This window comes from Plecotus auritus (assembly GCF_963455305.1).
Source record: "Plecotus auritus genome assembly, chromosome: 2".
NCBI lineage: Eukaryota > Metazoa > Chordata > Mammalia > Chiroptera > Vespertilionidae > Plecotus > Plecotus auritus.
Window position 1 is genome coordinate 184,057,250 of NC_137771.1, and position 260,668 is coordinate 184,317,917.

The 260,668-nt window shown below is 41.1% G+C and overlaps 3 protein-coding genes across 8 annotated transcripts; 2 read left to right on the top strand and 1 right to left on the bottom strand.

The window, feature by feature from the left end:
- The first annotated feature begins 1,954 nt into the window (after positions 1-1,954).
- TMEM41A (transmembrane protein 41A) lies at positions 1,955-10,051 on the top strand. Its single transcript, XM_080655360.1, has 5 exons — positions 1,955-2,163; positions 3,671-3,824; positions 6,012-6,173; positions 6,564-6,702; positions 8,334-10,051. The coding sequence occupies exons 1-5, from the start codon at positions 2,045-2,047 to the stop codon at positions 8,552-8,554; spliced, it is 795 nt and encodes a 264-aa protein (XP_080511486.1). The 5' UTR covers positions 1,955-2,044; the 3' UTR covers positions 8,555-10,051.
- Positions 10,052-16,969: 6,918 nt separating this feature from the next.
- MAP3K13 (mitogen-activated protein kinase kinase kinase 13) lies at positions 16,970-182,766 on the bottom strand. 6 transcript variants are annotated; one of them, XM_080655362.1, is made up of 15 exons: positions 182,281-182,766; positions 180,354-180,480; positions 69,469-70,028; positions 62,105-62,288; positions 55,183-55,374; positions 50,149-50,307; positions 48,385-48,543; positions 47,678-47,786; positions 35,817-35,926; positions 32,766-32,882; positions 31,938-32,075; positions 27,174-27,942; positions 25,522-25,592; positions 20,430-20,727; positions 16,970-19,591 (listed from the first exon to the last, which is right to left on the bottom strand). In XM_080655362.1, exons 3-15 carry the CDS (start codon positions 69,941-69,943, stop codon positions 19,490-19,492), a joined length of 2,883 nt encoding a protein of 960 aa, XP_080511488.1. In that variant the 5' UTR covers positions 69,944-70,028; positions 180,354-180,480; positions 182,281-182,766; the 3' UTR covers positions 16,970-19,489. The 6 variants fall into 6 exon arrangements, with proteins under 6 accessions (XP_080511488.1, XP_080511489.1, XP_080511490.1 ...); XM_080655363.1 differs by lacking the exon at positions 180,354-180,480 and having other exon boundaries at positions 182,281-182,764; XM_080655364.1 differs by lacking the exons at positions 180,354-180,480; positions 182,281-182,766 and adding an exon at positions 146,897-146,935.
- A 2,536-nt stretch (positions 182,767-185,302) lies between these two features.
- On the top strand, positions 185,303-231,647 carry EHHADH (enoyl-CoA hydratase and 3-hydroxyacyl CoA dehydrogenase). The gene is made up of 7 exons (XM_080655424.1): positions 185,303-185,497; positions 190,324-190,427; positions 197,339-197,511; positions 201,247-201,358; positions 210,932-211,036; positions 222,541-222,882; positions 228,563-231,647. Exons 1-7 carry the CDS (start codon positions 185,424-185,426, stop codon positions 229,822-229,824), a joined length of 2,172 nt encoding a protein of 723 aa, XP_080511550.1. The 5' UTR covers positions 185,303-185,423; the 3' UTR covers positions 229,825-231,647.
- Positions 231,648-260,668: the final 29,021 nt, after the last annotated feature.

Below are 260,668 nucleotides of genomic sequence, written 5' to 3' on the forward strand. Positions count from 1 at the left end.
GATTCACAGGGAGTGGGTTCCAACAGCTCAAGCTCCTTTCCTCTGGTTCTCACATAGTGAGCTTCTCTGGGTGGAGCAGGCTGGCCCTTCAGTTGAACCCAAGTACCTTTCTCTTTGGCTTCCTTCTTTTTCTGATCATTTCCCTTCACATGTTTCAGGAAACTATCGACTGTTAAGAGTGCTTAATATGCTCAACACATACATTAATTCTCTTGGCAAGAATCTTGCCCTTGTTTGTTTACAACAATGCCCACTGCATGCTGGGTAACATTGTAGACTCATCTAGTTTTGCCAAGGGAACATTTGTAGACATCCCTTGATGTCTACAATATCACTTTTCTTGTAGATTCAGATGTATGTGGCCAAAGAAACAACTCCATGTTTTCTAAAAGGCCTAGAGTACAGTGTATAGCTGGCACTTCACCTCTTTCCTTTGTATTGGTCATTTTGGGAAATTATTGGAAGATGGTGGTTCTAGCCAAAAGGCCCATTCCATTATTTTAATGCAAATCCAAGACATTAAATCATTTCATTTATAAATGCTTTAGTATTTTGAAAAGATAAAGTGTATCCTTCTATTTTCTTCTTGCAAATGAGTCATAATATACTCTAACACTGCAACTTCCCTATCTGACGACTGAACTGTGTCAGGATATATAGAGTTGCCTTCCTCTTTAAGGAAGCTACCTAGTGTTGCATTTGTGAATATACCACAATTAACCTCACTGGTCCCCAACTGAGGGACATTTAGGTTGTTCCCAGTCTCTTAATATCAAAGCAAAGCTGAGAAGAATACCTTTGAACATACATGTTTGTCTATTGAGGGGAATATCTACAGGTTAAATTCCTGGATGCAGAATTGCAAGGACTTTGTACATTTTGAAATCTGACAGGTGCTCCCTTTTTGGCCTAAAAGGTGCTTTGGATGGTAAGACAAGGATATTTTCTCTGTTCAGGCTTGTGACATTCTGGAATCCTCTCTGGCCCTGCTCCATTTAATCAGTCATGTGCCCTACCAACTCAACTCTTCCCAGTCTGTTCATCTTCTTCCTTCCTTCATCTCCACTGCTGTGGTCCTGTCTCAGGCCTGCATCCTTTATCATCAGGATGGCTGCAACTATCAACTCAATGTATATTCGAATCCTAACACAGGAACGGAATCATTCTCTTGCTGAGCCACTTCTGCTGGTGTCTCACCATGTACAATATTAAAAAAACCCTACAATTTCCTAGCCTGCCTGCCTTTCAATGCTTTCCAGTTTGTCCCTAACTTCTCCCTCATTTTTCATACACCTTACTGGTAGACTTCACTGAACCCGGATTCTGGTGCCTTCCTTGTGCCCCCACCTCTCTCTCTCCCTTCTTTGTCTGATGTGGAAATCTTGCTCAACTTTTAAGGTAAATTGAAGCCCCACCTCCTCATCCACGCAGCATAGGGCCACTAGTTTAGGACCCACGTTAACTTGAATTCTAATCCTGACTTTTTTTGGGGGGGATGTCAATCCTCCTGAGATTCAGTTTTCGTCTGTTAAATAAAGACAAAAATACCAACCTTGTTGTGAGGATTACAGTAGGCGTCAATAAAAGGTAATTCTGATCATTTCCGTGGTCGCTGTGACCTTCTCACCGGAGCCCCTGCTTCTACCTGGCTGCATTAGCTTGTGTTACTGCTGTTTGTGGACAAGGCTGTCTTGACCACTAGACTGCAAGCTCGCTGTGGGCAAGGCTTGTGATTTGCCTCTGGATCCCCCAGCCCTGGCAGAGAGCCTACAAATAAGCGGAGAAAGAGACAGAGATAAAAGTGTGAAGAGACGAAAGAGGGGCAGACAAGCGGAGAGGGGCTGGAAGCTTAGGCTTCCGCTGGAATCTCGGCCCAGCGCCAGGGGCGGGGTCTGGGCCGGGGCGGGACCTGGGGGTGGGGCTTGGCGCGGCCCCGCCTCGGTCCGTCAGCGAACGCGGTCCCCGGGCTCGGGCTGCGCGCGGCGCGGGGCAGGCGCTGCCTCCAGGCTCTTCGCAGCGGGCAGGTCCGGGTGCGGGCGCCGAGATGCGCCCCCTGCTCCGCCTGCTCCTGGTCTTCGTCGGCTGCACCTTCGCCTTGTACTTGCTGTCGACACAACTGCCCCGCGCACCGACACGGGGCTCCGCCGAGGACGCTGAAGGCAGGTGCGTGGCGGGGACCGGGGTTCGGGTCAGAGGAAGGGAGACAGTTTCGGGGATGGGGGTCTGGGAATCTGAGATTCCCGTTCTCGGATCGGGGGCGACGGGGCCGGGACTTGGGGTTGCAGCACAGGCGATAGGGGTCTGGTCTCGGGCAGGCCGGCGGCTGGGACCTGCGCGCTGCGGGCCGCGCGGTGTGCGGTCTGAGCCGCGCCGGTGCCCTCGGCTGGTGACTTGCGGAGGGAAACGCGGCGCTTTCCCCGGCGGAGCCCGCCGCGTCTCTGTTCACGCCGTGGCCTCGCCTGCCGGTTCGCGTTCCCACCGCCTTCCCAGGCTCAGCCCTCACCCCTATGTTCACCCCTGTTTGCACCCGCAGCCCCTTTTCACGACTGCTCTCAGCCTCCCACCTCACTTAGGTCTACCCTGGGGACTTGAAGGCATTTGGCCTTCAGCTGAAACGTAGCGTGGACTTTTAAGTTATTCAGGAATTAAGGATCGGGTCCTCCCCTCTTCCTGACTGTCTCCACCTTTCCTCTTCTCATTGCCGCCTGGACGAGGCAGGAGGCGGTGTCATACCGGCCAGGCTGGTTTGCCGCGAGAGCTGCTGTTTGTAAATTTCATGGGCAGATGCCTGGCACAGCCTTGCGTGCAGGATGTTACTGATATTTGAATATTAGGACAGTTGTTTTCAGTTATTGCACTTTTTTGCTCTAGCTGAGAGGACTTTGCTGTGAGTGTCAGATGTGCTAAGAGAAACATTTTGATGAGGACGAGGAGGGTTTGCTAATAATTGATCAGTGATGGATTCAAGGGTTGTTCCGGTGGCAGCGGCAAAGTAGCCTTTACACTGTAACCCTTGTACAGGACTTAGAGTGCACCCAGGACCAGATAAAGATCAGGGTGAAAAGGCTCTTTGAAAGGATTGGTTTCAAGGCTGACATATTATCAAGAAGGTTATGTTTATGGTGCAGGACAAATAGACTTTCCCAGAGAATCTTTAGTTGGCGTGTTTCTGTCTGATAAAACAGTCCTTTTAACTAGTAACGCAGGAGCAGTGGGAAGATTGACTTGTCCTTGGCCTGAAGTTTGTGGGGGAGGAGGTGCTCCTTGAAAGGAAGGCAATTTAGGACATTTAGTCTTTGCTTGGAAATTAATCCATTTGCTTCTTAAGAATAGACTGTAAAACCTGAGAGGTGAAAGGGAACTTAGTGATGATCCAACACTGAGCCTCATTTTTCAGATAAGGAAACGGAGGCCCAGGGACCAGCCCACGATCACACAGCTGGACAGGAGCAGGGTTCAGGTGCTAACCCATCTCTCTTGCTTCCACACCAGGGCTCTTCTGTCTGCTCTGCTGTGTTGTATCAGGCCACCCACCATCGGGGCTCCCAGCAGGTGTACATTCCCAGCAAACCAGAAGAGGAGCACATTTATAAGACGACACCATGAGTAACTTTCATAGGTATTCGGCTGATCTGGACTCACGTTTCCATGTGCTTTTCCAAACCCCCAGGTCCCTGTGGTTCCCCTCTGACTTGGCTGAGTTGCGGGAGCTCTCTGAGGTCCTTCGAGACTACCGGAGGGAGCATCAGGCCTACGTGTTCCTGCTCTTCTGCAGTGCCTACCTCTACAAACAGTGCTTTGCCATCCCCGGCTCCAGCTTCCTGGTCAGTGCCCTGTCCTCCTGTGCCTGTCAGGAAGCCTCCTTCTGTCTTTGTAGGGGGGTCCTTGGGCTGCAAATCACACAGGGCAGAGGACAGACTGCTGTGACTACCCTGCTTGGACAGCTTCTCCTGTGGCAGGCACCGTCCTAGTTGTTTTACCTGTATGACCTTATTTAATGCTCCCAACAGCCTTATAATGTGGGGGGAAGCTAAGTTACTGGCCAAGGGGACAAGGCGAGGAGGGGGAAGGGCTGGGATCTGCACCTGCTTCCGCTCAGCTGCAGAGCCTAGCTTTCCTCTCAGGTTTGCTGCTTTTGTTTCGAAGGCATCGAGAGCCATGGAGCACTGTCCTTTCGAGACATACAGATGTACCCTGGGCTGGGTCAACTCTTCCTCCTCACAGCTCCCATGATGTTCTGCATTTTGGCACTGCTTTTGACTTTTCAAAAAACAATCTGTTTTTGGGGGGCCCAAGTCCTTCTGATCGAGGCCACTTCCCCCCAAATCATTTTTTTGTCTGTGAGTTCCTGAGTTCCTTGAGGATAGGACTTGTTTCTTATTCTCAGCACTTGTATTCCTTTGCCTGACACGGGGAGGTGTCTTCATAAGTGTTTGATGAACAAATGCAAATTGTTTGTGGTGATGTTAGGCTATGGAGGATCGGGAAGTTTCTCTGATGTGGAGAGAATAAGTCATTCTGATTTTCCAGGTGGCCCCTCTGGAGCCTCCCAGCAGCATTTTAAACTGGATATATATATATATATATATATATATATATATATATATATGCATAGGGTGGGTTTGAATCCCAGCTATGCAACCTTGGACAAGCCATTTAACCTCCCCTGCCCTATTTCCTTGTCTATAAAACAGGGATACTCCCATGTAACCCCCAGGGTTGTTGCGTGGGAAGAGTAGGTGCAGAGTGGCTGGCGTGGTGGTGGACCTGGCACACAGTGGCACTCAAGCACTTGTTGAAGGATTGAGTGATAGAGCAGGATAACCTTCTTCTCTCTCTCCTGCCCGAGCCTCTTTTCGCTACTACAGGCTTACGCTGGGTCTGCTTAAGCAGTTTCTTTGTTGGAAACTGGAAGAAAAGCAAATGTGTCCATGCCAAGAGAGACGGAGGAGGTGTGTGGAGTTTGAGGTCAGGGGCTGACTCCTTGGGTACCTGCCTTCCCACTTGAGCTGATCCCTCATTAGGGCAAAAAGCCAGCTGCCACCTGGATCTTGTCTGTGCCTAGTGTGATCTTTGGCACGGTACTTAATCTCTCACCCATAGAATGGGGTAAGGATAGTATATGACACAGGGTCATAGTGAGGGTTAAATAAGACATGTAGTCAAGCACTTAACACATGTAGGTGCTCAGTAGAACCTCACCTCCTCACTTCCACATTCCCCTTTTACTTTTTTTTTTTTAAGTATTTTTATTGATTTCAGAAAGGAAGGAAGAGGGAGAGAGAGAGAAACATCAATGATGAGAGAATTGTCAATCGGCTGCCTCTTGCATGCCCCCTACTGGAGATCGAGCAGGGCATGTGCCCTGATCGGGAATCGAACGCTGACCTCCTGGTTCATAGGTCGACGCTCAATCACTGAGCCATGCCAGCCAGCCCCCTTTAATTCTCTGTCTTGTATCCCACATTTGGCAGGATGATGTTAACCAGACAAATTACATTTAGGAAGTATCAGCTCACTTTTTCATTTTTGTTAATCTAAGACTTTTTTGAGTGTCACCTAGATCTCTGATCAACGTGAATCGCACTCCCTCCCGCCAAGTATTAGCATACCACATAGAAACAAGACATTTTATATAGCTTGTGTGGTCTTACTGAGGAAAAATCCATTATTTGTGTTTATATAAAGGGGTAAAAATAACTTATGAGTTTCAGTTCTGCCTTCTCGGAGCACCCGTGTTTGCAGGATGTACACGGCAGGCTAGGTGCTGTATACTCCTGTTTTGTCATTTAATTCTCTCCTGCCCTCTGAGGTTTTAGTCCTCACCCCTGGTTTAAAGGTGAAGAGAACAAAGCCAGGGTTGTAGTTCTCAGCTCTTCCATCACTTTTCATTCACTTCTTTAAAATGGGAGTTGGGTTTTGGCCAGAAGGGTGGAGGGAACTCATGACTCGACCTCCAAGACTGGTAGCTGCCAAATGTGCTTGTGGCTGAGGATTTGTTTTCTTTGCAGAACGTGTTAGCCGGTGCTTTGTTTGGGCCATGGCTGGGGCTTCTGCTGTGCTGTGTGTTGACTTCGGTGGGTGCCACATGCTGCTACCTGCTTTCCAGTATGTTTGGCAAACAACTGGTGGTCTCCTACTTTCCTGATAAAGTGGCCCTGCTGCAGAGGAAGGTAAGGGGCAGGGGTACATCTGAGTGCTGGGCTCCCATAGTCACCTCAGGGACCTGAGGGTGGGGGTGAGGGGCAGGGATTTCCCACCGTGTTCCTCCGCCTGCGTCTGGGAGTCCTAGGGGTTCTTTTGATGTCTCTAAGAGGCACAGACCTGGGATCAAATCCCAGCTCCATCATTAGCAGCTCTGGGACTTGAGACAAGTTCCTGACTTCTCTGAGCCTCAGGTACCTCTCTTTTAAAAACAAGGAAAACAGTCTCTACCCTGGGGGGTTGTTGGGAGGTTTGGGGACAGAATATATAAAGTATCTAGAACAGTGCCTGGCACCAACAGATTTTCAATACCCGGAGATGCTTTCTGCTTCCTAATGCCTTGTCTTCTTTGGCTACAGGTGGAGGAGAACAGAAACAGCTTGTTTTTTTTCTTACTGTTTTTGAGACTTTTCCCCATGACACCAAACTGGTTCTTGAACCTCTCGGCCCCGATTCTGAACATCCCCATTGGGCAGTTCTTCTTCTCTGTGCTTATCGGTAAGAAGCTGATGGAGTAAGTGAAGGCTTCAGAGTTGTCTGGCTGGGGCACTGCCCTGCGTTATCAGTCACATGGCCACGTGCCTGCATCTGAGGCCCATGAAGAGCATCTTCAGGTGTTAGCTAAAATCCTGATTTTAAATCTTCTCAGGCTTGAACAAGAAACCTCAGAAAAACACTTTCAGAAAAAATTGGACTGTTCATCCTACAGCTGTATTTAGTGCCTGTGGTGTGCCAAGCACTGTGCAAGACATTGGGTTAGAGGATAATCTATAAAGCACATGACTTGGCCCATGCTAGGTGCTCAGTAACTGCTAGCAGGAAAAGCAGGGTTGGAGGGAAGGTATGTAGGCAGAAAAAAGGAACAAGAGCAGAGGACTTCCTGTCTGGCTTTTGCCCGTTTAATTAAGATATGCCTTAGGAAGAGCAGGTACCACTGGAGTTCCTTCCTGCCTCCTGACGGTTGTGTGACCTTCAGCAGGCTGCTTCGCCTCTGTGGGCCCCTTGACCAGATGAGGGGTGAGAGCAGTGTTTCTCAATGTATAGGCCGTGGACCACCTTTATCAGAATGCTAAAGTGCTAACATCCTATTAAGTCAGTGACTTATTTTCTCCTGGAAATAAACCATTTTCTTTAATCCTCGCTTAAATCTTCTTTAGAGCGTGGATGGAAAGAACACTCAGGGCTTCTAGGTCAAACAAAACAAATCTGTGGTTGAGCAGCTGCTATTAATAGGGGATTCTTGAAAGAAATTGAGATCTTAACGTGAAGCAAAATCAACCACAGTTAATTCTGGTCATATCAGCTTTCAGACAAAGTGCCTCAGTGCCTCCGTTAGCAGCCTGTAATTACCTAGGTGGCACAAAACTCAGAAAGACTCTGGAGACCAGAGCTCCAGTCTCCCCTCTGACACGCTGTGCAACCTTGAGTGGTCTATGATCTTGAGGTCTATGATCATCTGTGGAAGAGGGGTGGACCATCAGGGGGTCCCAAGCCAATCAGAGTGGAGAGGCTTTTAAAATGCAGGTTCCTGATGCTCTCTTAGACCGAGGTAACCAGAATCTCTGGGGTGGAGCCCTAGTTATGTTTTTGTTCACTTCACCAGGTGATTGTTATATCACCAGCCTGTCTAGCTGCCACTCAGACTTTTGGGGTCCAATGAACTTGATGACCTCTTAGAAACAGTGCAGACCATGAACAGAGCATGATGGTCTTTATGTTATGTATACTGTGGGTCTCATAATGCTGGTGCTTCTCCTTACTTAGCTCTTGGCTGCTCAGGACCAAATTTGGGGCCTACCTCTAGCTAGTGGGTGATCCTTATGCATTTTTGTCCTAACTCTACTCCCTTATTTTATTCTTCACTCATTTTTGTTTTTCCTCTTAACATCTTTTTAATCTTATTGTAGTGTATGTATCTTTGTAAACCATCTCAAGTCCTTTTGTTAAATAAGGCAGGTGTATGTGGGAAGTGAAGAAAGGAGGGAGAAAGTGGGAAAGAAGAAGGGAAAGAGGTAATATGTTTAGGAGTTAAGAGCTGTGAATTTGTGGTGACATTTCTGAACGCTTAATGTTCTTCCGTTTCCTGCGCCCTCCCTCCCCAGTAACAGGCCCTTTCCCTTTTCTTCCAGGTTTGATCCCCTACAACTTCATCTGTGTGCAGACAGGCTCCATCCTGTCAACCCTTACCTCTCTGGATGCTCTTTTCTCCTGGGAAACTGTCTTTAAGCTGTTGGCCATCGCTCTGGTGGCCTTAGTTCCTGGAACCCTCATAAAAAAGTTCAGTCAGAAAGACCTGCATTTGAATGAAACAAGCAATGCCAATCATCTAAACATCAGAAAGGCCATGTGATCTGGATTGTTTTGGTTATGTGTCCCTGGACTCGACTGCTTCTGTGTGTCATGGGTGTGGTCCTCTACAGCCCCTCCTTGTTTTTTTAATTACCCTCAACGGTGGTTTGGATAGTATTCATCTGTGTGCAGTGTCTCGTCATGAAGGACACTGTGCTGTAGAAGGTGAATTACATCAGGTTCTCAAACCAGCCCTGGTTCAGTAGGACACTCTGTGTACTGGACAGCCGCTCAGAAAACCCTGTTTCTATTTTATTGAATAACAAGGAGCTCAGGATAGTCTCTTGTATTTATTTGCCTCTTGCCAAGCCCGGAGCTGCCTTGGGAGAGGATGCCGACTGTCCTTGTGTGGAGTGCCTCTTTTGCAAAGTGATAGGCTGTAGTGACAGGTGTTTCTTTTGTTCTTTTTTGCGACCTACCTCTTCCATAAACCAAGGGAAAGAAGTTGCTTAGAACGTCTGTGTACAGTTCAAGTGCACAGTGATTTCTGCGATGCTCTTTGTGTTCGGACACCCCGAGGTTACCATATATGTCAGGTTCCCTCTTGGTTGCGTGGCCTGACAATTAAGCTGATTGCAGACAGACTATTAAATATGAATTGAGCACACTCTGTATGCCGTGGATACACTCTGGAGAAACTCTCATCCTTCTGGAAGTGCAGGGCCCTTGACTCACCTGAACCAAATGACCATCAGTACATTTTCTAATCTGCTTTCTGTGTGTGAATCCCTTCTCCGTCCTGCTAGGAGAATGGACACGCAGTACCCCCAGATATTGCCCTCTGAATGTTTTTCAAATTGTCATTTGCCAAGAATAACTGAGGAATTATGATATTTTATCTTTTAATTCTAAGAGGAAAACTTGGTTTGGGGTTTCTTTCTTGTGTTGTGTTTCGATTATCTGTAGCTGTTGTTGCTTCCGAGAGCAGCAGTATTGAATTGGCACAGACCTGATTTCATACTTCGAAGGACAGAAGGACCTTGGCTCCTAAACTGACCAACTCTGGGGTCCTGTACCCGACAAGGAGTAACTCGTCATTTCTCACCAGAACTGTTCCGCTTGTGCATGATCTGCTGGGTTTTTTATTTGGGTTGGCCAAGAATCTTGCCAAGGCTTTAATCTAGGCCACCTGTTCTACATGAATTCTTGGGAATGACTTCCCAAGCATTGTTTTTTGGACTCGTATGATAAAAAACAAAATACACAAAACAAAAACAGAAGAACTTAATTTTTAAAGATGTGTTGCTTTAAAAGAAGCTTGATAACAAGGGTGGGGATGAAGAGGAGGCCAGCTGGACTTGGAAACCTGTGGCTCTTTGCTCCTGGAGTCGGGGGAGGGAGGGAGGAACAGGAAGCTGTCCCACTTTGTCCTTTACCAGGACCCTCAGGTTGGTCTCTCTCCCTCATCCCCCATGATCTTGCAACAATGTGCCTTATCGGCTGTGCGTTTACAGGCAAAGCAAGCTCCCAAATAAAGGATATAAATGTTCTGTGTGGTATGTGTTTGTACATGTTGCTACCTTTCAGTTCCCCTTGCCAGTGGGCGTCAGGATTGGCTCGGAATCAGACAGTGTTCCAGCTTTCCACTCTCGGGCCTTTAACCAATATTTTTTTTTAGAAGCCACATTCTCATTTTCACCTTTCTCCTCTCTCTGCTCACTTGATAGTGAGGTAACTAGTAACACTAACTATAAGGTGGGCAGCAGGCAAACCAGAGGGATGAAGCAGAGCGCCTGTCTTGGCTATGACAGAATAACCAAGAAGAGACTATAACGAAACAAAACAACGGTGCTCTCTTCCTTCTGTGATGTGTCCAACAAGAGCCACAGAAACCAGCTTTGCCATCAGTTGCTTTTCCTGGCTGCAGGAAACCCGGTCGTGTGAAGTCCTCCTTTCCCTAAGTTCTGACAAATGCTGAGATTTGTGAGGGCAGCTCTCAGGACACAACCAGTGCCTTTAGGAAAAGATGAGCAAAAACAATGAAGTACACTTTTAATGCCATGCATTTGTTTGCTTTGATAGTCGCTCTTGTTCCCATTGCTGTACAATTGTTCGGTACAAAGCGAGCTGGCATCAAACCATTACAAGGTGCAGAGGAACTAACAGGACTGCAATCATAGGGAAACAGATGAGGGGGTTCATTTTGAGACCTGACCACAAAAAGAAGTTAATTTGCTCCAAATTGATAGGGAACTCAGATGATTGCAATAAAGAATCGAAGTGAGTCTTCCCACTTCCGGAGTCAGAAGAACTCTCGGGGTGACATGGTCCGTAAGGGACGTCTTCCTCATAGCTTGTGCACTCTGATTGGGGTTCCCTCCTGCGGGCAACCATTGGAGGACCCTGTCTGCCTGGTCACTGGGCAGCAGCCAGGAGCCAGCATTCCCTGGGGCTGTGATTCTGCCAGGAGTTTCCTTACAGTGGCCTTGCCATCTGCTCTATGTGAAATCCTGCCATCATGCTCTGGTCATGTGACAGTTAAAGCCCTAACTTCTTTGGGGTAACCCTCTTTCTCGGAGAAGCGATTGCAGAGCTCCCCTCTTCTGCCACCTGCCCCAGAGAAGTGTTCCAGGTTCCATAGGGGTCCTGTCCTCGGCAGTCTAGTTCATTCATTTTGGATAGGTGCTTGCAGCATTGGCTGTAACATGCCGACAAGAAGACTAATGTGATTCTTGTGTGCTAGTCTGTTGGTAACATTGGTGGTGTGAATATCCTAGGACATTTATTCTATGAAATCTGCAAGGAAGGAAAATGTTGCGACCCGGAAAGGCACTGACTTCATACTGACAGTGCAAGTCAAGGTCTTAAAAAGAATGTCACATTGTTTTGATATATTAGGAACTGGGACTTAACTTATTAACTGTGTCTAGAAGGTGAGGGAGGAACATGCTTATTTAACACAATGAAATAAAGTGAGTGAAGAGACACATTTTGGAATTCAATTTGTCAGCAATTGGAGATGATTCGATTGGAATTGTAGTCCCAAAGGGCAGGTGTGGAGGCAGGTGGCCTTTTCCTGCCGATGGTGCTGCCCCGAGAGCCATAGGGTGGGGTCCATAAGGAGAACACTGGTGTGGTCTGTCATTTTCCCGTAAGGGCTGACTCCAGATCTCAAACCACTGTTAGGAAACTAATTATGAGCTTAGAGCTGGGATGGTAAACATCTCCCCCTGCACAGCCGTTCTATCAAGTGGTAGTTGCTCCCGTGCTGTGTTGTAAGAGGTTCTGAATATGGTGAGCAGTGAATAATGTTGGTCTTGGGTGTGTAGAGTGTAGATTGTAGCTGGTGGTATTTTGGTTCCTGGCTTAGTGGCAAAACAAAGTAACAGCGCACTACTGCAGAGCAGAGCAGGAACTCCTAGGTTTCCAGATATTATGTTCCATTTTGGAGAATTCAGTTCCAGGAACTTCAAACAGGAACATTTTAAGGGGAAACAAATGAGACATAAGGGGACGGGGGAACAAGAGTAAATTACTTTATCAGTACGAATGCACTTACACTGAAAGGATGTCAATGCTCCACAGTGGGTGGGCATTTAAAATTGGTTGGTACCAGGAAAACCCCAAACCATCAAATCCATTATTTAGGGCAAGAGGGAAATTTAGCACAAAGAATCCCTGAAATGGATGTCTAGTACTAAAAATATCCTTAATTCTTGAAGAATGGATTTGTTGATATTAAATTTTTAAAATATCTGAACTGCAAGTAGGCCATACAGGATCATCTTACAGCAGAGCTAGCATCTTCACTTTTCTGAGTAGGCACTCCCCACATCCTCCAAATAGATCTAAACTTTAAAGCCTATTATAATTTCAAAGTAGATGCAGGCTTCTTAGTTTCTCTGCTAAGCTATTTATTTATTTATTTATTTAGAACTCTTCAACCAGGTTTATTAATCAGGTTTATTAAAAAAAAATATTTTTTTCCACCTTAAACTCCACATTCTTAGTTTTTCAGGAAGAGAGAGAAGTTTGCAGCAATGACATCAGCTCAACATCATCTGACTAGTCCTGATTCTACAGGACTAAAACCATTCTCAGGAGTCCTGCCCACCAGCCAGTGAGTTCAAGAATTCTTCAGGTGTGGTCCAGCTCAAGGACATCTGGCCCACCCTGACAAAGGGGCTTTCTTGTAAGGTCTGACAAAGCACAAAACATTGAACAGGTAGTCTGGGACTCCCAGGCCTTGAAAGAGCTTCATTAGTGCCGTTCAGGTAACTGAACCAAGCACATCTTCCCTGACACTCTGACAAACCTGTAAGTGTGCAAAGGTTCAACACGTGGGGGATGGAGCAAAGTGTAGTTGGGCAGCCTTTGAAAGCACACCTTTTACCAGCATTGAGAAAAGAGAAATGGAGAAACCAAGATGGCGGCATAGGTAAGCACCTAAACTGCTGCCTCGCACAACAATTTCAAAACTACAACTAAAAGACAGAACGGACACCATCCAGAACCACAGGAAAGCTGGCTGAGTGAAAATTCTACAACTAGAAGGAAAGAGAAAAGCTCACAGAGAATTGGAGGTACAGCAAAGGGTCTTTGTGCGCGCAGAGAGGAAGGGTGGCTGAGAGCCTGACTGACTTTTTCTGGCGGAAGAGGGAAGGAAGCCCCCGACCGCACTGAACCCCAGTTCCGAGCGAAACCCCATAGACCCAGGCTCATACAGGGGGAGTCTGGTCTGTCAGGTAGAGAGAAAGGCACCCGGAGACACGGAGACCTGGGGGAGACCCGGGGAAGCCCCAGCGGGCAGGGGTCTGGAGACGCGCGCACCAGTGTGCACAAAGGCTGCAGAGGTTGCCACAGGCTTTCCCTAGTGGAAGGGAGTCAGAAGCTCCTGACTGCATTGAGCCCCAGGTCTGACTGCACTGAACCCCAGTTCCAGGCGAGCCCCTGGGGACTCACGCTCTTGTGGGGGAAATCTGGACTCTCCGGTGGAGACTCGGGAGCCAAGGAAGGCAAAGGTCTGGAGGCGCGCGCATGCCAGTGCGCACAAAGGCTGCGGAGGTTGCCACAGGCTTTCCCTAGTGAAAAGGAGTCAGAAGCTCCTGACTGCACTGAGCCCCAGTTCTGACTGTACTGAACCCCAGTTCCAGGCGAGCCCCTGGGGACCCACGCTCTTATGGGGGGAATCTGGACTCTAGGGCGGAGACTCGGGAGCCGGGGAAGACAGAGGTCTGAAGGTGCGCGTGCGCGCAAGGGCAAGGCTGACTGGAAGCCAAGACTGTCTGCTCCGCCCTGAGACTCCACCCCATCCAAGCTGAGCACAGAGGCTATTGCAATTTGGCAAGTCTAATCCTATAAGGCTGTCTCCAGCACCGAACTTCTCCCAGCATAGACAGAGCTGATCCTTACAGCCAACTGGCCTGGAGGTCAATTCCTCCCAGTGATAACAACAACAATCAAGACTTAACTACAACAAGGCTGATCACACAGTCCACAAAGGGGTGCACCAAGAGTGTCCACCTCAGGTTAACTGGGGAGGTTGACCCACTGGGCCATATAGGAAACCTAGCACACAAATCTACCCTACCAACTCAGGGAAGCAGTGAAAATGTGGCGTCAAAGAAACAGATCACAAACGAAAGAAATGGAGGAAAACAAACGACTGGATATAGAATTCAAAACCACGGTTATAAGGCTTTTCAAGAATATCCTAGAAAAGGCCGATAAATATAACGAGACCCTCGAAGATATGAAAAAGGACCAACTAGAAATTAAACATACACTGACTGAAATAAAAAATATTATACAGAGACCCAAAAACAGACTAGAGGAACACAAGAATCAGGTCAAAGAATTGAAATACAAAGAAGCAAAAAACACTCAACCGAAAAAGCAAAAAGCAAAAAAAAATCCAAAAAGTTGAAGATAGTGTAAGAAGACTCTGGGACAACTTCAAGTGTACCAACATCAGAATTATGGGGGTGCCAGAAGAAGAGAGAGAGCAAGATACTGAAAACCTATTGGAAGAAATAATGACTGAAAACTTCCCCCACCTGGTGAAAGAAATAGACTTACAAGTCCAGGAAGCGCACAGAACCCCAAACAAAAGGAATCCAAAGAGGACCACACCAAGACACATCATAATTAAAATGCCAAGAGCAAAAGACAAAGAGAGAATCTTAAAAGCAGCAAGAGAAAAATAGTTAATTACCTACAAGGGAGCACCCATATGATTGTCAGCTGATTTCTCAACAGAAACTATGCAGGCCAGATGGGAGTGGCAAGAAATATTCAAAGTGATGAATAGCAAGAACCTACAACCAAGATTACTCTACCCAGCAAAGCTATCATTCAGAATTGAAGGGCAGATAAAAAGCTTCACAGATAAGAAAAAGCTAAAGGAGTTCATCACCACCAAACCAGGATTACATGAAATGCTGAAGGGTATTCTTTACGAAGAGGAGGAAGAAGAAAAAAGTAAAGATAAAAATTATGAACAACAAATACATATCTATCAACAAGTGAACCTAAAAATCAAGTGAATTAAAAACCTGAGGAACAGAATAATCTGGTGAATATAATAGAATCAGGGGCATAGAAAGGGAGTGGACTGATAATTCTCAGGGGGAAAGGAGGGGGGGTTTCAGGAAGAGACTGGACAAAAATCATACACCTATGGATAAGGACAGTGGGGGGGAGGTAAGGGCAGAAGGTGGAGTGGGAACCGGGTGGAGGGGAGCTATGGGGGGAAAAAGGAGAAACAATTGTAATAATCTGAATAAAGATTTATTTAAAAAAAAAAAAAAGAGAAAAGAGAAATGGCAGGGAGTGGGCTTCGCTGAAGACAATAAGATGATCTTTCCCTAGCTCAGTGGTCAGTAAACCGCGGCTCGCGAGCCACACGCGGCTCTTTGGACCCTTGAGTGTGGCTCTTCCACAAAATACCATGGCCTGGGCGATTCTATTTTGAAGAAGTAGCGTTAGAAGAAGTTTAAGTTTAAAAAATTTGGCTCTCAAAAGAAATTTTAATCGTTGTACTGTTGATATTTGGCTCTGTTGACTAATGAGTTTGCCGACCACTGCCCTAGCTCAACTCCTAGCATCTGCCTCAGGCCGTGTCCTCCTGTGAGAGGGCACTAAAGAAGCTAAAGGTTAACACTGCTATCAACCCCTGCCCCTCTGGAACGTGAGAAAAGCTTCCTAGAGAGTTACATGTGTAGCTGCAAAATGCTAGTGGGACTAGGACTGCTTAACTTACACGTTTTTGTTCTAGAGCTGAGTAGACTGTGAACTTTAGTTTGTAAGAAACAAGTATGCATGACAAGAGGGCTCACCTTCTGCGATGGGCCTCTTTCCAGCCGAGCCTCAGGTTCTGTGGAGGCTGGAACCTGCAGTACCTGGTGCCACACCACAAATGCACCCTTTGCCCTACGCAGCCAGCACTCCATCAGCCTTGTTTTTAACCGAATACCTCAACACCTGCTAAGCAATTTTAAGAGGAATTGTTATTCAGAAGACATGATCTAGAAATAGATGGAAATGAGAAACAAATGCCCATCTGCAACCCAAATTAAAACTCATTATCTTGCAGTCAATCAAAAACATGCTAAATAAATGTGGACATTCGTCCCAAGGGGGTTAAACTTTCAATCCACAATGAAGCTTGAAATCATAGTCCTGAGAGGTTTAGAGTCATCAGGACTGAAGAATTAGTTCTTAAATTTCCTGAGCTCTTAATTCAATGCTCTTCAGAAGAGTTCTCAAATACACCAACTCAAAATTGTCCTGGGACCTCAGGCAGGCATAAAGGGCACAGCTGGGATAGAGAAGGCAGTTCTCTTTTTGACCTAAAGACACAGTTCTTCTCTGAAGCCCCTAGTCACTTCTACTGAAAAATAAATATAATGTTTCATGTGGAACTTTATTAAACTCCTGACCATACAGTGAATGACTGAAGATTCAATGCTGCATATGACCCTAACATGCTCATATAGTTATCCCAGATAGGTATATGGCACTGTCAGGACAGACAGTAAAGATGGGAAATCAGGAAACTTATTAAGAGTATGAGGTGTCAGGAGGGGGTTTCCTAGGAAGATCATGACTGGGAGATATAAGACAGACATTGACCGTCATGTTTCTCTTTTGCCACCACAGATGGGCAACAACCAGACCAGTTGAAGTGTCAGTGTTTTATGTTGGACAGAAAGGGGACAGAGAATTGTAGCTTATCTTTTCCCAGAAGTAATGACCCAGAGAGATTCACAGTATAGTGTGGTCTGAAGTCAGAGGATGCAAAATAGGGCTCTTCAAGGTAGTACTTTTCCAGCCCTAAGAGCTGCTAAGTGACCAAGCCTTTCTAGAATTTCTTCAGTCTTGTTATAGGATGACATCACAGCTAGGTATTTTATGTCATGCCATATATATATTTTTTTCATTCTTTTCTTTTTGTTAGTTTTGTTTGTTTGTTTTTCTGCTACTCCCAACTAGGAGAAAGCAGGTTGGTTTTGTGGGATCTGGCAGGAACAAGATGACAAACTATGCTACCAGTTCTTGGAACTCTCTTACCCACAGGCCCCATGCAGAAAGTCTCTATGTCTGTGCCTCTTAGGGAATTAAATAATTCTCTTTTTGCTTCTAGTGTAGTCTCATGATTTTATTTCTTAAGAAACTTGAGGAAGATTACAGCCTTTGAACTATTTGTCCATCCACTCAGTCATCTGCCCACCCAGGAGCTTCCACGATCAAGTCAAAGTCACAATATACCCCCTGGGCTCCAGGGCAGAGCACACATCCTCAGATGATTGTTGCACACAGAAAATGAGGGGATGCACCTAAGATGAATACTGGAGAGCTCCCAAGTGGCAGTCTCATTTTCATTCTTTCATAAAAACCATAAAAATTCATGATAATTCATGGTTAGCAATAAACACAATCATTGTGCTACACTGTAAACCACACCTTCTGATCGACAGAAAATGAGAATGACAATAATTACTATAAAATAAAATAACAATGATAATAATGCCATAACTTAAGATCTTTCATGTAGTCCAGCTACAGAATGTATACAAAATGGAATAATTTAATGCAAACAATACTGTTCTCTGTATAAGTTAGACATTTTCCTTCATCTTACTTAAGAGCTATAAATTAAAAGACAGTAAATTTTAAATTAATATCTCAACATAAATTGTAAACAAATGAGGGATCAGACAAGCAAAAGGAACTGCTCTCAATTCCCTCCTGCCTTTCCTTTTTGGCTGATGCAATCGGTGAAACCCAGAGGAGGGTAACGTTTCCACCTGCATTGGAATGGTTTAATGCCAATATGTGTAAGTTGTTCCTAATGTCCAACACGATGCAGTGTTAAAGACTCTAGCCATCACCTTTAGATCTTGAGCCTAGAGACATTGTTTGACAGTAATCTATCTTGGAGACAGAGACAGGAACTAGGCCAACATCTGTTTTTATGTAAAATTCTATATAAAAATTGGCTTACAGCTGAGGTACCATGATGTACCTTGGCATGCTTTTCAGAGCCCATGACCCTGGAGAGGAAGGACCTCATGCTTTGGACAAGGCAAAATCTTCCCAATTGCTGCTCAGCATCAGTTGTTCTTTGCACAAAGTCCCAAATCCAATGATTTAAAACTGCATTGATCCAAAGAGAAGTAAAATATGTTTCACAAATAGCTTTGAACAAAAATGCTATCGTGGTGGGATATTGTGGTGGGGGGTGCCTTTGCAACTTGCTTATTTTGCCTTTATTCTGATAGTGGAAGCCAGTCACTAAAGCTTACAGGATAGAATGAGTTAATAAGTGAAAACAAGGAAATGGTTTGGGATTGGACAGACTCACACACATCCTAGCTGCCTTCAAAGTCTGTTCTCCTGTTTGAATCAATATGACTAGTAGACAAACAACCTGGTTCTACCTTCTCCACGAGCTGAACTGAGAGGTCTGACAACGTACTAGCAGTTTTACAAATCCCACGTTTGCTTTTCTAACACTGTGGTCAATGTCCTTTTTCTCCTATCCTTCTCTTCTTCTCAGCCCCACCCCCCTTTTTTTCCTAAAGGAAGCGGTCACCAGGTGGAAAGGAAATGGCTATGAGGAAATGGCACATTGGTCAAAGTCACACATTTGTCAAGGTAATAGCAATGACAGCATTTTAAAGGTAAATGTTTGTCAAGGAAGATTCGACTCTATCTGTAACTCTCACAACTAAATGCTGCTTAAAACAAATAAAAAATGAAACCAGTTTTCACGTATACAGTTTTTTTTGTTTGTTTTTTTTTCCTCCTAGAGGAAGCACATGCCCTCAAAGACCTTGGGTGCAAGTATCTGGTTACCAAACCTTTCTAGGTAAATTTCCTCACCCAGAGGATAAGCTGGTTGAACTTAAATGTAGTCTGTTCACAAGTTACCTGGAATTGCTTTTCTTTTGCTGTTCTTTGTTTTCTAAAATGCTCAACATGTCTTGCTCTGGCTCTTCTTCAGTCACTTATGGTCAAAAGAACTGGTCCCCTGTTCAAGTAGCAATAATACCTCTTGGCCCCACAAATTACCAAAAATGTTGCTTCTAAATTCTACTTCTTTCTTCCTTCCTTTCTCGTCTCTCTCTCTCTTTTTTTGCAAGAAATTATTGTCTCTCTCTCTATCATATATAGTTCAATCTTTACAGTACAAAGTGTTAAAATGTCAAATAAAAATAAATATCAATGTTACAGTAGCTAGAATATTCAATAAAATAGATCCCTGCCATTCTTGATTGAAATGTTCAGTGAGACTTAGTTTCATTTGGATATTTTTTTTCCAGAGATTTGCAAAGTCTCATGTTCCTGTTATTGCAGCTTATTTCTAGGGGTAAGAAAGATGGGGCAGCTCTCTTCCCAGACAAAAAGGCAGGGAGAGAGTGGGAGGAATCAGGGTGGGGCGGATGTGAAACATCAGTATTGTCACGTCATCTTCAGGATGGGTGTCCTCTCATTACCAAGTAGCAGAGCTGTAGTGTTTATTGGTCCTCACTGTGGCATCAGAACACTCCCCATCTGAAGAGTCACAGTCCGATTCGTCAAACTGCATAGGATTCTGCAAAGTCAAGACAAAATAAAACCTTAGTTCATTTTCACAACCACTCAGTAAACATATATCGAACACCTCCCACATGACAGGCTTTGGGCTACAAAGATGAGACTAGTTCCTATCCTGGTGGGGCTTACGGAAAAAGAAGACATGTAAAGATGATGTTCATGACAACGATTATGACAATGATATCAGTACCACCACAACCGCAATGTACAGCGTTTACTATGTTCCAGGCACGGCACACTCCTTGTCAGAGAGCTCATTTTTAGTCCATTTAATCCTTACAACAGCCCCATGAGATAGATACTGTTACCATACCCATTTTACAGATAAGAAAACTGACCCATGGAGAATTTAAGTGACTTGCCCAACAGCACACAGTAAGTAAGTGGAAAAGCTGGGGTTTGATCTGGGCAGTCAGATTCCAGGGTACAAAATTTCAACCACTGTGCTATCCTGCCTCTCAAAAGGCAGCACTGAACATGAACTAAAGTGGTACATGTGCTTTGATAGCCTCATTAGGGGACAGTGGGGACATGGAAGAGGGAGGTTCATACCCTTCACCAGATTGGCAATGAGGCCACGAGGAGGTGATGTTTGAGTTCCATCTTGGAAGGGATGGTTCCTGAGCAGTTCAATGTTGGTGCCTCATTTGGGAGATTTACCCTCATTTTTAGGAGCTCTGTAGCTCTGTGTACTTTTACTTACTTCTTGGAGACAGTTGTTGTATCTCATATACTCAATGAGCATTGTAAAGGACCTCAGGACTCGAGCATGTCATAACTCAAAGAGCTACAGGGAGGGAACAGTGCCGAGAGGAGAAGGAAGGAGAGGCACGCACCTCGTAGCCACGCTGCTCCACACACAGCTTGCCCAGAGACATCTGCGTCTTCACGCGGCGCACGGCACACTCCTTGTCAGAGAGCCCATCTGAATGCGAGGAGATCTCGATGGGAATTTCCGGCGTCTGGGACATCAGGTCATCGAGCCTCTCTGCAAGGCGGTCTTCAAGTTTATCAGCAAACTCATCAGGACTGTTTGAGTGGTCACTGGTATTTCCCTCCTCACCATCGGACACAGAGAAATTCTCAGAGCTAAAGGTTGAATACGACTGGCAGCTTCTGATGCAGCGATGGGGCCTAGAACCACAAAGAACCGAAGGAACTTCATCCCAGGAACCACCACTTTCCTTACCTTGTCTGTCAATCACAGTCCTGGTGAGAGGCCCTTCAGGGAGATTCAAATCCAGATAGGCCGAAATGATTTAATTTGAAAGCAACCGAGAAGGAAATTTACATGTTGATGTGGCTAACGTTCAAAGCTGAGGGTTACCATTGGTCTTGAAAAATATCAGCTGATCTAATCATACTGTATATACCTATGCATGGAAATTATGTTTCTTACAGAACCCCAGATTCTCACAGGTGAAAGAGACTTGGGAGATTCTCTGCTCTAACTCATTTCCCAGATCAGAAAACTAGAGCCAGAGAAGGAAAGTGACTCGTGCAAGGTCACCCCATTAGAAAAGGCAGAGCTGCGGCATGGGTGGGTCTATTCAAACTCTGTTCAGTGTCCTTCTCTACATCGCTCCACCCCATTGCATCACCCATTCAGCTGCTTCACCCACTGGGCATGGCAGCCCTGGGGGGAGTGCCTTCACCACCCTTTCAACCCAACTCCAACATAAAAGAGCTTGAAAGCAACATTCACCTTGCAGCTGGGGACATTGCCCAGCCAGCCAGTGGCTCATTCCAGTTAACATTGGGGTTTCGTTCTGATAAAGGCAAAGTTTCAGGGTGGGTGGGGGTGGGGGGATTGGAGGGGGAGAGGATGTAAGAAGGAGAATTTGCAAAAGTTCCTCACTTCCTTCCCATGGTTTCCTTTCCCAAAGGAAACTAATTCAAGTCGCTTAGTAAATAAGAATGCTGTTAGCTTATACTGGTTTAAAAACAAAACAGAACAAATAACAAAAGAAGACTGCCTTTTCCCTCTGGCATTGTCTGATCTGTCTGTATTTCTTAGTACAAAGTGATTTTGATGGCAGATGATCTGAGCCTGTCTGATGACCAGGCCAAGGGGTGGGCTGTGGGTGGGGGATCAAGGTCACATAAAAAGAGCCACTGTGGGAAAGGCAAGTGAAGGTAAGTCACGCAACTTCTCAAGGCTGGTAATCCAGAAGGGAGACGGGGAGAAGAATGTTATAAAAAGCAAAACCATGTGGTAAAAATATAATTTGCATCATAGCAAAAAAAAAGGTGGGAAGCCATCAGGTGGGCTGAGTTCATGGTGTGTCATAGGAACAAAAGATGGAGGTAACTTCATTGTGACGCTAGCGAATGATTTCGTTTTACTCAGTCGCAGTCTGGTTGCATAGGAGGAAAGTACTGTTCACAGCAGGTATAGCTCAGGAGATGAGAACATATTTCAATTTTGTGTAGAGCATGGGAACCCAGAATACAATTTAACAAAGGACTAGGAGAGCCTTCGTTTGCAGGGAATTCCTGTTTCTGGACAGGTACACAAATCTTCCTGGGATCCTTAGAGCTTTACTTTTAAAGAACAAAATGCCTATTGGCAGAAAAGGCCTCCTGGGAGGAAAACTGCCTTTCCTACTCCTGCATAAGAGCAGCCCTATTCTAGACGTAGAGGAGTGTGTGGTCCTTCTTGAATTTTACAAGCAAAACTATTATCGCTGACTAAGCAGGAAACTCTTTCTAAGGCTGGGTTGAAGGACTCAGCTCATCTAATCTAATTATACCAGGTGTACCGGTTAATAATGCGGATTTTGTAATCAAAGAAAACACCATAATTTCAAGAGAAACATCAACAGTGCTTTATTCAAAGTAATGTCCATCGCTAGCTACTCATTTTCCCCATCTTTCAGGTAATTTGTGGATACCGTCCCAATAGAACTTCTCTTGTTTTGAGGCAAACCATTCAGAGACCCAATTCTCCACTTCTTCATATGTTTTGAAGTGCTGCTCAGAAAGTGCCATCGATTGGAACAAGTGGTAATCTGAAGGAGCAAGATCTGGTGAATATGGCGGGTTGGTTAATACTTCCCAGGCAAGATCTTTTAACGTGTTTTTAACTGGTTTTGAAGTGTGTGATGGTGCGTTATCATGAAGCAAAATTACTTTGCCGTGTCTTCTGGCTCATTCTGGTCATTTCACGATCAAAGTGTGGTTCAAATTGATTATTTGTTGTCGGTAGCTATCAGTATTAATGGTTTCACCTGGTTTTAGAAGCTCATAATACACCACACCTTCCTGATCCCACCAAACGCAGAGCATTGTCTTCTTTCTGAAGCGATTTGGCCTTGTAGTCGATGTTGATGGTTGACCTGGATCAACCCATGATTTTGTGTGTTTGGGATTCTCAAAATAAATCCACTTTTCATTGCCAGTCACAATTCGATGCAAAAAAGACTTTCTTTTGTGCCATTGAAGCAACATTTTACTGATGACTTTTTGGGTTTTCATTTGTCTTTTGTTCAGTTGATGTGGCACCCATTTTCCTTCCTTTAAAATCTTTCCCATTGCTTGTAAACAATTGGAAATTGTTTGCTGAGCAACATTTAATCTTTCTGCAAGTTGTTTTTGAGTTTGACATGCATCTTCATCCAATAATGCCTGTAATTGTTGGTCTTCAAACTTTTTCGGTTGACCTGGACGTTCTTTGTCTTTCACATAGATATCATCACTTTTAAAGGGTTTAAACTAGCGTTCACAAGTATCTTGAGATGGAGCATGTTCACCATAAGCTTCTTGAAGTATACAATAACTTTCAACAGCACTTTTCTTCAAAATAAAATAATGAATTAAAACTCCCTGCAAATGCTCTTTTTTTTTGGCACAAAATTCAACATTTTTAAGCGTAAAAATATCTATGATGTTAACACCTTCAGCAAATTTGACATATGAAGTTTTGAAGCTTGCTGTCAATACAACAGAACAGCATACATATCAAAGTGCATATATATCAACATATGTGTAACTCCATCTATTGAAAAAAATCCGAATTATTAACCGGTACACCTGGTAATCTAACTAGAGGCCCTACACATGAAATTATGCGTGGGTATGATCCCTAGTCCTAGCCTGTAATCAGGGCCATCTTCCCGGGCTTCTGGCAGCCAGCCCTGCCCCCCGCTGCCACCCACCCCAGTTCCCCACCTCCGCTGTGGGTCACCCTCTGTGTGTAGGACGATGGGGTGACCAGTGGCAGGGGGGCCATGGCCTGGTGTCCCTTGCATCCCCTGCCACCCACCCTGGTTCCCAGTTTGCTATCGATGATCGGAGCCTGCCAGCCGGGGAAAGGGACTGAAAGGTGGTCAGTGCACCTCATAGTGACTGGTCAAGTGGTCTTTCTGGTTGTTCTGCCATTATGGTCACTGGGCTTTTATTGTATAGGATTATAATTAATCTAATTATAGTTAATTATAATATACTAGAGGCCTGGTGCACGAAATTTGTGCAGGGGGGGAGGTGTGCCCCTCAGCCCAGCCTGCACCCTCTCCAATCCTCTCACAATCCAGGACTGCTGGCTCCCAACCACTCACCTGCCTGCCTGTCTGATTGCCCCTAACTGCTTCTGCCTGCCAGCCTGATCACACCCTAACCAGTACCCTGCCAACCTGATTGATGCCTAACTGCTCCCCTGCTGGCCCAGTTGCCCCTAACTGCCCTCCCCTGCAGGCCTGGTTGCCCCCAACTGCCCACCCCTGCCAGCCTGGTCACCCCTAATTGCCCTCCCCTGCTGGCCTGGTCACTCCTAACTGCTCTCCCGGCTGGCCTGGTCCCCCACAACTGCCTTCCCCTGCTGGCCTGGTTGCCCTCAACTGTGCTCTCCTGCCAGCCCAATTGCCCCTAACTGCCTTCCCCTGTTGGCCTGGTCGTCCCCAACTGCCCTCCCCTGCAGGCCTGGTCCCCCCCAAATGCCCTCCCCTGCAGGCCTTGTCCCTCCCAACTGCCCTCCCCTGCAGGCCTGGTTGCTCTCAACTGCCCTCCTCTGCTGGCTCAGTCGCTCCTAACTGCCCCCCCCTGCTGGCCATCTTATGGCGGCCATCTTTGACCACATGGGGGCAGCCATCTTTGACCACATGGGGGTGTCCATCTTGTGCATTGGAGTGATGGTCAATTTGCATATTACCTTTTTATTATATAGAATAATGTCTTGGGACATGGAGAGTGCTATGGACTGAACTGTGTATCCCCCTTCCCCCCGATTTAGATGTTGAATCCCTAACCTCCAATATGACGGAATCTTCACAGTCTTTAGGAGGTAATTAAGGTTAAATGAGGCCAAAGGGTGGGGCCCTGATCCTATAGGATGTGGCCTTATAAAAAGAGGAAGATCTCTCTCTCTCTCTCTCTCTCTCTCTCTCTCTCTTTCTCTTCTCCTCCTCACAGCTCCCATTCCCCAACCCCCTGCTATCTCCAAACATGTGAGGACACAGTGAGAAAGCTGTTATCTGCAAGCCAGGAAGAGAGTTCTCACCAGGAACTTGGAGCTTGGACTTCCCAGCATCCAGAAATGTGAGAAATAAAATTCCATTGTTTAAGCTACCTAGTCTATGGTATTTTATTATGGCAGCCCAAGGAAACTAATTCAAGGAGATACACTAGAAACCAATAAAATTATCCATAGAACACATGACCTTCTCTCATAAACTGCCCACTATATTCTTAGTTGTAACCTTGAATCTGTATTTATGCTCGTCTTGAAGTTCCTATGAAATGAATTCTGATAAACTGGGACTGGCTGTGCATAGCCAGTTGCCAAAATGCGGGAACAGGAGACCATATACATAGTGAGTTCAAGTTTCCTTACAAGGGGGTTGTTAGAAAGTGATATGCAATTGAACAGGAAGTGGCAATCTCAGGGTTTCCCCGATTACACTGAAAGCAATCACATGTGTTTGATGATTTTACCTCTGTCTTCGTGGAAATTCAACTTCACTATCTACTTCCCCTTCTTCCTCTTCTGAGGACTCATCTCCACTCTAAAGAAAACCAAGAAAAAGGATTTTATTTCTCTCTCTCTCTCTCTCTCTTACACACACACACACACACACACAGTCCTTGTAAAGATTTAGTCATCAAAAGGCATTGAGTAGTAGCTTGCCGAGTGTCATCTTTAAACATACATATCTTCACTCATTCTTTTAGCAACTTTTCCTGGGTGTCCGTGGTGACAGGCATTGCACTAGATGCTGGAAGACATACAGAAGTGATTAAAACATATCTTTGCCCTCAGGGAGGTGAAGGCTCCATGAGCATGTCCAGAGGTGAGTGACAGATGACAGAGAGGGGAAACTGGAGAAGAGGTCTTGGAGTGGGGGCAGGCTCACGTAATCATTGTCACTAGTGGTTCCAGGCTTTGACATAGAGACTTCACCAAGAAGTGATCGTTTCAGTTGTTCAAAGCCCAACAACTGCTTTTTCCCCTCTCACATACCAATCCCCTTTTCATTGATATGTTAGTCATCATGCGTGTATCATCTTCACTACTAAGACATACATCATTTTAGAGTTAGACCATATCTTGTTGTACTGTACCCCTCACTCCACCATTAATACAATGCTGCATATAGAGCAGGTGCTGAGTGCATTACGTTATTGAATCAGCATGTTGGCCGGACAAGGGCCATCAGAGGCCTCGCGGTTGCGGGGTTCTGTGGTTGATGTGAAAGGCTGGGTAAGTGTTCTGTCTGAGTAAATGATCTTCCCTCACAGAGAAGCTTCCATTTCTCTTCAAGGGCACAAAAGTAGCCACACTCACACCAACTGTCTTTAACCACAGCGACACTACATCCCACATTACTACAGTCCCTGTGAGGAGGGTAATTGGGTCCAAGTAATTGTACCAAAGATTGAGGATAATGTGCTTTGAAAGTCAGTTCTAAACATCACTCTTACCTACTTGCATTCACATGCTTTGTGAGTAGGAAAGACAGGGATGGAGGTACCCTGACTGCTAAGATGAGCCCTTTACCCCAGAAGTGCACGTGGGAGTATATGTCCGTAGAGAGAAGTGCTCTCTGGGAGTGCGGTTCTAATGAGACCAAATGTATAAGGTGTGTGCTCCGTGGCTGGCAGACTCATAAAAGGCAGTATGTTCGAGTAGGTGAGGAAAATGCTGGATTATACTAGGTTTCTGCATGATTTCTCAAAATCTAGGACTTGCTAATGTACACTAAAAATTTCCCGGAGGGGACAGAGAATACACTGTTAATCAAACCTGTTTTATAATTGGATCTTTCCTTCTTGCAACATCCTTCAGGACTGGGCTAGAGTAGTGGTTTCCAAACGATTTTGATTTCATATCCCTAATATATGGTTGTCTATTTATAAATGATGTACATTTCAATCAGTCCACTGGTTGAGTAGTTCTCAAAATATATTTCTAAGTCCTTCACTTAAGCATTGTGAAAAGAAAATATTGAAAATAAAGAAGCTCCTGTTTATTCTCTTGTTAGCTCATCCTTTTACAAAATGTGCACTTGTTACGTATGTTTTACAATGCACATACCAGGACGGGCTCTGACATCCACGAAGGCAGGGGCACCCACCGCTGTCCTTACCTTTTGAAGGGGCCTTGTTTTTCGAGGTAGCGCTGGTGGGGTGATGTGATGAGGGACGCCAAGGGATGAGGCAGACCTACAGCCATTGAATTCATTTTCTTCCATTTTCTCAGAACCGTGGGCATTTTCTGAGAGGAGATTGTGTGCTGGTGACTTGAAAAGTTCGGGGCTCCTCCCCACCGGCTCAGCAAAGGGACCGTCTAGGGACCCGCACTGCTCCGGCCTGCACTGGACACAGGGGTCATAGGGGTCAGCTTGGCAGCAGCCCCAGGGGCCGGCCTGGCCCTGGGCCGGCTCAGAACTTCTCCAGCCATCTGCTGCCACGGCTGTGGAGATGAGGTCAGGGCTGGAGCCAGGCATCTGTCTCTGAGCGTGGTTGCTGAGCGGGCTCCGCAGGGCAGCCGCGGGGCCAAAGTACCTCAGGTTGTTGGCACAGGTGGCAATGTCCTGGCCGTGCACATGGAGCCTGGGATGGTGACTCTGAGACGTGGTGGGAAGGGGCTGCTGGTACTGCTGCTGCAGAGAAGGGTGCTGGGATTGAGCCTGGTGTAGATACGTGGGGTGGGGTGAGTTTTCGGGGGCTGGCTGGTTTTTCAAGATTGCTGCAAAGTCACTATGGCTGCCTCGGCTATTCCCTCGGCGGTGGCGTGGTTTGCTCCGATACCGGCTCTTGCCGCCCGAAGAGGACATTTTGGGGCTTCCGGACAAAGGGGATGCAGCGGGAGCCACCTCCACACTGGGGATGCCTTCTGATCGCAGCAGATCTGGCCTGGGAGCACAGAGCAGGCTTGGTTTTAAACACATGAAAATACATATTCAGGTTTGGGGAACTCTATCCCAAGCCTTAAAACACACCGTTTGAATCAGCAGTCACACACAGGGATTTACCCAATGGAGGAAATGGATGTCCACAAAAATGGGTGTTTGAAGACACTGTGTTAATGTATTCCTTAAAATAGCAGAAATTTGGAAACTACCTAGATGTCCGCTTACGGGGGATTCCCGTTATGCCTCTGGGGTTTCATTCGGTGCCTCACTGCCCAAGGTACTCAGTCCCTTTAAATTCTAACTCTGCCTGACAGGTTTCTGGATCTCTTCCTAGAATCAGCCATCAGCTTGGTGCCAACATGCCAACACAGGCATGGGCGTTTGCCCACGACCGGAAATCTGTCTGGTGATGGATGGGGATAAATCCTACAAGGGATCACAAAGGAGAGAGTTCTGGCATCAGGGAAGGACACCTCGGGGTAATGAGGCAAGAGGCTAAGTTCAGAGAGTTAGGTGTAGACAGGTCTTGAGGGCTGGGGCTATGTCATATTCATGTTTGCCTGTGAAGGACACTAACAAGGAGTCTTGATCACAGTAGGGACACAATAATGTTTCAGGAAGAGGGGACTTTGGGGTGGAGCCCGAAGACAGGAAACAGTACAGAGCCCAGGAGGTTGAGCTGAGGCAGCAAGAGAAGGCTCATGAGGAGTGGCCCCGGCACTGCACTGTGCTCCTACAGCGGGGAGTCCTCTCCCAGCCCTGCTGTCACGTGGCCCCCTGGGCCGGCCATGCAGCCCCTGTGCAGGAGGAAGCCGGCTCCAGAGCTGAATGCTGTGCACACTGACTCCAAGGCACATAGATTAGCAATAAGTGCTTTCTGAACCGATGAAGCGATTCAGGGCAGAGATTCTAGGTCACCAGGGAGTATTGCTACTTCCTCCCCACCGGAGGAACTGTCCAAATAATCTAGCCTCACCCTCCTACGGGACCAGACAGATACAAACTGGCAGGAGCTTTCAGGGCTGGAGGCCGCCCCCTAGTTCTTTTTAACAACAAAACTCTTTACTCAAATTAATTATTAGGAGAAGCCCAGTATCTGAAGCAGATATAGTGGGACAGTTGAAGATGCCCCTCCCTGCAGGGCTCCTCGTTCTCTCCACCTTGCAATAGGACCTGAGGTGCCTCTCTATGCAGGCCCTAGGGTACCCCAGACCTTGATTGGAAATACAGATACAGTCCTGCCCCCACCCTGTGTGATGGGGAACCCAGAGCCCAGCCAAAGTGGCTCATGGACCCATAGCTCATTCCTGGCAGAACCCAGACCAGAAGTCTCTGGCTTATTAGATACAGTATAGCTTGAAGATGCGTACATGTCACTTGGGATTTTGTTAAAATGACTGAGTAGGTCTGGGATGGGGCCTAAGGGTCTGTATTTCTAACCTGCGCTCGGATGATGCTGAACTGAGGGCCTATACTTTAAAGAGCGAGGGCTCAGAGGAAATTAGCCGGCACCAGGCAGTAGGAGGTGGGTTTCCTTTTCTTTCAGGAGAAGTACAGTATAAGGCTTGCCTTAGCACAGAAGTTCCAGGAGTTACTGGTTTACGATAAGGCTTATGATAAGATATTGTGCTTCTCTCAGCAGCTTCCCGTCTCAGATTCAGTACTATGGTCAGTTGACCAGCTTGTGCCTCACACGGTATCTGGATGAAGGAGGCCCTGGGGCTTGTGTTGAGGCAAGAGGGCTCTCAAGGTTCAGTTAGGGGCGTCTACTTACACAGAGGCTGGCTATGGTGGCATCTAAGAGAGCTGAGGAGAAAGTGTCCTAAGTCAGGTGAAGGCTGCTTTCGTTGAAGCTGGCAGCACAAACATCACAGAATAACATTGACACAGCACTTCACAGATGACAAAGCCCTTTGCATTATATAAACCACTTGTTTCCTACTATTACAATATTCGTTTTACAAAGAAAGGCACTGAGGGATCAGAGAGGTTAGTTGTCTTGTGTCCATCACAAAGCAAGTAAATGGCAGAACTTAAAAACTGACCCCAAGTCTTTTGACTCTGAGGAATAGTCCTTTCCCCATTCCAAGCTTCTGTTTATTCCAAGTTATTTAGATGATCTTATTGGCCTATACTCACTTGTGACAGGCTTGGTGGATCCATAACTGAACTCTGGCTCTCTTCTTTCTAGTCCTTGACTGAATACACCCTGAAACCTAGGCTAAAGGATGGTGGATGGTTTCTCCCCTCTGCTCTCCTCAGAGATCACTGGCCTTCTGGTTTGTTAATCATTGAACTGTCCAAATAACCTGAAACTTAACTCCATTAAGGAGCAAGCAGCTGAAAATACTCTTCACAGCTCTAGTACCCATCCAGGATACTTCCTGGACAAGTGTTCAGTTAGCTTGTAGAATAAGCATCTACTGATGGTGTCAAACTCCTTCAAACATATTTCCCATAGCACATTTGCTCATATTTTGTAAAAGTAAACATGAGCTCATATTTTGAAAAAAGGTACTATTCCTCCACACCCCCACCCCCACCCCCACCCCAATGCTCTTAGTTTTAACTATAGGCAGAATGCAGGGAGGACCAGCAGGCGAATGTGGTCCCTACTTAGGACACCCAAAGAAAGAGGTGTTGGGCTTCCAGGAGGGTCTTGGAGGTACTATCTGAAAACAATTTCTCAGAACTTGACCAGGTGATAGTCAGGAGTGATAAGTAAAAGCAAAACTGGAGTTAATCCATGGAATTGCTCACTAGTAGTTCAGATTTACACTAGTCATGGTCTCTGGCCACCATTCTGAAAGCCTTAGAATAGATTCTTGGTTTGCATTTTTCATTACTTTTATTCTTATTGCATTTAGCTCAAGTCTCACTGTTGGGCCCACCTCCCAGGTTTAGGGACATTTCTTTCCTTTCCATTAATTTAGCTAGGACAAAACCAACTCTTCATTATTTGAGAGGAATGTGGCTCTAGCAGAACATGGTTAGAAAAACTGACTGGAAGAGCATTTCAAGGTTAAACTAATTCAGTATTTTAGATCTGTGGTTAGGGTCCGAGTTTATAGTGGGCTGAATCAGGTTATACGTGGATTTCCCACTAAGCAGGTGATTGGCACTCCTAATCTCCACATTGTTCAAGGGCCAACGGTATAAGGAGAAAGTGTTATAATTAGGAAAAAGGGCAATATTTAAAAAACTATTAAAAAACCCACTTTTTGAGTATCTGTGATTTATTAGGTGACCTCATATATTGTCTTATTTAAACTTCACAAAAGTCCCTTGCAAGAGTGGAATGAGGGGAACCATATGGGTAGATAGAGGTAATTATCAAAGCTGCTTTGGTAGCACATATACGAAAATTGGATGATACAGAGAGGATTAGCATGGTCCCCATGCAAAGATGACCCGCAAAATTTGTGAAGTGGAAAAAAAACACAAAACACAAAGTCCCTGCCTTCATTTTTTTTGTGGTGGATTTATGGGCACTTATTACATTATTAAAATAACTAACTAAATGAATAAATAAAAGTGGGTCATGTGTGGACCAATGTTGCCTAAATTGAGAATTATAATTAACCCAATTCTATGCATTCGGGGCCAAAGAAAGAGGAAATCTCATGTACTATAGTTATACCATTTTACCACGGGGCTGAAAGAGGGCAACTGACATGGCCCAAATTACACAACTCATAATGGGCCTAGCCAGGATTCAAACCCAGGTCTGTCTGCCCTGCACCACCCCTCCGCCCCGCCCCCGTTATTTCTCTTTTCACTATTCCATGCTAAGAGAATAAATATCTATGCCTCAGATAGTAAAACATGGGTCCTAGGGTCCATGACACACTTTCTCTCAGCTTCCCACTCTGTTTTACCTAGAGGCACGTGTGCTAATGATGAGGTAGGGTGGACACATCACCATCATCTGATAATGTATTTTTAGGGAGCTATTTCCCTATTTCTCTGAATACCAGGTCAGCACAAGCGTCTTACCGTTTGGTCTGCACCCCAGGTTTGTGAGGCACGCCTTTCCTTTTCATGAGCTTCTCCATGGCATTGGGGTGGATTATTGGACGGACAGGGTGTCGCTTGTAGGTCCCAGGATACTTCTTTTCCACTGCCTGCTCACGCCTGCAGAAAAAACGAAAAAGCTCATCTCAGCCACCGCAGACAGAAAAGATGGGCAGAATGTTGCACAGGCTTATTCTACCCACAGATTCAGGCCACACTTACCAGGTGCAGGCCATTTGAATAACAAGGTCACTATTCAGGTAAAAGGAGGATAGAAAAGATACTAAATTCAACCTAATCTGATTTCATTTTTTCCTTCAGCTCATAGATGAACTCGGAGACGGACCATCCCCTCCATAGTACACCTCATGAGAGACACAATGCAATGGTAGAAGTCCTACTGATTTCAGTAGCTGCTCTGTTGGTCAGGACTCTGGGATTTTCTTGCCATTCTCAGGAATACCCTAAACCACTTTCAGAAGCCACCTCACTTCTCCAGGGGGCAATAAGCCCCCACTCAACAATATCCAGCTCTCCATGAAATGGCACCCTTCTCTGAGCCATTCAGCAGGGTGACGTGACAAATAGCTGTCAGTACATGCTCCCCTAGAACCAGCTCTGTGGCAACTCCACTCAACCGGAAACCTCCCCAGGGGCAGGGACTGTGCACTCCCCCCTGCCCCCCAAGGAATGTTGGGTGAATGAATAAGACATCTGCCAGTTCTGAGTAGCAGCAACATGGAAGAGTAGTACATTTCTGCTGATGGATAGACCACATCAACAAGGGCAGACAGTGGTCTGGATGCGTACTTAATGAGCTCCTTCTCCCGCATTTCCAGCTGCAGCATGATGGCACTCAGCTCCATGTATAAATTATTAGCCCGCTCAAGTTTTCTCTCGTAGTGTTCACGAATATCCAAAGCATGCCTATCAAAGAAAGCACAGGATCAGTGAAATCAACCAATTTGGGGAGGACAAAAGTCAGCTCTCATGAATTAAGAACCGGAATGGTTTATCTCAAAAGCATTTGCCAAAGGGCCCCCTAGATTAAAGGCTCCCTGGTCTGATGCAATGACTCAGCCAAGATGGAATGGGAGATGGAAAATCTAAACTTTCCATTTGGTTTATCCTTAGAGACCATATCCAGCCATACAGAATAGCCAGGAGGGCCACAGATAAAATGTGAATGGGATTTGTGTATAATTTGTAGCCTTTGTGTAGCATTGACAATATCATAATAAGAATACAGTATAATTTGAGGAGAAACCAAGATGGCGGCATAGGTAAACAATTTCAAAACTACAACTAAAAGACAAAACGGACATCATCCAGAACCACAGGAAGGCTGGCTGAGTGGAAATTCTACAACTAGAAGGAAAGAGAAAAGCACACTGAGGCTCAGAGGAGCTGCAAAACGCTGAGGTAGGGAGACGCGAGCGTGGAGAGGACTGCTGGCTGAGTGCGTGGCTGGCTTTCTCAAGCGGGAGGGAGACGGAAGCCCCCGACTGCACTGAACTCCAGTTCCAGGCGAGACTCTGGGGACCCAGACTCATTTGGGGGAATCTGGACTGTCAGGAAAAGAGAAAAGCACACTGAGACTCAGGGGACCTGCAGAAGGCAGAGGTCTGGAGGTGCGCGCGCGTGGAGAGGACTGCCAGCTGAGTGTGCAGCTGGCTTTCTCAAGTGGGAGGGACACGGAAGCTCCTGACTGCACTGAACTCCAGTTCCAGGCGAGACTCTGGGGACCCAGACTCATTTGCGGAGAAACTGGACTGTCTGGCAGTGGGCAGAACTCGAGGGCGGCTTTCTCTCAGAGGTGCTTGCAGCGATTATTGAGGGACACTGAGACCCAGGGGCCTCATAGGGCAGGGCTGACGGGAAGCAAAGGCTATCTGCTCTGCCCTGAGACTCTGCCCCATCCAAGCTGAGCACAGAGGTTTTTGCAATTTTGCAAGTCTTGTCTCACAAAGGTGTCTCCAGCACAGAAGTTCTCCCAGCGTAGACACAGCTGATCCTCACAGCCAATTGGCCAGGAGGTCAATTCCTCCCAGTGATACCAACAACAATCAAGACTTAACTACAACAAGGCTGTGCACACAGTCCACAAAGGGGTGCACCAAGAGTGTCCACCTCAGGTAACTGGGGAGGCTGAGCCACTGTGCCCTAGAGGACACCTACCACACAAAGCTACTCTATCAACTCAGGGAAGCAGCAAAAATGCAGAGACAAAGAAACAGATCACAAATGAAAGAAATGGAGGAAAGCAAACGACTGGATATAGAGTTCAAAACCATGGTTATAGGGTTTTTCAAGAATTTCCTAGAAAAGGCCGATACATTTAGCGAGACCCTCGAAGATATGAAAAAGGACCAACTAGAAATTAAACATACACTGACTGAAATAAAAAATATTATACAGAGACCTAACAGCAGACTAGAGGATCACAAGAATCAAGTCAAAGATTTGAAATACAAAGAAGCAAAAAACACTCAGCTGGAAAAGCAAAAAGAAAAAAGAATCCAAAAATTTGAAGATAGTGTAAGGAGCCTCTGGGACAACCTCAAGCATACCAACATCCGAATTATGGGGGTGCCAGAAGAAGAGAGAGAGCAAGATACTGAAAACCCATTTGAAGAAATAATGACTGAAAACTTCCCCCACCTGGTGAAAGAAATGGACTTACAAGTCCAGGAAGCGCACAGAACCCCAAACAAAAGGAATCCAAAGAGGACCACACCAAGACACATCATAATTAAAATGCCAAGAGCAAAAGACAAAGAGAGAATATTAAAAGCAGCAAGAGAAAAACAGTTAGTTACCTACAAGGGAGCACCCATATGATTGTCAGCTGATTTCTCAACAGAAACTATGCAGGCCAGATGGGAGTGGCAAGAAATATTCAAAGTGATGAATAGCAAGAACCTACAACCAAGATTACTCTACCCAGCAAAGCTATCATTCAGAGTTGAAGGTCAGATAAAGAGCTTCACAGATAAGAAAAAGCTAAAGGAGTTCATCACCACCAAACCAGTATTATATGAAATGCTGAAAGGTATTCTTTAAGAAGAGGAAGAAGAAGAAAAAGGTAAAGATAAAAATTATGAACAACAAATACATATCTATCAACAAGTGAATCTAAAAATCAAGTGAATAAAAAATCTGATGAACAGAATAAACTGGTGAATATAATAGAATCAGGGGCATAGAAAGGGAGTGGACTGACAATTCTCAGGGGGAAAGGGGTGTGGGGGGTGTGGGAAGAGACTGGACAAAAATTGTACACCTATAAATAAGGACAGTGTGGGGGAGGTAAGGGCAGAGGGTGGGGTGGGAACCGGGTAGGGAGGAGCTATGGGGGGAAAAAAGAGGAACAATTGTAATAATCTGAACAATAAAGATTTATTAAGAATACGGTATAATTCATTGTTAATGGAAATATGCAGTTGGAGCTGACACGATGATCACTCATTTATACATATCCATGGCCCAGATCCTGCCTAATTATAGTGGTTATCTATGAACATGTCTTGCATCCCTTAAAAGATTATAACCATCTTGATTCCAGGGACTACATCTTATAAGTTTCCGGCCTTCCATGTCACCTAGGACAGGGGCTGAGTGAACAAATAGCATTGCTCTGGGAATCTTCATTGCAGAGATATAATGAAAGAAGATAACAGGGTTGTGGGGGGTGGAAAGGGGAAGATAAGCCAGTGATATAAAGGAGAGCAAATTTGAAAGAGAATAACAATGAACAGCACAGGAAAAGTTGTGTAGAAAGTGAAGTGGTGATTCACAAAGAGTTCCTGCTAACATCTGGAAACCTGGGGATGCGTAGAGGTGGAGGAGAGAGCAGCTGACCTGAGCTCTTCTCGGCGCCTTCTAATCAGCTCTTCATCCAAGCGGTGTATACAAGTCCCTTCACTTTTGATCTTCTCAAAGTGTTTTTTCACTTCTTCTCTCCATTCAGCCTGGGTGAAGATAAATTAGACTTTGTTAATATTCTAGGAGTTTCAAACCCTGATACAGCCATAGGCTCATGTACAAGATTTTTTTTTTCCTGTAGGCTTCTCCTGAGAACTTTATAGAACAGATGTTCAATTAATATTAGTCAACAGCAAAATATCTCATGAAAATGTACCTGCATACCATACCCCACCCCATTTTCTGTAGTTAGTCCAACATGCGATGCCATCTCTTTTCCAGTTTCCTGGGCCACTAGGACCATCACAGCTAGCATAACAGCTATCACCTCTGCGAGTCAAGAGGGCAGCAGAGAAAGCCTGGCCAGAAAGGATGGCTGTGATAACCATCCTATCTAATAAAAAAGTAACATGCAAATTAACCATCGCTCTGCTACATCCACAAGCCACGCCCACAAGCCACGCCCACTAGCCAATCAGGAGCAGGTATGCAAATTAACCCAACCAAGATGGCTGTGGCCATGGAGAGAGCAGGAGGGAGGCTTGGGTTTCTCCAGCGATGGAGGAAGCCAAGCTTTCTGCACACCCTGGCTGGCCCAGGCCTGCACTCCAGGCTACAAAGTTTCAATTATAGAAGATAAATAAATCCCAACAAAAATGGCGGCAGCCACAGAGTGAGCAGAAGGCTTGGCTCCACTGCAGGCTACAAAGTTTCAATTGTAGAAGATAAATAAATCCAAGATACCAGGGCCCCCATTTGGGTCGCCGGGGGGCATGGCCAGCCTGCAAACCACCACAGGCCCCTTGCCCAGGCCACCCCACACCCCAAGGGAACCCCTACCCTGATCCGGGACACCCTTCAAGGCAAACCAGCTGGCCCTCACCCATACACCAGGCCTCTATCCTATCTAATAAAAGAGTAATATGCAGATTGACCATCACTCCAACACACAAGATTGCTGCCCCCATGTGGTCAAAGATGGCTGCCCCCATGTGGACACAAGATGGCCACCACAAGATGGCCAGCAGGGGAGGGCAGCTGGGAGGGACCAGGCCTGCAAGGGAGGGCAGTTGTGGGCAATCAGGCCAGCAGGGGAGGGCAGTTGGGAGGGACCAGGCCTGCAAGGGAGGGCAGTTGGGGGCGATCAAGCCTGAAGGGGAGGGCAGTTAGGGGTGACCAGGCTGGCAGAGGAGGGAAGTTGGGGGTGACCGGACCTGCAGGGAAGGGCAGTTGGGGGGAGGGGATTCAGGCCTGCAGGGGAGAGCAGTTGGTGGGTACCAGGCCTGCAGGGGAGGACAGTTAGGGGTGACCAGGCCTGCAGGGGAGGGCAGTTAGGGGCAAACAGGCTGGCAGGGGAGCAGTTAGGCATCAATCAGGCTGGCAGGGGAGTGGTTAGGGGGTGATCAGGCTGGCAGGCAGAAGCGGTTAGGGGCAATCAGGCAGGCAGGCAGGTGAGCAGTTGGGAGTCAGCAGTCCTGGATTGTGAGAGGGATGTCCGAATGCCCGTTTAGGCCCGATCCTACTAGGATCGGGCCTAAACGGGCATTCGGACATCCCTCAAGGGGTCCCAGATTGGAGAAGGTGCAGGCTGGGCTGAGGGACACCCCCCCCCCCCAATGCACGAATTTTGTGCACCGGGCCTCTAGTCTATATATATAAAAGCCTAAGTGACCAAATGACCGAACGACTGAACGACCCAACCACCAGTCCACCGGTCATTATGACGTGCATTGACCACCAGGAGACAGATGCTAAACATACAGGATCGGGCTCCCTCCTGTCTGGATTGGGCCTGTGGGGATCAGGCCTGTGGGGATCGGGCTCCCTCCTGTCCGGATCAGGGCTGAGGGGATCAGGCCTGTGGGGATTGGGCCTGTGGAGATCAGGCTCCCTCCTGTCTGGATCGGGCCTGCTGAGGGGTCCTGGATTACAAGAGGGCACAGGCCAGGCTGAGGGCCTCTATGTTACAAGTGCCTGTCAGTGAAAATATGAGCATCTTTACAACTGGCACCAGCATTCCTCTTAGGTTCTGTGTATGAAAATACTTGAAAAAATATTTGGAGGAGAAGACCCAAGGGGCATGAACAGCAGGTGATGGGAATAAAAATACAGAGAATTATACAGGAATTTGGGAGTGAGGGAATGAAAAGAAAAATAGTACGGCTAAACAATTTAGTAGGCTGACAAAATACTTAAGACAGAAAGAATGTCTAATATGTGATTTAAGTTGTTCAAAATATAAGCCTTTTCCAATATCCCAAATCTTTAATAAAGTCTCTTGACATTCACCCTGACTTTGCATATGTGTTTTTGTTTTCTTAGAAATCAAGAAAAGGTACTGAACTTCATGGCAGGGGTGGGGGCCAAGAATTTTAGGAAGGCAGAGCCAGAGTGGCTATGAAATTATAAATCTCCAGGAATTCACAGGAGTATTAGGACTTTGGACTTTTCACAGGGCATGTAATTTCAAGTCAATTTTTTTCTTCTTTTTTTTTTTTAACGTAATAAATCTTTATTGTGCAGATTATTACAATTGTTCCTCTTTTTTTCCCCCATAGCTCCCCTCCACCAGGTTCCCACCCACCCTCTGCCCCTACCCCCGCACTGTCCTCATCCATAGGTGTATGCTTTTTGTCCAGTCTCTTCCCGCACCCCCCACACCCCTTTCCCCCCGGAGAATTGCCAGTCCACTCCCTTTCTATGCCCCTGATTCTATTATATTCACCAGTTTATTCTGTTCATCAGATTTTTTTATTCACTTGATTTTTAGATTCACTTGTTGATAGATATGTATTTATTGTTCATAATTTTTATCTTTACCTTTTTCTTCTTCTTCCTCTTCTTAAAGAATACCTTTCAGCATTTCATAAAATACTGGTTTGGTGGTGATGAACTCCTTTAGCTTTTTCTTATCTGTGAAGCTCTTTATCTGACCTTCAATTCTGAATGATAGCTTTGCTGGGTAGAGTAATCTTGGTTGTAGGTTGTTGCTATTCATCACTTTAAATATTTCTTGCCACTCCCATCTGGCATGCATAATTTCTGTTGAGAAATCAGCTGACAATCATATGGGTGCTCCCTTGTAGGTAACTAACTGTTTTTCTCTTGCTGCTTTTAATATTCTCTCTTTGTCTTTTGCTCTTGGCATTTTAATTATGATGTGTCTTGGTGTGGTCCTCTTTGGATTCCTTTTGTTTGGGGTTCTGTGCACTTCCTGGACTTGTAAGTCTATTTCTTTCACCAGGTGGGGGAAGATTTCAGTCATTATTTCTTCAAATGGGTTTTCAGTATCTTGCTCTCTCTCTTCTTCTGGCACCCCCATAATTCGGATGTTGGTATGCTTGAGGTTGTCCCAGAGGCTCCTTACACTATCTTCAAATTTTTGGATTCTTTTTCCTTTTTGCTTTTCCGGCTGAGTGTTTTTTGCTTCTTTGTATTTCAAATCTTTGACTTGATTCTTGCGATCCTCTAGTCTGCTGTTAGATCTCTATATACTATTTTTATTTCAGTCAGTGTATGCTTAATTTCTAGTTGGTCCTTTTTCATATCCTCAAGGGTCTCGCTAAATTTATCGGCCTTTTCTAGGAAATTCCTTATAACCGTGGTTTTGAACTCTATATCCAGTCGTTTGCTTTCCTCCATTTCTTTCATTTGTGATCTGTTTCTTTGTCTCTGCATTTTGGCTGCTTCCCTGAGTTGATAGAGTGGCTTTGTGTGGTAGGTATCCTCTAGGGCACAGTGGCTCAGCCTCCCCAGTTACCTGAGGTGGACACTCTTGGTGCACCCCTTTGTGGGCTGTGTGCACAGTCTTGTTTTAGTTAAGCCTTGATTGTTGTTGGTATCACTGGGAGGAATTGACCTCCTGGCCAATTGGCTATGAGGATCAGCTGTGTCTATGCTGGGAGAACTTCTGTGCTGGGGACAGCCTTATGAGACAAGACTTGCAAAAGCCTCTGTGCTCAGCTTGGATGTGGTGGAGTCTCAGGGTGGAGCAGATAGCCTTGGCTTCCCGTCAGCCCTGCCCTATGAGGCCCCTGGGTCTCAGTGTCCCGCAGTAATCACTGCAAGCACCTCTGAGGGAAAGCTGCCCTCGAGTTCACCCACTGCCAGACAGTCCAGTTTCTCTGCAAATGAGTCTTGGCCCCCAGAGTCTCGCCCGGAACTGGAGTTCAGTGCAGTCAGGAGCTTTTGTCTCCCTCCCAATTATGAAAGCCAGCTGCGTACTCAGTTGCCCGCCCTCTCCACGTGCATGCCTCGGTACCTCTGCCTTCTGCAGTTCCTCTGAGTCTCAGTGTGCTTTTCTCTTTCCTGACAGTCAAGTTTCACCCTGTATGAGTCTGGGTCCCCAGAGTCTCACATGGAACTGGAGTTCAGCGCAGTCAGGAGCTTTTGTCTCTCTCCCACTTGAGAAAGCCAGCCACACACTCAGTTGCCAGTTTTCTTCATGTGTGCATCTCAGTACCTCTGCCTCCTGCAGCTCCTCTGAGTCTCTGTGAGCTTTTCTCTTTCCTACTAGTTGTAGAATTTCCACTCAGCCAGCCTTCCTGTGGTTCTGGATGATGTTCGTTTTGTCTTTTAGTTGTAGTTTTGAAATTGTTGTGCCAGGCAGCAGTTTAGGTGTTTACCTATGCCGCCATCTTGGTTTCTCCCCTAAAGTCAATTTTATCTAAATTTTAGGGCGCCGGGAAATCTCTGCTGGAATATAGTCTATATAGGCAGTTTCTCAAAAACAGCTAAGGATATATTTCCTCAAATTATGTATAGACTACCATCCCTGGAAGCTAATGAGGTTAACGTAACTTCCACTAAATGTTTCCAATTGAATAATCTTCCTCTAGAGCTATTCTGTTACCTTCAGATTCATGTTAAAAGTGATTCCTCTAGATCATGAAGAAGTTACACTTAAATGATTGTGAAATTACAGAAGGTTTCTTCCCAAATTTGCCATTTCTCATTTATTTTTATAGATGAAGTTATAGTATAACTAGAGGCCCAATGCACGAAATTTGTGCAAGGGGCTTGGCCTTTGCAGCCACAGCGGCTTCCCTCAGCCCTCGCAGCAGCTTGCCTCGACCCTTGCAGCCCTGGCTTCATCTGGAAGGTTGTCCAGAAAGTCTTTCAGCTGTCCGGTCTAATAGCATATTACGCTTTTATTATTATAGATTATTTAAAAAGTGATTATCCTGATTATCCATTTATAATATGCTAGATCTTCATATATATGTTGACTCTGACTGACAAAAACTGACTTTCATGCACCAAACCTGCCAAACAATGCCATCAGAAAGCCAAGCTCCAGAAAGTGCTATCCATTATTTGATAGCAGTCTTCGACAGCATCCTATATAATAAAAGCCTAATATGCAAACTGACCAAACGGCAGAATGACCTGTCGCTATGATGCTCATTGATCACCAGGGGGCAGACGCTCAACACAGGAGCTGCCCCCAGCCCGCAGGCCTCAGGCCAGCCAAGGCAGGTGCCATGGGGGCCCCCCCCCCCGATCCCTCCGCCGGTCAGCCCACAGATCGGCCCTGATTGCCAACCAGGCCTAGGGACCCTACCCATGTGCGAATTTTGTGCACTGGGCCTCTAGTCTAAGCTATAAATGCATGTTTGGGTGAGCCCCAGGTAATGCTCTTCTTTCAATCATCAGATCAAAATCATGAGGTAGAAAGAGTATTGAGCTTTAAGAGGCCAAAGATTGACAATCAAGAGTTGTTAGACCAAAAAAGAATAAGGGGCAGAGTCAAACTTAGGCCTTAAAGTGTCCTCTTTGTACAAAAACCTGTCAGTGATTCCAGTACAATACTTAAAGGAACCAGGAAAGGAAATACCTCCATCTGGTGGTGAGGAATGAGATATGGCAGATCTATTTGTTTATTTATTATTTTTTTAAAAATCTTTATTGTTGAAAGTAATACATATGTCCTCTTTTTTCCCCTATTTATTTTTTAATTCTAGAGAAAATAAACCTCTTGATATTTTGCTTATGGGTTTATGGGTTGGGGAAACTTAAAGAGAACCTTCTGAAGATTGAAACCTATTAAAAAAGTGAATTTCCATAAAGAAGTCCCCTCCTTTGAAAAGGGAACAGGACATGTGGGGAAACAGCAGGTACTGATTTATCATGCTTTCCCCAAAGGTATCATGTGACTGGTAGATGTTAATTTTGGAGTTCCATCACATATACTTAGAATCTTTATGTAATAGGAGTTCCAACTGGCACTTAATCTGCAACTCAGACATGTGTGGGCATATGTGAAGCCAATTTGACAGAGACCAAGGAGCCTCTGACAGAAAACAGTCATGCAGGAAAGATTCCTGCATGAACTTGACCTATAAAAAAAGCCACCATCATTGGGGAGGAGCGGCATTTTCCACTGTTTCACTAAAATACCTGTAAGATGTTGCTATAACCAGCATTGCCCCATTACTTTTAACAAAGTGAAGTCAACAGGAAAAGGAAGAGTTTGTTGTGTAAACAGGACAATGTGCAGCTTTGGAGTCTTGTAAAGTCCAGAGCTGCCGTTACAGCAGGAAATAACAGCTCCCAGTGGGTGACGGCGGTGCCCTGAGGATATGGGAGCTCCTGGTGGATGCCAGCCGGGGACCACAGTCCTTTAGAAGAAAGCAGTGCTATCCAATAAAGCAATACCTGTCAGATGCTAGGCGGGGACGGCTGTGTCCAGCCAGAGCCAGTGGAAAGCGGAGCAGATGCTGACACCCTACTCTTTATGGGGATGTCCCCCAAATACATGTGGAGAGTGGAAGGAGGGAGTAGGGGGTGCTTCAAGGTACTTACATCCCCTGTGAACAGATAAGAGAAAAATCCAGTAAAACCTGGGTTATCACCATGAATGGGATCCTCTTTATGTCCCAGATCAGGCTTGGGACATAAAGAGGACATTTAGGGTTTTGACTTCTCCAGCCTTCCACTTATTCAGTCAATAGCATTGAAGCTCTTGCACCCAAGCCTTGCTTCTTTCCTCTCCCATAATACAGGTGTCAAAATGAAGCTGAATTAACAGAAGAATGGATCAACAACATGTGGGTTAAATCGATTCAACAGAACATTATTTAGTCATATAAAGGAATGAAATTCTGATGCATGCTACAACATAGGTGAATCTTAAAAACATACTAAGTGAAACAAAACTTAAATGAAGTATCTAGAATAGGTAAATTTATCGAGACAGAAAGTAGAACAGAGATTAGCAGGGGCTGTGGAGAGGAAGGAATGAGAAATTATTGCTTAATGGGGTGATGAAAATTTTTGGAAACATATCGATAGTTTCACAACATTGTGAATGTAATTAATGCTCCTGAATTGTATGGTTAAAATGGAAAATTTTATATTATATATATTTTACCTCAAATTTTAAAAAGTAAAAAAAAAGAATGAGTTCCAGACTCTCTTGAGGAATATAGAAGCAGGATTTCAGGGGCTAAGTAGCAGGAAATCATAGATTCTGAGCCAGTAAAGACTTAGATGTGGTAAGCCCAACTCTTGATTGGCACAGAGTCCTGTTTCCTGCCTCCCACGTAGGGCCCACTTCCAGCCTAAGCACCTACTTGCTCATGACGAGACTACTTTTTGTTTGTTAATCCTCACCCAAGGATATTTTCCCATTGATTTTTAGAGAGTGGAAGGGAGAGGGAGGGGCAGAGAGAAACATTGATGTGAGAGAGACACATCGATTGGTTGCCTCCTGCACACACCCCAACCAAGGCCAGGGAACTTGAAACCTAGGTACGTGCCCTTGACCGAAATCGAACCCGGGATCCTTTAATCCACAGGCTGACACTCTATCCACTGAGCCAAACTGGCTAGGGCATGACAAGACTACTCTTGAGACAACACAGTCTTACAGTGAATTTAGTGCCTGTGCAACTCCCCTGCATTAATGGTGGTCGCAGTGGCACTCAAAAGGAGATTAGAATGATGCAAAGGCAGAGGGTGGTAGAGAGCTTTGAAGCAGGGCACACGGTCCATCTGGCAGCTGGGATTTGGGGCCAGGCTAAATGGTTTCTAAAGACTGATATAAAATGTAATTGAATACCAGGAGCAATAAGTGCCTACTTGGAGAAATGGGTTACTGTTTAAGAATGAAGCAATAGCTGTGGCAGAATCTAATATTGTACTGAAATTGGTTGTTTTGTTCATCTGTGCTATATATGCTGCATCTTCACACATGTGCCACTGATGAGAAACAGATGAATGAAGCATTTTCTCTTAGGCTGGGGCAGCGCTCTGACTGACAGTTTTGGTGGGAGGTGGAGACCATTGCCAACAACCATCTTCTATACTAATAAAAGCGTAATATGCTAATTAGACCAGATAGACTGGACATCCTTCCTGACAAAGCCGAGGACCAGGTGGTGCTGCCTGGGGTCCTGGGTGCCTGTGGCTGGCCCGGGCGCCGCTGCCCGGGGTCCTGGGTACCTGCCTGGGTGAAGCCGGCCTGGGTCCCAGGTGCCTGCAGCTGGCCAGAGGGAGGGAAGCCCAGGTCTTGGTTGCCTGTGGCTGGCTGGAGGAGGGAAGCCTGGGTCCCAGGTGTGGGGCCAAGGCAGAGGTGGCTAGGGATGATCAGGCTGGCAAGTGGTTAGGGGCGATCAGGCAGGCAGACAAATGGTTAGGGGTGATCAGGCAGGCAGGCAAGCAGTTAGGGGCGATGAGGCAGGCAGGCAAATGGTTAGGGGCAATCAGGCAGGCAGGAAGAGGGGATCAGGCCTAAACCGGCAGTCGGACATCCCCCGAGGGGTCCCGAATTGGGAGAGGGTGCAGGCCAGGCTGAGGGACCCCCCCCTCCCTGTGCATGAATTTTGTGCACCGGGCCTCTAGTTGATTAATAACTGATGCTGACAAGATTTTGTCAGCAGGCAGGAGGTGAGGCCTCAGGTGCAAGACTGCTATAGCAAAGCAAAACCATGTGCGAATAATAAGTTCTTCCCCACCTGGGTGGCATAACGTCAAAACACAATGAATATTCCCTACTGCCATCTTATCCATCTCAGGAGTTCATCAGAAAAAGTACCCAGAATATAACAACCCAAAGGAGGCTTAATTTTTGTAGCTTTGTGGGAGGTTCTCTACAGTTTACAAATCGCTTGCACTTTTATTGTCTCACTTGATCCTCACCAAAACTCCAAAAGGATGGGAAGATACGGTTATCTTTATTGTTTAGATGAGTAAGCTGATGTCTAGAGAATGTAGTGAGTTATCCAAGATCATAGGACAGGAGTTTAGACTCAGGGCCTAATTCTAGAAACTAGCAAGGATAGCAGATTTTGGGGCTGTTTAAGGAGAGGTAAAATTTTATGTTGGGAGAAAAATGTGGAAGAATTAATGAATATTAAAAGATATCCAATGTACTAAGTTTTTCTTCTCTCTTCCTTCCCTTCCCCTTCCTTTCTTCTCCCTTTCATATTCTTGCTCCAAAAGAACCTTTTCTTTTCTGAGTTCATCTGTGCCATATATGCTGCATCTTCACACATTTAGCACCGCATGTGCTGATAAAAGTGAGTTTGTACAAGTAAGGACACCGACTGTGGGTGCTGAGTTGCACCATACTGTGCTTTGCAGCTAGGGCGGGGGTGCTCAGAATATGTTGCACTGGCTAAGAAGTTATATTCTGGGAGCACTCAAGTAAAATCTGCCTAGAAATTGAAGTTTTCCAAGTATATACAGTTATACGGTCTCAATAGCTTGTGACTTAACATGCTTACAAAAACTGCTTTTCAAAATTGTGGTATGTATAGTTTTATAGTTACTGTATAGTGAGGGAAGCAAAGCTGCGATTGCAACCATACCCTACGCTTGAAAGGTTTCCTAAAGAGTACTCACTATTATTCCCTTTCATTTCACAAAAGGCCCTAGGATTTTTTTTTTCTGAGCACTAACAGCTATTTGACAGATTTCTTCTCCAGTGCCCCACACCTACATGTATTTGAATAGATAGGCAATAGTTGTAATAGTTTTAAGGGAGTTGACTTGAATGCATATCAAAGAACAGAGGAAATGGTATGAAGTCAACCTCCTACATCCTCTTATTTTCTCTAAATCAAACACTTTTCTTACATAGTAATTCCTTAGAAACACTAAAAAACTATAGGGGCAAGTCTGACTAAATATTTAAAGACACAGTTGTGGGAAGAGCTGTTTGTGGCTCCATAGAAAGTATGTTGGAACTTTGGGCAGGATAAGAGTCTCTGACTTACCTTTCCTTGGGAACTGCCAGAAGCCCTGTGACTTTATTAAGAAATTCACAATGTCTGATGGGCAGAGTATCTCTGTGTCTGTCAGATACCCGAGAAGCACGTACTCTGAGCCTTGGGTAGGGGCAGGTAGTAAGACATATTGGAGGACTTGTTTAACCCCCAGGACGATGTCCCTCCCAGTCCAGTACTCGTTTTAACACAGACTTTCCTGGTGGGTAAGTGTACCCCCCACTGCAGATGGGGGGCTATGATGAATAGATCGAAACACCGATTGGTAATAAAATGTCTTCTCTGAGAATGAATCTTTGAAATGATACTGGAAAATAATGTGGAGATGGAATTCATCTTACAAACATTCACTTAGAAGCACAGTACCATGAGTGAGACAAAGCTATATGATAAGAAATTAGGTAATACTGTTGTGAAATCTTGCAGGCATAAAGCTATAACTTAGGATCATCACACTTATTTCAGAAACCATAGTTTCACCCCATTCTACTCCTTTTGCTATTACCTGGGTCTGGGAGGGATGAGGACCTCACGTACACTTATCTCCCACTACTCCCTATCCATGTTGATAGTGGTTGGACCACCAATCCTTATGACATTTGTAGCATTTTCATTTAATAGTCAAAAATTCTTCCCCTCTCTGCATCTATCAAGAGGTGATGTCTCTTTCTCCATCTGGGTTGGCTTGTGACTTGTTTTAGCCAAGGAGACATTAGCACGCATGATACACACATAGGCTTAAAAATCACTTGTGCATTGGGGCTTGCCCTTTGCTGCATTTGTCATCCCAAGAACACCATGTGAACAAGCCCAAGCTAGCCTGCCAAGGATAAGAGGCCACGTGGAGAACTAAGGTGCTCTAGCTAATAGCCAACCAGTAGTCAGACTTGAGAATGAGGCCATCTGGAACCTGCCAGCCTCCCAGCTGACCTTGCAATGGACGGCAGACGTGTGAGCGAGCCCAAAGCCGGCAGGAGAACTTCTAGCCCAAATTCCCAACCCACAAAATCATGAGCTAAACAAAAGCTTATTGTTTTAAGCCATAAGTTTTAGAATGGCTTGTAATGCAGTAAAAGCTAACAGACACATTACGTGATATTTTATTTGGTGCTATTAAGTGACATAAAATGTTAGAGAAAAGGTTCTCTCCGGGCCTGATTCTATCATGGGCTCTTTCTGGTATTTAACTTCCCTCCTCTGTACTGTATTTTTTCTTCTTCAAAGACAGTAATACATTCATGAAGTTCAGAAGTAATTCTAATTTGCATATATGTACATTACACTTTTCATATCTTCTTTTCCTCTTTTCTCTTCAACAGTTTCACCAGAACCCATTGTGAAGATCAGATTCTGATACACATGTTTTTCAAACGAGAGAATACTATATGTGCTCAAGAAACTCCAAAAGGTCATATGTATGAGTATCACAGTTACTGTTTCACAATGAATGGAGTTATATAATTGCTATAAGAATCAGAATGGCTCTCTTCTAAGAATTACTTTTTCTTATTGAGAGCTCCTTGTCTGTTTGTTCAGTAGTAGTACCTGGCAGAAAGTTTCCAAACTTACCTGAGACTTGAAGTAAGTTTCTTGTGGGGTGGCAAGAACATCTGCAGACGCGATGTCCAAATGCATGAGTGTCTGCCGGAAAGAAGGTCGGTTGCGAGGTTTACTTTGCCTAAATGTAGAAAAAGGCAGCTTGTGCATTTCAGAAGGTATGTCCAGGAGGATAAAGATTTTATTCTACTCTAATAAAAATGAAAGCCAGTTTTGACTCCATGCATGGCTGTACCTCAGGCAGTGTTGATGAAATGAACATCAGTGACCTGTTTGATAATAATCCCTTAGGACTGGTAAAGTAATAATAGCTATTATTTACTAAGACCTACTATTTCAACATGCACTAAATTCTTTTAAAAAATATATTTTATTGATTTTTTACAGAGTGAAAGGGAAAGGGATAGAGAGCTAGAAACATCAATGAGAGAGAAACATCAGTCAGGTGCCTCCTGCACATCCCGCACTGGGGATGTGCCCGCAACCAAGGTACATGCCCTTGACCGGAATCGAACCTGGGCTCTATCCACTGAGCCAAACCTGTCAGGGCATGCATTAAATTCTTTATTTATAAATAGTTCCAAGGCTCCTGGTTTTTATACTACCAGGTGATTCACTCCCAATACACATTAGAGACTTCCCTGCAGTTCTGAAGAAGTTTTAAATATGGTTTTGAGGAGGAAGGTAAAATAGAATGTTGGGAGAAATATATTTCTTACCATGTCTGTTTCATAAGGATTTTGAATCCATCAGGGCAAGTGGAAGGAACTGGAAGGTGTAGGCTATTGCTTCCAACACCCCAAATAATGGCTGAAGAGTCTACATCTTTGTAAGGGATCTCTCCTGTCAGCAATTCCCAAAGCACCACACCAAAGGACCTGTAGTGGTACCAAGAACACGCACAGAAGACGTTTCAGAAAGGCTGGCTTGTATTTTAGTTCTTTATTCATTTTTAATTGAATGTGTACCCAGTTTTAAAATTCTAATACTGCTACAAGAAAAATGGAAACAGCCAGGAACACTCTAAGAAAGAAAGTCACTGAGAGGTAACCAACACTCTCCAATGTTACATTTTGTAAGGCTTCGGGGATTAACTCTGGTGCATGAATAGACAGCTACACTAATGAAATGGAACAGAAATCTAGAAATAGACCAAATACATAGAGGGATTGCATATATGAAAAAAGTGACATCTCAAACCAGTGGGGGAAATTGATTAGTCAATAGATGCTGTTTGGACAACTAGGGAGAAAATGAAATTTATATGTCATCTTACATAAAGATGAATTCCTAATTAATTGAAGATTTAGTTATAATAATGAAACTAAATTTCCTGAAAAAAAAAACAAAACACATGGGAATTAAAAAAAAAATCTTAGAGTGGTGAAGGATTTTCTGATTATAAAATACAGAAGCCATAAAAGGAGAGAATGATTAAGCTAAACTGCATTAAAAAAAAATCTGGCATGGAAAAAAAATTTTTGCTATATACAAAAGGCTAATCTTCTTAATATATAAAATATTCATAAATTGATAAGAATAAAGATTAGAAATCTTAGCGAAGAATAGTTCACAAATAAGAAGTTATACATGGTTTGTAAACATGAAAAAATGCACAACCTTACTTATAAGAAGAGGAATACAAATTAAAATTGCTCCAAATATACTTTTTTTTTTTTTTAAACATACATGGTTGGCAAACATCCAAAAGTTTAACTTTGTTGTTGAGGGTGAGAAAACACTCTTACACATTTCTGTTGGAAACATAAATTGGCATAATCCCTAAGGAGGACACATTCGTAATAATTACCCAAATTACAAGTCACTCTACATTTCTTCTTTTTCTTACTTACTTTGATGTTATATGCAATTTTAATATATGCTATTATTTTAGCCTAAACGTTATTAATAGTCCATTTTACGAATGGAAAAAAAACAACTACAGGGAAATACACTGTTAATAGCAAAGATTTGGAGGAAAAATTGATAAAGATTATAAAAAGGTCAACAACAACAAAAAAGTATAGCCCATAGAGGCTGTTTATAAAAGGGTAAATTGCACTTTACAACTCAAATATGTCTAAAGCACATAACTATTCACTTCAGTAGGTCACAGATATACATGATAGTCTGAGTCACCAAAACAGGTAAACTTTGTTTAAAGTATTTTATTTAAGAAGGTGAGAATTATGTAATGTAATGTCCAGGAAGACTTTTGTACTAAATGGTTATTTAAAGTAAACTTTCCATTTCCCAGAAAGTTTAGCATATTCTCTGAAGGTCCTTAAAACTGATGATTTACTGAATCATCTTAATTCTATCCGAACCCTTCTTACCATTGTACCGGGTAATATGGGACTGCAACCAACCAGAAGAGAGTAACACTAACGACTGTTTGAGGAGAGTATTAGTGCGGGTGGAGGAAATGCTGAAAGGTGAAAGTGGGAAAAGGTTTTCCGGTTGGCACAGATGGTGCTGCTCACCATATATCGACTTTTTCAGAGACAGGCTCATTTCGTATCACCTCTGGTGCCATCCATGCCACTGTGCCAGCGAAGGACATCTTGGTACTTTTATCGCTGAGTTCCTTAGATGTACCAAAATCTGAAATTTTTACTGCATCTGTGTGAGTCACTAAAACACTTTGAAAAGAAATAAGAGAACATCCAGATCATTAGTACTAATAAAAACCAAGACTCAAATTGGCAACTGAAGACTTTGCTGCCCCCTACCTTGCAGAATTCAGCTTACCAGTTTCAATATTACTAGAACATTAGCGATACACTAGAAACAGCACCATTCTTACTTGTGAGGCAGCATAGCATAGAGGGCTTTAAAATATCATACCTAATAATAGACAAACATGTAAATTGACCATATCTCCGCTATGCTCACAGCCAATCAGAGTGAGTATGCAAATTAACCCAACAAAGATGGAGGTTAATTTGCATACATAGGTGCCCAGCAGCCTGGGTCCTGGGAACTTTCTCAGCACCCAGGTCACTCTGAGGTAGGCCCCCATGGGTCCTGAGCAACCTGGGAAGGGCCTGAGCCAGGGGGCTCCTGGGCAGGGGCGGAGCTGGGGGTCCCCTGCCCAGGCCCCAAGCCCCAGCCAGAGGCTTGGGGCCTGGGCAGGGGCAGAGCCTAGCAATCGGAGGGAGCTGGGGGGGCCCCTGCCTAGGGCCCGAGGCTATAGGCCTGGCAGGGGTGTAGCTGGAGATTGGAGGGAGCTGGGGGTCCCCCTCCAGGCTCCAAGCCCAGGCCAGATGCTTGGGACCTGGGCAGGGGCGGAGCAGGACGATCGGAGGGAGCTGGGGGTCCCCTGCCCAGGCCCCGAGGCTTTAGGCCTTGGCAGGGGCAGAACCAGAGATCGGAGGCGATTGGTGTGAACTATAGAGGAAATACCTTTTGTGACTGCTCACTGGCTAAGCTCCCTGTTTGCCACTGGTAATATTCTTAGTAACTTGGGTATAAGAATCCAAAAATGTGATCTAGGGTTTTTCTACCACACTCCTGGAGAAAAAAAGGAAGGTCCACTGCTGGAGGGCTAAGAAATGTCATATCCTGCCCTAGCCAGTTTGGCTCAGTGGATAAAGGCTTGCAGACTGCAGGGTCCGGTTCGATTGTGATCAAGGGGAGGCTCCTCCCTGGCCGGGGCCCATGTCAGGGCTCATGCAGGAGGCAGCCAATCAAAGTGTTCCTCTCACTTTGATGTTTCTCTCTGTCTTTCCCTTTCTCTTCCACATTCTCTAAAAATCAATGGAAACATATCCTCAGGTGAGGATAAAAAAATAAAATAAAGAAAGAATGTCATATCCTATGAAAGACACATCTTGAAAATGCCTAAAGAAAGTTGTCATTTTTTCATGGTGAAGGGACTGGAGTCCGTGTTGATGAAAACACCTTGGTGGCTGCGGTGACTGGCAGTGGCTGCAGCAGTGGGGTGATGGGGCTGGTGACGTCCCCTGATCAGCCCAGTTGCCTCAGTAGGACTTCCCCTGAAGGCTCCCAGTATGTGAGAGGGGGCAGGCTGGGCTGAGGGACCGCCCCCTCCCCCCTCCCCAGTGCACAAATTTCGTGCACCAGGCCCCTAGTATATACATATACATATACATATACATATACATATACATATACATATACATATATTATTGATGTTTTTTAAAGAGAGAGGAAGGAAAAGGGAGAGAGAGAAAGAGAAACATTGATGTGAGAGAGAAACATTGATTGGTTGCCTCCCATACACACCCTGCCTGCGGACTGAACCTGCAATCCAGGCATGTGCCCTGACTGGAATCAAACCTGTGACCTTCTGGTGCAAGGGATCATGCTCAACCAACTAAGCCACACTGGCCAGGGCCATAGTGGGCTTTTACATCTGGTTTTATCCTGCCTTCACCATTGTGTGAGCTTTGCCAATTTATTTAATTCTTCTACGCCATTTTTCTCATCTATGACATAGAGACAATTCAGTTCACAATATCTTATCCACAGTTTAAAAATGCAGAAAGATCTAAAAACAGTGTATAAGTATTTTTTCATATGTATAAAGCAAACACACTTTATTTATCCCACTTTGTGTGCCTACCATAGGTTTTGCTACAGATATATGAATGTGGCTGATTATAGGGTGCTGCCCCAGCCTTTGCTGGAAATGTAAGGTAATGAATGCACTTTTCCTGAAATCATCTGACTCCCAGAGTTTTGGATAAGGAATACAGGCCTGTAATAATGCCTCATAGAAATTTTGTTTGAATTAAATGAGATAAGTAAAGCACACATGCTCAATAAATATTGGTTTCCACCCTGCCAGTCTCAGACAGCCCACTAAGAAAACACTTCTTTCAAAACACTCTTTAAATGATGGCCAACTAAAATCGTGCATGGGACCATGATACTAGGAAGTCGTTACATTAAAAGGCTAATAAGTATCCTGGGATTCCACTAACGATGAGGAAAAGCAGGAATAAATTTAAGCTTAAGTAGATTTACACAACTCATGTTTTACTTTTCACAGTAGTTATCTGAAATGTGACCTGGGCAAACTGCTTTTGCCAGCTTTAAAGATGAATATAACCTGGTACTAATACAACATAGTAACATCCTCACGCACTAGACTGTGTTCAATTGAAACAGCCTGTTTAGAACTTAGGAATGTCAATGAGTTAGGGTTTCAGAGGCTTGATGATCTAGAAACATATTTTTAACAATAAAAAGGCTTAATACTCCAACAGTATCAGAATCAAGGTTAGAAAATAGGAAACTTCTCAGTCTCCTTCCTTCTCGGCTTGAACCAGGGACTTCACATTTGCCCCGTCCCTGCCAATGTCAAAAAGCTATTTACCAAATAGCTCAGTGCTTGCAATTGCTTTAGAATACCTTCATTCACATCCATGCCCTGGTTTTTCACCTGCTATGTAAAAGTCACATAATTTAGGAATTTTGATTTAATGGTGCTAGTGTTGGTGGAAATGCATAAGGATGAAAGTCATGGGCTATTTGCGATAATTGGAGAATTGATGGTATCATAAACCATGAGAGTCAGAAAAGGTGATAAACTCCTAGGGGGAAAAACACCAGAAACTTCCCTTTCTGCGTCTTTTGTGTTGCTCATTATAGGACACTAGAGGCCCGGTGCATGAAATTCCTGCATGGGTAGGGTCCCTAGGCCTGGCTGGCGATCAGGGCCGATCTGTGGGGCAACCAGCTGGGTAACTGCCCCTCTGGTCGGGGCCTGAGGGCTGGGGGCAGCTCCTGCATTGAGTGTCTGCCCCCTGGTGGTCAGTGCACATCATAGTGACTGGTTGTTCCACCAGTCATTCTGCGGTTTGGTCGATTTGCATGTTAGGGTTTTATATAGATAGATGACGAGAGGGAATGGACATGGGAGGGGACCAGAGAAGATATGATTTTGGAACTTTTGTGAAATCTCTGAGACAAAGGTCACATAGCCTAAAGACTTAATGTGGGTAATAAAATCTCTCTTTATAGCAAGCCAGACTGATCTTTGTTTTTTCAAAATTATCTTGGAACCCAAAGAGGCCAAGGCTGCAGGGGTTCAGGGTGGTACTGATAACAGAGGGAATGCTTACTGGGCAACCAACTTACTCTAATCTTTAAGTGACAGCAGTTAAAGAGAGTAGTGTGTGATTGTTATGTATTCTACATATTCCTAAACTTCCTTTTCTAAAATTAATTCTCAAGGAGAACAGGTGATTCAAAAGCAGACCATTCAAAGAGGGTTTTGGCAAGTATTTTATGTGTATGTAGTGGATGACAAAAGCTTCCATATAGACAGAAGGAATGAACACTATATAATAAAGTTATTTGCAAGTAAATCAAGAAGGAGGTTCTTCAGTGAGCTAACAATGGTAATAAACATTATTGAGAACTATGGTGATAAATTAGAGTTCCTTTAAAGTTTATAATCAAGACTGATTTATATCTTCCATGGAGAAGAGGCAGGATTCCTTGTGAATCCCTCAGCTTCACACGATGATTTAGGAAGCAGTGATCTTTGATCGAAAAGTTCTGGGTTCAAGTCCTAGCTCCATGACTTTGGGCTCTGAGCCCTAGTTTCTCTAATATAAAATAAAATAAAAATAATGATACTTGTCACATCTATCCCACACAGTTTTTGCAAAGATTAAAGCAGATGTGATCATGGATATAAAAATATATTGTAAATTATAAAAGCACATGCAAAAAAGATTAATCCTTTTCTGCTTCTCCAAACCAAAATGTGATGAGAAGTGATAAAAAATGTTTAAAAATAGGAGCAACAGTGAAATATACCATTTTATCAATTCCTTTATGCAATTTGAGGAACTGAATAAACACTCCTCTTAATGTGGTTATTAGTAGCCAAGGAATAATTTTGAAAACAGAGGTTACTAGAAACAGCTTTGCTTCTCTTAAATAATCAGTTTGTATTTTTCTTATGGACACTGTGAACCTTATAACTATTTCTTTCTTTCTTTGCTTAGACTTTTGGACACTCAACGCCAAATATGGAGTCCACCTCTACACCACAGCGGTAGAGAATCTTATGGTATACATTTTGTGAACAAGCTTTAGTTCTAACATTTTTATTTATTCTTTGCCTCTGTTTCTTATTCATTCACTTTTACCTAACTGTATTAAGTGCATTTCTGAAACTCAGTTTTAAAAAGTGTTTTTCCTGGAAACACACAGGAAAACACCAAATCAAGCCTCCAAGTGAGGAAGTTTATTAATTATTCAAAATGATTAATTATTCAGATAATGAATTGTTTCATAATTGTACAGTTATAACGCAACAAAAAGGGAAAACTAGTGTCAGGTGCCTGAACATATCTGCCATCTACATCGGTAAGTAGGTCAATAATAATCCAAAAGATACTCAAATAGCATTGCCTACTGTACTGACTTAAGCTGAACCAAAAGTATCATGTCTGAAAACTTCAACTAAGGTTGATGGAATTCCTTATTTCAAAGCAATAAAACAAAATGGCTGAAAAATTAGCTCCAGTACTCACTTAGGTGATTTGAGATCACGATGAATAATTTTGTGAAGGTGCAAGTAATTCATTCCACTTGCGATTCCTGTGGACCAGTCTACTAGCAATCGAGGTGTGATCTTCCTGCCCGCTCGCAAAACCTCATAGAGTTGTCCATGGGCACAGTATTCCATGATGATACAATAACATGGGGCCTGAGTACAAACACCCCTTTCAAGAAAACATAAGCATGTATATAATACACACATAAACACAAACATACATATATACCTATTTATATCTTAAGAGTATTTCATAAATTTAATCACTAACACCAATTCTCTATCCAAATTATTTTTTACATGCATATAATCATTCCTGATTCTTAAATTAGCATTAAAACCCTTTAGTCTACAGGTTTTCTCTACTATGCATGCAACAATTTTAGTTTTGTTTTGTTCACTCTGGGTATCTACGTGCTATGCTATATCTGGTGCTTTTTCTGTGGGGACATTCCATTCTGGGACAAAGAGCACCCTTTCCTGAGGCTTTGTGTGGGCTGGATATTGTGTTGTTTTGATTAAGAATAATTTAAATAGCTTCCTTTTAGAATTACATAGAGGGTTTTATACATAGTGTGCAGAAATAGAATTCAAATAAAATATTGCTATTTTTAATATTATTTTGTTGAATTCTAAGTTACTCAAATTTAAGACTGGCTAGATTGAGTATCAGAAAAAAAGAATAATTTTTCTTTTTAAAAATCAGTTTTTATTGATTTCAGAGAGAGTAAGGGAGAGGGAGAAATGGATAGAAACATCGATTAGAGAGAATCATTGGATGGCTGCCTACTGCACACCCCCTACTGGGGATCAAGCCAGAAACCTGGGCATGTACCCTGCCTGGGAATTGAATTGTGACCTCCTGGTTCATGGGTCAACACTCAACCACTGAGCAACACAGCTGGGCTCAATTTTCTATTTTATATGTCTTATTATTGATGTGTATGCCTGAAACTAATATAATATTGTATGTCAACTGTAATTAAAACATAAAGAATGATTTAAATAAATTTAGAAAGAAGTTAAAAAAACTTTAAAATTTTTCTATATTATATAGTCTTTGAAAAACATTTCTGTTTAGAATAAAAATAGCATTACACAATGTGTTATATATCCATGCAGCCTGTATTTCCATCAATTCTTACGTCTTCCATGAAGCCTTTCCTGATCATTCCAGCCCAAAGATCTTTCTCGTCTCTCAATTCCAATGCTACATAGCAGCCATTAGTTTTCAGATGCGATCTGATATAGATTACAGGCTCATTGAAGGGAAAGGTTTCCAAGTTCTCATCTGTCTACCACTAGGCCTAGACATTCACAGCAAGCCCTTGACAGATAGTTCTTAACTTTACCTTAACTTTCTTTGATGATCAAACCTTCACACGAGCATGTGCAGAGGCCTGGGGTAGGAGGAAGGGCACTAACATGAAAGAACATCTTCTATTTGTCAGGCATGTTTATATGTTTATTTAATTGTTTTATTTAGTCTGCTCCAAACCACTGTAAGATAGATATTACCTTTTCCATTTTTTATAGGTAATGTTCAGAGAAGGACAGTGACTTGTCTTAGATCAGACAACTAACGAGTGACAGTGGGATTCAAATCTGCCTGTTTAATTTCAAAGCCATGCTCTTTCCACTCGTACACCACACTGCCTCTGTTATCCTCTTTAACTGCAGGATAGACCAGCATATTGGGGATTCCTACATTAATATTGTTGCCTTAGAGAAGTGGGAATGGTCAGATTAATTCTAGTTCACAGTTTGTTTCTGAGGATGAGTAAAGAGAAAAAAAAAGTCACTGTCTGCAATTCTCTGTGTCCCATCCTTAATGGTATGTATGTATGCCTTCCTTTACAACTTTCTAGAGTAGTTATTGAGAGCAGTCTACCTGCAAGGCACCCAGCTAAAGTCCTTAGCCAGCTCTCAATTCATGTCCTATTTCGTAGGCTGCTATAAGTGATGAAAGTCTTTAGAGGCCATGATGGGCTCGACTGGCATGGCTCAGTGGTTGAGCATCAACCTATGAACCAGGAAGTCACAGTTTGATTCCAGGTCAGGGCTCATTCCTGGGTTGAGGGCTTGATTCCCAGTGTGGGGTGTGCAAGAAGCAGCCAATCAATGCTTTTATCTCATCATTGATGTTTCTATCTCTCTTCCTCTTCCTTTGTCTCTGAAATCAATAAAAATATATATAAAAAATAGAGGCCATGATGGCTTGTAATCATATGAAAGTCTTATAATAGCAGGTTATAAAGAAATTAAAGAAGTAGTCTTCATTTTCCCTGCTTTGCTGTGCCTGTCAAATGCCACAAAGCTATTTCTATTAGTCTCCATCATTTTCTAAGCTACCCAAAATTTTCATCTTGATTTTCAGTGGAAACATTTTTTCAAGTTTTTGTTATTGACTTGTAGGAAACCTCAGTGGAGCAAGAATGTACGGCAACTACAAACAGACTTTAATTTTCATCACAGAGAAATAATGAGTAAGGCAGGAATAATGTAATATGCTTAAGGATATCGAAATACATATTCGATTGAAGTTATTCAGAATCCTGTTCAACTATGTTTTAACTTGTCACAAATGTAGACAGAAAGGGCCTAATGGTGATATGTATGCGTTTTTCATCTTTCCCGACTGACGAATGAGAAGCAATCATGCCATCAGCCCTATACTATGACAAGGCCCTTACTAGCTATAAATAACAGCTCTATAATCACTTCTAATTGCTACCTTTTCTTCCCCTTGGCACTCAATTCCATTAGGAACAGTCAGACTGGGTTTTCTTAAAAGACTGCTTTAAGAAATTGGAAGGAAAAAGAATACAGTATTCTTTCCTTGCTCTTTCCCTTCTGTACATGGTTCTTATTTCAAAAGAAGCTGTAAGCACAGAAATCAGTATCCAGAGAGACGTACTAAAATCTAATCTTGCCTCATGTCTTCCAGATGGTCCTGAATGATTCATTGGCCAAGCAACACATGGCACAGATAGCTGCAAACACAACACTGCACAATGCCTCAAGAGCATGGTGTAATGGGCCAGGGACACAGTCTCGCTATTGTTTCCATGTAGAGGTAAAGACTATTCAAGAATCTTCAGCCTAAAGAGTTAGCACCAGCAAACTGTATATTTGTCCAAAATACTGAAAAGAGCATATGCAGGTGGGCGGGTCAGAGAATGAGGTGGGAGGAAAGACTGAGAAGAAAAAGGAACAAAGCTTCTCATACCCATCCACTTAGGACACAAATTCTACATGGAAAGCCCTCTTACCTGGAAGATACAGCCTATTTCATTTCAGGAGGCCAAAAGGCTTGCTAATCTCTGTCTCAAACCTAAGCTTCAAGGTTTAGTTAAATGGAAGCTCTACCTTCCATTTAGAATGATGTAGCATAGTGGGAGTGAAGATCCTCTCGGTGAAGTAAAATGAAAGAATGAAGTGAATTTCTGGTAGCCTGCTTAAAAAGAATTCTCTTGCCCTGCCAGTTTTCTCAGTGGTTAGAGCATCGGCCTGCATACCTACGGGTTGAGGGTTCATTTCCCAGTGAGGGGCATGCACCTCAATTGCAGGTTCTATCCCTGGCTCTGGGCCCGTGCAGGAGGCAACCAGTCAATGTGTCTCTCTCACATTGATGTTTCTCTTTCTTTTTTTTTCTCTCGCTCTCCCTCCCGTCTCGCCCCTTCCATTCTCTCTCTAAAGATCAATGAAAAAAATATCCTCAGGTGAGGATTAAAAAAATAAAATCCTCTTATTGTCTTTTGAAATGATCATCTTTGGAAAGATTAGAATTGGTCTCTAGAGCATTTTGTTTTAGTCTCACATGCAACTAGGGCTACCAGTAATAGAATCACTAGAGAGAGTGGAAGGGAGAGGGAAGGGGGGAGAGAGAAACATTGATGTGAGAGAGACAAGACACATGGATTGGTTGCCACCTGCACGTATCCCAACCCGCACTTGTCCTGACTGGGCTGGGGATTGAACCCCAACCCAGGTACATGCCCTTGACTGGGAATCGAACCTGTGACCTTTCAGTGTGCAGGCCGATGCTCTAACCCAGGGGTGGGCAAACTTTTTGACTCAAGGGCCACAATGGGTTCTTAAACTGGACCGGAGGGCCGGAACAAAAGCATGGATGGAGTGTTTGTGTGAACTAATATAAATTCAAAGTAAAGGAGCGGAGGGGAGAGCAAGAGAACCCTCCGCTCTTTCGGCTCCATGGGCCGGACAGAACAGCCGAACGGGCCGGATCCGGCCCGTGGGCCGTAGTTTGCCCACGGCTGCTCTAACCACTAAGCAATGTTGGCCAGGGCAATGCTTCTCTTCTTTTTACACCCATTTCCCTTTCCATAAGGGGTCTTGAATCAAAACAGCCTTAATACTCATTTAAACTCATTCTACAAAACCTGTACCTAAGATTTCTATTTCTTACTTTGGGGATGTGGTTCCAACAAAAAATTATCACATCACATGTTTATTTTTATAATGAGAATTTTATCAAGAGAGGCTCCCTCTTGGGGGCTGGGAGGAGTTCCTTCTAGTTTAGGGAAGGGGGATTTGTAAGTTATTCCACTTTGAACTGTAGCCTCATTGGTCATATTATTTTCATATCCTATATAATAAAAGCCTAGGTGGCATCACGCGTGACGTCATCACAAGATGGCCACCACAAGATGGCCGGCAGGAGAGGGCAGTTGGGGACAACCAGGCTGGCAGGGGAGGGCAATTGGGGGTGACCAGGCCTGCAGGGGAGGGCAGTTAGCGGTGACCAGGCTGGCAGGGGAGGGCAGTTGGGGGCAAGATCAGGCCTGCAGGGGAGGGCAGTTGGGGACGATCAGGCCAGCAGGGGAGCAGTTAGGCGTCAATCAGGCCAGCAGGGGAGCAGTTAGGGGGCGATCAGGCTGGCAGGCAGAAGCGGTTAGGGGCAATCAGGTAGGCAGGCAGGTGAATTAGGAGCCAGCAGTCCTGGATTGTGAAGGGCGACCAAATTACTGAATAGCAGGCTGTGTGGGGCAACCAGGCTGGCAGGGGGGGGCAGTTAGGGGTGACCAGGCCAGCAGAGGGGGGCAGTGAGGGATGACTAGGCTGGTGGGGGGGGCGGTTGGGGGCAACCAGGCTGGCAGGGGGGGCAGTTAGGGGTGATCAGGTATGCAGGCAGGTGAGCAGTTAGGAGCCAGTGGTCCTGGATTGTGAGGGTGCAGGCCAGGCTGAGGGACACCGGGCCTCTAGTATACATATAAAGAAGTTCTACTTTCTATACTTTCAGCCCACCTAAAAGCTACCTTTCCTATTCTTCACTTTGCCTACTCTAAAGCCACTCCCCATTCATTTGTTCAAACCTAAGGCAAACTTGGAAGGCTGGTAAGAGATGGAACTCAAGGCAGAAGGAATTGCACATATTTAGAACTCAGCACTGCTAAATTTGGTGATTTCCACAAATTTGCCTTTGGGTCTCCCCCTTTTGCTAGGGATCCCTGCCAATATTGTGAAAATAATGGTCTAAAGTATAAAGATCTTGAAAACAACTACTTTGTGAAATGAAAATAGCACATAACTTGCTATCACCAATAACTCTGTATCATTACATTTAGAAAGCTGAGTATTTGGCATTCCTTAAAAAGCCACCTAGCAAGCAATGAGGCAGGGAGAAGTACTCTGAAGGTATCTGTTATTACAAGTTAATATTTAATAAGAAATGCTAATAGAAACTAATAAAAAACATATCTATTACACAGGGACTAATTGTTCTCTGGTCACTTAGATGTTAGCTTTGTTTTCTTAACTAAGCTTTAGGATGTTCAGGCTATCTGCCATCCTATTGATAACTGAGGTTGATGGGCAGATCTGACTGCTTGGCAAGAATCCACTTTCTCTCTTTCTGCCCCATCTGCATCCTGTCCAAGCAGGGCATCCTCTGGCAAAAATAACTTCTATATTATAAACTCCTTAAAGACATGACTCTAATTTAATAGTTCTTTGATACCCTACCAAAGCACCTAGCACAGTGCTCAGTCTATAGCATGGTCTTAACATGTCTTTCAAAGCAGGAATTTATATGTATACTAGAGGCCTGGTGAACGAAATTCATGCACGGGAGGAGGGTGTATGTGTCCCTCAGCCCAGCCTGCACCCTCTCCAATCTGGGACCCTGAGAGGAATGTCTGACTGCCCGTTTAGGCCTGATCCCAGTGGGATGGGGCCTAAACGGGCAGTCGGACATCCCTCTCACAATCCAGGACTGCTGGCTCCCAACTGCTCGCCTGCCTTCCTGCCTGATTACCCCTAACTGCTTCTGCCTGCCAGCCTGATCACCCCCTAATCACTCCCCTGCCAGCCTGATCGATGCCTAACTACTCCCCTGCTGGCCCAATTGCCCCTAACTGCCCTCCCCTGCTGGCCTGGTCACCCCTAACTGCCCTCCCTTGCAGGCCTGGCCACCCCTAATTGTCCTCCCCTGCAGGTCTGGTCACCCCTAACTGCCCTCCCTTGCAGGCCTGGTCACCCCTAACTGCCCTCCCCTGCTGGCCTGGTCACCCCTAACTGCCCTCCCCTGCAGGCCTGGCCACCCCTAATTGTCCTCCCCTGCAGGTCTGGTAACCCCTAACTGCCTTCCCCTGCCGGCCTGGTCCCCTCCAACTGCCCTCCCCTTCAGGCCCAGTCACCCCCAACTGCCCTCCCCTGCTGGCCTGATCACCCACAACTGCCCTACCCTGCCGGCCATCTTGTGGTGGCCATCTTGGGTCCACATGGGGGCAGCCATCTTTGACCACATGGGGGCAGCCATCTTGTGTGTTGGAGTGATGGTCAATTTGCATATACCCTTTTATTAGATAGGATATTGGGGGGAAGAAAATCTATTTCTTAAAAAAAGGAAAAAAAACAAAACAAAAGCCTTGACCTACTTGAAAGCGATGATGTTAGGATGTTTCAACTTCCTCAAATGCTTGATATCCGTCTCATTCTGTTCTCTCACTTTCTTGATGGCCACCTCCTCTGCTCGGAACTTGCCCAGAAAGACAGCTCCTTGGGCTCCACTACCCAGCCACTGCAGCTCTGAGATCTCCTCAAATGGCACTTCCCAGGTATCTAGGCACACAAATGAGAAACAAGCTTAAAAAGATCTTGGAATTTGCTTAGGGACCATTCTACAAGGCCACTCCAAAGGTACCAACTTTACCATGCCCCAAAATGACTCCACCCTTTGTCTCCCACCTGGTAACTCATAAAAAGTTGGAATCTTTCTATGTGCCTTGATACTATAGATTATGTATTCCCATGAGTTAGTCTGTATCAATTTTTAACCAGTGAAATCAAGCAGATCAGAGATCTCCAATATACTTTCCTCCAAACAAAACATACAGGGTGTCCCAAAAGATGTATATGCACACTTTGAGTAATTATAAAGGCAGTGTTTATTAAAATACATTTCATTTTCAAAATTGAGCTATCAGCTGTTAAAGTGTGTATACAATTTTTGGGGACACCCTGCCTACTCCCTTCTCTGCGCTTCAGGCTTTCATGTTCAGTCGATTCCCTTGTCTCTACACCACTATCCCTACCCCATCACCCATTATAAGTGTTGTTTTATTCCTCTTTGAATTTCTAGTCAGGTGCTCAATTAATCCTTGCTGAATGAATTTTCAATGATACTCACCTAAGAATCTAATTATGTATAATACCTGTATTAGTATTTACCTTTTATTTAGTAGTTACTATATGCCAGACACTAGCATACTGTTTTACATGTCTCATGTGTTTAATCCTTACAACAATCCTACAAGTTCAGCCTTATTATGGTTATTTAAAGATGAGAAAACTCTTTAGGGGTAGGGATGGTAAGCGGCAGAATTGGGCCTAGAACACTAGAATTGGCAAATTCCAGGGACAGTGCTTTTCTACTATACCACATTGCCTCTCGTGCAGTAACTAAGAGTGTCATTAGTCATGGTATCTATGTATATAAAAGCCTAAGTAACCAAACAACCGAACGACAGGTTGACCAGTCACTATGATGTGCACTGACCACCAGGGGGCTGACGTTCAATGCAGGAGCTGCCCCCGGTGGTCAGTGCACTCCCACAGTGGGAGCATCGCTCAGCTGACCAACGGGCGCCAGAGGCAGGGCCCACAGTTGGTTAGCGCTGCTGTGACAGCGCGAGCCTCTCCTGATCGGGACTGACTGGGCGCAAGCCCATGACAGGTGCAGTGGGGCTGGGATGAGTGGGAGCAGCAGACAGGAGTGGCAGGCGGCATTGGACTGCCAGTTTCTGCCTGATCCTTGCAGGCTACGCTGAGGGACCCCACTGGTGCACAAATCCATGCACTGGGCCTCTAGTATTTACTAATATAGATATTTACTCTTGTAGTTCTCATATTTTCATGTTTCTCTCTTTATAGAGTTTTATTTTTATTTTTGGTACCAAAAAATGTAACAGGGGTTATTTCTAAGTGGTGGTATTATTAGTGATTCATATGGTTCTTTATCCTTTTCTGCATTAAACATTTTTAACTATAAGTGTATAATACTTTTATAATGAATTAAATGCTATTTGAGATAAAGCACTTAAAAACCCAATCAATATGTGCTTTAATCTTGTGAAACTTAAAAGGAAGAATGTAATCCATTAATCCTTCTCCTTGTCCCCTTTTTGCCAGTGCATCATCACTGCACTGGTAAGAAATGAACATCAAAGAGCCAGGAGCCTCACAGAGTGAGGGGAGGATGATGACAACGTTAAAGGTTATGAGAAATTCTTGTTGGATTACTGATCACTAAAAGACTGCCATTTAGAGAACAGTGAACAAGGTAGTGTTGAGGTGGCTTTGAAGATATTCTGGTCTTGAAAGCAAATCAACTCACCATTTGCCATGTGAAGTAAAGAGCAGAAAGAGTTCATCAGTCTCCAGAAGGGAACTACATTTCCCTCTTCTCTAATTTTCTCCACTTTAGGAGAAAAGAAATTCTGCAGGCTCTTAATAAAATGGCTTCTCATCACAATGGTTAAAACATGACCTTCAAAATGTAACTATGTAGAGCAGAAAATATAATGAGGGTGGTTTATATCATGGGCATTTGTCCCATTCTGCTGATATCAGCAGTATTTAAAGGTTTCTATGCTATTGAAAGGGACTATATGCTATATCAAAGCAAATCTCTAAAGTACAAATAACTCACAAATAAGAAATCACCTAAGGAACAAATAATATCAAATGCGATTAGGGAGAAAGCAGTAAGTTATAGACTTGACTGCTTTCAATATCTTTCTGGCTTCTAATGACTGATAAGTATTAAGTGGCTCAAGCAGTCTCATTTTCGTCCCCACGGGCTTATTCATGCAGCACACACAGGCACAGATATTGATGCATACACTAAGACAGTTTTACTATTAGGGTCAGTGAAGAACTACTAGTAAACACAGTGTCACTGGGACCATCCTGAGGGCGGAATAAGGTATTATTACAGGATATGGGGCAAGAGCATAATTGGATAATATTTCTCTGAATAACTTTATAAAAGCTCAAGTTACCCTAATTTTTAATACAATAGCTATTAAAATTAGACAATCTTTGGGTGTCTTTTTTTTGTCCTATCTACTCAATCTTTATTTACTGTTAAATACTAGAAACATTAGAAAATACCAGAAAAACACCTATTTTATCTGATATCCCATCCCATACTCAGTTTTCATCTTCTCTTTTAGTCTTTGTTCACATGTATACAGCTATGTAAAAGTTGTATATGATGTACAATTTTTTCTTTTTCATGTATTATGTATTCCCCATGTACTTATATAATTTTTATTTTAAGCTTTAATAGTTGTTTACTGTATCCTCATCTTTTTTGGGTACTTAAATATTTCCATCTTTTTGTTTCCTAATTTAAATTTGAAATTAAAACACTTTTTTCTTTCTTCATATTTACTTCCTTAAACATAATCCTTAGATTAAAGAGTACAGTTTCCTGGCTCTTGGTATACATTCCAAATTGCTACCCAAAAGGATTTAGCTTGTTTTTGCTGATAGCAGCAATGTATGTTCCTTTTATAACAACTTTGCCAGCCACGAATATTGCCAATTATTTTTTGGTGCTAACTTAATTAGATATAAAATACTATTTTATGTTTGTACTACTTTAATTGTCAGCAATGTGGAATATTTCCTTTACATTTGCTTACTATGCATATCTATTTTGTATGAATTGTCGAATTTATCCTTTGTCTATTTATCTAGTAGGGTTTGTAGTTCTCATAAATTTGAAGGAGCTTCCTCTCTATTTCTTTGAAAACATGAAGATAATATATATATATATATATATTTTTTTAATATATTTTATTGATTTTTTACAGAGAGGAAGGGAGAGGGTAGAGATTTAGAAACATCGATCGGCTGCCTCCTGCACACCCCCCACTGGGGATGTGCCCGCAACCAAGGTACATGCCCTTGACTGGAATCGAACCTGGGACCCTTGAGTCCGCAGGCCGACGCTCTATCCACTGAGCCAAACCGGTCAGGGCGAAGATAATATTTTTTTACAAAAGCCTTTTTCTTTTAATTTTATTATTTTTTTGAACAACATATTTTTGTTGTTGCCTGAAATTTTCTTTGTAATGTCTTCTACTGGCTAGTCTATCCTCTAAGAGTTGATCTATAGTTGATTTTTTAAAACTTTAACCTTTACATCCATCTGGAGTTTAAGTAACTCTTTTTATATAATTTTATAATGCTTACATTGTAATTTATTATATTTTAAATAAATAATACCTATTATTAATTATATTTTCTTTTCTTTTAAAAAAATCTTCACATAAGGATGTTTTTATTGATTTTAGAGACAGAGGAAGAGGGGAGAGAGAAAGAGAGAAACATCGATGTGAGAAACATCCATCAGTTGCCTCCCATATGTGCCCCCACTGAAGATCAAACTCACAACTAGATATGTGTCCTGACCAGGAACTGAACAGTGCAACCATTCTGGTGTGTGGGACGACACTCAACCAACTAAGCCACCTGGCCAGGGTGTATTATTAAGTATTTTTATAAAATGAGAAATAAATAAATTGTCACTCAAATACCATAAGTTGAGGATATTATAATAAGGAATAAAGTATTCCTCTACCATCAGTAGCTCATGCCTATGTTATTCAGCCAAGTGTTAATTAATATGGAAAAATAAAGGAGATAGCATTGGTATTCAAGAACACAGAATGCAAAATAAAATAATATTTCAACTACCTTTGCATCAATCTTTTTACTAGAACTGATTACCAAAAGTAAAATGGATGGATGTGATTTAGTCCTGTTGTCCTATCCCAAAGTCCCTGTCAATATCTAGTAAGGAGACAAGGGACAGAAGAATGGCAGGAAAAAAAAACAAACAGCAATAAGAATGTGAAAAATTGGGGGCCTAGATCATTGATGAATGAGATCACTATCCTCATAATAATGGAAATTGGCTGTGCTCCCTCCTGGGTTAGCCCCAGACTTTCTGCAGCTTTTACATCTGTCCCTGGTACTCTTCCCAGCTTTTATCTTCTCTCTCATACATCACTATGACTACTATCTTAATTCCAATATCCACCAGGATTCTTGAGACAGAGAAAAAGCCACATGCCCACCCACTTTAATGCATAAGTTCTCCTTTGTTTATTCAGACATGCCTATGACAATACTTGCTTTGAGACTGGGAATTATTTGGAAATAAAAGATTTCAATGACACATAGTGCTACCTTACTTGGACTTCGCCACCAACAAACTAAATGGCAGATGAGGACATCATTAATTTTTTTTTTAAATCTAGTGAAATTTCCTCATAAGTACCAACCACAGGGACACATCTGTTACACGAGCTATCCCTTGGTTGACTGTAATCCAGGATTAAAGATAATCTCCCTGATCCCAGGCTGACAAGGAAGAAACGCTTAGTTTCTGGCTAGCAAATCTCTTTCATAGCCCACGGCAACATTAGCCCACAATAGGATATCTTATCATCTGCTGAAGAGTTAGGCAGCTGCTGTGTCCTTGTAAGCTTAAACTGACCAGGCCTGTTTCTTATTTATTCCTGCAATAATCCTTTCTGAAAGTCACATAATCAATTGGAAGACAAATTAAATACAAGTTTATAGAACAATAAAAAAATTTAAAGGCTCCTTGTCACAAACACAGAATGTGACTTTTATACCTTTTATATGTCTAAACTTCAACATTGTGTTTGGATCCTGAGGCCTTCAATTTACCACCAAAATAATTATGAGACTGGACAAGTTAAGACCCTAAAAACCAAACATAGTTTATAGCATAAGCAGATATTTGTAGGATTTGTGTCTATTCAAAGAGGGAACTTAAAAAAAATAATTACTTAAGGGTTGTTATCTCTAGATTGTGGGATGACAGGTCATTTTTATTTTCCTCTTTGTGCTTATCTTTATTACCAATTTTTAAAAAAAAGACTGTTTAACATAGGAGTTCCCAGCTTTTGTGTGACAAGGGATGCTTTTTTAATTTCCTTGAAAACTTAAGATCATGGGGGGAGGGGAGGTGGAATGTGCAGAGTATGGGAATATGTATGAAAAAGAGAGAGACACAGACAGACACACAGACAAACAGACAAAATCCAGGTACTAACAAAGAATTTCTGCATGGAGCTCAAATGGAGGCTGACAAATCCTGAAAAGTACACCTGGAATTGACAGATCTACCAGTAGATTCCAATATACTTATGGGGAAGAAGTATAGAGGGAGAGGTTGGTATGGTTTAGGATGAGTATTGCACAAATAGGAGAAACAGAATGCATGAGAAAAGTGGTTAATGGCGACTAATGTCTACTGGCTGTTGTGGAAAAGCTGTCAACAGTCCTGATAAAACAGAATATATTTTAAGGGAGGGCCACAGAGTCCAATATTCATTATAAAAGAAATAAAACAGAATCTTATTTCTGGTCCATATTTTTCCCTTCTAAAATTTTAAATGAGAGATCTCATGACAACTGACTCATTTACACAAGGCTACAAAGATGTGTATCAAAGGCCTTAAAAGGAACAAACCCTTTGAACCCAACCATTCCTCTTCTAGGAATTTATCCTAAGGAGTAATCAAAGATATGTGCAAAAATTAAGTAATAGACAGATGTTCATTGCAGTGTGACTTATAATCACCAAAATAGCAAACAAATTGCCAAGTAATAGAGGGTTGCTTAAATAAATATTGGCATGTTCACATGATTTGATATTATGCGGCCACTAAAAATGATGTTGATGAAGTATATTTTATGATATGGAAAAAGTTCACCTTATGAAGTGAAAAACAGTATGACTCTATTTGCTTTTAAGGCACACATACACACACAAAAGGACTAACGTAATATATACCAAAAACATTAATGGTGGCTATTTGCAGGATACTGGGATCACAGATTATTTTAACTTTTTTTCTTGGGGCGGGGGGACTTATCTGTATGTCCCAATTTTTCTACATATATTACTTTTGGTATCGGAAATAAAATGTTCTTTTAAAGAACATAAATGAAGTTCTAAAGAACACTAGGGCCCTGTGTTCTCTTTACTTCAGAACCATCATGCTGGACTTAGAACACATGAATATATGTGCTACACAGTGATGGGAGTTAAAATTTTACTTTTTAAAAAGCAGGGGTATTGAGAAATAATGATGTATCTCAAGAATGGTTAGATATTTTATCTTTCCTCAAACTGTAGCTTCCTGTACCTTGACTGAAAGAAATAAATTCCTTTTATGCCATCCTCAGGCAGGCTTGCAATCAATCATCAGGGGCAGTACCATGTGGCTCCCATCTGGTTTGGGATCAGTCCAGTGGCCAACAGACTTTTTGATTGGCCATCAATAAAAAATTTTAAATATGCAAATATTATGTGTTTTTTTTTTTATAAATTAGATATCTGCACTTTATTAAAATACCAAAACTATATGAAAACACATGTGAAAATAGAAAGTTAAAATGATGAGATGAAAGGAACAGAAACTCTAACATTTTCTTCCTTATAACAAAATGGATTGTCTTATCTGTACTCTACTTTGGACACCATTGGATTGGACAACCACAAAAGATGGGCTTCAACCAAAAAAAATCCAACCGAATGTGAATCTGTTCCATTCAGAAGGTCTATGGGAAACTGATATGGGTATTCACTAGGCACTAGTTCTTTAATTTACCCACAGGCCAAAGGTTCTGCAGTTAATGATGATGGTGTCTTTACACAAGAAATACCTTCCAGGTCTATATGATAGCTTACCTTGCTGCTGTAATTTGTAATCAGTGGAATACGCCTTTCCAATGATATTCCATACAGGCCTTAAGCATCCAAATAGTCCTTCAAGAAACCCACCACTGCCACTGCCCGACCTGCTGAACTGAATCTTGATGTCTTCTGTTCCACTCATGCTCTCTCCATCTACAGTGTTGCTGTTCCCCTGAGACACGGCCATTTCCGATTCATCTTGTTCCCTTAGCTGAAGAACGCTGTTCTCAAACTGGTCCCTGGAATCCTCGCTCACACTTGTCAACACTGTTGTGGTGATGGGGCTGTTCATGCCTTCCGTTAGCTCGGTTTGCACCACCCCCTTGTCCTGCTGGTCCTTAAGGAGCTTGGGTGAAGGGTGGCTCCCCACGGGTGGGAGTTCATCTTGAAGTCCATTGAAGGTTTTGTTTTCACTCAAGGGTAAGCGTGGGGAGGAGGAGCAGCTCAGGTGCTCCTGAGGGTCGGCCATCGTGCCATGAGTGTGCCTGAGGCCCTGAGATGACACTCAGAGGATTATCTGAATAGAGTTCTGATGTAAGAGAGGGCTCCAAAACCTGGGGGAACAGGAGGAGGACATGAGATCACCCTTTCTTCAGTCATCCACACTACACTTCTGTTTAGAATAATAAAAACACTGAAACAATGAGGTTAGTTAAGCAGTGGTGCATATCCACATGATGGAATATTGTGCAGCAATTAAAAATCATGCTGAAGAAGAGCATTTACTCACATGAGAAAATTCATGACATATTAATATAAAAACACATTAGAACAATATATTCAACATAAACTGTATTTAAATATATTTAAAAGGATACATAAACACATATACAAGAAAAAAGACTGAAAGGATATATCCAAAGAATTAACAATAGTTAATTCCAGGTGGTTAGATTGAGGGGGTGGTGGTGGTTATATTGTCATGTTTTTTGAGATAGTCCAAGCATTCTGCATTAATACAGTATGTTGCTATAGACCAGTGGTCGGCAAACTGCGGCTCGCGAGCCACACGCGGCTCACGAGCCACGGTTTGCCGCTCTGTTGACTAATGAGTTTGCCGACCACTGGGATAGGGGCTTAGTCACAAGGAACAACAACAGCCTGTAATTATTGGAATCGAGAGTCTAGGTCAGTGGTCGGCAAACTCATTAGTCAACAGAGCGGCAAACCGCGGCTCGCGAGCCGCATGTGGCTTGTGAGCCGCAGTTTGCTGACCACTGCTATAGACCCAATGTTTGTGTCCCTCCCAAATTCATATGTTGAAACCCAGTCCCCATAGTGTTGATGTTTGGTGGTGGGGTCATAAGGGTGAAGTCCTCATGAATGGGATTAGTGGCCTTATAAAAGAGACCCCAAAGAGTATCCCCTGTCTTTTCTGTCCTGTGAGGACACAGTGAGGAGATGGCTGTCTATGAACCAGGAAACAGGCAATGAAGATGAGGTGGTAGAATTCAGAGGCAGAGTTGGTAGGATCTAGTGATTGATTAAACATAGGGGTGGGTAAGGAAAAGGGAGAGGAATAACTTTCAGATAACTTACATGGGATAATGGATAGATATGTCATTAACTGAGATATGAAACATCAAAAGAAAAGGAGATTTAGAAAGAAGGTAATTAACTCAATTATAGACATAGAGGTTTTAAGGCCTACTGTGTATGTCATGCACTGAACCAGGCTTTTTTTTTTTTAATATATTTTATTGATTTTTTTTTACAGAGAGGAAGGGAGAAGGATAGAGAGTTAGAAACATCGATGAGAGAGAGACATCGATCAGCTGCCTCCTGCACACCCCCTACTGGGGATGTGCCCACAACCAAGGTACATGCCCTTGACTGGAATCGAACCTGGGACCCTTCAGTCCGCAGGCTGATGCTCTATCCACTGAGCCAAACCGGTTAGGGCACCAGGCTTTTATTTTTGTTATCTGATTTTAAAAAGACACTTTGTAGAAAGGGATTTGAAGAGAGGTAAAGATGGGTGCTCCTTTAGCTCAGGGACAGAAGTATCAAAATAATACAAGGGTGAACCCAAGTTAAATTAAAGGTGTATTTATTAAATATGTGCTAAGAGCTGTGCTGCAATAGGCTAGGTTCTGTGGATATAGAACGTTATTTGTTGCCATTACTACTTTTAATGCTGATTAAGACAAAGAGCTTTATAGTTTACTAGTGACCTGGTGCACAAAATTCGTGCACATTAAAAGGGAATTAATTAGAGGAAATATTTTTATATTGTTATTTGCCCTTTCTCTATAATAGAAGTGTCAGAGATGAAAGAAAATTAGTAAAATGTATATGAAAATCTTCCTCCTGTCAGAGTCTGGGGCGCACCGCGGTAACCAGAGTCAAGTCCCTGCCCACCCAAGTGTGCCTTGAAATCACACGAGACCCAGACCCGGCCAGCCCCACCCACACTGGGCTAGATCCAGACCCAGCTGGCCCCACCCCCGTCAAGCCCCGCTGAGTGGGGGGCACAGCCTCATGTCCCTTGGCCCGGGTGGGGGGGCGTGCCTTGAGGTGGGTATGGCCTGAGGTCCCCCGTCAAGCCCTGTATGGCAGGGGGTGTGGCCTGATGTCTCCCAGCCTGGCACCAGGGTTGGGGGCATGGCCTGAGGTCCCCTGTCAAGCCCCGCCAGGCAGGGGGCGTGGCCTCAGTTCCCCCAGCCCAGCACCAGGGCGGGGGCATGGCCTGAGGTCTCCTGTCAAGCCCCACCGGGTGAGGGGTGCGCCCTGAGGTCCCCCATCAAGCCCTGCCGGGCAGGGGGCATGACCTGAGGTCCCCCGGCCTAGTGCCGGGGTGGGGGGGGTGGGGCCTGAGGTCCCCTGTCAAGCCCCACCAGGCCGGGTGGGTGGGCGCACGGCCTCAGGTCCCCTGCTCCAGCCCAGCACCACACAGCCTCAGGTCCCTGCTGATTGCTCGTTAAGGCTCGTTACAGGAACTCGGCCTCCGCTGTGGGCGCAGGCATCATGTTACGGTATGATGGTCAATTTGCATATTCTCTCTTTATTAGATAGGATAGAGCCCTGTTAGAATTCAGCCATGTGCTGGTAAACCAGCTCTCCAGGGGGAAAAAACCCAACAATCCAATTTGTAGGGTTGTCATTTCCCTGGGATAAATACTTCCACTATGGCAGATTTTAATCTAATAACACTTTAACAACCTGCTTGCAAAGTTACTCAATATTGGATAACTGGCTCTTACAAATTGATGTTAAGCCAGCTCCAGTGCTAATAGTCCTGGTAAGAGTGTCTTGTCATTTTACAGAGAAGTAAGAAACTTTTCTAAGGTCATTATGTGGAGTAAGAGGCAGGAATTAAAATCTAACTAAAATTTAGATCCCTAAATCCCCTTTTTAATAACACGATGGCCCTTACTTTCTTAGAGTGCTTCACAGTTAAAAAATACTGTTGCTCCTGATCTTGATCTAAACATTTGTCCCCTGTGTAAGGAAGAGAAAACATGGGATCATTGTCCCTGTTTTTCAAAGGACACTAAGGCCTAGAGACAGGTATGTGCTAAAGGTCACAGAGCAGGATTGAATACCAGGTTATTTTTCCTTATCCCCAAACTCTCTCCTGTACCAGACAGTCTCTGTAAGATGTAAGACACAGTTCCTTCCTTTCAGAGCTGGCAAACTAGTCAAGGAGTTAATAATTACATCAAGGGAATCACCTCCTGACTGTTCCCCACCCATGACAAATGAGCTGTGAAAAGAAAAACAATAATGGGGGTAGGAGTAGTGAATTTGGGCTGAAGGAGAGAGGTAGGACTTGAGATGAAACTTTGAAAGGAAGATGTGTTTCAGACAGACAGAAGAAAGGAAGGCAGGGAGGAAGAAAAGACCAGGGCATGGAAGGGGTTGATAACTTAAATTTTAGGGCATGGAGAAATTTTGGGGCTGGGCAACTGCCTGGGAATATAAGGTTGGGGAAAAAAGAGAAAAAGGAAAGCTGGATTCATGTGTTACAGCAATAGCTGTTGGCTGAATGGACCCCCATTCTCCTCACCCCATCTTCCCCACTTTGTTCCCTCTGTGCTCATCTCAACGTTTTGACATTACTGATTCCCTCATTTTGCTTTCTTGCTAATCTCCTGCTACAACCTTGGGCTGTCTCTTGCCTTTGGTCTCTCCAACCTTGTTCTGCCTGATCTCTTTGAAGACTGCTGACTTCAGATTCTCTGACCTGGCCACTGCCTCAGCCGTTCCTTCCAGTCGGCCTTTGCCGTTGGGACTTGTGGTTATCCTATACAGCACAGGGCGTCCGTTATGCTATTGGCTCACATTAGACTTGAGGACAATGCATAATGCATATGTGATTTTCAGCCAAACACCTATTTGTACAATTTGTTCTTTGAATCAAACTATGGAACTTTATATTAATTCTTAGTAAATTTCTATTCTGTCGATTTTTATCCTGAGTTTCTCCCTGATGACCATCATATTGGAATGAGCTCACACACAAAAAGTTAGAAAAACGTGTTTGTTTTTTAATCTCTTCCCTTTTCCAAGAGGTTAAGGGCGCACATGAAGCGGACCTGCTGCCACTGGCACTGGGAACGAGTACAGAAGAGAACCTCAGCATGGGCATCGCATGCAATGTGACATTAAAGAGATCAAGGAATAACAGGACTTCAAGGAATACAGTCCAACCCACTGGCTTTACACATAAGAAGCAAATCTCAGAGAAACCGCTGACTTGCTCAACACAACCAATTAGTGGCAGAGCTGGGATGCGACCTCTTCCTCATCCCAAGAAGTGTGGTCAAAGACGCTTGTACCAAGTCCACTATCAGAGAACAAAGGCAGAGAAACGGAGAGACATAGAACAAAGGGAAGGAAATCATTGCCATGACTATGTTCCAATATGATCAGAGCTGACTCTACATTTAAGAAGAGTGTAGGAGGATAAAAATGTCTAAATTTTACCTGTGTTTGTGTGCACACCTACAAACAGCCACTGCACAGTGAAGAAGCTGGTAAGAAGAAACTGAGGGAACGCAAGCAACCCCACTATCTCTGCCTCTGTCTTTGTCCTCTCAATCCCACTCTCCTGACCAGATTCTGCTCAGGTATCCTCATGAGAACTGTCTGGATCTTCTTTAAAAAAAATTTTTTTTTATTGATTTCAGAGAGGGAGAGGAAGACATAGAAACATCAATGATGAGAATCATTGGTCAACTGCTCCTGCACACCCCCTACTGGGGATCAAGCCTGTAACCCACCCAGGCATGTGCCCCCAACAGGAATCCAACCATGACTTCCTGGTTCATAGGTTGACGCTCAACCACTGAGTCACACTGGCTGGGCCTGAATGGATATTTTAATTCATGAGAAGTCAAAGTTACTTTTTATTAGAAGGGGATAGAAAGAAAAGGAGATGATATTTTCAAACATTGAGAGTTAGATGGAAAAAGATAAGGAAGAGGATGGAAAAACATAAGGAAAAGCAGAGGAGTGAAGGGGCGAGGTGGGCAGGGCTGCAGGTGAGGTGATGTGGCTGCCACCCTCACAAGGAGCTCAAGAGGGGCGTCTTGCATCTGCCCTCCAGGCATGCTCCTCTTACTCGGTGAGTTTCTCAGCACCAAGAGGAGGATGCGGTTTGTGCAAAATGAGTAGGCAAGAGTTGGAGACAGCAGCAGCTGTGCATTTGCCAGGGCTCTGCCAAATTCTGGAAATTACCTTGGTTTTGTGCCAAGACGCATCCAGCACAGAGAAAAAGAGGAATGGAAGAGGCAACGAGGCCATATGGCCTTCAAATTCTTGTGTTTATTATATAACACAAAATTTCCCATGTTGCTAATAGAGGATAATTTTATAATAGATCACATTCTGAGTTTTATATCATAAACATGAGTAAATCAAAGAATTTGGGAAAATTTGCCCCATAGATAAAATTTTCAGTGTGACTAAAATTGAATAATTTAAGCATTATTGCTGAGATTTCTTGATTGAGCGTGAGAATTTCCCAAGCTGTCTTCTCTTTATTTGGGATTTCCTTGCCTTAAATTAAACACAGTCCTGTTACCCTAACCTCTTGGTCATTTTTCTAAAATACGTAGAGTAGTATTTCGAGCATAAGAGACTTCTGCTATTAGGGCATCATTTCCATCTTAAAATTGGGATTAAGTTACTTGTTCACAGTAATAACATGAAATGGTCTTCCCAGGATAGAGGTCTGTCACCAAGATCGTGCTTGGAGTTTTGGAAAACATTAGATAGCTTTTTAATGGAACTGAAATTCTAAGTATGTTATTTAAAATGGGATCAAAGGAGTGGCCAACGATGGTGCTTTTATCCCTATCCTGCTCTCATAACTATGAACCATCTACTAGAAGTTCTATTTGAGAGGATAATTATAACCTCCCATCAACCAAACCTACTCACCTACCTCGTCTCACATTTACAGCATTTCACTAAAAAACTATGCACTCAAAAAATACTGATTCAGTACTTACCATATGCCTATATTTTTGGTTAAGATTCTGAATGTTTATTAATACTGAAGTATGCTGAAGCCAGCAAAAAATAAAAATTACAAAAAGGCAAATTCTCCATATTGATGGATCACCTTCTGCATACTAATACTTATAAATACAACCGTGATTGACGTTAAAATATGTTTAAAATGTAGGCTTTAAGATGAATAAAGATACTTCATTTTCATAGTCATAATTATAAACTTATCAAGAAGTAGAAATTTGTAAGATTTCATATATAACTTAAGTCAAAGGCTAAACATATTTCTTGACCAAAGAAATGATTTCTCTATAACCTCTATAAATCTATAATAAATAATAAACAGCATGGGGGAAAAGTAGGTTTGAACTGTGAATATACAAAACAGAGTTTATGTTTGCATTATTATTTGTTTATTATTGTATTATTTTCATACAAACAACTGTAAACCTACTTTTGTCCCATCTGGTACACTATTTTTAGTGTTAATATTCCAGAACAGAATCAACATTTCCTGACCTATCTCTGACTTGCCATATGAAGAAGAAAATCAGGAACTAAATAAATTCACTTAAAGTGTCTTAAAAATAAGATACAGACCTATTGCCTTTAAACATACAAATATTAATGAGTGTAAAAATAATTATTTAAGTGTTACAAGAAAACAGAAAAATTGATTTAAATGGTCAACAGGGGTTATTACTGTTGTTCTTTTAAATTGTCTCTATTTTCCTAAATTTCTATTAATAGCATGCATTACTTGTTTAATCAGAAATTTTCAAACCAAATCTTTATTGCTTTAAACACATAGACTAATGAGCCAATTTACCTACATTTGCATATATGACAAATGATATGATATGAGATGTTAAGGACATTGTCAGGAAACCTACTTGTCAGTATGTGCTGCAGCTTGCAAACAGATTGAATAATAATTATAAATTCAAAATGAAAAGAAAATGAATAAAAAACAGATGACAATGAGGAAACAAAAGTTGACAACTCCTGTTTTGTTTTAACCTTTTCTACTAGTAAAGTTTGTATTCAAGTGGGAAAAGGTAGAATAATTGTGACTAAGAGAACAAACTCAAGACAGATGAAGAGATAGGGCATATCTAAGTGTTTTGATTATTTCCAAGTTCTAAGGTCCAGATGTAGTACATGCTAAGGCACTAAAAAACTTGTATTTAGAATCACAAAAGCAACCTTTGGTAAAGAATTATCTTTAGGAACTGTGACATCTATTCATGGAAAAAGGAAAAGATAGAGACATACCCTATTTTTTTTTAAAAAGGGAGGATTATAGAATATATAGAACTAGGAACTTGAGTGGGTCCCTAATACAAGCATCAAGTATATAGTAAGCACTCTGTAAATGCTAGTCCTTTTTCTTCTTTTCCTTTCCTGTTACTTTGTGCCTTTTCCCTCTCTTTTTGGAAATCTATGACTCTCCTTAAGACAAACAGTTCAGGAGAGTCATGTTCAAAATGACAATTGAAATTTTGTAAAATTAAAATTATGTTTAAAAATCTGGGCTATAACACAAACTTTAACATTGTTTCCCAGTTGATCAATTCAGAAATTTCTATACACTTCATCATATAGAGAACAATATTGTGAGGGCCTAAGAGGGGAAGCACTGAAGGAAGATAGACCTGGATTCAAATATTAGTCATTAACTTGACCTTACTCTCTCTCTAAGTCTCAATTTCATTATCTATAATTGGCGACAATAACAGAATCCACCTCATAGAATAGATTTGATAATTACATGAGAGAAAGCATATATAACATACTTACACAATACACAGTGAATCCTTAGTACTTATTAGCTTCATGCCTTGTATTTTTCAAGAGAAATAACTAATTTTCATTAGTTTATAAATTTACTAGAAGTAGAATCCAAGTATTACTTATCTCTGTATCTTGTCCCTCTTCTTTTTCTTACTATTTGGCCTCACCACCTAGTACAGGACCTGATATAATATGATGCAATGTACTTTTTGGATGGGAGAACTTTACAGGCATGCATGCACACACACACACAGAGCAATGGAATAAGTAATATATTAATAACAATAGCTAACATTTACTGGGATTATTGCCACTCAATGCTCTAAACACTTTTCCTTTATTAACTTCTCTAATCCTCATATCAATCCTGATAATAATTGATAAAGAATTTTGGGGCACAAAGTTTAAATAACTGACCTACAACTACTAAGTGGTAAAGACAGGGTTTGAACCCAGTTCCACTTCAATTCCAGAGCCTCAGCCTGAGTACAGGTTGGAGCAGGACCCTTAGTCACAAGACCCTACTATCAATATTATAATGGGCTTGCACTTAATTAAGAAAGGCCTAAGGCAGAGAAATATGGACTAGACTCACCTGTTACCTTGAACTTTGGTTCTATACTTAGGATGAAAGGTAAAAATTCCTAGCAACAAATAAAAATAAGTGGAGAATTCTAAAATATACCACTTTCTGTGGGGTTTACTTTGTTCTGTTTTAACATTAACCCCCTATATCTGCACTGCCCAATATGGTAGCTTCAAGCCATATGTGGCTATTTAACTTAAAATTAAATTAAGTAAAAAAGTCAGTTCCTTAGTTGCACTAGTCTGTTTCAAGTGCTCAGTAGCCCTGTGTGGCTAGTGGCAACCATATTGGACTGTGCAAAATACAACCTTTCCATCTACTGGACAGTGGTGCTCTGCATGCTTTATTCATATTAACAGATTTTTGTTGTTGTGAGGATTAATAAAAACTGTGGCTTCCTTTTGTACATGGGGATTTGCTAAATGTATAGAACTCCACTACTTCCTTTAAAATAACAGGTCTGCTATCAAATTTTAGGAATATCTGTAGATGAAATGACTTAAGTATAGCTCATTCTAAATGATTGGTTTGTCAGAACCAAATTAAAGCAGAGATTTTTAAAATACATATTTTTTATTGATTTCAGAGAGGAAGGGAGAGGGAGAGAAAGATAAATCATCTATGATGAGAGAGAATTATTGATTGGCTGCCTCCTGCACACCCACTACTGGGGACCAATCCTGAAATGCAGGCATGTGGCCTGACTGGGAATCGAACTGTGACCTCATGGTTCATAGTTTGATGCTCAACCACTGAGCCACACCAGCTGAGCAAAGCAGAGATTTTTAAAATAGGATTTTCCAAGGGGCCATAGCCAGGTATCTAAAACCATCAGAAGAGCCAAGGAATTATTTTCAAATACTTAAGTAGTTTCAACAGTCATTTTGTGGAAAATTTTTAAATTGCAATTGGATTATTGCTATTCTCATAATTACCCTTTCTTGAAATTCCTAATCACAGTACTAGTTTAGGTGAAAGGCAAAAAAACTAGGGAAGGCTAATGGAGGGAAAAATAAATAAACAGAAATATCTATCAAATCAGGAATAGCTCTTGTTACTTCCCAGAGACTATTGTATTACAGATAACCAGGATAAAAACTCCAGGAGGAGCAAGGATCTATAGACTCTGGATCCAATGCCCAATTTTAATAGTGAAGTAATTAAAACCATATTAGTGAAAGATTCCATTACTTTAGACTTTTACATTTCTCCTTAACATTGTTTTTGCTCACAGAAGCAGTCCTAAGTTTTAATTTTTTAAGGTAATAATTCAATCAAGATGATATCCTAGAAAATGTGTGATGAACATTTTGAGCTTTACCAAAAGGAAATTGGCAAAGATCAATCATTTTTCACCTGTCTCTTGTCACTGTTTTGGAATGTGAATTTGACTTTGTGCTAGAGAGTAATCCAAACCCATTATTTAATTATTCATTGGTATATTTTCCATTTATACTCCCAATATATAGCTGAAATTTGCAGACTACTAAAGGATCCTTGATAAGTCCCATCTGTCTAAGATGAGGATGACTAGGAAAAACAACAATTAATATTAAATATTTATTCTAAGTGTTAAAAAATTATAAATGTACAAGACAGTTCTAATGGAAAAAATAAATGTAGAATAACAAACTATTTGTGATAGAAAACAGTATGTAGTGCCTCAATAAAAAATTAATATTACAGAGGATGGAATTTAAAGACATATTTAGCTGCCTCCCTTCAGAAATTATAATTTATTTATTTTAATTTATTTCAGAGAGAGAAAGGAGAGGGAGAGAGAGACAGAAACATCAATTATGAGAGAGTATCATTGGTCAGCTGCCTCCTGTACACCCCCTACTGGGGATCAAGCCCTCAACCCAGGCATGTGCCCTGACCTGGAATCAAACCATGACCTCCAGGTTCATTGGTCAATGCTCAACCACTGAGTAACACCAGACACACCAGAAATTATAATTTTAACTCACTACATGCACACATGTTTTCAGTACACATGTTCCTAAAAAGTTGCATATAGATCCTATTTTTTAAAAAAGTTAACATTTTAAAATTTCCAGTAGAAATGACTATTTGAAGTAACACGGACAAATCTGTTTGCAAAATCCTTGTAAATGCTAATGAGTTTTTATTATTGTACTTGTTTAGTTAATTTGAATTTTCTTCTGTCTCAATATAAAGCCACTAGTCAACTCATTAGCCATCACTTCTCATAGCTGTTAGTAAATCTGCTTGAGTAATTAATGTGTCTTTATAATTTGTCCTGGACCCGGAAACCAGATAACCAAGCTTGTTCAAAGGTTTTGTACAAAGGCTTGAAGACTCCTTCTATGAGTGAACTGTGAGGGTTGGAAATGGGTCCATGACAGTGTGAGAATATTTCTCCCCCTCATAGTCTGGTTCTAAATAACTATTTACAAATTTATATAAATTATGTCTAGCTGTTTTTAAAAGCATAGCATGAGTTATAGTCACAACACTCTGTAAAGTGAGGGTAAGAAGAGACAACTCTACCTGAAGAACCTTTGAAATGACAGTGGTCCATTTAGCCTGGCATGCTGCCTCTGACAATAGCTTTGGAGGGGATGTCATTGTTTTTTGTAACTTCTGCTTCCAAAAGGAATGGCTATACCATAAACATCACTTGCTTCTCTTCACAATCCACTAAAGAATCTTATTCATGTGCTGAACTTATTTTTATATTAAACCTTAATGCCTTTATGTTATCACTAACATTTAATATTGTAGATGATCTCTACAACACATATGTTTCTCTCACTAGAAGAGAAGCTTACTGAAGGTAGGAACTATCTTAGTATAGTTTTTCTCAATGCCTAGTGTGGAACCTGAAATTAATAAAGATCCTATGAATTAATAAACTAAGGTAAAAAAAAATGCCTTTTCAAAATTTAAAAGTATCTGATGTTCTTAAAGTCTAGAACTCCAGAGTTTGTACACAGTGATTTTATAAATATCAACATTTTTCTTTAACACTGATGGGTCTTCAAAGCTCCAGGCTGCATTCCTAAGGCAGGACACACATCCCTTGAATAATTTCAATTGTTCTTGCTGATCCGTCTCCAACTTCACTTCATCTTTCCCAGAATTTTGCTCTGAATGTCACTGCTCCCTGGCGGTAGATTAAAGAGAGGAAACTTTTCTATTTCATTGCTAGACCCCTTCTGATGTTGCCCAACACATTAGTGAGTTGGCCACACACAGCACACTGAGCAAATGTCATCAGTGAATAACCTACCATTATGTCAAATTTCCTCCCAGAATTGTAATGAACCAGACCGTAATGAAGGCCAAGATAGTGTAAACAGTTGTTTCCCCATGTTGATTACATTATGCTTATGATGTGTTGTAACAGGAAAGAATCTGGGATTTCAAGTCATAAAGACCTCATTGAGGGAGGAAAAACCAAGATGGCGGCATAGGTAAACACCTAAACTGCTGCCTCGCACAACAATTTCAAAACTACAACTAAAAGACAGAACGGACACCATCCAGAACCGCAGGAAAGCTGACTGAGTGAAAATTCTACAACTAGAAGGATAGAGAAAAGCTCACAGAGAATTGGAGGTACGGCAAAGGGTCTTTGTGCGCGCAGAGAGGAAGGGCGGCTGAGAGCCTGGCTGACTTTCTCTGGCGGAAGGGGGAAGGGAGCCCCCGACCGCACTGAACCCCAGTTCTGACTGCACTGAACACCTGTTCCAGGTGAGCCCCTGGGGACCCACGCTCTTGTGGGGGGAGTCTGGACTCTCGGGCGGAGACTCAGGAGCCGGGGAAGGCGGAGGACTGAAAGTCCGCTCGCGCCAGTGCGCACAAAGGCTGCGGAGGCTGCCACAGGCTTTCCCTAGCGGAAGGGAGTGAGAGGCTCCTGACGGCACTGAACCTCAGTTCTGACTGAAGTGAGCCCCAGTTCTGACTGCAGTGAACCCCAGTTCCAGGCGAGCCCCTGGGGACCCACGCTCTTGTGGGGGGAGTCTGGACTCTCGGGCGGAGAATCGGGAGCCGGGAAGGCAGAGGACTGAAGGCACACACGTGCGTGCAAGGGCAAGGCTGACGGGAAGCCAAGACTGAGACTCCACCCCATCCAAGCTGAGCACAGAGGCTATTGCAATTTGGCAAGTCTAATCCTATAAGGCTGTCTCCAGCACCGGACTTCTCCCAGCATAGACACAGCTGATCCTTACAGCCAACTGGCCTGGAGGTCAATTCTTCCCAGTTACACCAACAACAATCAAGACTTAATTACAACAAGGCTGTACACACAGTCCACAAAGGGGTGCACCAAGAGTGTCCACCTCAGGTTAACTGGGGAGGCAGACCCACTAGGCCAAATTGGAAACCTAGCACACAAATCTACCAACCCAGGGAAGCAGTGAAAATGCGGCGTCTAAGAATCAGATCACAAACAAAAGAAATGGAGGAAAACAAACGACTGGACATAGAATTCAAAACCACAGTTATAAGGCTTTTTAAGAATATCCTAGAAAAGGCTGATAAATATAACGAGACCCTCGAAGAGATGAAAAAGGACCAACTAGAAATTAAACATACACTGACTGAAATAAAAAATATTATACAGAGACCCAAAAACAGACAAGAGGAACACAAAAATCAAGTCAAAGAATTGAAATACAAAGAAGCAAAAAACACTCAACCGAAAAAGCAAAAAGCAAAAAAAAAAATCCAAAAAGTTGAAGATAATCTAAGAAGACTCTGGGACAACTTCAAGCGTACCAACATCAGAATTATGGGGGTGCCAGAAGAAGAGAGAGAGCAAGATACTGAAAACCTATTTGAAGAAATAATGACCGAAAACTTCCCCCACCTGGTGAAAGAAATAGACTTACAAGTCCAGGAAGCCCACAGAACCCCAAACAAAAGGAATCCAAAGAGGACCACATCAAGACACATCATAATTAAAATGCCAAGAGCAAAAGACAAAGAGAGAATATTAAAAGCAGCAAGAGAAAAACAGTTAGTTACCTACAAGGGAGCACCCATACGACTGTCAGCTGACTTTTCAACAGAAACTATGCAGGCCAGACGGGAGTGGCAAGAAATTTTCAATGTGATGAGTAGCAAGAACCTACAACCAAGATTACTCTACCCAGCAAAGCTATCATTCAGAATTGAAGGGCAGATAAAGAGTTTCACAGACAAGAAAAAGCTAAAGGAGTTCATCACCACCAAACCAGTATTATATGAAATGCTGAAAGGTATTCTTAAAGAAGAGGAAGAAGAAAAAAGGAAAGATAAAAATTATGAACAACAAATACATATCTATCAACAAGTGAACCTAAAAATCAAGTAAATTAAAAACCTGAGGAACAGAATAATCTGGTGAATATAATAGAATCAGGGGCATAGAAAGGGAGTGGACTGATAATTCTCAGGGGGAAAGGGGTATGGGGGGGTTCATAAAGAGACTGGACAAAAATCATACACCTATGGATGAGGACAGTGGGGGGTAGGTAAGGGCAGAAGGTGGGGTGGGAAATGGGTGGAGGGGAGCTATGGGGGAAAAAAGGAGAAATAATTGTAATAATCTGAATAAAGATTTATATAAAAAAAAAAAAGACCTCATTGAATCCTGGCTCTGCAACTTACCAGCTGTGAAGTCTTCAACAAGTTACATAAATACATTTGCACACTGGAGATAATATAAAACTCTCTTTTGGGGGTTGTTGTAGATTCAAATCAAACTAACAGGCATTTTATTGTGTGTTTACTATAAGTAAGACCTGAAATCTTCAAATGGTTTCTCTCGGTTGCCTTGGCATCTGAAATAAGTTTGATTTCAACTGCAAAATTGGAAGATTTCACTCTGTACTCACATTTTCTGATTTATTTTCTAAAACTGTTAAATAAGATTTCTAGTTAAACATAGTAGATTGAACATAGACATTTTATTCTGTTTCCCCTCTCCCCCAACCACATTCCACTAAGATGAAAGTAAGGCAAATGAGAAGAAAAGATATAGAAATATGAATGAATCCCAAAAGCACAATGCTAAGAGAAAAAAGCCAAATACAAAAAGTTACATATGGTAGGATTCCATTTACATGAAATCCATTTATAGAAAAGACAAAATCAGGAGGACAGGAAATAGAGCAATAGTTAACAGGGGGAGGTGAGGGGAGAGGGAACTGACAGCTTTTCTCCCCTCACACCCATGTCCAATACTGAGATCTGCAAACTGCCATTTGGAAGGTAAAGTCCCCAAGCAACGGTAGAATGGCCAGAACAGGCTCCTTCAATGCTTGCAGGGTTCCCAGGACACCAATACTTTTCCTGACACTTTTACCAGGATGCCCTTGATAAAGACGAAGCTCATTTAGTTGGGTAAGTTGTAGCAAGCGTTGTTAAAACTTCTATACAGTTAAAACTTTTCATTTATGTATACATCAGAATTAACTTTGTACTTAGAACCTTAACACCTTTTGAATCAGAGCTACTTCTGGGTGTGTCTAAATGGAGGTTAATAAACACAAATCTAGAGAATAAAATGGGGTAAGAGTTTATGTCAGTTAAGATTACATGTAACTTAGAATCTAAATCAGCTGTGGGCAAACTACGGCCCGAGGGCCGGATCCGACTGTTCTATCCGGTTCTCTTGCTCTTCACTCCGCTCCTTTACTTTGAATTTATATTAGTTCACACAAACACTCCATCCATGCTTTTGTTCCGGCCCTCCGGTCCAGTTTAAGAACCCATTGTGGCCCTCGAGTCAAAAAGTTTGCCCACCCCTGAAATGCTATCCCTAGAGTTTCCCACCCCAGAACCAAGTGTTGAGTTAAAGGCTGAGATAGAGATCCAGGGTCTGTTGGTGGAAAATGGTTAAGGAAAGAGACATTAGTTATACCCTGAGGATTCACAGATAATCCCAAAATCGGCTCATGAATTCTTTCCCACGCTTATTGAGGCAAATCTAAGTGTCCTTCTCATAAACTCTGCAGTGTTTCTATTATCCTTTTATGATTGTCTTTCCTTTTCAGGCATGCTTTCAATATTATTTTTTTTACCTTTATTTTACTGGATACAAATTTGTGGGAACACATCTCTTCTGGGATGATCCACCCCACTCTATAATTTCCAACTTTCACATGATGGATTTTTCCACAGAGCCCCTTTTTTACTTGTCCCCCGCCCCCATAAAAACCAGTAGATTCACTAGTGAGAATGGGTTTTGAAATGGGGCATCCATCCAACCTCACTAATCTGACATGACTTGAGCACTAAAATTTAAAATATGAAAATAAATCATTACATACCTATGAGGAATCACAGAGTCTTACCTAGTCTACTAAATGGTCTTCTTCTCATGCTCACTGAAACGGCAATAGGACTAGGATGGTCCACCAATTGTACCAGTGACTTAGAAATTAACCTTTGACAATCCAGGTTTTGGAATTAGTGGCTTTTTCCTTTGGCCTAATATACCTAATCCCATGGGACAAAATTAAAGGCATGATTGGCTATGGTCACAGAGAAGTTCAAGAAAAGTCTACTTCTTGACCCCAGTAGATTCAGATTCTGGTTTATTCTCTTTTTCACTGTCTCCTTACTCACACAGCCTAGGCAGAATAAGAAGAAAAGACTAAAATTTCTCAATAGCTGGCATTTAGTTTCAGAGTCAAAGTGGTAGAATAAAAAAATGTATTTAGCATACTCCTACCATGTTACTGGCTTTATTTCAAGCCTTTTCTTGACATGGCATTATACTTTAATTAAGGGAAGGTGCTACAAAAAAGAAAAGTTGAGAACTAAATTGCTGGCTAGGGATGGCTAAATTGAGAGTCAAATGGTACCCTTAAGCTTCCTGTTTTTCGGACTTCAAAATGTTCTGGGTAATGTTCCCTGACTAATCTGGGGCCCTTCAGTCTTTTTTAACTTTTCTACTACTCTTTCACCCAGGATCAAACATTAGACAACTCTAGGGGGCCTCATTCCTAGAAACAACTTTGCTTTTATTACCTCTCTCTTCCACAAATAATTCTCAAAGTCAAAACGATTTCCAACAAGATCAACTGATGGTAACTGGTTATTTCATTTTAGAGAATTATAAAGAAGTGGTTTAAATGTACCAGATAACTAGAGTAGTCCTTCCAATTCCCTCACTGTTATGGTCTAAATGTTTGTGTCTCCTCCAAAGTCATAGGTTGAAATCCTAACGCCCAAAGGTATTAGTATGTGGGGCCTTTGATAGGTACTTGGGTCATGGGGATGGAGCCCCCATAAATGGGATTAGTGCCCTATAAAAGAGGCTCTGCAGAGAGCCCTTGCCCTTCCACTGTGTACAATGAGAAGCCTGTGACCCAGAAGAGGACCTCATCCAATCACCTAGCACCCTCATCTCAGACTTCCAGCTTCCAGAACTGCGAGCAATAAATTTCTGTTGTTTATAAGCTACCCAGTCTGTGGTGTTTTGTTATTGCAGCCCGAATGGACAAAGACACTCCCTCAGTAAACATGCACTGAGCATGTACCACACACCCTGTAACAATGCTGTGGATGATGGAACAGAGACAGTAGACAGTCCTAAGCTCAAGGAGCACACAACAGGTAGTCAACTGAACAGTGACTATAATGCAGTGTAGAATTAAGTAAGCCTTTAAGAGCTTCACGAGCCATGGCACAGCAGAGAGGGTAGTAACTAACCATATTGAGAATATCAGGGGAAAACTTCATAGAGGAAGAGACATTCGAGCAACAAAGTGGGACCTTGAAGGAAGAGCAGAAGTCACAACAGTGGAGAAAATGTAGAAGACGGGGGAGGCAAGCGTTGTATTTGGAAGAGGGCATTCATTTTTATAAAAAAGAAGTTAAAAAGAAAAGAATGGAGAGCGAGACAAAAATGGCATTTTCCAGAAATAGTAAGCAGCCTTGAATAGCTGGAACATCAGGTGTGTGGAGAGCAGTGATAAGCACAGCTCTAAGTATAGGGCAGTGTCACATCATGAGAGGTTTTGAATGCTGGGCTAACAAGTCTCTTCTTTGAGCGAAGGATTTGACTTCATAAAAACTATTACTCATTACTTATGCAATGATCAGGAAACTTTTATTCAAGACCACAGTAATTGGAATGAGCAAATTATGTAGTTTCTGAAGTCATGACGTTACATTAAATAATGCATATAGACCTTATTAGCAAAATAGCATTGTTTGGAACATAAAATTGAGGCAGAGTTTCCCGTAAGGCCATGGTCGGCAAATTGCGGCTCATGAGCCACATGCAGCTCTTTGGCCCCTTGAGTGTGGCTCTTCCACAAAATACCATGGCCTGGGCGAGTCTATTTTGAAGCAGTGGCGTTAGAAGAAGTTTAAGTTAAAAAAATTTGACTCTCAAAAGAAATTTCAATCGTTGTACTGTTGATATTTGGCTCTGTTGACTAATGAGTTTGCCGACAACTGCCTTAAGTCATTAATCAGCACAAACATATTCTTCAATAACAACTCTAGAAGTCTAACAGTATCCAGGAAGGAATAAACATGCTGGCCTTTAGCAAAAAGGGGCATGCCACAGGAAACAGTCAACGTACTGATACATGCCAGTGAGAACACTGTCTAAGGGCTTATGACAATTTTGTATATTGTCAATAGGACTGGCTCCAAAATTTGCAAGACTAGCACAAAATAAAAACGCAAGACCCCATGTTCAAGAGCAACTAAGAATTTTAAGGTAGAGACAGCAGAACATTAAACCGAGCACAGGACCCTTGCAGTGGCACAGGTTACACCCTCTAAACTGGCTTGACCGCCAGCTCTAACTTTTTGTTGTTGTTAATCCTCACCGGAAGATATTTTTCCATTGATTTTTAGAGAGAGTGGGAGGGAGAGGGAGAGACAGAGAAACACTGATGTGAGGGAGACACATCGATTGGTTGCCTCCTGCACACACCCAAACCAGGGCTGGGGAACCTGCAACTGAGATATGTGCCCTTGACCAGAATGGAACCCAGGATCCTTCAATCTGCTGGCTGACGCTCTATTCACTGAACCAGACCGGCTAGGGCCCAGCTCTAACTTTTAATGGCAAGCCACCTGGTTTCTACAGCCTGATATGTATAAATCAGTTCTCACATACAAGTGTGAATTTTGGCACCAATCTACCCCCAGAATTTATCCCATCCCACCAGTGTGCTTCCTTTCTGCCTTGCTAGCAATGGTAATTAGAAGAGAGTCCTTCTTAGAGAAGTGCTAAATCCTTCGCCTGTTCTTACAATGCCATTCTGCCACTGAAAATTCAGGCTCCCTCTCCTTAATCTTTTGTATTTAGAATCTCCCCTCTTCACAAAGTCTTCACTGTTAGGAGGTAAGGTAATACGTTCTCATCCACATCCAGTATTTAATCTTAAATTGACGCATTATTTGGACTGCTATTTATGCTGAGTGTAAGTATAGCTAGTATGGCTGCTGCTAATATTGATGGTGACTAAGTGCCCAGGTACTGTACTGGGCATTTTACAGTCCTGAAAATTGATCAGTGGATGACCCATTACTATCTGATTTCCTTGTTCTATATATTTTAGCCCTAGTGCTTAACCTATGAATATTTTCCCCAAAGGAATAGCAAAGGAAGGGGGAGGGATAAAACCCCACTTAGGTTGGACAATTTTGTTACCTCTTAATAGGGTTGGTAAGAAAAAACTGGTAATGACTTTTTTAAAAGAAGACTTAAAACAATCAATTATAGTTCCTATGTTATCTATGCATTTAATTTATCTCTCCTGACTTTCAATTGATAAATTGACTGTTGGGCTTATCTATATCAATAAGTTGGCTATCCTATACAATAAAAGGGTAATATGCAAATAGACCAAATGGCAGAACAACCGAACAACCAACCAAAGCGTAATATGCTAATGATATGCTAAGGCTGCTCAACTGCTTGCTATGATGTGCACTGACCACTAGGGGGCAGATGCTCTGATGAGTAGGTTAGCTTGCTGCTGGGGTCCAGCCCATCCGGACTGAGTGAGATGGGCCATACATGCTCTGGAGCCCTCCTGCGGTCCCTCCCCTGCCCAATCGTGCACTGGTGGGTTCCCTCAGCCTGGCCTGTGCCCTCTCGCAATCCGGGATCCTTCAGGGGATGTCAGAGAGCTGGTTTCAGCACGATCCTGCAGGCCACTCCCTTTGGGAGGGTGCAAGATGCAGGGCTCATGGCTGGTGAGTGCTGCTGTAGCAGGACGAGCCTCTCCTGATCAGGACTGATTGGGCTAGAGCTCACAGCAGGCACAGTGGGGCTGGGATGAGCAGGAGTGGCAGGTAGGAGCTGCAGGCGGCATTGGACTGCGGGTTTCAGCTTGATCCCTGCAGGCCACCCAGAGGGATCCCAGAAGCGCACGAATTCGTACACCGGGCCTCTAGTCTTAGGCCAGTGGGTCGGCAAACTCATTAGTCAAGCGAGCCACATGTGGCTCGCGAGCCACATGTGGCTCGCGAGCCGCAGTTTGCCGATCACTGTCTTAGGCAATAAAATCATAGAGAGAAGACACCATGCCTTTTGAATGGATTATTAGTACAACACACATAAATAATAAAAAATGGAAAGCTGTGAACTCTACTCAACCAATTGATATGTGTAGTATGCCAAGCCTCGCGCTTCATGCGATATTACAAAGATGTAAGTTTTCGTATCAGTGTACTGTAGCTGCTGAAGAACTTCAGGCAAGACCTTCTTGTGGCCTTGAACCAGGATTTGGTTCAGAGTGCAAAGTGGGGTTAATTTGCTCAGACTTCAATTTCAGAGCAGCAGCAGATCCAATCAGAAATTCTCAGCTGATCAGAATGAAACCCTTTGGATTAGATCACTTTTTAAAATATTTTATTTTTTCCTTTATTGATTAAGGTATTACAAATGTGTCCTTATTCCCCCATTGTCCCCCCAACCCCCACTCATGCCCTCACCCCCTGGTGTCTGTATCCATTGGTTATGCTTATATACATGCATACAAGTCCTTTGGTTGATCTCTCCTAGATCACTTCTGTGTGCCTTAGCTGAACAGGAATCAATCTAGTCTGCTAACAATTTTCAAAGTACTGCATACGTAGCTGAAGTTTGGCACACGGTTTGTGTTTTTCCCCATTTTGCCTTTTTATTTCTGATTTGAGAAGGCTATGTACCACTATCCTGTGAATGAGAAGGAGGGAAGTTTTTCTTTTTACAATAAGAAGACATCTCTAGAACCTCAAGACATTTTGCCTCTTGAGCCACAGCTTAACCGCATTAGCAAACACAGTTCAGCCAGAGGGGAACTGAACAGCAGCTGAGTCAGTCTCATAATTTACACTGGGGAAAGCCCTTGGAATTCAGAGGCACGTTGCCCAGCTGGAGAGACACAGCTAATCTCTGCTAATGATATTCCTCCCTCTCTCTCCTATCAGGGTTGGACTTTTTACACATGCGCATATAATTATATATGCACACTCGGTGTCCAGTGAAGCCAAACAACACAGCACCCAGGATTAAATTACACAGTAAGACTTCTCGGCGTCATCTGGCCTCCACATCCTGTCTAATAAATGCTGTCCAGGGTTCACATTGGGGAGCTGTTAAAGACCTTACGAGTTAAAAAAAACAGCTACCTATTAAAATTCAAAAGTAATAATATAATGGTTTTATTTGAGACTGAATATAAGCTCAATGTCTTAAATTTATTTTAATAAATACATATTAGGAGACAGACACCTGGACTTTGTCCTAAAAATGACTTGAGGCTGTTGACAAAAATGCACACAGTATAATAAGTAAACAGGAGAAGAGAAAATTAGAATAAAATGCCAAAAACAAAACAGAAAAACCCAAGGTAAAAACCAGCGGACAAAAACAATCATATTATATGCTAATGACTATTAAAGATGGTCCACAAATTTGGACCAGAACTTTGTGTAGATAAAAAACCAATTAACTAATTATTCACAAAATAGAAAAACATGCCAATTGTCCAGGAGAAGCAGTTCGTACTGATTCGTACAGAATGGTAAAATAGCTCAACAATACCCTCACAGCAAATACAGTAGCGTCTTTCCCAGGAGAGTTTTTAGAGTACATCTTCATACAGGGTCAGATTCCCAAATATTCCAGAAAAGCAACAATTATAGTAAGAGGTTCTAAGTAAAATATAGCTCTTTGAAAGTATGATTTATCCAGAAGGACATGGACTAAATCTCCTTTGGGAAATCTTCCTTGACTATTATTTATCACATTCAAGCTTTCAAAAATAAAAAATAAAAAATGGGTAGCTAAGAATGATAAGTTGTATTGGCAGGAACCTGGTGTACAAATATTGTGGGTTTTCATGTAAGAGGTCAATCCATAAGCTTTAGCAATCAACCAAGAAGAATAAAGAGCGGACACCCTCCTGTGAAAATTCTTTGAAAATTCAGTAATCTTTCCAGAATTTGTACCTCAAAACCTCATTTCCACACAAAGGCTGGCCAAGAAAAATAAGCCTATGTGGTTGTTTATTTTTATTATAGCGCATCATGTTCTTCACATTCTGATGAAATAACTTTTTTTTTTCTAAGTGAAAGTGTTTTTATACAAAGCCCTTTGCAAATGCATCAATTATTTTAAAAAGAAAGAAGCAATTTAATAGTTAATACCTCTGCCACTTTACTAAAGTAAATAGGGAGTGGTGGGGCAGCTAGTCACCATCTGGGCTGTAAATTAGAATCCTGCTGCCTGGTAATGGGTGGAGGGCCGATCCACGAAGCTCCCCTAGGAGAACCCATCTATCAGTGCAGCCGTCCATAGAGGGGACTGCAGAGCAGGGCAGCTAGAGCCCAGACAAGGGCTCTGCTGCCAGATTTTCAAGGGAGCTCTCAGGCACCCCCCTAACTCCGCCCCCATCTAAAGCCCTTGCTGAATTTCTGAATTCAGGAAGTTTTAGAGAAAATTCTCACACTTTAAATATTGGCAATTAGAGGGGACTATATGGTTTGGGAAGCTCTGGGCAAAAAACAAAAAACAAACAAAAACAACAAACAATAGATTCAAAGCTGCTTCATCTATTTTTAATGTTTTGAAAAGTGATAAAAGGTGACATTATTTACCATAACATGAAAACTGAGAAGGTAACCTAGCAGGAAGCTATGTGATTGGGTGTGCATGTGCTTGTATGAAATTGCACAGACCCAAACAGTGCCCTGGTGGCCGATTACTCTCCTCCGCCTCTCACTGCAAGCTAAGGCCTTAGCTGCTTTGGACTACTAGTACTTCCTCCAAATACGATCATTGCAAAGATGGCACAGCCAGGTAAAAAGAAGACAGGAGACAGGAATGATCCTAATAAGGAAAACAGTGCAGAAAATCAAGTGTATAAAAATAATCAGAAAATTACAAGTGAAAGAAAAATTTAGTTAGGATACTTTTTGAGGTCTTACTTGAATGGGTGCCTGGGATTATTCTTAGGAAATACAAGTTAGAAAAGCTAAAACAACTATTTGTTTGATTGACTGATTGATTTAGTATGCTGCCTAAATATCTAAAGTTTAGGCCTGACACATTGTCTTAGATATTCAAAGACTTTTATAAACATTCTCATATCAGTTCTCATCACAGCCATCTGGAAAAGGCATCTATCAAATGTGTCACTGAAATTACAAAACTACACCTAAAAACTCCCTTTTTTTTTGAGGAAGGTGGTCGCTTATCAGATATTCTCTATTCAGCTCATTCACTGATTCAACTACTGCTTCGTTCATCTCCTAGGGTCTGGCTCTGTGTTAAGCAATAAGGACAGTGCAGAGATGAACAAGACAGTGGACCTCTGCTCTGGAAGAGCTCACAACCTATAAGAGGAGAAACATACAAATAAAAGACTACTATGTAGAATCAGAAGCTCTCTAGGAAAGATGGGTACACATTTTTGAAGTCCACAAAGGGGAAATTGCTGTCTGGGATGAATAGAAAAGGGGTATAAGGAAGAGGAAGACCCTGCACAAATGCAGAGGTGTGAAAGAAATCACGTGGTTATTTGGGAAGAGGGAAACATGTCAGCAGGGCTGGTAGGAAGTGATAAGGGGGATAAAAGATGGGGCTAGAAAGGTAGATTAGAGGACTTTCTTTTCCCTTATGGACAGAGAAGTATGGGAAGAAAAGTGACATGTTAGATTTGAAAGATGATTCCATAGACAATAGATGGATGGAGGGTGGAAAAAAGCTGCTACAGAGAGAATGGAAAGAATCTGAGAGATGTTTAGAAGACAGAATTGATAGACTGGACGTGACGGCGAGGGAGAATTTTCCAGTGGCGATGACGAGATGCTAGCACTAATCAAAGCAGAAGAGGCGCCAGCCAGGGAACTGCAGGGAGGAGGTAGCCAGTTAGGGCTTATAGTGTCACATTCTCTCCAACAGGCAAGGCTGTTTGAAACTGAATAAGGAAGTAGCTAACCTGAAAGTGGGAAAAAGACTACTTATTGTTGAGGAGACAAATACAAGGGGAAAGTTTCACATAATTATTATATTCACATCAGGAGAGTTATACATTTTATGGACTCACTATTCTTGGGTTGGTGATGAATGTTATTCCTTTCTTAAGGGTTATTTCCTCATTTTTGTCTCTTTTACAACACTCCTGAATGTACCACCAAGCTCCTTACCCTCCCCACACCGCACCCATACACACATGAATAATCTCCTCTGACCCTTTCTTCAACCCAACAGTGTTCCTTTCTTCAACACCCTCTATCTTCCATGAGCTAAGTTTTGATTCTCCTAAAAAAAATTAGTAATGGCTAAAGGATGCAACAGAGAACACAGATAGCAAACTAATTCTACCATTTAAAGCCACATCCATTTATACTTTGTTTGGTTTCATTCCTTTATTTAAAATTTAGGTCTGCTGAATAGAACACTTCACTACTTCAGAGTTCTAACACCATCAACAATGAGAACTGTCTAATGTGGGTACCACTGTTCCAAAGGCCTTGCAGAACAGCTACTATTTCCATGACTATCAGAGTACATTGGCATATACTTAGCCCCCAGAGAAAATGATTCTGATTCCATGTAATCTGCAAGGGATAGAAAGGATGATTGCACAAGTGTAAGAAGGAGTTAGTACTGCAACTCAACAACCTTTCCTGCTACCTGCTGCATGCTAGGTGCTGTACAGTGCTTCTTAGAAGCCACACTGAATATGAAGGTGTAACGATGGTATCCTCTTTATCTTCTGATATACCTTACATATTTGATAATTTTTTTAAAAAAAGTCCCTGTTGCTTAGAACACAAGTCTAATAGGGGAGACAGCCACAAACACAAATGAAGTCAGGCCATGGTGCGTGCGTATAATGGAGGTGCACAGATTAATAAATAGATTATAACAATTGATGAAGCTTTCTGCTTTTGAGGAACAAGTCTGGTCATCTATCTTTACAAGGATATGAGGCCAAAAGTCTGAAATTTAGAGAGAAAATGTCTTTCTTGCTGGTGCATCTGATAAGCCTGAGATAAATATTTTTACGCCTACAGCTGAAAAGGCATTAAGGGTAGCCCATTGGATTACAGGCTCAAAGCTGCTGCCTGGCCCTCTTTCTAAAGCTCTTGGTTATTTCTCAGAAGAGACAGCATTGCTTGTCAGCTCTCTCTGTCACACCAGTTTCAATGCCCGCCCCCCTCCAGTCTGTCCACATACCTCAAATCCCTCTCAGATTCTCCCATCATAGCCAATCAGTGTTCTGTCCTCCTCTTCACTATCCCCCCTCCCCCACCACACACAGAGTAAGGGGTGACCCCACAGCTTCCAGCCATCGATTTCACAGGACAAAAGGTTACAGATTCCCTTTAAGTGCAGTCCTTCCAGAAGGAAGGCAGAAGCCAGGCGACCTTTCAAATTCCCCATGGCATATGGACAAGCTCTACCCCTGTCTCATCCATATTGCCACTGATGGGCCTGGGACCAAAGCCTGACAGGAATATTAAAAAGCCTCTGGCTCCAGTCCACTCCATGGCCCTCATGTCTGGCAGAAAAAATGTGCTTTTGTGTCTGTTTTGGTCATATGACTTCTTAGATATAAGAATCAAACTGATGCAGGGGAGGGTGGGAGTGGGGGGTGGTAAGTGATCAACCAAAGGACTTGTATGCATGCAGATAAGCATAACCCATGGACACAGACACTAGGGGGGCGAGGGCATGTGCTGGGGGGTGGGTGTGGCCAGGGAGAGGTCAATGGGGGAAAAGGAGACATATGTAATACTTTCAACAATAAAGAATTTAAATAAATTTTACAAAAAAGAATCAGACTGATGAATTCTTCCTCTGCTCACCTTCAAAAAAGGAAAGTAAAGGAAAAAAGCCTTTTGAAAGGATGGTATTTCTCATGTAGCTTTAAGGAAATATTTGTACATATTAAAAGGAAAGATTTGAATTTAATTTTCTCCATCAAAATAAAAATAAGTTTATCTATAACACAACATAAATATTTGCTATGCTAAAGTATGCTGCACACGAAAGCATTTACATACCACATAATAGCATTTAATACCACTCAATTTTTCTGACTTCAGTAATTTTGCAGCCTAATGATTTGGAAATAAGCTACCAGGAGTCAGGAGTCCCAGCTGTGCCATAAATTAGTTGTTTGGCCTTGGGCAAGTCACCTAACCTCTCTGGGCCTCAATTTCCTCATCTGAAAACTGAAGGAACTGGACTAATGGTCTCTAAAATCCCTTTTAATGATTAAAAAAAATGTGAATATAAGGAATCAGAACGATCTAACAAAGGAAAAGGATCTCTCAAAACTGATTAGCTCTCCCACTGCTGGAAATGCCCAATCTATCAGAGAAATGATAAGATTCCTGCTTTGGTAAAGATGATTTAACCAAAAGACCTCTCCCCTGCCTTTCAATTGTAAGATTCTCTCATTTTACAGATTAGTTCTAGAGACCATAAAGCAAGTAGAGGAAGAAATTAATTTAACAGGAAAAGGGGTAGGGAGGGAAATGCCATCTTCTACATATAGTAAATGTTTGCTGTTACATTAACAGAGCAATCACAGGTATGGCAAGTCACTGTGTAGCTAATACGGACTGTTTGTCTTGGGCCACGTTGCTAGGTGGTGTAAATAACTGTGCAAACACAACACCCAGCAATGAAAAGGTCTACATGCCTCCAGTCGCTCCAAAGTGAGCATATAGGGTTTCATCACATAAAGCCTTCTGATTGCCAGTCGGAAAGTAAGAGGAGGGAAGACTAGCACAATCGGCTTTCCTTGGTTTGGGGGCATACAGACACTTTCTATAGTGGCGTGCTCACTGGCCTGTGCTCTTAGGGACGCATCAGAAGAGAGTGCAAAGAATAATGGTAATCACTGTGTTATCTTACATTTACATATTGGGTTTCCAAAGTAATTCCACATATTTAAATCTCATTTGAGCCTCATAATAGCCATGTGAGGTTGGCTGAGCAGGTATTATTGACCCTTCTCTGAGGAAAATTGGGGTTTTCTATGGCTGAGTAACATTCCCTTTAACTGATCAAATCCTTATTATATCACTTTGAACTCTTTTAATGCTTTTGTCACAAGAGGTTTGTCTGACAGGTTGTATCTGTCCATTTATGATTTCAGTATATTTGCATATATTCAGGAAATGTAAGAGGTATATGATATAGTTATAGACTTTCAGAAAATACCCTTTAAAAAGAAAATCAATAATAGAAATCTTGAATTATAATGGCATTTTGAAAAGCTGGATTAGAAAGTGATGCTGAATTAGAAATGCCTGCTGCATCTGAGAAATAATAAACAACAGAACCTAAAAATCTATGACAAACCAAGCCCAATTTAAGTGGCAATCCAGCAATGTGATTCTGGAAGTATGTAACGGTAAAGCTCAGTATACTGGAAAGACAAAGTTAGTACACTAGGAAGAGAGCAAAGTACTTGAATCAAGTGATAAACATATGAAGAAATAAAGACCTTTCTACAGAATTTACATAGAAAGAACTAAATTTACATTGATCAAGAATTAAGCAGAGGAACTAAGTGCTAAATATAGCCATGTTCAAATAAAGGCAGATTTTGGTATAAAGTAAGTATGCAAAAGCTTTAAGCCTTAGAAGAAAAAAAGCCAGTAGTTGTTAAAGCATCAATTATGCTTATACTTTTTATATATTTTATCTCAATGAGTCATCATACTTTCAGGGAGATCAATATTTTATAGATGAGAAAACTGAGGGTCAGAGAGGTTAAAACACTTGTCCATGTTTACATAGTTAGTAGATGGCTTGTCAGGTCCATCTGATTTCAAACTGGGTCTTTTTATTTAGGAAGTTACCTCTTCTTAGAAAAAGGATATCTAAAATTTGCAGTTACATTTAGTTATTGTAAACATGAGAAATTAAAAAAATAGCTTTCATCTTTCCTAATAATTGCTAGGCTGAAAATTCCATGAGATGTTGTAATGTAACTCACTCATCCTAGTGACATGAGCTTTAGCATTAGAAGAATTGAGTATGAAACCTAGAACCCCTACGTAAGCAGCATATGATCTGGGGTAAGCCCATGAACTCTTTTAGGCCATAATCCAATATGTTAGTGTTTCATTATGAAATATAATTACTGGATGTTATGCTAGGTATCCAAGGGATAGAAAGATACACAAGACATGAGTCTCCATCCTCAGAGTGTATTTTCATTAAATCAGTTTAGTTAAATCAAAATCACCTTCTACATTCTTGTTTAAAATACATATTTCTATTGATTTCAGAGAGGAAGGGAGAGGGAGAGAGAGAGAAAAAACATCAATGATGAGAGAGAATCATTGATCTGGCTGCATTCTGCATGTCTTAACATCCTTCTTTAGGTTTTTGCTCCAAGCAAGCAGGTATTAGGGACAGGTGCAAGCGGGACAGGATAAATGAAGAGTTCTAACACTGACACTATAGATCAGAGGGCTACTGGGAATAATTCTTCAAACCTTGTAGCCAGCTAATCCTAACTTGCATCACATGCCTGTTCTCCTCTACTCATGATGTAAGCATCTGGTTTATAGTCTTGACCCTGTACTTCTCTGTGCATCCTCTTCCCCGACCCCATTGTCCTCCCCTCCAAAACTCTCTCATTGTACCTTTGTTTCATCTTCAAAATCTTGGCTGAATGTTCCCCTCAACCTCCTTGAACAAATGGTCACAGTTGGCTTTTCTCTCTTTCCTTCCCTGCTCACCATCACCACATCCAACTAATCAGCAAGATCCTGTGGATATTTTCTTGTCAGGGAAAATTGCCAAAGATTAAAATAGGCAAAAAGATTGCTGAGTATCCTTGTCTACTGCACCATTCCCAGTTTATATGAGGTTTTCTTTGTTTTTGAGATATTTAAAACTCTGAAAACTGTAGCACACTTAGTAATGTAACTGATTTTTGTCTATAGAAATGTTCACATAGAATGTACTTCAGTTTCTTTAGGTTTTCATTTTATAGAGTCAGAGTGAAATATTCAACTCATCTGCCTTTCGAATTGTGAACAGTTCCATAAAATGGCCATTCCTAGAAAGAGGGCTTTGTTTTACATTTTCTGTGATGGGGAAAAGGGAATGGGAGCAGAAAAAAGCACGAGAAAGGGAAAAGAAGGCCAGAATCATGAGAAATGGCTACAGCATACACAATGGATTCTAGCTACTGCCCAGGCTCTCTTTCTTCTTTCCTTTCTTCCTCTCCTCTCCTCTCCTCTCCTCTCCTCTCCTCTCCTCTCCTCTCCTCTCCTCTCCTCTCCTCTCCTCTCCTCTCCTCTCCTCTCCTCTCCTCTCCCTCTCCCCTCCCCTCCCCTCCCCTCCCCTCCCCTCCCCTCCCCTCCCCTCCCCTCCCCTCCCCTCCCCTCCCCTCCCCTCCCCCCCTCCCTCCCCCCTCCCTCCCTCCCTCCCTCCCTCCCTCCTTCCTTCCTTCCTTCCTTCCTTCCTTCCTTCCTTCCTTCCTTCCTTCCTTCCTTCCTTCCTTCCTTCCTTCCTTTTATTTTCTACTGAATTCTTCCTATCCAAAGAACATTATGACTTTTAGGATAAATGTTGAAAATAGTAGCTTTGTAATAAGGCATAGAAGCAGTACATTATAGGTTTATGTTACTTTCTTTAAATTCTGTAGTATTTTACATTCTTTTTTATTAACTGATATTTCTTTAGGTCATATGTTTATGAATTATTCTTAACAAACAAAGCCCTAACTCTAGTATTCAGCCTTAAGCAGGAAGGAGATTCTGACACATGACATGGATGAACTTGGAGGACACCATGCTCAGTGAAATAAGCCAGTCACAAAGGACAAATATTGGAAGATTTCACTAACATGAGGTTCCTAGAGTATTCAAGTTCATAGAGACAGAAAGTAGAATGTTAATTGACAGTGACAAGGGGGAGGAGTTGGGGAGTCAATCTTTAATGCATACAGCAGTTCAATTTGGGAAAATGAAAAAGTTCTGGAGATGGATGATGGTGATGATTAAGCAACAATATAAACAATGCATGTAATGCCACCAAAGTATACACTTAAAAATGGTTAAAATTGTGAATTTTATGTTATGTATATTTTCTGTTATGTAAAATTGGAGAAAATTCTATTTTTTAGTCTTGAAACTGCATTAACTGGCAGCTGCTGTTAGGAATCCTGGACAGACTGGAGTATTCAGGACAGTGCTGTTGATACAATTGGGAGAAAGGGGGAAAATCTGAATGTAAAGTGATTTATTTATTTATTTTTATTTTTATTTTTTTACATATATTTTATTGATCCTTTACAGAGAGGAAGGAAGAAGGATAGATAGTCAGAAACATCGATGAGAGAGGAACATCGATCAGCTGCCTCTTGCACACCTCCTACTGGGGATGTGCCCGCAACCACATCACATGCCCTTGACCGGAATCGAACCCGGGACCCTTCAGTCCGCAGGCCGACGCTCTATCCACTGAGCCAAACCGGTTTTGGCTGTAAAGTGATTTAGAAGAAACTTATTAGTTAAAGCTGAGGGCTGAAAACATACCCAAGAATAAGATCAGGCTCTGAATTTAGTGACAATGAAGTGTTCTCTCAAGATTGTCTGTGAGAACCGCTATTCTTGCATATCCCTTAAGAAAAATGGTGTCTTCTCTATGGAATCTTACTCAATTCCCATGTAGGGAAGCAGGGCAGTGACACAGAAAAGAGTCTGGACCCTGAAGCCAGATGATCTGAAACTAAATGCTGGCTCCACTTGGAGGAATTTACCTTTTTGTGCTTTGGTGTCATCTGGAAATTAGGAAAAATAATAATAGCACCTTCCTCATAGGGTTTTTGGGAGGTTTAAGTATGTAAATCGCTACGGACAGTGTCTGGCATAGTAACAGATGTTATTTATAAGCACAGATGTTAGCTATAATTCTTGTTTCTTCGTCACACTCACATCCAATGCAGTGGTGCTCATAGTGTGCTCTAGCTCTCCTGGGGTTCCCGGAGACCTTTCAAGGGGTCGGTGAGGTCAGAACTACTTTCATAATAAGATGTTATGGAGGAAAAGGAACCATCATTCACTGATGATGGGAATGTAAACTGGTACAGCCACTAGGGAAAACAGTATGGAGATTCCTCAAGAAATTAAGATTAGCATTATCATATGACCAAGCAACCTCTATTCTGGGTATTACCTGAAAAATTTAAAAACACTAATTTACAAAGACATATGCACACCTCTGTTCATTGCAGCACTATTCACAGTGGCCAAGACATGGAAACAACTGAAGTGTCCTTCACTAGATGATTGGATGAAGGACATGTGGAACATATATATAATGGAATACAACTCAGCCATACAAAAAGATGAAATACTACCATTTGTGACAATATGGATGGACCTTGAGAATATCATGCTAAGCGAAATAAGTCAGAAAAAACAAAGAACCATATGATTTCACTCATATGTGGGATAAAATACTGAAACTCATAAACACAGAAAACAGTATGGTGGTTACCAGAGGGAGGGGGGATAGTAAAGGATAAAAGGGGCCAAATATATGGTGAAGAAAGATGATTTGACTTTTTAGAAGCCAAGTTGTTAACCATGTGGTGGGCACACAATGCAATATACAGGTTATGTATAATGGAAATGTATACTTGAAACCTATATAATCTTATTAACCAATGACACCCCAATAAATTTAATTAAAAATCATCTTGAAGAAAAAAAAAGATGAAGAAATGTTTTCAGTAAAAAACATTTAAATTTTTTCTCAGTTGTAATTCCAACTATAGTAAATATAGAAGATACAACTCACATAAACAAAAGTCCTTTGGAATACTCATAATTTTTTGGTCCTGAGCCCAAAAAGTTTGAGAACCACGGTTTTATTGCAATATAGTGTATGTACCAGTTCCTCTAAGTTGACTGGGAATGTTTGTGGACAGAAATACTATTTTTCTTTTTTTTAATTCCTCAGTCATCAACTGACAGCCTTTTTCACCTGGTGGACAATCAAAAAAGGGATTGAAGTGAAATATAGTAGCAACTACCATTTATTCAGGGACTAGTATATGTTATGTACTGTGCTAGCTTTTCATTTAACCCTCACTAGGTTCTAGAATTATCCCTATGATATATATGCGGGAAACTTAGAGACATTAAATAACTTACACAAGGCACAGTTATTAAATGGAAATGCTAGGATTCAACTGCCATCTGCCTGATTTTAGAAGCCAAGTTGTTAACCATGTCAAAAGGGTGGGAAAACGTAGAAATGAGAGAAGCTATGATTAGGCGAGACAAATTAATTACAAGCACGGTTCTAGTAGTATCTACCAAGTAAGTACCTAGTTTACCTTTGCTAGATGTTTGTAATCTGGATTTCTCTTGGATATTCACAGTCTGACTGTTTTCCCTGGTGGCTGCACCAATTTACATTCCCATCGTCAGTGACTGAGTGTTCATTTTTCTCCATAACATCTGCTCATGTCTACAAATGACTATAAAAGTGCTGCAAGTATTGATTTGGGGGTTAAAAAGAAATTTTAGTGAGTAGATGAGTTCACAAATATCAAGTCTGTATGTAATGAATATAATCCTTTCCACTAATATTTACAGGGTAAACTAAGATTGTTGGTAGAGTATTAAATTTGACAGTAAAATAATAATCAAGTTGTCAGATTAATTTAAATAGGCTAATTGAAATAAGTGAATATTCAAGAAAATTTAATTGTACTGGACAAAAAGCTGTTCCTAAAGTAGTAACTAAAATTTCTATTGGTAGTTCATCTCATAGTAAAATTCCTGAACATGCAAAGAACCTAAAGCAGTCATATTTTTGTGCAAAAAACTTAAAATTTAAAGTTATCAAGACTGCATTATAAAATTTACAAAAGCCTCCATTAATCAAAAAAAGGGGGGATAGTAGGGTAATATCATGTAAGGAAAAATATCCTATAAGTAAATTACATCTAGAAAATTTTTACTTTACAAAATTAATTTTCATTTGTAATGCTAACAGCAAGACACCCATGAAAAACACACATGGTGTCTAAATAAGACAAAGGAAAATCGTTTAGGCAAAAATAAAAAGGATCCCAAATCAATTATATAGAAAAGATTCCTTTATTAACTTTTGGTCGAGAATATGTTTGTATATTTTCAGAAAACAACTCCAAGACCATGTGGATTCTTGCAACAGAGAGGAATTGACAGGTCTGCTCCAACCACGAAGACAAGAGGAGAAACAGTCCAGAGATGGAAGACGCTGACAATGCCTTGCCACCCTAGCAGTCAGCAGCTGTGCGTCACAGCAAGTTGCCTAGGACCAAACCAGAGAGGATGGGACCTGCATTGCCACCATGTGCCCACCATCCAGATGTCTTTGCTGACATGTACACATAAGGAACTGCTTGACATTGAAACGGGGACTCAGAACTGTTGGATATTGAAATTGGGACTCAAACATTTTTTGTTATTATATGTTTATTTCTAGTCTACAGAGGCAAGATTTTTTAAAGGAAAGAAATGGGGAAAAACTGTATTTTCTTAATATTGAAGAGTTAGTGTATTTCTTTTTCTTTCTATTAAAATAATGCTGTGGTTAATATTTTTATGCACAAAACATCTTCCTCCTTTAGGAGTATTTTCTTATGAACTACTGGGATAGTTGTAATTTTGATAGAGTCTATTGCAGTAGTTCTTGGAGTGGCTTGTGCCAATCCTTCAGATTCTTGCTACTTGCAAAGTGTGGTCCTCGGACCAGTAGCATCAGTGTCACCTAGGAGCGAATTAGATGTTGACAAAATTACCCCAGACTAACTGAATCAGAATCTGGTTTTAACAAAATCCTCAGGTGATTCCTATGCACATTAAAAGTCTGAGGAGCTCTTCTATCAATCAAGCATTCTCAAACTTTACTACACATCAGCATCACCTCGTCAGCTTGTTAAAACAGATGCCTGGGCCCCATCCCCAGAATTCCTGTGGAGTGGCCTGAGAATCCGCATTTCTGCAAGTCTCCCGCTGACGCTGATGTTCCAGGTCTGAGAACCACACTTTGAGAACCACTGAATAAGATGGTCTGTGGGTAAGTCCCTCGAAGGATTAATGTTTTTAAACTGCTAATGCATTTTTTTCTTGGTAGAAGGGAGAAAAACAAAAGAATCCATTTTTAGCTCATCCAAAGAAATCCTCATTGACAAGGGCCAGATTTTGTGGAGGTGGGGTAGCTAGCCAGAATGGTTAGACCTAAGTCATGGCTGGTGGAGAGAGGCCAATATGGATGGGTCAATGAGAAATAAAAATATAGTAAAAAAATTGTTCCCCCCCCACCTTGTTATTTAGGAACACTCTACATTAAAGTATCTGAAAAAATTATCATTGAATAGTTTTTCATAAACATGTTATATTTTATGAGTTACATACAAAAATAACATAATGTTAAGAATCTGCTTGGTAAAAATGTCAAAGAAATACTTTTTTCTTTTTCAGTTTTCTGTGATAAGATACAGCAATGAAAGAATAAGTCTCAAAACAAGGCCTCAAAGTTTAGTTTCCTAGTTTTTGGCAAATCCTTGGCTGCGACCATCCAGGAATAAGCTGGAGGAGATTTCTCTTAGAAGATGGAAGCCTCGAGACTAAATGTCCTTACCCCGAACCTTCAAATCCAGTACACAGTCAATTCCAATGCCTAACTATCCTCCAGATAAAGACATTTCTGAGTACAAGTCACATGAATTTCAGGTAAACCACCGTTACAGTTCATAACGATTATGAGTTTGGCAAACTATTTTCATATTAATAAGACATTATTTTCTTTTTTACCTGAATAGGTACTCCTTTGGAGTGACCCCCCCCCCCCCCCACCTTTTCCTTACCCTAGAGGCCCTTGGGCTCTGCATTAATAATGAGGTTCTCTTGGTCATTTCTCTTTCATTTTCCAGACTTGGTCCAAAGCTTTTAGAATCTGGTTGGCTAGCTGTTCTTTGTTTTTAAAACTACTCCATGGCTTTTCAAATAGCAGGAAAAAGAGAAAGGCTATGTATAAAACAATTTGCGGCAAAGGCAGTTTGACTCTTACAAAAGCCAGTATCAAAGGTATAAATTTCAGTTAAAGGAAATCCTTATCAATGTAGATAACCTTTGATAAAAGGAGAGCAGGTGCTGTTTCACTGTGTTATGGTAGGAGCCCTAATTGGAGACAAGATCATTACACAAAACATAAAGGATCACGTGATTGTTTTTCTTTCTCAAAAAAATCTACACAGGTCTTCAGGTCTCTGAGAATATTAAAGGAAGAGATTAGGGCCTCGCTTTAATAACTGACACAAGCAGAATAAAGCAAATGTTCAGTTATTTTTTATTAGATAAATAGATGGAAGGAATTCTGTTACAAAATGGCCAGAAATTGGGGGGGGGGGGCGGGGGGGACGCTAAGGAAAGGGGAGGGAGAACCTAGCAAAGCAGTACAATTTCCTTTCAAATTGGCTTTGACCCTAGCAGCTGCAATATCAGGTGGGTATTTCCCAGGAGTTTCTATGCTTAGCAAAGGTTTTAAATTAGTCTGTAATTTAGATCTAGAAGTAGTGACTAGAAATATACAAAGGTATGTTATATCTGTTTGTTCTTGGTGTATTTGAATTTATTATATGAGAAGAAATAATTGGTGAGTAATGAGTAAAATGCTTAATCTCAGTTTCATAAAAATATTATTTTCCCTGAAAAAAGCAATCATGGCTTTGTATTTTGGTACACTTGATCTCAGGAGTCTCAATTATCCACGCCTGCAGACAGCCTAATGCGTCCCATTGAAGGCAGGCCTGCTCGCTACTAGAAATGCAGGCACAGTGCCTTGGGGGTAATAAGAAGCCTCAGTGGGCTTATTTTGCAAATAGAGCCTTCTTTTGTAATAGCAACTGTGACAGCCCTCCTTAGGACTCTAACAGAGTCTTTTTCAGTCTGGGTCCCAGATCCACTTTCTTTGGTTGAAGGTGCAAACTGCTGTCCTGGCTGCCACCTGCCTGAACCTGTGACCCATCAGCTCAGCCACAGTCTCCCTGAGCTCTGCCTCCCTTTATCCTCAGCCCAGGAATTCAGAGTACAAATAAGCATATGGAAAACAATTACCAGTGGGAAGTCCTACATTGTTTTTCCTTAAAATTTTTAAACAATTAAAATTGCACAGTTACTACACATTCTCTTAGGATTGCCCTGTAATATATATTGCTTTTTGCAAGATGTTTTCATCACACTGCCACACATATAAATATTATTACTAACTGGAACCACTCTATGAACTTATTGTAGATGTTAGGACTCCTGTTAGCCTTCTCTGCTTGACTATTTATATATATAAAAAAAAGGACATAAGGAAAATTCTAGACTGATTAACCGAAAAATGATAAATAAGTTTTCTGTTCTGCAATATTTTTAACTTATCTTTTTTCTTTGACAAAATCTGCAAACTCAAAACACCAATCCATCAACCAACTTGTTATTTGGAGAATTCTGAAAATAATTTTTTTAAAAGCTAGTAATGCTCATGCAAAATAACAAAATCTTAATTTTTCAAAGACACTATACACATTTATGGATTTAATGCGTCTTCATTTTCTTATTTACTGCAGTCTTTCCTCCTTCATCACACTCCAGCCTGAATTAGAGAATGGTAGGAGGAAGTGAGAGATGGACAGAAAGAGCCAATATGATGAATTTTGTTTTTTAGTAGCACTAATAAAAGTCAGGTCAAGGAAAAGTCTACAACAGATAACCAAACTGAGGTTACTAGATAGATTATCTGTTGCCACATCCCATAGTAGTCCAGACTCCCAAATCACTCATCGAATGAAAGCTCTCTCTTGACTACAAAGAACAACGGCCAAGAGAAATGACATTTATAATGGGCATGCCTAAGACGGCAAGGTCAGATCTCATCAGGACTATTTCCTGCTGATGAGGAAGTCCCTAGGCACTTCTGAAAGTGCATTAAGCTTTTTATGTCTCACCCAGATATCTCCTGACCCTTCTGACACTTTCTCCGCCTCTTCAACTATAGCAGCATCGTGGGGGTTGAACTTCTACAAGGATACTATGAAAAAATTGGAGTAAAGATAGATTTTAACCAAATTGTCACTTGCCTATTTACTTTGGTAATAACCAGATTCCAAGAGTTAGAAAGGACATTGGAGATCACGAAAAACAATTTCTTTATCTCATATATTAAAACCGAAGCTGAGGAAAGAGAATTGTCTTGCCAAGGGTGTCCTGAGACTACTCCATGGGCCCTTATAGTCTTAGTCCAATTCTTTCCTCATTGCATCATTGTGCCTTACAGAAAGTAAACAGACGACATGCTGAATTTATCCAGTATTAATATGTCATTTTCTAGATAAAGAACAAAGGCAGGTAAATGGTTGCATAATAGAACTTATTTAAAACTTTATTATACAATTTACCCTCTGTTAAAGGTGGCACATGTGAATCTCCTGCTGAAGTGTAAAAAGCAAAATAAATTTAAGTGTCTTCTATATTGTCTACTCTGGTGGTTCTCTGCCCAGTTCATGTGGGAACTAGACACATGCCCCTCATTGACTATCATTCACGATGCAGTGATTCTCAGTGGTGACATTATGCAGGACACCCCCCACAGACACACACACATATCCACAGACATACTGAGAAGGATCTACTAATAGGGCAGCAAGCAGAGTTTCAAAAAGTCTCCCAAACACCACCCTTGCCCTGGCCTCCACCAATGGAAAATGCACTAATCCCCCAAAATGGTGTCACACAATAAACCATTGTTTCAGAGTGTCTACCCTGCCAGGCTTGGGGTATAAAGTGGTGAACAAAAAGTTAATACTAAATAGTAACCTTGCGTTTCAGTACTTAGAGGACACTACATATCCAAAATGCCTGACTTGGTCAACCACCAGCCCCAGGGTTAGATGGTTCCTTAATTTCTTTGACTATACTAAGACTATACAATGAAAAAGTCCATTTTTTACTTTACTGCATCTCCAGCACTCTTTATTCCCTCCCACTTTTATTTTTCTCCTTAACATTTATCACTGTCTAAACATTATTTATTTATTTATTGTTTGTCTTTGCCAATGAAATAAGCTTAAGAGGGCAAGAATTTTTGTCTGTTTTTCCACTGCTGTGTACCCAGTACCTAGAACACATAGTAAGTTCTTAATAAATATGTGTTGATTAAATGAACATCAACACCTCTACACCTGCAAATTCTATTTGATCTATTCTCTTTTCCATCATGGTCTCCACGCCATTCCCTTTAGTTATTCTTGCATGCCTAGTATATTGGCCTTCCATCCTCCTAGAATTTTTCCTGCCAGCTGCACCTAGGCAGAGTATAGCCAGCCTAGGATCCATGATGAAATATCACATGATATACTTCTTTTACCCCCACTCTCTTATCTTCCACTATACCTACTGTGCCAACGCTTATCCCTATATTATCCCCACAATCAAAATTATCTTACTCTTTGTTCAGTCCAGAGCATTTCTAGAGAAAATCTAAGATTCATGCTAATGAATGGACTAGTAACAATTCTTGGTTAGGACTCAATAATGCTCAAAATCCATGATAAACAGAAGGAATGGGATTAAAAATTAGAGCTGAATTTGAAAATGGGGCATGATGTGCACTACCTGGTATCTTTGGCTGAGTCAGACCCTTTCTGAACCTATTTTCTTATCTGTAAAATGGGGGTAATAGTACCTATTTCATTTTCATGAGAGTTATATTTTAAATGAAATGATGTATGTGAAAGCTCTTAGCAGATTTATGCTTAATAAATGTTAGCTGCTACTCTTCCTTCAATTTAACATATTTTACTAACCTCCAGTGATGCCCTCACTCTTTGAAAATGACTAATTCCTACTGAGCAAGAAAATCCATGCTTTCTGGTATGAACCTTCTTAATTTTCCTATCTCCTCTCATTTCCATATCAGAATTCTATGTCTTCAGTCATCCTCTCTCCTCTTCTTTTCTAAGACTAGCCCTTTGTCCATGCCAATAGTTTTCAAACATGGCTGCACATCAGAATCACCTGGGGAGCTTTTCAAAAATGCAGGTGTCTGGGTCCATCACAGACCAGTTAACATGAATCTCTGGAGGTGGAGCATGACATCGGTATTTTTTTTTTAAGTTCCCTGGTAGGGTGACAAGACAATTCAATAGGGGTTGGGGGTTGAGGTGGGGGAAGAACAGTTTTTTAAAAACAATTATTGCTGGAAATGGATGGATATCCTCCTTCAAAAGAATGAAATTGAATCCATGCATAAAAGTGAACTCAAAAAGGATTATAGACTTAAATGTAAAAGATAAAACTCTTAGAAAAAAAACATAGGAGTAAATCTTCATAACTTTGGGTTAGGCAAAGCCTTCTTAGATACAACACCAAAAAACACAAGCAACAAAGAAAAAATAGATAAATTAAAATTTCTGTGCTACAAACAATATCAAGAAAGTAAAAAGACAACTCACAGAATAAAATATTTGCAAGCTACATATTTGATAAAGAACTTGTACTTAGAATATATAAAGAATAAACTTAATAAGATTAATAACCTAATTTTGTAAATGGGTAAAAGACGTGAATCAACATTTCTCCAAAGAAGAAATACAGATGGCCAATAAGCACATTTCCTGAAAATGTATAGTTATCAGATGACCCAGCAATTCTACTTCTAGGTATATAATTAAGAGAAATAAAAATGTATCTTCACACAAAAACTTGTTCACAAATTTACATAGCAGCATTATTCATAACAGGCAAAAAGTGGAAACAAGTCAAATGTCCATCAATTGAATGGATAAATAAAAATGTGGTATATTTGTAAATGAATATTATTCAGTAATAGAAAGGAATGAAGCACTGATATATTCTATAATATGGATGAACTTTTAAAACCTCATACTAAGCAAAAGAAGCCAGTTATAAAAAAACATATCTTGTATAATTTTGTTTACATGAAATGATTAGAATATTAGAATAGGCAAATCTATGTATAGAGAAAGCAGATTAGTGGTTGCCTAGGGCTGGGGTGCTGAGGGGAAATGAGGAGTGACTGCTAATGTGTATGGGGTCTCCTTCTGCAATGATGAGAATGTTCTAAAATGATTGTGGTAAGGGTTGAACAACTCTCTGAACATACTGAAAACAATTGAAGATGGGGGGGGGGAAGAGAGAGAGAGAGAGAAGAGAGAGGAGAAAGGAAAGAGGAAAGAGGAGAGAGGAGAGAGGAGAGAGGAGAGAGGAGAGAGGAGAGAGGAGAGAGGAGAGAGGAGAGAGGAGAGAGGAGAGAGGAGAGAGAAAAGAGGAGAGAGAAGAGAGGAGAGAGAAGAGAGGAGAGATGAGAGAGGAGAGAGAGCAAGCAAGTGAACATCCGTCTCCCAGGTAAAGTCTGTTTGCAGAGACCAGTTTCTGAACCGCAACACTATAACACTACATCTCGTGTGGTAACTTACCTTTTAGAGTCCTTAGGGGTAAAGATGGCATCTTCTAAATCTTTCCCCAATATCCTTAAGGAATAATACCCAACAAAGAGCAAAAATGTGATATCTTTAAATTCTTTTTAAGTAAAAGAGTGTTCTTGGGAGAATGTTGTTGATTTTAATTGAAATTGCTAGAGTCAGGCTGTCACCTGGCAGATTGGTCATGTTGGCTATCTCGATTCATTCAACCCCCCAAGTAATTAATTCAGCTGCAGCGCATACAGGGAGGGTAGGTAGACAGTGTAAACCCAACTGACCGGTTCTGCCATCCAGAGATTGGTTGTTTTGTCATATACCAGTGGATGTGGCCTCCGGCCCTTAGGAACCATTCTTTTGACAGTTCCCCATGACATGGCTCTGGTTTGACTGACTTTGTTTACTAAATAAATTAATTCCTACTTCTGGAGCAGCTTCAATTTTTAAACAGAAAGCCATCTATTGACAGTCACTGATACACAGGATTTTATTGTTTGATATTAAACAATTAAGAGTTATTGTTTTTTCCCCTACAAGTACACTATACATGAAAATAAATATAAACTATAATGCAGATCCTAGGAGTGGAAGAGAGGGAGATTCTATAGCCATTCTCGATCTTAAAGAGATAGTTTTACTTTACTAAATCCATAGTGCAGACTGCATATCTTGCACAAAATAAAACTCTGTCTTGGCAAAATATATATAAAAAAACAGAGTCTGATCAACATTTCTTAAGATGAGATTGATTATTAAACACATTATTTTTAAATTCTAAGAATTCAGTCTTTTCATCTGGCAGTGAGCTAATAGATTTCAATAATTTAAAATAACTTTAAAATTGCTTCTTTCAACAAAGTCTCTGGAGGTACACATAAAAAATTGAAATAAATCTAGATGTTTACAAATATAGGAAACAATGTCATTTGTTTAACCCAGCCCATAAAAAAAACAGCAAAATAGGAAACCATACTTGTCTGAATATAGGACAAAGATCTGGTTCAGAATCAGGCAGAAGTTCTCCCTTCAATGACGCTAGTGAGTTTAATTGCACTCAGAAAAACAAAATGAGTGAGGGCACTGCCAAGATGTGAGGCAAAAGAGAATTCTAAATCCTCAGGTAATTTTGAGATGAAATGAGTTTACAGTTGGAAGATTCCCCAATAAGAAAATTCAAAAGATACAATTAGAGCCATAATTTAGAAGCCTTGTTTCATGAGAAATGATTAGAATATGAAATTCTCAAAACTAAGTATTGATCATACAAGGTAAACATGATGAGGCTGGATGATAAGACATTTTGCTTCCTCTCTCACTAGAGAGGACAGCTAGGTCCCTGCCACAGACTAGAACATAAATTGCTCAAAGTGAGGCATTTGGAAAATGCTATTAGATTAATCGGGTTGAGGAGCTGCCCAAAGACAGAACATGTCACAATGTCACCTCTCCTTTACTATCGCAGTTTTCACCAGAATAAACCAGAGCCTTGGAAAACAAATTTAATCACAAACACTAACTTTTTGATAACACTCCAAGCAAACTATCAAACCAACTTAACACACCGAACACATCAGAACTTTTCCATGTTTCCCAAACACCATGGAGCAAACTATTTTCAGTATCTTGGAAAAATAGTCACGTGCATTTCTACACAATATAATTATGGACCATATTAAGAAACCACTTCTTAGTTTTCACGAAAGGATAGTGGAAAGTCAGAATTTAAGGGTAATTCCCCTTTTGCTTCTGGCGCAGGCTTTTAGGTTTTTGAAAATATAAATAAAATGTACAGAGTGACATGAAGAGCTACAAATATGTATAAATACACCACTCCAGCTCCCATAATAAAAGCTGTTAGGGGGAAAATGGTTGGACAAGTATTCATCTTCCCCACATTGCAATCCCAAGACATTGGTTGTCACACAATTATGAAACAAAGGCAAGGTGAAGGGTGAGAAACAACAGAAAGGACAGCAGGAAGGAAGACAAGTGCTCAGCGGGCTCGATCCTGCTCCTTCTAGCTGGCCGGGCTTTCCCCAGCACCTTTCTGGTATCGGTTCCGGGCTTTTCCTCCAACACAATCCACATCATCTCTCCGAGAAATGAATCTCTTTTTAAGGGAAGCCAGGCCAGCATCCAGAGGTAACGTGCAGAACCGTAAATGAAAAATGTCCACGTCTCGCAGGCAGACAAGCAAAGGAAAGCCAGCTGTCAGTTTCAGACGCTGCTGGCTTACTGTAACGGGGTTTCAGGTTTCTCTCTGTCTCCGTCGGTCTGTCTCTTTCACCTTGTCTCCCTCAATAATATCAGCTTCCTAATCACCTCAAATCACAAATACAGTCTCCATCTGTCCTTGTATAATATATGCTGAGGAAACAGAAAAAGAGAGTGCGATACTCACAACAATGAAGAATTCCTACACATGTCGTTCCATTTTCTTGCATCAAAAAGATGAAAGGTTAATTTAAAAAGCCTTGCAGGATTAGAGAAATAAGGGGGAGGGGAATTCCACCCACACAATCCAGCAGCCCACCGCAAAGGAGCCCGAAGGCTTGCTGACGTCACAGATTCATGAATGGATGTAAATTGGGCTGGTTTAGGATTCCGCACAGACTTCGCTGTGGTGTGTGCCTTGCAAAAGAAAGGGCGGGTCCAGAGCAGTGCCCGCCAATAGGCTTCCGGCGGGCATGGCGTGCCTCCTCTTAGAAGGAATCTGGTCACAGAATAAACAGAGCCCGCCAATCAGGCGTCCGCCACGGCCTCAAGACAGACTGGCAGCTTGAGGTGTGTGTGTGTGTGTGTGTGTGTGTGTGTGTGTGTGTGTGTGTGTGTGTGTGTGTGTGTGTATGTGTGTTAGTCAGGTGTGTAGGTGTGTGTTTCAAGCTGAGATAACCAGGAAAACATTATTATTGCTATTGAATGAAGGGATCAAAATAGAATTTCAGTGGAATCAGTGTGTGTGTGTGTGTGTGTGTGTGTGTGTGTGTGTGTGTGTGTGAGAGAGAGAGAGAGAGAGAGAGAGAGAAAGAGAGAGAGAGAGTTATGTATGTGTTTCAAGCTGTGATAGGCAGGAAAACATTATTATTGCTGTTGAATGAGGGGATCAAAATATAATTTTAGTGGAATCAATGCTACCAAAAAAAGCATCTAGAGAAATGACAGTTTTTTATTCCTTAGAGCTATTTTCTTTAATGCTTTTCTTGCTGTTAGCAATGTGTATGATGTGATGTGATTTTTAAAATAATAATAAAAGTCAGGGAAATAGTTTCCAAAACTGATAACCAAGGGACATGCTTGTCCTGCACACCAAGACTTGTCAAGGCAAAATAATAGGGAAATAATCTAGTGATTAAGGAAATAAAAATATGTAAGATGATATTACATTGTAATTGTTTTGTAGAACAGTATCATCTTGCTGGCCTTGCCATGCATCAAAAGTGGGTGTGGAAGAGCAACTTATTACTACCTTTAAATAAAGTAGAAAATTTCCTACTTTTGGTTTATTAAACTTCTGACATTCCTCCCAAAGAACTCCTAATGAATCTTAGAGCAAATTTTAATTTTAGTAAGATGCCTTATTATTAACAGCAAAAACAACTGTATTAAATTTACTCAAAGAGCTCACATTTTAAAAAATTAAAATAAACTTTAACACCTTTATTAAAGTATAATTGATATACAAAGAACTGTACATATTTAATGTGTACAATTTGATGAGTTTGGAGATATACAAACATCTGTGATACTATTGCCATAGTCAACATAGTACACATATCCAATATCTCTAAGTGTTGCCTTGTGTTCCTTTGTGGGTTTTTTGGTTGTTTTTGGTTTTGGTGTTTGTGATAAGAACACTTAACATGAACTCTACCCTCTTAGCAAATTTTGAAGTACACAATATAATATTTATTCTTATGTTTACAGCATATCTTTAGGACTTATTCATCTAGCATAACTGAAACTTAATACCCATTAAATAACAACTCCCTATTTCCTCTTCCCTCAGCCCCTGGCAACCACTATTGTATTCTCGGTTTCTATTAGTTTGGCTGCATGATTTCTCATATAAGTGGAGTCATGCAGTATTTGTCTTTTTTGTGACTGGCTTATTTCACTTAACATAATGTCTTCTAGGTTCATCCATGTTGCCATAAATGGCAGGATTTCCTTCTTTTTTTTAAGCCTGAATAATACTCCTTCATATGTATATCCCACATTTTCTTTATCCATTCATCTGTCATTTACATTTGGATTATTTCCAAGTCTTACTTATTATATATAATGCTGCAATGAACATAGGAGTATAGATATCTCTTCAAGATACTGAATTCAATTCTTTTGAAAATATACCCAGAAGTGAGATAGCTGGATCATATGGCAGTTCTATTTTCAATTTTATGAGGAACCTCTATACTGTTTTCCATAGCTGCTGTACCATTTATATTTCCACCAGCCTTGCCAGCAAGGGTGCACAAGGGTTCCAATTTCTCCACAACTTTGCCAACACTTACTTATATTTTATCTTTTAATAATAGCCAACCTAAGAAGTATGCGATGATATAGCATAGTTTTGATTTGTGCTTTCCTGATAATTAATGATGTTGGGCATTTTTTCATATACCTGTTGGCCATCTGTATGTCTTCTTTGGAAAAACATCATTCAAGTTCTTTGCCCATCTTTCACACTGGACTTAGCAATGATTGGCTGGATATAACACCAAAAGCACATCAACAAAAACAAAAATATACAAGTGGGACTACATCAAAGTAAAGAGCTTCTGCACAGCAAAGGAAACAATCAACAGAATGAAAAGAGCAATACAAAATGGGATAAAATATTTGGAAACCATGTATTTGATAAGGGGTTAATTTCCAAAATACAACTCAATAGCACAAACACAAATAACTTGTGATATTTCTCTACTATTTAAAAAAGTTCAAAGTTACACAAAAGTGGAGATTAATATAATTTACTACCCCTATATCCCATCACTTTGCTTCACAGCTACCAATGCTTTACTAATACTGATCACAACTTTTTTGAACTTGGGAAATGGCCTTAAGTCCTTGAATCTGGAACAATAGTGGTTAATATAAGGCCTCAGTTATGAAGTGTCCAGTGACCAGGAACATTCTGAACAGAGATCTGTTCTCCGAGTCAGATTATTTGAACAGCTGAGAGAAGAAAAGCATTTGCCTCTTTCTTATGGTGAGTTCAAACCTGACACTAGTAACTATTGCACTGCTTAGCTCATTTGGAGAAAGAAAACTATTAACTATTGAAAACTTTTGTACACAAAGATGTTCAGTGTGTTATTCTATATACTAAAGCAACAGAATATTATTGGTCACATATTCACCAAATTTCCACAGGAACTTATTGTGAAATATCACTATGGAAAAAATAAACCAAAGAAATTTACTCCCAGGTAATATGGGAGTGCTCAAGACCAATACAGTACTGATATATTCTTCATAGGCTGAGTGCACCACATTGGACTATATCAATATGTCCATGTCCCCAGATTATTTTAGAACCCACAAATGAAAAGACAAGAAAATACATCTCTTTTTCTTTTAACAGAAATCAAAACCAACCAGAATACGCTAAAAGAATCAGATTTACATAATTTTTTTTCTTTCAAAATAATACAGACTAACTCATAGAAGGCAGCAGCCACTTTGTGGAACATGTCAATAAAAGGGCCAATCTGTTATAGAGGCTTAAAGTTGCTGTAAGGTTTGATGGCAACATCATTATGAATAATAAGTCCACCAGGAATCAGCATAGTCAGTGAAGAAATTCAACAAAACAGTCTGTAAATACTTCTAATAACTGCCACCTAACATGTTGCCTCCCTATGTAACCTGGCAAATAAAAACTAGCTGGCTCTATGGACTTGCCATTTTAATAAGCTGAATTCAGTCTGGTTAGCATGCTTCCCTGTACCACAGAAATATCAACTGGGCCAACAAAACTTTCTCCATGTCAAATATCATGGGAAATCATTGAGAAGATAAGTTGTCCCTCCAAATGACAACATCTATAGAGATTCTTGGAGGAAGCCATTGTTGTTTTAGGGACAGAAGGCAGGCAGGGAGAGGGGACCATGAGAAATGTACATTGGAGAGCAGCACTGCTGGGAAACTTCCTGCGATGATGGAAATGTTCTATAATTTGCACTGTCGAATACAGTAGCCACATGTGGCTACTTAGCATTTGAAATGTGTTTAGGAACGGAATTTTAAATTATATTTAATTCGAATTAAGTTAAATTTAAAAATAAATAGTCCCATGTGGCTGGTGGCTACTGGGGACACAGCAATTCGAGAGATATGAAGCCAAGTACCATCATCACAAGTAATTTTGTATTTCAGCGTTGGGCAGGCTAAGTGTGAAGACTACAAAGTCACTATCAAGGTGAGTAGTTCTTTTAAGATCCAAAGGATTCAGTTCAACTTTTAATAATGACTGGAAGATGATTCTAGTCTCATTCCCAACAAGATATTAAAGACTCATTATTAGAAAAAGACCCTAAGAATAGAAGTTAAAGTACAATTATTCTGCTATAAAAATATGAGCTAATCTAGATTGAATTTTTATTTTAGAAAAATTAGGTGTTTTTTTTTTTAAAGAAAAATAACATTTAAGTCAGAGTCTAAGAGAAGTCCAAAGTATTATGACCCTGTGACAAATTTTTATCAGAAATACCAGGACAGCCAAAAACGGTTTGGCTCAGTGGATAGAGCGTCAGCCTGCAGACTGAAAGGTCCCAGGTTCAATTCCAGTCAAGGGCATGTAACTTGGTTGCGGGCACATCCCCAGTAGGAGGTGTGCAAGAGGCAGCTGATCGATGTTTCTCTCTCATCGATGTTTCTGACTATCTATCCTCTTCCTTCCTCTCTGTAAAAAATCAATAAAATATATTTAAAAAAAAAAAAGAAATACCAGGACAGAAATAATATAATGACCTCAAATGTCAATGCATAAAGATTCAGATTTCCTTCACAAGCAACACTGTGTAGTAGTGAAAAGCCAGTAAAGATTTGGGTTCAAATCCTGATGCTACCACTTATCAGTTAGTTATGTAAGTTCAGAGAAACCTGGGTTTCATTTTCTCATTATTAAATGAGGATAATAATAGGCTCTGCCTATTGTGTGAAAGTTAAATAAAATAACTCTTGTAAAAAGTCTAGCACAATACCTGCATATAGAAGATACTCAGTAAATAATACTGGTAGCAGTTTTTATTTTATTGCTATTATTCAAATACTGAGGAGAAACCAAGATGGCGACATAGGTAAGCACCTAAACTGCTGCCTCGCACAACAATTTCAAAACTACAACTAAAAGACAGAACGGACATCATCCAGAACCACAGGAAGGCTGGCTGAGTGGAAATTCTACAACTAGAAGGAAAGCGGAAAGCTCACGGAGAATCAGAGGAGCGGCAAAGGAGGGTTGAGGTATGGAGACGCGCGCAGAGAGGAAGGGCAGCTGAGTGCCTGGCTGACTTTCTCTGGCGGGAGGGGGAAGGAAGCCCCTGACTGCACTGAACTCCAGTTCTGACTGCACTAAACCCCAGTTCCGGGCGAAATCCCGTGGACCCAAGCTCATACAGGGGAAGTCTGGACTGTCAGGTAGAGAGAAAGGCACATGAAGACTCAGAGACTCGGAGATCCGGGGGAGGCGCGGCGGGTCTGGAGAGGCACGCGCGCACACGAGTGCTCACAGAGAAAGCTGAATGTGGAGGTTGCAGCAGGCATTCCCTAGCGGAAGGGAGTCAGAAGCTCCTGACTGCACTGAATCCTAGTTCCGACTGCACTGAACCCCAGTTCCAGGCGAACCCCTGGGGACCCACGCTTTTACAGGGGGAATCTGGACTGTCAGGTGGAAACTCAGGGGAGTTGTGGAAGGCAGAGGTCTGGAGGTGTGCACGTAAGGGCAGGGCTGACGGGAAGCCAAGACTGTCTGCTCCGCCCTGAGACTCCGCCCCATCCAAGCTGAGCACAGAGGCTTTTGCAATTTTGCAAATCTAATCCTATAAGGCTGTCTCTAGCACCGAACTTCTCCCAGCATAGACACAGCTGATCCTCACAGCCAACTGGCCTGGAGGTCTATTCCTCCCAGTGATACCAACAACAATCAAGACTTAACTACAACAAGGCTGATCACACAGTCCACAAAGGGGTGCACCAAGAGTGTCCACCTCAGGTTAACTGGGGAGGCCGACCCACTGGGCCATATAGGAAACCTAGCACACAAATCTACCCTACCAACTCAGGGAATCAATGAAAATGCAGCGTCAAAGAAACAGATCACAAACGAAAGAAATGGAGGAAAGCAAACGACTGGATATAGAATTCAAAACCACGGTTATAAGGCTTTTCAAGAATATCCTAGAAAAGGCCAATAAATATAACGAGACCCTCGAAGATATGAAAAAGGACCAACTAGAAATTAAACATACACTGACTGAAATAAAAAATATTATACAGAGACCCAATTGCAGACTAGAGGAACGCAAGAATCAAGTCAAAGATTTGAAAAACAAAGAAGCAAAAAACACTCAATTGGAAAAGCAAAAAGAAAAAAGAATCCAAAAAGTTGAAGATAGTGTAAGAAGCCCCTGGGACAACTTCAAGCATACCAACATCAGAATTATGGGGGTGCCAGAAGAAGACAGAGAGCAAGATACTGAAAACCTATTTGAAGAAATAATGACTGAAAACTTCCCCTACCTGGTGAAAAAAATAGACTTACAAGTCCAGGAAGCGCACAGAACCCCAAACAAGAGGAATCCAAAGAGGACCACAGAAAGACACATCATAATTAAAATGCCAAGGGCAAAAGACAAAGAGAGAATATTAAAAGCAGCAAGAGAAAAACAGTTAATTACCTACAAGGGAGCACCCATATGATTGTCAGCTGATTTCTCAACAGAAACTATGCAGGCCAGACGGGAGTGGCAAGAAATATTCAAAGTGATGAAAAGCAAGAACCTACAACCAAGATTACTCTACCCAGCAAAGTTATCACTCAGAATGGAAGGTCAGATAAAGAGCTTCACAGATAAGAAAAAGCTAAAGGAGTTCATCACCACCAAACCAGTATTATATGAAATGCTGAAAGGTATTCTTTAAGAAGAGGAAGAAGAAAAAAGTAAAGATAAAAATTATGAACAAATACATATCTATCAACAAGTGAACCTAAAAATCAAGTGAATTAAAAATCTGAGGAACAAAATAAACTGGTGAATATAATAGAATTAGGGGCATAGAAAGGGAGTGGACTGATAATTCTCAGGGGAAAGGGAATGGGGGTTGCAGGAAGAGACTGGACAAAAATCGTACACCTATGGATGAGGACAGTGGGGTGGAGGTAAGGGCAGAGGGTGGGGTGGGAACCAGGTGGAGGGGAGCTATTGGGGGGAAAAGGAGAAACAATTGTAATAATCTGAACAATAAAGATTTATTAAATTTTAAAAACAAAACAAAAAAAACACCCACAAATACCATGGGTCCTTCTACTCTCTCAACAAGAGAAATTTCAATTGTACAGATCCAAGAATGAAAAAACACAGAAAAGAATACAACCTCTTTATTTTGCTTGTAATATAGCCTGAATATATCTTTGCAGGAAAATTAAAAAATATATATTAGTGACACATTTTCCCCCCAAAGCTTATTCAAATCATTTTCCTTTGGGAGGTTGGGGAATACTCTATGAGGCTCTGAAGCAGAGGAGAGGAAAAATTCTCAGGAAGTTAAACTATGTGACTAAAAAATCTCGTTATAAAAACAAAATAAATAAAAAGATAATTTTTTCTATGTAAAGATGTAGTATGCATATAATGATATTAACTAATATGGAAAACAATATGTCTACAAAGTGGGAACACTGGTCAGAGAATTTTCTACTTCCACATCAGAATATTAACCCCAACTTTCCTTGTTTTCAAAGCATATCTTAAGCCAATGATTTCAATATTCAAATTTCAATATTCAAAGACCTCAGCAGACTATTACTTCAATTTTCTGTTGTTGCTGCTGCCCAGCTCCCAAATGCCTATCTGAGAAAGCGATTTTTAAGAAACATCTAAGGAAAAACATTCTTATAAGCATCACTAAAATCATTCCTTGTATCAGAAAGACAGATCATCAGAAAGCTACATGCTACCTAAATATCATTAGCCTAGAGACCCCTTAGCAGAATCACTATCATTGAGTTACATTTTAATGTTACAGTTTGCTTTTACCAAGAATTATTTTAAGGAGCAGTCATATTGCTTCTGTGTTGTCCATTATTCTGCATGATGTCTCACATATAAGGAATTCATAGGAGGAATTAACTTTAGAAAAGGTTTTTGTTCTTGAAGGATTATTAGGCATCCACCTTTTAGATGACAACAGTGTAATCCACTGAATTTGTCCCTGCTTCTGGGAAACTCAGAGCATTATGCTCAAGTCAGTCTATCTACTTATATCTATACATACTGTATTTTAGCTTTTGTGGTGTATTTAGTATATTGCTTTTTTACTCTTGTTTTGGGTTTGATTTACTTTTTGTTAACCTTATTGCATATATACTTCATGATAAGCACTTCAAATCCTTTTTGAAAAGGTAGACTATAAGTAAAAATGTATGCTAAGTACATATCCATTAACTTTTAAAAAGATACAAGTCTTATGTTGGTAAATTCAACAGTTATCTTCATGATAAAATAAAACTCTAAAGGGAGCACAATTATGGCAAACTTTGAAGAATATCATGAGTTAAGCGGATTTAAAGTCTTCAATATTTTTTACCAAAGGATAATAAAACAGACAGTCAGCTGGAGAAAAGCAATTGCTTTGAGATTTTATATGCTTTTTTAGAATAAATCTTAATAACTTAATGACATTTTAATATATTATCCCTGTCAAAAGGATGACTAAAAATGAGGGCCACAAGAATTCTTCTCTGATCGATAATGAAAATACACTGAAACAAATCAAAAGCAAATGGATTTCTCAATTAATAAAATATTTAACATCCCTGACACACACCACTCCATAATATACAAATTCTGGCAAGATACCATAAACCAAACCTTTAGGAGACTAAAATTAATATCTTGAGTTTATAAAGACTCTTACATATTGAAAGAATAAAAGGAAACTTTATACATTATTTTACTCATTAACATAGAACTTGTCCTACTTTCTGAAAGGTCATGGAAAATGAAAACTTAGCCATCTAACTTCTATTCTTCTGATCCTGTTTTAATCCCCCCCCCCCCCCCCCCCCGCTTTTTAGCTAGATAAAACTTGGCATTTCCACTTTAGCCTCAGAGTGCAGGCAACATAATTGGAAGATTAAAACATGGAAATAGTGGATATCTGCCTTTTTTAAAAAATATATTTTATTGATTTTTTACAGAGAGGAAGGAAGAGGGACAGAGAGTTAGAAACATCGATGAGAGAGAAACATCGATCAGCTGCCTCCTGCACACTCCCCACTGGGGATGTGCCCGCAACCAAGGTACATGCCCTTGACCGGAATCGAACCCGGGACCCTTCAGTCCGCAGGCCGACGCTCTATCCACTGAGCCAAACCAGTCAGGGCTCTGCCTTTTTTTTTTAAGCCTGCCCCTGCATCTTTTCCATTTGGGAAATTGTCTCTTCCCAACTTTCAGTCCAAGTAGTTAAGATGGTGCAATCCCACTTGAATCTTGGGTTGCAAGAGTGACCATGGCACCAGGCTGGCCAATTCACCTTCTCAGTCATATGATTAGTGAAATGACAGACACATAACCCAAGTCAACCAATGAGAGTTAGCTAAGTCATCCCCAGGATGTTTGCTACAACTATTGGAGGTGGGGGGAACACATTTGTTTAATCAGGATACTCTGCATAATGTAAGCAGAGAGCTGCTTTGCCCATATGCAGGATGTAGGATATAGGAAAGCAGACCTGAGAGATAAAGAAAAGAAGACAGATTGCTGACAACAGTAACTGAGAACATAATTTCAGTGATGTCTGAAGCTACTTATTCTGCTGGAGTTCCCAACTACATAAACCAATCAATCCCTTCCCTCTGACTCTCATTTTTGGTGCTTAAACCAGTTTGATATAGAATCATATTAACTTTCAGTCAAGAGTCCTATTATTAACACAACTAGAGGCCCGATGCATGAAAATTCGTGCAAGAATGGGCCTTCCTTCCCCTGGCTGCTGGCACCGCCTTCACTCTGGCTGGAGCCGCCTTTTCGCTCCAGCTCAGAGCCGGCTTTCTGCCTTCCCACGCTGCCCAGAGGCCCAGAGCGGCTGGGGCAGTGCGGAACACCTGCGTCATCACCATGACAACAACGCAAGCATCCTGCCCCGCCCCCAGCCACTCGGTGCCTGTGTATGCAAATTAACCCACCATCTTTGTTGGGTTGATTTGCATACTCACTCCTGATTGGCTGGTGGCCATCACAAAGGTACGGTTAATTTGCATCTTACTCTTTTATTAGTGTAGATGTCATTAACTGATTCTCTTCTGTCATACTCAAGACACCCCAATTACTATCCATTGCTTTTACTATGAGAGCTCCTTTTCTGACATTAATAATTTCAATACATTGGTAGATTTCACTTTCAAATTCTGTTTTCTAACTCTCAGATAGTGTTTGAATTTCATTATTGTCTTTGTCATCTTCAAATATTCTTAAGACCCAGTATCTTCCAATAGCAAGTTCTAGCTTTGATATTTTAGAATCAGTGATGTTTACCTGTTTGTACTATATGGCAAGCATTGGGCTAAGAGCTCTCTCTCTATATATCTCATTTAATTCACACAATGATCTGAGGTAGATATTTTAAGCCCCATTTTATATGAGGAATGTGAAATGCAAAAAGGCTTAAATGATTAGAAGTTACAAAACCAATTAAAAAAACAGGCAGCAGTCTCTAGAACCTATGCTCTTATTATGCTGGTCTGTTTGTAAGAAAAAAGATAATTTAACTGGGAGTATTACACAAAAAGTATTAAAGCAATTGGATCTATTTTTAGAGAGATATGTATAGTCATTGTTTAAAAAGTTATATTATAGTAAGTATTAAAGAAGTCCATTTAAGGGTATGATCCATGCTCTGAATATTCCACAGGCCTGGCAGGGTGACCTAAGATAGTGGTAAAGGCAGTAATAGTCAAATGAAAAAGCAATCTGATAGAACCTATTTTATAAAGTGAACTATCCAGGACTACCCAGGTGCTTAGAGCTCCAAGAAAAAAGAAACACCTGGAATATTTATTGTTGATAAAGCTAGAGATTTGATGTATTTGTTTTAAAAAATCAAAGTTGTTATTATAGGGAAAATAATTTAACAAACATCAATATATATTATACAATCAGCATTGTTTTAATGATTTTGTCTTAATATTTGGGTGAGAGAATTTTTTTCAGTGTTTGGGGCCATAAAGTTCTTAATTCTGTCTTTGGGTTTTAATACATAATAATGTCATACATTTTCAGAACCAAGGTCATTGTCTCCTAAGCAGGGGTACTCCAGATGCACCATCTGATGGAGCAAGCTGAACCAGAAGTATGGCACTAAGAAGATGACTACCTTGGCAAGTCTTTTCAAAAGAACTGTTGTTGTAGCTTCTCCTTCAACAGGAGCTATTAAACATAGCCAGCGATTCTTAAAATGTTAAACACACACCTACCAGATGATATAGTCATTTCATTCCTAGGTAATTTACCTAGAGGGAATGAAAGCATACGCCCAAACAAAGACTTGTACACACATGTTCATAGCAGCTTCATTTGTCATAGCCCCAAAATGAAAAACACACACATGTCCCTCAACAAGTGAATGAATAAACAGTGGTAAATCCATACAATGGGAATACTCCTCAGCAATAAAAAGGAATGTACTGTTGATATATGCTGCATCATTGATGAATCTCAAAGTAATTACATTGAGTGAAAAAAGCTAGATAAAAGAGTGTATGGTCTATGACTCCATATATATAAAATACTAGGAAATAAAAACTAATGCACTGTGACAGAAAACATACAATGGTTGCCAGGTAAAGGGGATGGAGGCAGAGATGAAAAACAAAGGACCCGAAGAAGCTTTTGGGGTGATCCATATGTTCATTATCTTGATTTCTGTGATGAGTTTATGGGGGTATACTTATGTCAAAACATACCCAATCGTATGCTTTAAATACATGCAATTTAAAATGGTATGTCGATTTTACCTTAATAAAGCTATTAAAAAAATTATTTAAAGAAGACACAAACACAGCCAAAAACATTTATGTACTTTTAAAATTATTGCATGATGCTTTCTGATATTTTTAAGATAAAGAGTAAGCATTAAAAATAATGGCGTTTAGTGTGTGAACTAATAAGCAAAACAAATGTGTTCCCATCCCTACATTGTGTAATATGCATTGGGTGAGAGCAAACATTTGATAGATTCAAAACGATGATAGAAAGTGCAGTCTTTAATAGACTCTAATGACATAAAAGGGTTTTTAAGAAAGTATTTTTCAAACTGCAGTTGCAAACCATTAATGGACCGTGAAATTGATTTAGTGGGTCATGACCATGATTTAATAAATGAGATAAAATAGAACAGAATAGAAAATAGTATGTCCCATGTGGCGAGCTTAAATATATTGTTTCAGGAAACTTGCTATATGTGGGTATACAATGGGACACCATGAACACTGTATTTCTTACTGTGGGTTGTGGTACAAAAGTTTAAAACTTCTACAATATATACATTTAACACATATCTGTTTCTTGTTATTTTTTTGTTACTGTTAATCCTCACCCAAGGATATTTTTCTATTGAATGTTTTTTCTTTTTTTAGAGAGAGTAGAAGGGAGGGGAAGAGATACACAGAGAAAAACATGGATGTAATCACACTGATTGGTTGCCTCCTGCTCACACCCCAACTGGGGATCGAACCTGCAACCAAGGTACCCTTGACTGGAACTGAATCTGGTACCCTTCAGTCTTGGGCCAACACTCTATTCACTGAGTCAACCGGCTAGGGCTGTTTCTTGTTGTTTTTTATGTCCCACATTATAACCCATGCCTGTTGTGCTAAAATATCTTCTTTATATAATTGTGCTCTTTGGAGTTTCTTTAAGTTCCAGAAATAATTGGGTACAAATCTGGTCCCAGAATACTTTGTAAACAATCTTGTACTTACTTCACAATTTACAAAGTAGTTTAAAGTAGCATAGGTGTTAGCACCATTTTATATGTAATTTATGCTCAGGGAGATTGATGCATCTAATCTGCCTCTATGTAAACTTTGTAATCTACTGACTACACAGCAGTCCCCCCTTTATGCACAGGGGATACATTTCAAGACCCCCAGTGGATGACTGAAACCACAGATAGCACTGACCCCTATATATACCATGTTTTTTCCTAAACATACATACATTTTCATTTTTAAAAAGCACTTTATGGTTTTTCTTTGGCATATATGAATTGCCAGCATCACACTCCTGCGTGCTAGGGCCATTATTAAGTAAAGTAATGGTTACTTGACCACAAGCACTGCAATACCATGACAGCCAATCTGATAATCCAGACCCCTACTAAGTGAATAATGGGCAGGAAGCATATACATGGTGAAGATGCTGGACAAGGGGATGATTCGTGCCCAGGGCAGGACAGAGCTGGACAGCAGGAGATCTCATCACACTACTCAGAATGGTGCACAATTTAACACTTACAAATTGTTTACTTCTGAAATTTTCCATTTAATATTTTCAGACCACAGTTAACTGCGGGTAATTGAAACCACAGAAAGGGAAACTGTGGATAAAGGGGGACTATTGTACTTTTAAATTCTATCCATTACTCCATTTCCCTCCCCCAGTTAAAGACCTGTTTTCGTTCATCCAATGACTATTATTAAAAGTGAATTTCAAAAGTGATAATGCTAAGATGAAAAATCCAGTGTTTGGTAACAAGGAGCTTTGGTGAGATGAATTACTAAAGTGCTAAATTAGTGGTGTAGCCAGGAATGTCCTACTTGAGATTGGAGAGCAATACTAGAAGGAAGTTAACTAACATCTGGGGTGATAATATTCTTCCTTGCATGGGACTTTTTTACATAATGTAAACATTTAGTACTCTTTATCCCTGCAAAATAAAATAAAATAAAATAAAATAAAATAAAATAAAATAAAATAAAATAAAATAAAGTAAAAGCCTCCCAGGCATTTGTCTTAGGCACTAGGGCAGTGGTCGGCAAACTGCAGCTCGCGAGCCACATGCGGCTCTCGAGCCGCGGTTTGCCGCTCTGTTGACTAATGAGTTTGCCGACCACTGGACTAGACTAAATGTTACCATGTAGTTGGAAGCTGTGAGGATTAGGCAATTGTGGCATATTGTGTGCAAAGAGGTAAAGGGTAGTATATGACAGTGGTCGGCAAACTCATTAGTCAATAGAGCCGCAGTTTGCGGTGGATTGGGACTGGCCCAGTTTGAGACCTAGAGGTTAGGCTACAGGGTGGTGCTCTCTGCTGCCCTCTATTGATATAGAGAGGCAAGATCAAGCCCTTAACAAAAAAACGGGTCTTGTCCCTTAGGGAAAAATATGTTTCTGGGAGAAAAATGTACCAAGAACAAAGATGCCTGGCATTGAGGTTAAGCAAGAGCTCTGGGAATGTGGGGTAAGGCTGAATACAGACCGGAAGCCACTCTTCCTGGTTCAGACTATAAACGGCCAGTACTTGCTGTTTGCTTGTCTTTGACAAGTTGGCATGTTTGTAAAGGGAATAAAGGCTTCTCCTTATGTAAACACACCCTGTTCTTAGGCTTTGGTTCTTTCCAGGGCTTGAGTTAAGTCTTTTTCTGATAGAATGATCATTTGGGGCTAAGTGGTTATAATCAGTTTTAAAAGGCGATAAACTGGCCTTGGCCGGCTTGGCTCAGTGTATGGAGTGTTGGCCTGCACACCTGAAGTTGGAGGGTTTGATTCCTGTCAAAGGCACGTACCTGGATTGCAGGTTCGATCCCCAGCCTGGGTTGGGGTGTGTGCAGGAGGTGACCAATCGATGTGTCTCTCTCACATCAATGTTTCTCGCTCTCCTTCTCCTTCTCTCCTTTTCACTCTCTCTGAAAAGCAATAGAAAAAAATATCCTCAGGTGAGATTAACAAATAATAAACAAACAAATAAATGGAGGTAAACTGAACTGGACCTTGAAGGGGACTGGATATGAGAGACAATTCTCTGAGGTCATCTACAGCAGATGTGAAACTGTAAGGCACATAAAATACTTCCCATTCCAGCACAGGATTATAGTGTCCATGTGCAGCAAATAAAGACCTGCCATCCAGAATGGATAAGATGTTAAGACTGAGTCAGTAAACTGTGGCCCGTTTTCAAAATGAGCCCCACGACTATTCATAAACAGGCTCATGCTATTAAACTCACACTTGGCACTACATCAACTCTCTATTAACACCAAAAAGGAAACAGAGAGACAGAAACCAAAAATCTCTCAGGAGAATGTTTCAAAATTTACTCATAAATATAATTAATTACAGGGCTAGGGAGTACACTTAAAACCACACTAGAAAGCGCTTGGTTTTCCATTACATGTAGTCATGCTCCCCCAAACAGGGTAATACTATCTTTACTACTAGCAGTAAAAGACAGCAGTTGCTATTAGTAGCAACCTGCTCCAAATTAATCAATCAGTCTATTATATATATATATATATATATTTAATTTTACTACTTCATAGTTTCTGATATAGTCTCCTCAACTTGGTTGAGAATAAAAGTTTTACATCTAACAATCACTGAATAAGTAATACGTAGACAGAGCAGGGTATAAGAGGAAGTGTGCTGGACATAGTACTTACTTAGATGCCCTGAAAAATCAATATATAAATTAAACATACAGCCAAAACCGGTTTGGCTCAGTGGATAGAGCGTCGGCCTGCGGACTGAAAGGTCCCAGGTTCGATTCCGGTCAAGGGCATGTAACTTGGTTGCGGGCACATCCCCAGTAGGAGGTGTGCAGGAGGCAGCTGATCGATGTTTCTCTCTCATCGATGTTTCTGACTATCTATCCCTCTTCCTTCCTCTCTGTAAAAAAATCAATAAAATATATTTTAAAAAAATTAAACATACATATTTTATTGAATGATATCTATGTTCAAAATACCTTGACATGTTCTGTGGGGTATACATATAAGCATAAATCACAGATCCTGATCTCAGTCAATTTCATTAGATAAGATAAACACAATAAATAGTAAAATAAAAACGGTTATAGTGACTTAAAATCATAACAGAAGGCATAGTGGTGAAGACTGCGCCCCAGTATCCAATCTCTTCTCTTTCCTTTTAGTTATAGAATCCTTAACCCCACACCACTCTTAAAGTTTTAGGGTAGATGCCATTCTGCTAAAGACTTTTCTATTCTCCTGGCTGTAGATGGGACACATGACTAAGTTGTAGACAATGGGATGTGAATGGAGCGATGCCTGGAATTCCCAGGTCTTCTAGGAAAGGAAGCTGCTTGTATTTATCCCCAGATCTCAGCTGAGGCAGCTTCTACCATGCAGGTGATGAACTACCCCACACAATGACAGAGAAACAAAACAGGAGCCTTGGGCTTTGACTATTTTAGTAAACCAGAATTGTCTTTTTGTCCTGGAATACCTGCCTACTTCAGGCTTGTTGCTGAAGGCTGTAATAACATTCTTCCCTTTTTGAGCCGCATTCTTCCATTTTTTGACACTCTGTTCCTGCTGCTTAGTCTGTATCCCAACCAATATGTCCTGTTTATTGGGTGGTATATGGTTGTTTCCTAAATGAGCAATATTGTTCCAGATATCCTGAGAAGAAATACTGACTCAGAGAATCAACGAACCGGGAGAAACCTTAAAATTCAAATCTACTCTGTCTCCGATGTTTACATATGAAGAAACTGTCCATAGACTTGGAATTTGTGATGGAGCCAGGAACGGATCCCTGGCCTCCTCAGTGTTTTGCATGACATCATCCTGTCTCTCTGTGGGATCACAGTGAGCACTAGTGCTGCCCTTTCTTTTCCTGACACAGGCAAGACTCGATCGATACTCCCGGGACACAGAATACTGGCCTGCGTTCTAAAGGAAAGCCAACAAGAATTTTTAAAAGCACGTGTTTTGTCTCAAAGGTATCTGCAATCTACCACAGAGAAAATACTAGCACAACTATGTGGTGCTATTAAACTAAGGACAACCAAACAAGAACAGACCCAAGCAATTAGAGACCTAATAACCTGTGAGTGGAAATGGTCATAAAAGAATTATAGGAGCAGTTCACTTCCTGATGAAAAGTGCTTTGGAAATGCAGAAAATATGATTCAAGAATGCTTGAATCCATTTTTAAGGTTTCTCTTAAAACCTAATTCAACATGCCGGGGCCTGGGAATATATATTCAATTCTCAGAAAATTCCTTCTTTTTCTTTAGCCTGGAAAATGTTAATGCTTTTATCTTTTAAAAAAAAGAACAACAAACACCCCAAAAAGCCTTCAGCCTAGAGATCTCTTCTGTATTGGCTAGTCCACAATAGCCATTCTTTAGCAGAAACCTCTCTTCTAAGCTATACTCTTGCTGAGAGGAAGAGGTAATGCATACCTCATTGTAAGCACGCAGCCTGCTATAGAGAATGTGAAGAAAGGGGCAGTTTGGGGGCGATATGAAAGGAAAGAATGAAAGGAGAGGGTCACTTCATTTGTTCATCAAGAAAAATGTGCTGGGCACTCAGTGTGTGCTGGACTTGAGCTGAGATCAGGGCATAAATACATGGACCCTGCTTTGAAGAACCGTACAGTCTAGAGCTGGAAACTTTCCTTTCTGAATACATGTTCACACATAGAGTTTAGTTGGGATGGAATTAAGGGTGCAAGAATGCTTTAACTCCCATCCACCCACCCCAAAAACCCTTAATCTCTGGAGTAGGAAAAACCACTGCAGACCACCTTCACTTTGTTCCTGAACCCTAATATGCTCTTTTTCTTTTTGAGGTCATCCTAAGAAACAATTCCACATTTCCCTACAGCCTCTGGTTGCTCTTAGTTCAGAACAATCTGGGCTTTCTGCCATCAAAACCACCATTAGCTTTCAATTGGCCTGAGTACCAAGTGTTCTTCTTTCTCCTCAAAACCCACAACCCCTTGGCCTATCTTACAGTCTCCTCTGGCCTGTGTTACATACCATCCACCAGCCATTACAGTTTGTAAACAAAAGCAGGTGCGCTCCCGGATCCCCTGTGGTGGTATGGCTTGACCTTGTTGTGAATGGACTACAGACCACACTTATCCAGGTTTAGGGGGAATATTATGATCTAAAGACAATTATTGCAAATACTCTTGAGGCATGTATTGGCCCTGAATTTTAAAATTAGCAAAATGATACCCTGGCTGGTGTGGGTCAGTTGGTTGGAGCATCACCCCGTACACCTGAGGATCACAGGTTTGATTCCACGTCAGGGCACAGACCTAGGTTGCAGGTTTGATCCCTGGTCAGGTGCCTACAGGAGGCAACCGATAGGTATCTCTCTCTCACTTCTCTCTCTCTCTCTCTCTCTCTCTCTCTCTCTCTCTCTCTCTCTCTCTCTCTCCCTCTCTCTAACAACAACAACAAACACTAAAATTAAAAAGAAAAGAAAATTAGCAAAATAAAGTCCTATTGAAGACCACCCACAATGGACACTGTGGCCTCAAAATGCCATATTTTCTTCACGTGTATTTTTAGTCTGTTACTAAAGGCTCTGTGTTAAATGGTCAATCATTCCAAAGGCCACTTCTCTGGAAAAAAGGCTGGTGTCTTGAAGTAGCTTTCACTATAAATATAAAAAGAGATAAGTGGGGGTGAGGGGGGTGAGAAAGATTCCAGAAAAATAGTAAAACATACTATAATTAGTAAATAATGCAACATTTGAAAAATAAAATGCATTTTTCCCAAGAAGAGTATATGTTGGAGCTTACATCTTAGCTGGGCTGTATCATACCACAAACTTCTTGCTGAATTTACATTTCTGGAGGAGCCTCCATCATAAAGCTCCTCACATACAGGGCATGTTGCTTTATGCTGCCCCCATAAATGCCTGATTATATCTGAACCAAATGAAAGAATGCTTTCTGCGGCTGCCACCTACTGAAAACTTGAAAAGTATGCTTAAAAACTTAAAAGAGAAAATGTAATATAATACTATCACTGAAGAATAATTTATCTCAGAGAAGTAGACAGGTCAATGTCCATATTCTTGACTTTTAATCAAGCTACCAATTATTTCAGAACCTCTAATGATGACCAATAAGGTAATGGTGCATAAAGAAAGTAAATAAGCTACACAAGACAGTACTAAGTGGCTTTGTCAAGCTACAGCTTGACATCATTATAATCATATATCATTAATCATTTCATGTATCAGATCATCATATCATATATATTATATATCATGTCATTTTTCTCTAGTCTATCTCATAGGCAAAAAAAAGTCTATTCTTTGTGTTGAGAAAAACCTAATCCAGAACTATCAGAAAAATGAAGTACAAAATACAACTTTACTAATTAGAACAACTGTGAATTCAAAAATTGTCAAGGGAGATAAACATACAAATATCAGGGGGAAGGGAAATGGGGGGGGAGAGAAGACAAGGTTTGTGAATAAGCAATTCACATAAAAAGAGATGTAAAGGCCCGGCCGGCATGGCTCAGAGGTTGAGCATTGGCCTATGAACCAGGAGGTCACAGTTCAGGTTCAATTCCTGATCAAGGCACATGCCCAGGTTGCAGGCTCCATCCCCAGTGTGGGGTGTGCAGGAGGCAGCCGATCAATGATTCTCTCTCACCATTGATGTTTCTGTCTCTCTCTCTCCCTCTCCCTTCCTCTCTGAAACAAACAACAAAAAAAGAGATGTAAAGGCCAATAAGAAAAATGTTCAATTTCAGTATCAAAGAAATGCAAATTAAAACACAATGAAATCAATCTCTAAACCAATGATAATCACATTTCCTTTCATTTGAAGAATGCTCCTTATTTATAAAGAACTTTCATGTAAATAAACAAACAAAACAAATAAACACAATGAGATACCAGTTTCTCCTTGCAAAAGTGGCTAAGATTGCTTTTTTACATAGTAATATTTGGAAAGGGTTTGGGAAAACAGACACTCTTATATACTGCTGATGGTTAAATAATGATTGCAACTTTTTTGAAGTACAATTATTTGGCAAAAGGTATCAGTAGACTTAAAATGTAAATAACCTTTGATTGAAAATTCAACTTCAAGGAATTATTCTAAACAAATAATCAGAAATTTGAAAAAAGGATCTAGCTATAAAGATTTAATCACATATTTATTTAAAACAAAAATAAATGGGAACATTATACTACTCATAAAGGGAGTATTTGTTAAATAAATTATAGTAAAACTGAACAATAGACTATTTATAACCTTTATAAATTATGTACTAAAATATATAAGAACAGGTAAAATATTCATGACAAAGTGTGAAAAATGGCAAGTAACATGATACTAGGTAACATGCTCTAACACACACACACTCATATATATATATATATATATATATATATATACACACACATATATATATAAAAGTGGAAGAATATATGTAATATTAACTATAATAGTTATCTCTGGATATAGAGATAGTGGTAATTTTATTTTCTTCTCTTTGAATTTTCATCTAAATTTCTAAATTATTTATGAAGTATAAATGTGGTACTTACTTTTGGAAAAAATAAATCTTTAAAAGTTGATAATTTATTTAATAAATACTAATTGTTATTTTAGCTTATTTAAACTATTTTAACTTAAGAAAACTTATTATAGTTTTTTTTTTTATCCCTAATGTTAAGGGATATATCAAATTTCAAAGCAGAGGTGGTGTGGAAATGATTCAATAATATACTATGCTGTAGTGGTTAATGTGTCTTTTCATTAGAGTAAGGGATGCTCATGGCCGGGATAAGATTTGGGGAGGGGGGAGGGTTTAGGACTAAGTCTTGACCAGAAGGTAGGTGTATGTATATGTCCCTGTGTGTGTGTGTGTGTGTGTGTGTGTGTGTGTGCATTTACTTATTTTGTTTTGCAAGAAAATATAAAAGTGAGGATGGCAATAAAAGATTATGAGATGAGAACAAAGTAAGTTGAGAAACCACATTATAGGAGGAATAGTCAACTGGTGAAAAGACAATAGAGTTGGGATCACAAGGAACAGAAAAGGTTTGGATAGCTATTGTCGGAAATGCAAATAAATATTAATCAAATGCCACCAATCAGCAGTGAGGACCCAACTGAGGAGGCAAAACAATCAATAGGGTGGCAGAAAAAACGATTAGGGAGGTACTGTAGATTGGGCACAGTCAAAGGAGGAAGGGCCTGAGGTTGTCTAGGGTGGAGAAAGTAAGACTTAGAGAAAGTGATTGTTGAGATGGCTAATGATATTTCCAAGCTAGATGGGACACAAAGGGAAAGGGGTTAGGGATATATTCAGTTTGTTTACTATAGCATTTACTGCCATGTATGACACACAGTAGAGCAGTGTAATATATTTTTAAGGGGAAAAAAGTGAGGAGATACTATGTAAGGAGAAGGATAAGAGAACAAATATAATTGAGCACCTACTATGTAACATTCATTTGGCACAGATAAATACATCATCTTCTGTCTTATTGGCTGGGCTTCTCCTTTGAATCTCCTGTATAAAATTTCCCTTTGATTTACCTACTCAGTTTCCTCCTCATTACCACTAAACTTCTTGAAAGAACACTGTTATACAACAGGGCTGGCACAAAATCCACAGGTATAGCCAACTACAGGTATAGCCAATATATGATGGTGCTCTTTCCCACTAACACAAACCATAAACATATGTGAAACTGAATATTGTCTAGCAAAGGGCCTTGTACATGGTAAGCATTCAATAGCAACTCACTAAATAAATGAATGCATACATGTCACATATCAAGGTAGATGTGGGAATCATCACGTCTACTGTTGCCTTTCTTATTCTAAGGTCTTATTAAAATCTGAATACAATGTATGTAGGATGATCAAAAGGGAACAAATGATAGAACTTTTTACCCTATATCTGTAACCTTGTAGAAACAGGCTCCCTTTATGCTACTGGCAACAGCACCTTAGGTTCCTCATATGCAGGAAACCTTTGCTTAGGGTCAATCTAGCTACTTGCATGCCAACTGTTTCCAAGTACAGTATTTTCCAGCCTGGAGGTATGTTTGGGGATTAGGTATATTGTTTACCTTCCCTGTTTTTATTATCCCATTTCTATATATTTACCTTCTATTCAACACTCCCCTGGGGGTTGTCCATTTGCAACACAGAGGAGGGAAACACACACACACACACACACACACACACACACACACAAAACAACACGTCACACTGCCTTTTTAGGTACAGAAACCTTTGGCAAAGTACTAATTCTATCTTGCACAGAGGATTTGCATGATCTCCAAGTCTACTCTGGCAGACACACTCTTTTTTTTTTTTTTTTAAAGAATAGTTTATTGATTTTTAGAGAGAGAGGAAGGGAGAGGAAGAGAGAGAGAGAGAGAAAGAGAGAGAGAGGAACATTGAATTGAGAGGGCAACATCAATCGATTGCCTCCTGCATGTCCCTTACCAGGGATCAAACCTGCAACTTGGGCATATGCCCTGACCAGGAAACCAACCAGCAACCTTTGGGAGCACATGATGATGACGTTCAACCAATTGAGCCACAGCCAGATGCATTCTTTTTTTCTTTTTTTTTTAAATATATTTTATTGGTATTTTACATAGAGGAAAGGAGAGGGATAGAAAGCTAGAAACATCGATGAGAGAGAAACATCGATCAGCTGCCTCCTGCACACCTCCCACTGGGGATGTGCCTGCAACCAAGGTACATGCCCTTGACCGGAATCGAACCGGGGACCCTTCAGTCCGCAGGCCGACGCTCTATCCACTGAGCCAAACCGGTTTCGGCACCAGATGCATTCTTAAGGTGGCTCTCATGATCCCCACCTCCTAATGTTGTGTGTTCCCTCCCCTTGAGTGTGAATGAGGCTTGCTTCTAAACAACAGAATTCAGTAAAGGGGCTGGGATGTATGTGATTACATGCACGTAATTATATGATGATGCTATATAAAACCCTAGTGCCTGTCTTGCTGGAGTTTCTCCCTTGCTAGCTCTGAGGAAGCAAGTGGCCATGTTGAGGAATCCCACATGGCAAGGAAGCTTGGGTCGCCTCTATGAGCTGAGAGCAGCCTCTAGTCAACAGGCAGTAACAACGAAACAACAACAAATGGAGGCTCTCATTCCTATAACCACAAGGAACAATCAGGGGTGGGCAAACTTTTTGACTCGAGGGCCACAATGGGTTCTTAAACTGGACCGGAGGGCCGGAACAAAAGCATGGATGGAGTGTTTGTGTGAACTAATATAAATTCAAAGTAAAGGAGCGGAGGGGAGAGCAAGAGAACCCTCCGCTCTTTTGGCTCCGCGGGCCGGATAGAACAGCCGAAGGGGCCGCATCCGGCCCGCGGGCCGTAGTTTGCCCACGGCTGAACTAGATGCTGTCAACAACCACTTGAGCTCCCCAGTGGAGCTTCCAGATGAGAATCTAGCTCTGGCCAGTACCTTGATTGGTGCCTTGTGAGACCCTAAATAGAAGGCCATGTTCAGATTCCTGACCCTCAGAAATTGAGTTAATAAATGTGTTGTTTTAAGCTACTAAGTTTGTGATACTATTGTTATGCAGCAATAGAACAACCACAGAACTTAATACCATCCCAACCAGAGACAATTTGATTTACATTTATAGAAAGCAACTAAAATCCTGAAGGCACACTGAGTAAGGATTATAATGGCATACTCTAATACTCCTCTTATATAAATAACTAGTGACCCTGTGCACAGATTTGTGCACATTGAAAGGAAATTAACTAGAAAGTGGCCGGTGGGGCGGGACTGGATGAGAGGCACCAGACATGCCCCAGAGCCAACCTCCCGCGTTCTCTCCCCAATGTCTGTGGAGTGAGCAGGGTCCCTCTGGCAGGTGGGGTCCCTCAACCTGGCCTGCGGAGATCCGGCCAAAACTGGCTTTCCGACATCCCCCAAGGGGTCCTAGAGTGTGAGAGGGCACTCTGCAAAATTTCTGTGGTACAGGGTGTGGAATGCAAACGCAAGTGTGCAGTAAATCAGATTCAGGGCCTACAGTGCCCCAGCAACAACATAACCCATGGCCAAAGGTGGATTGCACAACCCTGTGAGGAATTGGGCTCCCTCCTCTCTGGTTTTGGGGTGCGTCACCCGAGAACTGTCACTGCCAAGTCGCTGCAGTTCGGCAGCTCCTGCGTTGAATGTCTGCCCCCTATTGGTCAGTGCACATCATAGCAACCAGTTGGATGTTTGGACACTTAGCATATTAGCCTTTTATATACATAGATAGTAAGAGCAAACATTCTGCCTGATAACTCAAGTAAGCATGATTTACAAACCTAATTATTCTGTTAGTGATAGCCAAAATCAGTAGCAATGATCATACATAGTAAGGAGAATTATGAAAAATATAGAAGATATAGATAGCCTTTGCTTTCCAATATCCTTTGGGATATCATCCAATATCCTTTGTTTCCTAAGAGTCTTGTTTATGTCATCTAGGAGCTTCATTATATAAAGGTCTCATTTCCTAGTATGTTTCTAAAATAGCAAAAGCCGTGGCATAGATAAGACACACAGAGCAGCTCGCAGGCTACAGTGAAAACTGCAGAAGGGAGGATAAGGGTGTTAGTTATGTGTTGTGGCAAAACAGATTGCCCCCAAATTAGCAGCTTAAAACAACACACACTTATTATCTCACACAGTTTCTGCAGGTCAGGAATTTGGAGCAGCTAGGTGGATGGTTCTGGCTCAGGGTCTCTCGTGAAGTTGCAGTTAAGCAGTTAACCAGGGAAAGCTTAACTGGGGCTTGAGGAACTACTTCTAAGAGTGTTCACTTACATAGCTGTTTGCAGGAGGCCTCCGTTCCTTGCCACGTGGCCTTTCATCAGGGCCATGTGAGTGTCCTCGTGACAAGGCAGCTGGGTTTCTCCAGAGCAAGTTAAGATCAAGCAAAAAGCTGCAGTGCTTTCTATGACCTAGTTCGGGGATCGGCAAACTTAAAGGGCTAGATAGCAAATATTTGGCTCTGCATGTCAATATAGGCTTGCATGCTACTCACCTCAGTTGCTTTAGTGCAAAAACAGCCACATACACTATGTAAACAAATGGGCATGGTATGCTCCAATACAACTTTATTTATAAAACTAGGCAGCTGGCCTGAGACAGTAGTTTGCCAACCCCTGACCTGGTCTCCAAAGTCTATTCATCAGAAGTAAGTCATTAGGTCCAGCCTACACTCAAGGGGAGAGGAATTAGTCTCTACCTCTTGAAGTGAAGAATAAAAGAATTTGTAGACTCATCTTAAAACCGTTCTGCTTTCAATGTGTTAAGCCCATTGCAGTGAATTTTGTGGGGAACACCCACCACAACATATAATTATGTTCCCCTCAAAGTTCATATTCGGCTATAACCTCAGAAGGTGATCTTATTTGTTAAATAGGGTCTTTGTATATGTAATTAAGTGAATATGAGATCATACTGAATATGGTGGGCCCTAAATCCAGTGACTGTTGTCCTTGTAAGAAGAGGAGAGCCCTGAAATGTGTAAGGAAGGTTCCTTGTAATCCTTAGGACAAAGTACACTCATAGAGATTTTAAAAGCCCTTTCTTAGTAATAAATAGAGCTAGAAAAAAAATCAGTTATTAGATAGATGTAAACAATGCTTATCAATCATCTTGACCTAATTAACACTCTTAGAACACTGCACTTAACTGCAGAATACTTACAAACTAAGAATTCCAGAATGGACGTAAACTATGGACTATAGTTAATAATAATGTTATCAATATTAGCTCATCAATCCTGAGAAATATTCCACACTACTGCAAGATATTAAAATAGGGAAAACTGGGTGGGGCAAGCAGAAATATGGGAACTCATTGTACTTTCTACTCATTTTTATATAAATCTAAAACTGCTTAAAATTAATAAGGTCTATTATTCTAAAAAATATTGCCATTATTAGGAATGAAAGAAGATACCACATCAGATACTGAAGACACTGAGAATAAAACAGAGATAATATGAATGTTATGCAATTATGTGCAACAACTTAGATAATATGAACAGATCTTGAAAAATACAGATGATTTAAAAAGAATTAGAAAAAACTGTCTTCATGTCTAGTAAATAATTCACAATGAATCAAATTAATAATAAAAATCTCTCATACAACTCAATAGCAAAAACCCCCAAACAATTTGGTTTTAAAAATGGGCACATTATCTGAATAAACATTTTTCCAAAGAAGACATACAAAAGGCCAACAGGTACATGAAAAGATGCTCAACATCACTAATCACCAGGCAAATGCAAACCACAACCACAATGAACTATCACCTCATACCTGTTAGAATCGCTATTATAAAAAAGACAATAAATAACAAGTGTTGGAAAGGATGTGGAGAAAGAGAATCCTTGTGCACTACCGGTGGGAATGTAAATCTGTGCAGCCACTATGGAAAACAGTATGGAGGTTCTTCAAAAAAATTAAAAATTGAACAACCATATGATCCAGCAATTCCACTTTTGGGTATTTATCTAGAGAAAACTAAAATACTAACTAAAAAAGAAATATGTAGCTCCGTGTTCACCGCAACATTATTGACGATAGCCATGATATAGAAACAAGTGAAGTGTTCATCAATGGGTGAGTAAAGATGTGATACACTTTTTCTTTTCAAGATGACAACAGAGTAGGTGGATCTTGCTCTCAGCTCCTCCTAGAACCAAACTGTAAATACAACTAATTTAGGGAACAATCACCCTGAATTACCAATTAAAGACTCTCTGAAGAGGAGTCCTATAACCAAAGACTGGCAGAAGAAGCCACCTTAAGACTGGTAGGAATAATGCATCAAACAGACTGTCAAATTACAGCAGTAAGGTTAGGGAGAGGTGGGGGAAATAAGAGATCAACTGAAGGACTTATATGCATGTATATAAGAGCAACCAACGGATTCAAAACATTGGGGGGTGAGGCATGTATGGGAGTGGGGTGGGGGGGGGCAATGGTAAGATATGTATACATATAATACCTTAAAAAAAAAAAAAGACTGGTAGGAAGGGCAAGGATGCAGAAGGGGCTGCCACAGGTGGCTGCCAAGGTTACAGAGGAATATCTCAGCTGTGGAGGTGCCCCTGGAGAGGTGTGAAGCCTAAACCCCAGGCTGGGCTCCCCAGTCCAGAGCTTCAGAGCTGGGAAGAGGTGCCCACAAAGCATCTTGCTGTGAAAAGCAGTGGGGTTTCTGTCCACCAAGAAGAGGCTGAGCCCGGAGACAAAGGCAAACTATTAAAGGGCCAATGGGCAAAATTTCATTCACAGCCACTCACCCTGGCTCCACCAGAAGGAGGGCAGTGCAGACTGGAGTAGCCTGAGGAGAGTCTGTGGTCTGTGGCTTTGGGGAGAACATGAGGGAACAGCCACCAGGATCCCTGTATTGACCATCCTCTGATACCACAGGACCATCTTTCTTGGGCAGGCAATCCCCTCCCAGCACATCAGCCTGGGGAAAAGCAGTTACCCCACCCTCAGGAATCCTTCTCGCCCACCCTGAGGATCTTAAGACCTGCTGAGGAATAAGTGGCACAGGCTGGGCATAGAAAGCTAGACAGACTCAGGGGGTGTCTGTGAATGGCTTTGGAGAGGGGCCATTCCCCCACTTTCCTGTGAACCTGAGTGGTGCTTCCCCTCATGGGAGATCTGATAGAAATACCCTCCTGACTTCCGGCTTCCAGCAGACCCAACCTCTGGACTCAGGAGGCCCCAGCCTGACTACTAGAGGCTCTGCCCTGCCAGGGTCAGGGAAAAGTCTGGGACAGAGTCATGCACATGGCTCTGGGGTGAGGGTTCATACCCATCATCTTCCCTAAAGTCTGAACAGCACCTCCCCTCACAAGAGATCCAATAGCCCCATCCTCCCGATTCTGCCAGAGGCTATTTATTTTAGTGACTGAGCCTTTTCAGTGACTATGCCTAACAGGCAGCTGCAGGTACAGGTGTATCCCGGGGTGACTTGGGATGTTTGCTGACCTGCCCCTGGGCCTGCTGCTGGTAAAAGCTGGCCTTAGAGTGCAGCTTGGTCCTTCCCATGCACAGCCAAGCCCAGCAGAGGAAGCCACAAACTGTGGATCGCCTGTAGCGTCAAACCCTTTGCCAAGGGCCAGGCATAGATACTGTTTGACATTGGCTTGCAAAACAGTCCCTCCCAAGAGGCCCAGAACCAACACACCAAGTGGCCAGCTTCAGACATCAGAGCAGGATCCAACAAGCTTCACAAACAGTATATCCAAAGGGAGGTCACAGCAGGCACTAAACTCTGCTGAGACACTCAACTTTTTTATTCTTTATTACTTTCTATTTCTGTTCTTTCTTTTTTCTATTATATTTCTTTTTTCCTTTCTCCTTTCCTTATTCTATTTTCCCCATTTTTCTTTTCTTATTCTTTTTTTTCATTTTTTTCATATTGTTTTTCCCCCTTTTTCTTTTGTTTATTCTATTTTTTTTTCTTTTCTTACTTTTTTCTCTTTTCTTACTTTCTCTTTTTAATTCTTTTTCCTTTTCTTATTCTTACTGTTCTGTTTTGTTTGTAATACCAGAACCTGTACAGCAGCTTGCACACTGTGGTCAGGGTTAAGCTCACAGCCAGCCAACCTGAGGGTTGATCCCACCCAGGAATGGGCCAATCCAGACCCAATTACAACAGGAGGGTCTACATAACCCACACAAGAGACATTCCTAGAGCATCCAGGTGTCTTCTGTGGAATTTCTCATCCTTGTTTATCCTATCTTAACACAGGCTAAAAATTGGCTTTCAATTTCTAATGTAAAATTATTTTTGTCATCTATGTTGTTATGCTGCCCCTATTAATTTGTATATCTCTTGTCTGTTTTTCTTTGATGAGGTGTGTCATAAAGTACTCTGAAGTGTGTGTTTACTTTGTTACATTTATTGAGAAGTAGAAAAAAGGTTGTTCTATCCTGTCCAGGTGTTCTATAATTGTCTTTGATGTCTGTGCAACATCCTGTGTAAATTGTTTCTGCTAAGTTTGTATTGCAAATGTATTTTGAAATAAATTTTACCAGGATCCATCACACCATTTTGCTATGGAAACACTAGTATGGATCTCTCAACATGGCATTCATGATTTATTTCTTAAATTTTAGAGTAATGCTGAATATTATCTGGTTATGATTATAATTATTGTCCTTTGAGAAAGGCAGAGTGAGACATTATCTCATTTTCCAGATGAGGAAAGTGAGACATGGACAGAAATGATTAAATGAGACAGCACATGAGAAAGTACCTGTGACAGGGCCTGTTGTGCATGTACGTGTATGTGTACCTATACACATACAAAGACATACATGTACATACACATGTAATTTTTCTTTGCAATGAGGGGCAGAGCAGTAATATTTTTTTCTGTTTAAAAGAATAATAGAGGCCCGGTGCATGAAATTTGTGCATGGAGTGGGGGGTCCCCTCAGCCTAGCCTGCACCCTCTCCAATCCAGGACCCCTTGGGGGATGTCTGACTGCCCCGGATCGGGCCTAAACGGGCAGTTGGACATCCCTCTCACAATCCTGGACCGTTGGCTCCTAATCGCTCACCTGCCTGCCTGCCTGGTGATCCCTAACTGCCTGCCCCTGCCGGCCTGATTGCCCCTCACTGCCTCTGCGTGCCGGCCTGGTTGCTCCTCACTGCCACCCCCTGACAGCCTGGTCACCCCTTACTGCTCCCCCTGCTGGCTTGGTGACCCCTAACTGCCCCCTTCTGCTGGCCTGGTCACCCCAACTGCCCCCCCCCTGCTGGTTTAGTTGCTGCTCACTGCCTCCCCCTCCCCCCCCCACCAGCCTAATCGCCCCCAACTGCACCGCCTCTGCCGGCCTGATCACCCCCAACTGCCCCCCCACCCCCTGCCGGCCTAGTCGCCTCTCATGGCTCCCCTGCCAACCTGGTCTCCCCACACAGCCTGCTGCTCAGTTGTTTGGTCATCCCTCACTAACCCCTCTGCTGGCCTGGTCGCCCCACGCAGCCTGCTTGTTCAGTCGTTTGGTTGTCCATCACTAACCCCCCTGCTGGCCTGGTGTAGGCAGCCATCTTGTGAGCGAGTCATGGTCAATTTGCATATTACCTCTTTATTATATAGGATATTTACTAATGATTACAAAGCAAATTAGTGGAAGATCTAAAATTAAAGCTTTTTGACTTCTAGTCATGTATGGTCTTTCTAGTAAGCTCTATTCAGATGGCACAGATGACATTTCCATATCTGGTTATTAGCTTTTCACATTCATGACAAACTAATATGTATTACAGTAGTTCAATTTTTAAAATACAATCCAGAGATAATATAGGGACACTTCCTTAAGCTTTCTTTCCTTTACATATTTCTACTGGCATTACACTATTCTGACTTCTTCCCAAGATCTCTTTCTCAGAACAGGAAAAGGTGTGGGCCAAATTCTGGTTTAGGTTAAGTTTGGATTTAGCTTCCTTCCACTTTCTTTTCTGGTTCCTCTACTATTTCTTACTAGGGGCCCAGCATGTGAAATTGCACGAGGAGGTGTCCTCCCTCCCGCCTCCTGCCGCTGCGCAGAGGTGTCCCACGGGGCACCGGGTTGAGAGGTGCTCCATGCACCTCCTGGTGACTGGTTGTTTTGGTTTTGACGCCTCTTGGCCTTTTATTATTATGACGTGACAACTCGTTTTCCATAAAAATCAGTTCATGGGCAACAACAGCAGGTGGAGCAATCGGATCTGGACAGTGAACTATGAATCAGAGACTAGGAATGCCACAGAAAAAAATCCCTTTGAGCAATTAGGAACTGGAAGAACTGTGAGATGAGCAATCTGAGAGCAACAGGTTAACAATTCAGAGTTTGATAAGTGGGGAAGGAGCAGGATAGAGCAGGCCTAACAAGGAGTTTCTGGAACCAGCACCAGCACCAGGGAAAATGCAAAGTGCTTTCCCTTTAGTCCCTCTTTATTCCTCTCACTATGGCAAATTCCAATCTAATGTGATCCTACCAGTAGTAATACCTGCAACAGTTGTCTGGCTGACTGCCCAATATGGAGTGGGGAGTGACCACAGTTATTTTGGAATAAGGGTTGGTTTTCTTTACTCTGGTTGTTGAAATGGATGCAATAACATTAATTCATATGAAAAGGGAGAAACTGATCATTAACTTATTACAGCTCTTAAACATGGTCTGTTTTGAGGAGCGAACCAAAGCAGCCCTTCTCCAAGTATGGCATGCCCACTCCGCATTGAGTTGAATGCTCCAGAAGGAAACAGGACTTGGAGGCCACGCACTCTGGGAAATGCTGCCTGACCCTCCTACTAGAACAGTAACATATCCAAAGTCCCGAGAAGTCTTACAGTAAGTACATGAGCTCATTTGATTTGATTTACTTTTATGGTTAGTGCTTTAGTGTCCTGCTCAAGAAATCTTTATATACCTCAAGATTACAAAAATATTTTCCTTTGCGTGTGTGTGGTTTGTTTGTTTGTTTGTTGTTTTTTTAACTTTCTGGTCCTGATTCTTTTTTTAAACATTTTTTAAAAAACATTTTTTAAAAAATTTATTTCAGAGAGCAAGGGAGAGGGAGATAGAAACATCAATGATGAGAGGGAATCATTGATCGGCTGGCTCCTGCACGCCCCCTACTGGGGATCTGAGCCCACAACCCAGGCATTTGCCCTTGACTGGAATCGAACCCGGGACCCTTCAGTCTGCAGGCCAATGCTCTATCCATTGAGCCAAACCAGCCAGGGCTGGTCCTGAGTTTTATGTTTAGATCTATAACTCATGTCTACCTAATGTGATCTAAGTGAGACAGACGTATTTTTTTTCCACATGAAAATCCATTTTTTCCAGCAATATGTTTAAAAAGGCTATTCTTTTCCTGTTGAATTGACTTAGCACTTTGATCAAGAATCAATCGACCTGCCTGGCAGGCGTGGTTCAGTGGTTGAGCGTCAACCTATGAACCAGGAGGTCACAGTTTGATTCCTAGTCAGGGCACATGCCTGGGTTGCGGGCTCGATGACCAGTGAATCAGCCTATCAATGATTCTCTCTCATCATTGATGTTTCTATCTCTCTCTCCTTCTCCCTTCCTTTCTAAAATCAATAAAAATATATTTTTAAAAAAGGAATCAATCAACCTTTGTATGTGTGAGTTGATTTCTGAGTGAAATATTCTCTTCCACTGATGTTTGTCTATCCTTAGGGCAACATTTGATAATTGTAGCTTTACAGACAAGTCTTGAAACCACATTTTATAAATCACCCCCCCATTGTTCCTTTTCAAGATTGTTTTAGCTAGTCTATGTCAGTTGCATTTCCAGCTAAATTCTAGAATCATTTGACAGTTTCTTCAAAAGTGCCTGTTGGAATTTTGATAGGATTGCATTGGACACACAAATTTAGGGAGAATTGGAATCTTAACAATTTGGAGTTTAATAATCCATGGTCATGGTATATACATTGTACTTTTTATTTTGGTCAAAGAAATTCTTGCCCTCATAGAACTTATATTCTAGTGAGAAAAACTGTATAAAATAAATAGTGCCAGGTAGGTATTTTTCTTTAAAAAAAAAAAAGTATATCAGGGTAAACTAAAAAAAGGAGAAATACTGTAGAAGTACGGTAGTGGTGTCTCCAAGGAAGAGGCATTTGAGTCATGATTTAAATGAAGGGAAGGAAGAAACAAAGAGCTTTCCAAGCAGCCAAGGCCTTGAAGCAGGAACAAGCTTGATGTCCTCTAGAAACAGCAAAAACACCTATGTACCTGCAGCAAACTGAGTGAGGAGAACAACGCTAGGCAATGATGTTAAGCATATGGTCAGAAGGTAGATCATGTGGGCTTTGTAGGAGATTTAAGGAAAAAAATCTGAAAGGGTCTTGGTTAAGATTCATCCAGTAATAAAAAATATTTTTAAAAAGATTCAGCCAATACACACCTGTATGTCCTTCCAGGTTGTTAAAACACTGGAATATTTCAAATCCAGTTAGGAAATAGCTGCTTCCATAGCAGCAGTCGCACCTGCCATGCTGGCTCCTTTGCCTGGGACCCCCAAACCCCAATGTCCCGCCCATGAACCAACAGCTAAATAAGTAACCTAGCCCAGCAGAGGCTATTGAGTTGGGGAATTTAACCAGCTCAGGAACCTAAAACCATTGAAATTCATCAGTCTAAAGGATGAGTAAAGGTTTCATGTCATTACAGTCCTGGAGCCTGCTTAGGACAGTGTGTCTTGAGCTCCTATTCCATCAAGGGTCCTTGGGGCCCAATGCCATTGTCTGGACTCCCGCTCAGTCCAGCAGGAATAAGAGGTAGGCTAGAGAAATAGACTGAATGCTCCTGAGGTCTGAGATGAAGACAGAGGAAAGGGGAAATCCAGTGTATTTCTACATAAACAATCAGTCTTCTTAGCACTTCCTGCATTGATTTGAAAGGCTACTGGCCTTTATAATGTTTATATATTAACTACACCAAACTTTGTTTCTATATTCAAAGTCATAAAATTGTCAACTACTAGTAGCTGTTTGTTTTTTTTCTAAATACATTGTGGCAAAAGGGAAATAGAAAATATCAACTTCTCCAACACTAAATGCAACCTTAACATTCTCAGAGCTGCACTCAATAAAGTCAATGCTTGTGTAACAATGTTCCTAGAATCCTCACCTCAACATACAAATACAACAGTTGAAATAAAGCAATTCTAATTTAATATATGAAATTCATTTTACACACTATAGTACTGGAAAATTAGTACATATGTCAAAATCTTAAAATCATATTTCTCCAAGTTGCATGCAATTTCTAAGGCTGCTTGCCATTTCCATCCATTTCACAAAATTCCTCCTCTTTGAAAATAAATTCTGCTGCTCTTAAATCTAGGACCCCAACATCCATTATATAGTATTAAAGTTCTACTTTATTCTCATTTAATTTATTTGAACATCAGCACCTTCAGTTTCATTACCTGAGCGATCACTAAATATCTGCTAACATAAACTTGTAACATGGACCTAAACTAAAGGAAGAGCAACTGGAAAGAAATTTCAGGGAGAAATCTAAGCTCTTCTTAGAAATAATCCATCTCTGGGCACCAGCATATATTCACTCACTTCCATTTTCTGACTGTAAACAACTTCATTCATCCAAAGAAAAGACATTAAAAACCATATGCGAGCAGGACCTGTTTTAGTAGAACACTTGCTGAAAAACGTCATTGCTTTTTCCTTTTTGTTGTTTAATATAAAACTGCTTGTGAAATGCCAAAGCTTTCTTTCAGGTAGGTCTAGTACACAAGCTTGAGGGCCAAGCAGCACCTTAATGTAACCTTAGATGGAAATTATTCCTACAATCCTTTTTATATTCCAATATCATAATTTTTAAAATCAAAACTACTTACACCACAGCAAGCTGACGTCTGGACAGACAGCACGAGACTGCCAGCAAGCCACCTATTTGTTCACAGACTCAACTTTGCTCCCGTGCTGGCTGGGATCAGGTTCTGGATCAGGTTCACGCTGATACACATTTACTGCGGCCTTGGGAGCGGCCACCCCAGGGGGGAGGGGCAGGGCTTGTGAATTTAACTCCTGCTTGATAACCACTTATCAGCAACTTCTTAAAGGTTGATTTCAATGTGTTTAAAGAGAAAGATGTAAGGAAGATTATAGGGAAAGCCTGAAAACTCTCAATAGTCTCTGATGGCTGGGCTTGGGTTCAGAGGGGATTTTGTTTCCATATGTTTCTGGCGGGGGAGGGAGGAGAGAGACACACAATAGTCCTATGAGCTTTAAAAATCTTGCTTTTTTCCTTTGATAAAAGTTTTCCCTTAGGACCTATCCACTGTATAATCAAGGCAAAACGCGCGCGCGCGCGCACACACACACACACACACACACACGCACACACGCACGCACGCACGCATGCACGCACACACCAAAAACAAACAAACAAACCCGGAAAGTTGCTTCTCTACTGCAATCTCCCATCACCCCCATCTTCCTCAGCTCCCACTAGTTAGGAAAATAATACAGTTCTTGTTAAATTTAGTGCTTTTGGACATTGAAACCACCTGCTGATCGAATGTGAAGTGATAACTTGGATCCCAAATTCTGTTTCATCCCCTTTCCCATCCCTAACCTTCTTTCCCTTCTGAACTACTATATGTCTGAAATTTCTGAGTTAGCCTTCAAAGCAAAAACCATTTATTGTGTACTTACTGCACTAATCATTTTATAAACATTATCTCTTCTTTCCTAGGCATGACATTTTAGGATCATCTCCAATTCTTCTTTGCCTGATTCTCTGTATCCAATTTAGCTCCTTCACTATTCCTGGTGGTCCTCTATAATAAGCACTCAGTAGGCAGAATAATGGTCCATCTCCCGTCCCTCCCCCACCCACAAGATGTGCATGCCCTAATCACTAGAACCTGTGAATATGTCACCTTGCCTGGCAAAAGTACAGCAGTGGAAAATCCAGTGAAAACTGAATAAAGTCTGGATTTTAGTTAATAGCTATGTGCCAATGTTAATTTTAAAAACACAATTTCTTTAAGGTTGAGGATTTTGAGATGGGGAGATTATCGAGCTGGGTCCAAAGTAATCACGTGAGTCCTCTGAAAGTGGTGAACCTTTCCCAGCTGTGGTCAGAGAGAGGCAAAGTGAGGACTGACTTGCTCTTGCTGGCTCTGAAGATGGGGGAAGGGAGCTACTTGACGTTGGAAAAGGCCAGGAAAGGGACACAGCCTTGAGGTACCTTGGTCTTAGCCCAGTGAGATTCATGCTGGATTTTGGACCTACAGATTGTAAGATAATAAATTTGCATTGTTTTAAGCCACTAAATTTGTGATAATTTGTTTTGGCAGCAACAGAAAAATCATGCAGGTACTTTAATTTCAAAAATGTCCCTTTGAAATATAATACCTAGAACTGAATAGAATACTCCAAATGAGGTCTGATAATGACATGCTAAATGGCAATGTGGCAAAAGTACAGCAGTGGAAAATCTAGTGAAAACTGAATAAAGTCTGGGTTTTAGTTAATAGTTATGTAGCAATGTTAATTTTTTAAAACAATTTTTTAGAGTGAGGAAGGTAGGGAGATGGGGTGGAGAGAGAGAGAGAGAGAGAGAGAGAGAGAGAGAGAGAGAGAGAGAGAGAGAGAGAGAAATCATGTGCGAGAGAAATACCAATCAGTTGCCTCTGGCACGCATCTCAACCGGGGATCGAACTCAAAACCTGGGTATGTGCCCTGACTGGGAATCAAACTTGCTGCCTTTCGGTGTACAGGACAATGCTCCAACCAATCATGAGCCACACCAGCCAGAGCCAATGTTAATTTCTTAATTTTGACAAATGAGCCATGCTTATGTAAAATGTTAATTTAACATCAGAAGAAACTGGGTAAAGGTACTATTTTTGCAATTTCTTTATAAACCTAAAATTATTCCAAAAATAAAAAGCATATTAAAACAAGAAATAAGTAAACATTTAAAAAGTTATTAGAGTAGCTGTGGTGGAAATAGCTTGGAGAGAAAAGAGATTAGAACCAAATAGGCCAGATGGGAAACTGTAGGAGTAATCTTGGCATAAGTTGCCAAGGACCTCAATAGGGTTAAAGTCATGAAAATAACTAATACATATATGATATATTTCAAAAGAAAAAAAATCAACAAAATACTTGCAATAGCAGAGAGCAGAGGTAAGAACAGTGATACCATGACAAAGGATGAAAATTAGAGGAGGAATCTGGTCTGAAGGAAAAGCAGATTCATTTAATTAATTCATTCAATAAGTATTTGTTGGTACCTACTGTGCCAGGCTCTATATAAGGCACTGGGGATGTGATAGTGAGTTTATAAATGCTAAATATGAAGTGACCCTAAAATGTCCTAGTTGGATTGTCCAAAAGGCACCTGGATATTATAAGTGAGAGGACAGAATTAAAATAGCTGAGAAAAGTGATATCAAGTGAGGAAGGAGAAGCTAAAACTTAACTGGGAACAGAATCACAAATAGGGGAAGAGAGGAATAACAAGACAGGAAGGAATGGCCAAAGAGTTTTGAAAAGAAACAGGGTAGGGAAACCAAGATAAAACAAAGATCAAAGAAGAAGAAGGGTTCCATCAAAAGCACTGTCCAAGCTGAAACCGGTTTGGCTCAGTGGATAGAGCGTCGGCCTGCGGACTGAGAGGTCCCAGGTTCGATTCCGGTCAAGGGCGCGTACCTTGGTTGCGGGCACATCCCCAGTGGGAGGTGTGCAGGAGGCAGCCGATTGATGTTTCTCTCTCATCGATGTTTCTAGCTCTCTATCCCTCTACCTTCCTCTCTGTAAAATATCAATAAAAAATATTTTAAAAAAAGCACTGTCCAAGAAATGACACACAAAGACCACAAGACAGGTGGTTGAAAAGATGGAGAGCGATCACTGACACAGAGGAGGTGACTCAGGAGAACCTGTTACACTTTCAGTAAAGCCTACATGGAACCCAGACTATGAAGTCAAAACTTCCTTACAAGAAAGCATTTCTGACTTAAAGGCCTTTGGGGAATGGAATTCCATTTATTATCCTGCTTCTCAAACTGGGGTATTCAAAACCACAGGATAAGTCTTTATGCAGCATCAGCTTTATTTGGGGATAAATGTATTGAAACAGAGAGAAGAATGCAAAATTTACAATAAATTCTGAAATGTAAGTATGGAATGTCTCTATAGGAGGTCACCTTCCTATTTCTAGGGCTACAAATTCACTCTCCACTTTTATAAGGGGTACTTGGGTACAAATCATAATGGCCAGCTATGCTGAAATGTGTGCTTGCTATTAAAACTCAGGATGCTTAAAATTTAAAAATAACTTTATGAACTATGGCCTCATATGGAAAATTACAATAAGCATTTCATATTCAAACAAGAAAAATAATGAACAAAATCTTGAATTTATATTTACCACTATTTTCTATTGCTATTTATAGTAACCATATATTATTTATCCTTTATGCCTGTAGCTAGAGCTTAGCTACACATTTAGAGGGAAGTCAGTGTCATATACTCAGATGCTTAATCAATGCTATTTGAGAATGATACTAAGTACCACCAATACTATATACATACATACATATATACATACATATAATATATATACATATATGTGTGGTGTGTCTGCTTATATCTATAATTTTGTTTTCTGCAGTTTCAGTTAACTGTGATCCAAAAATAATACATGAAAAATTCCATAAATAAACAATTCACAAGTTTTAAGTACTGCACCTCCCACTCTGTCCTGCCCAGGCTGTGGATCACCCCTTAGTCCAGCATATCCACGCTGTACAGCTACCTGCCTGTTAGTCAATTAGAAGCCATTCGGGTTATCAGATCAACTGTCTCAGTATCACAGTGCTTGTGTTCAAGTAACACTTATTTTACTTAATAATGGCCCCAAAGTGCAAGAGTAGTGATGCTGGCAATTGGGATACACCAAAGAGAAGCCATAAATTGCTTCCTTTAAGTGAAAAGGTGAGTACAGCACAATAAGATATTTTGAGAGACTACATTCACATAACTTTTATTACAGTATCCTAATATATAAAGAGCCAGGTGCCATCACCCCGAACAGACGACTGGTCACCATGAAGTGCATGGAGCACCTCTCATTCCCTCCCTCCCCTCGGCCCCCAAGCCACTCGCCAGGAGGAAGGGTGGCGGCGGGCAGGACTGGGGACTGTTGAGTGGCAGCGGCAGCGGTGGGCTGCTTCACAGGGCAGCAGCAAGCTTAGTGGAGCAGTCACTGGGTGGCAGCAAGTTTTGTGGAGCAGGCACGGGGTGGGGGGAGTTTCGCAGAGCAGTGGTGGTGTGGGGGGAGCCTCGCGGAGCAGTCGAGGGGCCAGGAGCATCGGGGGGCGTCCCGGGGCAAGGAGCTTCATGTAGCATTGCAGGGCAGCAGAGGCCAGAGGCCAGAGACAGAGGCCAGGCTAGGCCTAGGAACCCTAACCACTCACGATTTCGTGCGCGCTGGGCCTCTAGTATTATTATAATTATTCTATTTTATTATTAATTATGTTGTTAACCTCCTACTGGGCCCAATTTGTAAGTTAAACTTTATCATAGGTATGCATGTATAGGAAAAAACAGTATATAGCAGGTGCTTGAATAACATTATTTTGTTAGATATTGTTTCATTATAATGTTGATGAGATGCCATAGGAACTTCACTCTTGTTCATATCAATTAGCCTGTGGTATAATAAAATTAATTTTATTATACATCGTTTTGCTTAAAGTTGCAGAACTTACCAATGACATTAAGTGAGGACTTGCTGTGTACAGGGTTCGGTACTACCTGTGATTTCAAGCATCCAAGTATGGGGGGAGACTACTGTATATGTATGCATATGGACACACAGACTGTTAACATAAGTGTTAATACAAAAACTGGTGACTGTGCTTCAAATTTTAATCATATAGAAACAACTGAAACCTGGACTGATGTGTAGGGCATAATATACCAGTAAAATGGGAGTACAGTTTTTATATGTAATTTTTTGCCAACTCAATTAAAATACTAGTTTGGGGCTTGCTTTGGCAGCACATATACTAAAATTGGAATGATACAGAGAAGATTAGTATGGCCCCTGCGCAACGATAAAACACAACTTTGTGAAGCATTCCATATTGTTAGAAAAAATAAAATGAAATACTGCTTTGGCATTAGGTCTTCATAAACCAGGCTAGACATAAATTTGAAAGCTTTGCTCTGATATTTTCCATCTAATTTTAAACAGCCTTGGTCTACAAGCCACAAGGCAATGCTTCCACCGAGTAAAGATTTCTTTTATATCTTTTGTGTGAAGCCAAGTAACTGTAAGTAATACACAGGAGCTTCTTGAAAATGTCATGGGAAAAATATGTAGGCTTAGTACATTTAAAAAAATCAATTGTCTAATCTGATGTCATCTGAGTTGAGATAGTAATATCATCATCATTTATTACTCCAATGTTAATTCTGATAAAGATTTTTACTGTTTAAAGAAAACCAAATTTTACAGATGGTCAAAACAAACCAGCCTCTTTTCTAAATGCTTAGGTCTCTAAACTAAAAGTTTTACACCACTAGCTCTCTTCACTCCGTCCTGTATAAGCTGTCTGAAAGTACGCCCCGGGGCTAAGAAACAAAACACTAATGCAACACTAAACCTGGAAGACAGAATTACAGCTCTTGCAAGCATTTCATCCAGCCTAGGGTGTTGGCTTTCACAATGAATAACAACGATGCGGGCATGTTGTCACTTCTTAACATCCTCTGATGCCTTGTTCATCTCTGCTGTCACATTTTAAAGGAATTTAGACATTACTGTGTTTTGAGAAAGCAAATCTCAGTTGATATCCTAGGGCATAAAAAATTGTATTTTTCCTACTTGACCTCTATAATCATGAGACTGGTAGAATTCTGTAATTTGGTGTTACGGAGAGAAGTTGAAGAAGCGTGTTCACAAAACCAGCAATTCACCTCCCAGGCACACCCCCTCACAGAGCTCCCCAATGGCTGTGCCACAGCCCCTGAGCGCGCATTGACTGGCTCTAGGTGTGCCCACATGGACCTCCTCAGCCCTCTAGTCAAGCACAAGCCCCTGGGCCAGGGACACAGCTTATTTAATGCAGTGGATTGTACAAATATTATCTATTGTTTTCCATGTGTGCTCTGACATAGAAAAGGTTAGGAAACATTGATAGAGAAGTCCTTGCAAATGTATGGCAGATATATACACAGAGATATATGTATATATTGGAGCAATATTTGTAATTACTAAAAACTAGAATATTCCAAATGTCCATCAATCAATTTATCTGCTAATAAGTTCTGAAATACACAATGTAATACTACACAGCAGTGAAGACTAATGAGCAATAGCTATATGCATTGACATGAACAAATCTAAGACTATCATGCTGAGCAAAAAACCAGTAAGTTCCAGAAAAATATATATAATGTGATTCCATTTTTATAAAGTTCAAGAACATGTAAAATTAATTGATAAACTGTTTAGGAATACACAGACGTGATAAAAGCATTGAAAGAAGCAACAAATTATTAACACAAAATTCAGAACTTTGGTTACCTCTGAGGGAGCAAGAAAAGCTTGGGATCAGAGAGAGGTACAAAGGAGATACAAGAGGTAATGGTAATACTACTTTTTTTTTTAAACTGAGCTGGAGGTACACATATGTTCCCTATATAGTTATTCCAGTAAGCCTTATGGATATTTTATAAATATTTTGTATCTACTCAATATTTAATAAACTTCTTTTATAAAAGCCCTCCTTTGTCCAAAGGTAGACAGTGACTGCATCTGCCACCACTGCAACACTAGGAGGTACATGGAGCAGGAGGGACAGAGAGCACCAACTTATACGGACCCTGCAGGTCAGACACTGAACCTTTCGCAAAGGCCCTACCAACTCAGACGCAACTGCACCAACAAAAGACTTGAAAGTTATACAATAATGAAAACTAAAACTAAATTCAATATGCTGTCATTTTATGAGGTACCATATATGCAGATTTTAACATGAAATAAAATATGGATTTAAAGAATCGGGACTGAATAGACTGCCAGCCTATGGATGAGTGACTCCTCTTGCCATTTTCTAAACAGTCAACACGTCATTGTGTATTTAGACCACACAACAGACCTTTACAGAACCACAATACTTTAATTCATCACGTACATCCACCGATGTTTGCCTAGTCAAATGCCTGTCTGTTTTTCAATGTCATTTAAGGACAGGTTTATAAAGCTTCAAGAGCAAGAACTGGATCTGTTTCCACCAATAAAACTATCAAGAAAAACAATGAAATCCCTTTTAGGAATTCATGCCTGTACTCTGTCTCCTTATGGTTTAAAGGCTAAACTATGGAAAGCCATTTTTCTAAGCATTAGATATTCTGCCAATCCAGAAGAGATATATAAACTTATCCTCCAAATTAATTAAATTTACTATTTTTGATTTAAAATATAAAAGAAATCCAGCTTGAGTGCTCCCTTTAATGTTAAAAAGCCACTAAAAAGCATAGTTAATGTTTACACAAAGGCTATTTTTCCCTTTTTTTTTTCTTTCAAGTTTCAATGGGTGAGTGACCTTGCTGGAATTCCCGGGCAGTTCTGGAGTATCTATTTGGAAGTTTCAAATAGAAACTACTCTCACATGATACATTAGAATGGTATGCCAAGTGATATCAGTCTGTACCTTGAACCTGGATATCACAGATGAATCAATAAACTTTATACAAAATGAAAGGCTTTTTCCCTCATAGGCCATTTAAGAAAGGATCACATTTAAATATGTATAACATTATGTATTCATAGGATCAATTATACACAGAGAAACTTCACATAATTACCCAATGCAAGAAATTTACCCTTGATACAGCTTTAAGCTATCAAAGACAGGACAATTGTTAAGCATGTCAAACATGCTGAAGTTTGAATCTGAGTCCATTATATTTCTATAACTACCTTAAAATCTAGATGATATAATGCATTCTTTTTGTTTTGCTTTATTTTGGTATTTCTAAAATATCCATTTTCATCCAGAAGAAGCTATTTCAGATTTACTGTGAAAAGACTTATGGAAAACCTGTCTTTTCTAGTGGGAGTTGGTTATGAAACTAACCCTAAACCACTGAAAATCAATACAGTCATAAGCAGCACTGGGGATGATTTAGAACAGAAACCAAATATTTCCCCAATGTAGGCCACACCTCTAGTTTCACCCTTGGCACTTCTCCCTCTCATTTTCAGAAGGTGAAAGTACAATAATTGTTGCCCTAGAGTTTTAGCCTAGTCCTCTATCTTGCTCTCAAAAGCTGTTTCAGGACAGACAAAAATTAATCATTTCACAATCTGAGTTTCTACAGAATGTACTTGTGTTTCAGAAATTGAGATGAGTGAATGGAGAAAAAGTAGAGGGAGGACGCTTTTTAAATACTTTTCCTAGAATATCTCTACACTATTTTATAACTGGCTGGAATCTTCTGTGAAACATCAGACCTTCCTGGGCTGCCGAGAAAATGAGTAAAGAAGTCTCTGGGGCCAACAGCAAGACAGACATTATCAAAAGAGGAAGGAAGCGAGGGGTACTACTATTTGGAGTAGGGATATTCCTGGGAAACTCATTCTAAAATAGAAGAAAAATAAGGTGCCAGTTGTATCAAGGTACCACTGGTTGGAGCTCATTAGAGACACATAATTTGGAGACACAGCTTACTTCAAACTGCCTTCTGTCTGAACTCCTAGGAAGTTGTCTTTAAGTTCCACAAAGGAGCCTGGCTTTCTTCTGAAAAGTTGGGTGTGGCTTTCACTCACCACCATGAAAGTCAGAAGCAGAAAGCAGCTATAACAGAGAAGCATTGAGAAACACAAAAATGAACAAAGAGAAATGGCAATGATAGCATAGCAGCAGGTGCTGACTTCCTCTGTCCATCAATAGGAATAACTAGATACTTGGAAAGTTATACCATATTATTTTCATTTCTTTTTCTTTCCACATCACTCTTTCTTCCCTTCTGTGCTTCAGTTTGGACAATTTCTACTGACCTATTTTCAAGCTCACATATTCATCCCTCAGCTGGGTCCAATCTGAGGATAGCCTGCCAAATACATTCTTCACCTTGGATATCATATTTTTTATTTTAATATGTCAATCTGACTCTTTAGTTTGTATTTCTCTGCTAAAATTCCTCATATGTTCATGCATATGCCCCACCTTTTCTACTAGATTCTTTAACATTTCTATCATAATTAAAGTCCCTATCTGATAGTTCCAACATCACACCTGGTTCTCTTGGTCCAACCTCAATGTTAAGCAGGCCTTGGCAATGAGCTGCATCCCCACCCTAACCCTATGGCAGTGAAATGCTACTTTGTATCTGTGAGGGAACACTGCAAAAAACTCTCTAGCACCCTATATCCCAGATTAAACACAAGGCAGCAGCAGCTACTGGTGGAGAGGTTCCTGCACCTCCTTAGGGCAGAAAGTCCTAAAACGTTGTGTCTCTAATCTTACTTTTGCTCTCAATCTTTTATGAGCACCAGTGGAAGCTGCTGTAAGTGTAATTGTGTCCCCCACAAAAAGATAAATTGAAGCCCTAACCCCTGGTATCTGTGAGTGTGATTTTATTTGGAAGCAGGCTCTTTGCAGATGTAACCAAGTTGAGATGAGGTCGTATTGGAATAGCGTAGGCCCTAATCCAACATGGCTGGAGTCCTAATAAATAGAGAAAACAGGGTGGTGTAGGAACCCCCAGACCTCATTGCCTGACAGAGGGTCAGCAAGATGGCAGAATAGGAAGTCCCAGATCTAGCCCACACAGATACATTAACTTAACAATATATGGTCTAAAAAGCCTTTCTGTGGCCTCCAGAAACCAGTTAAGAAGTCACAGTATCCCAGGAAAGCTCAAAGCCAAGAAGAGCCACATTGACATGGGTAAGAAAGACATTTCATTTCACCTGTGATAGCCCTTCCCCCAAGCTGGCAAGGTTCATCCTGATCAGAGTACACACCCAACTCACAACTTGCCCGTCAGGAGGGAAAGAGAAGGTAGAATGTACGTGTAAAGTTCCAGCTTTTTGGTGACTGCCTCCGAGACTGAGACTGGTTTCTGTCTCACCTGAGCTAATTGGCACACTTTGGATCTCCAGAGCAGGGAGAGCACGGAGGCTAGCTGCAGCACCAGACAACCTGCAGTACCACAGACCGACACCAGAGGGAGTAAGAGATTACAAACTCCTGAAAAATAAACTAGTGAACCTCTCTAATTGGGAAGGCACATAGCAAGCCCACATAAGATTTGGGAGGCCCCCGGAACCTATAGTAGGGCTGATGATGAAGGTATTCCCCTGTATAAAACCAGCCATAGAATTGGGATAGGTGACTGTTTTTTCCAAAGGCACAAATCCCAGCAAAAAATAGTAAGGCATCTGAGGAGACAGGAAAACATGACCCAATCAAATAAACAAAATGAAACTCCCAAATTGGCCCTAAAGAAATAGAGGTCTAGGTCCTGGCTGGTGTTTCTCAGTGGTTAGAGCGTCGGTCCACAAACCAAAAGGTGCCAGGTTTGATTCCCGGTCAAGGGCACATATCTGGGCTACAGGTTCAATCCCCAGGCCTGATCGGGGCGCTTGTAGGAGGCAACCTATTGATGTTTCTCTCTCGCTCTTTCCCTCCCTCCCTCTCTTCCACTCAGTCTAAAATAGTCAATGGGAAAAATACCCTCTGGTGAGGATTAGTAAGAAAGAAAGAAAGAAAGAAAGAAAGAAAGAAAGAAAGAAAGAAAGAAAGAAAGAAAGAAAGAAAGAAAGGAGGGAGGGAGGGAGGGAGGGAGGGAGGGAGGGAGGGAGGGAAGGAAGGAAGGAAGAAAGAAAGAAAGAAAGAAAGAAAGAAAGAAAGAAAGAAAGAAAGAAAGAAAGAAAGAAAGGAGGGAGGGAGGGAGGGAGGGAGGGAGGGAGGGAGGGAAGAAAGAAAGAAAGAAAGAAAGAAAGAAAGAAAGAAAGAAAGAAAGAAAGAAAGAAAGAAAAGAAAAGAAGGAAGACAGGTCTATGAATTGACAAAGAATGCAAAATAATTCTTAAAGATGCTCAATGTGCTACAAGAGAACACAAATAGACAACTAAAGAAAAGCAGAAAAATTATGCATGAATAAAATGAGAATATCAACAAAGATAGAAAGTATAAAAAGAGCAACCAATTCTGAAGCTGAAAAATACCAATACTAAAATTCACCAATATATGGAAATTAAAAAACACACTCTTGAAAACAATGAGTCAAAGGAAAATCACGTGGGACATTAGAAAATATATTGAGACAAATGAAAATGAAATCACAACATACTAAAACTTATGGGATTCAGCAAAAGTAGTATTAAGAGAGGAGTTTGTAGTGGTAAAGCCTACATTAAAAAAGAAGAAATATGTCAAATCAACAACCTAACTTTATACCTCATTGAACTAGGAAAAAAAACTAAACCCAATTAGCAGAAGGAAGGAAATAATAAAGATTAGTGTAATAATAAACAAAACAGAGAACAAAAAAAATCAATGAAACTAAGAGCTGGTTTTTTGAAAAGATCAACAAAAATGACCATTCTTAGCTAGACAAAAGGAGACTCAAATGACAAACATCTGAAATGAAAGAGGAGACATTACAACTGATACCACAAAAATAAAAAGAATCAGAAGCATCTACTAAAAACAATTATATACCAACAAATTGGATAATCTAGAATAAACTGATAAATTTCTAGAAACATACAAACTACCAAGGCTGAACCATAAAGAAATAGAAAATCTGAAGAAAACTTACCTAGTAAGAACAGTGAATAAGTACTCATAAGCCTCCCAACAGAGGAAAGTCCCGGACCAGATGGCTTCACTACAGAATTCAAACATTTACAGGAGAATTAATACCATAACTTCTCAAACTATTCCAAAACAATAAAGAGGAGGGAACACTTTCAAAGTTAAGTTATTTTATGAGGCCAGCATTTCCCTGATACTAAAACGAGACAAAAATACTACAAAGTAAACTACATACCAATATCCTTGATGAATATTGATGCAAAAATCCTCAACAAAATTTGGGAAACCAAATTCAACAATACATTAAAAGGATTATACAGTTACACCATAACCAAGAGGGACTTATTTATGGAATGCAAGGATAGTTCGACATACAAAAATTAATCAATGTAACACACCACATTAACAGAATGAACAACAAAAACTATATGATAATCTTAATTGATGAAGAAAAAGCATTTGACAAAATTTAACACCCTTTCATTATAAAAACAGAGATTAGAATTATGCTGCCACAAAGCCAGGAATGCCAAGGATTGCCTGTAAACACCAGAAGCTAAGAGAAAGGCATGAAGCAGATTCTTCCCTAGATCCTTTGGAGAAGAGAGCATGGCCTACCAACTCTTTTTTTTCTTTCTTTTTGTTAATCCTCATCCAAGGATATCTTTCCATTGAATTTTAGAGAGAGTGGAAAGGAGAGGGAGACACACAGAGAGAAACATCTGTGTGAGAGAGACACATCGATTGGTTGCCTCCCACACGCACCCTGACCAGGGCCAGGGAATGAGCCTGCAACCAAAGTACATGCCCTTGACTGGAATGGAACCTGGGACCTTTCAGTCTGCGGGCCAACACGCTATCCACTGAGACAAACTGGCTAGGGCCCAACTCTTTGATTTTGGACTTCTAGCATCCAGAACTGTGATGAAATAAATTTCTGGTATTTTAAGTCATTCTCATTTTGTAGTACTTATGTTATGGCAGCCCTAAGAAACTAATACAAGGGTCCCATAGAAAAGAGCTTAATATGAATGCAGACTCCCCTCATGTCTTGGGCTCCTGGTTATTTTAAACTGTTACTCTACCAGGGGTGGGCAAACTTTTTGACTCGAGGACCACAATGAGTTCTTAAACTGGACCGGAGGGCCGGAACAAAAGCATGGATGGAGTGTTTGTGTGAACTAATATAAATTCAAAGTAAAGGAGCGGAGGGGAGAGCAAGAGAACCCTCCGCTCTTTCCGCTCCGCGGGCCGGATAGAACAGCCGAACGGGCCAGATCCGGCCCGTGGGCCGTAGTTTGCCCACGGCTGCTCTAGCCCATACCCAGACTTCAAGAATTCATTAAAATTTTAGCTGCTCTCTTCTCATCCATTTTTTTATGGTAGCTGCCTCTTCCTCCCATGTTCTGCGAAAGGTAAAAACAGTTCTCATGTCCCATCTGTCCGCAGAAGGGCTTGTTGCTCTTTGGAATTTTAGTTCATTTGGTTGCCTTGTGATTTCAACTCTCTAATGGACTCGATAAAAGTTGGCTTTGTGGATGGTCAGGCTTTTTCTCAGTGTAAGGGTAGGAGAAATATTCTCTTGCAACTTTCAACATCCTAAACAGAAGCAAAATTCTCTCCCCCAAATATAATGTGAACTTTTTTAGATTTGAGAGTTTATTTAATTTTCACATGTAACTACAAATGCTTTTAAATCTAAAACCACATCTAGAAAACACATTGTTTCATTTATTTGCTGTTTATTAATGCTTTTAATTTTGGCACAAATTTGTATCTAAAAAATGTTACCACCTTTTAATATTCCATGCTTATCATTAAAATCTCATATAATTTCACAGATCTCCTTTATCTTGGTATTTGTTTCCATTTTTATCTTCATTCTATATATGAATCTGCAATATATATACTATCTATATATATATAAAATGCATATAGACCAAACAGCGGAATAACAGAATAACCGAACAACCGGTCGCTATGACATGTGCTGACCACCAGGGGGTGTGTGGGAACATGGTGGGCGTCGGCAGCAGGCAGCAGAGTGAGGAACATGGCGGGCATCAGCTGCGGCAGGATGGTGGAGCAGGTGAGCGGGGGCGCCAGGCCACAGTGGGGCGCTGGTCACTGTCATCAGAGTGAGCCTCTGGTGGTTACTGAAAATTCTTTGCTCCCGCATGCTGTGGTCCTGCCGGGTGCTTGCACCTGCTGCTGGTGCCTGGCGCTGGCCCTGATCACTCAGCACTGTCAGCGGGTGTGAGTGGTGGCTCCTGGCCCCAATTGCCCCACAGGGCTTCTCCACCTCCCCTTGCTCCTGAGGGGCAATTGGGGCCAGCAGCTGCCTCTCGCACCCACTGCCGGTGACAGCCCTGCTCGCACCTGCAGCCAGCGCCAGATCTGGGCTTCCCTCCAGCTGCTGGCAGGCACTCGGGACTCAGGCTTCCCTCACAGCCCTGGCTTCATCCAGAAGGTAGTCTGGAAGGACGTCTGGTCTAATTAGCATATTATGCTTTTATTATTATAGATTATTATAGGTTGGAAGTCAGTCTTCTCTTGTGCTTTCTTTTGTTATTTTTTTCTATTTATATGTACTCTTTTATTTTCTCCAGTTAAATTGGGTGCCATATTCTGCACAACAATTTTTACATGCTATTGCAAGTTCAGAAAAAGATACTACCACCATACTATGTCTACCTTATTCATTTAGGAGCAATTTACTGAATTCTAACTTGCTGAAAGTATTATTTCTAATTGCATATTGAAAGCATATCTGAAAATAGCAAGTGTTGAATAAACAGTATTTGAATGAATATAAATGTATACTGACATTCTGAGAAATTCTCAATTTAAATGGGATTTCCCCATTATCTCAAAACTACTTTGATTTATGTATAGATGCAACCTTTATTTTATATTCAGTCACATAAGGAAACTAAACAATGTTATATTCACTGAATTAAGGCAATTAAGCAATTCCATAAATGATTAATTCATTAGTTCATTCCACAAATATTTATTTAGTACCTTCTATGAACCAGGCCTTGTTCTAGAGCAGCTGTGGGCAAACTATGGCCCGCGGGCCGGATCCGGCCCGTTCGGCTGTTCTATTGGGCCTGTGGAGCCGAAAGAGCGGAGGGTTCTCTTGCTCTCCCCTCCGCTCCTTCACCAGCAGCAGTGTTAACATGGCAACATCGGGAAACACGGCCGCAGCTCCTTCTTCTGAGTGGGCGGATTTATATCCGCCCATTCAGTAGAAGGAACAACCTCTCAATTTTCCAGAGGCTCCTTGTAATGCCCGTGGATGCGTCCTCCGACATCACCCTGGGAATGCGTAGACACGTTATCGTGGTGATGTAGGGAGACACGCCCCTGGAGAGCACAGTATCAGAGCATTAGCTAAAAAGGAGACCAACAACACTGTTCCCACTGAAGTTGATGTTTTAAAGACCAAAAACCTTTCAACCCAGTCTACATTGCCATCTACATCTATGTCCCGGGCATAATTTGGAAGTTGCACTAAAGAAAATGTTTAATTTACTGTTTACACATTTTGTTCTTTTCCATTTGTTTTAGTTTTAAATTATTTTATTATATTTAAGTTTAATTTGAAAGGCTTTTGTACCTTTCCTTTGTTAGGCAATTTTATTTTGCCTTTGCTATCTTCAATATAAGGTATGTTATTGTGCTATGATTCCTCCATTTTTTGAAGTTTCAAATTATAATAATTAGTGTTTACATTCTTCTTGTTAAAATGTTTGAAATGAATAAAACTATTGGAAAAAAAAAAAGACCGTACCCTTTTATGTAATGATGTTTACTTTGAATTTATATTAGTTCACACAAACACTCTATCCATGCTTTTGTTCCGGCCCTCCGGTCCAGTTTAAGAACCCATTGTGGCCCTCGAGTCAAAAAGTTTGCCCACCCCTGTTCTAGAGCCTAGACACTAGGGTTATAACAGAGAACAACCAAACAAAAAAGACAAAACAATTTACCTTGCTCTCATGCAGCTTACATTCTAGTATTGCAAGAGAGAAATAAGATAAATAAGGGAAATATAGAGAATATTACTTACTAAGAAGTGTTAAAGAGAAAAAGAAAGCAAGAAAAAGGGATTAAAAAGTGTGTGTGGTGAAAGGGAGTAGGGGGTTGGCAGTTAGACCTCACTGAGGTGACCTCTGAGTCAAGCCCTGAAAGAGGCGAAGGAAAGTGCCACATGGTACCTAGAGCATTCCAAGCACAGGGAACAGCACCGGCGAAGTCCCTATACACAGAGAGTAGGCTGACGCAAGAGCATCTGGGGAAGAGAAGTAGGAGAGGTAAAGGGTTTCCATTCTTGAGGTAGGAAGCTTTCGCAGTTTTAAGCAGAGTGATGTGATGTGCCTTCTGTTTTAACTGGGTCACTTTGGCTACTATGTTAATAGATTGAAAGGGGCAAGGGTAAAAGCAAGAAGATAAATTAGGAGGCAAGTGTAAGGGGTAGCAGTAGAGGTGATTGGATTCTGGTTATATTTTTAGGGCAGAGACAACAGGGCTTTCTAAAGGATCTGATTGCAGATGTGAGAGAAAGAAAGCAGTCAAGGATAACTCCAGGGTTGAGAAACAGGATGGATGGAATTGTCTGTTACTGAGGAAAAAACTTAAAAACATTGTGATGAGAGGGAATATTAAAGTTCAATTTTGAACATGTTAAGTTTGAGATGAATATTAAGCATACAAGTGGAAATGTTAAGTTGGCAGTTTTGAAGTTCAGAGGAGAGCTCAAGCTGGAGATAAAAATTTTCAAGTAAAGATGGTATTAAATCCTTGAGACCAGATGAGATCATCAAGAGAAATGAGTCTAGGTAGAAGGAATAGTCAGAGAAGTAGGAGGTAAGCCCAAAGGGTGTCATGTACTGGAGGCTAAGTAAAGAAAGTGCTTCCAGGAAAAGATAGTAATTATGCCAACATTGCACAAATTATTTAATGACCACACATTCAATTTAGTACATATGTACCAATCTATAATAATAAAGGCATAATATGCTAATTAGACCAGACATCCTTCCAGACCATCTTCAAGATGAAGCCGGGGCTGTGAGGGAAGCCCAGGTCCCGGGTGCCTGCCAGAGGCTGAGGGAAGCCCGGGTCCTGGGTGCCAGAGGGAAGCCATTGCTGGCAGCCAGGGGAAGGAAGGCCTACTCTTGCATGAATTTTGTGCATCGGGCCTCTAGTCCTATATAATAAAAGCCTAAAATGCTAAGTATCCGGTTTTCTGGTCATCTGTTCAACCAATCAAAGCATAATATGCTAATGATATGCTAAGGCCGCTCAACCACTCGCTGTGATGTGCACTGACCACCAGGGGGTAGATGCTTCGACCAGTAGGTTAGCTTGCTGCTGGAGTCTGGCTGATTGGGACTGAGCGAGACGGGTTGGACATGCCCTGGAGCCCTCACATAGTCCCTCCCCAGTTGGCCAACCTCCCGTGTTCCTCCCTGAGCCCTAATCCTGCACCAGTGGGGTCCCTCAGCCTGGCCTGCGCCTTCTTGCAATCCAGGACCCCTCGGGGGATGTTGGAGAGCCAGTTTCGGCCCAATTCCATAGGCCAGTCCGAGGACCCCACTGGTGCATGAATTCATGCACTCGGCCTCTAGTTTTAGAATAATTTTAATATTTTAATATCTATATTCATTTAATATTTTAACATCTATATTCTACATTAGATGAAAATTTTATTGATAATTAGGATTTACTTACTTAGTTTTAGAGTATATCAAATACTATTGTAGAATATATTATTATACACGTATATATGTATGTATATATTTTAAAATATATTTTAAAATCTAGAACAACATTTTCTGATATACTATTCCAAGGGCTATTAAGATTTTATGAGCAAAAGTGTTCTGGCAACACATAAGTTTGAAAAGTGTATTATAAATTTCCAAAAAAGAATGCAACATTTTCCAAACTTAATTCAGAATGCTTTTGGTTTAAGAGTCTTTTTTAGCTGTGTTAGCATTCTGAATAACACAGTTGGGAAACAGTGAGTTAAAATCCTGGACATATTATTTTTGTCCTCACTATAGCAAAGTTTGTGTCAGCAAAGACACTGGGAGATATTTTCTTTCTGCCACTTCACCACTTTTACTGAAAACAAGATCTTTCTGCTCCTACACCACTTATGCTAAAAGATATGATGATGTTTGCATTATTTTTACACTGATAGTTCTGTCTGTCTGTTCTCAGGTTTTCCACTAGTACTTATCAAACACCAAACTGACGAGATGCTTGATTTTTCTAAAAATGAACATAAAGTTCCAGTAAATATGTAAAGTACATTCAATTAACACATTTTAAATTATTTGGAATAATGTATATTTATAGATTAAACATACCCAATATGTTCATTTAATCAGCAACATGGCATTCATAATGATTTTGGTAAAATTACTTGCCTTTTATGAGAATTGTCCATTTTAATGGGTCTGTGATGTTCTTATTATGTCTCCTCACATTTTTTTCTTTTAAACTAGTGGCCCGGTGCACGAAATTCATGCACATTAAAAGGGTATTAATTAGAGGAAATAATTTAATATTGCTATTTGCCCTTTCTCTATAATAGAAGTGTCAGAGATGAAAGAAAATTAGTAAAATGTATATGAAAACCTTCCTCCTGTTAGAGTCTGGGGCGCACCACGGGACCCAGAGTCAAGTCCTCGCCCACCCACATGCGCCTCAAAATTGCGTGAGACCCAGACCCGGTCGGCCCCCACCCCCATTGGGCTAGATCCAGATCTGGCCAGTCCCACCCTTGTCAAGCCCTGCCAGGCAGGGGATGTAGCCTCAGGTCCCCTGGCCCAGCACCAGGACGAGGGGGGGGTGTGTGGCCTGAGTTCCCCCAACCCAGCACTGGAGGTGCACTTTGAGGTCCCCTGTCAAGCCCCGCTGGGTGGGGAGCACGGCCTGAGGTCCCCTGTCAAGCCCCACCAGGCAGGGGGGCGCAGCCTCAGGTCCCCTGGCCTGGTGCTGGGGCGGGGGGTGCAGCCTGAGGTCCCCTGGCCTGGTTCCAGGGTGGGGGATGCAGCCTGAAGTCCACTGTCAAGCCCCACCTGGTGGGGGGCGTGGCCTGAGGTCCCCCAGCCTGGTGCTGGGGTGGGAGAGCAGCCTGAGGTCCCCTAGCCCAGCACCAGGATGGGAAGTGCACCTTGAGGTCCCCCATCAAGCCCTGCTGGGCGGGGGGCATGGCCTGAGGTCCCCTGTCAAGCCCAGCCAGGCAGGGGGGCACAGCCTCAGGTCCCCTGGACCAGCGCTGGGGCAGGGGTGCGGCCTGAGGTTCCCCGTCAAGCCCCGCCAGGCAGGGGGTGTGGTATGAGGTTCCCCGGCCTGGTGCTGGGATGGGGGGCGCAGCCTGAGTTCCCCCAACCCAGCACTGGGAGTGCACCTTGAGGTCCTCTGTCAAGCCCCACTGGGTGGGGGTCACAGCCTGAGGTCCCCTGTCAAGCCCAGCCAGGCAGGGGGGTGTAGTATCAGGTCCCCTGGCCTGATGCTGGGGTCGGGGGTGCAGCCTGAGGTCCCCCGACAAGACCCACTGAGCAGGGGATGCAGTCTGAGGTCCCCTGGCCTGGTGCCGGGGTGTGGGGCATGGCCTGAAGTCCCCTGTCAAGCCCCACCTGGTTGGGGGCAGGCCTGAGGTCCCCAGCTTGGCACTGGGGCAGGGGGAGCAGCCTGAGGTCCCCTAGCCCAGCACCAGGACAGGAAGTGCACTTTGAGGTCCCCTGTCAAGCCCCGCCAGGCGGGGGGCATGGCCTCAGGTCCCCTTGCCTGGCGCCAGGGTGGGGGGCATGGCCTGAGGTCCCCAAGCCTGACACCAGGGCGGGGGATGAGGCCTGAGGTCCTCTGTCAAGCCCTGCTAGATGGGGGATGCGGACTGAGGTCCCCTGTCAAGCTCTGCCGGGTGGGGGATGCTGCCTGAGGTCCCCCGTCAAGCCCTATGGGGGCGGGGGAGGGCGTAGGCTTAGATTCCTGCTGATTGCTCGTTAAGGCTCCTTATGGGAACTTGGCTTCAGCTGTGGGTGCAGCCATCTTTGTGACGGAGTGATGGTCAATTAGCATATTCCCTCTTTATTAGATAGGATATATAGAACATAAATGATTTTTAAAACGTACATATTTCCATTATTTCTCTAAAAGTCTAATGTTGGCTTAGTTCCCCCTTTTCAACCCTAAAGAAAGAGAGCAGGACAGAAGATTTGACTTCAAAAAGTCCTGTTTCTCTTTAGGTCAAAGATAGAAAGGAGAAGGTTAAAAAAAGAAAGAAAGAAAAGAAAAAGTCAAAAAGAGCACATTTTGCCAGCAGAACCCATAAACAGAAAGACATAGACTCACATACCATATAATGTCCCACTTAACTTCACATACACACACCGTAGGTCTGATTTTGGCTGCTATATTGGCAAAAGATTCACTGGCTTTACTCCCAGTTCTCACCCCAATTCAGTTGTTGATTGTATTAAAACCAGTTTTATTGAAATACAATAAAGAGGTAATATGCAAATTGACCATCACACCCTCACACAAGATGGCCGCCCCCATATGGTCATAAGATAGCCGCCCCAAGATGCTCGGCAGGGGAGGGCAGTTGTGGGTGATCAGGCCAGCAGGGCAGGGCAGTTAGGAGCAACCAGGTTAGCAGGGGAGGGTAGTTATGGGCAACCAGGTCAGCAGGGGAGGGCAGTTGGGGGTGACTGGGCCTGCAGGGGAGGGCAGTTGGGGGCGATCGGGCTGGCAGGGGAGGGCAGTTGGGGGCGACTGGGCCGGCAGGGGAGGGCAGTTGGGGGCGACTGGGCCAGCAGGGGAGGGCAGTTGGGGGTGATTGGGCTGGCAGGGGAGCAGTTAGACATCAATCAGTCTGGCAGGGGAGTGGTTAGGGGGCAATCAGGCAGGCAGGCAGGCAAGCAGTTGGGAGCCAGTAATCCGAGACTGTGAGAGGGATGCCCACAGGGATTGGGCCTAAACTGGCAGTTGGACATCCCCCGAGGGGTCCCAGATTGGAGAGGGTGCAGGCTGGGCTGAGGGACACCCCCTCCCCCGTGTACAAATTTTGTGCACCGGGCCTCTAGTTGACATATAACCTTGTATTAGTTTAAGGTTTACAACATTATGATTTGATAGATGTATATATTGCAAAATTAAAAACCTATTTCTAAGTCATCAATCATCTGTCTCAAAAGGAAGGGAGCCACAGCAATTGGAATCTCATACTACCTCATCGTTAAAGTCAGAGAAACTAGAGTAATTAATGTGCTGGTTGGTATCTTTGTCAGCAGACTTTCAAAAATGTCCAACTAAGTTTGAATCACCTTTGAAATGTCCTGGGCATAATATAAGCAGAAGCTGGTAGCCATGACTGTCATCTCTATGTGCATCTTACACCAATAGGGAATTTCCTAATACAAAGTAAGTTTTTCTAGAAGAGCCATTTCACAATTTTATAGTTAAATCAAATAGGTTTTCTGGGTTCCTATGCAAGACTCAAATGTCCATGACCTGTGCCACAGAAAAAAATTCATGATTCCTGTCCAATTACCATTTCTAAGCCGTCTTTAATGAGACAAATTTACAATTATCTTTACCCACTAGGGAGGATGTTCCATATAACTTTACCCAGTTTAATGTTACTATTACATTCTTTGTTTTGTCCTCTTTATGTCTTAATCCTTTTGTACTATATTTTTAGAAGTCACCTCAAATATCTTTTAGAACAGAGCAAGATATAAATAAGCTTAATTAACTCAACTTTTAAAATATTAAGTCCCACAACTCAGGTTATAGGTCTCATTGTTGCAAATATACATCTCTATAAGTACAAGTTAAATTCATTCATTTAATAAATAAGTTCTAAGTGCCTACCATGTGTCAGGCACTACTCTGGGTATTGGGGGAAACACTGGTAAATAGTGTCAGAGATAAGTACCATGGAGAAAAATAAAGCAGGGAAGAGGAATAGGGATGGCATGGGGTGGTGGAGAGGCTACAATTTGAAATAAAAATTTACTGGGGTGGTAAGTCATGACTTGAAGCATCTGAAGATGAAGGAGGAAGCCACATTCCAGGCAAGAACATTCCAGGTTCAGGCAATATCAAGTACAAAGTCCCTGAGGCAGAAGAAAACTTTCCATTTCTGAGCATCAGCTAGGAGACAAGAGTGGCTGGAGCTGTTAGGAGATGATAAGAGAGAGAAGGGGAGAGCAAAGGCAGATCAGGTAAGACCTTTATAAGGACTTCAGGTTGTAACTGGAGTGAAATGAGAAGCAATTAGAAGATTCTGAACAGAAATTAAATAACCTAGAAGAATTTGTAGTATGTGAAACATCTAAATGACTAGTGGTAGCCGTGGAAACAATTAGTCCACAAATATCGACTGAATTCATACTATTTACTAGGATTTCCCTAAGCAGTGGGCATATCGTGGTAAATAAAACAGGCATCAGTCCTTGTCCTTATAAAGCTTTAATTCTGTAGGTAAGAACATTAACAAATGGCCTGGCTGTTGTGGCTCAGTAGCTGAGCATTAACCCATGAACCAAGAGGTCACTGGTTTGATTCCCAGTCAGGGCACATGCCAGGGTCTCCATCCTTGGTGGGGGCATGCCAATTGATGATGTTTCTCTCTCATCAATGTTTTCATCTTTCTATCCCTCTCCCTTTCATCACTAAAAACATATATTTTTTAATTTTTTTTTAAAAGAATATTAACAAACTATTAAGCAAATATTACAACCATGCCAGGTGTGAGATGAACTGGGTGACTTATGAAAGAATAACGAGGAAGAACAGTATACTCTCCAGGGGTGGGCAAACTTTTTGACTCGAGGGCCACAATGGGTTCTTAAACTGGACCGGAGGGCAGGAACAAAAGCATGGATGGAGTGTTTGTGTGAACTAATATAAATTCAAAGTAAAGGAGCGGAGGGGAAAGCAATAGAACCGGATAGAACAGCCGGATCCGGCCCGCAGGCCGTAGTTTGCGCAAGGCTGCTCTAGTCTGAGCTGTGGGGAAAGGCCTTTGAAGACAAAAAAATATTTAAGGTGAGATTGGTAACACGAGGAGTGAATTAAGTGAAGAAAAAAACAAATGGCACCTTTAAGGAATTGGAAGGCTATTGTGGTTGGAGTTAAGTAGGCAAAGAAGAATGAATGGAGATTTTAGGTTGAATTCAAACAGGAGACCAAAAAGATTAGAGTTGTGTGCTCTAAAGATGACTCTAAAAACAATGAGATTGGAAGCGAGAAGAGTGAATTCAGAAAACCAGTTAAGAGCTATTGCAGAAGTGTATATATGATGGTGATAGCATAAGTGTAGTGAGAACAGAGAGATGGATAGTTTGAAAGAAATTCAGGAGGTAGAAAAGATAATTTGATGATGAATTAGATTTATGAGGGTGGAAGAAGGTCCAAGAGGCTGAGGCTATCTAACTAGTGTTATTAACCTTTTTTTGTGGGTAAATCCTACCTTTTCCATGGAGAAATGATAAATTTCAATGTGATTCTTTTGGGAGGGAGAGCCAACAAAATGCTGGTCATAGATAATAATGAACCTTTATGCCACTGTTGTCAATTGTTATACACAAAAGATACACAATCTATGCAATTTGTTCTGTTTCTACCAATGCATGAAGTTTGGCTATGACTGTTCAGAAAAATAAAGAACTTGGATTCTACATTTTAAATCTTCTGGTAAATATTCATGTCTCCAGGATTATATATATTTATATAATTTGTAAAGAGAAAAATATCAGTATTTTCTGCTATAATATTCCATCCAAACTTAAATAAATATTCCCAGGGCACCAAATGTAATTTTTCAGTTCACTAAAGAATTAGTTCTTCACCAGGAATTAGAATTAACAACGCTTGGAAGAAAAAGCCATTCCCTATTGTTGTTCATAGGTACTACAAAAGTCACCTGTTGCTAACCAAGCTATTACCAAAAAGGTGAATATCTGTTTTTAGAGAAACAGTTGAATAAGTTAGTCAGTGACTTATTTATTTTAAATCATTAAAGACACATTTAGTTATTCAGAGAGAAAAAAATGGCATTTTCTCTTCTAGAGAGGCTCTTAGTCATAGGAATTATATTCTCTGTAGCCTATCTTCCAGGGAATCCTCAAACAATGCTAAGCTAAGTGGGAGTGTTTTGTTTGCCATTAGGCCAGAAAAATAAAAGTAACAAAATCCTATGTAATAAAACCCTAATATGTAAATCGACCAAACAGCCGACTGACCGGAGGAATGACCAGTTGCCATGATGCGTACTGACCACCAGGGGGCAGATGCTCAATGCAGGAGCTGCTCCTGCATTGAGCATCTGCCCCCTGAGAGGGAGGCGATCAGCGGTGGTGATCAGGGGATGGGGCTGGCTTGGGGGCAGCACCAGGCTGCCAGCCAAGGCAGTGCCAGCGGGGCCCCCTGATCGCCCCGCCCACCAGTCGCCCCACAGATGGTCCTGATCGCTGGGTAGGCCTAGGGACCTTACCCTATATATTGGGAACAGTCTCATAGATTTAAAAATTAAAACCTGCCAAGGCTACTCTAACACTGAAAAAAAACAGGATGATGCAGCGATGACATGCATGGACTCTGGCTTGCACATTTTGTGGTCAGCCTTTATTCTGACACTTATATCTGTGTGACAAAGCCAATTACTTAACTTCTCTCTGCTTCAGTTTTTCCACCCATAAGATGGGGAAAATGGTACTACTGCCTCAGAAGGATCATATTATGTACTAGTTTTTATAATCAGGGCAAAAAAATGTAGCTGCCCATACAACAACAAGATGTCTTTCATCTGCATGAAAACTATGGTCACTGGTGCATGCAGTGTCCCAGATTGTGAGAGGGATGTCCGACTGCCAGCTTAGGCCCGATATCCCCAGAGGGGTCCCGGATTGCGAGAGGATGCAGGCTGGGCTGAGGGATCCCCTACCGGGCAAGAATTGTGTGCACTGGGCCTCTAGTATTTAAAGAAAAAACATCTTATACTCTGACCAGTAGGTTAGCTTGCTGTTGGGGTCCAGCCAATCGGGCCTGAGCGAGATGGGCCAGACATGCCCTGGAGCCCTCCCACGGTCCCTCCCCGCCAGCCAACCTCCCGCATCCCTCCCCGGCCCTGACTGTGCACTGGTGGGGTCCCTCAGCCTGGCCTGTGCCCTCTTGCAATCCAGGACCCCTCAGGGGATGTTGGAGAGCCAGTTTCAGCCTGATCCCGCAGGCCAGGCAGAAGGACCCCACTGATGCACAAATTTGTGCACTGGGCCTCTAGTTTCATATAATGTTTCTACTAGTGTGAGGTTGAACCAATATTAAATGTTATTAACAGTCTGGGTGTCAGAGTAAATGGTATTAGAATCCTATCTAATAAAAGAGTAACATGCAAATTGACCATCACTCCAACACACAAGATGGCTGCCCCCATGTGGTCAAAGATGGCTGCCCCCATGTGGACACAAGATGGCCACCACAAGGTCAGCAGGGGAGGGCAGTTGAGAGGGACCAGGCCTGCAAGGGAGGGCAGTTGGGAGGGACCAGGCCTGCAGGGGAGGGCAGTTGGGGGTGATCAAGCCTGCAGGGGAGGGCAGTTGGGGGGGACCAGGCCTGCAGGGGAGGGCAGTTGGGGGTGACCAGGCAGGCAGGGGAGGGCAGTTAGGGGGGGCCAGGCCGGCAGGGGAGGGCAGTTAGGGGTGACCAGGCTGGCAGGGGAGCAGTTAGGCATCAATCAGGCTGGCAGGGGAGTGGTTAGGGGGTGATCAGGCTGGCAGGCAGAAGCGGTTAGGGGCAATCAGGAAGGCAGGCAGGTGAGCAGTTGGGAGCCAGCAGTCCCAGTAGGATTGGGCCTAAACGGGCAGTCGGACATCCCTTGAGGGGTCCCAGATTGGAGAGGGTGCAGGCTGGGCTGAGGGACACACCCCCGTGCACAAATTTCAAGCACTGGGCCTCTAGTGTTATATAAAATACCCAGAAGACCTATAGGCTTTCTCTGTACTCTAAGTTTTTTAAAAAATATCCCATTAATTACACCAAGTCAATCTGATATTAACTGTTAATTCTTTTGTTACAAGCAGTATAAAGTGAAAAGAAACAGCCCCCTAGGAATCCAAATGTGTAGAAAGGCATTAGTACTAAAATGATGCTCCTAGAAAAGCAATTGCAACTCAGGAAAAATGCATTTTATTTAACGACCAAGTACACAAATACAAACGCACACATTCACACACATATACAACTAAAACACTATTAAACACTACTGATTATTACCAGGTGAGATGCATTATGAAATTTTCTGCTTTATGTTCATTCATATTTTTTAAAAATGTGGGTCACCCAGCCAGCGTAGCTCAGTGGTTGATTGAACCAAGAGGTCATGGTTTGATTCCTGGTCAGGACACATGCCCTGATTTTGGGTTCAACTCCTGGTAGGAGGCAAGAGGCAGCCAATCAATGATTCTCTCTCATCATTGATGTTCTATCTCTCTCTCCCCTTCCCTTCCTCTCTGAAATAAAAATATTAAACAAAACACGTAAATAAAATGCTTAAATAAAAAATATTTTTAATGTGGGTCACAACTTAGTAACCAATGTTGCAAATCACAAATATGTTACAAGACATAACAGCCCTAGAACATTATCAATGCTAACTTATAATTTTAGGGCTATTTATAGTCTTCCTCTTTCTTAGAATTAGCCCCTAAGAGAACTCTATGTACTCAGAGAAAACAAAAATTAACACAGCCTTGTTACCGCGTATCCAGCCTGGACATAGGGCCTTCAGTGTGCTTAAATCACCTACCTTTCCAGGTCCAAAAGCTGAGGGGATGACTTGCAACTATGTCTATATTGCACATTTTATCTAACAGTCCTTTCTATGCACACTACTTCAGTTAATCCTCACAACAACCTGTGAGGTAGGCAGGGAAAATACTATCAGATTTACGTTTCAGATGAACTTAAGGCTCAGAGCACTTAAGTGATTTTCCCAGTTATCAAATATTTGGGAAGAGGCAGAGAGAATAAGAACCATCAACTTTTAGGCTGAAGCTCTTTTCTCTAAACTACATAGCCTCAGAGAGTATAATCTGACCTCAAATATTTCTACCACTTTATCCTCCTTTTCTTATTGTTAACTCAAGTTTTTATAGGCCACAACAAAAGATGTGATTCTAAACTGATCCTGCCAAGTTTATATTTCTCTAGCAATGAAAATTTATGGCCACAGGATATACAGTATATTCTTCTGGAAAGTACTGTTTTCTTGGCTCTAGTCTAAAGGAACATAGGCAATATGAAAGATCCTAAGATGAAGGAAGTTGGAGAGATCAGAAAAAGGGGTATACAATGAAATTGTATTAATGGATTTTAGTCCCTTTAAGCTTTTAATTTTGTGACAGAGTTTAATGGAGAGCTTTAATGCAGATGAAACTTGAGACTTTTGAAGAGGATCTAAGTCTTGATGAAGTTATTCAAATTCAAATCTTGAGTGCATAATGATGGTAGGCCTCAGGGTCTTCAAAAACTTGTACTTGATGCTTTAAAACAAAACAAAACACACACACACAAATTCTACTAGCAAGTCTAATAAAAATTGCTTAAAGGATTCTGAAAAGCTATAATGCTTTGACCAGAATTAATAACAACACTAGATAACATGCTGAAAGAACTAAGAAAAAAACAAAAAGAAAAAAATTTTTAAAGAATATAGTGTACAGAATAGCTTAACACGTTCATTGACTTATCTATTAGATTAATATTCTTCACTTTAAATTGAAACAGAATTTAAAGTTCTTACCAAACCACTTTGGGTTGTAGTAAAATAAACTGATTTAATGATTATTTCCTGAATCGATATCCATGACATCTGATTGTCTTAAAGGGCTTTTGATCTTTGAAAGCACGGCCAAAATATTTGTTGGAAAAGATGAAAGAAAATGAAATTGATTTCATGGGGTAAAGGGATTGAACTAGGAATATTATTTTAAAATATTTAAACAGGGAGGAAAAAGTAACAAAGCCTTTAAGAATGAAAAAATTCAGAACACTCTGCAGGTTCAAATGAATAACATATCATAAATCTTACTGACTACTTTTGTGGTATTTCTAACTTGCTTCTTTTTAATTTATGTGCTCCTATAAACCTGCCTTTCCTCCCAAGAAAACCTTAAGGTTTTAAAAATTAATGATAAAAACAGCAAGTAATATTTACTGAATTTATACTTTGTGCCAGGCACTGCTCTTCATACTTTATATAAATTCACTTAGTCCTTACAGCAGCCCCATGAATGAGACACTACTATTACCCTCAATTTACAGATGAAGGAATTGAAACCACAGAGAAGAATGGAGGTAGTTTATCCAGCTGAGAAAGAGTGGGGTCTTCCGGCTCCAGAACACCAAGTTACATCCAATGCTCTACAGGACTGGTTTTCATGTAAGAAAATTGACCAGGACTAAGGTTTTCTGCAAATCAGCATTGTGCCCTGTAACCATCTTTCACTGCATATATTCTGATTAGAATGTGTAGTGACTAATTTAAGTTTCCCAACAGTAGTTTCAACAATCACCTCTCAGAAGTGCCATCCTGTCACAGCAGTTTTAAAGTAAAGCATGCCACTAAAACACTGACAATAGTAGAAGAATATAGGCAACTTTACTTCTTATATCTTTTTGGTGATATATATATCCTAATATTCCCCATATATATATATATATATATATATATGCTAATTTTTATAAAGAAGACATGGATTACCTGTACAAATAAAACATTCAAGGTAGAGTAAGCTTTATGGTAATAATGAAATAATAATAGCTATTACTTATCACCTAATATAGGCAAATCTTTTACATATATTATCTTTATTCTTGAGTAAATTCCTATTTTCCAGATAAGATTGAAGCTTGGAATGAATAATAAACTTAATTTACAGAACATGTAATAGATCCTAGAAGCCAGATTCAAACCTGTCTTTACTAGTCTAGAATCCATGTTCTTTCTATTCTACAATGCAGCCCCTCCAAATGCCAAATATCTGTCTTCTGTCATTAAACACACGGAAGAGATCTTTCTAAAATTTTATAATCTTCTTAAATAGAAAATGCTGAACATAACTTATTTAAGTTCAAACTTATCATTATGAATATCCATTAATATAGAGCTATTTTCACCTAATCAAATGAGCCTGGGTTATTACAATTTTAAAATTAGTTGGTTTACTTTCTGATTATCTTCTTGCCCTTGCTTGTCAATGTGCCTGCCTCTAATAGAAGCACTTGGCACAGCAACAATTTGCTGCTTCTAATACACTGTGGAGTTAAGATGCCTATTAATTAAGCCTGTTAGAACTATGTCTAAGTAAATAAACTGAGTAAGGACCTGAAAAAAGCATATAGTTTGTGTCTTATATTTGGGGTTAATTTTTAAATTTATTTCCTGGTTATGGGTAAGTGGAGCTTGGTGGAAAAATGACCAGAAATAAGTTAGCTATGAGTATTTAAATATAGAGATAATAGATACTTGTGCTATTTTTAAAAATCACTTTATTTCACTATAAAAAAATCTTAGGTTTGAAAGCGACTTTCATATTAATCTAGTTTGATCTCCCATACATTGAGAAATCCCCTCTGCAGCATTGCTGATGTTCAAACCTTGCTTAAGCAACCCTAATGACCTGCAGTTCACTGCCTCTTGACACAATCTGCTCCACTGTTGACAAGCTCTATACCTTCTCTCAGCTAGAATTAATTTTGGCCTCAACAGAAACAAATGTACTCCCTATGGAGTTTCTCCAACTCTTCCAAAGTCTTCTATTTTCTGAACAAAATAGTCCCAGTCCCCTCAATCTAGATCATCACAGTTGCCCTTTCATTTAGTCACAAAAATGATTAAAACAATTCTCTTTTCCTTCAAGGTTTATCAAACAATGAAACCAATTTTTGGACATTCATGTTTTGTAGGTTAATAGATCTAGTTAATCCATCTTGATCATACACAATTGGAATACTAGGAAATACTTATGGACATAGCTCGAATTCTAATTGAACAGCAATAAATTTTTGAGTTCTCCCTTTTTGCCGCCCCCTCCCTCCCAAATACCACAAAACAGAATCTTAAAAGATACCCTGAACCATAACATATTGCTAGATTTAAATGTTCTCACTCTTAGGCTTTTATCTACCTTCCCATCACTTATTTCCTGTAACGATACAAAAACATACAAAATTCTTTAAGCTACTTTCACAATCATGAGCTAGCCTATGACAGGTCCAGCTCTGAGGCCTTAAAATTCTGACCTTTTTTTCCTCTTGGATTAATTGAGTATCTTCCTAGAATTTTTTGTTTTCCAGAAAAAATTTTAAATAGTTTATGTGTAAAATAATATATATACATTTTATATACACAATGTAGTATATATCTATGTGCACAGACCCACACATATGTATGCATAAACATATATATACATGTATCTTCCAAATTTCTATGTTAGCTACATGTAAGTTTTACCTTCATGTTCATCTCCTTTTTTTCTATATGTTACCTTTACCATATTCACCAAGACTCAGAAAACACAATCAACCCTTGGATTCAATTCCTTGCTATCCATTCTGTTAGCAAGAATAAGGAGGAGTCCCACTCTAGGCATTCTGCCCAATGATTTTTTCACTGTGTGACTAGTTGTGATTAAACCCAAAGATCTCAAGAAGCAAAGCACCATTTAACTGCAATGGTTGTAAGAAAAATACTCTGTCAAACTATGGTATAAAACACCTGACATATCATAACTGTTCTATTCCATGAATCATAATGCAATCCCTAGATTAGTGGCCTTCATTTTGATTTTTAACAAGTTACACAATCAGTGGTATCATATGGGTAGGTATCTTACATAGCTCATTCTCAGCAGATCTCAAATAAAATGAAGAATACTATATCTTTAAATTTCTTGTATAACTCATTTTACTCACCTATTACTATTATTCCAAAGTTCCCACAGTGAAAGTGTGGAAAGACAAAGATGGCTGGAGAAGTGAAAGTCACCAGAAATTTTTGCTGCATCCCAAAGCAAATCATCAGCCAATTTAAAGTAGTATCAGTATAGAATAAGACTATCCATATATATCTAAATTATCTTTCTGGTTTATGATTTTACTAACAGAGAGAACAAGCCATTCTTTGAAATGCCTTAGGCTATTTCTAAAAATCAAAACAAAGTGAAATAATAACTAAATATCTATTTAAAGAGTAGAGTCCCTAAATAGCAATTCGAATAAAACAAAGCCCATCCCATTCACTAATGAGAAGCTCATTGGCAAGAACCTGGCCAATGCAATACAAACCTAGCTTGCAAATGAAAGTATCATCCGCATCACCTCATGAAGTCAGCAACATGCTATAAACTATATAGCTGTATTGAATTCAGCAATACTAAGCACTTAGTTCATCACAAATCCTTAGTAATCCTAAGAGTAATAATATAATGTCAAGGCTAAAAACCTATTATATCACCAAACCTTCCATGCAGCTCTGTAAAAAAAACTTAACTCACTTATGCAACTCCATTCCTCTGACTAGCGCACGTAATTATAAGGACAAAAGTCAGTAGTAGGCTCCCTTAATTATGAAATTAGTCTAAAGCTTTGCTGTTTGTTCGTTTCTTAGTATTGTAAAAATAAAATCATGTTCATATAAAAAAATTAATCTACCAGAAAGAGTATACAGAAAAATATGAGTCTTCCTATTCTAGACCTGTAGTCTCATTCCTCAGAAATACCTGTGTCAATCATGTATCTATCTATCTATCTATCTATCTATCTATCTATCTATCTGAATAAATATAACATAATAGTGTATTATATAGATTTAGAGAAATTTTGCATGCATATATAAATGTATGCTTTTGAAAACATACTATACATACAGTTCTATATTGTTTTTCTCAGTTAACAATGTATCTCACAGAGATTTTTCCATATTTCCACCTATGGATCTGCTTCATTCTTTCTAAGAGTTGCAAAGTACTATACTGTATTAAGGCATTTATTCAATCACTAGAGGCCTAGTGCACGAAATTCGTGCACGGGGGCGGGGGGAGGGGTGTCCCTCCGCCCAGCCTGCACCCTCTCCAATCTGGGATCCCTCTCACAATCCAGGACTGCTGGCTCCCAACTGCTCACCTGCCTGCCTTCCTGATTGCCCCTAACCGCTTCTGCCTGCCAGCCTGATCACCTCCTAGCCACTCCCCTGCCAGCCTGATTGATGTCTAACTGCTCCCCTGCCAGCCTGTTTGCCCCCAACTTCCCTCCTCTGCCAGCCTGGTCACCCCTAACTGCCCTCCCCTGCAGGCTTGATCACCCCCAACTGCCCTCCCTTGCAGGCCTGGTCCCTCCCAACTGCCCTCCCCTGCTGGCCTGATTGCCCACAACTGCCCTCCCTTGCAGGCCTGGTCCCTTCCTACTGCCCTTTCCTGGTGGCCATCTTGTGTCCACATGGGGGCAGGATCTTTGACCACATGGGGGCAGCCATCTTGTATGTTGGAGTGATGGTCAATCTGCATATTACTCTTTTATTAGATAGGATACTTGGTGGGGGATATTTAGGCTACTTCTAGTTTCAATTAACTAATTAGTTTGTTTGTCTATTTAAAATAATATGATGAATATCTTTATATACAAATTTTTGTGTGCAAGTACAAATATATCCAAAAGATGAATTCCTGGAACTGCTGTCTGATTTTAGAATTTAACAATTTCTAAATAAGAAGCCAATGTATCTATAAAAAGGATAAGGAAAACCACAAGTTTAAAGCTTTGTGATTAAAAGTTGCCAAGTAAAATTAGAAGTTAAAATTTTAAAAATTAACAAACTCCTAAGCTAGGAAAGGTAGAAAAGAAAAAGAGAGAAAATTTATCCCCTGGGATAGAAAGATAAAAGGCCCGGAGAATAAATCATCTGAGAGATTTTTTTGAAAAGAAGAACAAAAAAGAAAATAGCACTAATAAGACAGGATAAGGAAAAAAAGAGATTTTGGGGCCTCTTTTCTTGCTTCAACCTCAGGCATAAAACTGGCCAGAATATTTGAGACTTAACATTATTCTAGAACCAAAGTTGGATGTAAGATTATTTAAATGACTATTTGAGGCCTCATTGCTATAGAATATCCATAGGTTGATAAGACTTACCAGACTACCAGTGTTTAAAGCTCTCAAAAAAAAAAAAAAAAAAAAAAAGGAAAGAAATAAAGAAAAAAGAAAGCAGAGTAGTAATCTAGCAATCTTCCAGGAATGATATAGAAGGAAATAGTAAGGACTGCTTCATAAACACAGAACAAACCTCTCTTTGGAAGGTCCACATTAAAACTTAATTTAAAGAGATTCAGCCGATTTTTCAATCACAATCCTACAATTTCTTATTCCAATCCAGGGCTATTCTCTCATCTAAAATAAAACACAGTCGATAACTTACCTTTCCCAAAGTGCTAGGATTTGAATGCCACAATACAAAATGACTCATGTTTTTGTCCATTAATGGTCCGTGGATTTCTTTAAATGAAGTCCATGTTAGAGTCCATGGATATCAGTGTTCTGCAAAACTGAAAACCTCAAGAATGTCAATGCACAAACCCAAGTTACCACTTGGATACCAATTTATTATGAATGCTAGTTATAATAGTTACCATTATGAATACAGACATTTTGATGTGCAAAATAAGTGGATATGACATTGAACAGCAGATTGAGGTAGCAAAATTAAACTTTATTTTTAAGTAAGACATTAATATTCCAGTAAATCTAGAGGGTCTCAAAACCTAACTTTATACCATATTTATATACATTGAAAAGTTGACACCAAAGCAAGAACATACAATGATGGCGGTGATTTGGATACCAACACTTTCCAGACATTGGGAAAACAAGTTTGAAAGGCAGGCAAACTTTTAAAATTTAAATGACTGCAATATTTATTTATGTGTCTACTTCTTGTTTTTTCCAACCTATTTTTAAGAACTTCTTAGATTTTTTTAAATCTAAAAATGCTTACTAGTTTCTTCTTTGTAAAAATAACACACAAAAGCAACAAAACAAAAACAAAGCCATAAATTCAGGTTTGCCTACTGCATTATATCCAATCTAATAATAAGATCTAGAACCTCCCAGGAGCCATTGTCACCTCCTGGGACTGCAGCTAGATAGTGATTCATGCTCAGATCCCATTACACAGCCTGACAACCAAAACCAATCTGGTTACAGTACTTGTTCTTTAGATCCATTCCCACTTTTCATCACATTTAAGACATCTAAACAAATAGTTTACAAAGGAAACAATTTCATCTTCTTTGATTTATTCTTTTGGAGGCCTCCTACAACTGTTTGGAAGAAGTTAACCTTATGTGAACCCACCAGGTGAAATCTCTGACTGGATTTTTATAAATTACTATTGTCACCTCAGTTATGAAATAATTCTCATTTACATCTCAATGAGATGTAAAAGTACCCCAATATAAAAAGAAAATATTAAGAAAAAGGAAAATGAGTTCATATTTATGAGAAGAAAGCACTTAGAACACAAATTAGAAGCTCAGTGCTATAGCTGCAGCTTATCATTTGATGGCCAGCTCCTTTCCGGAATCATTCATCTGGAAGTTCTTTCCAGAAAAGTGAAGAAACCTGAAATAAGTCAAATTAATCGCCTTCTCTTCCCATGCCAAAAATAAAATAAAATAAAATAAATATGAAGGCACATTTCTAAATTTCAATAACCACAAAACAATGTCCGGAATCTCTACCACACCGGCATCCTCATAAACCACTGGTTAACGAACCACGCTGGAGTCACTTCTACATTCAGAGGTAGGGGCACTAAAATTCGGGACAAGGTCCCCCCAACCCCACCCGCACCCCCACCCCGGTGAGGCAGTCAGCTCCGTGCGTTCATCAGTTCATATTCGACAGCATCTAAAGAATGCCCAACAGTGGCAAAGCACAGGATGCAGAGATGAAAAGGCCAAGTCTCTGCCCGCTGCTAGCAGAGCTGCACTGGGGTCAGTGCAGGCGGCAACCGAACTCTAGGTCAGCGCATCTCAGCGCCCAGGCTCCATCGCTCCATCTCTCCATCCCCGAGCGCCAAGGCTCCGGAGCCCACGACCCACAGCCGTGACCGAGTCCTGGAGACTCAGTCGGTATTTCCTCGACGACCTCGGCCCTCACGACCCCGTTCCCAAAGTTTCTCGTATCCCCATCACCCTAGGAGTTCCACGCCAAGGAGCCTGTCCCCCAGCCACTCCCTAATGTGAGATCCACTTCCCCCGGCCCGAGCGTGGGGCCCCGAGCAAACTGGGCCACCAACCCTAACCCCCAGCCTTGCCAGGGTCCAGGTTCGGCCAGCAGGTTACCTGTCGGGAATCCAAGGTTCCAGGAGGACCAGCGAAGCTCCTCCCCGCCCATCGCGACTCCCCTCACACCCGGCACCGCCTCCGGGGCGGGACTTCCTCTGTCTCACTTCCGGCCGGTGGTCCCCAGGCCGCTGTACTGCTGAGAGCCCAGCCTCTCTGTTGATGTCATTTCCCACCGGTTCCTGGGTCCCCGGGATCCCGGGGCTCTGCAGGTCTCGTTCACCGGTTCTTTCCCGCCTGCTTTCCTAATCGCCGCTGTGTAATCCAGCCCCGAGAAGTGCCCTTTTGTTTTTCAAACTTCTGTGCCAACTTCTGCAGCCTTCTCTTCAGTAGACACTTGCCTCTGCTCCTTCTGTACCTTGAACTCATCACTCCTCCAAATTCTTCTGTTCCCTTGGAGAAATCACCAGGTTGTTCTTGTGATTCATCTGATTTTTCCGAGTCTCCTGTCCGAATCTGCCTCTCAGTTGTAACGGTGTTACCTAAGCAAGTTATGTAAGCTCTGTGCCTGTTTCCTGCAGTGTGAAGCAGATAACACCACTACAGGACACAGGGTTGGTGTGTGTGTTACTTGAGACATAGCACGTGGAAAGCGAAGGCACAAGGAAAGCATTCAAGCGTTAACTATTACAAGAGCTCTCTTGTTCCCTGGTGGACCATGTAAGTGATAAGGAAGGCAGGAACCAGTGTTCCTGGTATCCTTTCCACAGCTTTTACTTAAGTGATTAATTAATGATGCTTAGCACTTTCCCCCTTAAATTGTGAGCTCCTCCGGACAAAGATGGTATTTTCTATCCTCACCCGAGGTTTTTTTTCCATTGATTTTACAGAGAGAGTGGCAGGGAGAGAGAGAAACATCCTTGTTAAGAGACACGATTGATTGCCTCCCACACGCGACTGGACCGGGCGGGATGGAACCTGCAACCCGGGTACACCCCTTGACCTGAATCCGCTCTAACCACCTGCCAGGGCCAAAGATGGTATCTTAATAGGAGCTAACTTCAGCCCTAGTTGAAATCACCTGCTTGGTTATTGTGCTAGATACTGGGGGAAAGTTGAATAAAACCCAGACCCTGTCCTCAAAAACATGAAGATATTTAATAAATTATGGACAGGAGAAAGTCAACCCAGGAAAAAACAGGAGGGAACAGCTTAGTTGAAGATTTATCCTTAGAACAAAAAAATTCAAAGAATGTTAGAACTGAAAAATTTTTTAGAGATAATAATTTAGTTAACCTCTTGATGTTACAAGTAAAGAAAATTGGATCCAGAGAAGCAAGGGATTAAAAGTCATATAATTAGTGGCAGGGTTAGGCCCAGAGGTGAAGTCTCCAAATGCTCACCACCTCTCCCATCCCCCAAATTTGTCTCAAGGTGTTAATAAGGTAAAAGCAGATCCACCTTCAAGACCTTTACTCTCAAGTAAAAAAAAAAAAAAAAAAGAGAGAGAGTAGGAAAATTCCAGTCCAGAAGAGACAAGAACAATGTAACCTAGCAGATACTACACAATTATGATGATCATTTTGTTTAAAATAATAGAAATGTAGCCACTTTAAAATGGAGCCAGAGCAGCCATCCAGAGGAATTGCCTTGACATCTTAGGCCTCAACCCTTTGGAATGTTAAAACAGGGCAAAATAACCTTTGGACGGGGCCTAAATCAACATTGTATCCCAAAGAACTATTTGCAAACATAGCAAGAAAGCAGATATTATGACTACTGGACTGAAAATTTAAAAAAATTTTTTTTTAAATTTGCATCACTATGTTAGCTTTTCTGCATCAATAGAAATGCTTTCCTTTTATGGATGTAATTTCCCTCTTTTCCTTTCCATAAATACCCTTTGCCTTTGTATTCTAATTGGAACACTATTTGGTTTTCTGCCTGAGTCAGTGATTCCCCAAAAAAGCTATTGTTTTCTATCTCAAATAAATGCTTGTTGCCTCTCACTTTGAAAAATATTTTATTTTTTGGTTAACAATTTGAACAATCTGGTCCAGACACTGTTGGGTTCATTTCTCACACAGCAGTCCCCTCTCCCCTGGCAAACTTCGTATATTTGCCCAGAAATTAAGGGTTAAATATCAGTTCCTATGAGCTCTACCTGATACAAGCAGTTCCTGAAGATAAACATAAAGACATGTGAACCGGTAAACATAAAGGCACTGTCCATGACATTGTGCAATTTTTTTTGTTTTTATTTTATTTTTTGGTCAATCCTCACCGGAGGATATTTATCCATTAATTTTTAGAGTGGAAGGGATGGAGGGCGGAGGAGAGGGGAAGAGACACATGGATTGGTTGCCTCCCACACATGTCCCAAAGGCCCAGGATAGAACCTGCAACCAGGTAAATGCCCTTGACTAGGAATCGAACTCTTGGCCCTTTGGTGCAGTGGCCCCCCTTACTCTAACCACTGAGCACACCAGCATGTTAGCATCTGCTAAACTGGCTCGGCACACTTAGATTCGGCCCATCGGAGCCCAGAATAGACTCAGGCAGTTTATTATTTACACAGACAGCAACAGAAAGATCAGCATGGGATCAGCTCCCTGTGTCCCTAGTCCCACAGGCCGATACCAAACAGGAGGGCCGGATGACAGATGACGGGAACCCCGTGGGTCGTTGTGTTGTTGAGGAGCAAGGCGGGGTCAGCACTTGCAGGAACCTGAGAGTGAGCGCCCTCTTAAACTTTAAATTTTACAGAGGGTTGCCTAAGGGGCAGAATAGGGGTAGTGGGTAGTCGCAAAGCAGAAAGTTCTGTGTTCAACTGAAACGAGGGAGACATGAGAAACGACTTGTGTCTGACTCCTCCAAGTGGGCCAGGGGATTGCAAACCTCGACTTGCTGGCAGTTTAACCCATTTTCCATCGTCCTCCCCAGTCGACTTGGTGGTAGGAGCAGGTAGCGGAGCCAACACAGAGAAAGCGGATGAGCGTTTGCAGCGCTCGGGGCTGGGGTCCGGGAAGCGGGGCAGAGCCGCGACGGAGGACGGGCGCCGGTAGGTTGGGAGCCGCCGGGCGGCGGGAGGCGGCGCCGCGCTCGCATTGGCCCAGCGGGCGCCCCTCCTGCGGGGCCGGGCGCGCGGGGAAAGAAGCTCTGACTGCGGTGGGAGGCGGCGGCGACCCTGGCACCGAGGAAACATGGCAGAGTATTCGCGGTTGCGGAGTTGCCTGGCGCTGATTCGCCTCCGAAACCCGCCGCTCAACCCAATCAGGTAACGGGCTCGGTTCGCCTCCAGACTGGGTTCGGCGAGGCTGTACTCGCCGGCCTGCGGGGCAGGCTCTGACTCTCCCCGGCTGATCTGAGAAAGACCCAAATTGAACGTGGACTTATGCCAGGGCCTTTTACATAGGTTACCTCGGTTAATCTTCGCAGAGAGCTCGGTTCACTGGGAAGGAAACCGAGGCCGAGAGGCAGACAGATGGCTACAGAGTAGGGGAGCTGGACTGGAACCCGTCATGCCAACTTCGTGCTGGACGCTCCTCCTTGCCTGCAACTTTGCCTTCGCAGGCCTGCTTTCTGTTCCAAAGGTCTCAGTGCAAAGCTGGCTGGACCTTGATCCCTCACTTCCCAATCTCCAGTCGAGGCCACCCACTAAAAGCTTTAGGAATCCGACAATGTGGCTTCACCTTATACAAAAATAAATAAAGGCCCTCGTTAATGCCAACGCAGTGAGGAAAGGAGAGTTGTCCCCTGGCCCAGAAATGCAAATTTCTCCTGATATGTTCTAAACCTCCAGACCTTAGCGCTTTAGCAGACGATCCATGTCAGCGTAAGCCTAAGTAGCATTTTCTGAAAAACCGTGCACTTGTCCCTCTTTTATTCCATCATGAGAACCTTTCTGTTAAACTTTGTAACCCAGATTTGTGCAGTGCTGTATGCATTACTTTGAAAAGTGAGATTAATGCGCTTTTATGAAAATTAGTGAAGTTATTTTATAGGTTTGATTCTTCCATATCTCTGAAAAGAGTATAGTGATCGGCCCTGGGAAAAAGACACCCTTCCACAGGGAATAGGATTAGCAGAAGTTATAATTTAAATGACTCTATAAAGTACAGAGAGAAAGACGTTTGTTTAAATTCTCATCACATGCTGCTGGAGCAAAAAAGGACTGGGATGAGGTGACCTGCTAATTTTAACTGAATTTTTATCCTGTCATCAGTTTTGATTTTATCATTAGTATTAATATTTATTCTTTTTAATATGAATTATTGCATTTAATAATACAAAAGAATTGCAGGAGTAAAACCACACAAGGATGACATGTTGACTCTCTTGCCATTCTCAGAAGAAAGCAAAATATTCATCATTTGGTTTTGATGAAGAAACACATCAGCAATATGATTACATATACGTTTTGGACTTGTCTGTATTCTAATTAGAATTATTAGATATTAGAACTGCCTGCCTCAACCTCTACTCATAATGGGAAACCATGCCCATCAAGAATTTGAGGGGGAAAGTTCCACAGTCTAATACCCATAGCTAGGAATATTTTCTTATAACTATTTTTAATGTTTAATGAATTTAATCCACTGTCACTCACCTTGCAGGAGAAATGTTAGTATCTACCTCATAAAGTTGTTGTGACGTTGAAATGTGCCGGAGATTATAAATTGTCATTTAACAGAGGTTAGCTATCATTGTTTCTATTCATCAGAAGCCTGTTACAAGCCCCTACCAACTGGCCCTGCTGCTCAGGAATAATTTCAGCTTCATTGAGATTTCCCCCTCTTGGGAATAAATACTTTCTTGCTTTTTTTTCTATCTGTGTCTGAAGTGCTGTTTTAAGTAGAGTATGTATCCCAGAATGTTCATCCAAAAAGGTTCCCAATTTTTCTTCTTTTGCTTTGTATTTTTCTTTCCCCCTCTTCCTTCCTTCCTTTCCCCCTTCCTATTTCTAATTTTATGTGGAAAATTATCTCTTCCTTGCCCACTGAGAGATTCTTATTTTAATATTATTTTGGCCCAAACAAATAGTTTAAATCCTTCTTTGCTAATTTAGCCAGCTATGTGTTCTTTAATTCAGATGAATGCCAACCCTCTTTACAAATTAGTCTGATTACTAGGCCTGTCTCCCAACACACTTTTTTTTTTTTTTACTATAATTCACACAGTAAGAAACCCCATGTTTTACATTGCAACCTAAGACATACAAATACACAACTGAACACAAAGTTTGTGAAATAAAACTTATCCTTACTTGTCATATAGCTTGATATATTCTATTTTCTCTTCTCTTCTGTTTCTGTGTTTTAAAAAAAATTGCTGGTCACAAGCCACAAACTTCACTTGATGACATTTGGATTAAAAAAACACAAACTGTCACTAAAAAGACCTCCTATAGTCACAGAAGCTAAAACGTTTTGGTCAGCACTCATGAAAAGTTAGCTTTACTCTAGACTCCATTTTGCCATACCTGACAATATTAAGGGGAGAAAATAATTCCTTAATCTCTGGGACCTTGACATTGCTACTGGCTGTGATCCCTTTCACTTGGCTTGACGCTAGTAAAGCTGTATCTGTTACAGCCATTTTCAGTTTTCTTTTCTCCCCTGTGTTTGATTTTTGCAAAATTGACAAGGACATAAGAAATAAAAGAGCAGAGGTTGAGTGACATGGGAAAAGCCAGCCTCTTCTCACTGGCACTGATTAAGTTCATTTGGGCCAGTGTTCGGCAAACTCATTAGTCAACAGAGCCAAATATCAACAGTACAATGATTGAAATTTCTTTTGAGAGCCAAATTTTTTAAACTTAAACTTCTTCTAATGCCACTTCTTCAAAACAGACTCGCCCAGGCTGTGGTATTTTGTGGAAGAGCCACACTCAAGGGGCCAAAGAGCTGCATGTGGCTCGCAAGCCGCAGTTTGCCAACCACTGATTTGGGCTAATTTTGCAGCCATTATTTACCCAGAAGGAAATACGTATCTTTTGGACTTCTCAATACTATGGATGGTTCAGAATCTGTTTTCCTTAGCAGATTTGGTCTCTAATTAACAATCGAAAGCAAGAGGTTTTGTTTGATTTCATCTATGTTAAATGAAAAGTAATTAGGGAATTATCTTATTTCCTTTATTCCCTGAGGTTTTAACTCATAGTTGCTGGTCTGAACCATCTGGCTTTTTGAGAAGTTTATTATTGTTTTTCCTTTTGTATTAATATTTTTTCACCCTGTATGCTCAAGAACAGACATTTTACCCAGACTACTCAGAATTCCATGGCAGAACAGGTTAGACTCTGGTTCTATTATTTTTCCTTGAAGCAATTTCTCACCACTTTTCCTAGGTTCTCCTCCTTCAGCATACCTTGGCACTTATTGATTCCCTGCTTATTGACATAATTCTTTTCTCTTGGCCTTTGTGACCTTGGGCTCCCTTGGTACTGAGTCACTCTGCTGAGCCTCTTCCACTTCTTAAATGAGGGTGTATCCAGAAGATCTACCCTTGGTTCTCTTTTCTTTCCCGTTGGCAGGCATTTAATCTCGGCTTTAACCATCTTCTCTGTTGAGGACTCCCTCATCAACTGAAACTTGATAAAATCTACTACATGTCCTTTCTTTCCCTGACCTTGCCTTTACCTGCTAAGTTAATGTTTAGGATTAGGTTTGACTGTCAGTGACAGAAAACTTAAAATAGTGGATGAAACAAGAAAAAGTTGGTTTTTCTCATAGCAGTGTATGCCTGCTCTAATCACCAGGGACCCCAATTCTTTCTCTCTTTGCCCTGCCGTCTTCAATATATGGTCCCACCTCTTGGTCCATACAGGCTGCTCCTGATCTAACAATCACCTCTTCACTCCTGCCAGGAGTAGGGAGGGAAAAAGAAAAAGAAAAAAGTATACCTAGTTCTTTAAGACTCTTCTAGAAAATTGCATATAGCAAATATGCTTCTATCCCCATTGGTCAGAACTTAACACCTTGGGCTAACTTAACTGCATAGCAAGCTGGGAAATGTAGTCTTGATGTTGGGCAGCTATGCTTTCAGCTAAAAACCATGTTTACTACTGCTTTGAAGAAGGTGGGGAGGTAGGGATATTTATGGTAACTTGCAGCCCCTGCCACATCTGTTTCTTTTAGAGTATTTCAGTTTTCTTATATTTTGCCATTATGACAAATTAAAACTTCCCTCTGAAGTTTCACATAACTTCCTTTGTATCTATTACAGCATTCATCTTAGTGCGATATTTTGCTGTGTATATGTTGTTCTCCCTGGGGTATTACAAACTCCTTTCACTGTATCTAGAAGATGTACAATAGTATTTTTAAATTGATTAGTGCCAATTCTAAGTGTTCAAAGTTACAGCAGAGTGCAGAAAAATGCTATTTAAAACCAGCTGGGGTATCAATCTATTTTAAAATTAGATACAATAATATCTATCCTGATAGGTTTTTGTGAGATTAAATGAAATAACATATCTGAAAGCCTCTAGTGTAGAGCCTACATGTAGATGTTTTAAAAGTTCAGTGCTCAATTCACTATAAAAACTAGAGTTTTTATCTATTGTGTATGTGTTTAATTTTTCATTGTTAGGAAATGGAAAATTAATGCTGGTGGTCTTGATCCAGCATCTAGAAGGGTTCAGGAATCTGGAGAAGTGCTGTGTGTAAATTAACCAAGAGTCCAGAGATAAAACATAATTTTGGAAGGCATTTTGGGGGGCAAGGAGGTTGGCTAAAGAAATCAAGTTCTCCTTGTCTCAGGACCCCTTGCTTTTTATTAACACAAATTGTCCTAAGGCAAAGTAGATATACACTTCAAAGGCCAGGATTTAGTACACAGAATCCATTGTCAGATTGGAAGAATTACCTCTGGCTGTTCAGGTGTTTGGCCAGGAGGAAGCAATAACATGTAGATTAAGATGCCCTTAGCTGTCTGGCAGCAAGCAATTAATTTATGCAAATCTTTTTCAGGTTTGGGGAAATACCCTCAGCCATTTCCAGATGATTCAGCCCTGCTGACATGTTGAAATTGGCTTCCAGCAGAAAATCTCTGAGATGGTAGAAATTTAATTCTGACCCTTTCTTTTTTTTTTTCTTTTAGTTTAGCTGTCTTCAATGGAATAAAAGAGGGGCTACAGAAAGCTATAACAGACCCTACAGTAAAAGCCATTGTGATTTGTGGAGCAGATGGCAACTTCTCTGCAGGTACCAGTACCTAACCCTCTCCTGTTATCTCTGGAATTCAGCCTCACATTGATACTGCATAAGCTGTCCCTGTGGGTAATACCATAGTGTGGGTAATAGATATGGGAGACTTGAGTGGGAATGAGAAACTGTGGAGAAAGAGACTGTGGAATTACAAGAGAGATCCAGAGAAGAGTTTGACTTTATTCTCTTTTATATTGGATTGGACCTTTGTAAGATATTTAGTTGTAGACTTGATAACTGTAATATCTGCTGGTATATACCTGCTCTATATATCTCCACCCTATATGAACTTGAACAAATTCCTTTAATCTTCTGAATTTCAATTATATTATGGAATTGTACACTTGAAACCTATATAATTTTATTAACCAATGTCACTCCAATAAATTTTTTTAAAAAAATAAATCAATCTATTTTTAAATAGTTTATTTTTTAAAAATATATTTTTACTAGAGGCCCGTTGCACAAAGATTCATGCAATAGGCCTTCCTTTCCCTGGCTGCTGGCACCAGTTTTTCTCCAGCATCCGGGACCCAGGCTGCAGTGGAGCCAAGCCTTCAGCCTTCAGGCTTGGCTCTGGCCGCAGCGGAGCCTTCAGTCTTCAGTCTTTAGTCTTCAATCTTCGCTTGGGTGGAGCCTTCAGTCTTCACTCCATGCCTGTGTATGCAAATTAATCCGCCATATTTGTTGGGTTAATTTGCATACTCACTCCTGATTGGCTGGTGGGCATCACGGAGGTATGGTCAATTTGATCTTTTATTAGTGTAGATTGATTACAGAGAGGAAGGGAGAGGGAGAGAGAGATAGAAACATCCATGATGAGAGAGAATCATGGATCGGCTGCCTCCTGCATGCTCCCTATTGGGGATCGAGCCCGCAACCCGGGCATGTGTCCTTGGCCGGAATCAAATCCTTCAGTCCACAGGCCAATGCTCTATCCACTGAACCAAACCAGCTGGGGCATCAATCTCTCTATTTTTAAATTAGATACAAGAATATCTATCTTGATAGGTTTTGTGAGATTAAATGAGATAACATATCTGAAAGCCTCTAGTGCAGAGCCTACATGCAGATGTTTAATAAATGTTATTTTTTATTTGACACAGTCTTGAAATGGAGTTCATTTTTCTTCTGCTAATTACCTATCTTGGTGACCATGGCACTTTTTGCTGGGTTATTCCTTGAAGATCCAAAAGTATTGACAAAAATATGGCAAAAGTGTCTGAAATGGTGATTCAGTGATATTTGTGACATCTGTCCTCTTTTCCCAAATGAATATATTAACCCTTTGACAAAGTTGAATGAATAGGAGGGCCTATGTAATCTTACTGTAGCTAGAGGAATTTAATATATGTTAATGGTAGCCTGAGAAGAAACATATTGGAATTATGACAACAGATAAATATAAATATGATAATTATAATAATTATCATTTATCTTGCCTGCTATGTACCAGGACTATGTAGGTTATTTGCTAATAATGAAAATAGTAGTATTTTTCACTTATTATATTTTAATCCTCAATAAATCTATAATATCTATTTATAGCTGAGAGGGCTGAACCTGAAAGAGATTAAAATAATATGACAAACATAAACCAGCTATTAAATAGCTTTTTCAACTCTTTGAAAATTTATGACATGAAGAAAAGGATCAGAATTATGGAGAACTTGGTATTTCTTTGTCAGTAAGGAGATATAGGAGAGAGAATGTAGTTCAAGTTTAGGACAGAAAAATTATTCTTCTAGAAAAGCATTAAGAATTGTCAGATTTGCCGAAACCGGTTTGGCTCAGTGGATAGAGCGTCGGCCTGCGGACTGAAAGGTCCCGGGTTCGATTCCGGTCAAGGGCATGTACCTTGGTTGCGGGCACATCCCCAGTGGGAGGTGTGCAGGAGGCAGCTGATCGATGTTTCTCTCTCATCGATGTTTCTAGCTCTCTATCCCTCTCCCTTCCTCTCTGTAAAATATCAATAAAATATGTTAAAAAAAAAAAAGAAGAATTGTCAGATTTGACTTAGTGGATTTATATAGAGCAATGTACCCAAGAATTGCAAAATAATACATTTTTCTCAAATCTGCAACATTTACAAAAATTGACCAGCTATTGGAACATGAAAGCTTATCTCAATAAATTTTCATTTAGAATATGTTCTCTGACAACAATGCAATTAAACTAGGAATCAATAACAAATATATAACTGGAAATTCTCATCTTTAGAAATGAAATTGATCTCTCTGAGTCAAAGCAGATATCATAATAGAATTTAGAAAATAATTTGAACTGAATGATAATAAAAACACAACATATATAACAACAAATACAGCTAAAGCAAAACTTAGCAGAAAATTTATAGCCTTATATAATTTAGGAAAGGAAAAAGACAAATGTAATGAGCTAAACATCTGTATCAAGAAACTAACAAAACAAACAAGCAATAAAATAGATCCAAATGAAGTAGAAGGAAGGAAATAATAAAGAGGAGAAATTTTTATTTTTATTTTTTTATATATCTTTTTTTTATTAAGGTATTATATGTGTACATATCTTACCATTGCCCCCCCCACCCCACTCCCATACATGCCCTCACCCCCCAATGTTTTGCATCCGTTGGTTACTCTTATATGCATGCATATAAGTCCTTCAGTTGATCTCTTATTTCCCCCACCTCTCCCTAACCTTACCGCTGTAATTTGACAGTCTGTTTGATGCTTTACTGTAAAGAGGAGAAATTAATGAGATAGCAAACAAATGTGAATCAAGAAGATCAACAATGTCAGAAGTTAGTTCTTTGAAAGACGAATAAAATTGACACACCTCTGGAGAAGTTGATCAAGAAGAGAAAAAAAAATGACAGTAAAACAATGTATATAAGACATGACCAAAGTGTTATCACTGCAGATACTGTGTAGCCTTTAGCAAAGATAATGAAGATATTATGAACAAATAGAAGACTATGTTGCCCACCAAAATTGACCAAGGAAGAAATAGAAAACTCAAATAGATTGGGGTTACTGGTTGGGACCTTGGTTCTTTTCATCGATGCAGAAAAGATTTTAAGGTCAATGAAAATAAAAGGAAAGTAAAGTGGAATTTATGGAAGATATACTCCAAACAAGTAGCAGGCCAGTTGAGAGAGAGAGAGAGAGAGAGAGAGAGAGAGAGAGAGAGAGAGAGAGAGAGAGAGAGAGGAGAGAGAGAATGAGAATGGTTGGGCTGCTTTAGCTCACTGGGAGTTCAGAGAAAAGGGGGCCTTGTAGGCAGGTTAAGGGGGTTAGCCCAGGACGAGATGAGCTGCTGCTGCCCATTGCTCTCCTGGTTGCAAGTCTCATGGGGTTCTCTAGAGGTTGGGGCATACATGCCAGTGCGGGAATGGTATGGATGTGCTCCTTGGAGGGAGAGTGCGCCTTGGGTCCTTTGTCCTGAGCATATTTATTCATTTATTGCAGGTGGAAATCTTAGGGGAGGTCTCAGGTTCAAAGTACAGGTATCTGCAAGGCCATTCTTTCATGAAGGCTCTAGGGAAGAATCCTTCCTTGCCTCTGGCTCCTTTCGGTTGCTAACAATTCTTGGTTGCCCTTGGCCTGTTTCTGCCTCTGTTTTCCTGTGGCTTTCTCCCCTGTGTCCAAATTTTCCTGAGCCTAGATAGATCCACCCTAATCCACTATGACCTCTTTTGGAAAGACTCTATTTCCAAAAACAGCTCACATTCACTTGTCTGGGAGATGTCATTCAACCCAGTACACTTCCCAACTGATATTTTGAGGCTAGCATAACCTTGATACCAACATCTGTCAAGGACAATATGAAAAGCAAAATTATAGGCCAATTTAATTCATAAATACAAATATAAAAATTTTAAACAGTATGTTATAAAATGGAATCTAACATATATAAAAATATATCACTTTTATTCTAGTACTACCAGATTGGTTAAACCTTAGAAAATTAATGTAATTTCAGCTTATTAAAAAGATTAAAGGAGAAACAATCATGGTTGTTTCAATAGATGCAGAAAAAAGCATTTGATAACATTTGACATGCATTAAAGATAAAAATTCTTAGTAAAGTAGGTATAGAAATGATATGTCTTAGGCTAAAATATTCACTTTTAGAAACCTACAGCAAACCTCAAACAAAATGGTAACTTAACAGGTTTTCTTATAAGAAATGCACAAGACAAGGCTAGCTGCTATCACCATTTGTATTTGATTTGACATTGTGTTCTAGCCCTGACCAGCTCAGTAAGACTAGAAAAATAAATAAGAGGTATCAGGATTGGAAAGGAAGAAACAAATTTTATTATTCAGATGATCGATATGATAGTGTTTGTAGAAAAATTAAAGATATCAGAAAATTATTAGTATTAATAAGATAATTTAGCAATTTTGCTGGATTTAAAATCAATTGCATTTTTATATGCCAGAGATAGTTAAAAAGTGAAATCACTATATTCTTGTCTGTGCCTTGATTTCTGTACAATTAGGATAATAATAATACTAACCTTGTATAGCAAGTAGAAGAAGGTATAACAGTTAAGAATGTGGGCTTTGGTCAAATTGTCTGAGTTCAAATCCTTAGTTTACCAATTACTAGTTATATGTTTGAACTAGTCACTTCACACCTCAAAGCCTTAACTTCCTTACTTGTATAATGGGGATTATCATACTACTCAATATAGGTGTTAAAAAATTACATGAAACAACTTAGCACTATGCCTGATGTGTTTATCCAGTAAATATTAATTGCTGTTATTACATGAAAAAACATTTTAATCTAAGTTATAGGAATGATAGGCTTGAGATTCAGTTGAAATTCATCTTGTTTCTCTAGTACCAAAGAAATCTAAATAATAATGATAATACTAGATTAAAGTATAAAATACGATGGGTTAGTGAAAAGAAGCATGATCCCTGAATTGATATTAGATGAGGAGCAGGTAGAAAAAAAGAAAAAGAAACACAATAGGCTGAATATGAAATTTACTTGTACCAAGTTTAATGTTTTCAAAGAATACATAATGTTATAGGGAAAGAGCTCATTATGTATACCATTATATGAAAAAAAGGAAAATATAAAAAAAATTATTTTACAGAATGCTCTCAATATTGCTACATATATATCTATAATAATAAAAGTGTAATATGCTAATCAGACCAGACAGCCAAACGATCTTCCGGACATCATTTCAGACGTCCTTCTGGATGAAGCCGCGGTGGTGGGGGCTGAGGCAGAGGTGGTTAGGGGTGATCAGGCAGGCAGGCAAGCAGTTAGGGGCAATCAGGAAGGCAGGCAAGAGTGGTTAGGGGCGATCAGCAGGCAAGCAAGCAGTTAGGGGCAATCAAGCAGGCAGGCAAGTGGTTAGGGGTGATCAGGAAGGCAGGTGAGCAGTTAGGGGTGATCAGGTAGGCAGGCCAGTGGTTAGGGCAATCAGGCAGGCAGATGAGTGGTTAGGGGCAATCAGGTAGGCAGGCAAGTGGTTAGGAGTGATCGGCAGGCAGGTGAGTGGTTAGGGGCAATCAGGCAGGCAGGCAAAGTGGTTAGGGGCTATCAGGCAGGCAGGCAGGTGAGTGGTTAGGGCCAGTGGTCCTGGATTGCGAGAGGGATGTCTGACTGCCGGTTTAGGCCCAATCCCACAGGGATCCCTGTGAGATCGGGCCTAAACCAGCAGTCGGACATCCCCCAAGGGGTTCCGGATTGCAAGTGGTGCAGGCCAGGCTGAGGGACTCTCCCACCTTCCGTGCATGAATTTCATGCACTGGGCCTCTAGTATTATAATAAAAGGCTAATATGCAAATCAACCAAACTGCAGAACAACTGGTCGCTGTGACACACACTGACCACCAGGGGGCAGACGCTCAACGCAGGAGCTGCTCCCTGGTGGTCAGTGTGCTGTCACAAGGGGAGCACCGCTCAGCCAGAAGCTGGGCTCATGGCTGGTGAGTGCAGCGGCAGGAGCCTCTCCCGCCTCTGCAGCAGCACTAAGGATGTCCGACTGCCAGCTTAGGCCCGCTCCCCACTGTCAGTCGGACATCCCCCAAGGGCTCCCAGACTGCAAGAGGGTGCAGGCCGGGCTGAGGGACCCTCCCCCCGAGTGCATGAATTTTGTGCACCACACCTCTAACTATATATTATAGTGAACTTCCATTTAATTCTCACATTAGTCATTTAAGTAGGTATTGAGACAAAGGTTAAATAACTTACTCAAGATCCCAAAGCTATTTATATATGTGCATTGGGAAAAACTAAGAATTCACCAAATATTACATTGTTATCTCTGTGGTGATATTTGGGGTGATCTTTAGGTTCTTTATAGTTATATATATTTTTCAAATTGTCCATAATGTATGCTATTATTATAATTAGAAAAAGCAATAAATATTGTTACTGTTATTGATAATAAAAAATCTATTACAGAAACATAATTCTAAGCTGGTTGATTAATGTATAACTCACAAATATGTATGCATTTTACCCTGAGACTTTCTATTGTAATAACTCATGCCTATAACAAAGACATGGCTTGAAATTGCTGTGAATAGGATTAGTGAGCAGTATCATGCAAAAAATGGAAGGGGATGACTCAGTCTCAGAATAATGCTCATTGTAGAAAAATCTCTATTCCCTTTCTTTGAGCTTCTTAACTTTTCTAAAGGTAGAATTGCTTCCTAGCATATGGAGAGACAGATTTTCGAAGATTACAGGATTCCTAAAAATATTTGAGAATTTTCTATCAATCTACGTTTTCCAGCTATTTTTGTTCTTTTACTGTGTCTCCACCTAAAAGATGAAGTGTTTCATGGCTCTGAAGAGGTCTGAGATTCCTTAAAAATTATCTGGTACCTTATTGTTATGGAACAAAGCCCACCTCTTTCTCAACTCTCTTTTTCTTGTCTTTGTTTCCTTAGGTGCTGATATCCATGGCTTCAGCGCTCCTGTTACTTCTAAGTTCACATTAGGAAATTTAGTAGATGAAATGCAGAGAAGCGAAAAGCCCTTGGTGGCAGCAATCCAAGGCATAGCTTTAGGAGGTGGACTAGAGCTGGCCCTGGGCTGCCACTATAGGGTTGCCCATGCAGAGGTAACAGCTGGGTTCCATGCGGGACTTGGTGTGTGGGGTTTTTCTTTAGGGCAAGCTCTACACTGAGTGTCCAGATTATAATGACCACCTGACGTTTGTAGGCAAATTAGCCATACACTGCATCGTATGGGATACAGAAGCCGAAGGCCTGTTCGAACACCTTTGCTGTCTGCAGTTACCAAGATAAAACGTCTCCAATTCGCACAGGAACACAAGGATTGGACAGTCAAGCATTGGAAAAAAGTCATGTGGTCCGATGAATCACGTTTCCAGTTGCATCATGCAGATGGCAGAGTGAGAATTTCATGGAAACAGCATGAAAGCATGCACCCCACATGCATGAGTACAACCCTTCAAGCTGGTGGGGGCAATGTTATGGTTTGGGCCATGTTTTCCTGGCATAATTTGGGCCCTTTAATTCGTGTGGAACAACGTCTGAATAGCACAACATACCTAAGTGTCGTTGCTGATCAAGTTCATCCTATCATGTTGATGGCGTGTCCCCATGGTCGGCAAAGTGTGGCTCTTCCACAAAATACCACGGCCCGGGCGAGTCTATTTTGAAGAAGTGGCATTAGAAGAAGTTTAAGTTTAAAAAATTTGGCTCTCAAAAGAAATTTTAATAGTTGTACTGTTGATATTTGGCTCATGATTGAGCCAACTAATGATTTTGCCAACCACTGGCGTATCCCAATGGAGATGGCTTCTTCCAACAAGACAATGCGCCATGCCACAGTGCTCATATTGTGCAGGAGTAGTTTCAATAACATGAGGGAGACTTTACCTTGCTTAGGTGGCCTCCACAATCACCAAATCTCAATCTAATTGAGCATTTGTGGGACGAAGTTAAAAGAGCCATCAGGCAGCTGGTTCCACAGCCATCAAATCTCACAGAACTTGCCGGGGTTCTTGTCCCAGCATTAAAGTTCGTGCTTCCAGGGTTCAAGGTGCCCCACGTTGGGCGCCATATGCCGGGGTTCTTGTCCCAGCATTACAAAGGGTTCTACAATCTGGAGAAAGGAGCTGCGCGTAGATTCAATAAGGAGTCCAAGGACGAAAGATAATTTTGAAAGGCATTGGGGGTCAGAGGAGCTTCAGCTAAAGGAGCTAAAGGCTACTCCTTGTCTAAGGACCCTGTGCTATTTATTAACACAATTTTTCCTAAGGCAAGGTGGAGATAATACACTTCAAAGGGTAAGGTTTCAAAGGGTAAGGTTTACAGAAGCATTGTCAGGTTGGGGAATAGCCTACAGCTGTTCAGGTGTTTGGCCAACAGGAGGCAATAACAGGCAGATTAAGATGCTCTGAGCTGTCTGGCAGTAGACAATCCTATTCAGGTTTGGGGGAAGTGCCGTTTAGCCATTCCAACAGGTAAACTACATATGTGGCTCAGCCCTTGTTGAGCCCCCCAAGCTTCACCAACCTTTTGATGAAACCCTTGTAATTATGACATGTTGGAATTGGTTCCCGGCAAGAACTGGACAGTACTATTCATCAGGCATGGTGTCAGATTTCTCGCATCACCTTTCAACATCTCGTGGAGTCAATACCAAGAAGAATCATTGCAGTATTGAAGGCAAAAGGTGGCCCAACAAAGTACTGATGGCGTGGTCATAATAATCTGGCCACTCAGTGTAAATGTAGTTATAAACATCCAAGGTGATCATTTTAAATGGTTAGCTTACTGGTTGACAAATCTTGGGCTTTTCTAGCATGGGTGCTCAGCTATTGTGTACCAGTTCAGTGATACTGGTTGTTAAAATCTTGAAATACTCTAACCACTGAGCTATCGGCCAGGGCACTTTGATCACTTTTAAATGGCTAGGAGGGGCATATGATAAGGCCTGAAGCTCACCCTCTTAACTGGATTGAGGTTGCTGACTCTCTTCTCCTTCTTCTCTTCCTTCTCCTTCTCCTCCCCCTCCTTCTCCCCCTCCTTCTCCTCCTCTTCCTCCTCCTTCTAAATTTACTCATTTAAAGTGTGCGTACAATGGTATGTTACTATATTCATAGAGTTGTGCAACCATTACCAAAGTTTATTTTATTTATTTATTTATTTATTTATTTATTTATTTATTTATTTTTAATCCTCACCCAAGGAGATTTTTCCATTGATTTTTAGAAAGAGTGGAAAAGAGAGGGAAAGACAGAGAGAAACATTGATGTAAGAGAAACTCATCGATTGGTTGCCTCTTGTATGCGCCCCGACCATGGCCTGGACCGGGGAGGAGTCTGCAACCAAGGTACATGCCCTTGACCGGAATTGAACCTGGGACCCTTCAGTCCATAGGCCAATGCTCTATCCACTGAGCCAAATCAGATGGGGCCCCAAGTTGATTTTAGAACATTTCATTACCATAAAAAGAAACTTCATTTAGGAGTAATCCTCCATCTTCCTTTTCCCCTAGTCCTAAGCAACCACAAATTTACTTTCTTTTTTTTTTTTTTTTTAATATATTTTATTGATTTTTTACAGAGAGGAAGGGAGAGGGAGAGAGAATTAGAAACATCGATGAGAGAGAAACATCGATCAGCTGCCTCCTGCACACCCCCTACTGGGGATGTGCACACAACCAAGGTACATGCCCTTGACCGGAATCGAACCCGGGAACCTTCAGTCTACAGGCCGACGCTCTATCCACTGAGCCAAACCAGTCAGGGCCACATATTTACTTTCTGTCTTTATGGATTTGCCTATTCCAGACATTTAATATAAATGGATTATACAATATGTTTTATGACTGTCTCCTGTCACTTAGCCTAATGTTTTCAAGGTTCACTCATGTTGTAGCCTATATCAGTACTTCATTCCTTTCTGTGACTGAACAATATTCCCTTTTATGGATATGCTGCATTTTGTTTATTCATTCATCAGTTGATAGACATTTGGGTTTTCCTACTTTCTTAACCTTAATGAACACTATGAAAATTTGTATTCAGGTTTTTCTGTGGACATGCTTTCATTTCTCTTGGGTATATACCCAGGAGTGGAATTGCTGGGTCATATGGTAACTCTGTGTTTAACTTTTGAGGAACTGGCAAGTTGTTTTCCAAAGTGGCTGCACCATTTTCCATTCTCACCAGCAATGTATGAGGGTTTTGTATTCTCCACATCCTCTCTTACACTTATTATTGTCTATCGTTTTTATTGTAGCCATCCTAGTAGATGTAAAATGGTATCTTGTGGTTTTGATTTGTATTTCCCTGATGGCTCATGATATTAAGCATCTTTTCTAATGTTTAGTGGCCCAACTATAGCTCTTTTTTTGAGAATGTCTATTTAGATCCTTTGCACATTTTTAATTGGATTATTTGTCTTTTTATTATCGAGTTGTAAAACTTTTTTATATAGTCTAGATATACAATTAAAAAAGGTTTTCTCCCATTCTGTGGATGTCTTTTTACTTTACTGGCTGATTGGATCTTTCAGGACTCTATAAAGCTGTTTCTGGAGACTATTATTTTTGTTGACCAAGACAGGTCATAATAGAGTCAGAAAAAAAAATGTGTAAGATGCTAAGGATGTGTTTCAACATAAAGACTTAGGGGACAATACAGCTCTTTTTATGCTGTTAATTAAATTAAACTAGAGGGTGTGCAATAATTTGCCTTGTAGCAACTCTTGCTGAATTCTATGAAACAATGTTTTTGAGAGTTTAGGCAATCCAGGGGAATGCTCATCTTTACCCTCTGTCATCTCATTCGATTGACCCTCATGCCTTTAAACTTTGATAGGCTCAAGTTGGCTTCCCAGAAGTCAGATTAGGAATTCTTCCTGGTGCAAGAGGATCCCAGCTTCTCCCTAGGCTCATTGGAGTTCCTGCTGCACTTGATTTAATTACCTCAGGTTAGTATAAACACTGCCAGCAGTTGTCTAGGTAAATGTGGGGAACTGGAATAGGATTTAGAAAAATCTTGGTTTCACCATTCCATAACCATATGATCTTAAGAGGATACTTGAACTTTTTTAACTGTCAATGTTCTCACCTATAACATGGAAAGAATAGCTTCTCTGACAGCTTCTCAAATGTTACCTTGAAGATCAAATGTGAGTGTCTTCTAAATGAAAGTGTATAAAAACTGCTAATCACATTTGAGGTTTATTTTTTCTCATGAATATGTCCTTTCTCTTTTTTTTTAAAGAATTCTTTATTGTTGAAAGTATTCTATACATATGTCTCCTTTTCCCCCCATTGACCTCTCCCTGGCTGTCCCACCCCCCAGCACATGCCCTTACTCCCCTACTATCTGTGTCTATTGGTTATGCTTATATGCATGCATACAAGTCCTTTGCTTGATCTCTCCCCCTTACCCCCACCCTCCCCTACCTTCCCTCTGAGGTTTGACAGTATGTTCGATGCTTCTATGTCTCTGGATCTGTTTTTGTTCATCAGTTTATGTTGTTCATTATATTCCACAAATGAGTGAGATCATATGATATTTATTTTTCTCCAACTGGCTTATTTCACTTAGCATAATGCTCTCCAGGTCCATCCATGCTGTTTCAAATGGTAAGAGTTCTTTCTTTTTTAGAGCAGTGTAGTATTCCATTGTGTAGATGTACCACAGTTTTTTAATCCATTCAATGGGGTTTTTTTTTAATATACATTTTTTTTATTGATTTCAGAGAGGAAGGAAGAGAGAGAGAGAGAGAGAGAGAGGGAGAGAAACATCAATGATGAGAGAGAATCATTGATTGGCTGCCTCCTGCACACCCCCTACTGGGGTTTGAGCCCGCAACCTTGGCATGTGCCTTGACCAGAATCGAACCTGAGACCCTTCAGTCCACAGGCTGATGCTCTATCCACTGAACCAAACCAGCTAGGGCAATGAGGGTTTTATCATAGTTCCAGTGTCTATTCATAGACACTAGTGTTCACATAGGGTATATTATATTCAGATCTAATTTACAAATTGTAATATAAACTGGAACTAAAACCAGAATTTTCCAGGAAAGATTTCAAGTTTTAGTGTGGAAATGACTGAATTTTTCATTTCCCAAGTATTAACTATAAATTTGTTCTCTTTTAATAGGGAATGTAAAGATTGAAACACTAGAAAACATTTAGAGACCCTAAATTTACCAAATACCATAAGATACATAAAGATATTTTCAGTTGAGATAAGGCTGGAAGAAAGAACATATATAACTCTTTTACTCTAAACAGGTATAAATAATTATGAGACCTTGGGTCAGTCACTTTGCCTTTTTGTGCCATAGTTTTCTTATAAATGTGAGTAACAATAGTATCTGCCATCTTTACAGTGTGGTAAAGATAAGTTAATACAATGTGCTTAGAAAAGTCCTAGACATGGTAATAACTTCATAAGTTTCAGCTATATATTATTATTCTCCTTTCTGTCTTCTTGGTAATAGACTTGAAGGAGGGGCAATAAAAAATAAGATGAGGATATTGGTAATAGACTTGAAGAAGGTGCTTTAGCATCAAAGGCCTGAGTTTGAACACCAGTTCTACTACAGTCAAACAATATGCCTTATACAAGTTAAATTTTATTCATTCATCCAGCAACTATTATTAATCTTCTCTCATATGGCAGGCCTTGTTCTAGGCATTAAGCCTATATCAGTGAATCAATCCAACAAATAGTTCTGCCTTCATGGAGATTATATGGAGAAAACAACAATAATAGTCACCTTCTAAATATATAAGAGCCAAGTGACTGGAATGCCAGAACGACTGGAATGACCGGAATGACCAGTCACTGTGGTGTGCAGTGTAGTGGCCAACTGCCCCGAGCCCCAGTTGGCCCCCCTAACCTCCTGCGGCCCTTCTCCCCAGCCAGCCTGGTCCCCAATTGCCCCCCACACACCCTGATTGGGGGCAGAGCCTGCCAGCCAACTGTCTGCAGCCCCTCCCCACCCCACTGGCCCAGCCCCAGTGGCCCCACCCATGCATGAATTTGTGCACCAGGCCTCTAGTATTGTCATATTTCATCAATCAAAACCAGTTTTCTCCATATCTTTGAAATCAAGATGCCTCTTACATTCATTGTGAATCATGGCTTAATTGGAAGTGCTATTTCTTTCCTAGTTTCTATGGGTCAGAAATTTGGGACCAGTTTAGTTGGATTCTAGTTCAGACTTTCTTATGAAGTTTCAGTCAAAACATTGATTGGGGCAATAGTTATCTGAAAACTTGACCAGGGCTGGAGAACATGCTTCCAAGATGGCTCACGCACATGGATGGCTAGTTGGTGCTGACTGTTGGCAGGAGGCTTCATTTCCTCTCCACGTGGACCTCTCCATAGAGTTGTATAGGTGTCTTCACAACATGGACACTGGCTTCCTCGGGAGTTATCCAAGAGAGAGCAAGGTGAAAGCTGTAATGTCTTTTACGTCCTAGCTCTGGAGTCTCGTGCCATTTTTTCTGAACTATCCTATTAATTAACAGGTCTTTCCCGTTCAACAGGGGAAGGGACTTGATACCAAGAGGGCTAACACACTGGAGGTCACCTTTGAGCCCAGTTACCACAACTGTATACTCAGATATGTGCTTACCTATTATATAAGTTACCTAATATATATATTAGAGTAGATGGAGATAGGTGCTAAGGAGAACACTTAAAGCAGAAATGGGGAATATAAAATGTTAGGGTTGGGGATGATATTTTAGGTAGGGTAGCTAAGAAAGGCTTTTCTACATAATAACATCTGAATAAAGAGCTGAAGAAGGTGAAGAAGCTCATTATGCTGATATCTGGAGAAGGTTTGAAGTGAGTAAAGGGAAGAGTAGTAGGGGATAAAGTTACATCATGTAGAGTCCTGAAGATTACAGAAAGAACTTTGGCTTTTCTTTTGAACAAGGTAGAAAAGCATAGGAGTGTTTTGAGCAGGGGAGTAACATGCTCTCACTTATATTTTTAAAAGATCACCCTGGCTATTGAAAATATATTAATTAGAGGTAAGGGCAGAAAGAGGAAGACTAGTTCTAAGGTTGCTATAATAATCCAGGGGAGAGATGATGGGAGCTTGGACCTTAGTGGTAGCAATGTAAATGGTGAGATGGTCAAATTTTGGATATATTTTGATAACAGGGTTTTGTAACAGATCAGATGTGAGGAAAAGAGGAGGGTAGGGGATGATCCTAATGGCCTGAGCAGTGGTAATGATGGTGCCATGACTGAGATGGGGGTTTTGCTGGTAGAGCAGTTCCAGGGAGGAATCACAGTGCTTAGTTTTGGATGTGTTAAGTTTGAGAGGCCTGGTAGACAAGCAAGTGGAGATGTCAAGTAGACAGTTGAATAGACTGGCCTGGGTTTAAGAGTGAGGTCTTCTGAACTCTCAGCCTCCATTTTCTCATCAGTAAAACAAAGCAATTCTGAGGAATGACGGAAGTTACATGACACGCTTCTGTCACATAGATTTTTCTAAATGGTAACTGTGGGAGCAGAATAATAATCCCCCAAAGGTGCTCACATCCTAATCCCCAGAACCTGTGAATATGTTACCTTACATTAAAAAGGTACTAATGTGATTGAATTAAGGATCTTCAGTGGGAGATTAGTTTGTATTTTCCAGGTGGGTGGACTTTATCACAAGAGTCCTTAGAAGAGGGAGGCAAGAGGTCAGAGAGGAGAGCAGATACGACACGGGTACCTTTGTAGATGGAGGAAAAGGCCACAAGCCAAGAAGTGTAGGCAGCCTCCGAGGCTGGAAAGGACAAGAAAGTGATTCTTCCTTAGAGCCTCCAGAAGGAAGGCGGTTCGTTCTGCCAATCTATTTTAGACTTCTGACATCCTAAACTAAGATTACACATGTGTGTTGTCTTCAGATGCTGTGTATTTGTGGTAATCTGTTATAGCAGCAATAGGAAACTCTTACGGTAGCTGTTGATAATGATGCTTTGTCGTTTGGAAATTTTTTTTTTACTAAGAAAGGATGTTAAAAATAATTGTCACTAAAAGGTAAAGGTTCCTTACTGATGTAGGGGAAAAAACACCAGTGTTGCAGGAGCTGACCCCATACAAAATTAATAAGCAAATAGATTTGGATTAAATTAATAAGTAAATAGCTAATGTATTCTGATCTTCTGAAATCCGAAAGAGAGGTAATTCTGGAAAGTGGATCGATGGCAGCACAACTATTGCTTCTCCATAATTCCCTTAAAGTGCCAGGTGAAAATAACCGCATCTTTAGCAGTGATCACAAAAGATGTGCTTGAACACATTGCAGTTCATTCCCTGATGTTCTTTGTCCAATCAGGTGACAAGAACTGCAGTGCCCTGTTCTTTCTGCTTTTACTTTCTAGGTCCCGTTCGCCTTGTTCACAGAACAGCACAGAAAGCCTCCCCTCTAATCTCTTAGAACTTATCCCCAGCACTAATGGGATTCTTTATGATCATTCATGGTACGGGGATGCCCCAGATCTCTAGACTTTATGAGATCCCTCTTATTATCTAGAACACCCGGGGAGTGGCACTTTTATCCTGCCTGCCTTCCAGATTTAGGTATAGGTGAGGTTTCTCTATATTTTAACAAGGTGTTGAGGGTAAGTTTTACACCAAGGGCTTCTAGGCAGCAATAATAAGTATCAGCAAATTTCATTTGATGATCAAAACAAAAGAACCAGACAAACCAAAATCTCAAAACTAAGCCCCAAATCTAAAGCCTATGAAAATATTGTGACATAAAAATGAAGCATAAATGTGAGCCTGCTGAAACAGATTTTAAAAAATAAGAATATTAGAAAATTCACATTATTAAAAATAAGAAAGAAAGTAGTTTCTTTATTAAATAGGAATACCCTATTTAAAATCAAAACATTAGCCACAATTATTTCTTTTTAAAGCAACAAAAACAGATGTCATAGAACAGACAACAGAATCAGCAAAATGGAGGATAAATAGAGACACATGTATAGAATTCAGAAGAATTTAACAAAAAGATACATAAAATGTAAATGAAGGTAGCAGACATGGAGAGTATGTAATAGAGGTCTGTTATGAATAATAAGAGCTCCCAAAGCATGAAGCATAAAGGTGAGAAATAACTAAAGGAAAAAAATAGAAGAATTTTTTCAGTTAGGAACTAGAATCAGAGATTGTATTTTAGCAAGCACACCATTTTCCTGGAAAAATTGATGAAACAATATCAATGCCTGATACATTTTGGTATAGATTTTAAACTTCCAGGAAATAGAATCATGCAGCCTTCCTAAGGATAAGAACAAAATGCAACAAAAGGCTACTTTCAAAATAACTAAGATCACTCCATCAAATGCTAAATGTATGGAACATTCGTATAATTAAGATGGTCTGCAGTCTTTAAAATGATCATCTAAATTAAGAGTTCTTAAAATGTGATTCAGGGACTGCTGGGTATTCCTGAGACCACTATGAAGTCAGAACTATTTTCATAATCATAGGCCATTACTTGCCTTTTCTACTATCATTCTCTCCCAAGTGTCCGGTGGAATTTTCCAGAGCTTATTGTATGCCATCTGATATCAGAACAAATTGAATGCAGAAGTAGATATGAAAATCCAGCGGTCTTCTATTAAGCCAGACATGAAAGAAATCTGCAAATATATATAACAATGACACTCTTCTCACTAAATTTTTAAAAATTTGAACACATTTATTTTGCATAAAAATTTATTTATGTTAACATATAATAAAAAACATTTTTAAAGTTCTCGGTTTTAATTTCTAATACAGTAACTATTGATAGAAATAACCCATATCTTTGGAGTGCTCTGTAATTTTTAAGAATGCAAAGGTGTCCTAAGACTAAAAAGTTTGAGAACTGTTGGTTCAAATTCACATGTTTTGACACAGAAACCACAATACAAAACTATATACAGGATCCAAATTCCTACTCTTATAGAATATGAAAGCGGAGTTAGAAAAACTCCCCATGCTTTAAAATTATTAAATTTCTTATCAATAAATTAAATTAAAATTTGTTATAATTTGTGATGGTATGAAAAAGCACACATTTAAGAAAATAAACTATTTTAAGTATCCAATGTAGAATTTATAAGAGGATGCTTACAATCCAACATGAGTTTATTTTGCAAAATAGAAAGGAAGTAAAGAAGCATAAGATTTAGGAGGAAGTTGTAATATAGCTGACCTTTGAACAATGCAGGGTGCCAACCCCCATGCACTTAAAAATCCATGTATAACTTTTGACACCCCCCTAAACTTAACTACTAATAGCCTACTGTTGACCAGAAGCCTTACTGATAATATAAATAGTTGGTTAATACATATTTTGTGCATTATATACTGTATCTACACTAATAAAAGAGAAATATTCAAATTGACCATACCTCCATGTCACCCACCAGCCAATCAAGAGATTATGCAAATTAACCCAACAAAGATGGCGGGTTAATTTGCATACACAGGCACAGAGCAAAGGCTGAAGACTGAAGACGACTGAAGACTGAAGAGGCTTGGCTTCTCCACTGCAGCTGGAGCGGAGAAGCTAAGCCTCGCTGTGGCTGGAGCGGGGAAGCCTAACCTCAAGGCTTGGCTTCTCCACTGTGGCTGGAGCGAAGGCCTGGGTTCTGGGTGCCAGAGGAAAACCGGTGCTGGCAGCCAGGGGAAGGAAGGCCTATTGCATGAATTTTCATGCAATGGGCCTCTAGTTTTTACAATAAAGTAGGTGAGAGAAAAGAAAATGTTATTAAGAAAATCATAAGGAAGATAAAATACATTTATGTACTGAATGTATTTGTTAAAGAAAATCCACATATACGTGGACCCTTACATATCAAACTCATGTTGTTCAAGGGTCAAATATAGAGTGAAGTGAGTCTATAAATTCTAAGTTTATAGAAATTAAAGCATGTGGGCAAACACTGAGGAATTTGTGGCTCTGTTTTCAGTGTTAAGTCTGAAAGAGTATCTTGGGAAAAATCAGGAAGAAATCTGGCTTATTTGACAAAAAGAAATGAAGTGAACTATGATTGGCTTTTTCCAAAGTTTGGCAGTTTTTAGAAATATCACTATTGTTTACATCATGAGAAGAGATAAAAACAGTAAGAATATGATGGATTTTGACTTGCGTAGAAAAGGTCACAGTGAATTAGAAGAAAGCTAACATTAGAATTATATAGCTATCTTTTTAAGTAATCTGTACAATTTTAGGGGAACTTTAAAATGACATTGGGAAAGGGTTCCATGGGCGAAAATTTTTTTAAAGGTTGGAAAGAAGCCATGGAAAAATAGGGAAAAAAATGAGATTGCCCAGCAGGGAGAAGTCTCGGCTTCACTTTTCCAGGTAGAGGAAGGGGTCTCCTTATAGTAGCTCTGGGCAGGGCTCTTATTAGAGCCCATTGGACAGTGGTTGTCTTCTACACTGGGGGCAGCACAAGAAGAAACAAGCTGAACTCTCAGCCTGAGAATTTGGGTTGTATGTACAGAGCTGGGTCTTTAGGTCCTTGGCAGAATAAAAGTACAGTACCTGGAATCTCACTGGCTGTCAGTAGAACTTTGGTACTCTTCTGCTTTTGTGAAATCCAGGCCAAAAGAAATCATTAAAGCTGAAGGAGCCTTGGCTGGTTTGGCTCAGCCGTTAGAGTGTCAGCCTGGGGACCAAAGGGTTTCAGGTTTGATTCCCTCTCAAGAGCACATACCTTGGCCTGTAGGGGTGCGTGTGGGAGGGAATCAGTTGAAGTATATTTCTCACGTTGATGTTTCACTCTTTCTCTCTTCCCCCTTCTCCCTCCCTTGCACTCTCTCTAGAAATCAATGGAAAAAATATCTTCCAGTGAGGATTGTTAAAAAAAAGAAGAAAAAAAAAGCTAAAGGAATTTTCAGTCCATCAGTGGGTAGTTCTTGTTACCCCTGGTTAGGTGCCTCAAAAATCGTTTTAGTGCTCAGGTTCCCATCTTTCTTTCCCCTCCCTCCCTCCCTCCCTCCCTCCCTCCCTCCCTCCCTCCCTTCCTTCCTTCCTTCCTTCCTTCCTTCCTTCCTTCCTTCCTTCCTTCCTTTCTTCCTTCCTTCCTTCCTTTCTTCCTTCCTTCCTTCCTTCCTTTTTTCTTCACTTAACCTGGGGAAGCTGATTCACTCACCCCTCACCCAAATGATTTTATACACAGGAGACTTGACCCCCGAAGCCTCTCACCCACTCCCCACCACCCTCCTCACCCCAGGAGGAAATCTGGAAGCCTGTTTTCAAAGGCATTTCCAGAAAACTGCCCAAATATTGCTGTTACACAGTGATCCATGCCAAAAGTTTTGAACTGTCTATCTGATCAAGCCCCATTTGTAGCTCTTGGAAGCACTAATAGAAACCAGGAATGGAATGTTTGTCTCAGAGATGGCATCTACCAACACTGTCTACAAGAGCAGCAAAGACAGTGGAATTATTGCCATCAGTACTGATTTGATGATCAGTTTTCAAAAGGAAGATGGTATTGGCAGGAAAGCAAGTAATGTGTCAAACTTCTGGAACCCCGTAGAGGTGCCATTCTATACTGGAGGCTGCCAGAGCCACCATTGGACACTGGATGTCCTGGCAACACCACCAGACACCAGATGTGATGTGAGATTTAAGCTGCTGCTGTTGCTTAGTGTCACTAACTCCTGGACTAAAAACCCTTAGTAGAGCATTCCATTCACCAACCTTGGTACATCCAAGAGAGATAGAGAAAGATAGAGAAAGGGAGAGAGAGAGAGAGAGAGAGAGAGAGAGAGAGAGAGAGAGAGAGAGAGAGAGAGGGAGAGAGAGAGAGATGAGAGAGATGAGAGAGAAACATCCACCAACTGCCCTGACTAGGAATTGAACCTGAAACTTTGGTATGTGCCATGACCAGGAATTGAACCCACCACCTTCTGGTATACGGGATGATACCCCAACCAACTAGGGATAGCCTGTGTAATTTTGCTTATAACTTATATAATGTCAACTTAATACATTTTTCCTCTGTCTGCCCAACTACAGTATATTTATCTTCAGGCACTGTCTTGTGTGTGTGTGTGTGTGTGTGTGTGTGTGTGTGTGTGTGTGTAATCAATGACAGCCTTTGGTGCATATGATATGAGATACTGGTACTACTCTGCTACTACCTCTATGATTATAATTTAAAACAATCATCTCATATTTATATAGAGATCTATAGTTTATAAAGTGCTTCTATAGATATTATTTCTAGAATAAAGAGAGAACATGTTATTTTCACTTAATACTCAGAATTACTAATGTAAAGATAATTAGTCCCATTTATCAACAAGGAAATTGTAGTCCTATACAGTTCTTTATGGTAACACAAATAGTAAAAGATAGTGCTGAATCTTGAATCCACATTTTCTGTTTACCCCTTCAGTTATCTTTCTACTACAGCTGTCATTTATTTTATTTAACAGTAAGTTTATATTCAGAACAGAGGCCCTTCCTGCTTTTGCTTTAATCTCACATTGTTCTGTGACTTGTTTTGTTTTGTTTTAGGAAGACATGTTTTGGCAGATGAAGCACTCAAGCTGGGTATTCTAGATGAAATTGTCAACTCAGACCCAGTTGAAGAAGCAATCAAATTAGCCCAGAGAGTTTTAGGTAAGAAGGTAATAAAAATAGCCCCAAATTGGAAACAAGCTAAATGTCTATCTTAAGAAACTCCTTAAATATCTTCTGGTACATCCAAGTGATGCAATATGACACATCTTTAAAATGAATGAGAAACTATGTATTGATATGGTATGAGTGCCGTGATATAGTATATTAAGTGTAAAAAGCATCATTGTGTAGAGTGGTTTACCATTTGTGAAATAAGAAAGAGGGGATGGGATTGAATGTCTATATGGGGAGAATGTATATATGTAACTGTTTGTGTATAAAATATTTCCATAAGGATTCATAAATAATGGCTAATGGTTGTCTCTGGGAATGGGGCGGGTCAGCCAGAGGCACAATTGGAAGGAGACTTTTTATTGTTTACTAGAGGCCCAGTGCACGAATTCATGCACAGGTGGGGTCCCTCGGAAATTTTGTAATTGTTTACAGCTGGTGATCAGGGCCAATTGGGGGACCAGCTTGCCAGGGGTGAGGGACCATGGGAGGTTGGCCCCAGCAGCAAGCTAACCAATGGCCGATTTGGTGAGGAATCGGGCTCCCTCCTGCCTCCTGTCTGGGTCCCGGGGTGCGGGTGAACCAGATTTGGGGCTGTCAGGGCCCCAGCAGCAAGGTCTGGGTCAGTGCGCATCACAGCTACCAGCCGGTCATTCTGGTCATTCTGTCGTAATGGTTGCTTAGGCTTTTATATCTATAGATTCTTCCGTACCTTTTGAATTTTTATTAAATGAATGCATTTTCTATTAAGAAATATAATTAAAATTAAAAAAACAAGCAAATAAACATTTCAGCAAATAGAAGACAAGCTCTATAATTGACCACGAAAAAAGCATGGTTCTGTTTCTGTGAGCTATGTTTTCTCTCTCATTGGTTTCTCACTGTATGGAGTCATGCCATCCTTCAAGAGTTCTTTGGTGTGGCACTCCTAGAGTTTTTCTTTCCTTTTCTAGCTGTTTCTTTTTAATGTGTGGAAGTTGGCTGCAAGATGGAGAGGGTTAAAGAGTGTTAGAAAAAAATAATTGGAAAGAGTGCTGGTTACAGGCAGAGCAGGGCGTTCATCTCGCTACTTGGTGGCAGGCAATGGCTCAGTGTCATTCAAAGGCATTCTTTTGAAAAAGTCATTCTTTTGCTGACCCTGGTAGGGACCAAACACTTTTCTGAAATAATCGTTCTTTTTGTGACTCTAGCCAGTTACTGTCAATGCAATAAGAAAAGCTTGAACTGGAGAGGCCAGGGTCTGTGGGGAAAAAATACTGGTGACTCATAAAGAGAATCTGTAAGTCTTTGCCCAAATGGGAATGCGTTTCCTGCTGTCTTTCTCTGCCTTCCAGACAGTCTTCAGCACATTTTCATCCCGGGTTTCATTGTGCCTCCTGAGAGGGCTTATTGTTGTGTTGGAAGTCACCTGGTTGGCCAATAGCAAAGGCTATTTACATTTGGAGGTGCCTAAATTATTTTTGGTTGGGGGCTTAAATAGACTGTTATTTATATCCATGATCTTAGTTTGTAAAGAACCTGATTTCAACAGGGAGTTCTTTTCCTGAACTGATTTCCTTAGATTCAGATTTCAGAGTTAAGTTCCTTCAAGAAATAATGAGGATCATGGTCTAGTACATTTATAAAATTATCTGTTTTCATTTTTTAAAATTGATTTCATTTTAAAAATTAATTCAAATTACAAGTTTTAAACAGGTGTTTGTTTGTTTTAATTTATAATAAAAGTCTGCTCAACCTCAGCCACATTACACAGTTTGTCCACTTGATGGCACCCAAATACTGAGGAGGAATCATCTGCTTTAGAACTTAGTTCACCTGTTAACAGCAGGGGAAATGGTTCTGGGCTTTGGACAGTTATGTATGACCATTTTAAATTATAGTCATGACTACTATTTAGAAATACGTAAAATTATTTGTGCATAAAAGTTTCTAAAATATAAACTTACATATATTCTATAATTATAGCTACATAAAATATGTATGAATACAGACAAAAAATTTAAAAGAGATATGCAGAAATGAAAACAAGTTAGTTTTAACCCCAAAATTTTATAAATGATCTTTTCTTTGTTTTGTTTTTTTCTTTATTGGGGTATAATTTACACACACAAAAATTCTCCCATTTTAAGTATAGAGACAGATGAAATTTTGTAATTGTTTACAGTTATGTAGTCACAATAAAGAAGATGTAGTTCTATCATCCTAAGAAGTATTCTCATGCCTCTTTCCAGTAGATTCCCTCCCACAGACAGCCACTGACCTGCTTTCTATTGTTTTTTTAGAATTTCTTACAGATGGAATCACACATATAGTATGCAATCTTTTGTTTGACTTCTTCACTTACCATGTTTTTGAGATTCATCCATATTATTTCATGTATTAATATTTTCTTTTTTATTATTAAATAGTAATCTATAGTATGGATATATCAATTTGTTTACCCATTTATCAGTTGATGTACATTTAGGTTATTTCCACTTTAGGCTATTGACAGGGAATTGAACCCAATGACACTTCGGTACAAGAGCCAACGCTTTAACCACTGAGCACCAGTCAGGGCAAGATCCAGTTTTTTGTTTTGGCTATGACCTGCATTGTGTCTCTTTTGGTGTTTAGGGCTTAGAATCCTATGGAAAATTCTGGAACTTTTTCTTTCTATTTTTATTTTAGTTTATTTCTTTACTAGAGGCATTGTGCATGAAATCATGCACAGGTGGGGTCCCTAGGCCTGGCTTGCAATCAGGGCCAATCAGGGCCAGGCCGGAGAGGAGGTGATGGTTTCTGGGCCAGGCGCAGGAGGAATGGACACCAGACACCGATGCTACCATTGTCAGCACCTCACCGCCGCGCGGTTCCCTGCCTCCCCCCTTCCTCTTTCCCTCGCCACCGCACCGCCATTGCAGTGGGCCGATTGGGGCCTGCTGGCCAGAGGGAGGGATGGGGTATGGGAAGTTGGCTGATGGCCCCAAGGAGGAATCCAGCCCTCGAATCCCCTGGGAAAGGGGTCGTGTCTGCTGTCACCCACCCCTGGTTCCCTGTCCCAATTCGGGGGCCTGCCGATCAGGGGAAGGATCACGGGAGGTTGGCCAGCCAGGGCAGGCTGGCTGTGGGAGCACACTGACCACCAGGGGGCAGCTCCTGCATTGAGCGTCTGACCCCTGGTGGTCAGTGTGTGTCATAGCGACCGGTCATTCCGGTCATTACAGTCACTTAGGCTTTTATATATATAGATTTTTAATTTTTATTGATTTCAGAGAGGAAAGGAGAGGGAGAGAGAGATAGAAACATCAATGATGAAAAAGAACCATTGGCCGGAACTGGTTTGGCTCAGTGGATAGAGCGTCGGCCTGCGGACTGAAGGGTCCCAGGTTCGATTCCGGTCAAGGGCATGTACCTTGGTTGCGGGCACATCCCCAGTGGGAGGTGTGCAGGAGGCAGCTGATCGATGTTTCTCTCTCATCGATGTTTCTAGCTCTCTATCCCTCTCCCTTCCTCTCTGTAAAATATCAATAAAATATATTTAAAAAAAAAAAAAAAGAAAGAAAAAGAAAAAGAACCATTGATCGGCTGCCTCCTGCATGCCCCTAACTGGGGATCGAGCCCACAACCCAGGCATGTGCCCTTGACTGGAATCAAACTCAGAACCCTTCAGTTCACAGGCCGATGCTCTAGTCACTGAGCAAAACCAGCCAGGGCAATTTCTTTCTATTTTTAAAAATGAGTTTCACTAGAATTCTATCATTTCCTGGTGCTGCTTTGTAATAGGTAAATGCTAGAGAGACAAAGTAGAAAAATAGAGCAGGTTAATGAAGGACTAGCTCAGAGAATCTTATCTACATTTGCCATTTATTATCTTGCCAAATGTGAAGTTTAGCTAGGCTTGTTTATTTTGCCTTTCATTTTCATTTAAAGTCTTATGCTTTTCCTTTCTTTTTATGTTTCCTTGATTTTCTCTTTTTTTTTTTTGTCTTTAAATATAGTATGTAGTTATTTGGCAGAACAAAATTGATGGGTTGATTTGAAGAAAAAGCTCCATAAAACTGTATTATAAAAATATATATTGATATTTTATGATAGGTATTATTATAAAATATGTTAATAAAATATACCAATAATAAAATATATTAATACAAATCTGTAGTTATGTGAAGCTGGTACCATTGTCTTGATCTAGAGGAATGGTTTTCAAACTTTATTGTGCATCAGAATCATTGGGACAGTCTGTTAAAAGAGACTGTAGGACCCCCTCACTACTTTCTGACTCAGTATGTCTGAGGTGGGGCCCAAGAATTTGCAGCTCTAACAAGTTCTTAGGTGATGCTGATGGTGTGTTCTTGAGCCCAAACTTTGAGAACAACTGGTGTAGGAGAACAAGGGGAAGAATGGAGATAACTTTTCCTAGTTTTGACTTTTTACACCTGGCATGCAAACACTACCAGCAGTCTCAAAGATATTTGTAAATCAGTTACAAAAGTCATGGTTAAAATACATACATGTATGTTGCACACCTTGTGAATATACTAAAAACTACTGAATTGTAAACTTTAGAACGGTGACTTTTATGGTATGTGAATCATATCTCAATTTTAAGATACATGTAAAATTTTTGTTTCCTTTTCCCATTTGTAAAAATATCCTATTAATTCAGCCTATTCCCACCCCCATCCTTACCCACAACCCCACTTCTGAAATATTGACTTAAAAAAAATAAAAGGAAAAGGTTAACAGCACATATTTAGTTTCCACATCCAATAGGAAAGGAGAGAGAGAAGGGAATTTCCAAAGGCAATATTGCAATCAGCAGTTTTGGAACCAGTTATGTGTGGGAGGAGATTGTAGAAGGTTAGCATGTATGGGAAGTTGCTGCAAATTTCTCTACAAATTTAATGTGTATCCCGGAGATTTAACTGTGAAAGTTAATTAGCTTCATGCATCTTAATACTCTTGTTATATGAAGCCTCTCAGACTACTGGTGTGCAATAGATTTAGCAGAGCAATTCAGAATTACTTGACCAAGCTAGATTGCTTTGGCAGCAATGGGGAGAGCAGGGTCCTGTAAAATGCTATTTATTTGCACTTGCATTTGGCCAGTAGCCTGCTTTTACCCAAACTGAGTGAAAACTCCTGATTACCACCTGCATACTTCTGGCATGAAGCTGAAAATGTGTGTTGTTATTCAAAGACGGGCACAGGGGACATCTGACTGGAAGCCTCAACTCAGGAACCAAATGCTCTGCTTTTGTCCCTGTAATGACCCCTGGTCCTGTGACTGCACTGGGCTGTGTTAGCCATTTTTAACAATTCTAATTCTGCCTAAAGACCTTGGTCTTTTTGTTCATTTTGATTTCGTGGCTTTAAAAAATCTTAGGGTTCCATATGTCTTTCTCTTCATTTTATCTTTTGCACTTTGTAATTTATTTTTACTCTCTGTGAACATTTATATAAACTTATTTCACAGGAGCAGAGTGACTCTGCCTTACGTAGGAGGCCTAAGCACATGTCTAAATTTAACTTCCCTGGGAGGTATTGCCCAACTTCTGTGGGTGACTCCCGCAAGCCTGGGAAAGTACAGTTCTGTCTGCTCTCTACAGAGCTTCTGTGACAGACACAGCTTACTGTTTATCAGAATTAGAGAAGAGAGAATCCTTTATGCCTTAGGAGACCATTTCTCTAAACAGCGCGCTGTGTCGCTCTTCATCCTAGGCAGAAAAAAAAAAATCTCTTCCTGTAAGTTTACCGGAAAGAGGGAAAATAATTGCCTCCTTTTCTTCCATTAGGAGCATGGCTCACTTAAAAAAAAAAAATCAAAAATTTAATATTATGCCATGGAAAACCTTGAAGAATTAAGAAAAAAAAAATGTGAATGGGTCAAGCAAATAATTTGACCATAAGCACTTTTGAATCAGAAATCAGTTCTTCTCTTACCCATTTTCCTATGCATTGAATGCTAGTGCTGAACTGCTGACACTTGCTTCTCTTATTATGTAGGTACAGTTGAGTGACTTTAAAACTACCAGGACTCTAAAACTACCAAGTGTGTAAGAAGTACACTTTGAAAACATCAGACTATAGACCCAAAGGGGAAATTCTGAATATATTGTGTAGTAATAAACTGAAATTTGAAGATAATAACATCCTTCAGTTACAGCTATAGCAAGAAAGGGATGGGAAATTGTACAGGGGAAAAGTGATCTATGATGGTGCCCTGATCCCAGCCTCTCCAGTGGACACACTTCTCTTGGCCCTAGGCTGGTTTGGACAAGTACCCTGGGAAGCTCCCAGGATGCCACTGGCAGCCTGAGAGGTTCTGAGTATCCCCAGGGTAACAGGCTTATGCTGATGAGCAACATTTACTGTACACCATGAAGCAGGCTTTTCTTTTCTTTTTCTTTTTTCTTTTTTTCCTTTCTCTTCTCTTTCCTTTTCAGTCTCTGGCTCAGGGTAAACTTGCCAGGAGCTGTAACTGTCCTTGGTACAGTGGCTGTCATAACATTCTGCTCTTGGACCTCCCAGAAGCTACACCTCACCATCAACAGTTGAATTGTTTAAAAAATACTCATGCCTACCTTTAAAGACGCTTAACTGAGTCTATGGTGGAGCCTGGACATCTAACCTTTTTAAACTCCTCAAATAACTCTGATGTGTGCTATAGTGTTGAGAATCAGCCCGTTGTGGTGGAAACGTCACAAGGACAGAGATTGCTATAAGATATCCCAGTCTATGCCTGTACTGGGCATAGATTGTATCAGTCCCCTATTTATGCTACAACACTGACAGCTCATCCCTCTTCCCTCATCCTCTTGGTTCCTCCACACACTTGTCCTCTCCCTACTGTCCACTCTTGTCTTGCTTTTGGGCCACCAGAAATTAAATCAGGCCCTGGAAAGGTTTCCATCCTTCTCTGCTGAACTTACCTTTCCCTAGCTCGAGGATTGGGCTAACTCATTGGGTAAATGGGCAAGTAATTGGTAGCCTGTTGGGTAGAATTCATGTTTTTCCAACAATAGTAGTGTGGATAGCGACTCCATGCTGCTAACTGCTGTCTTTCCTTCCTTTCCTGAATCCTATTCTTAACATCATATGGTAAAGCATCAATTTAAAAATCCATTCTTGCCCAGCCAGCTCAGTGATTAAGCATCAACTTATGAACCAGGAGGTCACAGTTTGATTCCTGCTTAGGGCACATGTCCAGGTTGATCCCCAGTGGGGGACATGCAGGAGGCAGCCAATCAATGATTCTCTCTCATTGATGTTTCTATCTCTATCTCCCTTCCCCTTCCTCTCTGAACTCAATAAAATATATTTTAAAGATAAAATAAAATCCATTCTTTTCAGTTCTAAGTAGGAATCAAGCATTAAAATAGTCTCCCTTCCTATGTTAAAAAAAGTTGAAATTATACAATGCTTTACAGATATACTTCCAAATGGACATCATTACATCCCAATCATACTCACTCTCTGTTGGACACATAGTAACACAGGAATGCCAGACAGGCTCACATTCATATGTCTTTTTATAGTGAAACTGCTTTATGAGGTTTGGTAGGTCTTATGTTTAACCAAAGTGTGCATTTTTGATATGATGTTTTATTCTTGAAGAGATGATAGTACTTTTTAGAAAACAGTTTATGGTATACTGTTTTAGAAAACAGTTTTTTTAAAAAAATATATTTTATTGATATTTTACAGAGAGGAAGGGAGAGGGATAGAGAGCTAGAAACATCGATGAGAGAGAAACATCGATCAGCTGCCTCCTGCACACCTCCCACTGGGGATGTGCCCGCAACCAAGATACATGCCCTTGACCGGAATCGAACGCGGGACCCCTCAGTCCACAGGCCGACGCTCTATCCACTGAGCCAAACCGGTTTTGGCAGAAAACAGTTTTGATAATGTAATTTATTAGACATTTATTCTCTATACATATGTTTTTATTGATTTCAGAGAGGGAGAGAGAGATAATCACCTATGGGCTGCCTCCTGCACTTCCCCTAATGGGGATCAAGCCCGCCATCTGGGCATGTGCCCTGACCTGGAATTGAATCGTGACCTCCTGGTTCATGGGTTGACACTCAACCACTGAGCCACACCGGCTAGGCATACATTTATTCTTTTATGCAAACTTTAAGAATCATTCTATTGAGTTATTTTTTTAAAAACAGAAAATAAGGGTTCTGATTAGAAATTTATATATAATGTACATATATGGAAATATTTTTATGCTTTAAATATATCATTGGCTCTCTCTCCTAATTAAGGTCTTATTTTATGTTCTTCAATAAAATGTTATATTATCTTCTTAAAGGTCTTATATTTTCTAGGAATTTTTTAACAGCTTTAATGAGGCATAATTTACCTTATAGAGTTATGCAACCGTCTCCATAAATCAGTCTCAGGACTTGTTCACTACTACAGAAAGTGCCCTCATGACTTTTTGCAGCTAGCCACCAGCCTTAGGCAACCACAGATCTTTCCATCTCTATACATTTGTCTTTTCTGGACCTATACTACAAACAGCATCATACAATAGGTAATCTTTTGCATCTAGCTTTTTTTCAGTTAGCATAATGTTTTTGAGGCTCATCTGTAGCATGTGTCAGTAGTTTGTTCCTTTTATTGCTGAGTAGTGTTCCATTGTATGGCTATACCACATTTTCTTTTCTTTTTTTTTTTTTAAATATATTTTATTGATATTTTACAGAGAGGAAGGGAGAGGGATAGAGAGCTAGAAACATCGATGAGAGAGAAACATCGATCAGCTGCCTCCTGCACACCTCCCACTGGGGATGTGCCCGCAACCAAGGTACATGCCCTTGACCGGAATCGAACCCGGGACCTCTCAGTCCGCAGGCCGACGCTCTATCCACTGAGCCAAACCGGTCTCGGCTATACCACATTTTCTTTATCCATTCATCAGTTGATGGATATTCAGATTGTTTCCAGTTTTGAGTTCTTATGAATAATGCTGCTATGAATATTCATTAAGTTTTATATAGCTGTATGTTTTCATTTCTCTTGGGTGGATTCACAGGAGTAAAATTGCTGGGTTGAACAATAAGTTTATGCTATCTTTTTAAGAAACTGTCAAACTGATTTCTAAAGCTGATGTGCTGTTTTACATTCTCAGGGTTCCAGTTATTCCACATCATCACCAACATTTGATATTGATGTCTTTTCTATGATAGTCATTTTAGGGGTCTGTATTAGTTATATATAGCTGCATAACAAATTACCCCAAAATTTAGCTGCTTAAAGTCAAACATTTATTAAAATCTTGCAGTTTCTGTGGGTCAGGAATCTGGGCATGGTTAGCTAAATCCTCTGGTTTAGGATTTTACATAACATTACATTCAGGTTGTTGTGGGAGCTGTATTCATCTCAAGGCTAGACTGGGAGAGAGGATCTTCTTCCAAGCTCCTGTGGGTGTTTGCGGGATTCTGTTCCTTATGGCCCATTAAACTGAGGGCCTCAGTTCCTCTCAGGCTGTTGGCTGAAAGCCTCCTTCAGCTCTTTGTCACATGGGCTTCACCAAAGGGCAGCTGGCTGTCATCAGAGTGAGGAAGTGAGAGGGCAAGAGAGGGTGAGGTTTTTGTAGTTTAGTCTCAGAAATGAGGTTGTTTAGAACCTGCCTATACATTCATTGTGGTTTGAATTTGCATTTCTTTAATGACTAATGGTGTTTAACATCTTTTCACATGCTTATTAGCCATCTGTATATCCTCTTTGGTGAAATAAAGTTTTGTCCATTTAAAAAATGAGGTTGTTTGCCCTCTAATTATTGAGTCATCAGAGTTCTTTATATATTGTGGATACAAATACTTATTAGATATTTGTTTCCAAATTGTATTAGTTTTTCTATTGCTTTGATAATAAATCACCACAAGCTTAGTTTAAACAACACACATTATTTTTTACTGATGTATAGGTCAAAAGTTCAGTAGGGTCTTACTGGGCTAAAATCCAGGTGTCAGCAGCTTCACTCCTTTCTGGAGGCTGTAGGGGAGAACCTGTTGTTGGTGGAATTCAATACCTTGCGTGGTAGGACCAAGGTCCCTGGGTTCTTGCTGGTTGTAACCTGAGGGCTGTCCCTAGTTTCTTGAGGCCACAGTGTTTCTTGGTTCTTGGCCCTCTTCCTCCTTCTTCAAAGCTACATCTTCACCAATAGGTTGAGTCTTTTCCATGTTGCAACTTTTTGATCCTTTCTGATCAAATCTCTCCCTCACTATATAGCCAGGAAAGATTCTCCTCTTTTAAGAACTCATATGATTGGATTGGGCTGACCTAGATAATACAGGATAATCTCTACATCTCGAGGTCTTTAACCTTAATCACTTCTGTAGAGTCCCCTTTGCCATGTAAGATAATAAGTTCATAGGTTCTGGGGATTAGGAAGTGGACATTTGGTGGAGGTGGAGGAGTGGGCATACATATTTTCTTTAAATCTATGACTTATCATTTCATTTTCTTAATGATGGTTTTTGAAGTACAGAAGTATTTAATTTTAGCACAATATAATTAATTGATTGATTTTTCTTTCATGGATCATGCTAAAAACACTTCGCCTAACTCAAGGTCACAAAGGTTTAACCTATGTTTTCTTCTAGAAAATGTTATAGTTTTAGCTCTTCAATGTAGATTTATGATCCATTTTGAGTTAATTTTTAAAAAATATATTTTTGTTGATTTCAGAGAGGAAGAGAGAGGGAGAGAGAGATAGAAACATCAATGATGAGAGAGAATCATCGACCAGTTGCCTCCTGCATACCCCCCACTGGGGGCTGAGCCTACAACCCGGGCATGTGCCCTGACTGGGAATCAAACCATGACCTCCTGGTTCATAGGTCGACACTCAACCACTGAGCTATGCCAGCTGGGCTAATTTTTATATATGGTGTTGGATAAGGATTTAAATTTATTTACTTTCTGCATATGGATATCCATTTGTCTCAGCAAATGTATTTGTTGAAAAAACTCTTATTTTTTTCTCTCATTGAATTGTTTTGGGACCTTTGTTAAAAAGCAATTGGCCATAATTATAAGGATTTATTTCTGATCTCTCATTTCTCTTCCATTGATTTGTACATCTATCCTTGTACCAATATCACACTGTCTTCTTTTCTAGGTATTTTTAAGTCTTTGTTACTATTAGGAATCAAGTTAAAATTACCTTGAATCTAAAATATTATTAACTCAGAGCTATTTTCCTTAAAATGACTGACAGATTAATATTTAATCTATTACAAAATTGGAATAATAGGAAATGCTGCTTTATGCTTCAATTAGGTAACTTGAAATTGCTTCGGAGCCATTAAATTCTTACGGAACTAAGTTGCAAAGATGTTAGAGACTTTGGTATTCATGTTACATTAAATATCTTGTTGAATAGCATTTAATTTCGTACTTTGAATTTGAACCATTATCATTATTTACTCATTTTCTCTTAGTCTAAGTAACATTTACAAAGATCTGATTTTCTTTCTTTTTTCTTTCAGATCAGTCTCTAGAATCCCGTAGAATTTTCAACAGGCCAGTGCAGAGCTTGCCCAACATGGACTCTATTTTCAGTGAAGCCCTTCTGAAGATGCGGAAGCAGCACCCTGGGTGCCTTTCTCAGGAGACTTGTGTCAGTGCAGTCCAGGCTGCCGCACAGTATCCCTATGAGGTGGGCATCAAGAAGGAGGCGGAGCTGTTTATGTACCTTCGGCAATCAGGGCAGGCTAGAGCCCTGCAGTATGCTTTCTTTGCCGAGAGAAATGCACATAAGTGGTCAGTTCCCTCTGGAGCATCCTGGAAAACGGCGTCGGCACAGCCCATCTCCTCAGTGGGTGTTCTCGGTAAGAACATGGGGTCGTTAATGTCATTCTCCAAATCTGCACATGTGACGTGCTACTACCATTTGCTTAGGGCCACTGGGTTCCAGGTTCTATGCTAGATATATTACATGTGTTAGCTAACTTAATTTTCACCCCAGCCCATTAACTATCTTCATTTTACACGTGAGGCCTGGAGACACTAACCTTCTCAACAAGGAGCTAAATATTAGTAAACACAAGTGTTGTGAGAGTCTGACACTAGATCTGTCTGAATCCAGACTCTGGGCATTTTTCACTCATCCCAACCTCTTCTCTGTTTGAATCCCCAACAATGATAATTATTTGTACCACATTTTAAGGTGTGTTCTGTCACTCTTGCAGCTAGGCATTTGGAGTGAAGTTTCTGTCTTTCTGGTCCCTGGAACCATTCATTTCCTTCTCCTAGTTCAAAACCAACTATTCTCAAATCCATCTGAACCTTGAAACAGGGCTTACCTTCTTTTGACACCTGGAATTTTTCCAAACAAATGTCTTCCTTCCTCAGAAGCTAGCTCTCTGATTGGCTTCTTTGGGCCACTTTCCTAAGCTTCCCTTGCTCTTCGTCTTGGCCCAAGAATGATCTTTTGTGGATTTTAAACCCTGTGAAATGGGAAGTAAAATGTTATATGCTTCAGCTCGTGTACAGTCTTTTGGGGGAAGAGGTTCATAGTTTACTAAAAGCATCTTCTTCCTCTCTCTCTCTTTTCCTTTCTTCCCTTCGTTCTTTCAACTTCCTTAACCCTCACTAGAGAGAGAGAGAAACACTGACATGAGAGAGAGACATTGATTGGTTGCCACCCAACCCAACCTGCAGAGAAAGAGCCCACTCTATGCATCTTCTTAGTGTTATCCTAGTCAAGTTTTAGTATAAAATAGTTGGTTTTTAAAATTTTTCAATTACATTTGACATACAATATATAAGTTTAAGGTGTACAACATAGTGACTAGATATTTACAAAGTGATAACCCTGCTAAGTCTAGTACCCATCTGACACCAACCATAGTGGTACATACTACATACAATGGAATACTACTCAGTCATAAAAAAGAATGAAATCTTGCCATGTGTGACAACATGAATGAACCTAGAGGGTTATGCTAAGGGAAATAAGTCAGACAGAGAAAAACAAATATCATATGATTTTACTTATATGTAGAATCAAAAAAATAAAATAAATGAACAAACAAAACAAAAACAAACTCATAGATACAGATAGCATTTTGATGGTTGCCAGATGGAAGGGGTGTTGGGGAGATGGGTGAAAAAGGGGAAGGGACAAGGGTCAGCAAATTTTTTCTGTGAAGTTCCAGATAATGAATATTTTAGGCTTTGTGGGCTGTAAGGGTCTCTGTTACAACTACCCAATTCTGCTATTGAGCACAAAAAAAGCCATAGAGAACACAAAAACAAATTAGCATGGTTGTGTTCCAATAAAACTTTATTTATAAACACTGAAATGTGAATTTGATATAATTTTATGTATCATAAAATATTATTCTTTTTTTGTTTTTCAACTGTTTAAAATGTGAAAACATTTTTAGCTTGTAGGCAATACAGAAGCAGGCAGTGGGCTGGATTTGGTCTTTAAGGTCTCCTCCAAGGTCTCAGAGTTGTTCTCTGCATTTTCTATCTTCAGGTGATAATGAGGCATCTTGCAGGGGATTTTATGGGCCAATCATAGATCCCACACATACCCCTCAACCATTTTACTGTCCAGAATTAGTCATAGGATACAAGGGATGTGGAAAATACAGTCTCTTATGAATCCAGGAGGAAAATGAAACGATATGGGGAAGGGACAGCAACATCTTTGCTATTGAATAGTTTTCTATTCCTCTTGCCTTTGCTGAAAACATTATTCCATTTTCCTTTTCCTTCTCCAACCTGTATAGTTCAAGTTCCTCAATTTTACCCACTTCAATATGTTCTTTCTTCAAATATCTTTATATTGAAGCTTTTCTTGATTCATTCAACCAAATATAATCTCTTTCCTTTGAATCATCAAATGAATTTATTACCTTATAGGATGGATATTTGTGAACTTTTCTTCATTCCACTACTAGATTATAGGCTCCCTGAGGAGTGGTACTTTTCATATTTTTTAACAGTTTTATTGAGATTTAACTCATATACCATAAAATTTTTTAAAGAGTATAGTTCAATGTAACATAGTATAGCAGCTATGGAAAACAGCATGGCAGTTCCTCAAAAAAATAAAAATAGAGTTACCATATGATCCAGAAATTCCACCTCTGAGTATATACCTGAAATAATTGAAAGCAAGGACTCGATTAGATATATGTACACTCATGTTTATAGCAGCATCGTTCACAATAGCCTAAAGTAGAAACAATTCAAATGTCCATCAGTGGATGAACGAATTAACAAAATGTGGTGTGTACATACAATGGAATATTATTCAGGCTTAAAAAGGTAGGAAATTCTGACACATAATAAAAACAACATAGATGAATCTTAAGGATATTATGTTAAGTGAAATAAGCTAGTCACAAAAGAACAACTTCTATATGATTCCACTTGTATATGAGGTACCTAAAGTAGTTGAAATCATAGAGATAGAAAGTAAATGGTGGTCACCAGTGGCTGGAGGAAGGGAGGAATGGGGATTTATTGTTGAATGGGTACAGAGTTTGTTTTGAAAATGAAAAGAGTTCTGGAGATGGCTGCACAACAATGTGAATGTACTTAATACACTAAACTGTAAACGGATGTAAATTTTACAGGTATTTTATCACAATTAACATTTTAAACAAATATATATAGTAACAATGTCACCAAAAAAGAATACACTTCAATGATTTTTAGATAGTCACAAAGTTGTGCAACCATTGCCACAATCAATTTTGGAACATTTTCATCACCCTGAAAAGAAACCCTATACCCATTAACAGTTATTACTCATTGTCCTTCCCCCCATCCCCTGGCAACCACTAACCCACTTTCTGTCTCTATGGATTTGCCTAATCTGGACATTTTTCATATAAACGGAATCATATAACATGTGGCTGTTTGTGTCCAGCTTCTTTAACTTAGCATAATATTTTTAAGGTTTTTCTATATTGTAGCATATATCATGGCTTCATTCCTATTACAGGTGAATAATAGTCCTCTGTTTGTATATACCACATATTGTTTATCCATTCATCAATTGATGGACATTTGGCTTGTTTCTACTTTTTGGCTATGTTGAATAATGCTGCTCTGAACACTTACGTGCAAGTTTTGTGTGGACACATGTCTTCAATTCTCTTAGGGGATATAAGTACACGTTCCTAGTTACCTATCTCCCTATCTCCCTAGCTAGGAGTGAAATTGCTGGCAACTCCATATTTAACATTTGAGGAACCTCCAAACTGTTTTTCCACAGCAGCTGTACCATTTTATAATCTGCCAGCAATGCATCAGGGTTCCAATTTCTCCACATCTTCACCAGAACTTGTTCTTGTCTTTTTAATTATAGCTAACCTAGTGAGTATAAAGTGGCAGCTCATTGTGGTTTTGATCTGAATTTCCTTAGTGACTATTGATGTTAGGCATCTCTTTATATGCTTATTGGGCATTTGTGTATCTTCTTTGGAGAAATATTTATTAGACCCTTTGTCTAATTTTAAATTGAGTTGTCTTTTTGTGTGAGTAATCCTCACTTAAGGATATTTTTCCATTGATTTTTAGAGAGAGTAGAAGAGAAGGGGAGAGACAGAGAGAGAGAGAGAAACACTGACATGAGAGAGAGACATTGATTGGTTGCCTCCTCATATGCCCCAACTGGGGCCGGGGATCAAGCCTGCAACCAAGTTACATGACCTTGACTGGAATTGAACCCAAGACCTGTCAGGCCAGGGTCCGATGCTCTATCCACAAAGCCAAACCAGCTAGAGAAAATTGAGTTATCTTTTTATTGTTGAGTTTAAGAGTTCTTTATATATTCTGATACAAATCCCTTATCAGATTTGTATGATTTGCAAATATATGATTTGCAAATATATGATTTGCAAATATTTTCTCCCATTCTGTGGGTTCTTTTTACTTTTTTAATGATGTCCTTTGAAGCACAAAAGTCTTAAATTTTGGTGATGTACAATTTATCTTTTCTTTTGTTGCTTATGCTTTTTGTTTCATATCTAAGAAGCTATTCAGGCATCCTCATACTACGGCCCGCGGGCCACATGCGGCCCGCCGAGGACATTTATCCGGCCTGCTGGGTGCCGCTGCCTGTCCTGCTTAGCAGCCGACTCGTCCAGGGCCCACAGTGCGCATAGGAATTTGTTCATAGTTTTTTTTTTAAACTATAGTCCGGCCCTCCAACGGTCTGAGGGACAGTGAACTGGACCCCTGTTTAAAAAGTTTGAGGACCCCTGGCCTAGGTCATGAGATTTACTCATAAGAGTTCTATTGTTTTAGCTCTTACTTTAGTCTGTTATCCATTTTGAATTAATTTTTGTATATGGTGTGAGGTAGGGGTTCAACTGCATTCTATTGCATGTGGATATCCAGTTGTCCCAGTACCATTTGTTGAAAAGACTATTCTCTCCCCCATTGAATTATCTTGCAAATCTTGTCAAAAATTGATTGGCCATAAGTGTATGAGTTTATTCCAGGACTCTTGATTCTATTCCATTGATCCATATGTCTGTCCTTATGCCATTACCACACTTTCTTGAATACTTTAGCTTTGTCATAAGTTTTGAAAGTAGGAAGAGTGAGTTCTTCAACTTTGTTCTTATTTTTCAATATCATTTTTGTTATTCTGGATTATTTGTATTTCTATACAAGTTTTAGGATCAGCTTGTTAGTTTCTGCAGGGGAAAATAACAGTTGGATTTTTTTATATGGATTGCACTGAATCTGCAATCCATTTGAGTAGTATTGCCATTTTAACAATACTAAGCCTTCTGAATAATGAACATGAGATTCTTTTCATATATTTGGGTCTTTAATTTCTTTCAATACTGTTTTTGGGTTTTAGTGTACAGGTTTTGCAATTCTTCATTTAATTTATTCTGAAGTATTTTATTCTTTTTGATGCTATTGTAAGCAGAATTGTTTTCTTAATTTCATATTCAGATTGCCCATTGCTAGTGTGTAGAAATACAATTGATTTTTGTATATTGATCTTGTATCCTGCAACTTTGCTGAACTTGTTTATTAATTCTAATAGTGTGTGTGAATCCTACTCATTGTTATATACTCTAAAGCACTTAGCACAGTGTCTAGCCTTAACTAGCATTGAATCCATGTACACTGAGTGGCTAGATTATTATGATCTCTGAACGCATAATAATATGGCCACTCAGTGTATATCCTATATAATAAAAGGCTAATATGTAAATTGTCCCCTCGACCATGAGTTCGACCAACAGGCAGGCCGGCCAACCGCCCATGTCCCCTCCCCCTGGCCAGGCTGGCCGGACCACCCATGCACGAATTCATGCACCGGGCCTCTAATATATATATGTATGTATATACTGAGTGGCCAGATTATTATGCGTTCAGAGATCATAATAATCTGGCCACTCAGTATATATTCCTTGAATTGATCTCTTTAAATGCCACATTGCCACAGAAGCCTTGCATCCACTGAATAATTTTCCAGTTCTCAATATCATTGAATAATTTTTTCTCCTTTACTCATATTTACAGGCTTGGGAACAATGGGTCGAGGCATCGTCATTGCTCTTGCAAAGGCCAAGATTCCTGTGATTGCCGTAGAATCAGACAAGAAACAGCTGGAAACTGCTAACAAGATAATAACCTCCTTCTTTGTAAAGGAAGGATTGAAAATGCAGCAGAGTGGCCACACTTGGTCAGGACCAAAACCCAGGTTAACTACATCTTTGAAGGAGCTTAGTAGTGTAGATTTAGTCATTGAAGCCGTATTTGAGGAAATGAATCTGAAGAAGCGGGTCTTTGCTGAACTGTCAGCTGTGTGCAAGCCAGAAGCTTTTTTGTGCACCAATACATCAGCCCTGGACATTGACGAGATTGCTTCATCCACTGATCGTCCTCACTTGGTTATTGGTACCCATTTCTTCTCACCAGCTCATGTCATGAAGTTGTTAGAGGTTATTCCCAGCCGATACTCTTCCCCCACTACTATTGCCACTGTTATGAACTTATCAAAAAAGATTAAAAAATTTGGAGTAGTTGTAGGCAATTGTTTTGGATTTGTTGGGAATCGAATGTTGAATCCTTATTACAATCAGTCTTATTTCTTGTTGGAAGACGGCAGTAAGCCAGAGGAGATTGATGAGGTGCTGGAGGACTTTGGTTTCAAAATGGGACCTTTTAGAGTGTCTGATCTTGCTGGGTTAGATGTGGGTTGGAAATCTCGAAAGGGGCAAGGTCTTACTGGACCTACGTTGCCTCCAGGGACTCCTGCCCGAAAGCGAGGCAACAGGAGATATTGCCCAATTCCTGATATGCTCTGTGAATCAGGACGATTTGGCCAGAAGACAGGTGAGGGTTGGTACCAATATGACAAGCCATTGGGTAGGATTCACAAACCTGATCCCTGGATTTCCAAATTTCTGTCACAGTACAGGGAAACCTATCACATTGAACCACGTATCGTTAGCAAGGATGAGATTCTTGAGCGCTGCTTATATTCGCTCATTAATGAAGCATTCCGTATCTTGGGAGATGGGATAGCTGCCAGCCCAGAGCACATTGATGTTGTCTATTTACATGGGTATGGATGGCCAAGGCACAAGGGTGGGCCCATGTTCTATGCGTCCACAGTTGGGTTGCCCACAGTGCTAGAGAAGTTGCAGAAATACTACAGGCAGAATCCTGATATTCCCCAACTAATGCCTTGTGACTATCTGAAAAAATTGGCTTCCCAAGGAAACCCTCCTCTGAAAGAATGGCAAAGCTTGGCAGGACCCCCCAGCAGTAAACTGTGATTCAGCCTTTCAGGTTATGCCTTACATGCTGGCATCAGGTAATGCTCACTGAGCATTAAATTTAAACCCAAAGATCCAAAGTAAAATTGCTCTGAAATACAAAGCTAAAGAAATAATCAGCTAAGCCTCCTCTTTGGGTCTGCTGCCTGATGATTCTAATGGGTCAAATATTCAGAAATGTGCTTCCTATGCCTCTGAATCTGCCCCTACCAGATAAACTATTCCATTCCCAATGAATAAACTCATGTTAATACTTCTATAGCTAAGAAGAGAGCCTCAAGAATAAGGTGAGGTTCCCAAGTGCTTTTATCATTGGAGAAGTATGTAATCAATTAACAACTGATAAAAGCAACTAAGTTATAAATTAATTTTGACCCCCTTCAGCCTCATACACATAACACTAATAGGAAATCTTACGGATCTTTCTTTCAATAAACATTCACTGTGCCTCCCCTGAGCATCTTGCACAGCACTTGGCAGACCTAGAGCCCGGGCAGGCATTAATCCAGCATGGATGCCTGTGGTGAAGTTCAGTCCATAGTCTCAGACGTGTAATGGAGATAGTTGTCAGGGTTGAGTCAGCAGTGAAGGTCACTGTGAGTGAGCATGAAAGCTGCCCAAGGGAAGGCAGAGTGTCAAAGGCGGAACAGAGTGGAAGTTACAGGCAACACACAATGGGGAGCTGGTGAGGGGCCAAGTCCTTCAGACCAGAATGGGGAACTCAGAGTAGCTTGGCAAGTCATGCTCAGTACTAGGATATCGCTTCTGTCCAAGGCCCACTCACTCATATTCACAGTTGTGCTTGCTGCCTGCAAGGGGCTCAGTAATGTTTGTTGATAATTACCTTGAGATCAGGGGATGTCCTGGTCTTTCTTTACTCTTCTATTCATGGAGAAATAATAGGTAGTAGTATGTTGTGGACTTAGTGTAAGAAGGGATCTTAGAGAACATCTAACCTCCTCTGATTCTGTCTTTGATTTAGATTCTGTAATGATGCCAGTTTTCCTGTCATGATAAGCCTTTGTGTTATTGGGTGTGAAAATGGTTGAGTCTTGAAAAATCCAAAATTATTATAAAACAAATTTTTTATAATTTTGTTATAATTATAAGACTTCTCTTTTAATGTTTTGTGTGGTTGGTTAACAGTTGGGGGGTTGGTCAACACAAAAACTCGTAAACAGATGTTTTCATCAGAATTACTCATAATAGCCCCAAATTGGAAACAAAGTAAATGCCCATAACTGATGGATGGATAAACAAGTGCGGAATAGCCATATAATAGACTATTCAGCCATAAAAAGAGATGAAGTACTGATACATGCTACAACATGATGAACCTTGAAAATACTTTGCTAAGTGAAAGAACCCAGTCACACAAGGCCACATATTCTATGAACTTATATGAAATGTTCAGAATAGGCAAATCTATAGGAACAGAAAGAAGATAGAGGTTGCCTAAAGCTGGAATGATTGGGGATGAGAAATGGGGAGTGACTGCAAATAGGGACAGGATTTCTTTATGGGTTAATGAAAATGTTCTGAAATCATTGTGGTGATGGTTACATAAGTCTGTGAATCTACTAAAAACTATTGAGTTGTATACCTTAAGTGGGTTAATTACATGGTGTGTAATTATATCTCAATAAAGATTTTAATAAATAAGTAAATAAATGGGCTCAAGTTGTTGGCTTTCAGTGTTGATGCTGTTTTCAAAATATTTTTACCTGTAAACTCAAACAAAACCATCAAAAGTTCTGACAGAGAAGTCTTGAATGAATGTACTATGTTTTTCATTGTAAAAACAACAATAAAAAACCAAAACATTCTTAAAGTATGCCTCAAATTGCAGTTCAATTTAGAATAGTTTTGGAGAAACCAAGATGGCAGCATAGGTAAACACTTGAACTTGCTGCCTTGCACAACCACTTCAAAACTACAACTAAAAGACAAAACGGGTATCATCCAGAACCACAGGAAGGCTGGCTGAGTGGAAATTCTACAACTAGAAGGAAAGAGAAAAGCACACTGAGACTCAGAGGAGGTGCAGAAGTAAAGTGCAGAGGTACGGAGGCATGCGCAGAAAGGGCTGGTGACTGAGTACGCGGTTGTTTTTTTCAATCTGGAGTGAGACACAGCTCCCAACTGCTCTGAACTCCAGTTCCGGGCGAGACTCTGGGGACCCAGACTCATACGAGGAGAAACTGGACTATCTAGCCTCGGGCGGAACTCGAGGGCGGCTTTCTCTCAGAGGTGCTTGCAGCAATTACCTCGGGACAGTGAGACCCAGGGCCTCTCAGGGCAGGCCTAAGGATCAGCCATAGCTGTTTGCTCCACCCTGAGACCCCGCCCCACCCAAGCTATGTGCAGAGGCTTTTGCATATGAATGGCCTGGCCCTTTGCAATCTACAATTACCTAACAAACTGCAGCTGGGTCAGAGAGACCCAGAACATCCAAAAGAAGGCCCAAGGCCCCACAGCAGCTTGCATTGCTTCACTGCTGGGCCTCATCTGGGCACCTCCAAACCCCAAACAAAGAAGAGGAATCTGCAGATCTCTCCATAGCTCATGCTGGGTGGCCTCAGGCAGAGGCTAAATTAGCACCTCCTTAGAGATCCAAGAGCCAGTGGACCCAGTGGTCAGAGTGGGACCATCCAGATTACAACTCCTCAGATCCATAGGGACACACTCAAGGGGCAGACTCAGTGAGCACCAAAGTCCCACTGGAGCAAGTCTTGCCCCATAAGGGTGTCTCCAGCACTGAAGTTCTCCCATCATAGACACAGCTGATTTTCACAGCCAATTGGCCTGGAGGCCAATTCCTCCCAGTGATACCAACAACAATCAAGGCTTAACTACAACAAGAATGTGCACACAGCCACAAAGGGGTGCACCAAGAGTGTCCACTTCAGGTAACTGGGGAGGCTGAGCCACTGGGCCCTATAGGTCACCTAGCACACAAAGCCACTCTATCAACACAGGGAAGCAAACAAAATGCGGAGACAAAGAAACAGGTCACAAATGACAGAAATGGAGGAAAGCAAACTACTTACTGGAAGTAGAGTTCAAAACCATGGTTATAAGGTTTTTCAAGAATTTTCTAGAAACCACCGATAAATTTAGTGAGACCCTCAAGGATATAAAAAAGGACCAACTAGAAATTAAGCATACTGTGATTGAAATAAAGAAAAATATACAGAGATCCAACAGCAGACTAGAGGATCACAAGAATCAATTCAAAGATTTGAAATATGAAGAAGCAAAAAACACCCAACCAGAAAAGCAAAAAGCAAAAAGAATCCAAAAATATGAAGATAGTGTAAGGAGCCTCTGGGACAACTTCAAGCGTACCAACATCCGAATTATGGGGGTTCCAGAAGAAGAGAGAGAGCAAGATATTGAAAACCTATTTGAAGAAATAATGACAGAAAACTTCTCTTACCTGGTGAAAGAAATAGACTTACAAGTCCAGGAAGCGCAGAGAACCCCAAACAAAAGGAATTCAGAGAGGACCACACCAAGACACATCATAATTAAAATGCCAAGAGCAAAAGACAAAGAGAGAATATTAAAAGCAGCAAGAGAAAAATAGTTAGTTACCTACAAGGGAGTAACCATACAACTGTCAGCTGATTTCTCAACAGGAACTATGCAGGCCAGAAGGGAGTGGCAAGAAATATTCAAAGTGATGAATAGCAAGAACCTACAACCAAGATTACTTTACCCAGCAAAGCTATCATTCAGAATTGAAGGTCAGATAAAGAGCTTCACAGATAAGAAAAAGCTAAAGGAGTTCATCACCGCCAAACCAGTATAATATAAAATGCTGAAAGGTATTCTTTAAGCAGAGGAAGAAGAAGAAAAAGGTAAAGATAAAAATTATGAACAACAAATACATATCTATCAACAAGTGAATCTAAAAATCAAATGAATAAAAAATCTGATAACCAGAAAAAACTGGTGAATATAATAGAATCAGGGGCATAGAAAGGGAGTGGACTGACAATTCTCAGGATGAAAGGGGTGTATGGGGTGTGGGAAGAGACTGGACAAAAATCGTACACCTATGAATGAGGACAGTGTGTGGGAGGGGGCGTGTAAGGGCAGAGGGTGCGGTGGGAACCGGGTGGAGGGGAGCTATGGGGGGAAAAAGAGGAACACCTGTAATAATCTGAACAATAAAGATTGATTTAAAAAAATAGAATAGTTTTTAAGATGTATATTGCTGGAGTTTATATAAATTGGTTCTTGAAATTAAAGTCATCAATATAAAAGATTCCTGAAAGTAGTCTCCAAAGTGACTTCTTTTCAAATTAATATAAACACACACACATATTAACTTTTTCTTCTTTAGTGGAATTTATTTTCAGTTGTTTAAACTCATTTTTACCCTACACTATCCTCTATATTGGGGCTTTGAAACTAGAGTGTCTATGAATAGGTTTTATGAGTCAATAATCCCTGACATTTTATGCTAATGTTTGTGTATATGTATCTAAATGCATTCTTAGAAGAGATACCATATTCTCATAATTTTTCTAATCCAATAAAGGTTAAGGACCAACACTTTATATATAGATAAAATGAGAAGAGGAAATATGAGTTTATTTATTTTTACTTTATATCCAAGGAGGCAAACCTAATTCTAATTTGTTGGGTCCTACATAAAACAAAATGATGAAACCTTTCCAGAATATGCTACCCCATCCTTGAAAATGCACTTACTTAAAAGGCTTATTTGTTGTTAATAATTATAAAACTACCTATCTTTAAAAAAAAAACCAAACAGCCTCTGAGTGACATTCTAAAAACGAGTTCTAATGGTAATTGACTCTGATGAGAAGGCTATATTAGAAACACCCTTGAAGCTTTGCCATAATACTCCAGCTTTAAAGATGAGACTAATGACATTACTTAAATCAGTAGCAGCACTGTGCAGCTGCAGTTGCTACTTACGTATTCATTTCCAGAGGAACAGGTGTGTAAGAGAGCGATAAAATGAGGGACCCTAAACTCCCCTGATTAATGAGGTTACAGAATGGTGTATGCAAATCATACTCTACCAGGGGTCCTCAAACTTTTTAAACAGGGGGCCAGTTCACTGTCCCTCAGGCCGTTGGAGGGCCGGACTATAGTTTAAAAAAAAAACAGCTATGAACAAATTCCTATGTGCACTGCGGGCCTGGGACGAGTCTGCTACTAAGCAGGAGAGGCAGCGGCACCCAGAGGGCCGCATGTGGCCCGCAGGCCATAGTTTGAGGACGTCTGCCACACTGTAGGAACCTGGAATTTCTAGGGCCTTACGTTTGTCTTTAAAATAGGCCCCTATAAATCAGAAATATTGTGGGCTCACTAGATTGTTTGAATCCGTTTGGTAACCATTGATGAGCTTAATATAAATCAATTCTCTGAGCTGGGTTTAAAAGCAACTTTCCTCAAGAACAAAATAGTCTTTGACTACTCTTGGGATTATTGGTGCCATCTGCTTATCTTGCCAGCGTGTGTGTGTGTGTGTGTGTGTGTGTGTGTGTGTGTGTGTAGATAGATAGATAGATAGATAGATACATAGATTAACAGATATTTAATGTTGTGTGGACACCATCATTACAGAACTCTGAGTGACATCATTTCATACTGTGGTCCAATGGGTTGCCATTCACATAGAAATAATATGAACAGCACCCCTTAGAGGTGTGCAACACCTAATATTATTTCTAGGGCACTCCATGTAGAGATTCCAAGCCAAAAACTCTTTCTTCTGTTTATTGCTGTAAGTATCTTTCTAAACAAAAGTTAGTTGACAAGAGTAGAGGGAAAGTCTCCATTTATTTGATGTCCCCAATGGGACCAAATTTTTAGAAAGATTAAATCTTATCTTCTTAGTTTTGTTTTTGTTTTTGTTTTCCAGCACCCGGAGAAAGAACATGAGAGAGTTGCACAGGGCTTTTAATCCTTTTTTTTTTTTTTTTTGTAATCCTCACCCGGGGATACTTTTCCATTGATTTTTAGAGAGAGTGGAAGGAAGAGAGAGGAAAAGACAGAGAGAAATACTAATATCAATGTGAGAGAAACACATCGATTGGTTGCCTCCTGCTCTTGCCCCAACCAGGGCCTTGTCCAGGGAGGAGCCTGCAACTGAAGTATGTGCCCTTGACCAGAATAAAACCTGGGATCCTTTGGTGCTCAGGCTGACACTCTATCCACTGAGCCAAACCCACCAGGGCCAGGGCTTTTAATTCTTGTTCAAAGAACTTTAGGGTACTTCAATTGTAATGTTTACTTGTTCTCTTTCATTCACCTTAAAATAGCCTGGCAGAATCAGTACATGAAAGCATCTGATAAGATGACACAAGCAGAGCTGATCAACCCATCTTGTGTACATCTTTCCTAGTTAGAGTTATTCCACCTTTTCTAAGAGGAAGTACTGCTATCTGCAGCAGCTGCTAATTCTAGCCATAAGGTGAGATCCTTAGGATGAAGTAGGGTAAAACCTTCTCCCACCAAGTCATAAGTGCCCTGGATTCCTGAAGCCTGCTTGGGCCTAGAGAGTTGCTGATTTGTAAATTTTGGCAGAGACTGTTGGCTGTAATCACAATATTTCTCTTCTGTAGTGGGGGCATGCAGGAGGCAGCCAATGGATGATTCTCTCTCATCATTATTTTTTTTTTCTCTCTCTCTCCTTTCCTCTCTGAAATAAATAAAATATTTTTTAAAAAAGAGTCAGATGATGTGCATTCTTTGACTTTTTTTTTGTTGTTGATTGTTTATCTTCCATCTTGCTGCCTGGAACACATATGGGATGGGGGGAGTTTGACTCACTATACTGGATCACGAGGACAAAGGTCATGCCCTAGGGATAGCAGAATGGAGGGTGCTATGCAAAGAGCTGAGGTCCAAGAAAACTTCAGGATATTGTTTGTCGATTCCAAAGAAATAACCTGGAAGACTGGCTGTGAACGACATGGTTTTATTAAGACTCCGTGCACACCAGTGGCAGCCAGCAAGGGAAATTGCTGCCATATCAGGGGCAGCTGGCCAGTAAAGTTTCCATCATACCTGGGTGCAGCTGGGGGTAGCCAGTAAAGTTTCTGCAACCCAAACTTTCAGGGTCATATAGAGTACAAAAAAAAAAAAAAGGAAACGGGCATGCGGGGGGTGGCTGTGTGAAATCAAAACACAAGCTGTTTCTCTACAGTTGTTTCCAGTCCGGGCTGACAGTCAGAAGCAGTTTCTCCCTTGACCGAGGAGCTGGCCAGGCTCCCAAGCTTACATTCCACTTACAGATGGCCTCCACCATAGTCCCACAGGGAGGGGGGAGTTGGAGCTTGGAACGGGCCCATGCTCCCATGTAACATACAAAGTGCTATAAAGAGTGTGGTCCTAGGACAGGGGTGGACAAACTTTTTGACTCGAGGGCCACAATGGGTTCTTAAACTGGACCGGAGGGCCGGAACAAAAGCATGGATGGAGTGTTTGTGTGAACTAATATAAATTCAAAGTAAACATCATTACATAAAAGGGTACGGTCTTTTTTTTTTATTATTATTTCAATAGTTTTATTCATTTCAAACATTTTAACAAGAAGAATGTAAACACTAATTATTATAATTTGAAACTTCAAAAAATGGAGGAATCATAGCACAATAACATACCTTATATTGAAGATGGCAAAGGCAAAATAAAATTGCCTAACAAAGGAAAGGTACAAAAGCCTTTCAAATTAAACTTAAATATAATAAAATAATTTAAAACTAAAACAAATGGAAAAGAACAAAATGTGTAAACAGTAAATTAAACATTTCCTTTAGTGCAACTTCCAAATTATGCCCGGGACGTAGATGTAGATGGCAATGTAGACTGGGTTGAAAGTTTTTTGGTCTTTAAACATCAACTTCAGTGGGAACAGTGTTGTTGGTCTCCTTTTTAGCTAATGCTCTGATACTGTGCTCTCCAGGGGCGTGTCTCCCTCCATCACCACAATAACGTGTCTACGCATTCCCAGGGTGATGTCGGGGGACGCATCCGCAGGCATTACAAGGAGCCTCTGGAAGATTGAGAGGTTGTTCCTTCTACTGAATGGACGGATATAAATCCGCCCACTCAGAAGAAGGAGCTGCGGCCGTGTTTCCCCGTGTTTCCCGATGTTGCCATGTTAACACTGCTGGATAGAACAGCCGAACGGGCCGGATCCGGCCCGCAGGCTGTAGTTTGCCTACTGCTGTCTAGGACCTCTCGCCACTCTGCCTTCCAACAGTCATTTACACAAGAGGGAGAGACCAATTCCTATCCTGGATAAGCCAGTGTTACTGTATGTGTACAATTACTCACAGCTGAACCTAATCCTAACTAATGCAGATGGGGTCCAAGAATTAGGAGGGGATTTTTTGTTTTTGTATTTGTTTTCCTCAGTGTCATAGGTAATTCTGATACACAGGTTTGAGAATCTAGTCCAGCTGTGGGCAAACTATAGCCCGCGGGCCGGATCCGGCCTGTTCGGCTGTTCTATCCGGCCCACGGAGCCGAAAGAGCTGAGGGTTCTCTTGCTCTCCCCTCCGCTCCTTTACTTTGAATTTATATTAGTTCACACAAACACTCCATCCATGCTTTTGTTCCGGCCCTCCGGTCCAGTTTAAGAACCCATTGTGGCCCTCGAGTCAAAAAGTTTGCCCACCCCTGATCTAGTATCATTAAACAGATTTCTTGTTTTAAGGAAAAAAATTTTGCCAGTGTGATGCGGTTTTCAACTTCTTGTTGAATTGCTCATAAATGTTTATGTTATGTTTCACATTTAATTGTTGTTGGCAGTTCATGGAGACACCAGTAAGAACCTGAGAATAGGACTTTAAATCAACATTTAGTAGGAAAGAGTCTCACAGGCCTACTCGAACCTCAAATTGACTCCTACTTAATTAGAGATAAAAACACTCACAAACACAGTATGTATTATCAGAAGAAAAAGTGGTCAACAATGGCACAGAGGAAAAGAAGAGTAATTTCAGAAGCAGAATCTCTCAACCTGACCAAAACACAGGTTCTGAATCTGGGGTGCACCAGCCTTCTGTTCACTCAATCAGATATCTCCAAAGTGGGATGCCCCTTCCCACGGCAGTGTTAAAGATGATCCATAGAGATGCAAACAAAAAGTATTTAGTACAACTATCACTACCTATTTCTGTCTAAAAGCCAGAAATTAACATTCCATGTACGTATGGATGCTGTTGTCCTCACCAGGTTGCATCTGAGACAGCCATAGGTCAGGAATGATGTTTCCTTAGGGAAGAGGGCGAGTTCCAAAATGCAGAGAGGTTGACAGTGGCACCCTCCCTCTTCCCTTTGCTTCCAGCATTTTGAGAAATATTGCAAATTTTGCATGCTGGGGTAAGCAGATATTTAGGCTAAATTACTTAATTTAGTTTCATTAACCCTCACAAAAGATTCATTGAAAGGAAGCATGATTGAAGATAATACAAATAATGCAAACGATGGTGAACAACAAGACGGCAGAGCTAGTAGTTCTGGAATTAGCTCTTGGTCAGCTGCATTACAAGGTAGAATGAATTAGTCAGACCTGGCAAGAAGTTGGCCAAAGTATTTTAGAATTATCAGGATTATTAGAAATATTGATTTATAACCTACCATTTATGATGAAGTCTATAGTATAAAACCATCACCTATTAGCAGAATGTTTTAATATGTTATTTCATCATCTTATCTTTTATACATTTCTATTTTATTGTGTTTTATAATGTACATATATGTCAATAGCATCGTAAAAATATATACTTTGCAAACATCCTACATATTAGAGATGTTTGCAAAGTATATATTTTATGGGATGTACTACCTAGATCCTCCTTTGGGAATGAAGGATTTATTCTGCCAGCTGCTGCTAGGAATGCTACCAGACTATGGCCTTTTTAGGGGATTGCCTTGCTCAAGGTCACAACTTCTTCCAAAGGTAGCTTGCATCTAGTGATTAGAGTGTAAGTGCCTGATCATCTTGTCCCAACTCTGATGGGCTGACAGCTCTCCAGCCCCCAGTGGCATTGTACAGAGGTATGGCATTGCAGCTCAACTTCTCGCTCTGCTCATTCCTGCTTCTTTCCCTTCTATTTCACAGGTGTTAATCCCAAGAGCACTCCCTAAACATTCTGCCCACTAATCTCCATCTCAGAGTCTGCTTTCCAGGGAACCCAAACTGCAACAATGGAGGGGGCATGCTAAAAAATGTTTGAAAATCAGGGATCCATATGCTATCAACTCTCTGATATTTGTTTAATAGACTTTTGTCTTGCATGTCATTAATTTTTATAAATATTACTAGTGGCCCGGTGCATGAAATTTGTGCACATTAAAAAGGAATTAATTAGAGGAAATAATTTAATATTGCCATTTGCCCTTTCTCTATAATAGAAGTGTCAGAGATGAAAGAAAATTAGTAAAATGTATATGAAAATCTTCCTCCTGCCAGAGTCTGGGGCGCGCCGCAGGACCGAGAGTCAAGTCCCTGCCCACCCATGTGGGCCTCGAAATTGCGCGAGAACCAGACCCAGCCAGCCCCACCTCCATTGGGCAAGATCCAGCCCCAGCCGGCCCCACCCCTGTCAAGCCTCGCTGGGCGGGGGGCAGGGGGCATGCAGCCTCAGGTCCCCTGCCCCAGCCTGGCGCCATGCAGCCTCAGGACCCTGCTGATCACTCATTACGGGAACCCCACCTCCGCTGTGGGCACAGCCATCTTGTGATGGCATGAGGGTTAATTTGCACATTACCTCTTTGTTATATAGGATATGTGTGCTAGGAAAAAAAAGCTGTGCATTCTGTTTGATAATTATGTTAGTTAAGTTTTCTATGTAGCCTTGATGATGTTTTAGCATGTTGATGATGTAGTCCTGCCTCCTCCTGTGATCAGGGTCAATGACCCATGCCAGGGCAGTGATTCCTTTCCTTGGCACAAAAAGCCAGAAATGATTGAGTGGGACATATAGCTCAAAAAAGGCTCTCACTATGTCCTTTGTAGAAGCATTTCCCCTCTAGAAGCCAGGACTTCTAGATCTCAGAGTGTTAATTGCTGGTACAGGAAGCAAAACTTCCCAAGTAGGTCACTGGCAGTGATGATAAATGAGGCCACTTCTACTTCCAGTGTTTGGTTCCTATAACCTTATATTTTAACTGTTAAGAACATACAACCATATAATAATAAGGATTATTTATTTATGGTGTGAACTGCATCCTGAAGGATGGTACCCCATCCTCACAGTATATCATCTCCAAGCTGGCACCTCAGTGGTTCCTTCAAAGAGATATTCCTCTGTTTGGAAAGCTAATAACTTCTGGGCAGTGTAGTATCTGATTAGAGTAGGGAATCCGTGGTCATATGCCCATCTCAGCAGTACCTTTGTTTTAAAGAGTCTTTTGTTCTGATGCAGTATTATGTAGGCTCTTATATCACTGCCTCAGATCCTGTCTAGGTCCTTGGAAATGAAGCCCTGCAGTCAGGAAAGGAAAACTCCCATGTGGAACATATGTCAATTCCAATCAAGATGGAATCACTGAGCTGATGACCAAAGAGTTCTGATTTAAGCAGTTTACCACCAAGTCATTGGTTGGTCTCCTTGAAAGATAGTACAATATCTGGGCAAGTTTTCTATTCTGCAACTAGATCAGCCTTGGAGAGTGGGAAGGAGTTCATATGGTTGGATTCATGTATAGCTTCCATCCCTTCAACCAAGCCTACTCTGCTCATGGGCCACTTGACTTGTGCCAGTTCTAAGGTAGGCAATGATAGTACCTGGTTGGTATCAGCTAGCCTGGTCACTCTATCTACTTGGTTGATTAATATATCTTCTCGATTAGATGTTTTCTGGATAGTATTAACATGTGATGCACGCCACTTCACATGTGTGCCTACTCTGATAGGCCCATCCCTAAATTCCCCAGTTCTTGCTGTTCTCTATCTTCTAATATTTCTCTGTCTAGACCCTGACCAATCATCCAAACTATTTGCCATTGCCCATATACACTGAGTGGCCAGATTATTATGATCTCTGAATGCATAATAATCTGGTATATATATATATATATATATATATATATATACCGAGAGAGAGAGAGAGAGAGAGAGAGAGAGAGAGAGAGAGAGAGAGAGAGGCCTGGTGCATGAATTCGTGCATGGGTGGGGTCTGGCCAGCCTGGCCAGGGGGAGGGGACATGGGCGGTTGGCTGGCCTGCCTGCTGGTCAAACTCCTGGTAGAGGAGACAATTTGCATATTAGCCTTTTATTATATAGGATATACACTGAGTGGCCAGATTATTATGCGTTCAGAGATCATAATAATCCAGCCACTCAGTGCATTCTTACTTCCAACCACTCCTCTGAGTCTTTTGATTCCTTCTTCCACCATCAGCCATGGAAGTGCTGGTATTTCTATTTTACTAAGCATGCCATCAGTTTCTCCAAGCCTCCAAGAACCAACCTAGCAGTGTGTTAGTAATGTGCCCCATAGTCTTTGCCTGGGCATTAAGTCTGTTTCATGAAGAGTGTTCCATAATGATAAATTCTCCCTACCAAAATTTATGTTCTGTCACCCTTGTACCAGCACCCAAACATACTCTCCAGGCTTCTGCTGATGTGTGTTGGCTAGATCCTATAGCTCCTTGAGGAAATAAAGTTAGTAGTCTCAGCCCATTCCTGAATGAGTTATTTTGTGAGTTAATTCTAATCATTGTTCTGGTGGCAGGGCAGGGGGAGGTATTTCCTAAGCAGGGCATGTATCTTGCAAGGTAAAAAGCCTCTGAATTGTCTTTGAGCAAGTGGGGAGCATAAGTCTTTAGCAGGGATGGGGTGAGCTTCTTCTGCAGGTCCAAAGTGTTCAGGAGAATCTCAGAATTTGTGATGTTCAAATTCATTGACTCAGATGTCCTAATTTTAAGTCACATTGTCCCACTTCTTCCCATTCAATGCCCAAGGTTAGGCATAGCAGAATTGCCATGAGAATTCCACCCTCTCTGGAACTCCATTTCCCTTCCTTTATAAATAAGTCCTGAGCCTGACCCTCTGCTTTTTCTGCCTTGTAATTACAGATTAGTGTCTTATTGCTGCTAGACTGTGATGTTCACGGTAGTCACAGTTTGTTTCATCTCAGGTTGGTAATTAGTCACCTTCACACCTTGTATTGTGTTTCTCTAATGCAGTAATAGCCCCCCCGCAACAGCCACCTGACTCCATGTAATTACAAATTCCTATAAACCTCTCAAATGCCTGAGATATTGCCCTCATTACCTTCTACAGATACCCATCCTAATGTCTCCACTGATGAAAGTTTTAGCTTTTGCACAGTAACAGCATGCTAGCAGCTATTGATACTCCACTGATCACCAATGATGCCATTTTCATTACTAGCTGGTTGGTTTGTGATGCAGCCCCCATATCCCATTTTAAAATTCACTTCCTAGGACTACTTCTGCTAGCAATAGCCATAGATTGAGTTCCTCAAGAAAAAGACTTTGAGGTAGAACACCTGTAAGGGAGTGAAGAAAGCAAGATTGAGCAGAGAGAGTTGAACGCTGAGGCAGATACAGCAGAAGCTTCAGCAAACCTTTGGGGAGTTCTGAGGCCCAGACAGCCTTCAGAGATGGTCTGAATTGAGGCAAGGGAACTAAGCCTTTCTATTGCCACCTTCACTTTCTTTTGGATATGAGTGGAGAGAAGCATGGCCTTGGACAAGGCATCTACCTTTAGCTAAAGTCCAAATCCTTGGAGGAATTCAGATCCTTATTTCTCCTGGCAACCAGCGCCAGCAGCTGGGGGAATAAGTGCCTTGGTATTGAGGGGGGCAGGGGTGGTATGGGGAGTGCATCACAACCTCCAATATACAGCTCCTGTTTGTAGACCCTCTGTATTGCTCTCATCACACCTTATCGATGGTTTGATCATTCACTACAAGAAGCCCCAAACTCCCAGCCATCTCTCATCACCAGAACTCAAACCTGTACATCTTTGTACCAGGTAAACAATAATAGAATATATGTCACATGCCAAATGAATAATGTAGACTACTAGTACTGTAATTCAGAGAAGGAGGTGCTCACTAAAAATTAATGCCCATTAACTTCAAGGAGGCTATTCTATTATATTCCTCTAGTCTATTCATTTCCCCAGTCTCCTAGGTGACTATTTCATACCTCTTATTCTTCCAAATTTTATCACATCTCTCTCCATCCTCCTTCTCAGCTGATGTCCTTGCTTTCTTCATAGAGAAAATAGAAGCAGTCAGAAGAGAATGTCCACAGGCACCCACCAACACATCTACCCACCTCCCTGCATCTGTGCTCATTTATCCTGCCTTCCCTCCTAGTTCTGAGAATGAACTGTCTGTGTGCCTATCACAACCCACCTCCTCCACTGTCACCCACTCAAATACTAGTACACTCTCCCAGCAATCCTCTCCTCTTTCTTCTGCATCATCAACTTCCCTCTTTCTATGGCTTCTTTCCAACCAGCATATAAACAAGCTATAATTTCTTCCATCTCAAAAACAGAAAACTTATTTAAAAAATTTCTCCTATCTTAAAAAAAATCTCGATCTTACTTCCCTTCCAGCTACCTGTGAGTTTCTCTTCTTTCCTTCATAGCAAAAGTTCTATATTGATTATTCTTATTATTTCCTATTGTTTTCCTCTCATTCTCTCACCTACTTTAGTCAGGCTTGTATCCCCACCACAAGACCCATACAACTTTTGCCAAGGTCACCAATGCCTCTTTCATTGCTAAATCCAATTGTCAATTCCTGGTTCTCATCCTACTTGACTCATCGATCATTCCCTCTTCCTTAAAAACCATTCTTCAGCTGATTCCAGGATATCAGGACTCTGTTGATTTCCTTTATCTCTCTAGCTTCCTTCTTAGTCTCCACTGCTGGTTCCTTATCTACTTCACCTCTACTAGTAAATGTTAGAAGGCCCCAGGGCCCAGTCTTTAAACCTCTTCTTTTGTTTATGTACACTTGCTCTCTTGGTGATCTCATTTAGTTTCATGGCTTTAAATATCACCTACACCTTAAAATCTCCTAAATTCACACCTACAGCCTGGATCTCTTCCCTGTCAATTTGACATTTACATTTGGATGTCTAATGGATATCTAAAACTTCACATTTTAAAAATTGAGCTCTTGATATCTGCCAGTCTCTCCCAACACAGGTTTCTCCTACAGCTTGCCCCATTCTCGGTACCATCCCATCACTTGCTCTGGACATAATGTCATCCTTGACTCTTCTCTTTACCTCCCACTCCACATTTAATCCATCAGCAAATCTTGGTGGCTCTACCTGCAAATATATTCAGAATACAACTACTTATCACTGCCTCCTCTGCTGTTATCTTGGTCTAAAGTACCTCTTACCTGAGGCAATAGGATCCTACTGGACTCCCTGCTTCAACCCTTGTTTTACTATGGCCTACTGCTGTGGTTGGCAAACTGTGGCTCACGAGCCACATGCGGCTCTTTGGCCCCTTGGGTGTGGCTCTTCCACAAAATACTACGACCTGGGCAAGTCTATTTTGAAGAAGTGACATTAGAAGAAGTTTAAGTTTAAAAAATTTGGCTCTCAAAAGAAATTTCAATCGTTGTACTGTTGATATTTGGTTCTGTTGACTAATGAGTTTGCCGACCACTGGCCTACTGTATTGATACACAATAGCCGAGCAACTCTCCTATTCAAAATTCTTCTGTCGTTTCCCATCTTATTTAGAATAAAACCAAGATTCATTCCAGTGCCACAGGCTCTATGTGATCTAGCCCCTCTACCTCTCTGACCTCATCCTAGTTCCCTGCTTAGATCATTCTGCCCTAGCCAACCTGGCCTCCTGGGTGTTCTCTGAATATGCCAAGCAACCTCCCACCCCACGGCCTTTGCACCTCCTACTCTGTCTATCTAAAACTCATTTCTCTGCTATCTGCATAGTGTGCTCCCTCTCTTTTCCCTGAACGTTTGAAGCAGGGAGTCCAATGTCACCTTGTTAGAAGGTCCTTCTCTGACTACCCCTATACAAGGGCAACCATTCCCTTCCCCATAATTCCCCTCTCCTTGACCCTGCATTTTCTCCATAGCACAATTACTATCTGCCATATTATATAAAAGCTGGTAGCTGTTAAATGAAAATGAGATGTATTTTAATGAACACTGCCTTTATAATTATTCAAAGTGTATATACACTTTTGGGGGAACATCCTATATTTGTTTACTTTTTATGCCCCCCCCACTCCCCAAATGTAAGTTCATTGAAAGCAGTCATTTTGGGTGTTCTGTTTGTTGTGTCTGAAAACTAAACCAGTGCCTGGTACATAGGAGATCTTCAATATATTTGTTGAAGAAATCAAAATCTTATTTGGGGTGGTTAACACGCAATACAATATACAGATGATGCATTATAGAACTGTATACCTGAAATCAATATAATTTTATTAACAAATGTCACTCCAATAGATTCAATAAAAAATAAAATCTTAATTTACCCATTGTCTGAGACTAGCCATTCTAAAATATCATACCTTTGTTGTGTATGCTGAGGGTTAGCTCAGGCTATCTTAAAAAGACTCAAGGAAAGATGTAAAAAGATTGCTCATCTATTGTCTGTTTCAAAACTGTTTAGTACAGCTTAACATAAGGTGGTGTAAGTATTTAATTTCCAATGGTAACCTAATTTTTGCCTTGTCTACCAACCCCTAATTATAGAATACATGATCTAATAAAACAAAATTTTTTCTGATCTGTGATTTACATTAAAAAATACTTATGTCCAGCCAGTGTTGCTCAGTGGTTGAGCATCAACCCATGAACCAGGAGGTCACAGTTCGATTCCCAGTTGGGGCACATGCCTGAGTTGTGGGCTCAATCCCCAGTAGGGGGCATGCAGAGGTAGTCGACTGATGATTTTCTGTTATCATTGATGTTTCTATCTCTCCCTCTCCCTTTCTCTCTCTGAAATCAATAAAAACATATTTTAAAAATACTTACAAAAACCTAAAAATAAATTATATTTTGTTGTATAATGAACAAATTCTCTTTATTTAAGGTAATATTACCTAAAAAGAAATACAAAACTTAATATTTGATATTCAAATGTGCGAAAATTTGAAATCTGTACTGTTGCAGAAAATATGTTTTGTTATATCGTTATATTTTCAGTTATGCAACTGGTCTTCTGTAATATCTCATAACTTAGACTCTCTGTCAGAAAATGAAACACACTTTAAGTAAAATTTAAATAAATCTTTCCAAGAACCGGGTATAATGAAAAATAGTTTTTTGCTGTAACTCCCCACTAGATGGTGCTGCTAAGAAGTATTCTTGAAAATTCTAATTTGGGGATCCACTTTTAACCAAGCAATAGAATTTAATTCATATGTTTAATGATTTTTTTTAGTAACAATTGTTTTTATAACTTTAGACAAATGTTCTGTAGACTCCTAGAGCTTGTACGTGGATGTGATGTGGGTCAGTTTCATAAAGAAAAAGCAATCTGAGTAGGCGGAAATTGGAGACAAAATTTCAGCTGCAACAGCATTTGAGATTATTAGATTTCCAGTGTTCATCATGTTCTTGGCTTTCAATAACCTTTTCCAATCTTAAAATTGCATATGATATACATAATTTTCTTGTAGATTTTTTTTAAATCTACAAGAGTGACTATTATAATACTACTTTGATTAAAAACCCCAATTGCTTATTCTTAAATGGTTCATGAAAAGCCAGCTTTATTAATTCTTTAAAAATGGGCAAGAGTTTTTAACTGAAAAAAAATAATTGATCTGTTGGATTTATGGTCCTTTCTAAAAAGATATGTTGTCTAGAATTTTTTTCATTGTATAATATAGACTATATATACCAATATAATAGTATGAGCTATTAGTAAAAATAACAATTAGTCTACTTGAACATTTCCTAGGAGCCATTAATTTCAATGGGAAAACAATAGATATAGGTAGCCAGAGTCTACATATGCCACAGCTGTGAGGGTTTTATGGAAATTTGAGGGTCAAAGATTCCATTTTCACTGTGGAATGGAATCTTGCTGTGAAACAGGCATTACATTTTCTTTTCTAGATTAAAGTTCAGCTCCTTTACTTTTTATACATTGATTCCATTTTCCATCTTTTAATCATTTACCCCCAGCTTTCTTAAGATGCAATTGACCTATAACATTATGTAAGTTTAGGTTGTACAATGTGATGATTTGATATATGTATATATTGTGAATCGATTAACACAATAAGATTAGATAACACATCACCACCTCACATAGTGACCGTGTGTGCGCGCGCGCGCTGAAAATATTTAAGATCTACTCTTTCAGCAACTTTCAAATATGCATACAATACAGTATTGTGAACTATAGTCTTCATGCTGTACATTGGACCCCTGGAACATATTCATCTTATAACGAGGTTTGTACCCTTTGACCACCTTCACCAATTTCCCCACCCTCTTGTCCCCAGCAACCACCAATCTACTCTATTTCTATACGTTTTTTTTTGTTTTTGTTTTTTTTTAGATTCCATGTAATAAGTGAGATCACACAATATTTGTCTTTTGGTGTCTGACTTATTCCACTTAGCATAATAGCCTCAAATTTCATCCATGTTGTCCCGAATGGCAGGATTTAATCATTATTGTTAGTTTCTCCTAGTGTTACCAGAATTGGGATGAGAAAAGGAAGGCACCATTTACATAATCATTTGCCTAATCACCTACAGTTATTTGCATAAGTTATAAATCGATCTGAGCAAATGAGAGGTAGACCCCAAGAGAGAGAAGAGGAGCCTGGAGTGGGGGTTGGGACTTTGCAAAGGTCTTCAAGGACTTCCTCTCAGGAAGAAGGGAATCCAAGATGGCAGCATCCAGGAGCAGACCTCTGCGCTTGAGGGCATTGATGCTATAGGCTATGAGATTGTGACTGGAAAGAGCAGAAGGGGAAAGAAGAGCAGGCTGTATGAGCAAAACTCAATGCACTTCTTTCTTCTTTTCTCTGCAGCTGATGTTCTCACTTCCTGGTGCCTCAGCCTGGAGATGGGGCAAGCAGAGCTCAGTGGCAGGGCATCGGCAGCTGTTCTGCTGGGCTGCTGGCAGGGGAGCAGCCCCAGCACACAGACCCCTTTCTTCTTCCTTGGAGGGAGTGTGAAGCTGCTGTAAGTGGAGCCTTGTTTCTCGGTCTCCATCCCCCAGTTATCAGAGGAAAGGTTCTGCATAGCAGTCTGTCTCCCATGCCTGGGCAGGGCTGTTGGAGGACAGCACAAAGAGGAAGAATCCCAGCTTATTAGCACCCCCCCATTAACTCTTGTGGAGTTTGGCAAATTGGCAATGCTAGCCCAGATCCCAAGGCTAGAGGCTGGCTAAACAGAGGAGGCAACTTGGGGAGGAATCTTGATCTGATGGTCACAGACATTTGTTTCTTTGCTACAATAGTTAGTCAAATAATTAAAGCAGTAGCTGTCAAACTTTTAAGACCATACTGTATTTTTGGTAGAGAGAGGGGGTAAGGAAGAGAGAGAGAGAGAGAGAGAGAGAGAGTAAATGCATCCAGAATATGCCTTAATCTATGCATAATTATTATTGTGTTTACCATAGAAACAACTTGCACAGCACTTACTATTGTTGATCACCATTCTAAATATTCCACATGTATTAACTCAGTTAATTCTAACAACAACCCAATGTGGTAGGTATTATTATCTCAGTTTTCCAGATGAGGAAACTGAAGAACAGAAAATATATATATATATTTTTTTTTTTACCAAGGACACACAGTGACAAGCCCAAGATTGTAACCCAGGTGGTCTGACCCCAGAGTCTATGTTCTTAACTATTATGCCATGTGATGTGTACCTATTTATAATCACATACATATCCCACTGTAATAATACATACATTATGAAATATAAACATACATGAACATTTTTAAAGGTGAGGGTAAAAATAAATATAAATAGAATTTCTGATATGTTCTTCCTTTATCCCAATGGAATGTTTTATAATCCCTCATTTTAGAGACCACTATTTGAGAGTTTGGAACCCTATGGAAAGAGAAAATGTGAACTCTACCACTGCACCAGTAATACAGTGGGATTCCAATCCTTTTGAACACCAGGGGCCTTTTTACTGTAAAAGCTTTGCAAGTGCTCTTATAAGAGCTGTACCCTTCATATTTGTTGATTGAGAAAGGACACAATGATTAAAGCTATTAAGTAAAGTTTGTGCTTTTAAATGACTTTATTTTATTAACTACAACAGCATGTACATAATGTGAAAAGCATTCCACACATATGCAAGTCACATTAAAATTTCAGTCTACACAAAATACTTGGTACATGTGTGGATTTGCCTGCTTCTTATAATAACTCCAGGCCCTGGGAGTTCACAAGATGTTGAGATCTGCTGGTGTGGTGGCAAAAGTCTGGGTTCAGGAACCAGCCAGAACTGAATCTGAATTCTAGTTTCATGTGTGTAACCTGCGTGCAACCTGGGATAAGTAACAAACCTTTATGAACCAGAGTTTCCTCATTTGTGAATTGAGGATAGCTCCACTTTGCTTGCCTATTGAAAGGAGAGCTATATATGAAGTCTCAGATACAGATTGGCACGATAAATGATAGTTATTGTTCTCAGAAGCAGGTCTACCCTGATGCAATTGAAGCTTAAAATTCAGGTTATGGCATTTGCACTGGCCCTTTCCAAATTTTTGGGAAGGCCCTAGCAAATTTTTGATTTGTGATTTTGTGTGTTTTTTTCTTAAAGAGGTCCCCTAAAGTTATGCATATTTCAGGCTCGCATTGGTTCATCCCCATTGCTATCATGCAACCCTTGGCTCTCGAGGGAGGGTCTGAGGGATGAGGTACTATGATGCTAACTGAAGTGCCCATCCCTCTGGTTAGGAGTAAAGTGATGGGGGTGTGTGCTGTGAATTAATGAGGCACCATTCAAAGCCAGCTCCCAGAGTTAACACAGATACCCTCGGAGAGGATGGGAAAGTGATGACACCAAGCCTTCAGTCTCCTGGGGGTGCGGGTGTGGAAGGGGGAGTACTGCGAGGGAGCTGAGATGCTTCCTGACTCCCCTCAGCTCTGCATAGCAACCATATCAGCAGGGGTGCACTTCCCCATCTGCCTAGACAGACTCAGAATTAAGATTCTCTCTTAATTCTTTTTTTACCAAGGACACACAGTGGCTCTAAATAACATCCTAAATGGGTGGTTCTCAATTCTGGCTGCACAGGCACAGGCACATCAATCTGGGCAGCTTTGATAAAAGACTCACACTTGGGTCCACTCTGATCTCCCTACTTATTTGGCTTTGGGTGGGGCCTGGCACTAGTATTTTTACAAGTTCCCTAGAAGATTCCAGTGTGTAGACAGGGCTGACAACCACTGCCTAAATTAGTATGAGCAGTTTCAGTGGGACAAACAGTGATGTCATACTAGTGGCCAGGAGTGGAGTAAACAAGTGTGGATGGCACAAATCTTTCTTAGGACAACTGGGAGTCAGGCACTGTGCTATGAACCAAGATGCTTAAGAGCAATGACTATCTCCAGCCCATAGGGAATTTGCAACCTAGTCGGGGAGAAACGCACAGGCTGCTGTGATGCTTGGAAGAAGGGCTTCGGTCCAGCAAGGATGTGTAAATGGTAGGTTTCCTGGGTATGTTATCGGAGTCATAAAGAATAAAATAACTATACAGATGAAGAAGGGAAAGGGGGAGGGTGGTCCAGACAGAGGGAACAGTCCCTGCACAAAGGCTTGCAGGTATGAACTGCATTGCGAGGCTGTGATAGTTAATTTTATAAATCAACTTGACTGGGCCATGGGGTGCCCAAATATTTGATAAAACCTTATTCTGGGTGTGTTTGTGAGGGTGTCTCCAGAGGAGATTAACACCTGAATTGGCAGATTGAGTACAGAAGATTGCTCTCCCCAATGTGGGTAGGCCTCCCCCATTTCAGGCCTGAATAAAATAAAAAGGCAGATTGAGAGAGAAGTCCCTCTCTGCCTTCCTGTCTTAGAGCTTGGGCTATGAGTCTTCTCCTGCCTTCCAAGCTGGCCTTTAACTTGAACTATACCATCAGCTCTCCTGGATCTGGACTTAGCCTCCATTATCCTGTGAGCCAATTCCTTATAAAATATCTCTTCATGTATTGGTTCTTTCCTCTGGAGAATCCTGACTAACACAAAAAGTATATTGGTTGGAGTTCAGTTGTGGGAATGATACACAATTTGGGATTACTAGAGGAAAAAGCAAGGCAATGATCATTAGTCAGGTGGGGTGAAGGGGTAAAGAGGTCAAGGGATTGGAAGCAGCTGGCAGGGGCAGCTGGCCTGGCCAGAGCTATGCCAGATGAGCAGCCCCTGTGGACAGAGGGAGATGGCTCAGCTGGCATCATGACCAGGGAGAACCACAAACCCATCCACCCTCTGGACTCCAAGCTGGAAGAGGGTCCACAAGGCTCTGGACAAACCTAGACAAAGGGGGTGATAGAACAGGGAAGGGGAACACCTTGCTAGGTTTGAGATCCTCGGGGCTCATGTGGAAGGCCCTGGGCACACCCCTGGAAGGGCTCTTTGACAAATAAAGAGTGAGATTTCCAGCAATCCTAGCCTGGCAACACTCTTTCCAAAGCTACCTCTCATTGGAGCTCAATGATATGTGTGTATTCTCAAGAATGCATTTTGTTTGAAAGTTTTGTTGTTTAGTTTTTTTACATCTATCTTTTTTTTTTTAATATATATATTTTACTAGAGGCCCATTGCAGGAAGATTCTTGCAAGAATAGGGCTTCCTCAGGCCTATTCCTGCAAGAACAGGGCTTCCTGCGGAGGGCTTTGCTCCCGTCTCCGCTGCCTCGCTCCCCTTCTCCGCAGCTTCGCTTCCTTCTGCTGCGCTTGGCTTCCTTCTATGCTGTCTCCGTGCCTGCATATGCAAATTAACCGCCATCTTTGTTGGGTTAATTTGCATACTCACTGCTGATTGGCTGGTGGGTGTAGCAGAGGTACAGTCAATTTACATGTTTATCTATTATTAGGTAAGATTGATTTTTTACAGAGAGGAAGGGAGAGGGATAGAGAGCTAGAAACATCAATGAAAGAGGAACATCGATCAGCGGCCTCCTGCACACCCCCTACTGGGGATGTGCCCGCAACCAAGGTACATGCCCTTGACTAGAATTGAACCTAGCACCTTTCAGTCCACAGGCTGATGCTCTATCCACTGAGCCAAACCAGTCAGGGCTACATCTATCTTGGCTGATAACATCCCTCATGCTCTGTGATCAGAAATTTGTTTCTTCTTTGTCACTGGGGTAAACATGCTTTTCTGTTTGTATTTCTAGATCATTTAACCAGTTTGTTTGTTCTTGCTTATATTTAACACTCTGACTCAGGGGTCGTCAAACTTTTTAAACAGGGGGCCAGTTCACTGTCCCTCAGACCATTGGAGGGCCGGACTATAGTTTAAAAAAAAAACTATGAACAAATTCCTATGCACACTGCAGGCCCGGGACTAGTCGGCTGCTAAGCAGGATGGGCAGGGGCACCCGGCGGGCCGGATAAATGTCCTCGGCGGGCCGCATGTGGCCTGCGGGCCTTAGTTTGAGGACGCCTGCTCTGACTCATGATAATATTGTTTACAATGTTCCTGGCACTATGCTAAGCATTTCACATACATAATCTAAATTGCTCCTCAAAGCCACCCTCAAGATCAGTATTATGAGTCCCACTAAGAAGGAAAAGAAGACAGAAATTTTAAGAAACTAGCCAAAGATGATCTGATTCCACTTTTGTTTTTAATTACTCCATGGTTAAATATATACTTCTTTATACCAATATCTAATTGTCTCAACAGCATTTATTAATGATTCCTTTTCTCACTGTACTGCTTATGATTTATCAGAAATGAAACTCTTAGAGTTTGAATTAATCTGTTACATCCCTGTTTTCTTATTCAACAAGTTATTATGTTTTTAACCTAGTGCTCCGTTGCTTTTATAATTATTATAACATGTTTTAAAATTTAATGAACTAAAAATACAGTAGGATGAGTGAGTAATCATTATGTTTTTAAAAAATAAATATTAATATTCTTAGAATTCTTCTTGTTACTATGCCAGAGGAATTGCACTCTTATTTGTTATGTACCTTAAATTAATCTGCTGAGGCTTTAATTGATAAATCTACATATTAACCTTGGAAATGGTAATATACTTACTTTCTTAATCAGGAGCAGGTATGATATAGCACTCAATTTATTAACAATGCTTTCTATAATTTCTCTGAATAAACTTGCCACAAGCTAAATTAATTTCCATCTATTTAATCTGTTTTTGTTGTAATGGCAACAATAGAATTTATTTTTATAGAATTTCCTTGTCAGATATCAGTATATATACAACACAATGCATATGCATACAATATATACATATACTATACATACATACATTTTTTTAGTCAGTTCTGCAACTAAACTCATTACTTTAGTAATTTTTAGTTGATTTCCTTAGATTTGTAGGTCTGCAATCATGCTATTTGTAAAATAGATATGTTTGTTTCTTCCTTTCTACTATTTATACATAACATTTTCTTTTCTTTTTGAATAGTTATGGATAAAATTTTTGGAACAATAAATCCTAATTTGAGAAAACCAATTTGTGTTTCTCCTTCTTCTTCTTCTTCTTCTTCTTCTTCTTCTTCTTCTTCTAATCCTCACCCGAGGCTATTTTTTCATTGATTTTTTTTTAATTTTTATTTTTTTTAGGTAGACTGGAAGAGAGGGGGAAAGACAGAGAGAAACATCCATGTGAGAGAAACACATTGATTGGTTGCCTCCTGCATGCACCCTGACCAGGTCCCATGCCAGGGAGGAGCCTGCAACCAAGGTACATGCCCTTGACCGGAATCGAACCTGGGACCCTTTGGTCTGAAGGCCAAAGCTCTATCCACTGAGCCAAACCGGCTAGGGCTAATGTGTATTTCTTCTTTAATAATAAAATCAACTCTTTGTTTTTAATACACACTGAAAATCCAAGATAGCTAATGTTGCCACAGTTACCTGTTTGGAAGGGCTAAGACAATTGTTCTAATTCCCCTTTCCTGGATTTGCTAAGGTGTTTCATCCATGGGAGTCTCTTGAATTCATGTCTCCTTAGATCCCAGATCCCTAGTGCCACAGTCTGTAGACAGGAGAGTCCTTGCCTCAAGGTGCTAATATTTTTCTTGTTACCAGTCCCCCTTCCTCCACAGTCCTCCAGGAGGAAAGCTTATATTCTCATACAGGAGCGACAGGTTTAAACTGCAGACCAGGAATCTGCTTATCTGGTGAATCACTGAACTAAATTCCACGTGACAAAAAAGCAATCTCTAAATAACCAATGCCATTAGATTTTAAAAGTTTTCATCAGGAAGAAATGAGAATTATACCTGATAATTTATGAGTCTCTTTTTAGATTTTTATACATATACTAGAGGCCTGGTGTGCGTAATTTGTGTATTGGGGGTGTGTGTCCTTAGCCCTCCAATCTGGGACCCCTCGGGGGATGTCCGACTGCCGGTTTTAGCCCCGATCCCGGGGATCTGGTAGAAATCAGCAGTTGGACATCCCTCTCACAATCCTGGACTGCTGGCTCCTAATCGCTCACCTGCCTGCCAGCATTGCCCCTAACTGCCCCCCCGCCTGCCAGCCTGGTTGCCCCCAACTGTTCCCCCACTGGCCTAGTCACCCCTCACTGCCCCCCCTGCCAACCTAATAGCCCCTAACTTCCCCCCCTGCCAGCCTGGTCGACCCCAACTGCCTCCACTTCCGGCCTGGTCACCCCATGCAGCCCACTGTTCAGTCATTTGGTCGTCTCTCACTAACCCCCCTGCTGGCCTGGTCGTAGGCAGCCATTTTATGAGGGCATGAGCGTCAATTTGCATATTACCTCTTTATTATATACAACGTAAATTTTCTGTTTTCCTGTTAATGTGATGTGCTATATTAGTTTTACTTCAGACTAATTGTGTGTTTCTAGAATTAGGCATAGTGACCTTCATTAATGAGATTGACTTATAATTTGATTTGTTACCTATTCAGATTTTGAAATTAATCATTTCACTTCATAAAATAAGTTGGGTAATATACAACACACACAAACATATACACTGAGTGGCCAGATTATTATGATCTCTGAATGCATAATAATCTGGCCACTCAGTGTATAATCTGCCACACAGTCCAATTGATGTCTTGGGCTCTGACAATTCAGATTAGAAACTTTTTCCTTGTTGAGTGGGGAGCTGGGAAGAAAGGTGGTCTGAGATCAGCATGGCTGGGAAGAGGACCTAACATTTTATTTCACAGAACCATTACCCTTTCCTATAAATACTAATTTAAAGACTCATTTCCACCCTCTTTATAACTTCCTTACGTGGGCCCATATCACAGATTCAAATACACTGTGTGGTTTGACTTCTGGCTAGGACTAGGTTGGTGAGTAAGAGGGCACATATGTAGAAACTCAAGTAGGACCCTTGCCCATTCAACCCCCTTCCAAACCAAAACCGAACTTCATTATACTGTGCCTGAAAAATCCACATGAAAGTTAATTTAGTCTTATAGTCTTAAAACTATACCAAATGCTAAATTAAAATTCAGTAGAAGTTATTAATCATGTACACTTCGATGGAAATTCATTAGGTTTGAATTGGGGGGCGGGGAAGGGAGAAGAGAAATGGAGTTGAGAAGCTGGTAAGGATAAGGTAGAGGAGAAAGGAAACACAGAACAGAAGCTAGAATTACCTGGAACTTTGCTGTATTATACTTTACCAAGGTCCAGTTCTGCAAAGCCCCTTACATGGCTTCCCATATGTAAACCCACAATATCAGCTTGGGAGTCACAGATCCTCCTGCACCCTCACTCAGACCACCACTCGAGGCCAGTCTTCCCTTTCATCCTACCCATCACCGGAAATGCCTCTTGCCTCTGAGTACTCCTACAGAGGAGCTAGGTAATTCATATTTTCTAATTAAAAATAATAACCAATGACAGCTAACATACTAACATTTATTAACAGTTTACAATGTGCCACATGCTATGTTAAGTGCTCACAATCTCTCATATACTCTTTACAAAAATAATCTGCAAGGTAGGTCCACCCCCACTTTACAGATGAGGAAGCTGGAGGCACCAAGAGGTTCAGTAATGTGTGCAAGGCAGCACAGCTGGTAAGGTCTAAAGCTGAGGCTGAACCCAGGCAGCCCATGTCCACTGCATTATTATATAGGGAAACCTCATACAAACCGGTTATAGGTAGAAAGAGCATTGTGAACACTTTTATTAATAAAAAAGAGATAAGCACAATGTTACATAAACTTTAAATGAACACTGAGGAGCCAGATTATAATGATCTCTGAACGCATAATAATCTGGCCACTCAGTGTATTTTCCGAAAATGTCTTATCTCCCATGCTTTTCTTACAATGTGATATTGACATGCTTTATCCTGAGGTGGGGTCTGCTCTCTTCCTCTGGACCTAGGCAGACCTGTCTAACTGCCTCAACTAACTGCCTCCCTTGTTTTGAGGACGCCATAGGGAGACACCATGTGTGAAGTGTTCTGCCCGACTTCAACCAGTCACATGAGTGAATGCTCCCTCAGAGGAGCCCAGTCCTCAGCTTCTGACTCTTCCAGTGGAGACTCCAGAAACTGTGGAGCACAGAAAAGCAATCCCGCTATGCCCTGTCTGAATTCCAGACCCACAGAAATGACAAGAGATGATCAATGATTATTGTTATCAGCCACTGAGTTTTGGAATGATGTGTTACACAGTACCAGGTAACTAATACAGGCTACATTTACTAAAGTGTGTATTCCTATGTGTACTTCCTGTGTCACCTCTAGATAGATCAGGCCTAACCAGTCCCTTCTCTTTTCTACTTTCCTCCCAAGATGCATTTGGGTGAGCAAATCAGCCAAGGCCTATTGTGCAAACCTGACCATATAGTTCTCCTATCTCTTAAACTTCCTCCTCTTTGCATATGGTGAAAGGGCAGAGACATTCCAAGAGGAGGCCCCACTTACTTTTTCACCAGTGAGCTCCAATTGGAGTGTTGGCATCTAGGTCACCTTAGTAGAGAGGTATCACAATTTATGATTATTTATTGGGTTTAGCTTCCTTGGAGCTGAGAGGGGAGTGGCAGGCAAGGCACAGGTTGGGCATTGCTGAGTCCTTGCCTGTAATATCACAGAATCAAAACATCGCCCTAATAACCAACAGTGGGCAGAGGGCAAAAAAGGAGTAATCAAAAGTCCAAAAGCATAAAAACAGAAGCCAATCCCTCTTCACACCTCTAAGGTAGAAGGAAGAGTGGAGGCTTTGAAATCACAAAATATGATTTCTATTTTCTTCTCCACCAGGAATAGATTGTGAATGAGTGTTTTATGACCTTGGGCAACTTACTTCATCACTTTTCTGAGACTCCACTTTCCTGAGTAATAAAAGAGACATTTTACTTAGCCAGTCCTGTCAATTTGTATCTGCAAATCTCTCCTCTTAGTCCCTTTCAAAGCTATTTACACCTTCAGCTTCCAAACAGGAACATATGCATTTGGATGGACACATATGGGAGATGCAAGGAGGGTGTGGAATCCCCAGCTCTGTGCCTCTTGGAAATCACAACAGCTGCCACGGGGGGGTTGACTCTGTCTCTGGGGAGTAGAGGATGAAAATCCTGGGGGGCAGCAGCTCCCTGGGGAAAGCCAGCTGCCAGTGAAGAAGAAGCCTTAACCCCACCCTAGATGGAGTAACAATAGTGTCCCAAACTCCACACAGGTATACAGGAATGAGCATAAATGTGTATCCAAATAGAAATGAGCAGCAAAGAAAGAAAGAAAGCCTTATGCTTCATTTAGGGAACCGAAATGCAGCTACCATAGACATTGTTCGGAGCTGACTACATTGATGATTCTTTGTATTTGATTCATTGGGGGTGGGAGAGAAAGACAGGGACTCCTGGAAGAAGCTTCCAGTGCTGTAATATTACATGTCATCTTTCTGCAACTAATTTCATGCTGACTTTTTTTTTGGAGATATAATTAATATAAAACATTATATATTAGTTTCAGGTATACAACGTGATGATTTGGTATCCTATCTAATAAAAGAGTAATATGCAAATTAACCATCACTCTGCTACACCCACAAGCCACGCCCAGCAGCCAATCAGGAGCAAGTATGCAAATTAACCCAACCAAGATGGCTGCGGCCATGGAGCTGCAGCAAGCAGGAGGCTTGGGTTTCCCCGGCAATGGAGGAAGCCAAGCTTCCCTGCTGCCCTGGCTGGCCCAGGCCTCCACTCAAGGCTACAAAGTTTCAATTATAGAAGATAAATAAATCCCAACAAAAATGGCTGTGGCCACGGAGCAAGCAGGAGGCTTAGCTCCACTCAAGACTACAAAGTTTCAATTATAGAAGATAAATAAATCCCAGATCCCAGGGCCTCCACTTGGGTCGCCGGGGTGCGTGGCTGGCCTGCAAACCACCACAGGCCCCTCACCCAGGCTGCCCCATGCCCCAAGGGAACCCCCACCCTGATCCAGGACACCCTTCGGGGCAAACCAGCTGGCCCCCACCTGTGTACCAGGCCTCTATCCTATCTAATAAAAGAGTAATATGCAGATTGACCATCACTCCAACACACAAGATGGCTGCCCCCATGTGGTCAAAGATCCTGCCCCCATGTGGACACAAGATGGCCATCACAAGATGGCCAGCAGGGGAGGGCAGTTGGGAGGGACCAGGCCTGCAAGGGAGGGCAGTTGGGGGAGACCAAACCTGCAGGGGAGGGCAGTTAGGGGTGACCAGGCTGGCAGAGGAGGGAAGTTGGGGCGACCGGACCTGCAGGAAAGGGCAGTTGTGGGGGACCCAGGTCTGCAGGGGAGGGCAGTTGGGAGGGACCAAGCCAGCAGGGGAGGACAGTTGAGAGGGACCAGGCCTGCAAAGAAGGGCAGTTGTGGGCAATCAGGCCAGCAGGGGAGCAGTTAGGCGTCAATCAGGTTGGCAGGGGAGTGGTTAGGGGGTGATTAGGCTGGCAGGCAGAAGCGGTTAGGGGCAATCAGGAAGGCAGACAGGTGAGCAGTTGGGAGCCAGCAGTCCTGGATTGTGAGAGGGATGTCCGACTGCCCGTTTAGGCACGATCCTACTGGGATTGGGCCTAAACGGGCAGTCGGACATCCCTCAAGGGGTCCCAGAATGGAGAGGGTGCAGGCTGGGCTGAGGGACACACACCCCCATGCAAGAATTTCGTGCACCGGGCCTCTAGTAAGTATATATTGTGAAATGATCACCACAGTAAGTCTACTTTATATCCATCACCATGCATAGTGCCAGATTTTTTCTTTTGATGAGACTTTTTAAGATGTACCATCTTGGGAATTATCAAATATGCAATACAGTATTATTAACTGTAGTCACCATACTGTACATTACATCCCACGAGTTACTTATTTTATAACTGAGTGTTTGTACCTTTTGACCATCTTCATTCATTTCACCCCTCTCCCCACCCCCTGCCTCTGGCAATCACCAATCTACCAATCTGTTCTCTGCATCCATGTGTTGTTGTTTTTTTAAATTTCACATTGCATATATAAGGAAGATAATATGGTATTTGTCTTTCTCTGGCTTATTTCAATTAGCATAATGCCTCATTGCTTGAACATCTGCAACACAACAAACATGAACTAACTCAGTTTCTGTGGCACAGGAACCTGGGTGCAGCTGACTGGTCAGGGTATCTTACAAGACTGCAATCAAGGTGTTGGCTCGAGCT

Excerpts from the sequence above, each read along its gene's own strand:
- MAP3K13 (XM_080655362.1), bottom strand. The coding sequence starts at position 69,943 with ATGGCCGACCCTCAGGAGCACCTGAGCTGCTCCTCCTCCCCACGCTTA. Across the intron at positions 55,375-62,104 it reads CCTAACATCATCGCTTTCAA|GGGTGTTTGTACTCAGGCCC; the intron begins GTAGGTCAAGGC and ends TTTTCTTGAAAG. Across the intron at positions 32,076-32,765 it reads CGGGAGAAGGAGCTCATTAA|GCGTGAGCAGGCAGTGGAAA; the intron begins GTACGCATCCAG and ends TTTTTTCTGCAG.
- EHHADH (XM_080655424.1), top strand. The coding sequence starts at position 185,424 with ATGGCAGAGTATTCGCGGTTGCGGAGTTGCCTGGCGCTGATTCGCCTC. Across the intron at positions 190,428-197,338 it reads AGATGGCAACTTCTCTGCAG|GTGCTGATATCCATGGCTTC; the intron begins GTACCAGTACCT and ends TTGTTTCCTTAG. Across the intron at positions 201,359-210,931 it reads ACTTGATTTAATTACCTCAG|GAAGACATGTTTTGGCAGAT; the intron begins GTTAGTATAAAC and ends GTTTTGTTTTAG.
- TMEM41A (XM_080655360.1), top strand. The coding sequence starts at position 2,045 with ATGCGCCCCCTGCTCCGCCTGCTCCTGGTCTTCGTCGGCTGCACCTTC. Across the intron at positions 2,164-3,670 it reads GCCGAGGACGCTGAAGGCAG|GTCCCTGTGGTTCCCCTCTG; the intron begins GTGCGTGGCGGG and ends CCAAACCCCCAG. Across the intron at positions 6,703-8,333 it reads CTTCTTCTCTGTGCTTATCG|GTTTGATCCCCTACAACTTC; the intron begins GTAAGAAGCTGA and ends CTTTTCTTCCAG.